The 218,698-nt window shown below is 40.5% G+C and overlaps 2 protein-coding genes and 1 long non-coding RNA gene across 5 annotated transcripts; 1 reads left to right on the top strand and 2 right to left on the bottom strand.

Moving 5' to 3' along the window:
- Positions 1-13,943: 13,943 nt before the first annotated feature.
- Positions 13,944-186,341, bottom strand: ap2b1 (adaptor related protein complex 2 subunit beta 1). Of its 3 annotated transcripts, XR_004416089.1 has the most exons (23): positions 186,216-186,341; positions 179,974-180,032; positions 177,447-177,552; positions 174,267-174,402; positions 169,488-169,733; positions 159,712-159,902; positions 156,127-156,348; positions 151,333-151,453; positions 140,634-140,729; positions 139,272-139,387; positions 137,486-137,651; positions 136,679-136,777; positions 134,575-134,834; positions 132,573-132,771; positions 109,382-109,423; positions 108,358-108,504; positions 106,593-106,738; positions 97,579-97,708; positions 79,048-79,132; positions 61,291-61,377; positions 36,320-36,474; positions 14,832-18,106; positions 13,944-14,765 (listed from the first exon to the last, which is right to left on the bottom strand). XR_004416089.1 is itself a non-coding variant. In XM_033045970.1 (22 exons), the coding sequence occupies exons 2-22, from the start codon at positions 180,008-180,010 to the stop codon at positions 18,032-18,034; spliced, it is 2,862 nt and encodes a 953-aa protein (XP_032901861.1). In that variant the 5' UTR covers positions 180,011-180,032; positions 186,216-186,341; the 3' UTR covers positions 13,944-18,031. The 3 variants fall into 3 exon arrangements, 2 of the variants coding, with proteins under 2 accessions (XP_032901861.1, XP_032901862.1); XM_033045970.1 differs by having other exon boundaries at positions 13,944-18,106; XM_033045971.1 differs by lacking the exon at positions 109,382-109,423 and having other exon boundaries at positions 13,944-18,106.
- On the bottom strand, positions 103,074-103,963 carry LOC116988932. Its single transcript, XR_004416090.1, has 2 exons — positions 103,681-103,963; positions 103,074-103,347 (listed from the first exon to the last, which is right to left on the bottom strand). It is a non-coding gene; the product is annotated as an uncharacterized LOC116988932 (long non-coding RNA).
- Positions 186,342-187,989: 1,648 nt separating the features above from the next.
- On the top strand, positions 187,990-193,512 carry pex12 (peroxisomal biogenesis factor 12). The gene is made up of 3 exons (XM_033045969.1): positions 187,990-188,175; positions 190,060-190,604; positions 192,865-193,512. The coding sequence occupies exons 1-3, from the start codon at positions 188,047-188,049 to the stop codon at positions 193,259-193,261; spliced, it is 1,071 nt and encodes a 356-aa protein (XP_032901860.1). The 5' UTR covers positions 187,990-188,046; the 3' UTR covers positions 193,262-193,512.
- The last annotated feature ends 25,186 nt before the right edge of the window (positions 193,513-218,698 follow it).

Raw genomic sequence — 218,698 nt, 5'->3', positions numbered from 1 at the left:
GGTCAGTACATGATCTTTGTAGTGTTACAATTCCTCCACTGTTCCCATTAGGTCAAAACTCAGTCCCAAATCATTTAATATTGAAACTGTCAGCATTAGTCAAAGGCCAAAGTGGTACGAGGTGCCCTGTGTTCTGAAAAGTTAATTGAGGGACTCAGACACCAGCACTTCAATTTACAAATGAGTTCTGACACATTAGCTAATAAAAAAAGCCGTCAGAATATCCTGAGCTCTTGAATATTTTATGTGAAATTAATGTCATTTTGAAAAGATAAATCTAAACCTTATTAATACTGAATTAAATGGCATGAAACCAAAATGACTGACAGTAAAGAGGGAAATACTAAATGTGAAGTAGGAAATAATTAAACATGTGTCAATACATTTATTTGCAAAATCTAAGTGAAAAGACACAATGGCCTAGTCGGCAGATAATTGCTATTAATTAATTAAAGTCAAAAGAAAAACACAAGCCCAGAGCCAGGAGTTATGTGTTGCCAAGACTCCACGATTTGGTTGAAGGCAAGACAAGTGATTCCACCATTTTCTGATGCTAAATATCAAAAAGTTATTGTAGTAAGTGGATGATCATAAGATGAACCAATCCATTTGGCTCAGTTCATCTTGAAGGTCCCAATAGTTTTTGAAACAAGTAAACATAATGTTTAAAAGATAGTTGGATGACTATGTGAATCACCATGGCATAGACGCCATGCTGGTAATTGCTGGCAAATAGGTTAATGTGCCAATGTGTCTCCATTTTACTGCAAGTAACTAGGATTAATATGGATGTTTTCTTGATGGTTGGTATTGAAATGGTGAGCCTGAAGGCCCATATTATGTGCCGAATAAGTTGTGACAGCGCCCCCCTCCCTTGGATGCCGTTCTGATCTTGAGCCTCTAAGCCTGGGACCGCCAGCACCTCCTCCAGGAGGCAAGTGTGAACTGCAGGGAGAGAAGCCTGAGATCGCCATGCCTCCTCCTCCTTCGAGACTAGGACTGAGCTGCCGGGACAAGCCCGAGATGGCCAGCTCTGCCTAACATGCACGCTGATGAAGAGGGACAGCAACCCCATGCAGTCCTGGACTTACTTGTCACTGTATATAAAACATCATATGAGTTCACCCTACTGCAAGTGTTGGTGTGATTATTGCCGGTGTCATCCCCGATGCCAGAGTCCATAACTCTAACTCCAGTGATTCACCAATGTATATGTACGTGAATTTCAGATCCGCTCACTCTTTGTAGATCAGCATTAAATATCAGTACAAACTCTAGTTAAAAACTAGACAGCAAATATTATGAGCTGATAACGAGAGGTGGACAAATGAATAGTGTATAATGTACATTGTCAACCTATATCAGAATTTTGTACATTGAGAAGCCTGGGTGAACTGTATTATAGGCATTGTGATTCCAGTATATATCAAAGTCATTGTTGTGAAAAATTATTTGCATATCAGAGCTATGCATCAAAAAGAGTTAATGATGTTGTGGCAAATGTTTATAAATCAACGAATATCTAAGTACCTACTTATTCTGAAGATGTTTCTTTCCTATTAGAAGTAGGAATTGTTTAATATCACTGAATTTCCATCACCGAACATTTGCAGCCACAATGCTGCAGTTTGTCAAGGCACCTTTACTGAAGTAATATATGCCCTTTGAAATGCAGATGTGGCTTGGTTAAATAGCAATGTGTTGGACTAAGATAACTGTGATCCTTTAAACGTATTAAATTTCATTCTTGCATCCAGTGTCAGCACTGATTATAAAACTGGCAGAACTTGTACATGCCCTCAAATATTAATATTGTGTCATTATTCTCTGTAATGATGTGTCAATGAAGTAAGCGAGAGAATTAGCAGAGTATCTCCTTTTAAACACGAGCACCCATTCCAACCTGTAAAGCTCAATTTATGGAAACCACAGAGATTTTATCACAGAATACTTACCACTGAGGTTGTATGTGGCAACTCTGCTGAAGATCATCATTCTAGAGAATGTGCCGAAGAGATTAAATCATGTCAAGCAGATATTAGAGTTAGTTAGGATGTACAAGGATTATGTCAAGTTCCTGGTAGCTAGGTCTTCAGTTTCCAGTGAAAGTAAAACTGAATTGTGGTCCTTTAGATATATACGCCATTTAAATCTTCGTGAAGTGAAGATTGATTATAAGCATTTTCTTGCAAGTGAAAAAGCTCTTTGAAATATTCTTGATCTAACAATTCTATTATTTGCCCTTCTTTAGGCTGATGAATAAAAGAGTATTCCAATATTGTCAGCTGTGGAATGAAGCAGACTCAGGATCGCCACTTTAATTTGGGCAAATGTGTGTCTTTTTGATGAAGTGACTTAAAATAAATGACTTTGAACTTCAAGAGATTGAGGTTTTCTTGCAACAACGGTTCCCTCATGCTCATTTTAGATTCATTAGATTTTGCACATTGAGAAGGATCTCTGAGACAATAAGTGAGTCATTAATAGTTAAAACAATTGAATAATTGAACATTATGACATAAATTAACTTTCTGATTTGGTTGTATGTAATCTTAATCTTTTTCTTTAACCCAGTCATTGAACTACCTAGAGTAGTTGCCTTTTGAATTAGATCTGGATACCATCTGCATGTCCAGATTGATGTAAAATATCCCACAACACCATCTCAAATGGAAGAATTCCCCCCAGTATCCTACTCAATATTTCCCCTTCAACCAACATATCGAGGTACATTAACTGATTATCTATTTTATTATTCTTTGTCTGACATTGCCATATCTAAAATACGCGAGAGTTCTTCCTACATTGAAACATTAATTACATATTAAACAAATACATTTAATTGTCAATTAAACATTGGAACGTTATAGCAGCCTCGCCTACAGTCTGTCTGTCTTTTAATATTTTTTGTTATTTTTAGTGTGTTTTAAAAAGTATGTGTTAATGTTCTTTGGTTTGTTTGGAAACTTTTTATCAATCTCTTACCTTTCCGGAGATACATTTTTTTTTCCGGATCCTATCTCCGCTCGCTCGGCGGCATAACATCATGGAGCTGGAGGCCTTGCTCGAGACTGACTTTGAGCCCCACCGCGGGGCCGTGGGCACCATCGGAGTCTGCGATCCCTTGCCTGTGATCGCCGCTCCAACCGCGACCTGCGGATTTTAACATTGAGGAGCTTGCAGTCTCGGGTAGAGACTGATGTCGGGAAGCTCCAAGCCGCAGGAGGTTCGACTAGCCCCGACTCGGGAGTCCAATCATCCGGTGCGGGGAGCTGAGATTCCCCAATGAAGGAGCTTGATCGCCCTGATGCGGAGGGCTCGACCGCCGGTTGCGGGAGCCAAGATCACCCCGACAACAGAAGGTTTGAGTGCCCCAACCGCGGGAGAACAAAGAAGAGAAGAAGTTGGAACTTTTTTTTTTGCCTTACATCACAGTGAGGAATGTGGGAATCGCTGTGGTGGATCTTCATGTTAAAAATGTATTTGGGTGTCTTGTTGCTCTTCATTAGTATGACTGCATGGCAATCTGAATTTCACTGTACCTTAATGGTACATGTGGCAATAAACTTACCTTGAAACCTTAAGGCTATATAAAGGGAAATTACTATACCTATGATTTGTGATTATGTCTGAGTAACGAAGTCTCAGAACTTATATCACGTAGAAAGTTCATTTATGTTCTGAAACAAACAATTTGCACTGATATCAACCTAAACATGTCTGCATGATATCATAAATATTTCAGAGTGGAAGCAAGAAGGCCTATAAAGTCAAGGCCTTCAAAAATATTGGACAAACCATGCCATACAAATCAAGTGGGTTTGAATATATGATGTGGATTGGATATTGGTCTTGAATATTCCCAGCCTTTGTGAAGCTGAGTACTTATAACGTGAAAAGATATTGAAGGTAGCTCTCCCGAGGAAGTTGATGAGGCAATTGTATACAGCAAATGATGAGGGAGAGGGAGAGGGAGAGGGAGATTTCATAAATCCTTCTCCAATTAAACATAGGTTTACTATCAAGGCTAATGCTGTGAACAAACATGATAAAATGAATTGGATCGCATTGCACAGGAGGTAGTTTGCAGTGAATGAGAAAGTGAACTGGGCCACAGTTTGAGGCAGGTAGTTTAGAGGAAACGAGTTAATTGAAACGGCAAATCCTACTAACAATTTACACAAAGCATATATCTGGAGAAAGGGAGAGGCGAGTGGAGGGAGCCAATGTCTGGAATATGAGAACAGCCGGTGTCCATGCATTGGTGTTGGCTCAATTGGTGTCAATTCCCCACACTGCATGCTTACTTTGAGCCTGGGACCAATGGCAGCAGTGGCATGAACCTGGGACGACTTGTCCCTGCAACATGAACCTGGGATTGCTGAAGCCCATCTCTTGTATATCTTCTTGTATGTTCTTGTATATCTGTGATCACCAGACGCGGGGACCATTTGGTGCTACTGCCTTCAACCTGGGATCATTGATGCCCATTCTTTCAATCTGGGGTTAAGAATAATTTAAAATGTATGTTGTGTTTCAATTAAATGAACTAAACAAAAGAAACCAATCAAAAAACAAATGAAAAATATGGTCCTGGGGATGTAGGTCAAAACAACGTTGTGGCCTCTGCACTGTCCCGCTACATCTTCTCAGGGAATAAAATCATTTAAAATATTCCTGAAAACAGAAGGAAGCTCTCTCGGTCCTGTCTCCTTACAAAACCCCAGGGGCTATAGTTATGTGAAAGGTACAAAGCAAAACTCTTTGAAAACTCAACTGCCAAAAAGATATTTTGGGAGATATGAGAGAGCAAGCTAGGATCAGTAGGGGCATTGGAATTGAGAAGAAGACCTGTCAGTGTGTACTTTTAATGTTGAACAATATTTTCTGAGTCAATCCGCTCCTGATATATTAATCTTCAGCACAGAAGCTGGACTCTCACTCTTCAGTCTGAAGAAGGGTTTCGGCCCGAAACGTCGCCTATTTCCTTCGCTCCATAGATGCTGCTGCACCCGCTGAGTTTCTCCAGCATTTTTGTGTACCCTCTCACTCTCATTGTTTATTCAGCGATGCACCAAGTCTATGGCTAGGTGAGGTACACAGTAATTGTATAATATTAATTCACCCTCTGAACTCAGTGGTTGTATTGGCATTTTGAGAGTGTGGGCTGGCTCATATCTATGCGAACACCTGCCATGAATTAGTAATATGTGACATGTTTTTTGTGAATGGCACTGTCATTTTAACAGGTGCTGCTTATGAAGTGGAAATGACTGAATAAAATTCTGCATCACTCCATTATTTTTGGCTGAGCAAGCTGTGAAGCTGAATTTCTAATCTCTGCCCGATTATTACCTTTTGTTTCCATCTAACCATATGATCTGTACAGTTCAGTTATTTGCAAAAAGCTCCCTGGGCCCTGTTCGAAAATCCCTTCTCATTTCCATTATGGTCATGATGATGCTCTTATACATCAGTTGCTGTTATCCATTATTTTATGTACTGTTTCTCTATGCTGTGTGATGACAAGCATTTAGAGAATATTTACCTTGCTGTACATTACAATTCAAAAAAAGAAGTAACAAGTCATTAACATTTCATTTGGGACAAGATGAAATCCAAAGATGCTGCTGCTTCTTGCTGTTGCTAAATAGAAATCAAAACTGAATCTGGAGTTACTTAATCTCTGTCCAGTCTAAACCTGGTACCTCATATCTTCACAACCTTCGACTTAAGCCAATGCAATCATAAACTGTTGTTTGTAAAGCAGTTCATTTTCTGGTGCAAGTGTTATTTTTTGGGGATAGAGACTAACTGTCTAGCAAATCATTTCATGATATTATGATTACTTACATGATGGAAATATATCAAATCAAGTGAATTACAGACTTGTCAACCAACAGCTTACACCAGTAGTCGGAAAGAGAGAAAGTTTACTGTTACCATTTCACGTAATATTTGGAGTTTTAAGACATGTTAAAAAAATGTTAGTGTGGATTTCTTCATGAGACCAAACAATGAATTCCTTGAAGATTAAACATAAAGAGTGGTAGACAAAAATGCTGGAGAAACTATCTATGGAGCGAAGGAATAGGTGACGTTTTGGGTCGCGACCCTTCTTCAGTTTGAAGTTTCTGCAGCATTTCTGTCTACCTTCGATTTTTCCAGCATCTGCAGTTCTCTCTTGAACATAAAGAGTGAATGTGGCCAATGGAAGCTTGAATGGATTCTCAGTGGGCTTTTGATAGAGTGCTGCATCTAAACCTCAAGCAAAGGTTAGACATCTGCGGTTAGAGGTCAAGGCACCAGAATGGATTGAAAGTATTAAAGAATATTTCAACTACTGCCATAAAGTGTGAGTAGTTTCCGTAGTGAATATGTTTTTCATAAAATATAAAAATGGTTTGGGTCAGAAATTGGAAGTATGATGTTGAAGTTTGCTGATCATACCAATGCAGAATGGGGGTATGGATAATAATGTGACAGATTGTGTCAATACAGGAGAAGACATGAACAGGTTTATCGAGTGTGGGAAAGTTAGGAAGCGATATTCAAAAAAGTGAATATCATTTCTGTAGGAGAAATAAGGAATTCCACCTATTCCTTGGAAGAAAAAGGGGATAGCAAAATAAAGAGTCTGGAAATCCGGCAACTCAAGATTAGCCCATAAAGAAAGGAAATACTTGGAAATAATTTCCTTACAAAAACTGTACATAAGTAGGCTAGTACCATGTTAAACATTGTTAAACATGTTACTTAAACTACATTTTGAGTACTTTTTAGAACCACTGGAGAAAATACAAAAAGGATATACAAAGACTTAACCACAAGTAGGAGAATGAAATTATCAGGAAAGATTGAGCAGTGGCAATTTTTCCACTGGAATGATTAGATATGAGGAGAACTTGTTTTAAGGCATTCTCTACAAAATAACAATCCACATGAATTGTCAATACATTTTGTAGTTTGTTGGTTGTTTGTTTGTTTGTCTTTTTGCACAAAGTCCGCGAGCATTGCCACTTTTCATTTCACTGCACATCTCGTATGTGTATGTGACGAATAAACTTGACTTGACTTGATTTTGATTTGTAACCATTTCTGTGAAACACTTGAGTTGGCCTCTTTGGTATGAAATAGACATTGAGAAATAGGTTGCAGATTGGATTAGTTGATTATCCATGTCATTCCTGACTATTTCAGGTAACATTTACGACCGAGACTACGAAGAGAATCGTGAAAGTAATTTGTAGCCTAGCAACAGCAGATGTTCGGCCAATATTGTCATTACTGAGATACAACTGAGAATGAATTAATAGTCAAAGTCGGAAAATACAATGTAAATGTTAACATCGCTTGAGTTGAATTGTAGCTCATCTTTCGCACATGGCCCATAAATTTCCAGTTTTAGAATGCAATTTCATTCTCGAGTGTCGAATTATTTTTGTATGCTGTAATCTAATCAAGGAACTCATCTGACAAGAAAGAAGTCCAAAACCTTTTAAAACCACCCAGATCCTGAGACAATTCTTTTTTTCTATCGTCTAACAATACAACCGTGAATATATTTACTATTTTATGTTTATTGCCACTTTTTACTGTTACCTAGAGAGCTAAAATGAATCAGAAGCTGTTGAGACTGATGTTCCACCACATAGTACCACTGCTACTGTTTATGATGGATAACAAGCACTGCATCTTCATTGGTAACTGATGAGTTTCTTAAGTTCATATGTTTTAGGAGCAGAATTAGGCCATTTGGCCCATCAAGTCTACTCCACCATTCAATCATCGCTAATCTTTCTCTCTCAACCCCATTCTCTGCCTTCTTCCCATAACCTCTGACACCTGTGCTAATCAAGAACCTGCCAATCTCCGCCTTAAAAATATCCATTGATGGCCTCCACAGCTGTCTGTGGCAATGAATTCCACAGATTCATCACCTTCTGACTAAAGAAATTCCTGCTCATCTCCTTTCTAAAGGCACGTCCTTTTATTCGGAGACTATGGCCTCTTGTCCTAGACTCTCCCACTAGTGGAAACATCCTCTCCACAGCCACTCAATTCATGCTTTTCCCCATTCGGTAAGTTTCAATGAAGTCCCCTTTCATCCTTCTAAACTTCAGCAAGTACAGGCCCAGTGCTGACAAACTCTTATCACATGTTAACCAAATCAATCCTGGGATCATTCTTGTAAACCTCCTCTGGACTCGCTCCAACACCAGCATATCCTTCCTCAGATATGGGGCACAAAACAGCTCATAACACTACAAATGCAGACTGATCAGTGCCTTATAAAGCCTCATCCCAGGTTTAGGGCTTGGGAGAGCTGGACAGCGTGAAGGGTTGAGTAGGAGGATTGAATTTATGTTTGTACATCATTTAGAATTATTCTGTTTTTATCTCCTCATTTTCCGGCAGGAGTAATGGGTGGGAACTGTGTAAGAAATTTCTTACACAACACTGCCTTTGTCCACTGGGTTGATAATGTAAGTGTTTGAACTGTGCACAGTAGGTCCGGTGGAGAACGAAAGTGGTTTAGGAAAGATGCGGAAAAATTAGAAAGCATAGTATCACAGCGATATATCTTATTGAAGTCAAAACCAACAAGAGTCCTGGGAAATCAAGATGGGAAACAAAACATGCAATCCCAGGAGGAGGGAAGAAAGTCTCCCTTGTCAATGAAGTCAAGGACAAGAAGACAGAAGCCAACATCACAGTTTAGAATTCAGTAGGATTCAATGGAAGGGGTAATTTCAGTGGGGATTTGAATTTCACACAGATGATTAAAAGCTGTCTGTAGGTGCATTTTGTGTGAATAGAATAGTTTTTCGCAACAATATGTTGTAGAACTAGCAAGGGAGGAAGCCAGATTAGATTCAGAAAATAATAATAAAACTCATTAACAGCTTAATGGTAAGTCTGTGAATGTATGCCAACAGTGATATAAATGTCAACATTGATATAGTATATCGTCCAATAGAATGTTTGATCGGGAGAAATGCAAAAGCGCTGTTATAATTTTACTCAAACAACAAAAAATAAATTGTCTTGAAACATTGTTGGGGGAAGTTTGTTAATACACCAATGTTTGGAGCAAGATTCATGCCACCCTGCAAACAAGCAATATGTTCCATATTTAGTTCCACTCACCAATACACTCTGTGGGCCTAAGGGCTAATTTCCCCAGAGTTGTTAAAAACAGGTAAAAAGATTTATTGTCTCCAACTGTACCCATTTACCCTTTCACATAACATTGTATTACAGATTTTAATCATACTCCCTTTAAAACAAGTGTCCCCCTCACATCCCAATGACTAGTTTTCTGTGCCCTCTATTTTTCCTGCGCCCTCCCTGGCTTCAATAATTCCAGACAATGACACTTCTACTCCTAGGAGAACAGCCTTAGTGTCTCCAACACCTCAATGTACCTAAATTAATTCAACCCTGCAATCCCTGGCAACTGTGCGGTGGCGCAGCTGTGGAGTTGCTGCCGTACAGTGCTTGCAGTGCCACAGACCCGGGTTCAATCCCGACTACAGGTGCTGTCTGTACGGAGTTTGTACGTTCTCCCTGTGACCGCGTGGGTTTTCTCCGAGATCTTTGGTTTCCTCCCACCCTCCAAAGGCGTACAGGTATGTAGGTAAATTGACTTGGTAAATGAAAAAAATTGTCCACAGTGTGTGTAGGAATGATCAACTACCTTCTGTGGAATTCTCTGTCACAGAAGGTAGTTGAGGCCAGTTCATTGGCTATATTTAAGAGGGAGTTAGATGTGGCCCTTGTGGCTAAAGGGATCAGGGGGTATGGAGAGAAGGCAGGGATGGGATACCGAGTTGGATGATCAGCCATGATCATATCGAATGGCGGTGCAGGCTCGAAGGGCGTAATGGCCTACTCCTGCACCTATTTTCTATGTTTCAATGATAGTGTTAATGGGCGGGGATCGCTGGTTGGCGCGGACCAGGTGGGCTGAAGGGCTGGTTTCCGCGCTATATCTCTAAACTAAATAAACTGTTCTGCACTCTCAATAAAGCTTTATTGATACAAGAACTTGGACGAATAGTGATCGCAGGCATATAGTAATGTGTAAAAAAACAGATTACTGGAGGGACTCATTAGGTCAGGCAGCATCTGCAGAGAGAAATGGGCAGACAACATTTTGGGTTGGGACCCCCACATTTCCTCCACAGGTGCTGCATGACCTGTTGAGTTCCTCCGCAGTTTCTTTTGCTCAACATTCCTGCATCTTCAGTCTTTCGTCTCTCCATTTTACTATGAAATATACTTAAAGTGTGCTCACCTCATTTCTCTCCAGATGTTGCCTGACCCGCTGACTTCATTCACCAGTCTGTTTTTGTTTTCCGCAAGACTCCAGCACCTGCAGTCTCTATGAAGTAATACGTCCCTATTTATAAAGCCCAGTATCTTGTATGCTTTTTCAATTACATTACACCCATTTTACTAAGCCACTGGCAATGTTCTATGCATGCATATCTGCATCTTGCTGTCCCTATCCACCTCTTCAAATTGAGTGGTTTAGCAAGTTTCATTTCATTATTTTTACCAACAGTGCATTACATCTGCGTCACCTGCCATTTAGTTTACCAAGGTTGTCTCTGTTTCTTGAAGTGTATTGCACTTTTCAGCTTTGATGTCTTCGGGAGTAGAAATTGTGCCCTGTACACCTGTCAAATTAAGACATCGCAAAGACCCCCATGTACAGTACAGCACAGTACACCTGCCTGTACTATGGAACTTTAAGTATATCCAGTGACTTGGCCTCGACAGCCTTCTGTGGCAATGAATTCTACAGATTCACCATCCTCTGAGTAAAGAAATTCCTCCTCATCTCCTTCCTAAAGGAACGTCCTTTAATTCCGAGGCTTATGTTACTGTCCCATTAAACAACTTCAGCGATATCATGTAGAATGTTCAGTAGCTGATAAATGAGCAGGGTATTGAGAGGAAATGTCCTTTTCATTTTCCACTGCTCCAATGAATTGTGTTGCCGGATGCTCTGGCAGAAGAAAACCTATTCCAATTACAGGAGCATTGGAAAATGGTGATCCTACTGCAGGTTCCATGGGAGCATTATGACTTCACTGGTTGACATGCGGGCAGCCAAAGTTACATGCTGTGTGCTTATGCCATGCCCCTACCTTCCGATGAGAAAGGCAGGTTTCAGCAGTAACTACCAGTTGACGGTTTGGACAATTGTTGTGGTCAACTTCCTGACAGTAGAGTTGGGAACTGTAAGAAATAAGTGGGTTTACTGATGCAGTAAAAGGGGGAAGGAGGAGAGAGGGAAAAGGAATGCCGGGAATTAACAATAAAGGGTGATGCTGCAAGGCAAAGGCAGTGCCGATGGGACAAGCGAGGGAAACAGAAGACTAGAAACTCGGAACTGCAGACGATGGAATCTTGAGCAAACCACAAAGTGCTGGAGCAGCATCTGCAGAGGAAATGGAGAGGCAACGCTTCGGGTCGGGATCCTTCTCCACACAAGGTCAGGTTGAAGGAAAAAATGGAGGAAGCAGAATCATTGAGGTCATAAATGTTACAGATGCTGCAAATCTGAAATAACAGAAAATGCTGCGACTGCTTGTTATCTGGAATTATTGACATCTACACTGAGCACAGAAGGCACATGTTCTTGAAATTTTAACTATTTCTCGTTCCACACGTCTTCAAACATGTTGCGTATTTTCACCATTTTATATTTTTAATTCAGATTTACAGCATCTGGGTATTTTGCTGTATATTTCCTAAATTCTCCCAATTCAGGAACTGTTCTCTATAATTGGTAGATTGCATGACTCTTTTATTATTTAAGACGGGTGGAAGCAAGGAATTGTACGTCATTTAGCTCAACATCTATTGTCTAGAAATCAATAGGTACTATATTTAAGGATAGTGTAGGAGTAGGTCATAAGCAGCCAGCACAAATTTGTAAAGAGTAGGTTTTTCACTGAAGAACTTTAAGCCTTCCTCATTATTGGAACATTGGATAGTCATAGAGAGACTGGGTGGCGTCGTAAGTGGCAGCCTCGCCAACAGCCTGTCTCGTCCCTTTCTTCTTTTGTTGTTTTTAGTCTTTTTTATTTGTATGTTTTAATGTATCTTTAGTTTTGTGTTATGTGGCGGGGGGGTTGGGGGAAACTTTTTAAAATCTCTTCCCCCGTCGGAGATACAACTTTTTCCATATTGTATCTTCGTCCGCACTGTGGCCTAACATCGTGGAGCTGGCTGTCCTTTTGTTAGGAATCGACTTCGGGAGCTCCAACCACAAGAGCTTCGACCACCCCGACTGCGGATAGTTCGATTGCCCTGACCGCGGGAGAAAAGGAGGAAGAAGATAAAAGTTATTTGTCTTCCATCACAGTGAGGAATGTGAAATCGCCCAAAAATAAGATGGACGTGCTGCCTGCGCTGGTGGAGGACTCGGAGGGATTGCCGTGAGTGCAGTGATCACAGTGTTTGCGGGGACATTGCTCCATGAGAACTTCCTGGAGTCTGGTGCGAGTGTGGACGACTTTCTGACTGTTTGGGCAGGCAGGGACTGCAGAGAGAGTGACAGCGGTCGGTACAACTCTGGTTACATCACGGTGAAGGAGCATGTGTGTGGCCTGAACATTGAACTGATGGCTGTGGGTCTCCGCTTATGCTGTGAGCCCCTTGGATTCACACACGTCGCTACGGTGGCTGTTTATGTTGAATCTTCATGTAGTTTAGCATATTGTTGCTCTCTTGGTATGGTAAATCAAATTTCGGTACACGTGACAATAAAGGACCTTGAAACAAGTTGAGCAGTATGTTCCAACCTCTGGCACCAGGTCCATAGTCCCGCTGGTCACAGCTCTTCAAGTACAAAATCCAAGTGCTTTGCAAATCTGGTGCAGGTTTAGTTTTAAGTTTTACTGAGTTACATAGAAACATTGAAAGGTGCAGGAGGAGGCCATTCGGCCCTTCGAGCCAGCACCGCCATTCATTGCGATCATGGCTGATCGTCCCCAATCAATAACCCGTGCCTGCCTTCTCCCCTTATCCCTTGATTCCACTAGCCCCGAGAGCTCTATCTAAGTCTCCCTTAAATCCATCCATAGATTTGGCCTCCACCGCCCTCTGTGGCAGGGAATTTCATTCCAGCACAGTGTCTTCTCCAGTCTACCTAATCTTTCTTCGTGGGCTGGAAAATTTGTTGTGTTTTCATGTAAATTTCTTCTGCACATCACAAGTCCTGTCCTATCTTTCCAATAATCTGGTGACCAGCAGTTTACACAACACTTAAGCTGCAGTCTAACTAGTGTTATGTTCAAAGATAGACCCAAAGTGCTGGAGTAACTCAGCGGGACAAGCAGCATCTCTGGAGAGAAGGAATGGTTGACGTTTCAGGTCGAGACCTTTCTTTTCTACCATAGCATTCCTTCTCTTTTATTCTATGCCCTGGCTAATAAAAAAAAAGCATCTTGATTACATTTATTTATTTACATGACATTCAAAAGGCATCTGATAGTCCCTCATAAGAGAACATCAGCTAAAGTTAAAGCTAATGGAATTGAAGGCAAATTATTGCTCTGCTTAAGGAATTGGAAGTATGGCAGGTGACAGATTGCATACTTTTAGCTTATCAATCTATTCCTGTTGATTTAGTCCCTCAGTTATACCATAAAGCAATACAGCACAGCAACAGGCCCTTCGGCCCACGATATCTGTGCCAAACGCGATGCCAAGATTTTACTCTGTGTAAAAAAACTTGCCCCGCTTATCACCTTCAATGTTTGCCCCTCACGCCTCTTCGAGCAATGCCCAACAGTGTGTGACCATCTTTGTGGGAATCTCACTCCATGTAAAATATTTGCCACATTTCTTCTCAAAATAAACTGTTATATGTGAAGCTCTTTGGATTAATGAATAGACATGATTAGGCACTTTATAAATTATAGTTTCTTTAGAATCAGTTCATTTATTCCATGAATACCTGACACTGGATGATAAAAGTTGAATAACATTTTTATGCACAGTAAAACATTAAACACTGCCGCCAAAAACCTTCACACTCCTGCAATGATGATGAACCAATCAACTCACACTTTATGCTCAGGGGAGTAATTTCTGTGGCCAAAGTGCACATTATGCACAAACATACGACCCTTAACAGCAGACAAAGAGACCAAAAAACATTTGGAAGCCAGATTTTAATGGACACATCAACATGTATCAACTTTGACTAAATCTGGTTCAGTAACATTCAATGAAGTATTTTATTTATCAATTTATCAGAAAACAGAGTAATATGAGCCACGAGCATGTCAACAGTCAAATATTAAATTTGGAAAATTAAATTTTACACACATCCTTACAGCAGACAAGTTATACAATATTTGGAATGCATTGAGAATGGAATGAAGCATCTTAAGTATACCAGCTTCACTGGAATGAGAGTGAGTACAAGGTGAGAGTATTCTTCAGTTACCCAGTGAGGCAACTCAACAAATCTAGGAATCATTTTTAATTCTCTCCTAAAAACACAACCCATTAAAAACCATTGTTCGAAAGCACATTGATAAACAATGACCTTACATTTAAGTTCCAATCCTGCAGTATTAGCAACTCTAAAATGGGTTAGCCTTGAGCTTTCCTCAGTCCTGCAGGAACCCCCTCCCCCCTCCCCCGCCCTAAAGTTTGGAGGATCATTATCTTTGAGGTGTGTACCTGCACAGCCTAAAGGGCCTGTCCCTTACGCCACCTTTACGACCATAGGAGACCTCTCACGACCATACAGGCGACCCCTGGCGACATGTCGCGGGTGACCTCTCACGACCATAGGAGACTTCTCACGACCATCCAGCATGTATGGTTGTGAGAAGTCTCCTATGGTCGTGAGAGAGGTCTCCAAAGAGTCGTAGCGTCTTTCTGGTCGCCGCTGAATTTTCAACATGTTGAAAATTTCGGTGTCCTATCATGGGTGTCGGCAGTCGCCTTTAAAGGTCGCGTAAGTGGAACAGGCCCTTAATTGGCGCAAGCCTGAAAGAGTCCTGTTGCATTCCCTTTTTAACTATAATGTGGAAATGAGAATTTGGAATCATTTCATTCCTTCCCAAGAAACACAAACAACTGTTACATATGAAAAATAAATCGAGGAAACCACTTTTAATACAGGGTTTAAACTATTATAAGATGACAGTTTATGCATTTGCATACATAAAGCAGCAGCACATTGCAATAGATAAAGGCTCAGCACAGGGTGAACTGGAACAGTTTGATCACACAAGAAAAAGTGCTTTCATTGGAATTCTCACTATTAGATAAGCATATTCCTTGAAGTGGTGCACTGCCTACTAAATCAACTGCCTTAGTTATGTAAAGGTCAGAATTGTTAAGAAGTGCGGGTTTTCATCCTGGCAATATATTAGTGAACTTGTAAAGATTTTACATTGATCCAATGGCTTAATGTGCTTTTTAAATTGATACCAGCTTTAAGCTTGTTTTTTGTTTAAATTACATTCACAATCTCAAATGTGTCATGATGAGATTTGAACTCCCATACTTAGGATTATCACTTAATACAACATTAATGAATTACAACTACTGGAAATTTGTGAAATATGTAGTTTGCTTTTGAAATTCCGATCACATCTAGCAAAAGTAGTCTGGCTGTCTAAACAGAATGAGCTATTCATTCACTGGATTTGATGCGAAAACCTTAAAAATACAAGTAACTTTTTTTTACATACCAATTCAATTCCTCTCTTTCGTGAATATACATAGTTTCTTGGTGAGGCACACCTCCTACTCTCTAGAAGCATATAGACAAATGTTGCCAGGATATTAGACAATAGAAGACACAATTGAACATCATCATAACTGTGAGCTTTACATGCTTCTGACAAATTATATCTAGCTGTGGCAGCCCTGGCTGATTTAAAGTGGCAGCCCTGGCTGATTAGCTCACTACTTTAGCCCAGCAGAGTTGATGATCATGAAAACCCTACTGGTACTTGAATGGAATCAGCCAATCCAGCACAAAGAGAATCTAGGTCTGACAGTACCTTCTCCCGTCTTCCTATGACAGGAGACTTCTTCACTGAAGTCCTTCACTCATTAACATTAAATCTTCCAATGCATCACCAGAAAATAGCAAGCGTCTCTGAAAAAATGAAACCGCAGGTGCTAGCAATCTAAAACAAAAGCACAAAATGATGAGCATCTCTGAGAAACATCTGCCCCCTATCAGTGTTTCATCTGGTGCCATTGGAAACACGTGATAATCGTAAACCAGTGAATTAAATCAACGAGTTGACAAGGACACACAAAAAGAAAAATGTTTAAAGCCTTGTGAAATATTAATACACAGAAAACGTAAAAATTCTCCAGGATATAAATCTGTGTTGTTCACCATTATGTGGTTTCCTCGTTATAGAATTTGTTGCTTGGTGCATGCTTGCACCGCGGAGACTGCAATAAACATGCCCTGTTGGTGATTGATAGAGATTACAATCACAGACAGTTGTCTCAAACCAGATTGTGCTCAATCGTCATAACATTAAAACCTCGGAAACTGTCAACATTATGAATGGGTAGAGTCATCTGTCCATTTTTTTTGGAGTAAAGGTGCTGGGGAAGATTACCTTGCTTGAAATAGAATACATTCATTGAAGCCAAACCTGATCCTGATTTTTGACTCACTATCCAGGTAACCACAGGAGAGAGAGAGAGACATGTCCATCCACCTAACATACTAATGAGAGCAACAAAATAAATCCAATCAATACTGATGCTACATTCAGCCACAACGATACAACTAAACGCTTAACTAGCATTCATTAAGATTGTCAGCAAGACATTTTGCGAAGCTCAGTCCACTTTATTGACGTATGAACATAAAATGAGCTATATCTTAATGAGTATTAATATAAAGAAAAAGCCTTGGGGCAATAAGGATCAATCAGAATGCATCACCACCAAAATACAGTGAAAAGCTTTTTAGTGAGACCCTGCACCTGGTTAGCTATATTGCTATTTCTATTTTGTCAAACAATTTATTGAAATATCAGGGATGGATTTAAAAACCATGTTTAAGGAAAACTGCAACAAGCACATCTACAAAAATTAAGCCTTTTGTATGAGGACAATGCAGACACCATGTAGGATGCTGCTTACAATAAATGTTATTGTAAATAAAATCCTTAAATGGGAGACATGCAAAAAACCGCCCCCCCGCCCCCCCCCCCCCCCCTCTCCTTTCTTAAGGGGGAAAAGTCCTCAAGTTTCAGCACGATACAACATTATTGCTGAGCAGGTTTCAGGAGAAGTAGGACATTGGTTGGTTTCAGTGAGAAACGTGAAGTCCTGAAAAAAAGACTCCACCCATCTCAGATTATCGTGAGCGACTGACACTGAAAAACTAGGGCTTCTTCTCAGGAACACGTACAAAGTCCTTCAAGAACCTGCAGGATTTTTGTGAAGAGGAGCCTTTAAAAGGAAATATTGTATAGGTTTGATTAAGTACAGCTTGGTTAAATAAACAAGTTTTCTTATGGGGAAAGTAACTCTCATGGTTTATATATTTCAAGTACTTTCCCCATGACATTCTCAATGCTTTAAAAACACACCCACATTTTGGCCACCCTCTATATTTTACACATCCTATGGACACTAGCACAGATGCTAACTTACCTAGTCCAATTATACTTTAGGTCTAAATCAATTAATAAAACACAACAAACTTGGCACAGAACAAATATATCTGTTGAAATAATATCACTGAGTAGTGGTCTGAACAGTGGTTTAAAAAAAAAAAAGCAAATAAAAGAACACAAATTTCTGGCACTGAAAGTGACTATAGTTGACACCTTCTATCGAATGTATACAATTTTACGTTTCACCATTTCATCAGTGCATTTCCATTAAAAAACACCAAATGGAGATCTTGGTTAGGATCCATTTCTAGTACGCACTGTTAGTGATATTTGCTGAGAGGTGTGCATTAAGATGGGTACATCCAGTACGATTGGGGAGCTGGTTCCGATCTTCAATTCTTCAGAAGAGTGTCGTAGACTTGGTAGACATACTGTGATACCTCTGGTGCCCTGCATTTTAGTGACAGCTGGGAGGGAGGAAGGAAACAAGAATTAACTGATAGTAAAATAGACAGAGTGAGCACAACCAAACAACCAAAACAGCCATACTGGCACATTTGCTCATACATTGCTCAAGACATTGTGATTGAAAATGTAAAACAAAAGTCAGTAATACCCAGCTAAGAGGGTGAGTCAACATTCAATCAAAATTTGGTGTACCAGCTGGCTTCGGGGAATTAAAATGTTCAAAATAAGCAACTTGCAAAGGTTGAGAAAACAGATTGCAAGCATCATTTGTATGTTAACTACTGTGATACAAAACTGTTAGTGGAAAGATTTGATAATCGTTCAGTATGTGGCTCTAAAAATACTCCGGTAGATAGTAAGATTCTTCCAGGGATTCTTCAAGTATTTACAGTACGGTTAAAGTTGTTTCAAAATAAAGACTAACAAAAATAATCACACTCGCAAATGGGTTCCAGGATAATTATCTGGCAGCTCAGAAGATGCGTGGGTGCGTACACAAATACATTCTGAAGTATATCAGGAAAGGATCGTTAAGAGTGGGTAATTGACAACTTTCTCAGGAATGCTGCATTCTTGCCTATGAACATTTTTGATTCGAGAATACGGAATATAACCTGTCCTGATATGTTAGGATCAATAAGACAAAAGGTCTCCAGATTCACTATTCTTTTGGCAAGATCACCTAGAATATCGGGATCTCTATTTTCCTTTTAAATACATTGTAAGTTATGAAATGGAATTGCTTGTAAAATATTATGTGATAAGAGATAGGAGCAGAATTAGACCATTCTGCTCATCAAGTCTACTCTGCCATTTAATCATGGCTGATCTATCTCTCCCTCCTAACCCCATTCTCCTGCCTTCTCCCCATAACCCCTGACACCCATACTAATCAAGAATCTATCTATCTATGCCTTGAAAATGTCCATTGACGGCCTCCATAGCAGTCCATGGCAAAGAATTCCACAGATTCACCACCCTCTGACTAAAGAGGCAGATTTGTCACTGCACTGGGACCTAAAACAAAAAGAGGTTCATACATAGGACCATAGGCTCACATTTATTAGGTATTATTATAATTATATGTGTTGGGCATAATTCCCTGCATTTATTGAGCACACCAGCTACCATAATTAATCAACTTTTTTTCAATTTTTACTATTGCTTTCTTTATAGAAATATAACCTATTTTTTTAAATTGATAAATAAAAATTGAATTGCGCGATTTATCAGTCTTTTTGAATGAATGATTACTTTTCACAATTCAAGCTCAAAGGGAAAGAAAAGTTCCTCAATGTCAAAAAACTTGACACCAAATAAACATAAAAATGCCCTAAAGCAGTCTAGCACATTAACATTCATTAATATAGACATTAACCCATTTAACTGATTAACATGAATTGGTATTAGATAGCAAACTGGGGCCAAGGAAAGAGCGTGCACGTCGCGGCCCTGTTTCAACCAATCTTTCCACCACCACGCACAAGAAGCGCAAGAAGCGCAAGACAGACACCATTGTGCAGATGCCGAGAAGTGTGTTCAGCTCTGGCTGAACAACTTCTAATCTTGTGTGTGGACTCGATAAGAAGAAGAAGAAGCTAGCAAACTCCTTCTATTGAAATTGACAAGTTTCGTTTGGACTTAGGTTTTGCAATTATTAGCGCATAGCAGGGAGCCACCTGACACAAGTGGCTTGAAAACTGATTAGTGTATTTAAACAAATCAGAATTGATTAATAAATGTGCATACGTACATATTTGTTCAAAATGGTTTGAGACGGGAGCAGGAATTAATCTTATGACACATGGATAGCAAATGGGGAGATAATACAGAGCAAATCAGCAGATAATAGATTTAATAATTATATATTCCAAAGCTGCTGACAATGGCATTGGCAATACAATAATACTGAACTAGGTAAGGTAACACTTGGTAAGAAAAGACTCACGGTCAAAAGCTTAGTTGAACGATGGGGTTATAAAGAACACGTTAAAGGAGGGGAAAACAGAAGATTCGAAAATTCAGATGTTAGACAGTTTAAATCATAATTATGAACATTGGAGTGATGAACGTCAGTGAGATGAAGGGGTCAGAGAAAATTGCCGAACAGAGATAGGATAGGTTAGACAGTTAGGTTGAGAGTTATACATGAATTAAACTGAAGATTTGATGAACAATGATATCACATAGTTAGCAAGCATAGAAGAGATGGTTAAAAGGAAGTTGTTGCAAGAAGAGTAAAGCAGGGTATTTTGGATGAGCTTAGGTTTACAAAAGGTGCAACACAGGTGTCTGGCCAAGACAGCATGTAATAATCAAGTTTGGGAATAATAAAGCCTGAAGGTGTCAGCACAGATGAGGTCATGCCGGCATAGAAGCGGAAACGAGTAATTTTGGAGAGGATATGGACTTTGAGCTCAGCTTGAATGAAATTCTGTCAATTTGAACAGTTCATAAACTCTGTCATGTTTCATTATGAAATAACTCAGAGCAATCCCTCGCAATCTTTTCTCTCTTCCACCACCCACATACACCACATGATAACTTACAGTATGAATTCAGCCTAAAATTCTGCACATCTTTGGGAATGTGGGAGAAAACTAGAGCACCCATGGGAAACTTATATAAAGCATTAAACCAGTGATACCAACTTGTATGGTATCATGTCTAAGTAAAACTATCAGTCGTCTTCAACTGATGTTGAGTACAGGATATGGCTGTTGGTGGGGAGTGGGTGGGATTGGAGGGGGTAGAATCTATTTACATTGTTTTAGAGCATCACTGATTTTATAAAATAACGAAACAATGATGAGATGGTGTTTGTATCTAAACTGCTATTAGGTGTCTCCAAAGACCAAAAAAGGCTAAAAATAACAGGCTAAGGATAACAAAAGCCACAAAAGTTGAGAGGCAAATTATGAAGTCAAATATAAGATCCCATCAGAGTTCCCAGCATTTTAAGAAGAAATCCATTACTGCTGTACTCTGCACAGAAACTAGGTCATTAATATACTCTTAACATTTGTGTCTTCACAGACATGACTATAATATTAATATCTGCAAACATAATGTTAAAATAAAACAGAACTTGTGCATGACCCTCAGAAATGATTTAAATTCACAATTTTGTGCAATACTGACTGAGCCCGAAAAGAACTGCTAAAGGCATGTTACTTCATAGAATTACTGTTATGAATCCAGCTTTAGCTTCTAGGCTAATGTTATATCAATCATCTGTCTGTCTGCACAGGGCCCTCCATAATGTTTGGGACAAAGACCCATCATTTATTTATTTGCCTCTGTACTCCACAATTTGAGATTTGTAATAGAAAAAAAAAATCACAGATCACCAGTGGAAACAGATAAGGGGAAAAATATGGGCAGAAGGAGCGATTTGAGGAAGGAGAAAAATGTAGGGACAGAGGCAGAAGATGAAATGTGGAACAAAGGTGGGATGATGTGCTGATGGAACTAAATGGAAGAGAGCATATGAAGGATAGGCAAAAGGGGGAAGATTGTAAACAACCCAAGGACATTTTTTTTTGTGTCTGGTTTGCGTTTGATATTGCTGTGGCATTGGAGAAGGCCAAGAACAGGTAGGTTGGCGTGGGAATGGGACTGAAATAACTTGCAACTGGAAGCACAAGAGTCACATTGTGGACAGAGTGCAAGTGTTCTGGTCTTGGCTTGGTTTCACTGATGTAGGAGGGTTATGCTGAGAGCACTAAATGCAATAAACAAGGTTGAAGGAGGTGTACTTGAATCTCTGCCTCACCTAGAAAGGCTGTTTAGGTCGCTGGGTGATGGCGAGGGCTGAAGTGTTGTACAGAGGAAATTGCCAGTGGATGGGTAGGAATGGATGGGGAGGGTAGAGTGAGTCACACAGTGGTCCCTGCAGAAAGGGGACGATATGGCTAGTGGTGGAGTCCTGTTGGAGCTGGCGAAAGTGACTAATGTGGAGGCTAGAATTGCGAGAAGTGAGGACCAAGGGAATTCTATCTTTTTCCTGTTCTGGTTGAAAGACTTGGAGTGCATCCTAACTTACGGAAAAACTGTTCAGAAGCCTGATAACACAGGGAAATAAGCTATTTCTGAGTCTGGTGTTATGTGCTTTCAAGGTTTCGTATCTTCTGCTCATCTTCTGGGAGATGAGGAAATGACTAGGGTGAGAAAGGTCTTTGTTTATGTTGGCTGCTTTCCTGAGGCAGTGTAAAGTGCAGGTGGAGTCAGTGGTGGATAGTCAGGCCTATGCGATGGACTGCGCTGCATCCACAACTCTGCAATTTCTTGCTGTCTTGGGCAGAACTACGGTGCAATTGTAGAAGGTTGCAAGAGTTGTTGGAGACATGCCAAATTTCCTTAGTCTCCCGAGGCAGTAGAGTTTTGGTTTGTTATTTTGGCCCATAGCTTCAATGTGATTGATCCAGGTCGGATTGTTGGTAATATTTATGTTTAGCAACTTGAAGATCTTGACCATTTCCATTTTGGCACCATTGAAGCTGATTGGAGCATGTTTAGTTTAGTTTTGAAATACAGCGCTGAAACAGACTCTTCGGTCCACTGAGTCTGCGCCAACCAACGATCCCGCACACTAATAATGTTCTACACACACACACACACACACACACACACACACACACACACACACACACACACACACACACACAACATTGAGAACAATTTACAATTTTATCGAAGCCAATTAACTTACAGTCCATTACGATTTTGGAGTGTGGGAGGAGATCGGAGCACCCGGAAAAAACACACGCAGGTCACAGGGAGAATGTACAAACTCCGTACAGACAGCACCCATGGTCAGGATCGAACTCGGGTCTCTGGTGCTGTAAAGCAGCAACCTTACCTCAGCGCCATCATGTCACCCTGGTTGTAACCAGCTCCATCCTCTTGCTGACATTGAGGGAGAAGTTGTGTTCTTGACACCATGTTTCTAAGTTCTCTACATCCCTCCTGTAATCCATCTCATCATTGGTCGAGATCCGGTCCTCTACAGTATGAATGTGGGGACATCTGCAAGCTTATAGATGTTAAGTTTCTTGGCGAATAATACAGCTCATTTGGCCTCGAGCTCGAGAAGAGTTGGAGCAGGAGCACAGATGCATGATTGCACCAAATAATGTCAGAATGGAAATTTTAGGGACTTCTTCTATGTGTTATTTCCCAAGATGCAATCTTGCGTGGAGAAGTACGTGATAATGTGCAGTGAAATACAAATGATTGAACAAAAAATTCATAGAGTACATAATCCATGAAAATTGCATTTAAAACGGCTGCAAAAGCTGTAATTTGAGTTGAAACAATAAAACTCTATAATAGATTAGATTAGATTTACTTTATTAATCCCTTTATTCAGGGGAAATTCAGATGTCCTTGCAGCACACTAATAAAAATACAACATAGCATTCAAGAAGTTCAACACCAAAACACAAAAACATCCCCCCACAGTGGTTCCCACTGTGGGGGAAGGCACAAAGTCCAGTCCCCATCCTCTTGTCCACCCAGAGTCGGGCCTATTGAGGCCTCCACAGTCGCCGCCACGGCCCCCGATGTTCTCGCCGGGTGATGGTGCTCCTGCGTCAGGAGAACCCCCAGCGGCTTGGGGTGCCAGGAACGGCCGCCTTCTTACCGGAGACCGCGGCTTCCAAGCCAAAAGACCGCGTTTGATGGAGCTCCACACACTGGCGATCTCGGCGAGAGATCCCAGGCTCCGGGATGTAAAGTTCAGCACCGCAGCTGGCCGCTCCACAGAACCGCGGCTCCACAATGTTTTCATCGGCGGTCCCAGCATACTGGAGTTCCAGCACGGCGACCCAGGAAAGTCATCGCCCGCTCCGCAATAGCGCTCCAGCGCTGTGCCGCCGCCAAAGCCGAGGTTCTGGCCAGGTCCCCTCAGGAAACGTCGCTCCAGGACCCGCTGGTAGGCCGCGAGGACAGGTCGAAGGTGCTGCTCGGAGGAAGGCAGCCTCTCTGACCAGGTAGGGACTTGAAAAAGCAGTTTCCTCCTTCCCCCCCACACATAAAAAGATTAGACCCCCCGACTACACACTTTAACGTACTAAAAATAATAAAAAAGAAGTGAAAAAACGGACAGCTGCAGGACAGGCAGCCGTACAGGACAGCGCCTCCTCAATATAATGGTACATTCCATCAGTACTAAACTGCTTTGTTTCACTGTTTGATGAACTATTGTGATTTCATGCTTAGGCTATGACGACTTATTTATCAATTTACAATATATGGGCTAACAGTTCAAACAGGATTTTTGCAAGTAAGACAGTACATATGGATGATATTCGACAGTGCACTGTCTAACCTGCAGTATGATTTTATATTCTATAAACCTGCTAATACTCTGTGGGCACCTACTTCTCTGGGTGTAGGTTCACTGGCAACACCCAGAGAAGTGGCAGTAGTATGGCTTCTCACGTGATTTTATATTCTTCCATTATCTAACCTCTCAGCCTGCGTCGGGGAAAACAGTCCTAGTCTATCAAGTATCTCCTCATAATTCAAGGCCTCCAATCCAGGCAACATCTGTGTGAATTGTTTCTGCACCCTCTCGAGCTTAATCGCATCCTTCCAATCCGATAATGTGGCAATACAGGTAGACAAGGGTGGTGGGGAAGGCATGTGGTATGCATGCAGTGGGACCAGAACTGGACAAATACTCCGAACCAAAGTTTTGTACAACGGTAACATGACATTGTTATACTAAATGCTTAAAATGCCTCGGCTAACCACTGCATGCATACCACATGCCTTCCCCACCACCCTTGTCTACCTGTATTGCCACTTTAACGGAACTATGTTTTTGTACCTCAAAATGTCTCTGTTCATCCTGCTGGTAAAAGCCTTGACGCCAGACAACATTCGCACAGAAAGTCTAAAGATCTCTGAAAATAACCACGCTGTTTCAGTACAATTGCAGTAATAACATCAACCTGACAATGTAAGAAAAAATACTCACGTGTATCTTATTCACAAGAAAGGGAGACCATTCTAACCCTAGTAATCACTACCCAATCAGTTGACTCGCAATCATCAACGTGATGCAAGTATTGGTGAAGGTGCTAATCAAGCATGGGTCAAATTGCTGAATTCCAGAGGTAAAGCGAGTGATTGCCCTTGACATCAAAGTGGTATTCATTATTGGGTACCAATTATCCCAGCCACAGAATATCACTGCAGCAGCAGCTCAGGGCAATGATCTAGGCCCAATCAACCAGCAGTTTCAACCATGACCTTCCTTCCTAAGGTCAGATGTGGGAATTTTTGGTAATTATAGCAAAGTACTCAAATCCAATTGTAACTTCTCAGCAAATGACATACAACACGACCTAGATTACTTTGGTTGCAAGTCTTCCACAAAAATGCCAACCAATAACCATCTTTAGAAAGAGTCGTCACCATTCTGGAGGTCACCTCTCACCAGAAATTCAACTGGACCAGCCTCAACAGACATCAGGAGTGTGATGGTATATTTGTAATTTGCCTCAGTGAGTACTGCTCCAATAGCACTCATGATGCTCAACACCAACCGGGACAATAGAATTATACACAGCTGTTGGCTCTTTGCCCCCTTGTTCCACTTTGTCCTTCAATAACATCATGGTTATTAATTCACCCTATTGGAAATACATAATTGGCCATTCATCGTTGCCAGGTCTAAATCCCCCAGATCCTTGCTTGACACCATTGTAGGAGTACTTCCACCAGAAGGACTGCAGCTTAACTTGCAGTAGCTCTACTTGCATTTCTTCTGACAAAGAACTATCAAATATTGGTTAAAATAAACCATTTCCGTGTTGTAGATTTCTACAGCTTTTGAAATTTCTACATTTTTGAGATGTTTCATGCAGAAATATTGAGTGTCAAGCCAGGGAAATGGCTAAGATCACAATAATAGTTTAAGATCAGAGACACGTTGATGCAAATAATAGTTAGCGTTGTACAGCACATAAACAGACCCTTCAGCCCACCTTGTCCATGCCAACCATTGAACATACCTCGACTTCTTACAGTTGGGTAATTTTGAATTCCTAATTCTGATGTTTGTTGTGAATAGACATTTGACTGGTCAACCTATACTTGTCCAGATCCTGACACTTCTTCTCTTCAATAGGGGGTCTACGTTATCTACATGTCAGTCCTACAGCCAATGTGAATAGTGAGAGGATTGAAACATTAGGATCTGAACCCATGCTATCTTCTTTCCATGAATTTTCAGATATTTCCGGAGTCTAATGACAATATATTTGGCTTTAAGTTCAGCAATAAACTTACATAATTCCGCAACTGTATATCAAATTCCACTGAATACCGAAGGAATGCTGGGAGGACAGCCTTTCATTTAAGAGAGGTCAAGTTGATGTTATGTCTGTTTTTTCATTCAGATGTAAAAGAAAATCCCTTGGCCCTCATCCAAAGTGGAGCAGGGACATTACAGGCAGTCTTTTAAACAACACCAAGTCAAATTTCTCAATGACTCTCATATTTTCCGAGCTTGGAAATTCCCCGACCTTCAGATCTCGCTGTACCTTCCAGCATGGACCCAGGCACTGTATCCTAATGTAGGCCAGCTCATATCATGGTGGACTATGTGGAGAATGCAGTTCATATTCTAAATCAATGATCTTCCTGCATCTTCCTCGTAAAAGTTAATTGACCCAAATCATTAATTGGTTCTCTCTCGGCCCACTTACAAGACATCTCCAGCATTTTGGCAGGTTAGAAGTAAGGAAAAGTGGTCAGAAACAAGAAACAAAAAGTACTTACTCTCCAATTTGCTTGCATCTAAAGTCCTTTTGTAAATTTGGTATGTACTGCATGGACAAGGTGGCTTGTGTACTTTCCCAGACTCCCTACCATCCAGATGAGTCTGTTCAGCCTGAATTAACAAGTGTGATGATCGGATATGGGGAGAGTGTAAAGTTTGTATGTTTGTACTTGCACATAGTGCTCTCAACTGCATATTTAAGCTGGGCACTGACCTTCCAAAATTTCTGGCAGTTATGGGTGTAACTGCTATTTATTTTAACGCCCAGAAAATCTGTCTCCTTTATCCCTCCATCAACATGGTGGGATTTGTTGCACACCAATCACCTCCGATATTATACAATCGACTATGACTACTGGGATATATCGTTTAAAGTACTCCTGTATGTCCTGAAAATGTGAACAAGACCATAAAAATACAAGCCTGTCCTCCTTTTAGTATTTGTAATGCCAAAGAATGACTTGCAAATTAAAGGGATCTATGGTTAAATAATTCTCCTGGACAGACTGCACATTTTGTTGGATGTTAAAAGAGACCAGAGGGAAAAATGCAACGGACATTGGCATGCATCAGGAAATTAATTACAGAGTACTGAAGGAACCTGAAAACATCGAATTTGTGTGCCTGTGTTTAAAAGGAGCAACGTCTCGATCTGGCAACTACTGACTCATCTGCCTTATCTGACAGGCAAACTAATGGAAACTATTTCAATGGATAGGCTTGAGCAGACATCACAGACATCACAGACATTTACTTAAATAGGGAGCCATGAAGAAGGACAGCTAAGGAAGACCTCGTCTGACAAAAGGTCCTTGATTACTTTGAGAATATGCATTTAGTGGGAGATAGGTCTGCCCGTAAAACCAGCTGTTTGGATATTTTAGCTACTTATGATATAAAGAGTCACAATCCTACCAAGTATTACTATTACTTAAAATACATAACTATGAATTTAATGTTGTATTTGTGAGATGTAATAAATTGTTAGTATTGGTTTATTATTTAATGTTATTTATTTCATTATTAACGTTATTAAAGCATCTGGTAACCATTTCCCAGATATGTAAATTACCTGCCTAGCATAATTTAATGTAAATTTAACAACTTTGTATAAATTAAAATCAAATGAAGTGTGCAGACAATAGAAGCAAATCCAAACCTACAGGGAGATTTACAGTCATTCAGTAGGCAAATGAACAAATGGAAAGTGAAAGTTAACAGCAGGAAATAAAAAGTAATGCACCCTTACTGCAAAACCGTGCAGCATGCAAGAAGAAAATAAGAGAACATCAAGCATGTGAAACATGACGGCTTGGGAATTATCTAAAATCAATCTTCATCAGTACTGCACATCAACAAATGTTCAATCTGATGAGTTAAGGAAAAACCCATCCAGATGCCTTCTGCTCCAAATTGGTCAGAGAAAGGACTGCGTTTTTCGTTGATACCAATAGCAAGCTACTATGGAAAAGCAGAAACTCATAGCATGTTCAAGTATCGCACACAGTAGAATTCAGCCTAAACCAACAAATTGGGTGCAGTTCTTCCATTTATTAAGATGCCAGCAAATCTGGCTGTAAAATTAATTCTGCATTCACATCTGTCCATAATCCTTGCTTGCTGATCAAGAATCTGTTTACCTGTCTGCCAAATGGCTCTGCTTCCACAATTCTTTGAAGAAGAGATCCATAAACTGCTAACTCCCAGAAAAAAGCCTCATCTCCGTATAAAATAGGTCATTCTGAAACACCGACCCCTAGTTTTAGATTCTCCCACAGGAGGAAACACCATCTTCAGATCCACTCTGCCAAAACCCATTGAATACTTATGCATTTCAATCAAGTCAGTCCAGCAGCATGTGTAGCCTACATGACTTTGTGTCATAAGACATCAACTCAGTCATTGAGTCCATCATATTCATGCCCACCATCAAGTAGATGTCTACTATACTAATCTCATTTACGACAATCTTAATGAGGGGTTGTAACCACTACTAAACTTTGGCAATTCAACGGCACGTCCTGATGCTGTATGAATGTGCTGAGAGTACCTGCCTCCACCACTTCTCAGGCAGTGCATTCTAGACTGCAACCACATTCTGGATGAATACAAAACTGCCTCAAATCTCCTCTGCACCTCTTACTTCTCAACTTAAACCTATGCCTTTTGGTCAGTAGGATTTCTTTCCCGTGGCAGAGGCTTCTAGCCGTCTACCTATCATACATAGCCTTTTCATAATTTTGTATTCCTCAGGTTCCTCCTCAGTTTCCTCCACTCCAAGGAAAACAAACCCAGCCCCTCCAGTCTCTCCTCATAACTGAAGCATTCCATCCCAGGTACCATTCTGTGCAATCACATCCTTCCTTTCATGCAGTGACCAGAACTGCACACAGTGACCCAACCAATGTTCTGTGAAATTGTACGATCATTTTCCTACTCTTGCATTCTAAGCTCCAGCAAAGAAACAAAAGCACCCCACATGACCCTTCACCACCCTATTTACCTGCACTTTTACTTTTAAGGATCTTTGAACATGTCGACAGAGCCCTTTTATTTCTCAATACTCCCTTGGATCCTGTCATTCTAGGATGGGGAGAAAGCAGGAGAATGGGGATGAGAGGGAAAAACAGATCAGCAGTGATCGAATAGCAGAGCAGACTTGGCCTAATTCTGCTCCTATGTCTTATGGTCTAATGTGTTCAGCCCTTATTAAAGCTCTTAAAATGAATCACTCACACTTAACAGGGTTAATATCCCTCTGCCATTACCCTGCGTAATTTACCAACGACTCACTATCATTCTGTAGTTAAAGTCTCCCCTCCTCACCATCAACAGCACTTCATCTGCAACCTGACATTACAGCTCCTATATTCATGTTTTTAAACTCTGAGTTGTTAATGTTTATAACAAAGAGCAAAGGTTCTAGCACTGCTCTCTTTAGTACACCATGCTCACAGGTTTCCAATCCCCAAAATAACCCTCCACTATCACCCTCTTCTCCAATACAATGCCAATCTTAGACTCAGTTTGCCAACTTGTCCTGGATCTCAAGACCTCTAATCTGTTGGTCCAGTCTTCCATTTGGGACCTTGCTAAAATAACTCTAATGAAGTCCATGTAAATCACATCAATGATACTGTCTGTATCAGCATACTCTTCATAAACGGACCTACATTAGTCAGACAGGATCTCCCACCAACAACTTAATGGTGACTATTACTGCCTTTCCAAGTGCAGATTAATCTCCGATATTCTTCCAATAAGTTCCCGACCACCAATGTTAGAAAACACATTAAATAATTATTTTCCTTAAAACTTAACAGCAGGAATAGCATATAATATCATACTCATCACACTTTTGCTAATAAACTAATACTTTAATCAAAAACTCACACAAGTAATTCAACCAATTTAACATTAGCATGACCTGTGACCAAATAAACCAAGGTATCACCTGTTGGAACTATTGGATGGTTTTCTTGTTCGATAGCTTCTCTGGGCCAATTCAACTGACAACAGCAGTAGAAGTGGTAAAGCAGGCTTCATTCTCCCATGGTTTGTAGGCAGGATAGGGGCATATTCCTAACCTGTGACCAATAATCTATTTAGAAAGAACACGTCAGTCAATCTCTGGATTGGGTTTAAGTCTAGTGCCTGCCATGGTGGGATGATTAGCTGATAGTCGCTTTCTAGTGCGTCACATAGGATATAGACAGCTTTGCCAAAAAGTGGATTGATGGGTCATCACACTCCAGCAACGATGCATATCTCTCAGAGAAAATGGGAAATATTCTGGTTTCAAAGCAAATATAATTCAATAATAGAGAGAAGCTCCGTGATGCAGATACATATAGCGCCGAGATGTTAACATTAATGCAAATGGACGTAGTGATACAAACTTTCAGTAATTGGAATGTTGAAATGATTGACAACACAGGAGCATTTAAAATGCACCCATCTGGGTGACAAGCTGTTCTTGCTACTCAAATGAAAGAGGTTCACAATGTGATCCATTTACGACTGCAGCAGGAATGGGGATTCACAGAATCAGAAGCTAATAGTGTAAAATTGTGAACGTACCCAAAACCAGGGTTCATAATTAGAAGACGGTCTTCAATCAATCTAATAAGGAATTAAGGTCAAAGCAGAAGTATTTATAACATGAAATTTAACGCAATATTAGAATAGACTGAACAATTAAGGCATCAAAGCATTGATGTCCATGGGCCAAAACGGAATATATGTTGACAGAATTAGGTGAGCAGAAGCTTATGTAGAACACAAATCTTAGCTCAGTCAAGTTGGGCCAGTCATTTTATTTCTGTGCTCCACTTACAATGCAAGTCGGTGAATTGAAGCAAGGTGATTTTACTGGCTCACTAAGGTCCGATGTGGATGCATTCCAGTGCAGCTGGGTTCAGTGAAAGTTCTAATCACACTGTCATTCTTTGTTGGGGGTTTACAGAACTGAAACTTAAGGATTCAGTTCTGATAATTAGAATGTGGCATTTCTTAATGTTAAAAAAAAACAACTTGAAAAAAGCAGCACAATATATTTCTAAGGCACTCATAACATCCCCAAACATTAAAATGCATTTCACAGGAGAATTATCAAACAAAATTTGAAACAAATCCACGTCAGAAGGTACAGTGCCCTCCATATTGTTTGGGACAAAGACCCATCATTTATTTATTTGCCTCTGTACTCCACAATTTGAGATTTGTAACAGAAAAAAAAATCACATGTGGTTAAAGTGCACATTGTCAGATTTTAATAAAAGCCATTTTTGTACATTTTGGTTTCACCATGTAAAAATTACAGCAGTGTTTATACATAGTCCTGTACAAACACCTGTGGAGCCATGTGTCCTGATCTGAACACAATTGAGCATGCCTTTTATATGCTGAAGAGAAAAGTGAAGGGGACTAGCCCCCAAAACAAACATAAGTTAAAGCTGGCTGCAATACAGGCCTGGCAGAGCATCACCAGAGAAGACACCCAAGCAACTGGTGATGTCCATGAATCGCAGACTTCAAGCAGTCATTGCATGCAAAGGATATGCAACACTTTCATTTCATTTACATGACCTTGCTCTGTCCCAAACTTTATGGTGCCCTGAAATGAGGGGGACTATGCATAACATTTTAGTTTATTAGGTTGTGTATATGTATGTGTGGGGAGATGGGGGGGGGGGGGGGGGGGGGGGGGGGGGGTGAAACATGTTTTTTTGTCTCTTCCTTCGGGGGAATGCGACTCTTCTTGTCGTGTCTCCCTTCTCTGCCTCCGCCTGCGCTGAGGCCTAATGGCGGAGCTGGCGGCCTACAACTGCGACTGACCTCGAGGCTCCGGAGGCAGAGCCAGCCAGGAGTTACCAACGCGAGGCTGGCCGAATTCGGGCGGTGGCGGCGTTCCGGCGTCCCGGCTTCGGGGCTGAGGCGGAGTTCCGGTGGCGGCGGCCTGAATTCGGGGCTCGGCCGCGGGCCCAGTGGACGACATCGTCGGGAGCTCGCAGGTCACAGGTTGGTGGCCTGTTTTTCCGGAGCTCCAGCAACTACAGCTGCGTCCGCTGGACTGGAGGGCGGCATCTTCGGCAGCTTCGACCACCCCGGGCCACGGAGCTTGAACTAGCCCGTTCGAGGAGCTCGGTTGAGCCGCGGGACTTACTTACCATCATCCGGCGGGGTCACAACAACGGAAGCCTGGATCGCCTCAGCGCAGAGGAAGAACAAGGAGGGAAGAGACAGAGACTTTAAGACTTTTGCCTCCACACCAGTGAGGAGGTGCCTGGTGAACTCACTGTGGTGGATGTTAATTTGTGTTTATTGTATGTTTTGTTATTTATTATTATATGTATGACTGCAGGCAACGAAATTTCGTTCAGACCGAAAGATCTGAATGACAATAAAGGAATCTAATCTAATCTAATAAACACTGCTGTAATTTCTACATGGTGAAGGATGAGAATGGTCTGGTTTAGTCTCAGAGTTTCCAGGGATAGAATGGAACAAATGACTTGGTTAAGGCGACTGATCAAGTGGTGGGAAGCAAAGTTTGGTTGAAGAAAATATCTGTACATCCCAACAGAGGATGTCAGGCGAGCAGTTTGTTTGCAATTTTTTAAACCTTAATCAAATTAAAATTGTTCAAACCATTACTGTAAATCAACAGCAGGGAAAGTATAACCCTGGTAGTTCTCAATATTTATCCCAAGTTTCATGCATTAAATCACACATGGTCAAGGAAGCTGTTATTCATTATAGAGTGTTATATTTTAAAAGATTCAAAAGAAAGATGAAGGAAATTGTTCAGGTGGAGAATCTGGATTAAGGGTTCATAAAATAAAGAATCCACTGGAACGTTGTAAATTAAAATTAGAATTCAACATTTTTTCTATTTGTCACTGAACAGAGCAATCCAACCATGATGCGAGTTCATCCATTAATTTATTGTCAACTGGGGTCTGGACCTGGGACCTCAAGGTCTTATTTGTCAGGGGAAACTATCTAAAAAATAGACAAACACTATTTTCGGTGGTTGGTGCGGACTCGGTGGGCCGCAGGACCTGCTTCCGCACTGTCTCTAAAGTAAAGTCTAAAGAAGAGTAGTCTCTCCAGCACATCATACATTTTTTCATTATTCCCAAATTTGATCCCTTTGGTAATTGGTAATAATTTAGGTTTGTATTAGTATTGGCGGCCCAAGTCCACTCGCATCTGGGCCACGTCCAGCAAATAAACCGCCATGAACTGAAATCTGCAGCAGGTCGGGAGTTATAGGAAAACTTTTACTGGGGGAGCAAATGGATCCCTCTGCAAGCAGCTCCACAAACATGTTTCTAAGGATCTGGTTTCCAGTGTTTGCCAAAGAAACACTGTTGAGACTTTGGAAATAAACTCAAAATGACTGCTGCAGAGTGCTTTGAATTTTAAGTGGAGCTCAACATCCACTTTTCCCAACAGTTCCGACAGGCGAGGGCACAAAGCATTAACATGAGACTTTTTCTTCAAATGAGCTTTCATTATCTGTGCTGAAAAAAAACTGTGGCCACTCAGAGAAGAATACTCCCTTCAACCAACTACACAGCCTAATTTTAAGTATTTTTTAAAAGTTTGGTTGCCTGATGCAAAGAAGGACGCAACATTTGAAAATATGAAACTGTGATTTCAATATCATTTGATGTCTCAGACGGCCTGCACCGAGCTGAATCCCGCATTCACATTAACCTGTGAACGTACGAATACAACAGGATTATGTTTTACTCTGTTGGGATCATCTTTTAATGTAGAATTAGCTGTGGTTAAAAATAATGTCGCTTCACCGTGTCTCCAAGTTAAATAAATAAGCTGAAATCAAAGCAGCTTTCCAATATTACACCACTGTCATTAACTTGGCAATCACGTTCAATGCTAAAGGTAATAAAAATTCCAATGTTTTGATTTAGAATCTTGTTATTGTTAACTGCATATATTTTTTAATCATAAAAAGACAGATGGTGCATTTTATAAAATTACATTCACTAAGATGAAACCTGATTTGAATATGAACCACATAAAAATTGTTATGACATCATAATAACCATTGATAGATATTGATTCTTTGTTCCACATGATTTAAATTTCCAATGCCTGTGCCATTCTACATTTCATTTTGACCTTAAAGTTAAAATGAAAGATAATTTCATCTTTATACGTTTGTGGATCATGCAGATAATTTGGTACAATTAAGACAACCTTCCCAAATAGACAATCCACCTTCATTTAAGCATGTGTATAACAGTTGTGCATGAGGTGATGAGGTGTTGGCAGCTATAGAGAAGCTTGAGACTGACAAAATGTGAGGAATATTTCATTTGACAGCTTTGCAAATATTGCCAATTGAAAGATGATTCAAGTGTAGCAGGGTGAAACCATGACCCAGCAAAATAACTTTTAAGGGGTCTCTTCTTTATAAACAAGGCAGAAATTGTGTTCATCCATTACCAAGAGAAATTAACTTACAAAGTTGCTTTAAATCTCACTTAAAGGAATCTGTAGCTTTTTGGTTTAAATAAAATAATGGATATGAAGTGATGGGTAAACCACTGGGAAAACCAATGATAAATATCAATTATCATCTAGTTTCAACCAAATTAATTATGAACTGATCAACAGGGTCTTGCAGTTAACTAACTGAAGTGTGAAACCAAAGGCTCACACAGCATTAGTCCTTACAAGTAATGTAATCTACATAATCATGCGGTATTGAACAATCGGTGCATTGAATAGCAAAGTGGTTGCTAAAGCTCTAACTGGAAAGCAACTGGGGTAGGGTGCATGAAAGAAGACATTCAAGTAATGTGTTAATAATCCAAATATAGATAGATTACCAAGAGTAATTTTATTTAAAAAAAACAAATGCCCAAAAACTACCAACTCAGGAAACATCAAACAATCTCTTAAAAAATCTATTTCTCTGCAAAACATTATATTTTTCGATAACTGTACATAATTCTTCTTTCAAAATTTTAGCAATCCTTCTTTCACAGGATTCCTGTCATCAGTCCTGGTAATGGTTAGGAATTTGGAGGTGCCATACATTACCTGATGAGGTTCAACACTGAACCTGGCATTGGATCTTTCAGCTCCACTGTCTTGTAGTTGTAGCCCAAATCCAAGAATGGGAACCATAAATATTCAAAAAACAATTATATATTCTGTTTCCAAGTTTAATGTATTCTTAGAAAAACCTAATGAAATTACATCTCCAATTCTAAGAGAATCTTGGAATTGAAAAATAACAAACTTGTTTATGCCTGCTCAGACTTGAAGAAAAACAAAAGCTTCTCATGGGCTGCATTTTGTATGGAATTTGAATGCCTAGCTCTGATGAAGCCACTGCGGATGCAGAGTGTCTGATATTGAAGAAACTACGGCAACTGAAAGAAAATCCATGACGAGCCAACTTCCTTCACCGTCAAGCCATTTGCCATGGAAAAGTGAGCATCTTCCAGGAGTCTACACAGATAATTTTCTCCCAGTGCTTGGGTATATATAGTTCCATGGCAAACCCATCACTTTCTGAAACCATACACAGGTGGCCATCTGTCATGTGCTGATCTAGAATATCACAATGGCTCTTCCGTCCTGTGGGCTGTCACTGTCAAGCTGAGTTCCTACTTCGCCCACGATCACGCAGGCATATCTACCGACGTGGAGCAACAGTGGAATGATTTTGTGTGCGAATTGCTGCAGTTTTCCTCTCTCCATCCTAGATGAGTTAGATATTAAGTTGCTCTTACCACCAAAGTCCTATGGCTTTTATAAACTTGCCCAAAAGATAAAAACACCTTATATAGAGGTAGAGGTCAGTATAGAGGTAGGATTAAAAAAAACTCTTACCTCATAATAATTTAAAAAACAGGCCGCAGTTCACACTTACCGTGTAGTTGGGGTTTCCAGGTTGAATGCGCAGCTCTGCCAACATCCAAATCCCGTTGGTCAACTTCAAGGATTGATACAACATATCCTGTCCCTCCACATTCCGTTTAGCAATGGTAAACACATTGCTATTCTGCAGTTTATTGGACACCATATCTGAAAAGAAAAATAGCAGAAAATATGAACACAGAAATAATACCACCTGTTGTTTTTTTTTTAAACCGAGAAATTTCGTGATTGCTCGTTGTTTGGTTATTGACAAGTAACTGCAGTTCTTCCTAGCTTCATTTTTTTTAACAACTGAGTTGGATTGTGTTCTCCATTTGTTCAGTATGATTTATTAGCCATGAGGTGCAGTGATTTTTTTTTTGTATTCCTAACATCTAAATTGTGCTTGACAAACATATTAGATCCTGCAGTTTCCATCATGTTGAGTGGCATTCTGAAAGCTGGAACAATAACTGTTGTTTAGATTTTATTTATTTATTGGTCTGCTTCTGCACACAGCAACAGCATTATCAGGCAGCGATTCATCTGCCTGATATGTAGAGGAATCTTTCTTGATATCGGTAGAAAGCAAGTAATGGACTGTAATTAAAGCTTTAGGCAATGATTATCTTCAAGAAATTAATAATGTATTAAACTGTATTTACAACAAGCGAGATACAGAATCACATCAGTGAGCCCATAGACCACCAAGGTATTTCCAAAACCACAAAATCTTATCTTTACTGATGGCATGCGTATAGTACTACTTGGATTAGCAGTGTGCTTGTGGCAACTCTTTAGGGACATTCAGTACAAGATGTAGCAGAAGACTGGAATTATTATTTTCTTCTCTTTCTGGATAAACACCCTGAGCTTACTTCATGTACAGAGCCATGCTGATTATCCCTAATCAGACCATGCCTAAATGCTGATAGGTCCTGTCCCTAAATATCCCTTTGAACTACTTTCCCAGCACTGCCATCAAGCTCGCTGACCTGCAGTTCCCTGGTTTATTCTTGTTGTCCAGTACATGAGCGATCCTCCCATTCCAGAACTACATCACTCACCCTGCAAGTGTGGTTCAAATATAGTATGAAGGTGTCCACATCCATTTGGCTGTTAAACATAATTGACAAATAACAGCAAATGTTCCCCATTTGAGTTACGATGTATATTAGTCAGTCATATTTAATAGGAATATCGCACATTGTGAAAATTAGAGGTTCTATATTGTCATTGTTAATCCAAGTGTGTTTAAATTCAATTCTGGCACCTTCCTGCTGGTTTTTCATTGTTTCTTACAATTCTTAACAACTGACCATGAGTGAGCATCCTGCAGATTTGGTAATCTACGCAATTATGGTCTAAACTACTTCTGCGTGACTCTCCTGATGTAGTTATAAGCACTTTGGTTCACACGATGAGCTGCATGTGAACCAAATCACTCACAGCCCTGCTGCTACTTCAGTCATTATTAGGTGCTGGTGTAACTCAGCGGGTCAGGCAGCATCTTTGGAGAATCTGGATAGGTGCCATTAAAAGGTCTCACCCCAAAATGTCACCCATCCATGTTTTCCAAGGATGCAGTCAGACCTGCTGAGTTACTCCAACACTTTGTGTCCTTTTTAGATGGACATCTTTTACTGCACCTACCTTGTGATCTCAGCTTGTTATCCTTCCTTGCCCTCTCAAATGTATCTGCAATTTTTACCATGGTTGATTATACCACCCTTGGCCAACACATATTTGCAGAAGGGCAATTATTTGACACCACCCTTCACTATTAAAACTTGCATTAATTTCATCACCCAAGAATCTCCTCTTGGCCTCCTCAACAACATACTCCTCCCAGTCATACTAATGCCCATCGAGGTTGGCTGCAGAGGTTTTGCAGGGCAATCGCTCTACAAAGCCTTGAATGCACTGGGCATCAACGGAGTGGCAAAGAGAAGGGCCATCAAGAACACCACAGAGGCAGCGGAGAAGGCATCAAGATAGCTCTGGATCAGGAAAGGAGGTCCATGGGGAGGAGCGAATGCCACCTGAACACAAGTCGTGGTCTGATCAACCACGGCTGGGTCGTCTGGGTGAGGGTGTCTGATGTTGAAAGACCCGAAACACCCAATGACCCTAGGTTACATCACTGATGATGTGTTCAGGAGCATCTATCGATGTATTTGTATCAATCAGTCACAGCAGCCAATTTTTATATAGATTTTGTCCTCTCGACCCCACGTGTTCCTCCACATGGTCATATTGCTTATCCAACATCACTTTGTAGAAGAACCAGACTGCCACAAGTGAACAATAGAAGGCCCAAAGTCTTAAGCCATAATTTTTACTACTGCATTAAAAGCTCAGCTCTCTTGGTATGGACATCATTCCCGTTCCTGGTTCTCAACTTGGGAATCGAAGCTTTCTGTTTGACCCAGAGTCAAGCTACAAAACATTTTTTTTCCCCACAACATTAAAACTATATACATCCTATTTCACACCTTGGATTATGCCCTGATCCCATTCTCATCAATGCCCAAACTGTTTTCCACGCATTCATTGCCACCGAACTGTTTCTTTAATTCTGCCCTTGCCAACCTTTTACTACCTATGTCTTGGATCTCATCTGACTGCTCATTACACCTGGTGGAAGAACCTTTAAATGATTGAGCCCAATCCTTTGAAACTTTCCTTAAAGCCACCAACAGCTGTCTCACTGCTTTAACTAAACTATATCTTGCAGTCCCCAGTAAGACCATGGCTGTTGGTTTGTTTTCCTTTCAAGTGCCTTGGAACTTTTCTTTTGACAACAAAGACATTTAATGATAATGTTGTTTCTGTTATTATATATGATCTCCTCTGAGCTAAAAATGATCTGTCACATGGATTAACTACATTAATATTCTTTGGCTGTCTCAGGCCAAAACTAAACTGTGCTTTTGATGTAACATGACAGCTTTTGAGGATCCTGAATACAAATGAACCAGCAAAATGAACCAGCATCCTGTCTGCTCTTATTGAACTTCCCACTGTTTAGACGCACTGTTAGCCAAATGAACCAATAACCCCTTTCTGCAGGTCCTGAGGGCTGTATCTGAAACAGGTTTCAGTAATTTCGATTTAATTCTTAACAGCCTATGCCACAGCATGAACACCATCAAATCAAGTCTGACAAATGGATGAAAAGACTTGGCAATCTCCCTCAGAGAAGGCACAGGAAGAATGGCGTAAAATGAATAAATTCACACAGGTAAATATCCTGTTGAAGCATGTTCCAAAGGATTCTCCTCATATTCTCAAAATAAATGTATCCCTCCTGGTCCATCAGCTATTGGAAACAGCTTCCCTCTGTTTCCACTTTCCAAACTATTCATACCCTTGTGCATCTTCATTCAATCTCCCACCAACCTCCTGGCACCACTGACCATCAGCAGAGGAAAGAGGCAACAGTTCCCTGCTGTGAACTGCGATCGGCAACAAATCATTGAATTACCCCAGAGGTTAGTCCAGTCCCACAAACATAACCAGACTGGCTGGACCGACTGGCTCATTTTTCCTTGCATCTGCGTTACTGTGGCAACAGTAAATTGTTGAACAGTAACCACATTTGGCGTCCTGAGCATTTCAAAACAAGCTATCAGACAAGTAATTTTTCATCTACTCTTTGGCTTGACATAAACCTGCAACAAAAACAAAATCCTGCCCTGTCTACTCAAATCAGGTTACACTCATCCACAAGTTATTGCTTTCTTAAGAGTTTATTGTCATTAGCAAAGAGAAAAATATTCTAGGGAACATGCTTTGGAACAGGTTAAAATTTTAAGTAGAAATAACATTATTAATATTTAATCTTTGTATGAACAAAACATCAGCCACAAATTGTGGCTCAATCATTTTAAGGTTCTTAACCGTACCCATATAGTCAGATCGCCACAGAGGTAGAGTTAATGAACAATTCCACAGACTCAAAGTCAATCCTGACTATGGGTGCTCCCTGTACAGAGTTTGCATATTCTCCCTGCGACCGCTTGGCTTTTCTTTGGGCGCTCCAGTTTCCTCCTACATTCTAAAGAGGTGCAGGTTTGTAGGTTAATTAGCTTCTGTTAAATTGTCCCTAGTGTGTACGATAGAACTAGTGTACGGGTGATTGCTGATCGGCGCAGACTCGGTCGGCCTGTTTCCCACGCTGAAATTCTAAAACTGAAAAACGACATCACTATCAAACTTATCTGGCATTGGGGGATGGGGAAAGAATGCATGAGTGAGTAAAAGCTGGAAGCAAGGGTGTAAGGTCAAAAGGTAGGTGTTGACAAAGTCACCACAAGAGAGGAGAGAAAGGAGAGGTGGATGGACTATAGCTGTTGCCATTGTGCCTCTAATATGTAATATTTAGTTTAGTTTAGAGATACAGTGTGGAAATAGACCCTTTAGCCCACACAGACCAGCGATCGCCACACACTTACACTATCCAACACACATCAGGGATAATTTACAATTATACCAAGCTAATTAGCCTACAAACCTGTATGTCTTTGGAGTGTGGTAGGAAACTGTAGATCCCGGAGAAAACCCATTCAGGTCACGGGGAGAACGTACAAACTCTGTACAGACAAGCACCTCTAGTTAACACCCAGAGAGTTGTGAATCTGTGGAATTCTCTGCCACAAAAGGCAGTGGAGGCCAATTCACTGGATGGTTTCAAGAGAGTTAGATATAGCTCTTATAGCAAACAGAATCACGGTATATGGGAAGAAAGCAGGAACGGGGGTTCTGATTTTGGATGATCAGCCATGATCATATTGAATGACGGTGCTGGCTCAAAGGGCCTAATGGCCTACTCCTGCACCTATTTTCTATGTTTCTAGTCAGGATTGAACCCGGGCCTCTGGCGCTGTATGGTAGCAACCCAACCGCTGTGTCACTGTGCCGCCCAATAAAGTGATGGAATTGCTAAAGGGGATGCCCAGATCCGAGGGGTGCTGACTTAGTACTGCCCATGCCTGGGCAATTCAAAGCCTCAGCAAGTCAGATAAAAAGATCCAGAAATAAATTACAATCCTCACCAAGCTTCGAGCTTAGCTTTTCAAAGAGATTTCTCAGTTAGCTTAAAAGTTGTGCTACACTATACAATTTGTGGGCCACCAGATTTAATACCACCTTTGAAAGTGTTAGTCATTTGTTTGATGAATGTTGTATCCTACTAAGATATGGAGACTGCCGATATATGAATCTATGATAAAATATCATCCTTACGGAAACAATAAAAAATTCCACGAATGGTAAATTATTATAGAGTCTTGCTGGAATTCCCAGCTGTCTAATTCTACGATGGTTCTGCAGTCTGCACACGGTTCAATTGGCTTAGAGTCTTTTAACCTTATTTATTCCAGAGATTTTCCAATTGGGAGGAGAAGGCTGAATAATTCAATAAAATCAAAAGTCAGAATATACAATGTATTCCTTTTTATAACGATGAAAGCAAAACACCAGTGAAAGTACTGGTAAAATTGAATTGCAGAGTCAAAGATAACACAGAGGGATACACAAGTGTTTCAAGATTTTGGTAGTAGACAGGCACAACTACGAATCATATTGTTCACAATAATTTTGTGACAAATGCGACTACCAAGAACAATGCTTAAGAAAGAACTGCAGATGCTGGAAAAATCGAAGGTAGACAAAATTGCTGGAGAAACTCTGTGGGTGAGGCAGCATCTATGGAGCGCAGGAATAGGCGACTTTTTGGGTCGAGACCCGAAACATCACCTATTCCTTCGCTCCATAGATGTTGCCTAACCCGCAGAGTTTCCCCAGCAATTTTGTCTACCACCAAGAACAATGCAGTTGGATACTGGCACCAATCTTGGATTTTATAACCAACAAACAAACTTGGTCTTTTTTTTTTGAATCATAAGCAGAATTTGTATTTGAATTGCCAGAGAACATTTCACCTGATCATTAACTTGAAAATGTTAATGCTGCTTTGTTCTCCAAATACATCGCCTGATTCTTTGAGTACTTCCAATATTCTCTGCAGCACCTGCAACATTTTCTTTTACACACATTTTGGCCACGGAATAACTTCTGGCAGTCTCTAAACACTGGAATAAGTTTTATCAACTTTCTTTTCATTAAAATGCACTGTACAGACTTCAAATTGGTCCGATTCAAATATAGTATATACTGCTGCTTCAAAACTGGGTACATTTTGCTAAGATGCTAAACAGCATGGGACCTGATCTTGAATCAGTTTGTTCTAGATTCAAGTGCAACACTCCCTGGCTTGGGGCATTAAGTATCCAGCCAGTTAAGTTTCACACAGCCAATAAATGCAGTCCTCCCACACACACTGCAGAATCTGTCCCTCTCATGAATCCGATTCCACAGATTTAATCTGAAAGAAAATGTAGCAAAATGTTTTTCCCAGTGTCCAGAGTGGTCCAAACTGCCATATTCATCTATAAATAAACTTCTGAAAATCAAACACTCGACGGATGACATATTTGATGCCCCGGCAGCAAGGAATTATATTCCATTACGTTGATCATATCTTGTGTATCTTCATAAATCTCAAATACATTCAACTCAATTTTATCATGGCTATTTATTAAGAAGTTAATCAGCGCATCATTAATTGCTCCATCTATTCACTCGAGACTCGTTAATTTTTAACTTCTACCTCCAGACCCTCATGGTGCAGGCTTCCTCTGCTTTCATCTATGTTAACTGTGCCTTCCAGCATTTCAAAGACCTCTGGCATGCAGCCTTTTATCATCTCTCAAGCTGGAAAAAAGTAGTTGCAATTTTGAGAATCTCCCTTCCCATTTCCCCCCCCTGGTTATTTGGTGCCGTTTCCATGCAAGGAACAGAAATAATAATTACTGGTCATATATAATTGTGCGAGACCTCCTCAACTGACAATTTTAGAAGCTGTTTTAGAGTCAGATTTTCACTGAGAATTGAGTAAACAGTAAAAAAAGTAAACAATAATGGCAACTTGGATTCCACGTTGTGCAGATTATTATTTGCTTGTCTTTAAAACGGATAAAATGTTGCTCGAAAGGCTAGCTGTATTTAAAGTGGATAAATATCCAGGTCCTTGGGATGCAGATTGTTGAGGGGAAAAGATAGGAGGAAATTGCAGAGATCACAGCCATATTCTTTCTTTCTTTCTTTCTTTCTTTCTATCTACAGTGGCTTGCAAAAGTATTGTGAAGTGGAAGGAAAATGATACATGGTTTTCAAATTTTTTTACAAATAAAAAACTGAAAAGTGTGGCGTGCAAAAGTATTCAGCCCCCTTTACTCTGATAACCCTAAATAAAATCCAGTGCAACCAATTGCCTTCAGAAGTCACCTAATTAGTAAATAGAGTCCACTTGTGTGTAATCTAATCTCAGTATAAATACAGCTCTTCTGTGAAGTCCTCAGAGGTTTGTTAGAGAACATTAGTGAACAAACAGCATCATGAAGCCCAAGGAACACACCAGACTGGTCAGGGATAAAGTTGTTGAGAAGTTTAAAGCAGGGTTAGGTTATTAAAAAATATCCCAAGCTTTGAACATCTCACGGAGCACTGTTCAATCCATCCTCCGAAAATGGAAAGAGGATGGCACAACTGCAAACCTACCAAGACATGGCCGTCCACCTAAACTGACAGGCCGGGCAAGGAGAGCATTGATCAGAGAAGCAGCCAAGAGGCCCATGGTAACTCTGGAGGAGCTGCAGAGATCCACAGCTCAGGTGGGAGAATCTGTCCACAGGACAACTATTAGTCGTGCACTCCACAAATCGGGCCTTTATGGAAGAGTGGCAAGAAGAAAGCCATTGTTGAAAAAAAGCCATAAGAAGTCCCGTTTGCAGTTTGCCACAAGCCATGTGGGGGACACAGCAAACATGTGGAGGAAGGCGCTCTGGTCAGATGAGACCAAAATTGAAGTTTTGGGCCTAAATGCAAAACGCTATGTGTGGCGGAAAACACTGCACATCACCTTGAACACACCATCCCCACTGTGAAACATGGTGGTGGCAGCATCATGCTGTGGGGATGCTTTTCTTCAGCAGGGACAGGGAAGCTGGTCAGTTGATGGGAAGATGGATGGAGCCAAATACAGGACAATCTTGGAAGAAAACCTGTTAGAGTCTGCAAAAGACTTGAGACTGGGGCGGAGGTTCACCTTCCAGCAGGACAACGACCCTAAACATACAGCCAGAGCTACAATGGAATGGTTTAGATCAAAGCATATTCATGTGTTAGAATGGCCCAGTCAAAGTCCAAACCTAAATCCAATTGAGAATCTCTGGCAAGACTTGAAAATTGCTGTTCACAGACGCTCTCCATCCAATCTGACTGAGCTTGACCTATTTTGCAAAGAAGAATGGGCAAAAATTTCAGTCTCTAGATGTGCAAAGCTGGTAGAGACATACCCCAAAAGACGCAGCTGTAATTGCAGCGAAAGGTGGTTCTACAAAGTATTGACTCAGGGGGGCTGAATACTTTTGCACGCCACACTTTTCAGTTTTTTATTTGTAAAAAAATCTGAAAACCATGTATCATTTTCCTTCCACTTCACAATTATGCTCCACTTTGTGTTGGTCTATCACATAAAATCCCAATAAAATACATTTACGTTTGTGGTTGTAACGTGACAAAATGTTGAAAAGTTCAAGGGGTATGAATACTGCCACTGTATCTTTCTATCTTTCTATCTATCTATCTATCCCCATGTATTCCTGAAATTATGCCAAAACGATACACGATAGCATTAAAATGTTGGCACCATCTTACTCACCATTGTCCAGCGGTGGTCTGTTTAGTTCAGATTGAGGTTATATTTCACAAGTTAATCATAATTTTTAACTTTAGAAATTCAAGTTTAAGAAAAATGTAGAAGCTAAAATCCTTGCCGGCCCAGCTTGCAACAAAGTTGCAATCACTCAGTCCTTCCAGCAGGTTTTTAGCTGAACAAGACGGGGAGGGGGCAATTGCATTATTTTTTAAAGTCCCCGAAGCAAGAAGAGGGGGAGGCAGTGCTGGGGGATACGCCTCTGCACAGCTGGGGCTATGGGTGAGTGCTGGAATATGGGCGAAAGGGTGAATGGTGGGATATTGTTTGGGGAATTGAGGTTGCGTTGGGGGACCACCCACCTTACTCACCATTGTCCTGTGGTGTGCTATGGCAGGTTTTGCTAAGATTGATGGTATATTTTACAAGTTATTCACATTTTAAACCTTACAAAAACCACTTTGACAAAAATCACTTCCATTTGCACTGCCTGTTAGCAGCATATGACGTCACAATAGGATCCCGAATCTAATTTAAAAAAAAAAATCAGTTTTATTCAAATTCTTCCGCTTTCATTCACAATGATGTCACAATAGGATCTCGTTACTCAATTACATTAAAACAATCGCGATTGTGTGTGTGTGGGGCGGGGGAGGTGTGGTGGGATAGAGGAGAGGTTTCATTTACAAAACAAAACATCGCGATTTTCATTGTGGGGGCTGGGATAGGGAGAGGTGAGGAGTGGGGGAGCAGGGGGATAGAGGGAGGGGAAAGTGGGAGAGGTGAGGAGGAAGAATGGGGGAGGAGGGGGGGGGGATAGAGGGAGAGGAGGGGGGGAAATGTGGGAGGTAGTGAGTGGGAGAGGATAGAGGGAGAGGAGGGCAGTGGGGGAGGTGAGGAAGGAGAGTGGGGCAGTGGGATAGGGGGAGGTGAGGAGTGGGGGAGCAGGGAGATAGAGGGAGAGGAGGAAGTAGGAAGTGGAATGGGGTTATGGAGGGAGGGAGGGAGTGACTGGCAGAGGGTAGGGGAAAGGAGAGGGAGGGAGAGGTGAGGAAGGGAGTGGGGGAGGGGAGGAGGAGAGGGGAAAGAAGAGGAAGGGCGAAGAAGAGGTGGTGGGAGTGCTGGGGGATGAGGGGGAATGGAGGATAGGGATAGGAAGAGGGATGGCGAGGCGCAGTTGGGGGGAGGGATTCCGTGAATTACGTCACAAAGGGGATCATTGGCATCACAACGGGAACCCGTGAGCCGTGCCTGCGCAGTTGGGGGCTATGGGAGAGTGGTGGAATATTGCGTTGGGGGGACGGGGCCCAACGGGTCTCCCTTGGTCTAGTAAAGTAATAAAGTTAGCATGAGAACAGAACTTTCTGCCCAGTGTCTGTCTGTGCTGGCCACCAGCACCCATCTGCTCTCGTCTCATTTTATCCTTCCCACATTTGTATCACTACTTCCAGATTCTACCACTCATCTACAATCCAAGGCAATTTCCAGAGATCAATTAACATCCCAATCCACTCGCCTCTTGGATATGCGAGAAAGCAGGGCATTCAGGAGGAACTCATGTGGTGAAAGGAAGATCATGCAAATTCGAGACTGAGCCCAAAGCCAGGATTGAACAGGTAACTGGAGCTCAGAGAAAACAGTTCTACTGGCAATATCACTGGGGATAGGAAATTACAAATATTACTCTTGTGTAGGAAGGAACTGCAGATGCTGGTTTAAACCGAAGATAGACACAAAAAGCTGGGGTAATTCAGCGGGACAGGCAGAATCTCCGGAGAGAAGGAATGGGTGACGTTTCAGGTCGAGACCCTTCTTCTCCGACATGTCACCCATTCCTTCTCTCCAGAGACACTGCTTGTCCCGCTGAATTACTCCAGCTTTTTGTGTCTATCTAATGTTACACTCTTATTCAGAAAGGGGTGCAGGGATAAACTTATCTTCAATGGTGTGGAAAGTTCTAGAAACAATAATGAGGGACAGAATTAGCAGCGACTTGGAAAAAGGTACACAGATTAAAGAAAGCTTGCATGAACTTGTTACAGGCAGATCGTATCCAAATAACTTGACAGCGTATATTGATGCAGTAATTGTGTGTGCCAAAAATAAAAATATGATTGATGTGGTAATATACATCTTGAAAGGGTGCTTGATAAAATGCCGCACAATGCAGTTGTCATTCAAACTGATGGCATTGGAACCAAAGGGACTGCAGCAGTATGGATTGAGAAATCATTAAATAGGAGGAAGTAAAGAAGGTTTTATTGGACGGGAGAAAAATGTACACCGTTTTCCATGTGTCAGTATCAGGAACACTGTTCAATTGTGGGGGAAATTGGCTAACTCTACCTACATTAGAAAGCTGAGCAACTTTATGGGTGGAAACAGTTTGCGTCCCTGGAAAATGACACAAAGCTTAACATTTCCAGCATGTCCTGATAGAACCAAGGTCCCTGCCAAAGTACCAGGTGTGAGAACAGAGAAAGGGTGATCTGTCACCCATTCCTTCTATCCAGAGATGCTGCCTGTCCCGCTGAATTACGCCAACATTTTGTGTCTATCTTCGCTTTAAACGAGCACCTGCAGTTCCTACCTACAACAAAGGGTGACATGTGATGGATCCTTGTAATTTGGGCTGTCGAAATAAAAGTTAGAATATCTGTAATAGTCACAAAATAGAGGCTCCATCTCTGGACTTCTACCCTGAAGTCTGTGGATATGCTAACACTAACAAAAAAATAGAATGAACATTTTGTCATGCAAACAAGTAACATTTCAATATTGAAAAATCTGCTAAAGTTTTTCAATGCTTTCGGAAAGCACCGAGCACTCAAATGAAATAAAAATAATTAAAATAGTTTAAAGGCTTATTTAAAATTAAATTGAATCTGAAAATACCAATTACTAATAATAATTCTAGAATCAATTATCTATATATTTTTTCACAGCCATAACATTTCCATTGAAATGGATGGATCTGAACAGATATCCCACTGTAAAAGCTGAGATGTGACCAAAGACCTATCCACATAGCAGTGGAGTGCAGTTGCAAAATCAGGGTTTGTCTAATGCAATAGGGTGCGGCACGGTGGCGCAGCAAAAGAGTTGCTGCCTTTCAGCGCCAGAGACCCAGGTTCAATCCTGACTATGGGTGCTGTAAGTATGGAGTTTGTACGTTCTCCCCGTGACCGTGTGGGCTTTCTCCGGGTGCGCCACTTTCCTCCCACACTCCAAAGATGTATAGTTTTGTAGGTTAATTGGCTTTAGTAAAATTGCAAATTGTCCCTTGTGTGTGTAGGATGGTGCCATTGTGTGTGGATCACTGGTCGGCGAGGACTCGTTGGGCCGAAGGGCCTGTTTCAGCGCTGTATTTCTAAACTAAACAAGAGTCTTGAACCTGCCAGCATTTGCAAGGGTTAACAAGAGCAATTTAAAATCTGAGCCACTAGAGATAAATTAAATACTATTTTTCTTTCATGAATGTAGGGAGGACAGAAAACATTTCCAAGTGACTTGAGCATGGATGATATGCCTGTCAAGTAAGGAGTGGGTGATGTACGTGTGTTTGCGAGTTAGTTTGCTCTATTTACTCCGGATTCTTCAACCACGGAATAAAAGTGTTTTTTGTAAGGGCTTTGACATTCTTCCTATTTTAGTATTCATGCATGGAGGTTATGAAAGAAGACAGCTCCAGCACTTCATTTGTTTTTTAAACATCTCTATGCTATGTACTATAAATATTAATGCAACTCTCATGAAACTGTATAAAAATATGAAGTCCAGTGAAGGAATTCTGCTGAGTTCAGGAACATGCAAGTTTATTTTGCAGTTCATCAGTGAAATGTAGATATCATTGAAATAAGAATCACAATGAACATTTCCAAGTTCATTTTAAAATTAGATAAATTGCCAGCCAGCTATTAAATAACTATTCCGAGGATAGAAGGCAGCCAAGATAAATAGACTCTGACGTTGGGCCTCAAGATTTTTTTAACTCTAGTGCCTGGTTTTATCTGACAGCAGTAGATAATGAGTACTGGTGACATGCTGCACATAATCTGAAGTTTGAAGAAACACCCCAGCCACATCAAATACCATGTCCCAGATATTTTAGTTCAGCTTAGTTTAGAGAGACAGTGCGGAAACAGGCTCCCCGCACACTAACACTATCCTACGCACACTTGGGACCATTTACCATTTTACCAACCCAATTAACCCACAAACCTGTATGTCTTTGGAGTATGGGAGGAAACTGGAGCTCCTAGAGAAAACTCACCCAGGTCACGGGGAGATCGTACCAACTCCCACAGACAACACCTGGAGTCAGGATTGACCCCGAGTTTCTGGTGCTTTAAGGTAGGAACTCTACCACTGCACCACCGTGCCGCCCGATAATATGTCGGCAGATAAACCCACGACTGGGTATCCCGGAGCAATGGTATTCTGTGATGCATGTCCCTGGGCCAGGGACATGCACTGCATCAGGGAGCTCCTCAATGCGTTACCTGGCACAGCATCAACTTCTGCAGAGGTCAATGCTCAGATTAGTAAACGCCTGCCTTCCGAGCTTGTGAAAGGCTAGAAATGGCAGGTGCTCCTATTCCATGAAAATGAAAGGAAGAAATTACTGCCAGGAGAATGACAAACAGAGCTTTGAATTTCATTTAATTAACTTATGTCTACTGGCAGCACAGTGGTAAAGCTGAGAGCAGCTTCTCGCAGTGCCAGAGACCTGGATTCAATCTTGACCTTTGAATAAATTTTGCACATTCTCCCAATGACCATGTGGATTTCTTCCAACATCCCAAAGACAGATAGTTGGTAGCTTAATTGGCCACCGTAAAATGGTTCTAGTGTGCAGCTAAGAGATAGAAGCTTTAGTCTCGTTTAGTGACACTTAAATCTGGTGGGATTTGATGAAAATGTGGCCAAAAAAATGGGATTAATGTAGAACTGGTATAAACGGGTGGCTGATGGTCAGCATGGACTCAGTAGGCCAAAAGGCCTGACCCCATGCTTAATCTTTCAATCAAGCAGTCAATGGTCATCCTCAGTTTTTCCCCACCTCCTCCCCCATCACATAACCCATGGGACTGTACTAATCATTCTTGGGCCCATGAGGTGGACCCATTTGCAAGTGGTGATCAAGCCTCAGATTGTAGATCCTGAGACCCCCAACTCTAGACTGGCCTGACAAAACTGTGCAAAACATTTAAAATTCTTTTTGAAATGTCTTCAATAATCAGATATTTAATAACATTTGACAAAGGAATGAATTAATTCTCAAAACTAAAAAGTTAAACAATTTAAAACACTTAACCGATATAAATTAAAGTGAAAGGAAACTTTAAATTGATATTGAAGATATTAAAATGAGTGGAATACACTTGCCAGCCAAGGGTGCATAAGGCCAAAAATCCATGGTGCATCCAGCCTGTCAGTTTAGCATGAGTGAGCTCCGCCCTGGAGTCTGTGCATCTGACCTCCAACATGTTCTGTACTTACACAAACCAATGCTGTCTGTTGGCAGTTTTCTACACACCCACTTAATGAAGAGAAGCATAGCCCATCAGTTTACATTCAGGACTATGCAGTTCAGCAGATATCCTGTTCCAAGATGAACAGAATCTCTGAATAACAAGACACAGCTAATGCTTTCAGCATTATTTGGGTCTCAAAAGAGAGTTTCTCACCTTGCATGGTAATTACCATCTGTGTGCTTAATAATCCATAACTCAGCACAGATGCTTGTAAAGCTAATGTCCATAATGCAAATTTTTTTGATTTAAAAATTTGTATTTACAGGTAGTTTACCTCTGTCCATTATGTGGAAAATTTGTGAAATAATCCAAATTATAAATTTATATTTAACTTACAATTTATATTTAACTTGTAGGGTGCAAGATTATAGGGATAATCATCCATTGAAAAACTATGAATTGCATTCTGAACTTCTAATGCATGTTCAGAAGGTGAAGCTCACTCAAGGAATGCAAAACTCAAAATGGTACCTTCGGTACCACTGGGAAACCATAAACCAAACACCAAGAGTACTTCAACATTCACTGCGGTCGAACCCACTGCCACATGGAACATATCAACAATACTCAAGATAACATTCACCATCTGTGATGACATGACAATCTCATACAGGACCTAGGAAATGGGTTCGTAAAAGCATATCAAGCAAACCAATATACCCACCCTATCCAAGCCATTCCTTATTATTGCAACTGAAACAACTACAGTGTATTGTTAATATTTTTGAAGTGTATTATCTTTATGATTTCCTGACACTGGTATTTTCTGGTTGCTGGAGGCATCAAATAACTATCTTCATTTCACCTGAGGCAATTGTACCTGAACACCGCTGCCAGTTCAAATCAAAGGAATAGAAACGTTTCAACTATGACTGGCCTTCAAAAATGACTGTAAAGTGTTTTAGTACATGCTGCTATTGTACAAAGCTTTCATTTTCTTCAAAGTCTGGAGTCTGCCTTATTGTCAGAGTTGCTGTGATTTCCTACTGGTCATGGCTATAAATGGAATAATCAGAGGACAGTGCGATGAAATGGCATGTACCAATAACCTGCTCACTGATGCTGTTCTCCTTTTGTCAGGAACACCATGATTTACGAGTATTGGTGGCTGCCTAAAGATTATTAATGTGTCATGGCAATGAAGGAGGCCTTTACTGGAATGCAACCTTTAGACGTTGTTCTACAGCTATCAAATGGATCTGGTTGGATTATATGTAGAGTACTGATGGCAGTTATGAACACCACACCTTGGGAAATATATAATGGCTTTGGAGGGAGTGTAAGGATTGTATTCTCAAGAGTTTGGAAAATTCAGGGGCACTGTGCTCCAGGTTTTCAAGACGTTAAGGACATGTATGGGTTACTCAAACGGAAATTTGTTCTGTCGATGGGGAAGCCTGCCTTTCAGAAGCAAAGAGAGGAAACTTGTTTTTCTTGTTCTTTACTTTACTCATTAATAAGTGCCTAAAGTACAACATTAACATAGAAACACAGAAACATAGAAAATAGGTGCAGGAGTAGGCCATTCGGCCCTTCGAGCCTGCACCGCCATTCAATATGATTATGGCTGATCATCCAACTCAGTATTCTGTACCTGCCTTCTCTCCATACCCCCTGATCCCTTTAGCCACAAGGGCCACATCTAACTCTACATCTAACATTAAAACATGCTATCTGTCAGAATTATTAATGTGGTAAGGAAACAGTGCGATTGGTCCGTTCGTGGTGATATAAAAGGACATCTGCTTGCTGCAGGATTCTCTTGTACCATGTGGGATATGTGATTTATACTAATATCAGGGCACATTATCAGACGGAATGCTTCTCCTGTTGGTGGTAACATCAAGATTGGCTCGGGGATAGTGACTGACACTTGGAGACAGCCGAATAGAAAATATTGGCTGCACGAGACCCATTTTGAACGCAGCACTTGCATCCAAGAAGGCAGCTTCAAATTACATTCAAGAGGATACAGTAGATCGTACAAAATCAGAAAAGTGTAAAACTCCCAGCTAAGCAAAACAGCAGATCTGATTCAGTCCTCCAAATTCAGGAATATCACGACAACTTTCATGAGAAAGTACAAGGATATCTTTAAGACTGAGCACTAATGACAGGCAATGCTCATTGACTAGAATTTTTTTTTTTAATGGGCAAAAACTTTAACATCTATTAGTGAGGAGGGAACTACCTATTAATGCCCATCTACTATTGGGCCAAAACTTTAACATATATTTGTGATCGGCAGCAGACTGCCACTAGTAAATATTTTTAATGAGTCGATTGAAACTGTGAAAACAGTTAATTTGCTGTCAAATTGCAAAGCAACGGGAATAAGTGCTGAAGCAGGCATCTACAGTTGTGAAGGCTCACACCATGCCAGTGGTTTCCTTCTATTTCTGAAAATTTCCAGTTAACAATAGTGTGAAAGTAAAATTCTTTACTACTGATTCAACCTGCAGATTAACTTTTTGGGAATCCTGAACGAGCACTCCCAAGTCCCTTTGCACCACTTGACACCTCCGATTTCTGGATTCTCACCCCATTTAGAAAATAGTCTACACCTTTATTCCCAAAATGCATGACTACACATTTTGCTACACTATATTCCATCTGCCACTTCTCTGCCCAATATCCCAACCTGGCCAAGTCCTTCTGCGGAGTCGTGGCTTACTCTATACAACCTGCTCCACCTATTTTCATATTAGCCGCAAACGTTGCCACAAAGCCTTTAATCCCCTCTTCCAAATCATTGATATAGAACGTGAAGAGTAGCGGCCCCAGCACCAACCCTTGCGGATCTCCACTAATCACTGGCAACCTCCCAGAAAAAAACCCCTTTATTGCCACTCTTTAGCGTCTGCCATTCAACTAACCTGCTATCCAGGCTAGTATTTGCCCTTTGATACCGTGGGGTCTCATCTTCCTTAACAGCCTAACGTATGTCACCTTATCAAAGGCATTCTGAAATTCTAAGCAAACAACATCAACTGACTCGCCTTTCTCTGTCCCACTATTTACTTCTTCAAAGAATTCCAGCAAATTTGTCAAGCAAGTCCTCCCCATCACAAATCCATGCTGACTTCAGCTTATTTTATCGTGAACTTCTAACCTCATCCTTTATAATGGGTTCTAAAATCTTACCAACCACTGAAGTCAGATTAACCAGCCTATAGTTCCCACTATTCTGCCTTGCTCCCTTCTTGTGCAGCGGGGTAATATTGCCAATTTTCCAATCATCTGGGACCACTCCTGACTCTAGTGATTCTTGAAATATCACTATCAATACCTTCACAATCTCTAAAGCCACCCATTTCAGAACCCTAGGGTGTAGTCCATCAGGTCCAGGTGACATCTATCTTCAGCCTTTTCAGCTTCCCAAGCACCTTCTCTCTAATAATAGCCACTCCACTAACTTCCACCCCCTGACTCCCTTGAATTTTAGGCAAGTTGCTGTTGTCTTGTGAAGACTGATGCAAAAACGTTATTCAACTCCTCTGCCATTTCTTTATTCCCCATTATCACTTCTCCTGCATCATTCTCCAGCGGTCCAATGCCCACTCTTGCCTCTTTCTTGCTCTTTATATAACTGAAGAAACTCTTGCTATCCTCTTTCATATTATTGGCTAGCTTACCTTCGTATTTCATCTTTTCTCCCCTTTTAGTTACCTTCTGTTGTTCTTTAAAAGCTTCCCAATCCTCTGGCTTCCCACTAATCTTTGCTATGTTATACGCCATCTCGTTTATTTTTATACGGTCCTTGACTTCTCTTGTCAGCCACGGTCGCCTTTCACCCCATAGAATCTTTCTTTGTCTTTGGAATGAAAAGATCTTGCATCTTCCGGATTATTCCCAGAAATTCCTGTCATTGCTGTTCCACCGTCATCCTTGCTAGGGTCCCTTTCCAGTCACTTTTGGCCAACTCCTCCCTCATTCCTTTGTAGTCCACTTTGCCCAGCAGCAATACCGACACATCCGTTACCACCTTCATCCTCTCAAATTACAGATTAAAATGTATCATATTGTGGTCGCTACCTCCTAATGGTTCCTTTACCTTGAGTTCCCTTATCAATTCCTGTTCATTACACAACACTAAAACCAAAATTGCCTTTCCCCTGGTAGGCTCCACTACAAGCTGCTCTAAGGATCTATCTTACAGACACTCTACAAATTCCCTTTCTTGGGGTCCAGTACCAACCTGGTTTTCCCAGTCTACCTGCATATTGAAATCTCCCATGACCACCGTAGCATTGCCTTTTTCACATGCCAATTTAACTCCTGATGGTAACTTGCATCCTATATCCTGGCTACTGTTTGGGGGCCTGTAAATGACTCCCATTAGGGTATTTTTACTCTTATAATTTCTCAGCTCTATCCACAATGACTATACATCCTATGTCACCCCTGTATAAGGACTGAATTTAATTCCTAACCAACAGAGCTACCCCACCCCCTCTGCCCACCTCTCTGTCATTCCGATATGATGTATAACCTTGAATATTCACCAAGCAATATCAATAGTCGATAAAATCATTGACAGAACTCTGCTGCATTGTGAAATACAACACTTGTACAAGGACGTCTGTCTGAGAGACGCTACAGCCTCAGGAACGAAGGACTCCAAGTTTGTCGACCTAGAGAGAAATGCCAGAAATAAAACTGAAAAACTTTACATGACTCACTGACCTGACAAAGGCATTTGGTGCACTCAGTTAAGATGGTCTGAATCAAGACAAAGTTTGTTTGCTTGGTGAATTTCATTGTAATGCAATCCCATGCTTGCATGTTTGCTCGCATTTTTCACAAAGATCAATGGGGATTTTATACCCATTCATCAATTAAATTTGTGTGTTGTTGCATTGGTACTAATTTTCATGACGTCCTCTGCCATGCTTAAAGACGCCATTTGTGACTGGGATTCTGAGTATTGCATTCAATTCCACTCATCAGCTCCTCAATTTGAGGAAAGTAAACACCAAAGCAAATTAAATGATTGTCTTGAAGGATCTGAATCAAATCCTTCAAATAACCTATGTTTTTTTTATCCCACATGTAGAAAATAGTCAGATCTTCCACGTAGCTCACGTTGACCCAGCTAAATAGTCCATGATTCTGCACAGCTGATGTTGCTGATGAAATCTACACCAAGAAAATAAAACACTAACCCAGTCACGGGAAAAATCTCTTGTGATTCTTCCAACTGGCTAAGACGGTGAAACAGGCAATAATGAGTAGAGGAGAATTGACGCAGTGCAAATCTCAAAACTGCGTTCTATCTGTTGTTATTCACACACTGAATCACATCGCTTGCCTGATGCACTGTAGATAGTTCAAAGCACCAGTTGACCTGATCAATCTTTCATGTGTTCACAGAAACAAAACTAACCAATGATGTCATGGCTGCGCTCAAACCCAAAGGGCAAAAAACAAATTGGTGCATTGTATGAACTAATAGGGCCAACGATGGTATAGGGAGGGTTTATGTTTCAAGGGTAGCTATAATAATTCATCAACATTTGTTTCCAATTATTCATCAAATGGATCTAAACAGCACCAAGTACATAATATACTTGTTAACAGGTTTAATTACAGTATAATTCTAATAGGATCTAACGTGATAGCATCATATTTAGTAGGCTCCATAATTATGGTATGAAAGTTGCAATTATAGATTTTGCAGCAATCACTGTAATTGCACTCCAGAACAAATATAGCTTTATTTTTAAATCTACCTTTACTACACAGAGCAAGGCAGTAAAAGGTATAGAGCAACAAAATCAGCAACATCTCACTTGCCTGTAGAGACAGACAAATCTGATGTATTTTCAGCTGTTATCAATAACTAAAGCCAAGGAATGTTGATTCCTATTGGAAACCCTTATATCAAAGACGGCATGAAGTAAATTAAGTAACCCAAGAACTCTGAAGCTAGTTGCATTACAAAATGACTTTTGCTGAAAAAAATTGAAACTTTTTCCAGAAGATAGATAAGCAAACCCACCGAGGTGGTTTCTAAGCAGCCAATTAATCCTTTGAAACCTCAGAACAATTTCATAACATAACTGAATGTGCAGGTACAATGAAAATACCAAATCCATCCAAAAATCGATGGTTTTGCAAACTTGGGATCAAAGCATGATGGAACATTGACTTAGATTGCGTCAGTCATTGGTGTTTCAAGAATCACACCAGTCACCAATGACAAGGACATCTATTATCTAATTCAAATCCATGAGTCATGATTTTGCTTTAAAAGTCCAACTAGAGCCATCTCCCTTATTATGAACCATAACATTTGCTTGTAAGGGACAATTTTCTCATATTTGTAAATATGGTAAAATTAAGTGGAAAATTCAAAATATGAACACAGTATGACAATAAACTCTCTTGACGTGACTTGACTTGACAGTATGTTTCTGCACATGTTGCGATCATCATGTAGCCTCTTCACGTACACTAGCCTCTTTCTTACATTGTAAGAAGCCCAGGACAGGAAGGTCAGAATGGGAATGGGAAGGGGAGTTAAAATGGTTAGCAACTGGTAGATCCCGTAGGCCTTGGCAGAATGAGCACGTGTTCAGCAAAGAGATCACCGAGTCTACACTTGGTCTCGCTGATGGGGTCCCTGGATGGAGGTGAGGGAGGAGGTATAGGGACAGGCGTTACATTTCCTGCAGTGGCTGGGGAAAGTGCCTGGGAAGGGGGTGGTTTGGGTGGGAAGGGATGAGTGCACCAAGAGGTTATACAGGAACGATCACTGCAGAAAGTGGAAAGCGGTGGAGATGGGAAGACATAAATAATGGTTTTCAAAGGACACCCGAAAAATTAGATTTATTCTATGCTTTTGTTTCAATCTTTGTTGACTTCAGCAATACTGAAAATGACTTTTTAAGTCTCTCTAGCTGTCATGCGTATCCACATAAAAACCAAAGAAATGGGAAAATGATGTGCTGCATTACTGAGACGGCAAATCTAAAAGGTTTCCAGGTAATATCATTCCAATTAGCCAAGACATTTCATGCATATAACTGCTCATATTATATTCTGTATTAGAAATATGTGAATGTCCTGCTTCTTACAGAAACCTATTGTAATAAAAAGAGAATAACAAGTATGCCCAATAAGCTTATTTGGTTTCTCTTTTTCAATCTAATTCACAAGCTCCTGTGCACACTTCGTGGACGTTGATCTTTTGTCAGGTTGCTACACTGCACTATGGATTAGGTAAACTATCTCAGCAATTATTGAAATTGATCACAGTCCACTGAGTCAAGACGAATGAAATATTTCACCTGACTATAAAGATCGCACTGGATCTATCTGAGCCATGACAAACACCAAGACATGAATTTTGAGGACATCTTACCAATTTTTCAGTAGCATTTTGTCAATCAAAAGGCATTTGTTCTTGGAAAAATATTTGGCTTTTTGAAACAGAAGTAATCCAACTTCATTCACTGCCACTTACAAAGAGATAGCACTGTGTTCTATCAGCTAATGAAGTACTAAAGGCAGAAGATAGTTTTCTATTTTTTATCTTTTAATATGCAGGTCTAGTGCCTAAAATTGATTCAATTCATGGAATTGCGTCAAGTGCACAAGTCTTTCAATAAAAGCCTCAGCATCGTTCAGGTGGATTCCTTTCAGTGTTCCATTTGAAATCTCAGGGGCCAGCAAGTATTCTCTTTCCATTATACCAGGACACATGCTTGTTTAAAATTGTACATGATCCAACAATTTGGCTTTTAAAAGTTGAGTGGCCAACACTATATAATAAGTTTAATTTGCGATAGAACTTTATTTATCCCAGGAGGGAAATTGATCTGCCAACACAAAACACAAAATATATGACACTTGAAATTAAAGTGACGAAGAAAGGATTGGGAATGAGCAAAGAATGGGGAAGGGGAGGGGGGGTTTGGGAGGGGAATCATTCCACCCCATGACAGAAGGGGGAGGGGTTGTACAGTTTGAGAGCCACAGGGAAGAAGGATCTCCTGTGGCGTTCTGTACTGCATCTTGGTGGAACAAGTCTGTTGCTGAAGGTATTCCTCAGGTTGACCAGTGTGCCATGGAGGGGGTGAACTGTATTGTCCATGATGTCTGCAGTTTGAGGAGTATCCTGCCTTCCAAGACCACCTCCCATGAATCCAGCTCTGCCCCCAGGACGGAGCTAGCCTTCCTGCTGAGTTTGTTATTTACATATTTTCCTAGTGATGACCATATTGTAAAGATTACCATGGAATTATATATAAAGAATATATAAAGAAAATATAACAAATCTATAAACCAATAGTGAGCCGGATAATAGGTCACAAGGTGACACAAGGAACTGCATATGATGAATCTTGAGCAAAACACAGAGTTTCACACAGAGCGGTGAATCTCTGGAACTCTCTGCCACAGAAGGTAGTTGAGGCCAGTTCATTGGCTATATTTAAGAGGGAGTTAGATGTGGCCCTTGTGGCTAAAGGGATCCAGGGGTATGGAGAGAAGGCAGGTACAGGATACTGAGTTGGATGATCAGCCATGATCATATTGAATGGCTCGAAGGGCCAAATGGCCTACTCCCACACCTATTTTCTATGTTTCTATGTTTCTAAAACAAAAAGTGTTGGAGTAACACACCAAGTCAGGCAGCATCTGTGGAGGGAAAGGATAGGCAACGTTTCAATCAGAACCCTTCTTCAGTCTGATTGTTTGAGTTACCCCAGCACTTTTTGTTTTATTCAATGGGGCAGAGAACATGCTTTCAGAGAGAAATAAAATTGAGCTCCTTGAAGAAATCATCACAGAGTAAGCAAATGTTTAATTTACCCAATCATGTTTCAAGAGGTTATAGTAACATAGTACAATGGGAACTATTTCTTAAATGGAAGTCTTTTACAAAGCAGCAAACCATTCCAATTGGGAAACTGTTTCTGCAAATGTGTTTAGAAAAGATTTGTTCCTATCACACAAATTAACTTTAAAAAAATTCTGCTTTAATCTGAAGATTTGTTTGCTTTGATATTACATATTTATAAATTAAGTTCGATACATGGCGCTGCTTTTGAACGTAAAGTGCAATATGATGAACAAACACTAGCTCCAAAATATATCAAATAACAGTTATTGAACATTATCACAACACAAAAACATTTTCATAATACACCCAATCGAAAAACAAGAGACACTCACTAAACTATTCTCAGTTTCACCTCCTCAAAGTTTGGTTATGCCTGCAGTGAATATTTTGGGCAATATTAAACTACGGTGAAGATAACATATTTATTTTATATCTTTCATGATTTAAGATTATTCTAAAGCATTTTATAGTCTATGATGCTCTGAAAAATAATAATAATAATAATAATAATAATAAGACAGCAAATTTGTGCACAAAAGCTCATGCAAACAATGAACTATTGATCATATATTGAGAGAAAGTCTCATTTCCAGATTTCCTACAGTATAGGAGATGCCATTTGGCTATTGAGTCTGTGCCGGTTCACAGAACAATTTAATTTCCCTATACACTATTCTCTACATATGCATAACACTTCTACCACCCACCTACACCACGATAATTTACTATGACCAATACTATAACCTAATCCAACCATTGTGGGATGTGGGAGAAAACCAGAGTATCCAGGGGAAATTCATGGAGTGAAGGGAAAGCATGCAATGACTGTTATGTCAATAGAGTTAAATAGTGGCCAAAACTGGGTGAACACTCTTGCTCTTCAAATAGCTCTTGGGTATCGTCAATGGCAATATAACAGCCTAGGAAAAGATCAGCTCTCCCCCAGTACTGCAACATGATGAACGTTTTGAGTCTCTGGAATGGGATCAGAAACTTCAGTCCCTTAACTTGGATGAGAGTTATCATTAAGCCAAAGTTAAAAGCAATGGTGATGTCCTGGCTCTGGCAGTACGACTGCAAACTGCAGCGATAAATTAAACAAATCCCACAAAATTGTATCATATTAAAGAAGCCCGTCTTATTTGTTCGCCCATCCATAATGTGCTGTAATAAAGCACCAACTACTTCCAATAACATCATTGGTAGATAGAAGTTTCATTGTTGGTACCCTAGACGCCACAAACAAAAAAATATAATTATGCTCCAGCAGCTGTGAAATTATAATGAATTGATGCAATACTCAAAAGGCACGATCAGAAATGTTATATCTGTAAACATCTGCTCCAAAACTTGAACCTGAATAAAAATCTGAAAAACAGATCAATACAAGAGTTGACATTTACACTTCATAAACCCTGACAAATTAAAATTTAATGTAAATTTCACTGCAGCTGTGATTAAAGAGTACACAAAGAGATCGGCAATCAGAATGTTTACAACTTTATCTCAACACAGCTATCTTGAGAAATTCGTATTACGGAAAACCTTGGACAAATAACTTGGTGGTCATAAACTTTCCTATCTTATTCTAATATAAACTGCAATGAAGATAGAATATTTATAACCATCCATGTCATACTATTGGTCTGGCAATTTTTCATCAGAATTCTTCATGGAGAAATTAATTACTATTGCATGAATAGTTTAGGACTTCAAACACAACCCAAGAGCAGAATACACCAGAAATACACCAGAAATAGCTTCCAATTTGAACGTGATGAACATTTGTGCAATCAAAGCATTATTACCCAAGCAGTTACCTGCATTTAAATGGCAATCTTTAACTTGATACTGAAGTTCATTTTCATTGGGGATGTCCTTCCATGTAGCGAGGAAGACTTGACGCTCTAGATAAGAAGAAAGAAAATAAATCACAATAAACAAATGTTGGTAGAAAATGCTGACCGTACCACCTTAAAATTAGGTTATATCTTAAATATTGTTTTGCCATTTTTGCATCCAAATTGAAGGATATTGGTTCGAACAGTTGTCAGTTCACTTATCTGCATTTTTGAAATACCCATGGTCAGCAACAAGGATCTTTGAAGAAATAAAAGGAACATACATCCCAATTTTCCAATAGTCTGGATCAATTCACATTAAAGATGAAGGAGGCCATTCGCCATCTAAGAAGAGTACCGACAATTTCTGATTTTACATAACTGCGTTAAAAAGGCTTCAAAAACTCAGAAATCTGCTTGGGCTTTAATTTTACAAGGAAGTTTGGCAAGCTACATAAAAATGTATTTAATGAACGTTTTCCTCCCACCGAAAAGGTTGTTTTTGTCACAACAGAATGACATTACTCAATTGTTACAACCCCAATTAAAATTTCTCTCTATTTTGTCCCAGTCGATGTTCTTTTAAAAAGTAAGCAGCTGAAATTAATTTGAATTATATGCCTGAACTTTTTTTTTTAAATTGGTGGTCAACATGGTCTGGCATGACCTTTGCATTCTGCACTTGGAAAAGTCACTAACCCTGAAAACAACGGAGGCTGGTCTGAGTAAAATGACATGTGCTGAAATATTCTGAATTCAATTTTTAATAATAATAATATAGAATATCCAAGGATCTGCCCTTATTCTTGGAAATTAATCCAAAATTAAAAAGTAACTCGCACACTATCAAGGGCATCAAAGCTAACAAATGGTAAGAATCCTTACTCGGGTTAATTTAACGGCCTCATTTATTAATGAAAAGGGCTACCAAAATACCGCTAATGAGTCTTTATGCTATCCTGGGAACATTTTGTTGTTGTGTGTGTATTTGTGCATGCGCGTGCATGTGTGTGTGCGTGTGTGTGCGTGTGTGTGCGTGTGTGTGCGTGTGTGTGCGTGTGTGTGTGTGTGTGTGTGAAAGATGTGCGTGTGCACATTTGATGGTTGATGGAGAGCACAGAATAAAAGTCAGAGAGTAAGGAAGTCAAATTGACTCACTTCATCTTTAATGTACAATGGACCATTTAATGCAATGATCAGTGAAATAAACCAATGTGACATTTCACATTTCTATTGCTATAGAAGACTCTGTGTACAAACAATGGTATTAAATGAAAATCCCACTGTCGTCACAACAATAATAAAATGAGAAATCCTTGCAGCATCTTGACGTGAAACCTGTGAAGTGCACTGAGCGATGATGGGAATATTATTGATGGTAAATGTTTAAGACATCTTGTATTGATGTTTCATAGCTAGATTATAGTTCCCCAATTTCACCTGACTGCTCAAATAAAAGGTAAATTCAATCTTTTAAGAAACATATTCTGGCACTGGAGTTACAGGCCACAAATGGGAGTAAAGGGATCTGTAGCAAAGTAGAAGAGTTAAACCCAATGTAGCACCTGCTGCTCCCAGGCCTCCATCAACGTAAAACATCTCTCAAATGCCACAAAATAACAGTTGTGGTGAAAATTACTGTTATTTAGCAGCTCCACGAGGCACAAGATGTAAATAATTAATTAACCACCTAATGAGACAGATGTGATTAATCCACAGAGAATATGTTAAACCAAATAGATTGTTTCTTCAAAAAGGACTAAAAGTCTGTTTATAACACAGAGCTTTTTTTTAATATAAAGCTAAGCTTTGAGGTTTCAAAGGTTTGCTTGTACATCAAAAGGTGAACCATCCAGAGTGTTGCGTTCATATTGATTGATAAGACTGGGTGTTACAATCCCTAAGATTACAATAACAAGGGAATTGGTTTATAGGTAGATTGGGTGAGTAGGGAAAGGAACGGCACTAGAATGGGGATATGTCAGATTATTCATTTTAAAGGAGAGTATTATTTAAATGGTGCAAGATCAATGAATGCTGACATTCACAGAGATATGGGTGTTCTCAGCATATCTCATGAGTCAAAATAGAACAGGACAGCACAGAAACAGGCCCCCGGCCCACCATTTCCTGGCCGAAAATGAGCCAAGTTAAACTACTCTCCTGTGCATGTACATGATCCATATTATTCAATTCCTTGCATATCCATGTGTTTATCTAAAGCCACTTACATGCCATTATCATATCTGCTTCCACCAACACCCCTGGTAACATGCTCCAGGCACCCATGACTTTGTAAAAAGAACTTGCCCCACAACTCTCCTTTAAACTTGACCCCTCGGACTATAAAGATATGTTCTCAATACAATTAGTATTGTCACTAATACTCTCTAATCCAGGCAGCATTCTGGTAAACCTCTTCTGTACCCTCGCCAAAGACTCCACATCCTTCCCGCAATGGGGTGACCAGAAATACACACAGTTGCCCAAATGCAGTTTTACCAAGTTTTTGCAGCGTGATATCCTGAATACGGATGAAGGTAAAACATACCAGACAAATATTTTACCACTCTATCTACTTATGCTTCAGCTTTCAACAAGTTATGGATTTGGACCATAAAATCCTTCTGTACAATAATGCTATGAACCATCGTTCAAAGTTCGTCGTGGTTCGATGCTGAGGTGGCGTTATAGAGTTGTATACAATACTCCAAATGGGGATTAATTTAAGTATTATACAACTCCAACATGACTTCTCAACGTTTATTCTCAATGCCCCAACCAATGAAGATGAACATGCCACACGCCTTCTTTACTACCCTATCTACTTGTTTGCTATTTTCGTGGAACTATGGACTTGCACCTCAAGATCCCTCTGTACATCCCTTCTCCTATGGATCTTGTCATCTAATGTACATCTTCCCCTTACATTTTACCTCCCAAAGTGCAATACCTCACACCTGTTCGGGTTAACTCCATCTGCCATTTCTCCACCCATATTTCTAACTGATCTATATCCGGCTGCACCCTTTGTGTTGACTTGAAACTTACTAATCAGCCTATCTACATTTTTCTCCAAGGTATTTTTTTGCATTGCAATCAGAGGCATCACCATTGATACCTGCGGAACATCACAGGCCGCAGACCTCTTGTCGGAGAAACATCCCTTCATCGCTAGCTTTTTTCTTCAAAGACCATGCCAATTTTGAATCCAATCCACCAAGACACTGTGGACTCCATGCACCTTAATTTGCTGGATCAAATCATCATAAGCATCCTTGTGTAATGCATGACTAAATTCCATATTGACATCTACTGCCCTTCCTTTATCATTTTTGACACCTTCTCAAAAACGGAAATCAAGTTCGTAAGACATGACCTCCCCCAAATAAAGCACCAATGACCATCTTTAATGAGCATATGAATGAAAACCGATTGAAAATGTGGACGAATTTCATCCCTCAGGGGGTTGTGATTCTTTGGAATCCTCAACCACAGAGAATCATGGATGCCTATATGTTTATGAATTCAAGGCTTGTGAATTCAAGGCCAAGACAGATTTTCAGACTCTTATGGGGAAAATGGAAGGTCAGAAAAGGGTCAAAGATCAGAACTGTCAATGGCATACAATGGTGGAGGAAGCATAGGGACCTGTGACTATCCCATTTTACTCAGTGCAACAGATTAATTGACCTTTGATTAGTAGAATATGTGTTGGAAACACTGCATTGACGTTTATGGAAAGAATTAGCTCCATTTCTCAAAAGAAAGGTTTTCTATCTTTGCTTCTAGAAAATAGAATAGATAAATGGTTTGTTCCAAATAATGTACCACATTAAAAAAAATATCACTCTTAGTTAAGGGTTTGTGTTTTGTTTTCTTCTACTTTGATATGTCTTGTGTAAGCCTCTTAAAATTAAAGTAAAATTTCAGATCTGGGCATTATCAGTAAACTTGCCGATGTTCCTTCAATTTGTCACGGAAAAATAGGCAAGGAGGTAAAAGAAAAATAGGCGAGGAGGTAAAACTTTTTGACAAGATGACCTTAAGAGTTTGCCTCCACTCTCTGTTAGAAGAGGATTTGGAAACATCTCCTAAAAGATGGTCTGCGCATTAATTATAGATCAAAACTTAGTGACTCTTCAATGGGTTCAAAGACAAGATAGTTACTGTTAGTAGTTGAAATGTTTCCCAAGGCTCTCCATGGTGTTCAGCTTTTAGATAGATGTGAGCTACAGAATGTTAATGACATCACGTTGTACAAGGGAATCTTCATGTTTTGAGTCAAGAATTTGTACTGAAATTGAACAATTAAATTCTAACTTGCAGCAGCACAACAAGCCTGTAAACACAGTACTCAATAGATGACATAATAAACCAACGAGAAAAAAAAATGCTCAATAAATAAAAATCCAATCAAGTGCAAAACAAAACCTAAAGTTCCTAGTTTGGCTTTTAGTTGGAGTTTGAAGTTTTCAATAGCCTGATGGTTGTTGAGCAGAAGCTGTTCTTACATAGAAACATAGAAAATAGGTGCAGGAGGAGACCATTCGGCCCTTCGAGCCAGCACCGCCATTCATTGCGATCATGGCTGATCGTCCCCAATCAATAACCCGTGCCTGCCTTCTCCCCATATCCCTTGATTCCACTAGCCCCTAGAGCTCTATCTAACTCTCTCTTAAATCATTCCAGTGATTTGGCCTCCACTGCCCTCTGTGGCAGGGAATTCCACAAATTCACAACTCTCTGGGTGAAAATGTTTTTTTTCACCTCAGTCTTAAATGGCCTCCCCTTTATTCTAAGACTGTGGCCCCTGGTTCTGGACTCGCCCAACATTGGGGAACATTTTTCCTGCATCTAGCTTGTCCAGTCCCTTTAGAATTTAAAATGTTTCTATTTTAATCCCAGGGATCAATCTTGTGAACCTACGCTGCACTGTCTCAATCACAACGATGTCCTTCCTCAAATTAGGAGACCAAAACTGTACGCAATACTCCAGATGTGGTCTCACCAAAGCCCTATACAACTGCAGAAGAACCTCTCTAATCCTATACTGAAATCCTCTTGTTATGAAGGCCAACATTCCACTGGCTTTCTTCACTGCCTGCTGTACCTGCACGCCAACTTTGTACAGAGGTACAGTGAAAAGCTTTTTTATTGCGTGCTATCCAGTCAGCGGAAAGGCTATATATGATTACAATCAAGCCGTCCACAGTGTACAGATACAGGATAAGGGGAATAATATTTAGTGCAAGATAAAGTCCGGTAAAGTCCGATTATAGATAGTCCAAGGATGTCCAATGAGGAAGATGGTAGCTCAAGACCACTCTCTAATTGGTGATAGAATGGTTCAGTTGCCCCATAACAGCTGGGAAGAAGCTGTCCCTCAATCTGAACGTATGCATTTTCACACTTCTGTTACTCTTGCCTGATGGGAGAGGCGACTCAACTATAGAGTATATACCATAGATATTGTGGCTTGGGGGAGCATAGACTAGAGTGTTATGATACCCAGCCACCTTGCCAATAACCTCTATTTGAGAACTGGTGCTCTCAAAATAGCAGGAGAACAAGCTCTGGACCACTGCATCATCAGGGTTATTTGGGTTGACCTCACTGCTGTCCAAGTTTAGCTATACTATCTTTCTGATACGATGCTAAGCTGTGGCTCCAAACCTCTTCTCAGGTGCTCTAAAATAAATTTATTTGATGCTAGATCCACGAAAGTCCCCGCAACTGGTCACACTGTACTAAGATTAAGAAAGGGGAAGTGAAACCAGGGCTCCCGATCTAAGTTATCACCTAGAAACATTAAAAAATAGGGGCAGGAGAAGGCCATTCAGCCATTCGAGCCATTCATGACTGATCATCTAAAATCAATAACCCGTTCCAGCTTTTACCCCTGTATTCCTTCATTCCTTTAACCCCAAGAGCTAAATCTAACTCTCTCTTGAAAGAGGGTACCTAGGGTATTTGTTAAGTCTCATCAAGTTAAGGCTGACCTGTGATGTCACCATGGTTTCAATGTGTCTCCTTGCAACTAGAATAGTTCAAGGAATGGCTCTTTGAGAGATCTACTGAAGGAAACCTCCGAGCAATGGAGCAACAATCGTACAATCAGAGCTCCAAGGAGGAGAGAATTCAGTAGACAATTTAAACTGCACATAAATGTACCAAAGAAGAATGATTCTGAAAACACAAATCTTGCATCATGATTGGTAAAGTGTTCATATAACATGGAAACTGGCATGATAATACATTAAAATAAAATTACTGGGTCATTATTACTGAGATGTGACTAAGATATGGCTTGATTTGCTATTCATAGGTCCAGAATATGCTTCTGTACACTTTCAGAATTAACGACAGGAATGATTATTGTTGCAAATTTTATTTCTAATGAGCATTCTACCATGTGCAATTCAAGCCATCAAACTGAGTAAACTAACCCATTTATTTCAGCAAGAAACAGGGAGGCAAGTACATTATAACCATAACATCCTTGCAATCTGACCTGTCAGAATATGTACAATTAAATTGTAAATGAACAATCAACAATTACAGAGCTACAAAGGACCTTGATCATATGTGTGTTGGTGTTTGCCATTGGCCTGCCAAAGGGATTGAAGGATAATGTGACAGCACACAAGATTGTAACAGGACACCAATATGAGAGCATGGCTAACCAGAAATTATAACTGTCCTTATTTTTTTCAATATAAGCTATAATTACAGTGCATTAACTAGACAAGCCTGTTATTTCTGAATGGAACTGGAAATGCAGTTAGTTATTTTCTAATATTAGACACTTAAAGGCAACAGTAGATGCTCAAGTACTTGTAAACTTCAAGTTGAGATTCAAATTAAGGCGATTTAATATGTAGTGCAGCATTAGCAATAAATAATAACATCAAAATGATCTTTACACTAATCCCAAAATATTAACTTTTGATAGTTGGCTATACTGTATTTTCAGTGATTGGGGTAGAGAAAACAAGTAGGGTAACTGAAGAAATTAGCCTTATCATAGCTTGTCTCAGGAATCTTCACATAGCTAGATCTTCGAAGTTAAATTTTGCTATGAAGAAATTATGTCACTGAGGATATAATTTTTTATTGCAAGGATGCAATTCTTGAAGTTAGGAGAATGGGGTTGAGAGGGAAAGTTAGATCAACTATGATTGAGTGGTGAGTGAGTAGATGCGATGGGCTGAATGGACTAATTCTGCTCCTATGATTTATGAATTTATGAAATATTGTTAAGAATCTGAAAGTGTTGAACTTGGTGCTCAAAACAGATGGTCTCATCAAAGATGAAGACTGGGTCGTTGCGTTAAATTTCCATTGGAAGGCTTGTGACTGAGGCCAGAGGTCACACCCACAGGGCTGAATGACCTATCTCTTGATAGCATGCAATACTCTGTAGATCAGTAGCTAGGGCCAGATTTTGCTACCATTCAACTTCCAAGATCCTTACAACCCATGGCTTTCAAGGATAGTCGAGGAGAAGCTCAACAATTTTAGTTGAGAAGCTTAATATACTTTGTAATGCTGACTCACTCTAAGCTAGTTTTATTCAGTTATTACTGTACCACAGAAGTACTCACAAAACTCAGGATTATCATTGCTGAAGCAAGTGATTTATTTAGTTCCCCATCCAGGGAATATGTAAGGAGAAGCAAGCAGGACTGCTGCTTGACTAAATAATCATCCACAACATGTTGTTGTAGATTGTGGTGCTGGTATGTTGGCTACACAACACCAATGGCATGTATATCTGGTTTCCCACTCTGCCTTAAATATAAATCAGTCCATTTGAATTCCAGCACATCTTCCATTACCTTATCCACTACCCTAAACATTAGATCCTACTCACCACCTTAAACATGTTCCCACTATATAATTGTGGTTGCATTTGCAAAACGGCAACAGACGTGTTTAAGAAACTACTTCAGAAGCACATTTCAAACCCATTGGAAAGACAAAGATAGTGAATGTATGGAAACACCACCATCTGCAGATTCCCGCAATATGCCATCCCAATTTCAAATATACTGCCACTCCTTGATCATTGCTAGTTTTAATCCTGGTTCAAGGATCCATCATTGTCATACCTCATAAAATAATTAACTCCAATTGCATTTTCCCATGCTTAGATATTTTAGACAAAAGAAATGTAAAGGAATGTCACCATTGAACTGTGAGGTAAAGACATAAGAATAGTTTGGAAACCCTGAAGAATGGAAAACACACCCACCAAATGACAGCAGCCAGGATAAGAACCGAAACCCAACCGAGCTGTCTCCTGTAACCACAATATTTTGGCAACATGATTTGTGAATGATGCATCCCACCACAGAATGATTGTCTTCATTATTTTGTGCAAGGCTTGTTATATGTATTTTACTTTTCTGTGCAACATGCTGATCACATGTCATGCTGCACGACTATGACGCTATATGAAACTTGCTCATATCACTGATGAAGACTAACATGAATATGTTTACAATTTCAATATCTTCATCTAATTTGAAATTGAGCGACACACCAGGCATGCATAGTCAATTCACTCCAACTGAATCTTGGAAAAAAAAAGGATTTTCCTAGATATGTTTATCCTAAATTAGAATGAGTTTGGAACACTATTTCAAGTTTTAGTTGGGTAGTTTAAATTGGTGTGTTGCACCCTAGTGAACCTCTACATTCACTAATCAATCCAAGCAAACACCTGACAGCACTAAACCAGCGCTAAAATGAGTTTCCTGCTGAAACTCATGACAGTGAATTGACAGTTTTAAAAGTATTCAAGAGCATTAACTAAATGTAAAATATTTCATTATTTTATGGTTATGGCTCCTTTATACATTCTTTATCTGGGGTGAATGCAAATATTACTAAAGAGGTTGTTTTTTTCAGACCTATGAATTTGACCTATCAAAGTGTGTCCATGTCATAATGATTTAATCTAATGATCAGCCATGATCACAGTGAATGGCAGTGCTGGCTTGAAGGGCTGAATGGCCCTCATGCACCTATTGTCTATAATCAGATGTACACTTGCATTTCAAAATTCTTTCCATTTGGAAAACTGCAATTGGAAATGAATCCATTTAAGCTTCTTCCTAATTGTGAATTTAAATAGCAAAAGAGGAAACCACTACTGTACAATTTTAACAATTAAGCTGCTCTATTTTGCATTTAATATGATTTATTAGATTGTGTGTTTGCCCTGCAGACATTTTCTGCATGAAGTTAGATTTTCTATTGCGATCAGCAAGAATTAGTTTCCCTTGAGCAATTAACAGTGTTATATTTATAGGCATATCTCCCTTTTAAATAATGAATGTTATTAACTAGACTTACTATTTTGTCTCCCCCCCCTCCCAATTCCATTAAAATACTTTCAGAAGATAATCTGCAGCATTATGCAAATAGAGATCGCATCACGGCCAATAACATGTCTTGCAGATTTCATGGACAAGTTTACAAGGTGACTTATACAACCACTTTTTGATGCAAACCTTATCTGATGAATGTCCCTAAATCACACAATATTTATAAATGGCAAACAACCCTCTTCATTTATTCAGCAAAATAACGGCAGAATCATAATATGACTCTCTCACTGCGGCTGGTATTTATAGTATTTCAAATCTTAAAAGTAGTCAAACACCATGACCTTTATCAGCTTCACACAGATCAGCAGAAATGCAACCAAATTAATAGCCAAGTAATTTATGTGCTTTGCCTCTATTATATAGGCAGCTGAAGCATTCTAATGGAAGAGAAATGTGAATGGCAGGTCTTAAGCCACAAGCCGCAGCAGAGCTAAAATCAAAACCCAGTACCCATCATCTGGATTACAATTTCTAAATGCCTGAAAGTCATTCTACGACTTAAGTACTCCATGGAACCTCAATTTCATCTAACATATGCTGAACCTCGTATGCAGTGTGAAATGGTAAAGGATCTTGGGCAATTTTGGAAAAAACTCATTCTCAGTATGTGGTGCCAAATCCACAATATTGGAGCAACAGTGCATTGCATGCTATCTAAAACCTATTCCCCTGATACAGGTATATAACTCTGAACCATAGCCTGGCAAGTGTCAAAATGGCATTTAGGTAGAGTCAGAGTGGTCTGGCCTGAAAACGGGCCTTTTGCTTCACTGAGTCTGCACTGACCATCAAGTATCCATTTATATTAATCTCCTTTTATACTTCAGACCCTCCAGATTCTACACACTCATCTACACACTAGTGTCAATTTATCCATTTGTCTTTCATCTGGCATGTCTTTGGTAAAAGCACCAACGGGAAACCAATAGTCATCGTGAAAATGTGCAACCTCCACAGTCAGCACTATAGGGCGGGATTGGACCAAGGTCACTGGAGTTGCAAAGCAGTAGTTCTATCAGTTATGCAAAGGTGTTGCACTTTTAAATAACAGTGATATCAATGCTAGTCTAAACAATCGAACTACCAGGTTGTATTAAAAGTCTATCTGTTTCATTAAAGTACTCCAAGGAAAGAAATTTGCCATTGGAACCCAGTCTGACCTACATCTCACTCAAGACCCACCGATGTGGTTGACTTTTAACTGGCTCCATATTTTAGAGACAATAAGTGATGGACAATAAATGTCAACAATGCCAGCAATGCTTACATTAAAAGGAGAAGACAAACAGGAGAATCTGCAGGATATGGCAGAGACAAGTTACACTGGTAGAGGCAGAGCATAAAGCAGAATAGATGTTTAACGTTTCTAAGGGGCATTGTGTCTTTTTAAAGATCGATTTCGGCATTTAGACATCTAAACGAGCGTTTGTGTTTTGAAGTTGTTAATAGATGACAGACTCGATGAATGTCTAGATTCACATACGAGGCTAGCAATTGGTAAGGAGCTTGAAGCAAATCTTGTTGAGCTTTTATTCTGTGGTGATAACAGAATTTACTGACCACATGCAGTCAGATGTACAGACAGTACGAGTAATTTTGAATTGCTGTTCGTTTCACATCACTGTACAAGGACAGCTTGGGAAATTGATGGAGCTGTACCACGCGCACAGAGTACTCTCCTGTCAAAGGAGCATTCATCAAAGCTAAAACAACATTTAAAGAGGTGGAGGTTGAGACTTGCGAGTTGAAAAAAAGGCACATTTTGAATTATTTAAGCATCCGACCCAATTATAAATTCCCCTTAGTGATATAATAATGATCAGATAAACATTCCAAGTGATGGGAGCAAGCACCCATGGGCAGCATGAATTTAGAAACATTAGCTGCCACTAGTTTCCCTGATTTGCATTTCAAAGTCATCAACTTTAATTATTTTATATCAAAAATAACTAACAAAATGATGGCCATTAATGTGCAGATCTGTAGAATTTATTGCAATACTTCAAAGGAAGATCGGAGGGTGAGGGTTTTGAGATGTCATATCCTTCTGCTCGATCTATTTCTTAAAATGATGAGCTGATATGTGCTGAAAAGATAACCAGCAGACATCAGATAACATTCTTTAGATTTGCAAAGCAGTGAAAAATATAGGACCCAGGATTCTCAGTAAAGGGGCAGTCTGTAGAAGAGACTTGGCAGACATATTTCATTGTTTGAAAATCACAACAGTACAGATGCTGTAAACCTAAAATAAAACAGAAAAATGCTGGCAATACTCAGTAGGTCAAATTGCACCCTTAAGAGAAATGTTACTGTTTATGGCCGCAAACATGAACTCTGTTTCTTTTCCCAAAAATGTGGGCTGACCTGCTGACTATTTCCATCATTTTCTGATGTTATTTGCTGTTGCTTACAAACCAGCATCTGTAGTTCCTTGTCATTACATACAATGCCCCCCATAATGTTTTGGACAAAGACCCATCATTTATTTATTTGCCTCGGTACTTCACAATTTGAGATTTGTAAAAAAATCACATGTGGTTAAAGTGCACATTGTCAGATTTTATTAAAGGCCATTTTTATACATTTTTGTTTCACCATGTAGAAATGACAGCTATGTTTATACATGGTCCCCCAATTTCAGGGCACCATAATGTTTGGGACACATGGCTTCACGGGCATTTGTAATTGCTCAGGTGTGTTTAATTGCCTCCTTAATACAGGTATAAGAGAGCTCATAGCACCTAGTCTTTACTCCAGTCTTTCCATCACCTTTGGAAACTTTTATTGCTGTTTATCACCATGAAGATCAAAGTAGTGCCAATAAAAGTCTAAGAAGCCATTATGAGACTGAGAAACAAGAATAAAACTGGTAGAGACATTAGCCAAACCTTAGGCTTACCAAAATCAACTGTTTGGAACATCATTAAGAAGAAAGAGAGCACTGGGAAGCTTACTAATCGCAAAGGGACTGGTAGGTCAACGAAGACCTCCACAGCTCATGTCAGAAGAATTCTCTCTACAATAAAGAAAAATCCCCAAACACCTGTCCGACAGATCAGAAACTCTCTTCAGGAGTCAGATGTGGATTTGTCAATGACTACAGAAATTTAGATTGTTTTCTCTGGAGATTCCGAAGTTGAGTGGAGGCCTGTTTTTTTTATTTTGAGAGGCGAAGTTAGAGGACACTGTCACAACCATATTCCCAGGATGGAAATTTCAAAAATGAGAGGGGCACAGCTTTATGTTCAGAGGGGGAAAGTTTAAAGGAGATGTGCAGGGGAACATTTGTTTTTACATACAGAGAGTGGTGGGTGCATGGAACGTGCTTCCAAGTGTGTTGCTTGAAGCAGAAATGATAGTGGCGCTAAAGAGGCTTTTAGACAGTCACACAAATATGCAAGGATGGATGGAAAAGGATCATCTCAGGCAGAGATTAGTTTATCTTGGCATCACGTTTGACACATATATTGTGGGCCACCAGGACCTGTTGCTGTGCTATACTATTCTGGTGACTAGAATTTAGATCTTCTATGGAGTCATAAAATAAAAGAAACATGTGAAAAACTTGTCATGATATTAAAATGCTTGAATTGTATTTTGAGATGTGCATTTCAGGAAGGAAATGGCACTCCAAACATAAAACAGAAGCTGGTCATTGTATGATATGAAGCCTTATGATTAATCAACAAAATACCTCCCTTGGATTCCCAGAAATATTTTAATTAAAGATAAAAAACAAACTTTCTTTTTATGTAACAGGGAAACAGATCAATAGATACTTTCATTCAAATATAGTGCATGGATTGAATTTTTGTTGCATTTCTACAGTTCACCCACCATAATTTTGTTGGAGGATCCATGTAAACCTATGGGAAACTGCCTTATGCACTGCTCCTCTGGAGCTTAAGTAATGGAAAACCCCATGGAAATTAATGGCATAGTTTTCACAAAGTTACAGAGTCATACAACACAGAAACAGGCCCAACTTGTCCATGCGGACCAAGATGTTCCAACTACTCTTGTCCCACATGCCCGTGTTTGGCCCATTTCCCTCCAAACCTTTCCTATCCCTGTACATGTCCAAATGTCTTTTAAATGCTGTTAATATTACCTGCCTCAACTTCCTTCTCTGGTAGCTCGTTCTATATACTCAACAACCTTATTGTGAAAAGGTTGCCACTCAGATTCCTATTAAATTTTATCCCCCGCCTTACCTTAAATCTATATCCTCTGGGTTTTAATTCCCCTACTCTGAGCAAAAGACTGTGCATTCCCTGTATCTATTCCCGCCAAGATTTTATTTACCTCCATAAGATCACCCTTCTGCCTCCTACGCTCCAAAGAATAAACCTCTAGCCTGCCAAACCTCTCTCTGTAGGTCAGGCCCTTAAATCCTAGCACCATCCTCGTAAATATTCTCTGCAGTCTTTCCAGCATAATGACAAGTATGCTGTAATATTTCTTCTTTATCGTACCAAATACATTTGTATACTGACCCAAGGTTGAATCTATTAACATAATTCCAAAATGTGCAAAATCTTTTAAAATGTATCCTGATATGCTGTTTAATAATTTGTCTCGCTGAATTAGTCTGGTTTAAAGTGCATAATATAACCGTATTAGCATGCCACTGCAAAAATGTCAAATTTAAACTCTCCTGCATGCCCCTGATCACATCCTTAACTATACACAGCAGCATTTTATACAGCTCAGCATATCCTCCCTGCTCTATGATGAATGTGCGAAATTAAACTGTATGAATTCTTCTTAAAATCCCATTCAACTTAGAAAGTTTCATACCTGTACAACAATAGATTCTGCTATTGTAGGCAATGGAAACGAAGACACGATCGGCATTCAAAATAAAGGAATTCTTTGTGTATTAAATTATTTGCGTATTAAACACACTAAATGGCCTTTTCTCAACCTTGACGTGTTTTTAATGCTGCTAATGGCTGCAGATATTAGCTCGAGTGAGCTGCTCATTCAGATGTACCAATGTAGACATAATGATACTGAAATGATTACAATATGATAGGAAAATAACCACGTGCAAAACAACTGAAGGCACTTTATTCACGATAGGTGAGTGGAGTTCAAGCAAAAATGGCAATCATTCTAAACAGCACAAATCCATAAACAACAGCAGAATGACTGGCTAATTAGTATTAATGAGGTTGGTTGAGCAAGTTATTTTAGTTAGTTCACTTCTCAATCTATCTTTGAATAATGTTCAATTACTCTGCTCATTAATATTGGAATTAAATCAAGATTGTTTAATTGTCATATGCGCTGAAAGAAATTATGAAATTCTTACTTGCTGCATCCTTACAGACACATTAATGGAAAAACACAAAATACACACACACACACGCGCGCGCGCACTCGCGCAAACAATGCTACATAAATTATCAATTACTTTAGGTAACCAGACCAGAATAGTGCAACCAATACAAAGTCCATAGTAGTTCATTGCTGTGGTAGAGATATGGTTGCACAATGTGGTTCAAGAGCCTGATGGTTGATGGAAAGAAGCTGTCCTTGAAACTGGAAGAAACTGTCCTCAAGCTTCTGAACCCTGAATCCATTTACTCATTGCAACAAAACAGGATGATGAATAGCAGGCTAGCGTTGAAGCTAATACCTCTGAAGCTGCCATTCAGTGTGCCACCAAAGGGTTAGCTTAGATTACCTATTACTAGAGTGTGCTTTAAAACCACACCCATCTGCAGTGTAGAGCAAAATTATCAACTAGTCATTGTTAACATCAGCACAGTGAAGACACACTTCCAATGCCACTAAACTGTTGTTAGTTGTGTCAATAAAATTAGCACAATCAGTTGCATAATGACAGTTACAGTTTAGTTTATTGTCACGTGTACCGAGATACAGTGAAAAGCTATTGATGAGTGTTATCCAGTCAGCGCAAAGACAATACATGATTACAATCGAACCATTTATAGTGTACAGATACACAATAAGGGAATAACGTTTAGTGCAAGGTAAAGCCAGCAAAGTCCGATCAAGGATAGCCCGAGGGACACTAATTCCTAGTTGTGGTAGGATGATTCAGTTGCCCGATAAGGTCCCTTATCAGGATGATTCAGTTGCCTGATAAGGTAGCATTTGAATAGGTCCCACATAGGAGATTAGTGGGCAAAATTAGAGCATATGGTATTGGGGTAGGGTTCTGACATGGATAGAAAATTGGTTGGCAGACAGGAAACAAAGAGTGGGGATAGACGGGTCCCTTTCAGACTGGCAGGCAGTGACTACCGCAAGGCTCGGTGCTGGGACCGCAGCTATTTACCATATACATTAATGATTTAGATGACGGGATTAAAAGTAACATTAGCAAATTTGCAGATGACACAACGCTGGGTGGCAGTGGGAACTGTGAGGAGGATGCTATGAGGATGCAGGGTGACTTGGACAGGTTGGATGGGTGGGCAGATGCATGGCAGATGCAGTTTAATGTGGATAAATGTAAGGTTATCCACTGTGGTGGCAAAAACAGGAAGGCAGATTATTATCTGAATGGTGTCAAATTGGGAAAAGGGAAGTACAACGAGATCTGAGGGTCCTTGTTCATCAGTCACTGAAAGTAAGCATGCACGTACAGCAGACAGTGAAGAAAGTGAATGGCATGTTGGCCATAACAAGAGGAGTTGAGTATAGGAGCAAAGAGGTTCTTCTGCAGTTGTACAGGGCCCTAGTGAGACCACACCTGGAGTATTGTGTGCAGATTTGGTCTCCAAATTTGAGGAAGGACATTCTTGCTATTGAGGGAGTGCAGCGTAGGTTCACGAGGTTAATTCCTGGGATGATAGGACTGCCATATGTTGATACATTGGAGCGGCTGGGCTTGTGTACTCTGGAATTTGGAAAGATGAGAGGGGATCTTATTGAAACATGTAAGATTATAAAGGGTTTGGACACACTAGAGGCAGGAAACATGTTCCCGATGTTGGGGGAGTCCAAAACCAGGGGCCACAGTTTAAGAATAAGGGGTAAGCCAATTAGAACGGACACGAGGAAAAACTTTTCACACAGAAGGTTGTGAATCTGTGGAATTCCCTGCCTCAGAAGGGAGTGGAGGCCAATTCTCTGGCTGTTTTCAAGAGAGAGTTAGATAGAGCTCTTAATGTGACGAATAAAATTGACTTTGACTTTAAAGATAGCGGAGTCAGGGGATATGGCGAGAAGGCAGGAATGGGGTACTGATTGTGGATGATCAGCCATGATCACATTGAATGGCAAATGGCCTACTCCTGCACCTATTCTTCAACAGCTGGGAAGAAACAATCCCTGAATCTGGAGGTGTGCGTTTTCACACTTCTATACCTTTTGCCTGATGGGATAGGAGAAAAGAGTGAGCGGACAGTTTGCGAGGCGTCCTTGATTATGCTGCTGGCCTTGCCAATTCAACTAATCAGCTGCAGCAAAGTAATGGGCAGTAAGTGACTGGTCCTCCTTACTGAATGTGCTGCTCAGTTCTACCAGAGTTAATTCAAATTAATTAAATTCAAGACCATTACCAAACATGATTTTTGTGCGCTTTTTTTAAGAATGCAAACTGATTTAAATTAGACAATGTGGTAATCCATGTTAGTCAAGATCACTTAAAGAGATGTTGCAATTCTATGGTCATCAACTCCCTTGAGTGTTTGGATGGAACACAAAATAAAGACACAAGTCACTGCAGATGCTGGAATCTGGAATAAATAGGAAGCGCATCATCTGCCTTGACACCACCTCTCTCACCATCATCCAGTGATCCACACTACCTTTCCGGGTGAGGTAAAGATTAATATTTAAAAATATATAAATAAAAATGCCCCACTTATCTCCTTTAAACTTTGGCCCTCTCGTCTTAAAACTGTGCTCCCCAAGTATGATTTTTCCAGCCTGGGAAAAAGGTTCTGACTATCTACCCTGTCTAAGCCTCGCTTAATTTTATATACTTCTATCGGGGTGGTTCGTACCACAGCACTGTAGACTAGACTGGTAGAATATCAAGTGTCGTTTCTTGAGTTTGTGTTGGGTGTGAAGAAGGCAGAGGATATTTAGGTTGTTGTGGGAGTGGGAAGAGGAGTTGAAGTGACCTGCATCTTCGAGGTCGAGATAGCCACTGCGAACAGAGCCCATGTGCCCTGCAACTCTCACCTAGAGTGGACGGAATGATCCGTTTCTGTGGTGCAGATTCCATGTTGTATATCATTTTTAAATAGTGTGATATTTGAATGAGACTGGATTAAAATGCTTATTCCTATCAATGATTAAAAAAAACTGCCTGTATTATTTTTCAAGCTGCATGCATTCAGCCAATACTTACCCATTTTCCCTTCCTCGACAAACAGCACACTGAGTGGAATGAGACAGCTGAAGTAGAAAACATCAATGTTGTTTTTCACAGCCACCTGAAATAATAAAAAAGCTCAATCATTCTTGCTATAAAGACCAAATACTTTATTTGAGAAAACCAGTCATGGCAAATAACAGCTCTGAGACTTAATTTAAGCAAAGACTTAATTATTTTTTTAATCAAAACTCAATGCTTTCAATTTTGATAGCAATGCTACTTTTGGTCACAGAGCTTATGATGTGCACAGGAAAAATAAACCTCCTATGAATAGATTTTCCGCCTTGCATGCACCTTGCAGAGCAGTACCATGCGGTGTTGGCTCAAAGGGCCAAATGGTCTCCTCCTAAACCTATTTTTTATGTTTCAGCAATTTCACAACCTTGCTGCCGACTTTACTTTTCAGTTTCTGGAGACAAGTCTGCCTAATACCACATAGTAAAGAAACTTCACTATAATAAGCGAGTCCGGGATTCTGACTGCGCATGCCCAGATCATAGGTCACTGGAGATAAACATTCTCGGCAGCTGAACTGCTGCGTATATAGAGGCTGACCTACCGGACGTGAGCACACAGTTAGCTGCAGACTCCGCCCAGGACAGGAAGGCTCTGCAGGAACGGAAGGGACGTCACGACCGCGGTGCCACAGGTGCTGTCACCGAGGGAGGACGGACGGAGCCGCGGCTCGAGAGACTCGAGAGACTAACAGAGACTAACAGAGGCAAAGAGGTTTGCCACGCACTGCAAGGGAGCAGTGGACCAGATAGGAAGAGCGGAAGGAATTACCACTAGACAGCCAAACCAGTAGGTAATTTACGGCTGGGGTGAGTACTTTCCCATTTATAGGAGGTAGGATTATATAAATAAGGGGTGTATCAATACAGTAGGGGATTCTTAAATAGGACCAGTTAATTACTTATATAAGATGGGCGGTCAGGAGATGTGCCAATACTGCGAGATGTGGGAATTTGTCGACACCATTGATGTAGAAGATCCCTACAGCTGCAGTAAGTGTTTGAGGCTAGAGGAACTCCAGCTCCGCATTGATGAGCTGGAGACCCAACTTCATACGCTGCGGTACATCAGGGAGGGGGAGTATTACCTGGATGTTTTGTGCCATGGGGATGGTCACACCGACCAGTTTAACTAATTCAGTAGGCAGTGAGCAAGGAAAGGAAGGTGTGGCCATAAGCGAGGCAGGTAGGGGGAACCAGGAGGAGATGCGGCAGGAGCCACAGCCCTTGTCCCTGACGAGCATGACCGAGGCTCTTACTCAATGTAAGGACGGGTTCAGGGGCTGTGGGAGGGATGAGCAACCTGGCTGCAGCACCGTGGATCAGGAGGCCATTCAAGAGGGGGGAGTTAGAAGAAATGCCGTAGTGATAGGGGATAGTATTATTCGGGGGGTAGATAAGGTTCTCTGCGGCCAGCAGAACATGTCCCGAAGGCTGTGTTGCCTACCCGGTGCTAGGGTTAAGGATATCTCTGCGATGCTGGAGAGAAATTTGCAGTGGGAGGGGGAGGATCCAGTGGTCGTGGTCCATGTGGGGACCAATGACATAGGAAGGACGAGGAAGGAGGATCTGCTGAAGGAGTTTGAGCAGTTAGGGAATAAATTAAAAAGCAGAACCTCGAGGGTACTGATCTCCGGATTGCTACCTGAGCCACGGGCCAAATCGGCGAGGGTACGTAAAATTAAAAAGCTAAATGCGTGGCTCAAAGACTGGTGTGGGAATAATGGGTTTGGTTTCTTGGGCCACTGGCACCAGTACTGGGACAGGGGGGATCTGTTCTGTAAGGACGGACTTCACCTGAACGGTGCTGGGACTGGGGTCCTGGCAAATCATATAACTAGGGCAGTAGAGAGGTCTTTAAACTAAGTAGCGTGGGGGAGGTATCAAGGGGGGTAATAACGGCAGGGGTAGAGGAAATAGAGCAGGGTATCAGTGGGGAAGCGGTAAGTCAAAATGAGACAGGAGACAGAATGTGTGAAGATAAAGCTCTAGATGTAAAAGGGGCAAAAACGGAAAGGAAGGGTAGTAAAAATCATCTGAAAGTGCTTTATCTAAATGCACGGAGTATTCGTAATAAGATAAATGAATTAACGGTGCAATTAAGTATATATAGTTATGATATCGTGGCCATTACGGAGACATGGCTGCAAGGGGATCAGGACTGGGAGTTAAATATAGAGGGGTACTCGACAATTAGGAAAGATAGACAGGAAAGAAAGGGAGGAGGGGTGGCCCTTTTAATAAGGGAGGGAATAACGGCAATAGAGAGGAAGGATATTGCGTTGAAGGGTCAGGATAGTGAAACAGCTTGGGTACAGATAGAGAATAATAAGGGGAAAAAAACACTAGTGGGTGTAATTTATAGACCTCCAAATAGCTGTGACGCTGTTAGTCAGAACATAAATCTGCAAATAGTTGACGCATGTAAAAAGGGAACTGCTGTAATCATGGGGGACTTCAATTTTCATATTAATTGGGCAAACCAAACTGGGCAGGGTAGACTAGAGGAAGAGTTTATAGAATGTATTAGAGACGGGTTCCTAGAACAGTATGTCACAGAACCGACAAGGGGGGAGGCAATCTTGGATCTGGTCCTGTGTAATGAAGCAGGATTAATTAAAAATGTCATAGTTAGGGACTCGTTGGGAACAAGTGACCACAATATGGTCGAATTCCATATTCAAATAGAAGGGGAGCAGGTTGAAACTCAGGCTAGGGTGCTTAGTCTAAATAAGGGGGATTATGAAGGTATGAGGACTGAGCTGATCAAAGTTGACTGGGATAGCAGACTCAAGAATAAGACGGTACATGAGCAGTGGTGTACGTTTAAGGGTATACTGTATAACCTTCAAGAAAAATTTATTCCGATGAAGAAAAAAAGGGGTAAGGGTAAGAACAGTCAGCCATGGCTCAGTAAAACTATAAAGGATAGTATTCGGCTGAAGGCAAGGGCATATAAGGTAGCCAGAGATAGTGGGAGGGTAGAGGATTGGGAAGCATTTAAAGGTCAGCAAAAAATAACTAAGAGATTAATTAAGACGGGGAAAATAGACTATGAAAGGAATTTAGCGAACAACATAAAAACTAATAGTAAGAGTTTTTATAGCTATATAAAAAGAAAAAGGGTGGCTAAGGTGAACGTTGGTCCATTGGAGGGTGAGACTGGAGAGTTGTTGGTGGGGAACATGGAAATGGCAAAGGCATTAAACGAGTATTTTGTATCAGTCTTCACCATAGAAGACACAAAAAATATTCCAACGCTGGATAAACAGGGGGCGGTAGGAATGGAGGAGCTAAATACTATTAAGATCACCAAGGAGGTGGTATTAGGGAAATTAATGAGACTGAAGGAGGATAAATCCCCTGGGCCTGATGGATTACATCCAAGGGTCTTGAGGGAGATAGCGGTGGGGATTGTGGATGCATTGGTGATAATTTTCCAAAACTCCCTGGAGGCAGGAACGGTCCCAGTGGATTGGAAAATGGCCAATGTAACACCTATATTTAAAAAAGGAAGTAAACAGAAGGCGGGTAACTATAGACCGGTTAGTCTAACATCGGTGGTGGGTAAAATGTTAGAGACAATTATTAAAGAAACACTAACGGGGCACTTGGATAAACATGACTTCATCGGACAGAACCAGCATGGTTTTGTGAAGGGGAAGTCCTGTTTAACGAATCTGCTCGAATTCTTTGAGGAAGTAACAACCCGGGTGGATAAAGGGGAACCGGTGGATGTGGTATACTTGGACTTCCAAAAGGCTTTTGACAAGGTGCCACATAAGAGACTATTGCTAAAAATAAAAAATTATGGGATTGGGGGTAATATATTAGCATGGGTAGAGGATTGGCTAACAAATAGGAAGCAGAGAGTGGGGATAAATGGTTCATACTCGGGATGGCAACCGGTAACTAGCGGGGTTCCGCAAGGGTCGGTGCTGGGACCCCAGTTGTTCACAATTTATATAAATGATTTGGAGGAGGGAACCAAGTGTAATATATCAAAATTTGCGGACGATACAAAAATGGGAGGAAAAGTAGGGGATGAGGAGGATAGGAAGAGTCTGCAAAAGGATATAGATAAGCTAGGTGAGTGGGCAACAACTTGGCAGATGAAATTTAATACTAATAAATGTGAAGTCATTCACTTTGGGAAAAAAAATGATAGGGCAAGTTATTTTCTAAATGAGGAGGAGCTGCGTTGTAATGCAATGCAAAGGGATCTAGGGGTATTAGTACATGAATCACTAAAAGTTAGTATGCAGGTGCAGCAAGCAATCAGGAAGGCCAATGGAGTTTTGGCCTTTATTGCTAGGGGGATTGAGTATAAAAACACGGAGGTCTTGCTGCAGCTGTACACAGTATTAGTGAGACCACATTTGGAATACTGTGTACAGTTCTGGGGTGCCATACTTAAGAAAGGATGTACTAGCCCTGGAGGCAGTGCAGCGAAGGTTTACAAGATTAATTCCTGCAATGAGGGGATTGACATATGAGGAAAGGTTAAGTAGGCTGGAACTCTACTCTTTGGAGTTTAGAAGAATGAGAGGCGATCTCATTGAAACATATAAGATCGTGAGGGGCCTTGATCGGGTGGATGCACCGAGGATGTTCCCAATGATAGGGGAAACTAGAACTAGAGGACATAGTTGCAGAATAAGGGGGGGCTCTTTTAAAACTGAGATGAGGAAGAACTTCTTCACCCAGAGGGTGGTTAATTTATGGAATTCACTGCCCCAGGGAGCAGTGGAAGCAGAAACTTTAAATATATTTAAGACTAAAATAGATGGTTTTTTAGCTGCCAAGGGGATAAGGGGCTACGGGGAGAGGGCAGGGATATGGACCTAGGTATGGTTAGTATAGTAAGACCTGAGTGATCTCCTGGACAAGTGTCGATCGCCTGGATTGGGGTCGGAGAGGAATTTCCCGGATTTTTTTCCCGAATTGGACCTGGGTTTTTATCCGGTTTTTTGCCTCCCCCAGGAGATCACGAGGTTCTTGGGGTGGAGAGGGGTGATAGCGGTATAAAGGGGAGGGTAGTGTCTTGTGTTCTGTGTCTTGTGTCTACTGTTTGTGGGTAAGTGTGTCTGTTTAGTGTTCAGCCATGAGCGAATGGCGGTGCGGGCTCGACGGACCTGGTGGTCTACTCTCGCACCTACTTTCTATGTTTCTATGTTTCTATGTATACAGACCTGCATTTCATTCGTAGTCAGGATTAATCTGGGTCCCCTGGCGCTGCAAGTGCTGTTGAATTGCTACTGGAGTTAGCGACACTATTTCATTGAAGGTTCTGCACTCAGCTCATTGAAGGTTCTGCACTCAGCTGGCTCCGTTCCTACCTTTCCAACAGATCCCACTTCATCTCTCTCCATAACCACACCTCTGCTACAGCCACAGTCACTTAAGGCGTTCCCCAAGGCTCCGTACTCGGCCCCCTCCTCTTCATCATCTACATCCTCCCCCTTGGTCAGATACTCCGCCACTTCAACCTGGACTTCCACTGTTGCGCCGATGACACCCAGATCTACCTCGGCACCAAATCCCCCCACAACCCCCCCCTCTCCCATATCAACACCTGTTCGTCAGCTATAAAAACCTGGATGCAACATAATTTCCTCAAACTCAACAGCAATAAAACAGAATTCCTCCTCATAGGCTCCAAATCCTCACTCGGAAAAATCAATAACCCCACTCTCACCATCGACGGCACCACTGTCTCCCCATCTCCCCAGGCCCGCAACCTTGGTGTGATCTTTGATTCCACCCTCTCCCTTGAGCCTCACATACGCCATGTCATTAAAACCTCCTTCTTTCACCTCCGCAACATCGCCAAAATCAGACCCTCTCTCACACCTCCCGCTGCTGAAAGACTCACCCATGCCTTCATCTCCTCCCGACTGGACTACTACAACTCACTTCTCCTTGGCATCAGCTCCAACTACATCAACCGACTCCAACTGGTCCAGAACGCAGCCGCCCGACTCATCACCCACACCAAATCCTGGCATCACATCACTCCAGTCCTCAAACAACTTCACTGGCTTCCCATCTCCCACCGGATCACCTACAAAATCCTGGTCCTCACCTACAAAGCCCTCCACCATCTGGCCCCCCCATATCTCACTGACCTCCTCTCCCCCTACCAACCCTCACGGTCCCTCAGATCCACATCAGCCGGTCTCCTCTCCATCCACAAGTCCAACCTCCGCAGTTTTGGGGACAGAGCCTTCTCCAGGGCAGCTCCCAGGCTCTGGAACTCCCTCCCCCAACTGATCCGCAATTCCGTGTCCCTCACCATCTTCCAGTCCTGCCTCAAGACCCATCTCTTCACCTCTGCCTAGCCTTAGCCCCACGCCCCCGTCCCTTTTCATCTGTGCTTGAATTGCCTCATATTGTGTTTTGAATTGAATTCTGTCTTTAATTTGTGTACTAGTCATGTCTCTACTATTTATTTCATTCCGCTTACATATTTTTCCTCTACTTGCTAAATTTTTGTAAGGTGTCCTTGAGACTCTTGAAAGGCGCCCATAAATAAAATTTATTATTATTATTATTTCTCACTTCTTCACTGGTCCATGCAGAAATCTCAGCAGTGACAATCTAATGAATCACCTCTCAGCCTGGGGGTATGGGTTCCATTCTCACTAGGGCTGCTCTCCCAGGTTATACAGGGTTATTATACAAGGGCGAACCACGCACCCCTCTCCTGCATAACCCCAGGAGGCAGATTTGTGAGCTGAGTCTCACTACCATCCCCGTCCCTTCCCGAGTGTCCCATCCCTGTCCGGCGGTGTCCGGAGATGTCCGGGGAGAGCCTGGACTGAATGGACACCGGCCCAGGGCAGTGCCGGCCCCAGGCTTACAGCCAGCGCGGAGAAGCGCCAACTCCAGTTCAACTCTGCTCCAACTCACAAGGCTTCTCGTCCTTCGACGCCACGTCCGCACATGGGTTCACATACCATTTTCCTGCCATGCTGACCTGCTCTTTGAAATTGCCCTCGTCCGGTTGAATGTTTAACAGCTTAATTGGACTTTAAGCTTCTTCAGTAATTGCTGTGTTCACCTCGTGTTTCAATAGTCCACACTTTACTATGACCTCATTACTAGTTTTTCCATATCATGTCATCTCACTCACTAATCACCGTCTTTACTGACACCCAGACACTCAATTTAAAACATCCATCCTTCTCTTAAGTTCTTCAACCTCCATTACCATTTGCTATGGATGAATGCTGTGGTGGATGTTTGTGTTACAGTTTTATTGTGTGTTCTTTATTATTGTACTGCTGCTGACAACCCAAATTTCCACCAACCCTGGTTGTGTGGCAATAAATTATATCTATCTATCTATATTAGCAATGTTACAAAATTTTGAGATTTTAAAAATCAAGTCTGTAATTTATCCCATCAGATAAAGCATAAAAATAAGTTTAATTTGACACCTAATTCACTTTCATATCTCAAGTATTTAAAAAGTTATGGCCATTTTCATACTGGGAAATGAGCATCTTGTTCCCTATTGATTTTCTATGGACATAACAAAAAAGCTGTGATCGTGAACAGTCAAAAGCCCATAACTTTCTTAAAAATTAAGAGAACTGAATGAAATTTTCAGTTATCATAGATTGAAGCATTCTGAAACAAATATAAAATAATCTTACTTGGATGACCTGAAATTAAAGCATATAATTAGTTAGTTACCTAATTGTAGCTAATTTCAGACTTCAATTACTAGATCTAAACATCTATCCATTTCTTAATAAATGATTAACATTTTTAAATAGCCTAAATGTCCAAATAATATTCACAAATAATTCACAATAAAACATGATTTTTAAATCTCATTTACATTAATTTATAGGCCAAATGGAAGGAATTTAGTGTTTAATTGCTGTAAATAAATGCCCATTTAAATCAGCTTTCCAGTGGGTCCCTGTGGAACGCGCTGGTTTAGAACGTTCACATTGCGGTAGATTTGTGCCCCAAATGCCCAGAAAAATACTGCGCGATATAATGGGCCCAAATTGAGCTACTCGCAATATTAAACTTTGTATAAAGGGATCTTTAGAAGCCCTTTTTAATGTAAAAATATACAACCTAACTTCTGCTATTTGCTTTATGAGACCCTGCGGTTGCTGGCGGTCGCGGGTTTAGAGATTGATTTTTAAACTACTATAACTATTATTCAAGGCCTTTAAACCTAATAATAGCTTTTGCGACGGGGTCTTCCAGCGATTTTTCGTTAATAATTAACTAGGCTGAACATTTTCGATTGGAACAGCTTAGAGAAAATCGCGTTTTAAACCCGCCCCCCTCTAAACGGCGCCAAAATCGCGCACACCCTCAGCAGCAGATCTTCAACGACGCTTCAGGTAGGCTTTGCAACATACCTATCTATATCTATCTAATCGCCAGCCCACTTGCCATTTAACCTCCTTGGACATCCAACTTGCCTAAATATTGACACAAAATGCTGGAGTAATTCAGCGGGACAGGCAGCATCTCTTGTCTCCACCACCCACTCCTTGTTTAAAACTTTTCTTTCAACCCATTTCTTTGATCATAACATCTGCTCTGGCTCGATGCCCAATTTTGTTTTGCTTAGTGCTGCTTTTATGTATACCCCACAATTTTTTTGTGACATTATTGGTGCTGTATAAATACATTTTAGTGTAGACAACCAGGTTACCCAGGAGTAACAAATGGAGACTGGGATAACATCTAATTACCTCAGACTGGGATAACATCTAATTACACATCCCAGTTTGGAAGGGGATTGACTGACCACAAACATAATTTGACCAAGCAGATCAATACTGTGCAAGGCAGAGCTATAGTGAGTATGATACCGGACAACCTTATTGGTCTTGCAGCTGCCTGCAATCTCTGGGCATATTTGTTCTTCTAATTCCTGTTGATTATTTGGGGGCCTATAACACAATCCCAACAAAGTGATCATCCCTTTTTTATTCCTGGTCACCGGTCACCTACTGGTCAACTCTGGTCCAGAAGAGTTCCCACTGATCCAAAAATCTGAATCCCTGCTCCCTGCACCAACTTCTCAGCCATGCATTTATCTATCTTCCTGTTCCTACCCTCTTTAGCACGTGGCACAGAGTAATCCAGAGATAACTACTCTGAAAGTCCTGCTTTTTAACCTTTTGTTAAACTCCCTCTCATCACTTCGCAAGACGTCTTCACTTTTCCTACCAATGTCATTTGTGCCAACATGCAACACTGCACCTTCCGAGAATGCCATGCAGCCGCTCCAAGCCATCCTGGACCTTGGCACTAGAGGCGCAACATTCCATCATGGAGTCTTGATTGCTGCCACAGAATCTCCTATCTGAGTCTCTAGCTTGGTTCTCAAACCGCTATGGCTCTGCCTGACATTACCATTCCCCACTGTGCCTCAGAACTAGGCTTTGTGCCACAGAGAACTTTCATCCATACGTCAAGATCGCTCAAGTCCAGAGCAAAGGGAACAACCTATTCGTTGGCCCAACCCATCATTCTTTGGTAGAGTTTACAAAGCATCTAGCTTCATAGGTCACCTCAGCACCCACAATATTGGAATAGAGAACAAGCAATCCCTGTTCCTGAGAAATCACCTAAGATAGAGAAGATCTACCTACCCAAAACTTTCATGTCCTCCAATGTCAGATTGCACTAGCCAAATTCTGTAACATCTACAGGATGCACTATAGGAACTCTCTAATGCTTCTTTGACCAAACCACTCCCTAGACATCTATCACCAGAAGGCTAGGGCAGTAAACAAACAATTGAAAAGACCACCATCTCAGGTTTGTCAGGTTGGAGGCCAGTGACTAGTGGGGTGCCACAGGGATCTGTGTTGGGCCCACTGTTGTTTGTCATGTACATCAATGATCTGGATGATGGTGTGGTAAATTGGATTAGTAAGTATGCAGATGATACTAAGATAGGTGGTGTTGTGGATAATGAAGTAGATTTTCAAAGTCTACAGAGAGATTTAGGTCAGTTGGAAGGGTGGGCTGAAAGATGGCAGATGGAGTTTAATGCTGATAAGTGTGAGGTGCTACATCTTAGCAGGACAAATCAAAATAGGACGTACATGGTAAATGGTAGTGAATTGAGGAATGCAGTTGAACAGAGGGATCTAGGAATAACTGTGCACAGTTCCCTGAAGGTGGAATCTCATGTAGATAGGGTGGAAAAGAAAGCGTTTGGTGTGCTGGCCTTTATAAATCAGAGCATTGAGTATAGAAGTTGGGGTGTAATGTTAAAATTGTACAAGGCATTGGTGAGGCCAATTCTGGAGTATGGTGTACAATTTTGGTCGCCTAATTATAGGAAGGATGTCAACAAAATAGAGAGAGCACAGAGGAGATTTACTAGAATGTTGCCTGGGTTTCAGCAACTAAGTTACAGAGAAAGGTTGAACAAGTTAGGTCTTTATTCTTTGGAGCGCAGAAGGTTAAGGGGGGGACTTGATAGAGGTCTTTAAAATGATGAGAGGGATAGACAGAGTTGACGTGGATAAGCTTTTGCCACTGAGAGTAGGGAAGATTCAAACAAGAGGACATGACTTGAGAATTAAGGGACAGAAGTTTAGGGGTAACACGAGGGGGAACTTCTTTACTCAGAGAGTGGTAGCTGTGTGGAGCTTCCAGTGGAGGTGGTGGAGGCAGGTTCGATTTTATCATTTAAAAATAAATTGGATAGTTATATGGACGGGAAAGGAATGGAGGGTTATGATCTGAGTGCAGGTAGATGGGACTAGGGGAGAATACGTGTTCGGCACGGACTAGAAGGGCAGAGATGGCCTGTTTCCGTGCTGTAATTGTTATATGGTTATATCAGAGTTCCAATCCATCGTGGCTTGAAAATGTATTGTGATTTCTTCATCAGAACTGGGTCCAAATCTTGGAAGGCTTTACCCAATGGTGAGACCACTTAATTATGCAAGCTACTGCAACACGCAACAATAACCACCAGTGAATACCGAGCTTGCCATTGTTGCTCAAGGGCATAATTATTAAATATCTGTTACAAAAAATACCATTATGAAGGCAGTTATATAAACGGATGATTTGTTGCTATTTTTAATTGTTGAATTCACACACTACTTAGGATGCTTCGCAGTGGAGTCCATTTATAATGATGCCTTTCATAAACTTAATGTCCAAAGCATTTGACAACTAACTGTATAACTTTGGAGTTTAGTCACTGTGACAACGAAGGAAATGGGAACAGCCAAATGCTGCAAAGCCCCCCAAAATATGAAATGAGATAAAGACCATACAATCATTTTTGTTTAGGTTGGGGTATAAAAACTGAATATAAAAAAACTAGTACACAGATCAGTTGAACATCACAATAAAAATAACACTAGAAATTTTAAAATTCACTGAAGATAAAGCTTCACCATAAAAATAATCATATTTCGTGAATGCAATTGATTTGTTTCTCTTTTCCTGGAATTGGAATATAAGCAATTTTATGGCTGGAGCTGAATCGCCCCATTGGAACTTGAACTTTAGTTTATTTTCATACATCAAAATTAGTTTATAGTTTATCTGGCTTTTGCAGGCCGCTTCCACATGTAACAATCTGGAACCAAAACTAATCAATGATGACGTTCAAGAGAGTTTATAATACATATTAAGTAGTATCTGTATCTCTGCCATGATAAGAATCTCATCTATCACCAAAAAACCTGTTTGTCTCTTAAAGCCTGAATTTCACCATGTTTTAATGCTTCAAGAGACAAATGAGACTGCAGATGCTGGAATAGTCAACAAAAAGACAAATGATGGAAGAACATAGCAACTCAAGCAACATCTGTGGAAAGAGAAACAAGTTAATATTTCAGGTCAATTACCCCTTCTGATGGGTCACTGGCTTAAAAAGTTAACTGGTTTCTCTTTCCAGAGTTAAGGCCTGTCCCACTGGGGCGTCATGCAGATGGCGTTCAAAGATTTTGTGAATCCCAAAGTCCTGGGGTGCTGCGCGCAAGCACGAGTCACTGCCTACATCACCACTCACCGTGCGCGCGTCGTGACGCATAAATGATGTCGCGTAAATGACGCCCAAGTGGGACAGGCCCTTTAATGTTTGGTCTGATGAATCTGAATGCTAGCTCACTCACCAGGGACGCTACCCGAGGTGCTGAATGTTTCCAGCATTTCCCATTTTTATTTCAGTTCCAGAATCCGTTTTAAAACTGACATGGAACACAGTCTCAAACATGATACCCCTTCCAAATCTGGGATGTGGGCAAAATATCTCAAGGTGAATAATTCCAGAGACCAATTAATTAAGTTGTAAAAATGAGCTTCCATTACACAAGATGCCGAGGTGAGTTGCCATCTATATGAAATGGTATTAAACTGCATTTGAATTTGGTGGCCTTGCACCCTGCTTGAAATGCTATGAAACTGCACTTGAATTTGGTGGCCTTGCACCCTGCTTGAAATGCTATGAAACTGCACTTGAATTTGGTGGCCTTGCACCCTGCTTGAAGTGGCATGAAACTGCACTTGAATTCGGTGGCCTTGCACGCTACTTGAAGTGGTAGGAAACTGCACCTGAATTTGGTGGCCTTGCACCCTGCTTGAAGTGGAAGGAACTGCACTTGAATTTGATGGCCTTGCACCCTGCTTAAAATGGTAGGAAACTGCATTTGTATTTGGTGGCCTTGCACCCGTCTTGAAATGGAATTTCAAGGAATAGCCACGAGTCAACTGCCAGCCCACCAGCCGCGAGTGAGCTGCCAGCACATCAGGCTTAAGTGACTGAGCTGCCACTCCAAGAATCCATTTGGCCCACAATGTCCATACTAGCCCTCTGGAAAACAGTCCCTTCAGCCCACAACACCCATACTAGCGCTCCAGAAAAGCCCCCCCCCCCCCCCCCCCCCACCACTCACTGGCCACCAATATTGGAATTGGTGGAGAGGTGGAATATTGCGTTGAGGGACCAGCCCTCCTGTGTGAACATGGGACCCAACGGGTCCCACTTAGTCTAGTAAGTAGATATAAATAGAATGTCTATTGATATTCTTCAAACTCCATATGTTACCAGAGTGTAATAAAGTAGTATACATTTTGAGTAGGAGTCTATATGCCACCGAATCAGGAATGACTTGCCAAAGGCACATTATCTTTACTAATTAGTACGAACAAGGAAGTTGTCTAAGTTTCTATGGGATGCTTTGTGAGACAATCTTGCTAATGCTATTAACTGGAACTTGATGGATTGCCCAGGAGGGAATCGTGGAACAGATGGAACCGTCCTTAATCTGCTCCTAGCTTTTTTCCTAGCAGGATGATAGCAGTGTTAATTACACCTAATCCTTCCGATTGTGTCATGTTTATTCTACCCTTTATGAAAAATACCATCTAATAAATCCACTCACCCCATATCACATATTGCCTCACCGTCTGGAAATACCTTCTGGTAAGCACAGGATTTTTTTCAATTAACCAATAGTCAATGATACCAAGATGGTAGGTAGGACGGAAACACAGCAGGGGCGAGGAAAAACAGTTAGATTAAATTGCATTCATCTCAATGCAAGGAGCCTGACAGGTGAGGTTAATGAACTCAAGGGAGTGTATAGGTAGGTGTGACCAGGACAAATAGCCATCCTGGATACCTGGTTAAGGGAGGGACAGGACTGGGAACACCCCTGCATCAAGGGCTTGGATGGGATGAAATTTGTCAAGTATATTCAGGAAAGGTTCCTCAGGTAGCATGTAGATGGCCGAATTAGGTGAGGTCAAAGTTTAACCTACTCTGAGGGAATTGGGCAGGGCAAGTGACTGAAGTGTCAGTGGACGAACACTTTGGGATCAGCAACCACAGTTCTATTAGTTTAGTTTGGAGATACGGCATGAAAACAGGTCCTTCAGCCCGCCGACCCCCGCACACTAACACTATCCTATACACACTGGGGACAATTTACCCTTATACCAAGCCAATTAACCGACAAACCAGTACGTCTTTGGAGTGTGGGAGGAAACCAAAGATGTCGGAGAAAACCCACGTGGTCACAGGTCAGCACCCGTAGTCAGGATGGAACCCAGGTATCTGGCGCTGTAAGCGTTGTAAGGCAGCAACTCTTTCGCTGCGCCACTTGCCGCCTTTAGCTTTAGAGTATTTATGGATAAGGACAGGGGTGGATCATAATTTAAAGTACTAAATTGGTATAGGGTTGATTTTGATGGTATTGTACAGAAACATGCATAAGTGGATTGGAGTAGGTTGTTCTTCCACCACAGCGCTATGTCTTCTATGAATAAGCCAGTTCTGAATCTATACGACCAAGTAAAGATTCTTTATCATTTACAATAATTAAATAACACTCTGGATTTTTGATCCAAACAATATCTCGCCACTGATATTTAAATAACAAAACATGAATTTAACCTAAATACATGACAAAATGCCCAATGCAATAACATGTTCAAGTTTAAAGATTAACTCATCGCTTTCCATTTTAACCAGGAAATATGGAAGGTGTAGGAGAAAGGCATGCCATGTTCCCAGCCACATCAAAAAAATAGGCATGTCCTTATAAAATGTTCTTACATTTCAGACTATCTGTTCAGAATGGTTTTCTTAAAAATATGTCCCCCTCATAAATCCCCTCAGTATAACGAGAAACTGTAGGTTAGGATTGTTTGGAGCTCTGGCGTGGACCAGCTGCACAAAGCAGCTAGTGACTATGCTGTACACTCTTTTCTGTGCAACGCACCTAGCAGAAATGTTGGGATGTAGCAAGACATACCATTTCTAAAAGTGGAAAATATCCCACCAAGTTTGCAATTGATCAGAAGAGTTAACTTTATGTGGGATTTTCACTCCCACACAGATATCTCATGGGTATAGTCACAGAGCCACACGAGGATGATAGTCAGACATTATTCATCCATCACGGCACATATAATACAAGCTTGACCTTTCCCAGATGTCTGCTAATCTGCCTATTGAAACCATCTGAAATTATTTAAGAAAACATAGTTCATGCATTATTTTAGAGGTCATATAAATATTCCTTTAAAATATTTCCAGCATCGGCAGTATTTTCTCTGAACTAAAATATTCTGTACAATTTTGAAATGTGTTGTTAAACTGTAAGTTTCCCATGGAATTGCATTAATATGAGATTCAGTGGATTTGTTAGCTCCTAAATGACAGCCTAGTCTGTCTACAAAATGATCTCACTAAATTCAACGTATATGTTAGAAGAAAAAAATACAAGACACATTTGGCCACCTTTCATTAAAATGCATCATGCAGCAATCAGTAGTGGGCATATGCTTCATCTCCCTCTATTATTTCTTTCTCATTTTCTTTAACCCAGGGACAATTGTAGCACAAACCTAGCTAAATGAGTGAGTGTGTGGACTGGTCAGCTTTCAAGGAATCTGTGGCTAACCTAGATGAATATGCCACCGCTGCACCAGATGTTATCAGCAGGTGTGTAGAGACACTCTCTCTCTCTCTCTCTCTCGTACATGCGCCAATCAGCATCAATGGTGTGGATGTGGAAATAGTTGAAAGCTTCTAGTTCTAATATTGGTGGTAATATTACTAATGATCTGTCATGGACCAACCACACTGATGCGACGGGCAAGAAGGCGCAACTTCCTTAGGAGACAGAGAATTTGGAACATTTCCAGTGATTCTTACAAACTTCTACAGATGCACAATAGAAAGCATACTGTCAGGTTACATCACAGATATAATCAATTCCATTATATTTAGTCCTGTAGTACTTTTTTTTATTGATAACTTGTATTAGAAATGTGTTAATATTTCTTTAGTAACTTGTCAGTTTCTTTGTTGAACTAAATTAAGGCGCATGTTGCAATCAAAAGCGCTTGAACAACAGGCGTCTGCCAAAAGCTCCGCTCAAGATTGCAAGAAATTGCAGAGAAGTTGGTAAATTTATCAGAGACCATTACACAGCCATGATAATCAAATAATTGTCCCATCCCGGGCATTCCTTCTTTTTCCTGCTCCCGTCTGGCAGACGATGCAGAAGCTTGAAAGTGCATACCACCAGACTCAGGAATGGTTTCTTTCCCTCCATTATCAAACCTCTGAACAGTCCTTTCATAAGCTAAGATACTGTTCAATTCACCTCTATCCCATTGAGAACATTGGATTTTGTCTGATGTGCTACAATGCTGAGAACTATATTGAGTACTATATTGTGATATCTTCCCCTTTGCTCTAATGTACGAGTTTGAACGGATTGTATCTATGTATGGTATATTTGATCTGTTTGGATGGCATGAAATGGTACATATAATAGTTACAATACTACTCAAAATAAAAAACAAAACCTAATTGTATATGTATTAGTTTATATGCCATGGGTGATGCTGTCAAGGTGAGCAATTAGTCCATCTCAAACTTCCTTCTGAACTGAGTACATTGCCAAGGCCATTTCAAAGGACATTTGATTTTAATTCCTTCAGATGTAACTATGGGATTTTAAATTATAGATCAATCGGCCAGAATTGCTGGAATGTTAATCTATTAATTTAATCATGAAACTATTACACCCTAGTTATAAAGTTAACCTATCAATACAGATTATATGTCAAATAAGTTAACGTAACATTAGATTGCTTGCAATTCATTTAACACCCTGGTAATATATTTCATTAATATATTCTGTTGTTCAATCTCAACAGACTGCTGGAATACTAAACTAATCATAAAAACATTAACACATGGATTGCCTTTTGCACCAATTTGTACCCGTGGCTGCACATTGCCAGTTGGATGCCGCATAAACATTTCAATATCCTTGCTGCCTATTAATATGGTGCAATCTTAAAATCAAGATAAATGTTAGCAAATTGCAGCTACTCTGGGACAGGGGCAATCATCATCTCTGCATCCAAATAGCATCTGAAATTATCAACTAATTGTTCATTATAATCTGAACTACCTACAGCATATTTTTTAGATTGTTGCATCTAGAGCATATTTACATACTGCACAAATTCATTCCAACTAAAGCCCAACTCTAATAATACAGCTTTTCCCAAGTGAAAATAGCTGTACGGCATCACGGGAGATAACATCACGGGAAGAAACCAGACTCCAACTATGGACAAAAAGGCTTGAGGACGACCCCCCTCCTACTGACATGGGTATCCCTCCTTCTGAAGCCCTCCCTCCGGGCTCAGAAGCACCATGGGTCCAGTGGAAGACGCTCAACCGCCTGAGAACAGGAACAGGGCGATCAAAAGCTGCCATGGCCAGATGGGGCTATGAAACTGGCCAAACCACCTGTGAATGTGGAGAAGAGGACCATACAATGCAGCACTGCCTTGTCTGCCCCCTACTACCCAACCAGTGCAGCTCAAAGGATCTTGCAGTGTTCAACAAAAACGCAAAGGACTGTGTAAAGGAATGGGAAACTGTCATATAGTCAACCAGCTTCAAAGACACGAAAAGAAGAAGAAGTGAAAATCAAACAAAGGAAGAAAATCTTATGCTTGAAATTACCACTTTGGTACAACTACACACTTATTAATGCAGGTGTTCCTATCACAATTAATGAAGATTACAAGTGGCTTCTGTTGAGAAGTAAACATTTGATTATTCAGTAGTGCTAATCATAACCCATCTAAAAACATTATTCGCCACAAGACACATTCACAACTATTTAATGCACAATTTAATTCTCTTTATGTTCAGAAAGATTAAGTGTTGGAAATTTAAGTATTATTAAAATAAAATTAAAGTTAGTAATGATTTAAATGCATGCTATTTAATATGGTGAATTGATCAAATATGCAATTGTTTAACTTTTCTAGTAGGAACCTTTTCCTCCAAATGAATCTTTATTTAGTTGTGTTTTTATGTCTCAAAAGAAGTTCAAGCAGTTGTGGTGGTGGTTTGTATTAAACAGACACCCTGTTTGGCAGTGCTCTGTGCCTTCATTTATTGTTTACTAAGTAAGTCACCAGAGCCATGGTTTGGCATTGCTTGCCTTTTCTTGCAAGAGAAAGCATGAAAATGCTTACCAAATACAAATGTTATGTTCAGGAAAACTGAAGATAGGAAAGGTAATTGGCTTTCTAATGTAACATAAATCAAGAGCACAAGAAAATAGGAGCACTGAAAATAGGAAAATAGGTAGGGCACTGGGCCCTTCAAATCTGCCCGAACATTCAACATTCATGGCTGTTCATTCCCATAACATTTTGTACACCTTGATCACATCCCCTTCAGTCATCTTTGTTCCAAGGAAAATAAACCCAGCCTACCCAGTGTCTTTTCATAGCTAAAATGCTCTGTAAATGCCAGGTACAATCATGTTCTTTATGTAGGGTGTGGCAACCAGAATTGCACACAAGACATTAGTTGTGGCCTAACATTCATTTCATAAAAGTTGTACCATAACATTCTTGCTTTTATACTCTAACCAAATTATTAACAATTATCATATTGCCTTCGATCCAGATTGCAGTGTCTCACCTGAAGATTATTCAGCGGGTCCATTTTCATCACCGGGCCAATAGTGTTCAGTGGTAAGGAAATATCAATGCTCTGATTTGGCATTAATGGAGTGTGAATTGGAAGTGGAGTTGTGGGGATCACACCAAAGCTAGGAAAGAAACACAAAGCACATTAGGCACGTGTATAATTTTCCTCTCGTCCTCCAAGTCAAATGATCTCAACCTGAAATAAAACTATTATACAAGCTACAAACAGTGTTATATTATCTGGAATGGAATCAGAACAATGGAACATAATTGCCTCAGTTCAAATAACCATCATGGAATCTTAGCCATGTTCAACAATGAAGTGCAATTCCAGATCCACCAAATTAATAAGCCTGCAGTAAAGAGACATCTATTTCCAAATTATAGATTACTTCAGTGCATAACCACCATGAGAAAGGCAAATCAATTATTTCACTGATATCAGCAAGTTAGGCTGAATTTATGCATGCTTCAGGTATAATGAAAGCCACATCAAACTATTTGGATTTAACATCTTGACACTATTCTTACAATGTTATGATACACAGTGAAGCTTTTCATTTTCTTGAATGTGTCACCTGAATCAGTAGACTCACAAAACATCAGCTATGAGTATTGCAGGGGGGGGGGGGGGGGGGGGGGGGGGAGTGCATCAGATTGTGTTCTATTATCAGTACGTCTAATAGATAGTGGCACCACAAGACTTACTTGAGAAGCATTAATTGGCAAAAATATTTTAAGAATTAACTTTACAGTTAATTAATACAGATTTCAACGACAACATTTATTACCCATCCCTTTGATAAAGTGGTGGTGAGACACTTCCTTCAACCACTGCAGTCCTTCGCAGAAGTCGCAGGTGTTGGAGATGTTGGCAAAGTAGACCAGGCAAATATCTTTGCGTAAGAAGGAACTGCAGATACAGGTTTAAATCGAAGGTAGACACAAAATGCTGGAGTAACTCAGCGGGTGAGGCAGCATCTCTGGAGAGAAGGAATGGCCGACATTTCGGGTCGACCCAAACGTCGCTCATTCCTTCTCTCCAGAGATGCTGCCTCACCCGCTGAGTTACTCCAGCATTTTCTGTCTACAGGCAAATATCTTCAGTGCATTATGTAGATGCGATATACCACATCCGTATACTCAAGTGGTGGAGGGAATGTTTGGTTAGGGTGTGACATTGGGTGCTAATTGTTTAAGCTGCTTTGAACTGGAGGGTGTTAAACTTGAAACTTGGGCCCATCAGGGGAAGTAGAGAGTATTCTGCCACATGACAGACTTATGCCCTGGATGGGCTAATGGAGCTGTCCTGACAAACTGCTGCAGTGATGCCCTAGCTCTCCTCCAGAATTCAAATGTTTGGTCCACAATTATGATGAGGTCAGGAGTGGAATGGTCCAGCTGAAGCACTAGCTGGGCATGGGTGAGTAGGAGTAGGTTGAGTAAGTGCCATTTGATATCAGCATAGCTTTCTCTGAAACACTTGGGTCAAATTAAAGAACTGAAACAATCCTATTCCTTTTCTCCAGAGATGCTGCCTGCATTTGCTGTCTATCCTAGATAATTATATCTATACAACTGGGTTAGAAAGGGATACGATTCAATCTTAACTCCATCTACTTGCTGTGAGTGGAAACCAGACCTGCGTTTACGAATGGGGAACGGTGCAAATAGTCTCTAGAAAATGAACTCGGTAGAGACTAAGCATTTGAGACACAAATGGTTGCAGCCATGAAAGAAAATTTTACACTGCGACCAGTCAGGGTGTTAATTAATCAATGCCATTCTTACATAAAAGCACAATAATTCAGATTTTGGTGATCAGAAAATATAAGGAATACTGAGCAGGTCAGACAAAATCTATGGACAGAAACATAATCAGCATTCTAAGTGAAAGGCATCCATTCTACGCTTTGATTTAGTATTTTCCTCCATCGATGTCACCCAATCTGATGAGTATTTCCTGTCTTTTCTGTTTTCACTGCTTCAAGTTCCTGCCTCACACTGCTCTCCAGGGAACCAGTACAAAGAAACAAAAAAAAAAAAAAAAAATCTAAATTGACGTTTGGAAATAATTGGTTTAAAACATACTCTTGCTGCTAAAAATACTGCTCTGAATTTTGATGCATGGAAATAGCATTTCATCATGAATTTAGGTCAGCAATTCAGTTCAATAAATAAGGGCTTATTTTGTATGCGCTGAACTGCATTTCTTCAAAATGCAATTTACTTATGTGCAATCTATAAATATTATACATTGGCAGAAAATTTCAATTTCAAATTAGACAGTTATACAGGTGAAAATTGTTATCAAGGTTAATGTACATGACATACAGTGCCCTCCATAATGTTTGGGACAAAGACCCATCATTTATTAATTTGCCTCTGTACTCCACAATTTGAAATTTGTAATAGAAAAAAAATCACATGGGGTTGAAATGCACATTGACAGATTTCGGACTGGTGCGCCAATAACAACTTGGCACTAAACACCTCCAAGACCAAGGAGCTGATTATTGACTTCAGGAGGTCCCATTCTGGAGAATACGCCCCAATCTCCATTTATGGGGAAAGTGTGGAGAGAGTGTCCAGCTTCAAGTTTCTGGGCACTCACATTTCAGAAGACCTCACATGGTCCACAAACACTGCCGCGCTGGTCAAGAAGGCACAGCAACGACTGTTCTTCCTGAGGACATTAAAAAAGACTGGTCTGCCCCAACAGCTGCTGACAACGTTCTACCGCTGCACCACAGAGAGCATACTAACGTATGGCATCTCTGTGTGGTATCTCAGCTGCACGGAGGCGGAGAGGAGAGCTCTTCAGTGCGTCGTCAACAGAGCGCAGCGGATCATCGGGACAGAGCTACCAGCCTTGGAGGGCATCTACCACACGCGGTGCCTCAGGAAGGTCCTCAGCATCCGTAAGGACTCATCATACCCCTGCCACGGTCTGTTTCAACTACTTCCCTCCGGCAGACGTTACAAGCCCTTCTACGCCCGAACCTCCAGACTCAGGAACAGTTTTATCCCAAGAGCTATAGCGGCTCTGAACCGGCCCTAATGAGTGCCCCCCCACCCACCCCCTTTGGACATTCTCCCTCAGATGGTCACGTCAATCAATTCAGCTTGTTTATTTATGTATTGTATTTATTTACCTTTCTTGTACATCAGTGGAGCTGCACACTAAATCTCGTTGCACTGACGTGCAATGACAATAAAAGATATATTATTATTATTATTATTTTGCATGCAATGACTGCTTGAAGTCTGCGATTCATGGACATCACCAGTTGCTGGGTGTCTTCTCTGGTGGTGCTCTGCCATGCCTGTATTGCAGCCATCTTTAGCTTATGCTTGTTTTGGGGGCTAGTCCCCTTCAGTTTTCCCTTCAGCATATAAAAGGCATGCTCAATTGGGTTCAGATCGGGTGATTGACTTGGCCACGCAAGAATTGACCCTATTTTAGCTTTGAAAAACTCCTTTGTTGCTTTAGCAGTATGCTTGGGATCGTTGTCTTGCTGTAGAATGAACCGCTGGCCAATGTGTTTTGAAGCATTTGTTTGAACTTGAGCAGATAGGATGTGTCTATACACTTCAGAATTCATTATGCTACTACCATCAGCAGTTGTATCATCAATGAAGATAAGTGAGCCAGTACCTTCAGCAGCCATACATGCCCAGGCCATAACACCCCCACCACCGTGTTTCACAGATGAGGTGGTATGCTTTGGATCTTGGGCGGTTTAGGGGCTGTCCCACTGCGGCGACCTAATCTGCAAGTCTAGAAGAGTTTGCCCTCGACACAAACTCACAGCATGGGCAGCACGTGTTCCTAGGAGGTCCTATGAGATCACTGGAGCTCTCCTTCATGCTCGAGGGAAGTTCCCGGATACTCGCGGCCTCAGCTAGGCCGCGGAAACGTTTTCAGCATGTTGAAACATTTTCCACGAGTAAAATTTGGTCGGCATGGTTCTTTATAACTCAGTGGAGTGGGGTCGCTATTTAGTTACAGGCAGTCGAGGGCAGCCGTAGGCAATCTCCTTAGCTGACCGTGCATTTTGATTGGCTCATGGGAGTTTTCAGGACCAAGGAAAACCGACCGGTAGGTAAAATGCCTGCTAAACATTTCCTTATACTTCTTAAAAGTGTCTCCACTCCTTCTCCACCCCTTCTCTCTCCCTCTCCCCTTCTCGACCCCCCCCCCCCTGCCCGCCCTCTAGAAAGGGCTTACCGTACACTGTGGCAGCCGTCATTAGGGCCATTATATTATACAATATTATTGTTTCAACTCAGATTACAGTTTTCGGAGCAGTTTAAAAGCAATTTTGATAGATTATGTACTCTATAAATTTTTAAGTTCAATAATTTGTATTTCACTGTACATTATCACGTACTTCTCCACGCCATATTGCATCTTGGGAAATAACACGTAGAACAAGTCTCTAAAATTTTCAATATTACATTATTTGGTGCAATCATGCATCTGTGCTCCTGCTCCAACTCTTCCCGAGCTTGAGGCCAAATGAGCTGTATTATTCTCCAAGAATTGCAGATGACCCCACATTCATACTGTAGTGGACCGGATCTCGACCAATGATGAGATGGAGTACAGGAAGGATGTAAAGAACTTAGAAACATGGTGTCAAGAAAACTACCTCTCCCTCAATGTCAGCAAGAGGATGGAGCTAGTTCATCCTGGTGCATGGTGGCACTGAGGTAAAGTTGCTGCTTTACAGCACCAGAGACCCGAGTTCGATCCTGACTATAGAAAAAAGATAGAATTCCCTTGGTCCTCACTTCTCGCCCTTCTAGCCTCCACTTAGTCAGTTTTGCCAGCTCCAACAGGATCCCAACACTAGCCATATTGTCCACTTTCTGCAGGGACCACTGTGTGACTCGCTGGTCCACTCACTCACCCTTCCCCATCCATTCCTACCATCCACTGGCACTTTCCTCTGTGCAACAACCCAGCCCTCACCATCACCCAGCGACTTAAACAGCCTTTCTAGGTGAGGCAGAGATTCAACTGCACCTCTTTCAACCTTGTTTATTGCATTCAGTGCTCATAACCCTCCTACATCAGCAAGACCAAGCCAAGATCAGAACAATTGAAGTCTGTCCACAATGTGACTCTTGTGCTTCTAGTTGCATGTTATTTCAGCTCCCCTCCCATTCCCACACCAAGATTCAGATTCAGATTCAGATTCAATTTTAATTGTCATTGTCAGTGTACAGTACAGAGACAACGAAATGCAACCTACCTGTTCGTGGCGTTCTCCAATGCCACAGCAATATCAAACACAGACTAGACTAAAATAAATGTCCTTGGGTTGTATACAAACTTCCCCCTTTGGCTTACCCTTCCTATCCTCTCTTCCATTTGGTTCCATCAGCACATCATCCCACCTTTGACCCACATTTCATCTTCTGCCTCTGTCCCTACATTTCCCCTCCTTCCTCAAATTGCTCCTTCTGCCCATAATTTGCCCCCTCAAGTGTTTCCACCCATCACCCACCAATTTCTATCTCCAAACTTCCCTATTCTTCTTCCCCACCTAACATCATCCACCTATCATCACCCACCGTACCTGGTTCCAGCTATCATCTACCAGCCCCTCTTACCGCATCCTCTCATCTCTTTACACTGCCCATCTTTCCTCTACACGCTCAGTGTCCTAAAGCAGAGTCTTGATCATGATGATGTTTCTTGCTTTTTCTCATTTCAAATTTCCAGTGGTCGCAATGTTTGCTTTTAATTTATCTCTTACCTGAAGCTCAGCTCTGATGGCTTCATCATAAGATTGTTTTAAACAAATCCAGCTGCCTCAGGGCAATGGCAGGAAGGATCTTGCTACTTGAAAGATGGGTCATTGAAAAGGCTGATGATCTCAGAAGCAAACCATCTGTCATGTGGGCATTTCTCATCCACTGAGGCAAATCATCCCACAATCACACACAGCTTGAAGTTCGCTGCCAAAAACTTTTCATCTTAACCACCAAGTCACTTAAATTGCAGGTGTATAAATTACATTTAAACTGTTAATGTTAAGAAATACCATATTTCTTCAGGATGGGAACATTCTATTTCTAATACCAACAGCTGATACCGACAGAAAAGTTAGAGCACGTCAAATACAAACTAAAGCTCTCTCTACAAAGCCCTACTCCCCTTGCCCATATCATATATGAACATCCCTATCTTGAACCAGTTTTCTGTACCTCAGGTCAGCAATCCTTGGGTCTCTTGTCACATAAATGTCAACTTAATATTGCCATTTCACGTGCAAGGGTCATTCTAATTAATGGTTTCTAATGAAACTGTCCATCAATTGTTGTCAACCTTTTAAATTGAACCTAAGTGGTGGAACTAGAGTTCAAATTCAAACTTATGAAAATAAAAACATTTCTGGAAATCTTAAATAAAAACAGAAAATAATGAAAGCACTCAGCAGATCAGGCAGCATCTGTGGAAAGGGAAACATAATTAATATTGATACCTGTATTAGGTCTTTATTGGTTTAGTTTAGAGAAATAGGTCCTGCAGCCCATAGAATCCACGCCAACCATCAGTTACCGGTTCACACTAGTTCTATGTTTATAGAGGCCAATTAACTTACAAACCCACATGTTTTGGGGATGTGGGAGGAAATTGGGGCATCTGGAGAAAACCACGCGGCCACAGTGGGAACGTGCACAGACGGCGAGGTCAGGATTAAACCCGGGTGTCCGGCGCCGTGAGGCAGAAGCTCTATCAGCAGCGCCACTGTGCCGCCCTAAAATGTTAATAATTATTCTGAAACATTAACTCGGTTTCTCTTTCCACAGATGTAACCTAACTTACTGGCCGCTTCCAGCATTTTCTATTTTTATTTCAAATTCAAACTGCCTCTTCTTTCTCCAGTCTGAAAGAATATTATACTAATTGTTTCAGTCGGATATGTAGATTTAAAAAATTTGAATAGTAGCCAAGCTAACTCTTGTTTTGGCCCAAAGAGCAATGGCTCACAGGTACCCGGACGTGGCAACGAAGGACGAGAAGCCAAAGCAAAGAAGTGGAAGCCAAATAATCGAACGGAAACGAAGCCTAAACGCCAAATAACTGAAAGCGTACGAAGCCGAAATGCCAACTAACCGAAAGGGAGGGACGCCTAAAGGCAAACTAACTGAAAGGGCGGGGCGCCTAAAAGCCAACTAACCGAAAAGGTGGGACGCCTAGCTAGGACAGGGAAATAATCCCACCACTTAATTAACGAGGTAATTAACAAAGGCATAGTTAGGACAGGGAAATAATCCCACCACTTAATTAACGAGATTATCCTGAATGTAAGAACTATTTATACATGTAACATTTTTGTTTTTAAATCAGTAAATCTGAGTTTTAATGTGGTGCATTGCGGTCAGTGACTCTGGGTGGGCAGAGGGACCATCCTGTCCCACACCTCTGCTCCACCCGGCGCTGCCGAAACACAGCCTGTCACAGTGCGGCCGCACTGGGGAGGGGGGGGGGGGGGGGGGGAAATGAGGCGGAGGGCGGCCGCGGCCGTTGGAGAGTGGGGGATGAGCTCCTTTGGCCGCTTACACCTTGGTGCTCGGATTCAGAGTGCCCAGTCACCTATGGATTGTGTGGGGAAAAAGACCCCCACCCTCCCGTCTCCATCGGCCAGTGATGTGATGGACGTGGGGTTCTGGACCAATCGTAATAAGTCCCGCCCCCCCCTCCCGGTGACGCCATGTCCGTTATTTGACTTTTCGGCAGAGCGGCCATTCGGTGAGTTGGCTTGTAGGCGACGCAGCCTTTCGGTGAGTTGGCGTTTCGGCAGAGTGGCCTTTCGGTGAGTTTGCTTTTAGGCATCCCACCCTTTCGGTTGTTTTTTTTTGGTTATTTGGCGGTTATTTCGGTTATTTGGCGTTTCGGCTTAGTTTCCGTCAGTTATTTGGCTTCCACTTCTTTGCTTCGGCTTCTTGTCCTTCGACGCCACGTCCGCATACGGGTTCACAAGACTGTATTCTATGTATACCATCCAAAAACACACTGAACATACGAGGATTCATACTTACAAGAGGAACTCAGACAAATTAATTGCTGGCTATGAAGATGGGAAGCAAAAATGTGGAAATCATTCTCAAATCTAAATTTGTAAGATACATTCACAGACGAGTTGTTGACAGTTAATGGAAAGTGAAACTGATAAAAATCTCCGGCTGAGAAGTGAAACCAATGCAGAGCTCTTAATATAGCCAATTTCAGCCAACTCATAGCAAAATGAGTGTGACAAAGACGAAATGTTGCGTTGTCACATCGTTAAGCAGGCACAAGACAGATCACTTAATAATCTTGAAATTTCAATTCAGCTTTTCATTATCTGCCAACCAATGAAAATTGGAAGAATCCCTACTTATTATGACTATTACTTGATTTAGCCATCAACAGCTAAATTAAATGTTCTTGCAAGCAACAAATTTAATCACTGTTTAAAGATGGCCAGTTTCAGTCGAAGCTATATCTGGAAAATAGCATCTAGGTTTAGATGCACTATGTAGGTTAGGTAGTGGATAATGGAGTGCAATAATTCCTAGTCTTGATTGGTAAAAACTTGCTGGAAAGCATGTAAAGGATGCGAGCCAGGACTGGATTGGTGATATCCAATGGAAAATCATTTAATAGCTGGTTCATTCTTTGAATTCACACATGAATGATGGCACCATTAACAACTGGCTTAGTATGGCCAACAACAGTAAAACTGCAGTACTGTTTGAAGAAGGATCCCAACCTGAAACACCACCCATCCTTTTTCTCCAGAGATGTTGACTCCCCGCTGAATTACACCAGCACTTTGTGTGTATCTTTGGTACAAACCAGCATCTGCAGTTCTTTGTTTCTAACTACAAAACCATACTTCATAAAGGAAAAGATAACAAATAAAAGGGGCAGAAAGGAAATAAAAAATATTTATTTTTAACATCCCACTATTTGTCTACAGTTCAAGAATGCCTGCGGGCTCTTACCTATTTTTATTGAACTGAATGGCAAATTCAACCATGTGTTGCAAGGCTTTGTTTGTGAAATTCATTTCCATGTAGATGTGACCCTGCCTTCGAGAAAAGGTTCCAACAATCTCCAAACCTTTGGCCTTCACTGCAGGTAGCCATATCTAGCGAACAAAAAACAAATTTAAGCCCTATATAGCAATGTTACAAAATTTTGAGATTTTAAAAATCAAGTCTGTAATTTATCCCATCAGATAAAGCATAAAAATAAGTTTAATTTGACACCTAATTCACTTTCATATCTCAAGTATTTAAAAAGTTATGGCCATTTTCATACTCGGAAATGAGCATCTTGTTCCCTATTGATTTTCTATGGACATAACAAAAAAGTTGTGATCGTGAACAGTCAAAAGCCCATAACTTTCTTAAAAATTAAGAGAACTGAATGAAATTTTCAGTTATCATAGATTGAAGCATTCTGAAACAAATATAAAATAATCTTACTTGGATGACCTGAAATTAAAGCATATAATTAGTTAGTTACCTAATTGTAGCTAATTTCAGACTTCAATTACTAGATCTAAACATCTATCCATTTCTTAATAAATGATTAACATTTTTAAATAGCCTAAATGTCCAAATAATATTCACAAATAATTCACAATAAAACATGATTTTTAAATCTCATTTACATTAATTTATAGGCCAAATGGAAGGAATTCAGTGTTCAATTGCTGTAAATAAATGCCCATTTAAATCAGCTTTCCAGTGGGTCCCTGTGGAACGCGCTGGTTTAGAACGTTCACATTGCGGTAGATTTGTGCCCCAAATGCCCAGAAAAATACTGCGCGATATAATGGGCCCAAAATGAGCTACTCGCAATATTAAACTTTGTATAAAGGGATCTTTAGAAGCCCTTTTTAATGTAAAAATATACAACCTACCTTCTGTGGTTTGCTTTATGAGACCCTGCGGTTGCTGGCGGTCGCGGGTTTAGAGATTGATTTTTAAACTACTATAACTATTATTCAAGGCCTTTAAACCTAATAATAGCTTTTGCGACGGGGTCTTCCAGCGATTTTTCGTTAATAATTAACTAGGCTGAACATCTTCGATTTGAACAGCCTAGAGAAAATCGCGTTTTAAACCCGCCCCCTCTAAACGGCGCCAAAATCGCGCACACCCGCAGCGGCAGATTTTCAAAGACGCTTCAGGTAGGCTTTGCAACATACCTACTATATAGGACAACAAACGTGAGCTGCCAGATGAAGTAATTGCGGCAGGTACAATAGCAACATTTAAAAAACATTCAGCAGTACACGGCAATGAAAGGTTTAGAGGGATGAGGCCAAACAAGGTAAATGAGTCTAGCTTACATGGGGTATTTTGGCAGGAATGGATGACTTTCTGCCGAGGGGCCTGTGCTATATGATTCTATAACTCAGTGGGTCAGGCAGCATCCGTGGAGGGAATAGACAGATAACGTTTTGGATCGGGACGGGCTGGTTTCTGTGCTGTATGACTCTAACCAATATACCAACATGGACCTGTTATGCTTTGTAAACATATTTAAAAAAATGGAAATTTTTTAGCCTCCTTGTCTAACTTCCAAACTTATTGCAAGAACAGATGGTAAATGCTATTCAGTGGTAAATATATCACTCGGAATTGCTGCTTTAGACAGGCTGACATTTGCTAAAAATCCTTCATCTGAAATCTAATTGATAAAAACAGAGTCAGTTCCATTTATCTTCTGTAGCATGTAGATTAGGACATCACTTACAGCTTTTGGGGCCACATAGCCTCCAGCTGCTATTCCCATTCCAGTTTGCAGTTCAAACAGATCACTTAGCCCACTGCTTGACACAGCAGGAGTTGGAGATGGGCCAAAGGTAGCTGGTACTGAAGAAGGTATAAAGCTTTGACCAACCTGCAACAAAAATAAAATACAAAAAATCAACGAGGAAGTGCTTCCATTCTAAGTTGACGCCCAATTATTTACAATCCAAATGAATCGCAAAATGAGATTTTAAATCGACATTTTACATGCGCATCTTTACACAGTCTCTCTATTGGTCTATATTGTCGTTACATGCAATTCACATGGAACGGTTCAACAGGAAAAATGTTTAAATAAATATGAGTATTAATTCTGTTCAGTTGGGAAATCATCTGTAATCAAATTCTGTTATAGTGATATTAAGCACAATTAACATTTTAAAAGACTGAAGATATAGATCAAATAGAAGCATAATTATAATTTAATATTGTAATTTCTCTTGATACCGATACAAGAGTTTGTTGCAATGATTTCAGAAATCAAACGGAATTATTTAAATTTACTCTAAGTTTCTTATGTAGTGAAACTAAATTAACACTGGGGATAGAGGAGATTCGTAGATAATGCTGGTAAGGGTAGGGATAAGGAACAAGGGATGAAGAGGGATGGGAGAGGGGTTATATGGGGCAAAAAGCATCAACATAGAACATCTCGGTCTGTGAATTGTTTCTGTATCAAATCATCTATGCAATGCAAACAACTATTTAATGGGACATAGTTTTTCTCGTGTTTATGATAAATTCTTGCAGAGATAGCACATCTGACAAGATTTACATTCTAGATAACAGCCGTAAGATTGGGATACTTGGTAAACTACCAGTGGAGTGGGGTGGAGTTTCAAATGGAATCATACTGCAACTAAAATCTTTACTTTAGGCTTGAGGGATACTTTAATTTCATTTCCTGAAATTATTAAATCATCACAAATTTTAAGCGTAATCCATCCATGACTTTGAGGAAAACTCACAGCAGGACTCCCACCGGTCGGCCCACCAAGATCTCCTCCAAGCTGAAAGATATAGAATACAAAGAGCCTGCGTCAATGGGACCACAAGTATTGAAATAAGTAAGAAGTGAATAAAATAAAACAGGTGAAGAAGGGAGGAAAGCATTCATAAGCTAACTAATGGGTACTGCTATAACCTGATCAAATTACATTTCTCAAATCAAGGGATAATTAAAAAATCTGCTTCAGGTTGAAATTATTATCATCTACTTTCAAGGGTTTGGGGGAAAAGTAAAATATTGTTACATGTCTCCACAATTAAGTCTTCAGTCAGTAGATTCAAGAAGGAAATAAGTAGCAGGCAGCACTTTCAGCAAGCAGGTCAATAGAGTTGACCAATCCATAAAAATGATTAGAATCATTTGGGAATGAGTGAGATAGGAAGATCAATATCAAGGATGGTTAACTATTAATGAATTCAAATGTGATCAATGCAGCGTTTGTGTGCACTCATACCTTGACACACACGCTGAATTGGATTATTAGTTTCTGCTGCAATTAATTCCTCAACAAACCTCTCAGAAAGCAATTGAATACTGCAACCAGTCTGCACTTTGGTTCCAAAACATAACATATTTCTGGCATGACAATGATCCTAAATTCAATTTCCAAGGATTGCAGTATGACATTTATATGGAATTGTTTTACTACATATGAAGGTTGCAAAATATTTACATTCACCAGGATTCTCTGTACAACAGACCACATGATTTTATTAGGTACAAGTCCATTCAACTCTTATGCTGCCTATGGTCATTCATTTGGACAATTTTAGAAGGGACTTATTTGGTCCCATCAAAGTTGAACATCAAAGTGCTGAGGCATCCTGAGAACAGATTCCTCATTCTGATGGTTATCACCAGATCTGATTGCATTTCTCCATTGTCTTCCTGGTTGACTCTTCATTTTACACCCTTTGTAAACTTCAGACCACCAAAATCCTGGTCCTCCACTGACCTGCATAGCCTCCAGTTCAGCAAGCCTTCACATTTAGAAAGATCAATCCTTTTTAAAACAAATCTTATGATTTGATCTTTGTAATCTCCTCCAGCCTTAAAACTCTGAAAACCAGGAATTGCTCCAATTCTGGTTTCTTGCATTTCCTCAATTTCCTGTGCTCCACTATTGCCAGTTGTCCCTTCGGCTGGCTTCCAAAGTTCCGGAACTCTTTCACTAAATCTCTCCTGCTAGTCACCCTGCACTTTTCTCATTTGAATCGCGCTTTAAAATGCAGCTCTTTGATCAGACTTGTAAGATGCAATCCTGGGCAGAGCACCAAGGCAAATTCCTTGTATGTGAATACTTGGCCAATAAACTTACTTACTTACTTAATATCTTGTTATGCAACTCAATCTCTGATTATGCTATATTTTGCTAGGCAAAGCCAACATACAAATGATTCTTAATTCCTATTAAATATCCCAGAAAATGTGAGGTGTTTCCTCGTCAGCTTGACCAGAGCAGAGAATATGGCATGAAAATTGACCAATGCACTTCTGTGATAACAAGTTAACAATAAACAATATTTCTCTTGGAGTTCGCTGCTTAATATAATGACTCCTATGAATAAATTCTAGTGTGTTGACAGTGAGTGCACATTTACCTGCAATGTGGCTCATTAGTGGGTAAATCTTAAGATCAATCTCCAGAACAACCACGATGAAAGAAAACTAAAAATATTCAGAATATCAGGCAGTAACTATACAGAAAGACTCAGAGTTAATTCTGCAGGCCAATGGCTTTCTACCACCATTTTGTTGAAAGGTTATTGACTGAAAAATTAATATCGACTTTCTCTCTCTCCACAAATACTTCCTGATCTCCTGAATATTTGCAGTTCTTAAACAATAAACTGTACAGTAAAACACTGACAATGACACGTTTCGGCCCTTTTCCAGACTACTGGATGCTATTTCAATGGATAACATAACACAATTAAACCACCAGTGTGAAGGAGCACGGCAAATGGGGTGGGGCCCAGTTGGAATGAGAGGGAACGCAGCATTAAAAAAAAAATCAAAAAAATCTGGATTTTCATTCGCCATGTAACAAATTACAGGAGATTTACCGTATTTCCTTTTGTATTATTTCTTTCCCTTTCATGTCTATCTAGTTTCCCCCTTACATAAATCGAAAGAGTATGAATTAAGTTTGCTTTAATATCTAGTCTGTACAAGCTCCAGAATAAGATTATGTTTGTGCTATGATTATGATTTTGACTGGAAGCAAACTGAAGTCACAATGGTTACGATGCAAAAGGAAATCCTCAACAAAAGAGATGCTTGCAGCTACTCAAACACAATGAACACTCAATTTATAAAGGAGGGGGACAAAATATAGGAAAAGACTTGCTTCCAGCTTAATGAAATGATAATGTTCATTATCCCATGTTAAAGAAGTCTGTGCCCAATGTGACTCATCCTATTTACATTACATTACAGATGATAACATGTTGATAAGTAAATTTATCTTGATGTGTATTCAAGAACTGTTCAAAGAGATAAAGGCTGTCAGCAGAGAACAGTGATGTACATCAATGACATGCTATCATTGATCAAAGGTGCGTAAAGCTGAATAGGATCACTTGGTCCTAATTGCTCCGTAGAATGAACATTTAAAAGCCATCTACCAGAAGTAATCATAAAGGCAACTTTGACGGCATCACAATTATGCACTATTCCGATATGATACCAGATTTACAGGGCACATTATGCAAAATGTCATTGCGGGAATAATTCAGATGTGAATGGACTGCTCCCTCTATTACCTAGTCAGCACTGCCAAATAACTATATTTAGAGACTTGGCTTACTTGCAGATTGCATTATATGCCACATTACTCTCTTTATTCAATTTGGTATCAGAAAACAGCAGAATCTAATGGGTTGGAGAAGACCTATTCGAACATTAGAGTCAGTGAACAATAACTTGCATTTATTCAACATGGTTACAGTAAACAAGTCCGAGGAGCTATATAGAAATATAATTAAACACAACACACATCTAGATATTGAGATATTATAACAGACAACCAAAAAATGTGGTCGAGGAGCGAGTTTTTAAGGCGAGTTTTGGAGAGGGAACCGAGGAGAAAAATACTTTTGTTCGAGAACTGACCACAATTATAGTCAAGCTACTCTACGATAGTTGCAACACTCATCAGTCCAAGTAGAAAATTGTTAATGTCTGGTCTATTCACAAGAAACGGGGCAAATACCAATATACTAATTACTACTCCATCAGTCTATCATGGTCATCTGCTTAGAGGTGAAAGATGTTGTTGACCTGCCCTCAAGCAGCACCTGCCCATTCACCAATGCTCAATTTGGTGCTTGTTATGACTGTGACCACAAACCTAAACTCATTACAGCCTTAATCAAAGCAAAGAATGAGTAGCTTGATTCCAGATGCAATGTGAGCTTGGCTGATCTAGATATCAATAAGAGTTCTGGTAAAATGAACCAATAGTAAAACTCATCAGTGGCTGGAGTCATGCTTTGCGTGAGCAAAGATAATTCACGTTATTGGACATCAATCACTTTGGCGCCATGAGCTCACAGCAGGAATTCCACAGAATATTATCCTAGTCCTAATTATTTTCAACTGCTTCATAAATTACCTTCCTACCATCTGATTGTGAAATTATCCACAGCATCCTTGTGTACAAAGTTCACGTCCATTCACAACTGCAAAACAAATGAAGCAACCCATGCCTAAATACAGCAAGATATGACCAGACTGAGACATGGACTAATAAATGGCAAGTAACATTTGCATTACAAAAGCATCAGCCAATGATACTTTCCAAAACAAGAGTTTAATCACCTATGCTTGATTGTTAAACGCACTATTATAAATCAAGTCCCCAGTCATAATTATCTGTTGATCTTAAATGCAGCAACTCAACCAGGCTCATAAACAAAATCAGGTCAGAGGCCGGTCATCCCATAGTGAATGACTCACCACGTGACTAACTTAGACCTTTCCATCATCTACACAAATCAAGAATGTGATGAGATACTTGGCACTTGTCAAGCTCCAACATACAGCTCCAAAAATACTCAACACTGTCCAATAAAATATAACCAACTTGATATGGACTCAAAATCCACCAACATAAGCATTTAATTTCCCCATTACCTGTATAACTTAGATATAATGTGCAGCATTTAAGATGCACATCAGAAATGTTGCCAATATTACTTCTACGGCAACTTCTAAACCCACAATCTCTACCACCGAGGACAAAGGCAGCCACATATACGGACAACATAATTTTATGCATCCTTCCAAACTACATACCATCCTTACTTGAAACCATACCACTGGGACTTCATTGTCGCTGATCTAAATCCTGAACTCCCTTCCAAACAACACCATTGAAAAACTTGTACCAGTAAGACTGCAGCAGTTCAAGATGATGATAAAACACGAGCTACTTAAAAGCATTCAGGATGGGGATATTAAATGCTGGCCTTCCCAGCAACGTACTCAACCGCTAATTTAATTAAGGAAGTAAAATCGCAAAATTGAACCAGATTAGAACCAGGAAGAGGAATTTAGACCTCTTGTATGAAAATCTCATACAAGAATTGAAGATGGCATTGATTATCCAAGCATTCGGGTGGAGGAAATTTATGAGATCAGAGAAACAGCAAGACAAAGGGTCTAAAACATCCAAGGCTGCAGTCAATTTGAGGGTGAGAAAATATAGTTTATCATAATTAGAGTCAGAGGATCCAATTTATGTCTAGGTGGTAGAGGAGAGAATTGAAGAGGAGAGAATTTAGAACAGTTTGAGATAGAAAAAAGGAATTAGCGACATAGAACATGGTAAGATACCCGAAGAAGAAAGTGCCAATCAAACTGATGTTCAACAGCATCATCACTAATTGACACTTGATTAAAGTTCTGGCTATCGCTATGGGCCAAAACAATTGGACTAACTGCATAAACGCTCTAGGTACAAGATGTAGCCATCATTTGCAAGGCACAGGTAGATGGTATATTTTACACTTGCCTGCATATTTCACACAGGTGACCCTTGGTCATTATGCTACTTGTTCTGCTGGGTATTTCCAGCATTTTATGATTTCATAGACCAAAAGCATTTAATCTCTCCAGCTCCAGCTACCTTATGTAGTAGTAGTAGGCCCCTCTCGGTCATGACTGACCATGGGTGATGCATCCTGGTCGGATGCGAGCCTGGGCGATGTCATATGGAGGACAGGCTGTTGCCCATGCAGCACGTACCCCCTCTCCACGTCGCTGATCGATCCAAAGGAACAGCAGGGCCATTACAGTTTGGCACCAGCGCCGTCGCAGGAGCTGCCAGAGAGAGGTTGTAGACAACGATGAACTGCCTTAGGGGCTCCGACTCCGGATTTTCTTGCGGTTTACTCCAGGAGCCTTTTCCATGACTGGATATGGCCACAAGGCAGTGGAGGTTTTAAATCAGAGTTTTCCCTCTTATAGATGAACTGCCTTCCCAGGCTGATGAGCCCCATCTGCCCGAGACTCATGGGGGCGGGAGCGTCTATCTTCCCGTGCAGGTCTATAGCACCTGCCTACTGCTCACCTGCCCACTACCTTATGTATCATCTATATAATGCATTGCATCAACTTCCTGTATCTTCAACACAACTCCTAAAGCTACAATCTTTAGTATGTAGAAGGACAAGGGCATCACGAACTGAACCAACTACAACATTCAATTTCCTCTCCAAATGACATGCCAGCCTAACTTCCAAACATACATGAATTATTTCTTCATCATCACCGAGTCAAAATGCCAGAACTGCCCACATAACAGCAAAGTTGAAGTGCTTTCAGTAAATTGACTGCAATGGTTCAAGGAAAAACATCACCACCTTCTCAAAGGCAATTGGAACAGACAATAAGTAAAGAGTGAATATCTGAAAGAGAAGAAAGGAAGAGAGATAAGAGTAGATGAAAATATAGGAAAAGGAAGCAAAATAATCTGATGAAGCAACCAAAATCTTTGGATGAGGGAACATATGGAAACTCATTATATAAACTAAAATGATCAGAATACTTTTGTCCTGGTGATAAACAAGGAAATAAGAGGAGACAACAAGGAGGAATTTAAAGTTAAAGCCAGAAATTCTTGAAGTAGCCTTCTCTTGCGCTTTATTTTTCAAATATCAGAATATAGGGACAGCAATTAATCCAAATTGTTTGCAAGATGTTTTCACTCAACATGCTTGAGGCCACATATTTTATATAAATAGGTATATTCAAAGAGCATTTCTACACAATGAGAATATTGTTGCCCTGGACATGGCGAGACATAAATAAAAGAATGATGTTTAAATAAAAGAATGTACAGCATAAAATAAATATGCAGATGACCACCCAAAAACTAAGTCGAATTACAGCAACTAGTTTTGGTTCATACTACATGGGCTGATTTTACTTGTCCCCTAAAATTACTGTGTCTTATCAACAGCCCACAAAGCCTTAAAGAATAATGGTCCTCACAGAAATGAGGCGGCAATTTTTTTCTCTTCAGCCCAAACAAAAGTGAAGGCCAAATTCATATTCAAGATTGAGAGACGCAAATTTTTGGTCTTGGAAAAGTGAAGGCTTACGGGGATCAGACAATAAAATGGAACAGATGTCAAAATCCGATCAGCCATGATTATATCGAAAGAGAGTATTTTCAAAGGACCACGTGGCCTACTACCTCCTCCTCCTTTGTGTACTTATGTTAACATGTCCTGTGACCAGAGTTCAAATGGGAACAAGCAGTACTAGATTAAAGCTCAGCAGAAATAATTGCTGTTTATACTGATGTTTGGATGAAAGAGACCCCATGTTTACATCTATACCCTATTCAACCAATTAAACATGAACTGCAGCTTAAAAAAATTTCAAAATTTAGTTCACATAAATTAAAATTCACTTTAAATTGAAACATTCACATTTAATGATGTTGCCACCTAAATCCAGTCACTTCTATTTTATATTCTATCTTTTCAGCAGGAAACAGATGTTGAGGCTTGCCTTCTCTGGGACTACCCTTCTACTGAGAACTAAACGTGTGCTGATATTGTTGTGCATTTCTGCTATCCCCCATCCTGTTGTCACAGTACAGTGCAGGCTAATCTCAGCCCACAACATGATGATTACTTCTACAAAGTATTACTGAGAGTAAGGGCTATGGGATGATATTGCCAAAGTGATAAGATGGTAGGAAAGCAATGGTAGATGGAATTGAATTATGATGAGTGCAACGTGATGCATTCTGGGAGGACCAGCTGGGATGTACACAAGATAGGGGCAAGGAAATACTAAAGAACCAGAGAGATCTTGATTACACATTCAAGGATTCATGTGACAACAGAAGCACAGGTAGTTAAGGTAGTTATAAAGGGATACAAGATACAGACCTTCATTAGCCAGGACACAATACATAGAGCAGGCAAATTATGCTGCGTGCATATAAAATATTGGTTAGGCCACAGAGAGAAAATTGAGTGTTACAGCAGAGGAAGGATGCAAATGCACTGGACAGGATGTAGAGAAGATTCATCAGGATGTTACCTGGGGTGAAGTTTTTCAGTTATGAGGAGAGAGTGGATAGGTTGGGTAATTTTCCACTTGGAGCAGAGAAGATTGAGGTGGGATATGATTGAGATATACGAATTATGAGGTGCAATGATAGGATAAGAGGTAAGAGGTTTAGATGTGATCAGAGGAGGAAATATTTTGCCAGAGTGGTTGGAATCTGGAACACACTGCCCAAGAGAGGGGGAAGCAAAAAATCTCACAACAATTAAGTAGTAACTAGATGAGCAATTGAATCACCAAGGGAAGAAGGTTACAGACCAAGCACCGGAAAATGAGATTCACAAAGGTCATGTACATGGTATGCCAAGGGGCATACTTCAGTGCTTTAATGACTTCAAAGTAACATACAGTGTATTCAGAAAGTATTCAGACCCCTTCACTTTTTCCACATTTTGTTACGTTACAACTTTATTTTAAAATGGAAGAAATTCTTTTTTTTTTAAATCATCAATCTACACACAATACCCCAGAATGAATATGCAAAAAACAGGTGTTTAGAAATTTTTGCAAAGTAATTAAAAACAACTGAAATATCACATTTACATAAGTATTCGGACTCTTTGCTATGACACTCAAAATTGAGCTTAGGTTCATCCTGTTTCCATTGATTATGCTTGAGATGTTTCTACAACTTGATTGGAGTCCACCAGTGATAAATTAAATTGATTGGACATGATTTGGAAAGGCACACACCTGTCTATATTAGGTCCCACAGTTGACAGTGCAAGTCAGAGCAAAAACCAAGCGATTAATGAATTGTCCGTAGACCTCCGAGACAGGATTGTGTCGAGACACAGATCTGGGGAAGGATATAAAACAATTTCTGCAGCATTGCAGGTCTCGAAGAGCACAGTGGCCTCAGTCATTCTTAAATAGAAGAACTTTGGAACCACCAGGACTCTTCATAGAGCTGGCCGCCCGGCCAAACTGAGCAATCGGGGGAGAAGAGCCTTGGTCAGGGAGGTGAGCAAGAGCCTGATGGTCACTCTGACAGAGCTCCAGAGTTCCTCTGTGGAGATGGGAGAACCTTCCAGAAGGACAACTATATCTGCAGCACTCCACCAATCAGGCCTTTATGGTAGGGTGGCCAGATGGAAGCCACTCCTCAGTAAAAGGCACAAGACAGCCCACTTGGAGTTTGCCAAAAGGCACCTAAAGGACTCTCAGAGCATGAGAAACAAGATTCTCTGGTCTGCTGAAACCAAGATTGAACTTTTTGGCCTGAATGCCAAGCTTCACGTCTGGAGGAAACCAGGCACCGCTCATCACCTAGCCAATACCATACCTACGGTGAAGCAAGGTGGTGGCAGCATCTTGCTGTAGGGATGTTTTTCAGTGGCAAGAACTGGGAGACGAGTCAGGATCGAGGGAAAGATGAACGGAGCTAGGAGATGGGACTAGGGGAGAATACGTGTTCGGCACGGACTAGAAGGGTCGAGATGGCCTGTTTCCGTGCTGTAATTGTTATATGGTTATATGGAGCAAAGTACAGAGTGATCTTTGATTAAAACCTGTTCCAGAGCATTCTGGACCTCAGACTGGGATGGAGGTTCACCATCTAACAGGACAACGAACCTAAGCACACAGCCAAGACATCGCAGGAGTGGCTTTGTGACAAGTCTGTGAATGTCCTTGAGTGACCCAGCCAGAGCCCGGATTTGAATCTGATCAAACATCGCTCGAGGGATCTGAAAATAGCTGTGCATCGACGCACCCCATCCAACCTGACAGAGCTTGAGAGGATCTGCAGAGAAGAATGGAAGAAATTACCCAAATGCAGGTGTGCCAAGCTTGTAGCGTCATACCCTAGAAATCTTGAGGCTATAATCGCTGCCAAAGGTGCCTCAACAAAGTACTGAGTAAAAGGTCTGAATACTTATGTAAATGTGATATTTCAGATATTTATTTTTAATTACTTTGCAAAAATTTCTAAACGCCTGTTTTCACTTTTTTATTATGGGGTATTGTGTGTAGATTGATGATAAAATAAAAATAATTTGATCCATTTTAGAATAAGGCTGTAACGTAACAAAATGTGAAAAAAGTGAAGGGGTCTGAATACTTTCTGAATGCATTGTATAATAAATGTGCAGGACAACCTTTCAATTAAAGTAATAATAGATCCACAAAAGCACCAATTCAGTGAGAATGAGCAAGAGATAAAACAACGGAACAGGCAAGGAGGGAAAAGAACAGAAGAGTGGTGGAGAAATGTTTGAGTGGGAACAAAGGAGGTAATACATCCACTAGTTGAAAAGCTTTGGCAATGTGAAGAGCCCAGGTCTTAAGGGAAAAGAATGTGGATGTAATCTGTTGTACTATTCATAACTACTTAACCACTTGCAACAAATTTAAATGCAAAGACACGGGGAACTTGTCAAAAACCCTGAGAGTCCTTTTCCACTAACTTCCCACTTACACTTTCTCCGGAATTAATGCTCAAAAGCCAATCAATAGCAACGAAAATATATTAAATTTCCTTGATAACGCTAAAAAAAACCCACAACAAAAAATGAATAATGAATTAAAATAAGAATGGGAGTTTACAGTATCTTGAACTATCACTGCCTATGATTATGTGCAAAAAACTGTATGTAAAAAAAACATTGCATTTGGTTTAATATGCAATCTACAACAAGTTGGTAATCTCAGCCAGGGTAATGGCAGCTGTGCTGCGTGTACTGGTTTTATTCTTCTGCAGTGTAGGGATAGTAAACCTAAATGCAAATTGTCAATCTTGATCGTTAATATTATCTATGCAGTGTAGATTAAGAACATAAGAAACAGAAAAAGAGTCTCTGATCCACCATTCAAAATGATCGTGGCTGATCTTCTACTAACACCATCTCCTGCACGATCCCATATTCCATGATTCCATTAATATCTAAAACACCTATCAGAACACAGAACATAGAAAAGTACAGCCCAGGAACAGGTCCTTCGGCCCACAATATCTGTACCAAACATAATGCCAAGTTAAACTAGTCTTCTCTGCCTGCACGTAATCCATATCTCTGCATATATACGTGCCTACCTAAAAGCCTCGTATCTGCATCCAACACCAACTTTGATGGCGCATGCCAGGCACACACCACTCTCAAGTAAAAAATTTGACCTGCACATCTATTTCAACTTTGCCACTCACACCTTAAACCCTTGTCCTCTAGTCTTTGACATTTCCACCCTAGGAAAAAAGGTTCCGTCTACCCTCTCTATGCCTCTCATAATTTTATATAATTCCATCAGGTTTCCCCCATGGCCTCCGATGCTCCAGAGAAAACAATCCAAGATTGTACAACCTTACCTTACAGCTAAGACTCTCTAATCCAAGCAGCATTCAGCATTCTGCACCCTCTCCAAAGCTCCCACATCCTTTCTGTAAATGGTGTGACAACAACTGCATACAATACTCAAATGCAGCTGACCAAATGACCTATAAAGATGTAAATTGACTTCCTGAATCTTGAACACAATGCCATGACAAAAGAAGGCAAGTGTACCATAAGCCTACTTTACCACTCTATCTACTCGAGCTCCCCTTTCAGGCAGCGAAGGACTTGGAACCTAAGATTCCTCTGTACACCTATGCTGTACACCTTGCCATTAACAGTATACTTTCCCCTTACATCTGACCTACCAAGTGTACTACCTCATATTTGCTCAGATTAAACTAGTTCTGCCATTTCTCTGCCCATTTCTGTAACTGATCTATATACTTTGAGAGCCATCTGCAGATCCTTCCTACACATATAGTTTCCTGGTTTATCACTACTCTTCTTTTTAAACAAAGAAATAACATTATCTACTCTACAGTCCCCCAGGACCTTGCTGGAATATTAATCTCTGTTTTGAATATGTAAACAGAAAATGCTGAAAACAACTGCATATTAATTTTCAGTGATTCGTGTACCAGGGCACCCAGGTTCCTGTGAACACCAACAGCAATCTCTCACCATTTAAAGAATAATTTGCTTTTTTACCAGACTGCACAGTATACTGTGATCTTGTCCATTGAATTAGTTATGTCATAAAGGAAGCAAAAGCCTCTGTTCATTCTAATCACAGCCCACACTATGGTCCAACCTTGTATCAGCATCAAAATTGGACATTTAACAGTAAATACCTACCCAAATTGTGAAGAGAAATTAAGTTAATAAAATATTAAACCAGTATACTTCTGGACTATTTTCAGATCTAAAATCACCGTGTTATGTCCTCGCAGATGGACACTACTGGGCATACAGATCTCTTGCACAGGTGAATTCCTATCTTCTGAGGACAAGCTCTATCACGCTATGTGGTTTTACCTACCATCCATGTTAAATGAGAGATTCTGAACAAACTAGCAGAGGAAAGCTGGACAACAAGTAAGCATGCACAGAATTCTACTATGCACATGAGGCCCATGACAACATTACACCAGCTCTTAATCTGAGATTTATTTTGGCTTCAGATGCAGGGGCAAACCGAACTGAAGCACTGCCTGGATTTGTGGTATCCATCTTCCTCAAATGTTTTCTTTAATCTCCAGCAGTACCATTCATCAGTACCATTCATCCTGATCTCCAATATCCTGGAGCAACATCTCCCCCACCTCCACCCCACCCCGTCTCCCCAAATCTGTGATCATCTCCTCAATTGTAAACACCCAGTCTTGGGGCTCATGTGCAAAAGTACAAAGTGATATAATGAAGATATCCATGGTGATTTAAGGGTTTTAGGAAAAAAATGTTTACTCTTAAAAAGACATAAAAGTAAAGTTTGGCTATTTAAGTGTAATGGTAGAAACACCAATAAAAAAGTGGAAGAAATCTGAAAAATTCTGAAAACTGCTGAGGTTAGGGATCAACTGAAAATGTAAAGCCCAAGGGAGATAATATTTTTGCTCAAGTAAATTTCAAGTGATACTGATGCAAGTCAGATAATTAATTATAGCTCCGCCATTGAGCGGAAAAATAATTTCTCAGGGCTATTTGGCCTATCTTATTCTCATGTCTAGGATTGTCTTAGACTTCCCAAACAGCACCCTGATCACACAGTCAAGGATCACACAGTCAAGGATCACACAGTCAAGGATCACACACTCAGACGAGGGGCAGAGAATGATGTGGCACATCGATGTGAAAATGGATAAAAACAAATTAGAAGAAAAATCTAAAAGGCTTAATGTATGTAGCTGAAGAGACTGACTCAAAGCTTTGCTAAAAGTGACAAATGGCAACAGAGATGGAAAAGATGTAACAGACTGAAGTGCATTACCCGTTCTGCGTCTCCCATCTCAATTCATAGAGTATGTAAGTTATGAGCAAGGAAGGAACAGAGGAAAGGAGAAAAAGAGCAACATTAGAGCCACAAGATAAAGAAGAAGACAAAGCATTGTTTTTAAACCAAATTAGTAAAAGTAGGATCCGAGACATTAAAGTCACATTATGTAAATTATCTATCATTGGTAACAGAGAAACAGGTTTGTAAGGCTTAAGTTAAGTAGTCACTTCTTATTGTCAAGTGCATTGTTTTCATCCATTAAATGTCACAGCTCCACTGTTGTGATCCAAAGCACTGTTAAATTACACTGGATATAATTACCATCTATTGTTTCATAATACATATTGCAGAATTATTTTGATTTTTTTTTCCTCTTAGGCAGTTAGTTAGGTTTGGATGAAAAAAACCCGTTTGAACTCATCTTCCCAGAAACGGATTCCTAACCTGAAATGTCATCTGTGCATTCCCTCCACAAATACTGCCTGACCCGCTGTGTTCCTTCAACACTTTGTTTTTTTTAATCCATACTTTTACAAGATTGTTTACTAAATTTCTATTCTTTTGTTACAATGTTTTCTGATTTTATTCCCGAGAAACTAATTCTCATTGCAATTATGCCTCCTTGATTTTAGAATCATACACTACTCTCTGCCCACCTTGTCCTGGCTGACCATGATGCCTATCTACACTAATCTAATTTGCCTTTCTATAGGCCCATGTCCCTTTAATCCTTTCTTATCATAGTACTTGTCTAAATGCCTTTAAAACATTGTAAATCTGCCTGCCCACCATCTACTCTGGTAGCTCATTCAATGCAGAGGTGGTAGTGGCAGATAGATTTACAAGGTTTCAGTCGATCTTGTCTACTCTGCTGAATGCTTATGTCATTTAGGAACACTACCAATATTTTTCAACCTTTTCCAATTCAAAGTTAGTTAGCATTTCTTATAATTTAAATCTATAGGCCCAACATACTCAAAGATCTTTAAAAGAAACGCCATTCATTTGAATAGCCTGAACAGGATTTAAAATACAAAACCTAATGGGTCTGTCCCACTTAGGCAACTATTTAGGTGACTGCAGGAGAATATGCAGTCGCCACATGATCGCCACATGTTCGCGGGTAGTTGCCGGGGAGTCGCCTTCATGGTCGCGAGGAGTTCCCGCATTCTGGGAACTAGCCTCATTATGGTCGCCGCAAATTTTTCAACATGTTTAAAAATTAGCGGGGACTAGAATGAAGCCGCCATGGAGAGTAGCGAGAATTCTCGTGCCGTAGGTGGGTCGCCAGGTCCCAGTGGGTTGCCAGGAGGTCGATGGTTCTCGTAGGTTGTAGCCGGTGCTGACCGGTGAATTTCATTGGCTCATTGGGGAAAAAAACGGTAAGCAGTAGTTTCCAGTACCAAAGATAACCGACCGGTAATGTTAAATGTACGATGAGCTTCACAACCGTGTATCTGTGGCTTATAAAAAGTTGTCTCCACTCCATCTCCACCCCTTCCAGCGCTAAGCTTCCTGTTTATCGCGGTGTGTGTCTGTATGACCTTGGCTTTGGACCGTGTGAAATTTTGACCTTATTACTGTCATCAAGCGATAGCAATCTATACTGAATTCTGCATGTAAGCAAAACAAAAAATACTATCGTTTATACCAGAAGGTATGTGTTGTGTGCACATTGACTTTGAAGCTCTAAAATAAAATGTTTCATACACAAGTTAGAAATCAACTGCGAGATTAATACCAAAGGGACCACTCCCATTGCAACTTTATCGTGCACTCTTCTTTCTCCACCAGTCACACTACTCCTCACAGATCTCTCAAGTGCAACTTTATAAGATGCAACATCTGCTCTTTTACCACATCCCTTATTACCTCAGTTACTCCATCCCATTTAAGCTGGGGGTTATCAGTACAGTATAATGATCCAATCATTTTGTTCTGAAATTAGGAGGTATATATTTGTAGAAGGTTGCAGAAGATTGGAATTCTGTACATCCAGGGTCAGGAGATCTATGATGTATACATTCCAAGTTACCTCTGCCTTGATAACCTACCAAAGATTAATATATCTTCTTGCCATTCTGTTATTAGCCAGTACATGTTTTATCAACCCCTGCTCACTTCACTTAAACTACAAGCTGCATTTGCTCATTTTCATCAATTTTAATTTCTCCCTTCCTGTGGAATACATTAAAGCCAAATATATTATGATCACTTCTAACAAGATCTCACCTGAAATCAAATTCATGTCCAATTTATTTCCCATGAACTGGATCCAATACAGATTTCTTTTTCCCTCGGTAGGTGAGAAAAATATGGATTCAAAGAGTTCTACTGTTCACATTTTAGGAATTCTTTACGCTTACGATCTTCTTCACCTGTAATAATCCTATAAACGCACTCAATACACTTCAATTACCCTGACTATTCCAAGATCGCAAAACGTTTGCATTGGGGTAGTTAATACTGGTCATGGTCTAGATTAGATCCTATCAGTGATTAATAGCACAGGTGATGCGCTGTGTTAGGTTAGTATCTCAAAGTTCCTGATACTCCTCAAAAGGCAGGATAGATTTATCCTTGGTATAGGTATTACATTAATTGATTAGTTGCTAATGCCAGCTACAGTCTGCTTAGCTCCCTGCCCAATCTCAACTAAACTAACCATTCTTAAATTGCTTAGAGAAAACAAAACTCACACAGCACATATTACACAGGAGAGACAGCATGGAAATTATTTATTGAACCCTGTTCATTTTCTAACCTTTTTTGCTTTGATTTTTTTTAAATGGTGCTTGTCTACAATCTGATTTGAAAAATATTACGACAAATGTCAAAGTGAGTGTATACCCATCATCAGATTGGGAATGGCTCATAGCAAGTAATTAATGAAAAAAAATCAAGGATAACTTCTTGCAGCAGCTGTCATGTCTTCTGCACAATCTATAAAGCTAGATTCTGCCAACTATCAATCCTTTTTCTCTTTGCCAACAAAGTCAGAGCAACCGAGTGGTTCTTAATTACTTGACACTTAATTAGTTGATTAGGTCCCTTCACTCATCTTCATGCAATTGAAAATTTACCACCAGAGGCATGCAATGTTTATTATTGGGCCTCAAATGCGATTGGCAGTGGACTGCGAGCGAAGATGTGAAGCGCGACGTTCTTAGATTTTTGGATACACAACTAAGCAATTGTTTTCCAGCAGCATCAATTACACATAATTTAGCACTGAATTGATTTTCGCCTCTGAATTATTAAATAAGTTAAGAAGTTATTTTGTACGTTATTATGACTGACTGACTGACTGACTACCACTTGAGCAATATCACTAAACAAGCTGCTGCAGAAAACATTTTTGTTTAGTTTTAAAACAAACACTTATATGTATTGAGTATTAAATCTGGTAGTACAAGTTAAGTCAATAACTTAATGTTACTAAAATGAAATACATCTATGGAAAATGCATGAGCTATCAAAATCTGTACATAACCATTGAATTAAAAGAGCTGAATGGACCGAGAACAAAAGCATATATAACAGAGGAATTTACAATCTCCAGTTACTTTTATGCTAATTGTGACATTTAGTTTGCTACTTAAAATGTTAACCTAAAATTCTTCTCTTGACCTCTATTGCAAATCAACCCTATATTCAAGATCCTATATTCAAGCTTACATTCTGTGCAGTAAAAGTGGGCAACTCCAGCACAGATTTTGTCATGTTATCTTTTCCTGAATGAATAGCTTTAACTAAAATTCCTGAAATTCTGCAAAGAAATGTGAGCTGCTATTTTGTATACAGATTATATGTGGCTTGTTTCCTCTTCATTAATTTATCATGTTTTCAGACTATTGTTCATTGCTGATCCATTTCATGAGTTTATGTGATAGAAGCAGAATTACACCATTCGGCCCATCAAGTCTACTCCACCATTCAATGGTCTGATCCAACACCCCCTTCTCAGAAACCCATTCTCCTGCTTACTCCCCATAACCCCTGCAACCGGTACTAATCAAGAATCCATCTTTCTCCACCTTAAAAATATCCATTCACGGCCTCCACAGCCTTCTGTGGCAATGAATTCCACAGATTCACTGCCCTTTGACTAAAGAAATTCCTCCTCATCTCCTTCTTAAAGGAACGTGCTTTTATTTTGAGGCTATGACCTTCGGTCCTAGACTCTCCCATTACTGGAAACATCCTCTCCACATCCACTCTATCCAAGCCTTTCACTATTCAGTAAGTTTCAAGAGGTCTCTCCTCACCTAAACCCCAGCTAGGAGAGGCCCAGCACTGTCAAATGCTCATCTTATGTTAACCCAAGAACTAAGATCATTCTTGTAAATCTCCTCTGGACCTCTCCAGCACTAGCACATCCTTCCTCAGACATGGGGCTCAAAATTACTCACAATGCGGTCTGACCAGTGCCTTATAAAGCCTCAGCTTTCATCTTTATTTTTTCAAACTATAATTTCAATATTTTTTGTCATGCATTACTCCTTTTAGTATACCTTTTATTACTCTTCACTGGCCCATGAAATCTACAGTGACCCCCCCCCCACCACACACAATAAATGTAGTACAAAGCTGTCTAAGATATAATTAAATATGGCTCTGTGTGACAACAGATTTTAACAAGCAGCAAGCAAAAACATATTATGACTATGATCAATGGAAGATTTTGCAATCACTTTCCAATTTTATCAGATACAGAAATAAGGAAATAAATCACAGAAACTTTTTTTATGTCAGTAAAATAGAAGCTTGGTACTATCATGAACCTGTTCCCTATTCAAAGGTAATAAAGCTTGTGTCCGAGAATCATCTTGTAAAGGTTGAACTGTGGAGGGAGAGCCACTCCTATAAATTTGGGCCACAGTATTTATTCTTTCTTTCATTATTTTTTACACATCCCAACTCTCTCAAGTCTGGGTTACTCTTACCACAGTCTCTTTATATTTCCTTACAACATAGGAGGCCATTTGACCCATCATGTCAATGCCTGCTCTCAGTGCAATCCCCTTGGCCAATTTACTTTCCTGGAATCTGCTCTCACTCAATGCCCTCTCATCCCACCCTAATTCTCCAATAATCCACCTACATCAGATATAATTTATAGTGGACAATTAGCCACAAATTATCACGTCTTTGGGATATGGGAGGAAACTGGAGCATGGAGTATATCCATGCGGTCGAAGGGAGTTCATGCAAACTCTATTCAGACAGCACTGGATCAACTCTGAGTTGCTGTTGTATCTATATCTCTGTTCTCAGCTCATACACATCTGACACTCCATTTAAAAGAAATAGATTTATACAGCCAAACTACAAATGCAGAAAATTATTTGCATGCCAACATGCACACAATAATCTTTTCATGTATGTCATGCAAGAACAGTTATGTAAACAAAGATGGAAAATATAAACCACAATTATGTCCCTGCTAATCAAGCAATAACTGAAGATGCCGGAGCACTGCCCAGCTAACCCAAAAATACAGCTAAGGTTCAAAATTAAAATCAGAGATTCAAAATTAAAATCAGCCAAGCACTGATCACCATTTTAAGCAGCTTGATAATCAAATGTAGGACTAAAAGTAAAGTTCCATCTTTGCAATTTTCATCATGTACACGGGAGAAGCAGAGCAATAGTTCAAAGTTAGCCCTTCGATTTAGTTAAATGATTTAATAACTTTTCCCCCAACCAATCAAAAAATATAGGGTTTGATTGAATTGTATTATCTTAAGGCAAAGGGTCAAACCTTGTAATGATGTTTTTTTCTCAACCCATAAAGAATAGAACTAACCCTGCAGACAAGTTAACTAAATGGAAGGTACTCAAAAAAGCTGGAGAAACTCAGCGGGTGCAGCAGCATCTATGGAGTGAAGGAAAAAGGCAACGTTTCGGCCCGAAACGTTGCCTTTTTCCTTCGCTCCATAGATGCTGCTGCACCCGCTGAGTTTCTCCAGCTTTTTTGTGTACCTTCGATTTTCCAGCATCTGCAGTTCCTTCTTAAACATTAACTAAATGGAACATTGCATCAGAAATAAGCTCATCTGAAGTTGAACGTGAAGGCAAACATTAAAAATAAACTATGTACCCTTGGGCAAGCATACGTTTTCCAATTAGTCACAATTGTTAACAAAAAAACAGAAAATTACAGATGATTAAAATCTTTGTCGTTTTTCTACAACAAATATTAATTCACCTTAGAATTTCAACAATTTAAACTGATATTGCAGAGTTGGAGGTTGGGGTGCAAAACTGTGCCATTCCGATCTAACTTTCATTAAACAATTACAATAAGACAATTACTTCTCAGTATTCCATGGGATTCCTTTGAGATGCTGCCAAATTATCAGAGAACCCGAGACTACAAACCCTCTCTTGCAAACTCCAGTGACCACATTCCATCTCTCTGAACTTGGATGGCAAAACATGGCCTGGCAGATAAAATCTCCATGGGACATGGACCTAGGTCATAATTCTTTACTTGCTTGCTTCCTTCCTTCCAAATGCCTGATACTTCCCCACCCTATTTCAGAGGTATCTTGGGGTCCAGTTCCGTAACTCCCCGAAAGTAGCAATACAACTAGAGTGGTAGTTGAGGCGTATGGTATGCATTATCAGTCGGGGCATTGTGTGGGAGTCAGAAGCTTTACAAAACTTTGGTATGACCCCATTAATATGCATCATCTTATTATAGGAAGGGTGTAGAGGCTTTGGAGAGGGTGCAGAAGAGGTTTACCAGAATGCTGCATGGATTAGAGGGTATTAGCTATAAAGAGAGGTTGGACATGTTTAGATAGTTTTCTCTAGAGCATTGAATGAGGTTGAGGGCAGATCCAATAGAAGTGTAAAAAATTATGAGAAGCATAGATACTGCTGACAGCCAGGAGCTTTTACCCAGGGTGTAAATGTCAAAGACGAGGGGATAGGTTCAAGGTGAGTGGGGCAAAGTTCAAAGGAGGTGTGCAGGAACTTCAGATAGGCACATGATTATGCAGGAAAAATGATATAGATCATGTGCAGGCCGAAGGGATTAGTTTCATTTTCAGCACAGACATCGTGGGTGGATGGGCCTATTTCAGAGCTCAATTGTTCTTTGTTCTCATAACTATCTAATCCTGTATAGCCTTTAACAGTCAGCCCTCCGTCCACCTCCTGCAACCCAATGCTTGATTTTCACCTTATTACGTAATGAGATGGAATACACAAAAGTTAGGGAAGCAATATGGAAATATTGGGAGCTAAGCAACAGATAAAAGAAACAGATAAAACAGAAGAGAAATTGCAGAAAGAGGAAGATGAAAGTGGGACAGTTTCTGACTCCTACACACAATGCCCCGACTGCTGAAGCATATCATGCGCCTTGGGAGATAAAAACATCACAGCAGATAGTTAAAAACAGATTAGAAGAATGAGATCAGGAAACGACCAGAAGAAATATGGAAATAGAAACTATTTTTACTGTGTATGAATAATACTCTGGAAAATTAATTTGTAATATTAAAACTGCTGAGCTGGCTATTCTAACTATCGCAAAACTACCGGCCACCATCTTATCGAATTTCAAGAGTGGTTGAGCACTGCAGACATTGCAAATATTAAACACTTGCTCCAAATAATGTGCAGAGCTAAATTCAGAAATTAGAGCTTTGGTTTGCCCTCCAAGGAAAAGCTCTCAAAATAATCTCTAGGATCATAATTAGCTAGCAAGTCACTAGCAAGATAAGAAAATGCCAGGTACACAAAAATGCTGGAGAAACTCAGCGGGTGCAGCAGCATCTATGGAGCGAAGGAGATAGGTAACGTTTCAGGCCGAAACCCTTCTTCAGACTGACAGCATGGATTTATTTGAAGCAAAGTACATCTAGCCCACTAACAAAGTAACAGAGAGGGTCAATGAGTAAACCATAGTTGATGTATTGTATGCATTTCCAAAAGGTGCATAACTGTGCATTGTGATATGTTAACAAGAAATAAAAAAACATGGAATAAAAGAGGCTGTAGGAGCATGGATAAAATAAAGCTAATTACCAAGAACAGAGTAGTAGTCAAAGGTTGTTTTTATGACTAGAACATAGAACAATGCAACACTGGAACAGGCCCTTCAGCCCGCATTGTCAATGCTGAACATGATGGCTTCAGTTATAAGGAGTGGCTGTATAGGAAGAGTTCTTGGCCTGGAACTTAGAAAGCCGAGTCCCTGTCCTTCTCCGCTGAGGCACAGGTTTGTGAGAGAGAAAAGATGTAAAAGAGACTTGAAGGGCAAATTATTTGGTAGTGATAGTGCGTATATAGAATAATCTGGCATAGGAAGCTGTAATAGTGATGTTTAAAAGGCATTTGGACTGGAACGTGGAAAGGAACAGCTGTGAGCGATATAGGTCAATTGCAGGCATTGGGACTAGCTCAGTAATAAAACCTGGTCGGCATGGATGAGTCGGGCCAAGGGGTCCGTTTCTATGAAATATGACTACTTTCTTCTCAATTTAAAGCATGTCAGGTGAGAGGAGATTATACAGAAGATGCAATGGTCTTCGCATTATAAAATGGAAACTGACGTAATGCTCCAAATAGCAGTTAAATAACTATTAACAGCTACCCAATTAATTATTTAAATATCATGTAAAGTTAATTCCACTTTCCTGTCACTTTTAAGGTGCCTGGTTTCTGCACACCTGCATACAAATTTACAACAGACAAACATGTTAATTTGCTTATCTCTAATCCTATAACTAGAGAAAACCACATATTTCTGACCTGTGTTTCTTGCATCTCAATTACAGGTTGAAGCTCTCTGGTTCAGCATGTTTTGAATTTGCAACACAGATCTGTACTAATTAACTAATTCCAACTAACATCTAAAATCTGTACTAATCTATAGCTACTTAACCTACCAGTACAACTTTTGCAATCTTAGCTGGCAACCATCTCTGCAGGCAGTCTCTGAACATGACATGACCCAGGGAGTATACAATAGACAATAGGTGTACGAGTAGGCCATTCAGCCCTTCAAGCCAGCACCACCATTCAATGTGATCATGGCTGATCATCCCCAATCAGTACCCCGTTCCTGCCTTTTCCCCATATCCCCTGACTCCGCTATCTTTAAGAGCCCTATCTAGCTCTCTTGAAAGTATCCAGAGAACTGGCCTCCACTGCCCTCCGAGGCAGAGAATTCCACAGACTCACAATTCTCTGTGAGAAAAAGTGTTTACTCGTCTCTGTTCTAAATGGCTTACCCTTGATTCTTAAACTGTGGCCCCTGGTTCTGCACTCCCCCAACATCGGGAACATGTAATGTGCCTCTAATGTGTCCAAACCCTTAATAATCTTATATGTTTCAATAAGAATCCCTCTCATCCTTCTGAAGAGTATACAAGCCCAGCCGCTCCATTCTCTTAGCATACGACAGTCCCGCCATCCCAGGAATGAACCTTGTAAACCTGCGCTGCACTCCCTCAATAGCAAGAATGTCCTTCCTCAAATTAGGGGACCAAAACTGCACACAATACTCCAGGTGTGGTCTCACTAGGGCCCTATACAACTGCAGAAAGACCTATTTGCTCCTATACTCAACTCCTCTTGTTATAAAGGCCAACATGCCATTCGCTTTCTTCACTGCCTACTTTCATTGACTGATGAACCCCTAGATTCCGTTGTACTTCACCTTTTCCCCAACTTGACACCATTTAGATAATAATCTGCCTTCCTGTTTTTGCTACCAAAGTGGATAACCTCACATTTATCCACATTAAACTGCACCTGCCATGCATCTGCCCACTCACCCAACCTGTCCAAGTCACCCTGCATTCTCATAGCATCCTCCTCACAGTTCACACTGCCATCCAGCTTTGTGTCATCTGCAAATTTGCTAATGTTACTTCGAATCCCTTCATCTAAATCATTGATGTATATTGTAAATAGCTGCGGTCCCAACACCGAGCCTTGCGGTACCCCACTAGACACTACCCCACTAATGTCTACAATTTAATAAAAAACAGCTCCCCAGCAGATGACCAAGAGGCATTTGTTGTAGCCTGACACCAGTGAGGTTCCAAGAACACCAGACAAGAGAGCTTTCACCTGTATTCACTTTCTCACACATGTTAAATAAACATTAAAACTACTGACTTAAAACGTGGGAATAATGGTTTAAAAACTCATCTGCCTTCCTACACTTGAAATAGCCTTTTATATCTCCTTTCTGAAGTAAGTTTTTCAATGGTCAAATATTTATCAGAAGTTTGTTTTTTGCAAAAAACAAGTTGAATAAAATAACTTACCAAACTGTCCAATCCACCACCCAAAAGATCTACAGCTCCCATCTGCATCGAGGACATTTGTGGTACATTGACAGGGGGTCCCAGTTCAAGGTTCAGGAGATCACCCAGAAGGTCACCTTGGGATGGAATAACTTGAGGCTGCTGCTCCAAAGTCAAGTTTGCTGTGGTTGTTGGCCCAACTGGACTGTCCGGCTCACATCTGGGGTAAAAAAAAGACAGCTTTAAAAAATATCCATTCTCAAAGAAAACACTAGATCAGATTAGCAGCATGTGAAGTCTCATAGGAAAGGAGCGACAGTGCAGATTGTATCAGATCTGATACTGACTATTCTATCCTAGGAGCATATATTGCCTAGACAGGAGATGTATATCATTTAGTCAGCTGTTTGAGATATAATCCTTCCAATAATTGCAGCTTGTCACAGCCTAATATACAACAGACTATTGTGTGGTGCATCTAACTGCAAGTAAAAATGTACAGGGGTTAACAGTGCAGTAACAGCAGAACATGTTTTGGGTATTTAATAATATTTGTGCAAATTATATTGAATGGCCAAGTTTTGGAAATGAAGGCAGTGAGAATCTCAGTGATGTCTTAGCTTTCTGGTCACATTTTATAAGATAACATGACTCAATGTCAACCTCTGTGCACTAAATGCAATTATTGAATATTTGATGGCCTCTATGGGGGCATAACATACTTTTGTAATAAATTTACACTTATTTAGTGCCTTTAAAATGGTACAAATGTTTAAAATTACTTTAAAAACAGTTTTTACCAAACATTGGACCAACAGTTAATATCACATTTGCTGCTCATCAAAACACAAGAAAGCAAGTGGGTAAGGGATAGGCAGCAACAATTAGAGTCATAGTCATACACCACATGTACAAGGCTTACAGCCCAACTTGTTCATGCCAACCAAGATGACCCATCTACACCAGTCCAATTTGCCTAAATGCGGTCCATATCCTTCTAAACCTTTCCTGTCCATATGAGTGGAAAATTATTTCTAACGAGTCTACCAAACGAGTGATCTTTTGCTGAACTAGTTACAGCTTTTGAAGAATTTCAGTGAAGAATGTTAAGCAATGGAACATCATAATGTTACTGTAAAGCCTAGACAAACTGGAGTCACCAACTATGAAATCCTGGGCCTGCACTTCCTTCAGAAACATCAGCAATTGTGCATTTGATAGTGTTTCTCCGCCTATCTGACAGAAAGCTTGGGTCTCCCAGATAACTATGCGCAAAGTTCACAACTTCTAAACCCACTGAGAAATCCTCACGCCTATAATTCTAACTGCAGTCTCATACTGAATGGTCCATGAATCCAGTGGTGTGACACCAATTTCTAGACATTCCTCAGTTTTTACCCTGAAATTTTTTCTGACTGAACTATGGCCAGTTTATGTGACCCCATTCTTTTGAATAGTGGGAAGGCTGAATGACAGTTACATTCCAACTAATTGACATCAATTGTGTTAACTTTAAATTATTTAAATTATTCTTGGGCAGTTTTGTAATAATTGTGATTTTTACATTATTTTTTAACATCAATTAGTTTTTGCATGATCTTGATGGTATAAATGTACACTGGGAGGAAGTTCAGGCTCTTCTGTGGGATTAATAAGCGCAGTATGTTGATGCCATCTACATGGATTTCAATAAAGTCTTTGATAGTTTCCATGGAGGAGACTGGTCCAGAAGGTTTGAACCCTTGTGGAGCAGGACAAGTTGGCAAAATGTATCCATAATTGTCTTGACACGAGCTGGACCCAAGCGGGTCAGAAGGGGTCAGTGGGGTGGGATGGTGTGGTGTTTGCGCACTTGAATCACCTGCACAGGGAAAACTGATAAAGAGGGATTATTATATAAGGTTCTTGCTGATCGACTTGGGCATGGTGGGCTGAAGGGCCAGTTTCTATGCTGTACAACCCTATGTCTCTAAATTGTCTGACAAAGCCAGTCTATTATAACAGTGCTCTCATTGCTACTAACCCTCCAAGTTGCAATGGCAAGTGCTTGCGATGGATTCCATGGCTACCCTCCACAAATGCATTTGGTGGTTTGTGATAAACAGATGCCAGGGATCCAATATGACAGATGAGTTCATCCAGCAGCGTTGGCTCGATCAAGTCAGTCTCCTCCGAGATCAGCGGCTTTTCGGACAGAACCACCTCTTTTGCAGCCACGGGGTCTGTGGACAGCAGGCGCCAATAAATATAGCCACGGTCACGGAGGTCAGGATTGTCAGAATCCTAGGAACAGACAAAAAAAAAAATATATATTCATACATTGTCATTTGTCACATTGGATTATGGTGATGGGTACATCTCTACAAATGAATCATTATCTCTTTAGCAAAGTAACACAATGACTGTAAATGAAAATCCCTACAAGGCTATTGCTTTATTTAAATTTTATATGTTACGTTAAGCATGTTATTTACATACTACGCACTTCAAGCGTGTTATTTCAAAGAACAAAAGTTATGTACAAGAACTGTGACTTGTAGCAATGCAGTGCAGACTCAAGAGAACTACCTGTACTATGCAAATCCCAAGTACTACTGAATAAGAGCACTTTAGGTACAGTAAATAGTATCAGGCTAAAATGGTGCCTTGGTCAGCCAGAAATGCTGTGATGCATCTTTTTGTGTAGATGTTTGAAAATGCGCTAAATTAACATTGAATTCGGAATTAAATAACTGCTACTATACTTGCTAAATGCTTCAAATGGCAATATATTCAATCATTTATTGTAAACATGTTATGTGTTACAAAATTTAGAATCGAGGGCTAATTGAAAAAAACTTCAATTTAACAATACAGGGAAGACTACAAAAGGCAGCCAATATGGCAAATGGTGTTTAACTTGTTTTGTTTAATAAAAACTAATTAAATAAGGAAAAGGGGAACTCAATGGAGTTGACGTTGATGTTGAACAAAAGGTATCAAAAACTGACTGCATGTTATGGTTTATTCATAAAATTGAAGCCAGTGTAAGATGAGAAGTAGGGTAAATACTGTCAGATGAAACATTATGGAAAAAATGAGCAAAGATGTGAAAATAATTGGATTGCTCTCGTTTGCAGAACGCAAATTGATTGGTAAAAGACAACCTGTACTTTCATCTTAAAATGGTGTCACAATCTGAATAATGATTGGAAGTTTGGTAAAACAGTCAGTCATTTTCATTAATGATCAGAATATTTTAATGATGTGCTCAAATGGGCTGATATCTAACTATACAATGATATTATCTACAATTGTAACATTTTTTCCCCCCAAATTGGATAAATTTGCCCTCAGATTCTTCTGTAGTGGGGGGGGATATACTTGCATGAACACATTTTAGGGAATGTTCACCAGGTTGATTCCCGGGATGAAATGGCTGCCTTTAAATAACAATAAAATAGTATTTGGCCAGTCAGAACTTCAAACCTGACCTGTCATTCAATGTGATCATAGCTGATCATCTAAATTCACTACCTTGGTCCTACATTCTCACCACATCGCTTGATCCTTTTAATCTGTTCTGTACCTATATCTAAATACATACTACATACACCTAAATACATGAGCATATTTTATTGATTTGCCCTCAACTGCATTTTGTGGTAGAGAATTCCATCGTTTCAGTACTCTCTGGGTGTTTCCCCACCTTATCCCATATCCGTAGACTTTGATCGCTTTTCTGGACTTCACCACCAGTGGGATATCTTTCGTACATATCCTCGATCCAGTCTCATCAGAATTTTCTAAGTTTCAATTAGGTCCTTTCTCATTCTTTTAAACTGTAGCAAATCTAATCTTACAATATGGCAATCCTGCCATTTTAGGAATCAGTTGGTGCACTCCCTCTATTGCAAGAATATTCTCTCAGATAAGGAGACCAAACCTACACACAATCCTCGTTCCTATATTCAAACTTCTATCAATGGAAGCTAACAAACCTTTGCCTTAAGTACCTGCTACAGCTCCACAGCACCAGAATGAACAACCTTTAAAAATCCGACGCATCTAGCATAAACCTACAGGAGACAGCATTTCCTTTGGTACAATTTCTAAGCAAACTTAAACTACTGATCTGGATTTCCTACCTGCGTTGCCAGACTGAGGACCTGCTGAACCAACTCCTGAGTATCTGTCGGCTTCTTCAGAAACAACTTCACAATTGCTGTAAGCAAGGTCAGTTGTACCTGTCCCGGGGATAGGGAAGGAGAGAAAAATAAAAATCAAAAGAATTATTCCTTACAATTTTTTGGATCTCATCTCTGATTGACCCAGCTAGCAAGGTTGCATCTGCTGTTGATCTGTTATGGCAGTCAGCGAACTATAGTGGGTCCAAGTCCCTACTAAGGTACGGGTTGATATGCGGCATTACTAGCTCTCAAATCAGTTAATTGTTACAGATATGAGTGCCACTGGTCAGTAGTCAGTGACCAATGTCACCTTGCTTTTCTTGGGCACAGGATGTCCATATAAAGCAGATAGGAACCTTGGACCTTAGTATTGAGAGGTTGAAGACGTCCACAAAAAACTCCAGCCAGTTGGTCTGCACAGGTTTTAAGAACCCGGCCCGGTACACCAGCAGGGCTGGGCGGTTTCCTGAAGGATCTTCTGACATCAGCCATGGTGTCCTAGATCACAGTTCTGCTGAGGGATCAAGAAGGTACATCAACGTTCTCCCTTTTGAAGTGAGAATAGAAACATTCGATGCCTCTTCCTCAAAAGCTGCCAATTTAAGGCAGGATCAAACAATTATAGAGATAAGCAAAGAACAATTGGTTACACGTTTTCATCACATTGGCCCCCTGGAGATCCCCTTTTCTCCATGAGCACAGACACAAAGTCTTATATTGAATCACTGGATTATAGCTGTACTGAAACATTAATTTGTGACTAACCTGAGTGCTCTCATCATGGAAGCCATCGAGAAAACTTTCTAGCAGTTCGTCAGCATTGTCGATTCTCTCTGCATATTCACCCACAATCCAGATCATAGCTGCTCGTGCATCTGGCTCATCAAGTGAATCCAGGTTCTCGCACAAAGTTGCAATGATGCTTTCATACCTGGCAAATCAAGTCATGCAATTGTTACATCAAAGTTGTTTACCAATTTTGAGTAAAAACATTGATGATTTCAATTCAGTATATTCCACCGTACAGTGTTTAATATTACATTCCCACGAGGTTATCACAAGGTTAATTTCCGGGATGGCGGGACTGTCATATGTTGAAAGAATGGAACGACTGGGCTTGTATACACAGGAATTAAAAAAGATGAGAAAGGTTCTTACTGAAACATATAAGATTATTAAGGGATTGGACACGCTAGAGGCAGGAAACATGTTCCCGATGTTGGGGGAGTCCAGAATAAGGGGCCACAGTTTAAGAATAAGGGGTAGGCCATTTAGAACAGAGATGAGGAAAAACCTTTTCACCCAGAGAGTTGTGAATTTGTGGAATTCTCCGTCTCAGAAGGCAGTGGAGGCCAATTCTCTGGATTCTTTCAAGAGAGTTAGAGATCTTAAAGATAGCAGAGTCAAGGGACATGGGGAGAAGGCAGGAACGGGGTACTGATTGTGGATGATCAGCCATGATCACAGTGAATGGCAGTGCTGGCTCAAAGGGCCAAATGGCCTACTCCTGCAGCTGTTTTCTATTCCCATTATTTCTTGGCCTCATTTTGATAAAGAAAGCCCCTTTCGTTTGGAGGACGTATATTTAAATTCTTGGTGAATGTTTGCCTTTGACTGGTTGGATTGAGTTTTCCTTTGTTAGGTGTCAAAACTTGATCTCTGAAACTCCGGCAGATTGTTGGTGACTTTGCTCTTTGGAGTGTAACTATTTCTATGTAGTTGTATGTATGGTCATTCTTAATATTGGTCACAGAATGTTAGCTCTGAGAAAAGTACTCAAAAGTATTTTCAATAAACAAATATTAATGCTTCTACACTAGAGCATGTGCCTAGACATCTTCTCCACGTGTTGCTGCCATTTCAGTCATGACACAAATTCAAGCCGAGTTTGCACTTATAACCGGACAAGACGATTGACATGAAAATCAGAGCATGTGGTATGTTATAAGTCACCTGTCAATTTTAAATACTTCACGAATTTCCATTTGGAATCTATTTGCCTTTGCTCCAAAATTGACAACATCAAAATAGTACACTTAATGACAGCATGAGAAATCCAAACATAAGCATTGGATAAGAGTATTAAACACCTCCATTAAACTACTTACAAATTGCTCTTGAACATTGTCATAAAAATATTCACCATACCACCTATAGATAGAATAGTGAAAAGCCTGGATAGAGTGGATGTGGAGAGGATGTTTCCACTGGTGGGAGAGTCTAAGACCAGAGGCCATACGGAATAAAAGGATGTACCTTTAGACAGGAGATGAGGAGGAATTTCTTTAGTCAAAGGATGGTGAATCTGTGGAATTCATTGCCACAGAAGGCTGTGGAGGCTAGGTCAATGGATATTTTTACGGAAGAGATTGACAGACTCTTGATTGGTATGGGCAACAGGGTTATGGGGAGAAGGCAGGCGAATTGGGTTGAGAGGGAAAGATAGATCAACCATGATTGAATGGCGGAGTAAACTTGATGGGCCGAATGGCCTAATTCTACTGCTATAAACTTAAGAATTCACTTGCCAGTTTCCATCCTCCATACTTACTTGTTAGGATATTTGCGAAAGATATCCCTAATGACCACAATCGCCTCCTGAACAACATAATTGACTTTGGTTTGGATGAGGTCAAGCAGAGTGCTGACACAGCGTTCGGCTGATTGCTAGGACATGAACAGAACGTTTGTTACAACTGAATTTCAAATAATATGTCCAACAGCTCTGTAAATCAGGCAGCACATTAGAATAAAATTGGATAACAAAAAACATCTTAAAAAGTGCACTTTTAAGGGAGAACCATGGAAAAATATTTCAATAGTCAGCAGCATTTTCTTGAATACCCTACAATTTATCAGCAATCATGTTAAAACAATCAGTGACAAATGGTGCGCATTCCAAGAATGTCACGCAAGAACAGGGTAGGCATCGTTGTCCAGTGACTTGCTAGCACTCTCAATAGAACCACTGCTGGGATAAAGCTTCGACGTTGCACTGGTCCTGCTGCCAGCATCAGTTAACAACCTCAGAAAAGGAGGGGGGCAACAGAGAAATGTCACAAAAGCTAACATAAAAGCAATCTTTTCAGTTGTGTCATTGAAAACATGACCACTGGTGAACATACGATGAGTAAAACATCAGAAAGACAAATATGAGTTTGCAAAGCAGCCACAAAAAAAAAAAAAAAGACAACTGAAAGTCAAGCAGCATGTGGCAAGAGAAAGCAGTTCCCATTTCAGGTTGAAGACCTATTCATCAGAACTGTTTTCGATTCAGATTCCAGTATCTGACATTTTATTTGCTTCCTGTTCCTTAGCTTGCTATAGCTTCTCAACACCTCAAAGTTAAAATTTGAATGATATGATTTCACAAACCAAATTAAGCAATATGCTTAAGCAATAACCAATAAGCAATGGATGTTGTCATTAGATCTTAAAATACAATTGAGTAACTCTTGGCATTGTTGCAAAATGATCTGAGCCAAATTGTTTAGTCATTCCTGTCTACCTACACCTTGCACTTTCTTTTGTAGTGACAGCAAACCCGTTAAATCTGGGAAAGCCATTACATTTCATTCATGTAAAAAATTATTAATATTCATAAAAATAATGAGCATAATCATTATAATTATTCACAGCCACAAATCCACAGGCATTCATCCTGGCCTGTATTGGTTAGAAATTTGCGATCAGTGAAATTTGGAACATCTCGTTGAATTTGTGGGAGGTTCACCACAAAGAAAAGGGGATCTCTGTGGCAATGTCTTATTCTTCATCAAATCATGCGGCTGTCAGGGATCGGTTTAATGTCCCCTTGGAGCACAGCAGTCATGTCATCAAACTGACTGTACATTCAGTGACAAAAAAAGTCATAAAATCTTCAAGCAGTAGTTTTCCAAAATATTGCTCATACCTCCACTTTGATGGCACAGCGGCCAATGGCACGGACTGCTTTCCGGACAAAATCAACATCAACCTCAGTGGCATATTCCTTCAGCTCTGCCAGGACCTGAGGAAAAGAAGAACACAATTCTTAGCATGGACAGCAAAAAAATAAAAATAAATAAATACATTCTCAAACATAATTCCTACCAACTCCGCTCGGCCAGTTGAGCATTTCCAGGTTTTATCATATTTCCGGTGAAGTGAGGTCAAATTGTAGCTGAACACTACAATTATTGTTCAAAATGATCAGTATATCTATTTCCCTTATGCCATTATTATAACAAACTAGTTTCATTCATTTCAACTGATTTTACTGAATGCATTTTCCAAACCCATCAACTTCACATCGTAGGTACACAAAATTGCTGGAGGAACTCAGCGGGTGCAGCAGCATCTATGGAGCGAAGGAAATAGGCGACGTTTCGGGCCGAAACCTTCTCATCGTGTCAATATTGAGATCAGCAACATCTGGCTTTTATATTAGATAAAATGATGTTATATTTAAGGGTATTTTGTATTACAACTTGCAATACAATAAAAACTGTAGCCATTCATTCATGACTTTAAAAAAAAAAAGAATCACCCATTACCTGCTTTAGTTGTTTTACATTTAAAATGTACAGCTCGTGATTTTTCATTATATCAGATATGGCATTAGTTAACTTTGAAATTATTTTTATATTGTCATTAACAATGGTCAGTGAAGAGTCTCTGCTTTTTTTTTTGTTTGCTGACATTTTGCCGATCTCTATTACCCTACCAGGTGCATAAGGAAGGAAGATTTGTTTCCTGTCAACATCCAGAATGCCCAAATAGCACAGCCTTTGTCTCCATTCCATTAATGTTAGAAATGTACTGGTAATGTTCCTGGTCAGTGATGATCAACACTTTTAGGAAATCGGTTTCAGAGCCCACCACCTGTACTCTGGCAAAGTTCATTAAATCTGCTGCATGACATTTCCCATGAGAGAAGCTACTTCTCAATGGATAAATAAATGTTATCATATTCCAGCACCTTGCAAATCAAATGCAGTATAGAGGAGCAATAATTTTACAGTACTTCAGTTGAGACTAGACAGATGTTCAGTCGATGAGTAATTTAGCAGGGAATTCCCCTCTTGGCAGAATTATCAATGAAAAGACTTTCTAACCCATCATACAAAACCATCAGAGATATGATTTTTTTCTTTTGCAAGTACTTTGGATCCATAACAGTAAATAATTCATTCAATGAATTACAGACCAACATTCATTCACAAACACCATCACCAAACAGCTTGACTACGTTTTTTTATTTCCTTTCCTGTTTGCAAACTTTACTGCGTATACCAAAATACTGTAGACCTGAAATAATAATAGTAATTAATAGATATATAACAGATCTGGCAGCACGTGCACAGAGAGAAAAATAATCCAAATCCAAGTTCTGACATCTCATCTCTTCCCATCCCCCTCCCCAAGCACTTTCCCCTGCAACTGCAGGAGATGTTGATGAGACTGCAGATGTTGATGAGACTGCAGTTTACTGCAGTTTGAAACCTAATCTCTTCACATAAATACTTTAATATGACTCCTGTGCAAGGTTCTTAAATGTGTTTAGTGCACTGCATCATGCTATGCAAGTCCCAAGGTTGTCCATATAGAGTGTGTTTTGAATTAAATAAAATATAGGGATGATTCATAGAAACCTGCCACTTTGTGTCCTGGTTTTGGTAAATAAAGATTAAATCAATATAAGCCTCCGGATACTGACCTTCACAAGCAAGAATTGGAAATGGAGGATAGTAAAACATCAACACAGTTTTAGTAAAAGTCACATCTATACATATATATATACACACACACACAAACTTACTCTAGGTATAAGAAAGCATAATTCTCAGAGGTAAAGAACAGGTAAAACAACCAGTAACAAATACAGAATAAGCTCTACATACTTTCTGCTGATTTTACAGTGTCAATGGTGCTTGACCCGCCTATTTCTATATCATTGTTAAAACAAAACACATTCTTGACCTGATCTATTCCATGCAGACTAAAAGCAGTTTTCTAACATAGGTCAAAGCATAGCAAATTATCCTCATCAGTTGATCCAATTAAACTACAAATTTGCAAAACTGCAATTGTGAACCCATCAACAGATTCAAAATACCAGTTGAAAACCCAAATTGTACGCCACAAAATAATTGTTCAGCACAACTAGTGCAACCTACATTGCACTTGCAGATTTTCATACAGTGCACCTATTATAATAGTGAAACAAAAACAATTTATCAGTAACTGCAGCTTACTGAGAACGTATTGGTCTTGGAATGATTGCAGGTTATAATGATTATACTTATTTGCATTTCAGCCAAGTAAATAGGATAACATGTAATAACACGTTGCTACAAGAAACAGACTGCTTGAGAAACTCAGTGAGTCAGGCAGCATCTGTGGAGGGAAATGAAATACAGGTCCACTCCATCAGTCTGAAGAAGGGTCGTGATCCAAAATGACATCTGTCCATTTCCTTCTGATGATGCCTCTTGCAATGAGGTATCTCATTGCACTCAATGCCTCTTGCTCCCGAGTTCCTCCAGCAACCTGCTTTTTGTTCAAGATTCCATCATCCGTGGTCTCTTGTGACTTTAATCTAATTCTACTGTTGAGAAGGTTAGAAAATTATATAGGGTAGATAGGATCAAACCATTTTTTGTGATTGGAGACTTCCACAGAACTGGGTAATTAAAACTAGTTGGGATGGAAATACTTATTCAAAGGACAAAGGAAATCGTTAGATCAGGTGACAATTAAAAAATGTAATTGATTACCTTGTTGGGGAACAGTACGAGGGCACTGATCGACTCGTCTAACCAAATGGAAGAATAAGTAGAGGGCTGTTCCAAAGATATTTAACTAGCATCCATTCCTGTAGAGCAGTAAAGAACTGCAGTTGCTGGTTTAAATCGAAGATAGACACAAAATGCTGGAGTAACTCAGCAGGACAGGCAGCATCTCTCCAGAGTTGCTGCTTGTCCTGCTGAATTACTCCAGCATTTTGTGTCCACCATCCGTTCCCGTCGGGATGAGTCCAAATCAGAGATATACGTTTTGGTTAATAGATCTACACACGTGCATGGGTATTGGTTGCCAATTGAACTGCAGAATCAGATCCATGGCACGTTAATGAAAAGAAACAAGCTAATAAATGAAAGCAACCACTGGACAATGTTGTGTGTGTGTTCAGCACTGGCAACTAAGAGATGAACTTATCCCTCCACGAGCTACAATAGATAGTTCTGATGAAGGGTTGTTGACCTGAAACACAAGCTGTTTCTCTCAAACCACTGCTGCCCAACCTTGAGTACATCCAGTACTTAGATTTTAGTTATGATTTACATCACCATAAGTTTTCCTTTAATTTTTCAGTTGATTTACACAGTGATGTTGACAACAATACAACAAAGGCTTTCAGTCTATCATGTTTGAACCACCTCTTCTTGAGAGGTATCCAATAAATCTAACATTCCTACATTTGCATTGTAGATCTCCAAATCTTGTGCTTTCAAATTCCTTTCAAAAGTTATGACGGATTCTGCTTCCACCACTATTACACACAGTGTACTGCAGATCATAACAGGCCATGTAAAAGAAAAACGACATCTTACATCTGCTGCTTTAGTACTAATTTATTCAACCATAAAAATGTTACAAATCTCAGCAAAGACGCAATGGGGCACAGGAAATGTTTGGATGTAATATTTTGCAGTGTGCAATTACAATGAGGTGTAAAAGCCAAGAATTTGACAAACATAAGCAACTCGCAACCAATTAATGTGCGTTGCTTAATAACTTAAACTTTAATGAATATTTGCAGTCATCTATTATGACATTTCAGTCGTATAGTAAGGGAGCATATGCATCCCACATTGGGCTAATTTTGCAAAAAACATTTCCTATCCAAAATATACTTTAGATGACTTAGAATAACAGTAAATATTAACCTTTTAAAAAAATATTTCAATAGGAGTTAACTGTCATAAAGGGTAATTAAAAAAGTGTAGACCTAACTGAAGTGCAGAAGAAACACTTTCTATACGAGCACCCTGCAATCAATGCAGCATTTGATCAGTGTTTCATTAAGCCATTTAAAGAAAAGCTGTCAAACTTTTATACTGCTTCCATAACGTCCTTTGAGGTGTAAAAGCCAAGAACTTGACGAACATAAGGATTAATTGGATACTTCTCAAGAAGAGGTGGTTCAAACATGATTCTTTCAAAATCATTTAGAAACTATCAGAATTGGAATAAACAGCTTAAAAAGCAAATAACTTTATTAAAAATAGTGTTATCCAGAAATGCTTAAAGATTTTTTTTTACTTTGCACTCCTTTTCACCGTGCAGCACTGAAACTCCCATTGAAACCAACGGCTGTGCAAACCCTGCGACATGTGTAACTTGCTGCAGGAACAATTAGCTTTCAGAAGGTTTCTGCTCCGTTGTTGGGCTTCATGTGGAGTTGAGCAGCACAGCAGACTATTGGATTTGCCGCCAACCTCAAGAATCCCTCCGCAAGTTTTGGACTTCCGAATAAGGAAACACATGAGCAGAGCCAAAGGTGCATTGGCACAAGTAAATCAACAAGATTCAACCAGCTGATAAATGTATGGCATTTGTAGCACACATTTTTCCATGTGTACTCAATTTCAGCCATGTTTTCAACATTGTGCCAAATGCAACATTATTCTCATCTTTATAAGGAGGTTGATACACACTCCACAGATCCAAGAACAATGTCCACGATCTTCTGGCCATGTATGGCTCTCTTATCAATGCAATTGCTTTGAGGGATTATCCTATCATTGATGTAAGCAAACTTAAAATGGAGCAGAGAAAAATAAATGCATTTAATTGAATGTAAGCGGAGAAGTATGATTCACTTTTGATAATGACTGTGAGCAGGCAGGCCATCTCAATGTAAGTGCGAATCTTATAATTTAAAAAAAAGTGGCCAGAGAAATTAGTCATTCTGTAGAATGGGATAGTTTATTTTAAAATTAATACTGAGATTACCAGATAGGTAGTGTGGAGCTACAGTTTAGTTTAGAGATACAGCATGGAAACAGGTCTTTCAGCCCATCAATTCCACGCCAACCATTAATCACCCGTTCACTAGATCTATGTTGTCCCACCTTTGCATCCTACACACGAGGGGCAATTTAATGAAGTCAATTAACCTGCATGTCAAGGAAATTTGGAACGCCTAGAGAAAACACACGAGACCACAGGGAGAATGTACAAAGTCCACATAGAGAGCACCTGTAGTCAGGATCGAATGCGGGTCTCTGACTGTGTGAGGCAGCAACTTTACCTCTGCGGCTCTGTGCTGCCCTAATAGGGTCAGAACCTTGAAATGCCGGAAGCATCAGTTTCTATCAACTGCATAGGTACACATATGCTAGTTTGTGTGGAAAAACCACACTAAAATAATTTGAAATTGAGTGCAAAGAGGCCAGTGAGGAGCATAAATTACTTCAGTGAAGTGGCGGTTCTTGTAACTTTGATGTAGCTCTGGAGAATTTAAAAAATATTTTCCTCATTACTTTTTGAGCAGGAAGAAGCATCAGGGGCAAACAGTTGGTGAAATCAGAGGATTAAACTGTACTACTGAAATCAGAATGATTTATACAGAACCTTGATAGTCAGTGCTACATGAGATTTCATCACAGCAAAGTTATATCCTTCACCTGCAGCACTCTGACAACATACAGCACAGCACAATACCGAAAAGAAGTTGCAGAGCTCTCAATATTTAACACACCTGGGAGAAACCAAAATCCTGTCAATGTTTGCTTCTTGCAAACTGCTACAACCAGTTTCCGTTACACAAACTCTTCAGGCACATCTTCCACTTGTAGCATGTCACTGTTCATGAGTGAACTGGATCACAAAGACATTGAACTCCAGATCCCAGCATAATATCAATATTCAGTAGAAACACGATGCACGGTAACACAAATGATGCAATGCTGCCTTAGACTTGAGTTACACACATCTGAATATATTATTCAAAATGGATGACAGATCATTAAAAATAGTGTAACAAATAGATATTGGTTTCCTTTTTGTTCAAAGAATTCCTTATCATCTTCGATATAAGCTGCTCGGAATTTTGACTCGATTTTGTGGTGCATTCTCCAATTAGATGATAAAATTATAAAATGCTACCTGAAATTTTCAGGTAACCTTCCTTAAAAATTATTTTTAAAACCACCTTCCCACTTTATCAAGCTTCTCGTGAAGGCAGCAATTCCTGATGGATCAGAGTTTTGATCGCCTTCAGGGCATAATTTAATTGTTTGCTACTATTGTGCATCCTTTCAGTGACCGCCAATACACTATTCTCAACATCAAACACCACTCCACTCAGGAGAAACTTCCAGCTGCAATCTCTGACTGCGACTAACAGAAAAAAGCATAGCACAGTACAGTATAGAAAAAAGTTATGGCAGTTCATAACACAGCATTTATATTCTGGCAAAGTGCCCCTCAGTTTCATAAAATCCAAATAGAAGGCGATACAAAGAGTCAAAGAGCAAAACACTGCAGAGGCTGAAAATCTGAAATGAAACAGAAAATCCTGGATTAAATCGACAGGTCAGGTGGCATTTTGAATTTATCTCTCTCTCCTCTCAAGTTGATACTTTTCCTGCTAACTATTTCCAGCATTTCCTAAACAAAGATGTAGACGTCAAGTAGCATCTTTAAGTAGAAAACGCATAACAGGAAATCCTAGAGTTTGGGGACTTATGGAGCTTGGGCTGAAGGCGACGAGGAATATTTCAGAAGTCTGAGCAGTAGCAATGTTAATGTTGAGGCTGTGGAGTTGGAAGAGGCTACAAACATGCGAGTACAAGAAAAAATTCAAAAACAAGACAGACATAAATTAAGGAGAAGTCAAAGCTAAGGATGTAATCTCTATAGCCCAATTTACCGCATTGCAGCCCATGCTCTTTTGTTTTATCTGCAGTCTCTCTGCGGCTGTAATGCTATAACACTATAACACTTCATTCTGCACTAGTATTTTTCTCCTTTCACAACATGTTGTACTTGCTGATGGCTTGATAGTTTTAAAATAATTGTAACTTGGTACACGTGACAAAAATAAACCAATAATACTGAATCTATCTCAGAAGGCAGACTATTTTTATTTATTTGTTTTTCAAAATGTTGGCCTTGCGGCAAAGACAACATTTCTAATACCCTTGAGAAATGGTGGTTCATGAACAACTGCCATCCTTCATGTGAAGTTGCACCTCCAAATCTAGCAGATAAGAAGTTACAAGATTGAGACCTGGCACAAAGAATGATGAGCAAAATATTCCCAAGTGCACACCTTGCTACAGTACGAACAAGAGCTGGCGTCCCCTTGCACCTGCTGATCTTGCTACTCGTGCAGCGTCAGGAGGCCAGTCATTTGGAGCAGGATACCCTGCCTATGACCTGCTTTTGGAGCCACAATATCAACATGGCTGGTTTCCCCTCTCCCCACGACCCCCTCAATTGATGGTAGAGAGTCAGCAATGGCAATGTCATTGAGTATCAAGGGTAACGCTGTAACACTATATTCTGGTTCTTTTTCACTACGTGAATGTAGCTAGATTCTCTTTTCTGGAAAGAGTCATTGTCTTACATACGTAATGTAAATGGTACCCATCATTTAACAGTCCGACCACGGATTTGTCTAAAGATTTGTTATGTGTGGGCATGGACAGCTTCATTTCATCAAGTTGCAAACTAATTGAATTGCACAATCAGCAAATATATCCAATTTTGTCCTAATAATGGTAGGAAAATCATTGATGATGCAACTGAAAATGGATGGGCCCAAAACTTGATCCGAGGGAACTCCTCCATGTTATCCTGAGGTGTTTAAGATATCAACAACAAATTCAATAAAAATCAAACTGCTGGAGGAACTCATTGGGTCGACTAGCATCTGTGGAAGAAAAGGAATAGTCTATAGTTTAGATAGGAACCCTTCATCGGGGCAATCATTCCAAACCAAATAGATTTCCACACCCTAGATATTGTACACTGGTTCTGTTTTAGGTTTGGCAGCAACAGCATTCCATGTTATTCAGTGAGAGGGCATGTTTTAAAAGGTATGCAAGTTTTGCATAAGCATAGGTTGGGAAATCTGTTACTGTTTATGAATTGGGATTACCAGTCACGAAATTTGTTAGCCTGCTGTGATAATTGTCATTTTACACTGTGTGTCAAGTAAATAAAGCTTTCTTAAATTGCCTATCAACAGCAAATAACATTACTCAATAGATGATTCTCCAAACAAAACAAAGGTTGCCCGTAATACGTTTTATCTCTGTGTATTAATCTTTAATTCTGAGCCTTAAACGATTATTTAACAGATTGCTTTTTGCAGGCAGCAAAGCTTGCCAGCACACTTCAAAGATTAAACAACAGCAACTAACAAGCTAATACTTATTAAAACAAATTTTACAATAAAAAAAATGATTTCCACACATGAATAACTATTGAGGTACAAATAATCCTATTATTAAGTACCTCAAGTTCCTGCAACAAGTGACAAGGATGCATTTGCTGTATGGAATGCATGGTATGTAATTGGCACACTCAACAAGCCTGGGCATGTAGAATCTCTGCAAACGCAAGCCACAGCGAACATTCCAGATCAAGGCCAGCTTTCTGAGTTTAGTTATTCTTCAAATGTCTGTGCAGCATTAGCACAAGACAAATCGAAAACAGCAGATTGAAGAGTTCAAGGTGAAAGGGGATCACTTAGCTCTTGCCAGCATTAACGCTCTGCCTACTCTGCTTGGACCATTATCAGATGAATCACTGCACATTTAGAACCACTACTTTTCCAAACAACTTGCATTAAGCATTACTCATTTGGCAGAATACTGACATACGGTCACAACTTTGTCAAGTATGACATTTTCATACATGGTTTCCTGGAATTTTGAGGTGGGTAGTAATCTGGCGATGAAGCTGCTAACAATTAATTGCAGGTTCTGCTACTGACAAATTGAAGCGGGGTTGTAAGAAAAATGTATGAAATGACACAAAGGATTGGAAACTTGAGCAAAAAAATGAACTGCTGGAGGACCTCAGCAAATGAAGCAACAATTATGAAGGCAAAGGGATAGTCAATGTTTTGAGTCGAGACCCTGCATCGGTATCGCGGATTTGAGGATTGTGAGAACGGGCCTAGAGAGCCAGAAAACAGTTGCAGTGCAACGGTAGGGAAAAAACACCAAAGAATTTGTAGCTGACGATTTTAAACGTGATATTTGAAGATGGAAAATTAATGTGAAAACAAACTCATTGACCTCAGTATAGCACTGGGTGCAGCAGGGTTTTGCAGTTTGAGCTTTATGGATGGAAGTTGGAGAGTGGGGGGTTGCGGTGACAGAAAGCTGGCGAGAAGAATAATCAAAATATGGATAATGACTTCAGCAATAGTGTACGGAGATGTTGGAATACAGCCTATGTTGTATAAAGTAAACAGCTTTGACAATGGATGGAATGTGGAGTTTGAAATCCAGCTGAGATAAACAAGTTGTGTGGCTGTGTCCAACCTAAGTGAGGAATTAGTGGGGGATTGAAGTCAATGCAAGCATAGAAAGATTTTGGCAGAGGTAGAAAATAGAGATGTCTTTATAACTTCCCTCAGTCAATTGTATGAACTTTTGATTCATCAAATTTAAATATACAACATGCATATGTGTTTGATGGATTGAAAAAAAAAATGTAAAAGTAGAACCGGACATACCAGAGAACACATGTGAAGAGGACCACACATCTATATACAGGAGCACCTCAGATCATGAATGACCCGTCTCATGGAAATCTGATTTTATGCAAATTCCCTCCTACATTTATAAAGCATTTTTCAAGATAACAATAATAATGTTTCATGGTGTTCATTAATAATTAGATACTGCATATATTCCATTAGTTTAATTATAGCTAGTATTATGGTGTGTATTCAATGAAATAAAATCATAGCAATTATACATAGAGCAATGCAGTATGGATGACTATAGAAAACAAACATTTCTGACTTTGGAGAAATCAGCTGAAGTACTTCCGGAATCTTTACATAACTAGGGGACTGCCTGTAAAATATCACTAAGAAACATCCAGGAGATGAGTAGAATGACTCTATGAAGCATTTCAGAGGGACTACGGGTATACTAAAAGTGAATCATTTGCTGGAATTACAATAACTATTCTAAGGCTATCCTCACTGATATGGAAGATGGAAGTTCAAACCACTATGGTAAATATTAGCGGTTAGGAAAGATAATAAATACAGGGGCGTTAACACACTCAAAGTAACTGGAGAAATGAGTTAATTGAGAAATACACGTAATTGTATAACTGTAGGACATTACCAACCTGCATGAATAACATTTGATACACAAATTAGCTCAGAATCAAGATCCTACTGTGCTGACATTTCAGATGCTAAACAAATAAGTGTTTTCAAAAAAATTCAAGCATGCTTTCTTTGAATAGGGCATTTCAGGTTACACCTCCCTTTACTTGCAATGCTCCAGTTTTAAACCTGAGCTCTTGCCTTCATTATCAGACAAACAATAATAATATGGCTGCTTATAGCATTGTAGAGTACAGACCTGAGCGATGTTGGCCTGAGAAGCAAGTCGAATCATGATGTCTAGTTTCTCCAGTTTGACATATATTGGGTCATTGTATTTCACAAAGAACACCTTTATCTCTTGTTTCAGGATTTCTGGCCTGAAAAATAAGAAAATGACATGATTATTGTATGGTTAAAAAACATTTTCATAGATCCCATGTTCTGTCAAACGTCGTGTCCTTTCTTATCAGTAAGTTATCTCGACATTAATATTTTCCTTAAGGAACTTGAAGGCACTGCCTCTGATGTGGTGAATCACATTAATTATTGTAATTACATGCCCTCCCATTCTTTTCAAAAGTAGGCAACTGACTGTTCACAACTCCAGCTGCTTTTGTGCAAAGGTATTCCCTCAAAGAAATGAGGGATAAATGAGTAAGGCTCTGCATATTTATCCCAAATGCCTGTTATAGAAAGTAGCTGGCACAATTGTTTAAAATATTAAGTATCAACCATGCCCAAGGTGGTGATACACTTGCCTCTGGTTGCAATATCAAACTCATTCAAGGATTCAAATGCAGAATCGTGGCTCACTCTCAAGTTTTGAAGGCAGTTTTTAAACTCTCAAGGGAGTTTTTAAACTCAGGGATTCACCATATTTCAAACGAGATGTTAAATATATGCAGCACGCTTGAGACTTCGGTGGTGCTGAATCATCAATTATTATTGGAGGTTACCCCTTTAATACATGAACATACTTTTAATTTTCAATCTTTTAATCACTGAAGTTTAGTTTAGGTTAGAGATACAGCGCAGAAACAGGCCCACCGAGTCCGCACCCACCAGCGATCCCCGCATATTAACACTATCCTACACATATTAGGGTCAATTTACACTTATACTAAGCCAATTTACGCACAAATCTGCACGTCTTTGGAGTGTGAAGGATACTGAAAATCTCGGAGAAAACCCACGCGAACACGGGGAGAACCTATGAACTCCATAGACAGCTCCCGTAGGCGGGATCGAACCCGGGTCTGCAAGTGCTGTAAGACAGCAACTCTACAGCTGCGCCATCGTGCCACCCCATAATAAACCCCATAATAAATTATACTAAAACTTTATTAAAAGAAGCTTGGGGAAACACTGCTCAAGTGAGTTTGGAAACATCAACCAGTGAGCTGGATGCCGAACCATCAGGAATTCTGAACAATGGGATAGAAGGTTATTGGAGGTTTACTATATTCTCTATTCCTAAGAGCCCTAAATCACCATAGTACAAAATTAAGGAAAATTTGGAGAGGATAGTTGGAGGATTTACTGCACTAAACTCCAGTTAAAAGAGCTGATTAGAACTGAGATACCATAATATTAGTCAGAAATGTCACCTAGCCTACTAGCTCTGTGCTCTGAATATTCTCAAAGCTTGAATGGAAAGCAAGTAAAGCAAAGAGAGCGAGAAAGCATCCATGTTCATCACGCACAATATTGCTTCTCAGGCCACGTTTGAAATATTCAGCAGAGAATTCACCTGGTCCTAAAAGGGTCTGTATAAACCAGTACTTTTGAAAGAAAACATTTTAAAATATATGCTTTACAATGTATTTCTTTAAAACAGTCGAGTGAAGCTCTATTACCCAAGAGGTGAAGTGCACTGAAAGATGAGAATTGTCAGAGGTCTTGTGATTCTGTGTTCAGTCTGCACAGCAACATGGCAACAGCAACTACAACCTAGTTTGCAATTCAAAGTGAATTTCCATTGTCTGCAGCAGAATACATTGACCAAACAGGTCTCCAATTTGATTCCCAAACTGTCGACTTCGCTTTTCTCTCAAGGTTCATGATGTTACAACGGAAACTGGGAGAGTGAGAAGAAAATAATGAGAGAAATAAATGTGGACTGTTTCAATGTCAAATATGCTGTCAGGTTCATCTGTCGTGGTTTGCTGATTAGTTTTAATGTAGGAAGTGCTGTTTTGTTACATTCAAAAGTGATAATCTATTAATAATCCAAAATATGAGTTCATGTCACAGCGTGGCAATTCATGAATTTGGTTAAAATGATGTAGAATTGAAACGCTGGTACTTGTGATGATTACCATGAAAATGTATTAGACCGTCAAACACACAACTAGTTCATTGATGTCATTGAAGAGAGACACAAAATGGAGTAACTCAGCGGGACAGGGATAGAAGGAATGAGAGATGTTTCAGGTCGAGACCTTTCTTCAGAATGAGCGTCAGGGGAGAGGGAGTTACAGAGATAAGGAAGTGTAAGAGAACAAAGATGAACCTCAAGGAAAATGTAGAATAGACCATTGTTAGCTGGGAGAAGGTGACAACAAAGCAAACAGAGATACTGTAATCAGGGGGACAGTCAGTCTGGTCAGAGAACTGGGAAGAAGGAGGGATGGAGAGAGAGGGAAACTAAGGGTTACATGAAATTAGAGAAGTCAATATTCATACCGCTGGGGAGTAAGCTGCCCAAGTGAAATATGATTTGCTGTTCCTCTAATTTGCGCTGGGTCTCAATCTGACAATGGAGGAGGCCCAGGACAGAAAAGTCAATGTGGGAAATGGGAGGGGTGAGTTGAAATGTTCAGCAACCGGACCGAGACCAACTGTCTCGACCAGAAACATCACCCATTCCTTATATCCAGAGATGCTGCCTGTCCCGCTGAGTTACTCCAGCATTTTGCGTCTATCTTCGTTGCAAACCAGCATCTGCAGTTCCTTCCAACTCATTTATGTCATTGATGTGAAAGAAAACTGCAGGCCTTATATGGTAAATTCTTGGTATCAGTTAAATATAGGCAAGAAAATCTACTGATTTTCATCCATCTCAGTTGATGGATTAACGCTCTTCCTTGCTGAGCACTGCTTTGAAGAAGCACTGTCGATAACAATGCAACCACTAAAACTGGGAGAGCGAAGAGAAAATAAAATAAATCAGTTACAGCATCACTGGTTTCCAGCAGGGAATTTATTGTAAAGGTCATTTGTCATGAATCGCTGATTGCTTTTAAATATACGAAACTGATACTGTATTCATACCATACATTTTAGGAAGGGGGCTTCAGTGTCCATTACCAAAAACTATTTTGAAGCATCACTATTAACCATGCGTCCCTACCAATAAAATTGCCAAATTAACTTGTAATGGAGTCAGACTGATTTAACGATTGTTTTACATCTGAAAAGAAGTTTGGCAACTCCATCTACTGATGTACCTCATCAGGGTTCACAATGATGTATTGCTTTATAAGAGCTGGAGTTTTTAACATATTAAGGCACAGTACAATTCTGTTAAAGCAGACTTGTTTCCTTTTGAGAGAACATGTGTTTGTTGATGTGAATACAGAATAGGTTTAATTAAATATTTAATTCTCATTTCAGGAATTGTGAAGGGATGTTTCTGTCTCAGATCGTAAGCAAGCTGCACGTAACCAGTATTTATTTCCAAAATTGGTTGAAGCTATAACAAAGCAATATGATTATAATGCAACTTTGTTGTGATTCAATCTATTAATTCCCACCACCCTGCTCCAAATAAATGTGTTCTGCAGTGTGATAACATATCACCATGCTATGACAGTAGGATTCTTAGTAAACCAAAGACTTTGGGATGGGATTAATGTTTATGTCCATCATTTGTAATATATTCAGTAATTGTTTTCACCTTTGAATTAAAATGTTGATAACACTTTTGAGGAAGAAGAGATATAGTTAAATGGCTGAACAGTACATAAGACAGCTTCGATAGTTTTTCCTAATCTTTGACAATATACAGAGATGGCCTGCAGCATAAAATAGCACAACAGGGTGGCAATCTATAGGTTGGGACACTGAGGAGCTGGAGGGCCAATATTTCTGTTTGCTCAATGACTGCAGGTTGTCACAGTTCAGCAATGTTTTAAGGAGCAAGATCAATTGGGCTGCAGAACTCAAGACAAGAGATTTAGATATGGTATTCCACTGACATAGGGAGAGAATCCAAAAATCCAAAAATCGGTGGTGTTGGTGCAGGATTCCCAAAAAGTTAATCTGCAAGTCGAATTGGTAGTAAAGAAAGCAAACTCAATGCTTGCATTTATTTCAAGAGTTTATACAAAAACAGGGATGGAATATAGAGGCTCTATAAGGCAGCATTTATTGTGAGCAATTTTGGGCACCATGTCTGAGGAAGGATGTGCTGGCTCTGGAGAGGGTCCAGGGGAGGTTTACTAGAATGATTCCAGGACTGAGCAAGTTAACCTGTGATCAGCATTTGTCGGCACTGGACCTGTACTCGCTGGAGTTTAGAAGAATGAGGGGGCACCTCATTGAAACATACAGAGTAGGGAAAGGCTTGGATAGATTGGATGTGGAAAGGATGTTTCCACTAGTGGGAGAGTCTAGGATTAGAGGTCATAGCCTTAGAATTAAAGGACATTCTAATAGGAAGATGAGGATAAATTTCTTTAATCAGAGGGTGGTTAATCTGTGGATTTTTTTTGCCACAGAAGGCTGTAGAGTCAAAGTCAGTGGATATTTTTAAGGCAGAGATATAGATTTTTGATTAGTACAGGTGTCAGAGATTATGGGGAGAAGGCAGGATAATGGGTTTAGGAGGGAGAGATAGAATGGCAGTCGACTTGATGGGCCGAATGGCCTAATTCTACTATCACATATGATCTTATGACATTGGGAGAGGAGAGATTCAGTTGTGCGGAACCGGTGATTCATGGAATCCTAAAGCCTCAACTTAAAAATATAGTCCCAGATGAGACCAAAGATGTTAGAAACACAAACTGACCTGACTCAGGAAAAACACGAGCCTGCCCAGACTCACCTCTTCTGTACAATAAGGTTGATGTTCCTCAAAGCTACATACTGCACCTCAGGTTCCCCTGATAACAAGGTGACAAGGGGAGGAGCCAGCTTCTTCAGAATTGTATTGTAATACTCGGAATCCTTGGGAAGAAGCTCAATAAACTTCATCAGCACTTTCACAGCCGAGAGGACAACTGCAGAGTTAGCGTGGGAAAGTCGTGGTGTCACCCGCTCACAGATACTAGCAAAGAAAAAAAAAGAAAACCTTTGTTAACTTTCCCGTATATTTTTCATATTGTCTGCCATTCAGACTGGGAAGAGAGCTAATTCAGAGCAAGAAAAATACATTTTGGCTAAAATACTCTTGACCGGCACCATATTCATCCAGGATTGGTTCAATCTGAATTAATTCTGAATCTGATAGTACATTGGCTACATGCAACGAGAGATTAATTTCTATCACAATGCCCTTGTGTCCTAAATGGAACTTTATTAATTGTGTACAATTAAATCATACGAATAAGCAAAATGAATGACTAATTTGAAAAGCTAAAGCCATATTGTAATTGTCAGACCGATAATCATTATTAATTATTTTTTCAATTAAATATTGCTTATTTCAATGATTGAAAAGTCAGTGCCAATGTACGGAGAACACTTAGTAGGACGGTGTCAAGACAACAGCTTCAATGACAACAGCTTCAATGTTGTCAAGATGAAAGGAGCTCAGTTCAGTTCAGTTTAGTTTATTGTCACATGTGGCGAGGTACAGTGAAATGCTTTTGTTGCGTGCTAACCAGCCAGCAGAAAGACAATACATTATTACTATCGAGCCATTCAGTGTACGAGATACATAAGGGAATAACGTTTAGTGCAAGATAAAGACAGTAAAGTCTGATCAAAGATTGTCTGAGGGTTACCAATAAAGTAGATCGTAGTTCAGTGCTGCTCTCTAGTTGTGATATGACAGGTCAGTTGCCTGATAACAGCTGGGAAGAAACTGTCCCTGAATCTGGAGGTGTGCATTTTCACACTTCTATACCTTTTGTCCGATGGGAGAGGGGAGAAGAGGGAGTGGCCAGGGTGCGACTAGTCATTGACTTCAGGAAACGGCGTGGTGTACAATCCCAGTCAGCATCAATGTGCCAAAGTGAGGATGGTCAAGAACCTCTGGTTCCTGTGCGTAAATATTACAAATTTGTCCTGGCCCAACCACATTGATGTTACAGTGAAGAAATCACAACAATATCCCTCAACAGATGATGAAGAGTCAGCCCATCTCCAACAAATCTCCATAGGTACACGGTAGAAAGCATCCTATTGTTTAATCTTTTACCCAATACTACAGGAACTTGCAGAGTCATGGATGCAGCCCACAAACCAGCCTCCCCAACTTCGACTCCACCTACTCTGCATACACCTACAAACGCATGTGTTGCCTTGTGGTAAAGAAGAAAGGGAAAGTAGCCAAAACAATCAAGGTCATTCACACGCCAGTCATTCCTTCTTTTCCCCTCTCCCATCAGGATGAAGGTAGAAAAGCTTGAAAGCATATACCACCAGATTCAGGAAAAGCTTCTACCTGCTATTCAAACGAATGATCAGAGCTCTAATAAGCTAAGGGTGTGGTCCCAATATCTCAACCATCCTCACTGCAGCCCTTGGTCTTTTTTAATCTGCATTTTCTCTCTAGCTCTTGCACTATTCTGCAATCTGGTTATTTTCCCCTTTGCACTGGCTGTTGTACTTGTGTATGGGTTGACTTTACTCACTTAATAGTCTAATTTGACTAGATAGCATGCACACAAAGTTTCTTACAATATCGCAGTACATGTGACAAAAATAAACCAATACCAAATAAACTTTACCAATGTGCAGCCATCACTATACATACATTGGCAAAACATAAGAAATTCTAAATAATGATGGAGAAATGAGGGCTTCAGGAACATAATTTGGCGATGTGTAACTGTGGTAAGGATAGTATGCACTGTTCATGTATTTCAATGCCAATCCTTTCCTGGCCCTATAACTGACCTTATCATTTACCTGGGGTAGACACAAAATGCTGGAGTAACTCATTTACCTGGGGTAGATACAAAATGCTGGAGTAACTCAGCCGGTGAGGCAGCATCTACGGAGAGAAGGAATTGGCGACGTTTCGCGTGTGAAGAAAGGTCTCGACCCAAAACTTCGCCAATTCCATAGATGCTGCCTCAACTGCTGAGTTACTCCAGCATTTTGTGTCTACCTTTGTCATTTACCTTATTACTAAGGCATGTGTTGCCTTGTGGTAAAGAAGAAAGGGAACATGCAGCTCAAAAATCAAAGCAGATTGCAGGTCATTATTTTTAGAATATTGATTTATAGCCTTACAATTAGAACCTCCAACCAGGTTTCTACGACTGCCACATTGCTGAAATACTTCTAATCAAAGTCACTAATGACACTGTACCTAACTATCGCACCTTGAGCCCTCTAATTTTTTGTAGTCCCTGACGCAGCTGACAAAACGTCATCATCCTTTGAACTACTTTCTCCTGGGTGGGACCGGTTGCTTATTTTCACTTTTAGTCTATTTATTCCATGCCTGAAAATCAATTGCCATAGCTGTATTTCCAACTCCTGCACTGTTACACCCATCTCCCCAAAGATCTATATTTTCTCTCTTATTTTTCCAAGTATGTCACAGCTGAAAACAGTGTCAATTTCTCCATATCCACAGATAGCACCTCGCTCAGCCTTACCACCTCTTCCTGTCTTGAATCTCAGATGTTTCAAAATTGTCAGACTGTTCAACATCTTGTTCTGAGTGAGCAAACATTTCTTTCAACTAAACACGTCAGAAAATTTGAATCGGTTGCCTTTAATTCACATCACTTACAGTTCCCTAGCTGCTGTTTTCAATCCTCTCCCAAGTAAATGTTTGTGTTCTGGATATAATATTTGACACCAAGAGGGGTTTTGGACCACAGATCCTCTTTAGCCTACTCCACTGAACGCTGCTCCCATCTCCCTTCTTCATTGTCTCCACTGCCGAACCTCTAATTCTTGCCGTCATTACCTCCACACTTGACTTTCCAACACACCAAGATGTATTCTCCTATCACTCCTCTGCTTGACGATCTGTTTAAGCAGGCGCTGAAATATTATCTCTACGTCTGTTCCTTCATGGTTTCGTCCTTCCCCATGTAACATTTTCCCACTCAGAAATATTCACACTCCTCCAATTCTGGTCGCCAGCTCATTCCCAAATTCAATTTTTCCACCGTTAACATCTGCAGTTTTAGTTGCCAATGTCCTTCGAAGTCCAGCACTAAATATTTCTACGTTGTTTTCCTCCTTTAAGACATTCCTTGAATTCTACCACTCGAGCCAAGTTCACTGGCACTTTCCCTAACACCCTCTTTATCTGTGCAACATCAATTTCATTGAATATTGGTTCGACTATTGTCATGAGATGGATCTCCTATGTTATAAGAACTGTATATATAACTACCCAAACTGTTGGACCCCTTATTAACACCCATCTGAACAACCATCATCTCATTTCTTGACCACCTCGTCACAGAGCTCAAGATACAAGCATCACATAGGAGCTTACCTCTGTGCCTCACGTTCATCTCTGGGATTGTAGTTTGACAGACAGTCAAGTATAAAGATTTGACCCCATTCAGTGCACTCATTCAGAGCAGTGATGAGTTTATTAATGTTCTGAGGATTGAGGTCAAGCAGGTTACTGTTTGGATGGGATTCACTGATCTCAGATAGAGCAGCCACAGCATTTGCAACCACCTGTGAAAAGATATCAGAAGGATAGAATTTTAAATTTGATTTAATACACAAGCCTCAGATTCAATTCCTTGGTTTACAATTGCAAATATTTCAGAACAGTGAGAATGAGAGATGGCAACTTACTACATTCTATCATCATCTTTACAATCTGTTGAATTATATTGAAGCTTTTACAGTAACGAAGCCATACCTCAACACTTACATTTTCAGCAGAGAATCAGGCCCCATTGTATGAAACATTACTGTCGTGTGTGCAAAACAAACATTGGCCTGGATCTGAGGCTAAGGCAGGAGAAGTTTGTTGATCCAGCAACGCAAAGCAGCGATGCCAGTTATGGCTCATAGAAACATAGAAACATAGAAAGTAGGTGCGAGAGTAGACCACCAGGTCCGTCGAGCCCGCACCGCCATTCGCTCATGGCTGAACACTAAACAGACACACTTACCCACAAACAGTAGACACAAGACACAGAACACAAGACACTACCCTCCCCTTTATACCGCTATCACCCCTCTCCACCCCAAGAACCGCGTGATCTCCTGGGGGAGGCAAAAAAACGGATAAAAACCCAGGTCCAATTCGGGAAAAAAATCCAGGAAATTCCTCTCCGACCCCAATCCAGGCGATCGACACTTGTCCAGGAGATCACTCAGGTCTTACTATACTAACCATACCTAGGTCCATATCCCTGCCCTCTCCCCGTAGCCCCTTATCCCCTTGGCAGCTAAAAAGTACTAGCATTCCCATTCTACAGCACTTCGAAGACTATAGCGGCATTCCAGCAAAGTATTGATAGATGCTGATAGTCAAGCTCTTTGGACATCTTGTCAGATGCAAAATAATTTGTGACTATTTCAAATAAATGTACTGAAGTCATTACCAATATCCACAATATTTAACCCTCAATCAAAATTGATAATAGTTCACGTGATTAATTATCTCATGGTGTTTTGTGTGGAATAATTTCCCTATAATTCATCTTTAAAAATATTTAACTAGTTAAAGTAAAGACATTAATGTTAGAAAAGCTGCGTTCTAAATCCAACTACATTTTCTTTAAAAAACTTACTTCAAACTTAATTTGTACAATAATATCCATGACACCAAGTTTAAATGTCTTATTTCAAACCCAACTTTATCTATTTCCAGGTAAAGTACCGGCAGGGGACCCGTCTCCACTTTCCAAGAGACACAGGCTGCTCTCCTCTCCCACGAAGTAATAGTTTTCTACAAAAGCTGCATGACTGGCTCTCCTCTCCCATCCTTGACTTTTTTTTCTCCACAAAGAGAAAATAGAAAAGTTGGAAAATAAAACACTCCTCTGCAACCTACACAAGTAAGAAGTCACCATGAGAAGCACCTTGTAGCTCCTCTTAGCTTCCTTGTACAATTCATGGGAGAAAAAGAATCCAACTTTGCATTGGTAAGGAAATGCATTATTCATGCAGACATTTTCCATCCCACTGCATGCCATCTCCACTGGTTTGGTTGCCTATCGTAGAATAGTCAAGTCAAGTTTATTGTCATGAACACAAGTACAGTGAGGTAGGGGTATAATGGAAATGATGCAGCAGCAGCATCATAGGCACATATAAGCAGACAATAAAAATAAATAAGACATTAGTGCAAAAGTATACAATTAGAAAAACAAGTCGCTGGGAGTGCAAGAGGTAGTATTCCGTGCTGAGCTAAGATTACGATTGTGCACATTGGTTCAAGAACCTGATTGTTGCAGAAAAATAGCTGTTCCTGAACATGGTGTGGGATTTTAGGCTTCAGTGAATCATTAGTGTACAGAACCACAAGGATACATCCTCTCAGCAGGTGTCACAAGTTACCTACATCACCGACACTTGATTCAAAAGCCATTTATTTTGACCTAATTTATACCAGTAAATATTAATACGTTGAAGAAAGATCAAATTATATATAAATCACATCTAATATCGTCTTTAGTTTTGAGCTGGCTGTAAGGCGTTTACACGTTCTCCCTGTGACAGCATGGGTTTCCCTTGGTTCCCCTCCAAATCCCAATAATGTGCGGGTTGGATTAAAATACAGTTGAATTAGGTTAGTACAGCTGGGTAGATGCAATTCAAGAAGAACCAAGTTTGAAGAATCAATCTGAAGGATCTTCCCCCAAAACATCCCTCTGCAGATGCTGCATGACCCACAGAGTTCCTCCAGCAATTTAAGCAGATTCCTCCCGCAGTTTGCAGAAGCAGAATAACCTGAGGATATACTGCCATCTGGAGGTGAAAATTCAACAGCATGTCCAGACTTCTGTATATTACTATCTCGCCAAATATTTGATAAATTGAAAGATGCAACTTGGGAAAAGGCTCTTTATCCCACGGACTCAATGCCGACGATTGATCACCCATTCATACCAATTCTATGCTATTCCACTTTGGCATCAACTCCCTATACACAGAGTCTAACTAACCTACAACCTGAATGTATTTGGTATGTGCGAGAAACCTGAGCATGCCGAGTCACGGGGAAAATCTGCAAACTGCCACACAGACAGCATCCGAGGCCAGGTCTCTGGTGCTGTGAGACAGCAGCTCTACCAACTTTGATCTCTGGGCAAAGCTCAGTTTCTTCCAGTCTCTTCCAAGATCTTCCTCCATCTTCTTCGGCAGTCCAGAGGATTGAAGAGGATGCAAGAGGATAATATGGGAACTGTAGACTCTTCCTCAGATGGGGCAGTTGTGATCTGACGGGGTAGGTGGGTGAATGGCTAGGTCTGAGCTTATTCTGGTGTTAACATGGGATTGCTGTGCAATGCTGTGCTTTCAGGTTTACAATACCCACCCAGAATGCTCCACATCCACTTCTGAATTGGCTCACAATTAACTTACAATTTCCCAGCATTACCAGATCTTTCCTCAATCCTTGAAGCATCATTATTGTAACATCTCACAACATGCCAACTGAAGCGCGAGCTAACCCACACAATATCTAGTATTGTGACACCTAACTGTGTAGCAATTTGGTGATCATTCTATCAAAGCATAACTAATCTATATAAGCAATATAAATATAGAACAAAATCAAAATTGTTAAGAAACAACAGCTTGTGTTTATATCACACAGCGGCTGGGGAAAAACATCCCAGCACGTCACACGGGAATAACAGTGCAGAAATTGAACAATAAAACAACTGCACATGCTGGAAAACTGAAATTTTAAAAAGTGCTGGAAACACCCAGCAGGGCAATCCTTCGTTATGTTGAGCATTTCTGTAAATAAAAATACAGAAATCAATGCCGAGCCAGAGATGGTGGGAAGAGTTCCCAATGGCTTGGTCAGAGCAGATTACCTTAAATTGAAGAGTTAAAAGGGAGAGCTGTAAGGGTTTGCAGTAGCTGATGGCACAATCACCATTGCTGGAATGGAGTCAGCATTTTGGCCAGCGTGTAGTCCTGAACTCACAACTCAGTGCTGAGTGGCCACACAACTTACTCCAGCCCACCTAACACCAGCCTCACAGGCAGCCGCCCCCCCCCCCCCCCCCAAAAAAAGAACCAAGCTGTGGGCCATTCATTCCTGGATTCGTACCAGGTCCCCAATAGACTATCTGGGCACAGCAGATGGCATGAGATAGCTCTGGCAGATGAGATTAAGGTGAATCTGAAGAACCTTTATATGTATATTAAGGGGGAAAAGGATAACCAGAGAGAGTAGGCTCACTTGGAAACCAAAGAGGTAATGTATGATGAGATAGACATGGTCCTCAATGAATATTTCTCCTCTATTTTTACTGCAGGGAAAGACATGAGGACTAGATAACTTGGGAAAGTTAATGGAGATATTCTGAGGACAATTCGCATTACAGTTAAGGAGGCACTGGATGTTCTAAGGGGTTTGACGGTAGATAAATCTCCCAAGCCAGATTGGTATATCCAAGGACGCTGTGGGAAGCTAGATAAGAAATAGCAAGAGTCCTGGCTCAGATATATGAATCGTCGTTCGGCACAGGTGAGGTGATGGAAAACTGGGGGATGTCTAATGTTGCGCCTCTATTTTAGAAGGGTCGAAAAGAGAAAAATTGGGAATTACTGACAAGTCTAACATCTGTGGTATAAAAATTACTGGGGAGGATTCGGAGGGATGAGATTAGGAAAGTTACTGGAGAGGTTTCTGACAGATGAGACATACATTCATTTGGGAAGACAGAGATTGATTAAGGAACATGATTTTGTGTACAGGAGGTTGTGTCTCATGAATTTGATTTGTTTTTTGAAGAAGTAAAGGGCCTGTCCCACTTTGCGATTTTTTCGGCGACTGCGAGCGTCAATGACTGACGCCTGTAAAACCATCAAGTTGTATGACATACACGCTGACGTATGCTGTCCTGCGAGTGACGTCCGGTTAGGGTCAGGGTTAGGGATAGGGGCAACAGATATTCTTCCTTCAATGCATGGATATTAAACATTAATATATTAAAATTAATACAATAAAATCAATTGTGCAAATGAAAAGAAGTCTGAGTCGTTCAGTATTATTTACTGGTGTATTGGTCTGCTTCCAAATCCAATCACCGTCTCTAACTTTTCACAGGGATGGATTCAGTGAGTGTAGACTGAACTCCACTCTCCCCTCCACCCCCCTCTTCCCCCCTCATCCCCCTTCTCTATTCCCCTCCTACCCTTCTCCCCTCCCCCCTTCCCCCCTTCGCTTCGCTCCTCTCCCCCTTCTCCACTCTCTTCCACTCCCCTCACATCCCCTTCTTCCCCCTCTCCCATTCTCCAACCCCACTTTCCCCGACGCCCCCCATTTGTGGACCCAGTCGTGACAGCTAGATCCCACTAGTAGTACTGCACAAAGGCCACATCATCTGTTTTAGTAACATTGACTATGGGATAAATGCAGACCCCCCCCCCCCCCCCCCCCCCCTCGCCTTTCAAAATGGGTGGTAGGTATTTAGACTCAGTGACCGGAGCAGGTGGGTGGCATTGGTACAATGACAACATTGCCTGTACCCAGTTGAAAAGCCCGCTGCCTCTGGGAGAACTCGTGGCCAACAGTTTAGTTCCCATGAGGAGCACGCAGAACATTGGGGGTTCGAGTCCAACCCCTGGGACCCCTGTGTCACATTTAGTTCAGAGATACAGTGCCCTTCGGTCCATCGAGTCCGCACCGACCAGCGATCCCCCGCACACTATCCCACACACGCTAGGGACAATTTATACTTACACCAAGCCTATCCACCTACAAACCTGTGCGCCTTTGGAGTGTGGGAGGAAACTCTAACCCAAACCCTTAACCCCTAACCCTTAACCCTAACCCCAACTGGGCGTCACCCGCAGGACAGCATACGTCAGCGTGTGACAGGACGCATGACATGATGAGACACCCAGATGTCGTCTGAAGATTTTGAACATTCCAAAATCCAGGGGCAGCAGGGAGACACCGTGCGTCACTACATGCGTCACCGTGCGTCACACCCCGACAACCTCGTTTCAGGCTGTCACCAAAAATGTCGCCCAAGTGGGACAGGCCCTTAACAAAGAAGGTTGACAAGGGCGGGGCCGCAGACGAGTCTATGAGAACCTCAGCAAGGCCTTTGATAAGGTTCCACATGGTGGGCTTCTCCGGAATGTAAGACCGCATGGTATCCAGGGAGAGCTATTTAACTGGATTCAGAATGACCACTAGTCCGGACACAGGATATCTTTAGATTAGTTAGATTTAGCTCTTAGGGCTAATGGAATGAAGGGATATGGGGAAATAGCAGGAACAGGGTACTGATTTTAGATGATCAGCCATGATCATACATGTTCGAAGGGCCGAATGGCCTACTCCTGCACCTATTTTTCTATGTTTCCTGTATGAACACGCATATCCGGATTTGTACAAACAGGAGTAGTCAGTTGGAGCCTCAAGCCAACTTTATCATTGCTAATGTCATTGTAACTTCAACTCTGCATTCCCATCTACCCAGTGAAGTTTCATTCCCTTGCTCATCAAGAAACTATCTGCCTTAAAAATATTCATTGATTCTGCTTCCACTGTTATGTGAAAAAGCGAGGGACAATGACACAACCCATGGGGAAATTATGAACCTATAATTTACCTCATCTGTTTTAAATGGTCAACCCTTTACAGTGACCCTTTATTCTAGATTCTCCCAGAAGAGGATACAAATTCACACCCAATGAGGGGTCAAGATCTCTCAGAATCTTCTGTTTCAATTAAATGCCTTCTGTTTTTTGTGAGTCAGTCAATTCTTCCATCTATGCCAACATGTTACCTTAATTGAAACCATTGCGAGTGCGTCATCAGTGAGTGTTAAGTTGAACAACAAACATTTTCTTGACACTATCTAATCAAAAGGTACAGCACCCACCTCTGATATTTGAATGATTTGGGACATGCTTCATTGACCATCACTCCTGACCCAATGTACCCTCTAGTGTTACCCAACAGCTGACTCTGACATGGTGGTGCAACAGTAGAGTTGCTGCTTTACAGCGCCAGAGATCCGAGTTCGATCCTGACTACGGATGCTTGTCTGTGCGGAGTTTGTACCTTCTACCCGTGACTTGCATGGGTTTTCTCCTCCCACACTCCAAAGACGTACAGGTTTGTAGGCTAATTGGCTTTGTATAATTGTAAATTGTGCCTAGTATGTGTGGGATAGCTTTAGTGTGCGGGAATCGCTGGTCGGCGCGGACTTGGTGGGCTGGAGCTCTAAATTAATCTAAAACAAAAAAATGCATGAACAATTTATTCCCTAATTTACACCCGCCCACAATAGGCTCAAAGGAACGAACTAAAAACTCACAACGTCAACCCTAACTGCGTGGCCAGTACGAGCTGTAAAGGAAGCAGCGTACATAGCCAGGAGCAATCCCCCCTCACCCCACACCTACTGTCTCAGCAGTACAATAAACTTAAAAATCAATATGAAAGCTGAATGATTAAAATCCTTGAATGTGTAAGCGCACTCCCTTTTTAAAACAGGTTGCAGTGCATTTGTTTTAATGCCAGTCACTATTTTAAGCCGAGTTGTACAAACACCGACCGGTTTTGATCAAGAAGAGCACATAATGTCCTTACTGGTCTCTCCTGGCTTCAAGCCATTTTTCATCTTTCAAGAGCGTACGTGGGAAGTGTTAAGCAGGAAAGCAATCAACTGAAAGGCATCATTGTTAACATGACTGCTGAAGAAGTAGGACTAAACACTGGGGCTGCCATGTTTACAGTAATCAATACAGAGCAGAGACATTTTGACAACATTTCTTGTTGATTTGCATTTCTTTTACTGTTCAACAGAGGCTCAGTGGGTAAATATTGCATTGCACACAACTAGCCCATAAGCACAAGCCCATAAAGCACAAGAAAATCTAGGCTTAGTCTCCAAATAAGCCGACTTGAAGAATAGTAACTGTACAGTTTTCAAGAGACCATAGAGACTCAATGAATCTCAGATGCTGGAATCTTCAGTGAAAAAACAACCAAAGTGCAGCCGGAACACAGCCGGTCAGGCCACATCTGTGAGGGGAATGGATAGACCACGTTTCCGGTCAGGACCTTTCTTCAGAATGATTGGATAGGGGGAGAAAGCTGGAAAAGAGAGGGGGGGGGGGGGGGGGGGGAGAGACCAAAACCTGGCAACAATAAACAGATACAGATGAGGTGGATTTGATTGGCAGGTATCTAGTACAACTGACAATGGCTACAGGAAGTAACAATGCCAGAGGGAGGGATATAGGCAGATGGAGACAGGGGTTTCCAATTTTAAGGAATAGCTCCCCATCCCCTCATTTCTTTCTGATACACACATATTTCTCCCACTGTCCCAGTCATCCTGCTCCTTTCCCCTCCATTGTACACTCAGCTCCAATCCCCAAGCTCCTTATTTCCCTCTAATCCCCCACCCCCTGCTTTCACCTCCCTGTTCCCTTCCATCCATATCTGTCCTTCCAGCTTTCCATTTCTATCCTCTTCCTTTCTTAACTGGCTACTTTTTGTTAGCGGGATACTGAGTTGGATGATCAGCCATGATCATATTGAATGGCGGTGCAGGCTCGAAGGGCCGAATGGCCTACTCCTGCACCTAATTTCTATGTTTCTATGTTTCTATGTTCCCTTTTCACCTCTAGCCTTTGTCACTTACTCTAGCCATTTCCAGTTTTAAGTTTCCTTAAAATGTTTCTGAATCTGTTTAATCAATTATGACTTTCTAAGAGAACTGGTACAAGGGAGAAATTGAGGCCAGTATAGTTCAGCCACAATCATACTGCATGACGGGCAGGCCTGAGAGGCCAGCTGGTCTACCCCTGCTCCTATTTTCTTGTGTTGTAAATGTGAAAGGGAAAAGTTTGCAAGTTGTACAATACAAGGACAGCGAGTCAAATAGTCTGCTGTGCTGCTCAACTGCACATGAAGCCCAGCAGCGGTGCAGAAGCCTTCTGAAAGCTAAGATAGACACAAAAGGCTGGAGTAACAGCGGGTCAGACAGCATCTCTGGAGAAAAGGAAAAGGTGTCGTTTCGGGTCGAGACCCTGCCTCAGACTGAGAGGGAAAGGGAAAGGAAAGATATAGACGGTGATATCAAGAGGTATAGGACAATTGAATGAATGATATGCATAAAAGTAATGATGATAAAGGAAACAGGCCATTGCTAGCTGTGGGCTAGGTGAAAATGAGTTAGACAATGAGACTCAACATGATGACTTTGAAGCCAGTACAACGACTTGGGTGGAGGAGGGATGGAGAGAGAGGGCCTCTCTGCTAGTCTACTGCTCGTCTAATAGGATAGTTCTTTCAAAGTAGAGCCAGAGTGGACTGAATGGGCACACAGTCATTGGAGTGGCTAGGAAGACACTGGGCTTGAACCATGGAACAACGAATGTAAAAGCAACTAGGTAATACATAGATACTGTTGAAGCCACCGATGTATATCTGGGCATTATAGGAAGTATATTACTGTAATCAAAATCAAAGATTCTCAAGAACTGTGTGACGAATAGATGTTTATACACTTGAAGAAAAATGAATGTAAAATCATTGAATACCATTAAAGCAGGAAACAATATCTTTTCAATTTCAGAAACTGCTTACAAAATAAAGAATGAAGAATTGTTTCCACTGGTGAATAATTAGCAGTAAAAGGATGAAAGAGGAAGCTGAAGTTGAAGAGTAATATTAGAGTATTGTGCTTTTCCACTCTTACTCAAATCCTGCATCAGCTAAAGACTCAAGAAGTCGAAAACTTTTCTTCTGCAGAGCAAATCTTGGCTTGTAAAATGTGCATGCCATTAGGAGAGTAGCTGAGTCAAGTGGTAACACGAGTCTGAGCAAATCTACTTGTACTGCAGAATTTTAGATCTATTGATCAGTACTATGAACCTGGAGTTATTGAACTGGGAATAAACAAATGTATTACAATGAATCCTACATCCATCAGACCAAGGAGAAATCATACTTGTCTTCTGAAAAAGATTAAGTAAACATTGATCTGGATTACAACTTTGTGAACTGTTAATATTTGCCCTTAACTGAAAAAAGGAACACAATCATAATAAATCAAATCAAATCTAATTCATACACAGTAGGAACAAGTCTCATACCATGGGGTTTGAGTCAGCAATCAGGTCACGTAGAGAATCCAGGAAGCCTTGATCCTCTACCATTTGAGCGTTGATGTCATGCAGTTTGGCCACGCAGACTGCTGCTGTTTTACGAACGTATGGGTCTTCATCTTTCAGACACTTACGAAGAGGCTCACACAGATACTCGGTTATTTTGTCGACACGGATGCAACCCATTGTACGGACAGCCAGAGCTCTGATCAAAGGATTTGGATCTTCACAATCCTGCAAGGACAGGACATATGAATCAAGATCAAAATTAGCATGATGTCTCAATTTGAGAACATCACAAATTATGAAAAATGACTGAGCACTTTTATTGTGAAATGCACATAAGGAAAGCAACATATTCATTTTAGTGACCTGAAGGCAAAATCCAGGCGCTGGTGGAAATCTGAATTACACAAAAAATGCTGAACACACTCATCAGGTCAATAGCATCTGGAGGCAGAAAATGTGTACATGTTTCAGATTAAAAAAACTCACATTGGAACGCTTACATATCATCAAATGCACTAATCTTACACTTTGATTTTTTTCTCTCACCACGGCTGATGCCTGATCTGCTAGCGGTTGCCAGATTTCTATTTTTATTTCATTTTAATAGCATTGAAAGCAAGTTCCACAAGCCCAATTATACGACGACTAATAGCAGTGCTTCTGTGCTGAGACTGCTGCAATCTCGGCACAGCTGCTTCCTTGCCAATGTGAATCCCCCCCAGCCCCATTACTGATTAATTATTGAATTAACAGAAGGACTACTCATTTCACAGCAACCTTTTAGTCAAGAGACAGAGGCAACTTTATCATAATCAAAAAAAGGTGAACATGAAGATTTAAAAATTGCAACTGCTGGAAATACAAAGTAAAAAGCAAAAATGGCAACATCTGTGCAAAGAGCGTTCATATAAAGGGTCTTGAACCTTAAATCCTGTTTCCTGCTTTATTAAAGATAAGCCTGGCTCCCAGAAATGCTACCTATACCTGGCAAGGCACTATCAAATCCCTGAGACTTCAATTATATTTGAGCTCATTCACAATTCCCATACCCACAAATTAACTTCTTCAATAAGAGACTTGTTCATTTCTGTCGAGGAAGATATTCACATCAATGTTTGTATTGACACTGTACAGGGTAGTGTAGGAGGGAACTGCAGATGCTGGTTTAAACCAAAGATAGCCACAAAAAGCTGGAGTACCTCAACGGGACAGGCAGCATCTCTGGAGAGATGCTGCCTACAATTTTCAATCATCTCTGGCCACAGGAGTGGTATCAGAGACACAGAGAATTGCTAAGGTTATACCATTGTTTAAAATGGACCAAGAGATCAACCAGGTAATTATGAATCAGTTAGTTTAACCTCGATGGTGGAAAAGTTACTGGGATCGATTCTGAGAGATAGTATCAACCTTCACTTAGAAAGAAGCATTTGGTTAGTGAAAGTCATGTCTGACTAATTAGAACAAACATTCTGAGGAATTATTGAAGAGGGGTGATTAATGCAGCATCAATAAAGATATCAGCAAAGCTTTTGACAAAGTTCTACATGGCAACTTGGTCAGAAAAATGGCCATATGGTCAGAAGGAATGGCAAATTGGATTATCTTTGGACTCAATGGCAGGGAATAGAGCATTATGATTGATTAAGAACCTTTTCCCAGTGTGGTTCCAAAGGCATCATACTCGATCCTTTATTTTTTATTATATTTATTAATAAAGACATGGAAATCAAAGAGACTGCAGATGCTGGAATCTGGAGTAACAAACAATCTGCTGTAGAAACTCGGCAGGCCAAGCAGCATCTATGGCGAGAAGGGGACAGTCAACATTTCAGGCCAGGATCCTTCATCTGGACTGAAGGAACAAAGGGGAAATAGCCACTATGAAGAGGTAAAGGGACTGGGTCGGGCAAAAGCTGGTAAACAATGCGGAAGGGTTGATTGGCAGATGTAGTTGGGTGGGAGAGGGAAGGCTGGAAATGGTGAAAGAGACAGTGGGGAAATGACATAATGTGCTAGTAAAGGAAGGTGACGCATGGTACTAATAGATTGCTGTACTGCGAATTCACATGGTCCCAATGGGCAAAATATTTCAGTGCTGCAATAGGCAAGTGGAATTTAATCCAGGGAAGAGCAATCTAATTACTGCATCAGCGGATGCACAAGAAAGATATTGCAGGGTTTGGAGAAGAATGGAGAAATCAAAGGACCCAAGTGTTTGCGAATGGACCATAAAGGCATCCGAACAGGGGCATAACCGGATTTTTTTTTAAAGGCATGCAGGGTGTGTTCCTTTCTACGCCAAAGCAAAGAATAAAGGAACTGCAAGATTATACCAGAAGAGTATGCAATAAGTAATACGCATTATTTTAGTATTTGTCTAGAGTTTTAATTGCCACATTATTGGAAAGATACGAGTGCATGCAAGATTGGGAAGGGACACAATCCTCTGCAAGTAAGAGCAAAGGGCAACTCCAAAGGAATATTTCTCTTGAAAAGCTGTTTATCATAATCTACATTGTGTTTCCCAGAAGATGCCGTAATAACAGCCTTAGGCCAAGTCCCAGTACCTGTTAAATTACTCATTATCTGAGCGTGGGACCATGATGGTGTCCTCATCACTCATGCCATGTCAGGTAATGACGACTGCTGGACTAGCTGCTAGCTGCCTGATCCACTTATTATCTTCATCAACTGCAGCAAAGCGTCAGAGCTGCTGCTAGAAGATCAATGGTGAAACTCTGAATGACCCCATCAAAGATTATCCTTTCCAGACAGTGCCTCACAGACAATCTGTCAACCTCCTAATTTACAGTAACCACAAAGTGTTCACCACTTATGGGCTGCCCTAACTTCCAACAAAGCTGTGAAATGCAAAAATACTCTTAACTTCTCCATCAAGAAGAACCGGGAACTGGTTGATGAGTATAATCAGAAGATCGAGGATAATCTACTTCAAGCACATGGCTCTCCTGGATTCAAAGCTCTGCAATTTATCAAAAGAATGGAAACAGCTCTGCAGGCACCTAACGGCACAAATACTGAAGGCCTCGCCTAATGAATGCGGAGGATGGAGGTGAACTCATTAGGAACAGCGCAGCAGTCTGGAGGGGCCACTTTCAAGACCAGCTGAATTGAAGTCCTTGGTGAGAGTATCTTCACTCCATTCCACATGGGCATTTCCAACTTAGTCTTGTTGCCACAACTCACCCCACAATTAGTTTAAATAGCTATAACTCAAATACAAGTATCAAGGCCTCAGGAAATTAGCTTTGAAATTTGTCAGTGAAGGACTTCAATCACAAATCCGCAATTACACGGTCCATGTTTGGACTGCTACCAAGTCGTTGTGCAGATTCCATCCATGTAGGAATATGGTCCTCAAAAGAAACATCAAGGCACTGGAAGATACCACCAATGCTGTCTCCACAAAATCCTCCAATTTCACTGGAAGACCAAGCAAATCTTGCAGGGTAATATCCCCAGCATTGGGGCTCTTGTTATACTGTCAATTATGTTGGGCAGGGCACAATTTTCAGACACTTAAGACTAGACTCCCACAGCAGACACTATTCGAGCCCTATAATGGGATGAGATTACCCAGTCTGACAGAAGGATAGAATTTAGGATATGCACAAACCTCGTAGAATAAATACAACATTCAAAATGACTTCTGAGAATTTCCAGCCCATGACCATTTAAATAAAGAGAGAGCATTTAAGATAGTTTCAAGAATCTCACGTTCATGCATCAGCTGCATGTAGACGTCCCTCATAAGTGGCGGAAAGATCGCGACATCTCACAAACTACCCATTCGCACATCCTGCCAGACCTATCCTGCCCCATGCATGGTAATGTTTGCAGATCCCACATCTTATACTATTTTGGATGAGGATATAACTATTTCTTTATTTAGATGGTATGATACATTGACATTTTCTACAGATGCTATGGACATACTGTCCATGCATGCTATGGACATACTGCTTAGTTTTCTGGGAACTAAGGGAAACAGATATAGGGATAGTGCAGGAGTTGGAGTGAGTGCAGAATTTCAGCTATCATCTCACTTAATAATAGAGGATGGCACAGATTACTCTTCCCCTGCTTACATCTGTTACATTCATTTGAAACATTTGGATGGTTCTCATCAGCAAACTTTGGCACAGAAGCACTCCAATAAGTGTGGAACCTCATATTGTTGCCATGAATATACTTCAGTACCAGGTCTGTCAGGGCTTTGTGGTCATCAGTGTAATGATATTTGTCTCACATTATGAAACTGAAGTCAAAAAGATAAAATTGAGTATCATGTTACAGTCACTAACAGGACTAGAGAGGGAAAAGGCGAGTTCAGCAAAGAGCAGGATGAGGACTAACAAAATGTTTCTCTGGCACTGAGATCAGCAAATAGAAGATATCTTGGGTCAGATTATAAGTATCCGTAAAACATATTACCACATCATCTGAATAATACAAATTATGGTAACTTCAAGCCACAAATAGCTATAAAGCCCAATAAAGGCTTCACCAGATATCCAGACAGTCGTATTTCCGAACCAGAAAACATCAGTGGATAGTAGTTTATTGTTCGTACACTGATTCATCCATCCTATCCTTATGACAGGAAGGCTAAAACTAACCGCAATGCCACTCTTTAATCTAATCCTGAAATAGATGCGTTTTCTGATTCATCTTACTTTGTGCTATCTGGAAAAGATCGTTATGCACAATATCTTTTAGGATTTATGACTATACCTTGACAAAGCTATTCACTGCCATGATGGCCATATCAGGCTGATTCTTAGCATAGTTCATGAGGTAGAGATAAACAAGTTTCTTCAGCTCCAAGTTGTCCGTCTGCATGCAATTCACCACGTCTGGGAAGAGCGAACTACACAAAACACAACAGAAAACAAATTACTGATGCAAACCAAATAGTTTTGCCTTGCTTAAAATAAAAAAGAACGTAATATTTTGTCTTGCCAAAATGTGTTTATATAACTTTAAAGTGAATCTGTGGAAGGCCAAGAAATGAGGATGCAAGACTTATGCTACTGTAAATATTCACCTGCAATTCATGTTGTGAATTTATTGATCCTAGTAGTGTTGATCTTTGTGAATATTAATGTTATTGGACATGCACCAGTTCTATTAATGGGTCTGGAATTAAAATAATGAAAATAATGAAGCCCTGCAGGGCGATCCGGGTATGTAATGCGCCAGCTCATGCAGAATGTTGTGCAGAGAGAGTGTCATCAAATAGCTTACAAATCTGTTACATATTGCCCTGCAGAATTCTAGCCGGAGGCCTGCCAGAATACTAAAGCGAGTCTTAATCAGAGAGTCGGAGACTGGTTTGGTGTCAAGTGAAGGGCACGACCCAAGATTGCTTCTATTCAGTCAGAGTGGGTCCATCTTCCTCCAATTAGACAACAACTTAATATGATGTTTTGTTTAAGAAGGAACAGCAGATGCTGGAAAATCGAAGGTACACAAAAAAGCTGGAGAAATTCAGCGGGTGCAGCAGCATCAATGGAGCGAAGGAAATAGACAACATTTCGGGCCGAAACCCTTCTTCAGACTGATGTATGATAACTTAATATGATCCCTTGCCCAAGGCATCATTGGCAATGTGATGTCATGCCCCGTCGTTTACCCGAATTGTGAAAAGGTTGGCAGGGTGGACGTGAGGAGGTTGGAGAGTACAAAACCCAGGGTAAGATTCTCACAATCAGGGGAATGCCGTTTAGAGCCGAGATGTGAAATTTCTCCACTCAGAAAGTAGAGTGCCTTTGGAATTCTCCAGCGACGTACAGAGGCTTCGTCATTGAAATCATTCAAAATAGTTGATAGATTTTGGGTTATTAATGAAATCAAGAAATACGAGAATTAATAGAGCAGATCAATATTATATGATGAATAGTACCACAGGCTTGATGGGTCAAAGAATACTACTATTTTTTTATATTCTTATGTTCTTCTTCCCTTGTAGTACCCTAGCAGAAGTGAATTTCACTTGCTTAAATTTTATCTAAGCATGTAAAAAGTGTTTTGTAATCTTAGTTTGAAAACCAATTACATTACATCTACAATAAACTATTCACCAGCCACCAGGGTCGAGCACGTGAACTTCCTCACCGTGGGACCCTTTCCTTTCACCTCAATGAGGGCGCTGACATGAATTTAACTTGGCAATCCATACGATTAATGATGCAAATAAAACAGCAAATTTGCTGCATGCTGCAACATCTATGCACCTTCACATAACCTGGCAGGAACCAAGTATTTAGTTGTTCCAGCAAGCAATTCTATTTTACAACACCCACCCTGACCCTCCTGGGCCGAGTCAGTTATTACAAATTGAGTGGGGCCACAGGCATCCAAAATATTTCCTGTCTTGTGATACAAAACCACAAAGCAAATTCCTTCTTCCATACAAAGAAGAAAATTGATTTTATTTTCTATTATAGTTATGTATAGTTTGGCGAATTTTGCTGATTTTCAATCCGGCAAATTTAAAAACAGTTTGAAAAAATACATTCTGTAAAAAGCAGCTGACATCCATCAGCGGCCATGAGCTCTCAGGTGGTCATAAAATCCCCTAAGGTTCATTATTATTCTTTAAGAAATGAAGCCATTCACCATTAGGCAGTAGCATCTGCTCCGGCCCCATATTTTCATGGTTGACTCTCCATCATGCTTTGAATTGACCTAGTGACCCTTTCAATTGTATCAAATCACTGCAACCTGTCCACCACATCTTAAGGCAACTGGGGTTGACAATAAACATGGACCTCCTTACAATATTTAATAAATATGCCCACCTCCTTGCAATGAAGAAAATTGTATAATGAGATAAGAGACAATATTTTTCTGCAAATTGCATTCATGACCAGAACTAGATGTCTCAGTTTGGTAATGCCATTTAATGTCAGGGAGTGATAGCTGAATTTTCTCTTGTTGGATATCATTATTGCTTGACAAATGTTACTTGTCACCCATCAGCCCAGGTCTTGTTGCATTTGGTTGTGGACTCATTCATTATCCAAGGGGTTGTTGATCATTGCACTATCAGCAGTAAAGATCCCTACTTCTGACCTTATGACTGAAGAAGGTTATTGATGAAGCAACTGAAAATGGTAAGGCATGGGACAGTATCCACAGGATCTCCTGAAGTCTCTGACAATCGGAAGCAATTAAAAACAGTTCAAAACTTTTGGCTGGCAAACTGTCAAAATATGTTAGGGTATTGCAGAGAGGGCCTCAATGGTACACCACGCAAAACCTACTCACAGCTTGGAGCTTACTCAGTCTCCAGTACACCTTACAAGTGCAGAGGATCATCCAGCCCTTTGTCTCTAGTACGACCATGTCTGGGCAGGCTGGTACCTTGGGCAGCAGTCATAGGATAACAGAACACTGAAATAGGCTCCTCGCCCAACTTGTCCTTGCTGGCCAGCTTTTATAACTGAGTTAATCCCATTTGCCTGTTTTGGGGCCATCTCCCTGTAAACCTTGCCAATCGAGGTATGCATGAACAGACCCTTGCTGCAAGATGAGACTGCAAATTGAAATTTAATTCAGAATTTTTACAAATAATTTAGCAGCATGAACACACTGCAATGAATTAACTGTACACTCAAATTGACACAGAAATTTAGAAACAACTCCCAGACTTTTGCCGTGGAATAAGCCGTGCAAATATTCAGATTAAAGCTGAAGGGAAGGCTGCTGGTAGAACAGGAAGTAACTATCAACCTGACAATCAAATTACATAATTTCCTCTCTCCTCACTTCCTATTCAGATTCAAAAAAAAAATTTAAATAAGGAAATGCATAACTTATCTAACATGTCTTCACCCCAGTTAGAATATTTTTTTCAGAGAACCCAAAAAAAGTGTGCATTGAAGACTCCATATTTTCCTATGTCCTCACCTCACATCTTTGCCAACAGTCATAGCAGCAATAACTTTCTTTACTGCTTCCTTTCTTTTCTCCTTCTTCTCATTATTAAGCTCAGCCTTCAACTCGAATATCTCGCCTGCAACATTGAAGATAAAAGGAATTATGCAGAGCAGCTAACATCATAGCTTAGTCAAGAATGTCATATGCATGACGACAGAACAATTAAATTCTTACTTACAGCACCATCACAGGCTTGTGTAACATAATACACATAGAAAACACATAAAAAACAACATTTAAATAAATGAAGAACTCCAGCAAGGTGCTGGACTAACAATAGTGCAAAAAAAGCCCAAAGTTCTTAATGCAACCCAAGATATTCTATCGTTCATCAGTTAGTGTTGTGTCATGTTCAACAGCCTGAAGGGACTGTCTCACTTTCGCGACCTTTGCAGGCAATTGAAAATTCAGCGCGACCAGAAAGACGCTACGACTCCTTGGAGACCTCTCACGACCATAGGAGACCTCTCACGACCATACAGGCTGTATGGTCATGAGAGGTCTCCTATGATCGTGAGAGGTCACACGCGACATGTCGCCAGGGGTCGCCTGCATGGTCGTGAGAGGTCTCCTATGGTCGTGAGAGGTCTCCAAATAGTCGTAGCGTCTTTCTGGTCACCGCTGAATTCTCAACATGTTGAAAATTTCAGCGATCTATCACGGGTGCCGGCAGTCACTGTAAAGGTTGCGTAAGTGGGACAGGCCCTTGATGGTTCTTGGAAAGAAGATTTTTACGAACCTCTTGATCACAGTAAGAGGCTTTTTATTTTATTTCTTAGCCTCTTGAGCAACACCTAGAAACGACTGTCAAAGAGATGATACACTAATTATTATGCAATTTCACAGCCAAGCTTTGTCGCATTGTCAAACTAACCCCAATAATATAGAGCAGCAGTCCTTGAGCAGATATTGAGCTGAAACCTTGGTCTTAAATTACACTCCTCTCCAAAGTCCATTTGTAATTTATTATTAACTTGCAGGGTGAGGGCATCCACAAAGGGACAACATTATTGACATTCCCTAATTCTCCTCAAAGTGAGCAGAATGTTACATTTTAGAATTATTTAGGGACTTTTGGTAAAGATTCTCCCATAGTGCCTTGGGTAGAGAGCTCATGTTTACCAAGATTTGATGAAGGAACTTTTAGGGGGGGAATTGCAGCTGCTGGCGTACGCATCGTGATGCTGCTTTGTCTTTCTTGGAAGGAAGGGACAGTGGTTTACGTGGTGCTGTCTAAATACCCTTGACAAGGAACTGCAGTGGATATTGTACATATGTGGATAGTGGATACAGTGCATCTGTGATGGGAGACAATGTATGTTTTGGGGTGATGGACTGGGTACCAATCAAGTGAGCTGCTTTGTCACTGAGGTGCTGCACATCGAGAGATGTCAGTGCTGCACTAACCAGGGAGGTGCACAGTATTTCATTTTATTCTGGACCTTTGTTATACACACAGTGGAAATCCTTTCGAGAGCAATATGGCAAGATATGGCACAAAATTCCCAGACTCTGGCCTGCTCTTGCGGGCATAGTATTCATGTTCAATGGTAATGCTCAGAAATGTAGTAGTGGGGAACTAACAATGGTCACACAATTCAATGTCATTAATAGGTTAAGTCCTCTCAAGGAAGACATTCATTCCCTGAAACATGCATTGCGGGAAGTCAAATATTGATTTGCAATTGGGCACCATCAACTTCCTCAAAGGTCATACATGATACCCGACACCATGGCATATTTCCTTTTCAATCAGAAAACTAATACTGTGAATCCTTTCCTGTTGTATACTAATGACGCTGATATAGTATTAAGAAATATTCAGTATCATAAAAACAAAGCCAGAGCCCAATGATATTGAGAAACCGGTTTCCTAAAGCCCTTATGATAAAGTTGTAAAAGCACCTCTGGGGTAATATAGTTTAAATAAAACTTGAGACTATAGTTAATCATCATAAAGTTCCAGGCCACTGCAAAGAATATCATTGGCAATGAACACTTTAATATATCATTCAACATGACTCAATTTTCATCGTTGAAATTTGGAAAACAAATGTTATCTCTATGCATTAGAATCCAAATCCATTGAATAATTGATCTAAACCCATGCTCGAGATATGGACTTCCCCAAAAAATGCTCCCTACCCTAAATCTTTACATATTCACTGTTATAACATTTATAACTTCAAAGACAGAAACTCATCCTTTAGCTCTGCTTCTTTCTCCTCACTCAACCCTGAATAGTTTGAAAGTCAATTCCATCGACTCTACAATTCCCTTACGCCTCACTAATAGTCTGGTTGATATGGAAACGGATTGCCCTGAGAATCACACCAATAACCTGCACCTCAGCTCTCCATGGTGCTGCACATACACACATTGCATATGGCTACTTTATAACTTAATAACAGCCGTTACCAATGTGCGCTGGCATTTCACCACATTGCATGTGTCGCTCACAATAAACCAACAGGGAGGTACATACAGGAAAACCCACCTTTTTTATTTGTTGTGAAATACTTGGAGTCGGTCATGATGGGAGTATTTTAAAGCTTCCTGCAAAGAACAAAAGAAAGAAAAGGTACATTTTAGGACTGGTTTCTTTCCCAACATTTTTCTAAAACAATTATTATCTCGTGCATCAGTGTTGGGCAGTTCAAACCAATATTAATATGTAGGAGCATTTCAGCAATATCAGAAAAAAACTAATTTCGTAAAGATTGACAAATGTCATTGCACAACATTCTATAAATAAAAGGTAGACACAAAAAGCTGGAGTAACTCAACGGAACAGATAGCACCTCTGGAGAGAAGGAATGGGTGACGTTTCAGGTCGAACACCTCCGCTCAGTTCGTCTTAACCTACCTGATCTCCCGGTGGCTCAACACTTCAACTCCCCCTCCCATTCTGACCTTTCTGTCCTGGGTCTCCTCCATTGTCAGAGTGAGGCCCGGCGCAAATTCAAGGAACAGCACCTCATATTTTGCTTGGGTAGTTTACACCCCAGCGGTATGAACATTGACTTCTCTAACTTCAGATCGCCCTTGCTTTCTCTCTCCATCCCCTCCCCTTCCCAGTTCTCCCACTGGTCTTACTGTCTCCGACTACATTCTATATTTGTCCCGCCTCCTCCCCTGACATCAGTCTGAAGAAGGGTCTTGACCCGAAACGTCAACCATTCCATCTCTCCAGAGGTGCTGGCTGTCCCGCTGAGTTACTCCAGCATTTTGTCTACCTTCGATTTAAACCAACAGCTGCAGTTCTTTCCTACACATCCTATAAATAAAAATGCCTTCTGCTTTTAAATATTATAAGGAAAGCCAGACTTAAATCCATTACAATTGGTGCACTGCATTTTATACAAAATGAACAGTGGCAAAGTCCACTCCAAATCTAAATTATTTATCCTGAACCAACAGCAGACAACTGAAAGAACTGAATGGTGGTTTGTGGGAAGTCAGCTTTCTACATTTCCCACTGGTACAGAGCAGATTGGGGAAACCTTCAGCTCTGTTGCAGCTGAGACAATTATTCAACATTACTACAGGGAGTCTGACTCGTCTGCTTGTTATGCTGTGTCTGACATGGCTTGAGAGCATTTTGACACAACACACAGGACACAGAGTTTGCAAAAAAATACTGTTCCATCACTCCACACTCATATTTCATCGTGTTTAAGCTCCCCAAAGTATTTCCCTAAGATTCTAAAAAAAACTTCTCAGAACAGATTTTGAAGTAACTGCAATGAATCATCTTCTCCTGTTAATTCATCAAACTGAACTGTGAAACAGTGATATTTTTTGCTATGCAAAACCAATGAACAGAGAATTGCATGCACGTGATGGCACAAATGGAACCCGATCACACTGCTTCATTCCTAAAAATACTTCCCTGAGCAAGGATTAAAATACATTGCTGTTTGTGTGCTGTTTTGTAACTTCCTGTTAGGCATTCTGAGATATTGTAAAATTCTAATAACTATCAGTTTACTGTTTGTCAACCCCTCTGTCCTTTGGAGGTGTTGCCTACTCTCCCACTCATTTTCAAAACGTCTAAAATATTTACTACCCATACTGTCGTACGCTAGATGTTTAAGCTTCAACTGGGTCTCAGTTAGACTTGATATTTTCAATTGTTTGTTCAAATAACTCTAGACGCGTTCACTTTACTCTCATTGCAATGTAATTTATTTTCTGCTTATATTTTTGGGATGAGGCTGATTTCAACAGATATTTTTGTGCCCGTACTGACTTGCCCCGAGATGGGAATGTTGGACCAACTTCTTAGGTAGCAATTATCAATACTGGGATATGCTGGGCCATGTCTGATGGAATGAGTCAGTCATGGATTGGTGAAATACAAGTAAGCCAAGACCAGACAGGACAGTGGCACAGGTAGTAAAGCCATTGTCTCACAGCACCAGGGCCCTGGATCAATCGTACCTCAGGTCCAGTGTGGGGGTTGCACGTTTTCCTGTTCCCTCACATGGGTTTCCTCCCTAAGCTCCAGTTTTCTCCTACAAAGGCATGTAGGTTGAGACGTTAACATGCTGCTGTAAATTGCTCTTACTGCTTAGATGAGTGGTAGAATCTGGAGGGAGATGATGAGAATGTGGGGGAGAAATGAAAAAGTGGGATTGGGTGGTTGATGATGGGCATAGACTCGATAGGCCGTAAGTTCCTTGCTGTATGAATAAGTGCGACAGATCCCAAGATTGAAGCACATCGGTAAACCAGCTAGATTTTATCAAAGCAACAGTTCTAGTGTAAAGGCTATCCCTAGATTAGTGAAGATCAGAGCAAAATTTGATAGGTGTTATGAGGAAAGAGAAGATTAAAACAGATTATTTTCCATGTTGAGTGGGGAACAAAGAGACAGGAATATAGTGCAAAATGAGATAGTGTAGATGCAAGGATCGTGGAAACTATTCTTTAAAAGAAGATAAGATTGAAGTTTCAAAAGAACACCACCAGCATTAGTAATTGAATGAGAGGCCATGCCAACATCTGCTAAAATATTATACAAATCTTTGAACAGGACAAACATGTGGCATTTTGGATGAGTGCTTATTCTGCTTAGGATGATGACAATTCATCATATATTTCAATAATCAGCAGCTTCATAGACAAATTGCATTCCAAACATAAATATGGAATATTTGCAGTGAAGGAACTTATATATTTTAAGTAAGGTAAAACACAATACAATTAACATTTCTGTATGCTATTTTAGAATCTCAAACTCAACTACAAGTGCAGAATTAACCTGGATCTCTGATGCTAGACTGCAGCTCCAACATGATCTGCAATCATCAAAAACTCCAGGTGGTTTGAGGAGATCTAGATAATGGCAAAGAGGGATGCAGTCCTTTCAGAACACATAAGCTAATGCTGGGCCTATGCAATGAATCAGAACTAAATGTCATGCTGAACATACAATAGTCTGCAGATGCTGGAAACCAGAGCAAAAAATATACTGTAGGAACCCAGCAGGTCATCTTATGGCTGATGCCTACTCCTTGAATCTACTATGTTTTTGCTCTAATGTATCTGCTCTTTTTTACTACTCTGTCAAAACAATGTTCCTTCACTAAGGGGAACTGGAATCTGCATGTTTCAGTTGGTTAGGGAGGATAGAATTCACTTAGAACTGTCACAATACATGTAAATATGACTCATTTTGCTGGCTTACTATTATGATCTCTGATTTAGAGGATAGTGGGAAAAAAATGAATGCTGCTTGGATGTAATACTACATTTTGTTCTGTGGATCCCTTACTCGCCTCTGAACTTCACTTTGCAGCCTTTAGCCTTCAGTTTATTCATTACTATTACTGCATGTAGAAGATCAGGCCCATTGCAAGGCACCTCTGGATTCACCTACAATACAGTGCAGTGGAAATTTGCTCCCTCACAAGCATTTGCTAATCTAACTATCTATAAGATCCAGACTAGAGCCTCTATAAGGAGAAATATATTTCAGTACTCGAAAATACTAATAGCCAGTTTACACCCTACTGCAACTAAAAAGAGGCTAACTTCACCCAATGAAGTCAGCTCATTGGCATATAGGTCATTATATCATCATCAGTTTTTCTCTTTACTTACTGGTTCATGTGATGTGGCTGTTACTGGCAAATATTAGATTTGTCATCCACTCTTAATTGCCCCAAAACTGCAGAGCTAGTTTAGCGTCAATAGTTTTGGTTTTGCAGTCACAAATGTCCAGGTGAGGTTATCAGTTTTCCTTCAACAAATGGGCTTAGTGAAATAAGTGGGTTTTTACTGGAAAGCAGTTGTCACTATTGAGGAATCTGCTTTTACCTAATTCAGATTTAGTTAATAATTTGAAGCTAAGCACCCTATCTGTCATACTGGGAATTGAACTCATGTTTCTGGATCAATAGCCCAGAACTACGATTGCTAGCCCAGTAATCTGACTACCAGGCCTGCCTACAAGGGGTCTACACCTGAAGGCAGTAATTCCTTTCAAGGATTCAACATAAAGGAGAAACAACTGGTAATATTTCTATTTGCAGGCTTCTGAAGAAAAAGAATAAGAAGCATTATCTCCTTATATTAAAGACATTTGTAAATATGGTAACTGAGTAATTAAGTTATCGAACTAGTAGTCAGAGTTCTCGACCATTGAACCAGAGGAAAGAGTTCAAATCTCATCTGACAATTGGGGAATTTAAGTTCAAGTAATTGAACAGATCCGGCATTAATATCTATGGTCAGTAATGATGACCTACATCATGAAACTACACCAATATGCTTCAGGGAAGGAAATTTGACATCCTCACCTCATGTGGTCCATATTTGACTCCAGGTCCACCAATGTGGCTGAATCATAACAGTCTCCAGAGTTCAGGCAGACTTTGAGATTGGTAAACAAATTCTGACATTTCCATCCACACCACATGAAAGAGTATTTTTTTTTGCAAAAACTGCTCAATAATCCAAATAGGCTAAATATGCTAGACAATTTACAATTAAAATCAATGCAAAACTGCTTATGTAAAAAGGTACTCAAATTTCTGCAATATCATCTCTTTTAAAAAGAGAACTGATGTATGCCACAAAACTAATAATTTAACTCTCAATACTTAAACACGAATTGATCCTTTAATTGCACCTGTATCCCACCATAGGATCAGGCAATAATGGAGGAATTACAATTCAAGTTCAGGAAATAAATAGTAAACTCAAATGAGTGCTATATTTCTCAAAGTATCTTCTATCTTAAGTTTTTTTGCACTCTCACAGAAGTACTTGGGACATTCTTATTTCTTCAAGCCAACATAAATGAGGACTTAGTTAGTAGTTTGGGTATAATACAATTTTGTAAAGATGCCCTGCTAATCTCAGTTTACTTTCAGTGGCTCTCACCAACAGCATCAAGGCCAAGACCAACAACCAGTTGTTCTGCAGCTGAAATCACCTCTCTATGGTGAGCTGAACAGTTTAAAGCAAGCTGATCTTGCAGCTGATGTAAATACCATTGTAATATGGCATTGACTCATTCAGCTTTGCCGGTGCCTCAGTGATTATACTGGAATAGTGCAAGCTCTGTGTATTTTAGACCTCACAAAGCTTTTAATACATACTTATTGACAAGTCTCCTGAAGATGACAACCCTTGCTTAATGACCATTTCCAAGTACAAAGCCCCCCCCACCACCACCCCTCCAGTGACCATTCCAACTTTCTAAACTGTTCAACTTCGGAATGTTCAATGTTCATTTCTTTTTCTACCTGTCTACAATGGTCAACTATATGAATAAGCCATATGTGACACTTTTAACATGAATTAACACCTCAAATTTGGCATTCAAATTGTGTTCTTCATTTCATACTGCTGTACTTTTATCTACTAGATTGTATTTGTAGGGAAGGGTGCTCTTCACCCACAGATTATTTCACACTTTGAACAAGAGTAGTTTAATTATCCCTAGAACGTATTTAACTATGAAATAATGTTATGGCAATAGCCTATCACAAGCACGCATCTCAACCTGCAATCGCACCACTGAAGATTGCACACCCAAGAAACAATTCTTACCGTCAGAGTATTCACATCAACTCTGTTGAGCAATAGTTTATGGCCCCTGTTTTTCTGCTCATTCATCACATTTCCACAAGACCTCGCAACAGCTGTAATTGACATGCACCCAGCAAACTACACCAGTATCACACATGCCCCCAACAGGACACCAGGCACCTAAACTTCCAGCAATCCAGAGAAAAGATCCTAGAGGAGCTCCTCTAGTATCTTTGATCCAGAGGGTGATCTGGACAACTCAGCATCCTCCAACGCACCAGCCTGTTCACCAGCTGCAACCAAGAATAAAGGATGGGGGCAAAGTGATTCCCCGCCACTAAAATTACAATAAATGTTGGCATCAACACCACTCGGACATCCAGACCACAAATTAACTGTTGAAAGCCATTCATGTGCTGGTTGTTATTCATCAATAACGTGAAGTGGGGGTGAATCTGGCACCACAGGCGAAGCGATGGCACGGTTGCCCCGGGGGGGGTATAGGCCGCACTGGGTGAGCTAACGTTGCCCGAACGGTGGCAAGGAAGACTCGGCCAGGGGAGAATGGGGATCTACCCGGCCGGCCCGAGGCTGGGCGGAGCCCGGCAGGAAACAGCGAGGCCTCCGGGCAGCTAGGGCCTGAAGGCGGGTACCGAGCCGGGGGAGACAGGCAGGTTTGAGAAACGCCACACCGACCTGTGGAAGCCGGATCCGGACAGACGGAGAAAGGTGCTGGAGCCGGGCAGGAGGAAGGCGGTGTCCTGGGCAAAGCGGTCCCCGGGAGGCCGAGCCGGAAGTGGGCGGCGGCGGAGTGGGAGGAACCGACGCAGGCACCGGACAAGCCCAAGCAACGGCGCTGGAGCTCACCCACTCACTCACTCGCTCACTCGCTCGCCCGCCCGCCCGCCGCTATGCGCTTCCCTTCGTCTCCAGCAGCACTCTCGCACCCCCAACAGCGAGCTATCACTACCAGTAACCTATCCCTATTCCAGCAGTGATCCTCCGCCTCCAGAAGACGGCTTGTGCCATCAGCAACTTGCCGCCGCCACACTAACTCCAACCAGCTTGCATGTATCGCCAACAACTATCCTCGCCTCCAATAACCGGTATGCCGTCCTGGCGGGTTTCCTTACATATCCTGGCCGCCTGTCCCACCCGACCCACTCTTGCAACTTACAGCAGCTATTCTATACCTTCAGCAACAACCCCTCCCCCTCTTTTGCTGCAACACCACCATCTCCATCTCCAGCAGTCTTCTTAACATTTCCAGCTACCCTGCATCTCCAGCAGCCACCTGGCTCCTCGAGCAGTCTTTCATCACCAGCATACTTGCTGAACACTGTTTGAGGGAAAGAACATACAGATAGCGTGAATGTTGACACAGTCAGTGGATAAGAGGGCTGCTGGATGCAATTGACTTACTGCGCATCCAGCAGCCCTCTTATCCACTGGCTGTGTCAAAATTCACGCTATCTGTATGTTCTTTCCCTCAAACAGTGTTCAGCACCACAGCCTATTTAGTTTTTTAACTCATTTGTAGATGTAAGAATTTCTGAGTTAACCAAAATAGCAACAAAGAATGAGAGAAATTCAAAAACTACACCTAACTGATATAACTGCGGTCTTTGTTACAGAGTTGCAGCAATGTCCAAGGCTATGAAATATAACCAAGTGTTTCAGATCACATTTCAATAGTCTGCAGATCCAATACTTAAGACAAGCTACAAAATAATTTTCAGTTGCATTTTGAAAAGACAGATGAACTTCAGTCAATGTGACAATTGAATTGTAAAATATCTGTGCAGTAATGGCAGTAAAAAGGTGTATATTCCTTCAGGGATGAAATGAGAACACAGAATACTAGAAATACTCAGAAAATCAGCAGCATCCGTAGTGAGAGAAATAGTTAATATTTCAGATGAAAGACTCTTCTACAGAATTAGTTTCACTGTCGTCCTGTTGAGTTCGTTATCACCTTGCCCACAGCCAACAGTGGATCATTGGGGGCTCCACCTTTCCTTGCTCATCGTTTCGTTTTGCATGTATTTCATTAATTTGTTCTATATCTCTCTCTGTATCACCGTCTACATCTCCCGTTTTGCTTCCCCCCTGACTCAGTCTAAAGAAGGGTCTCGATCCGAAACCTTTTTTCCAGAGATGTTGCCTGACCCGCTGAGTTACTCCAGCATTTTGTGTCTATTAACAGAATCCGGTCCGTGTTCAAGTGGCATTGGAATCGGTAATAAAAAGGAACTGTCTGCAGATGCTGGTTTTTGCCAAAGATAGAGTTACAAAAATGCTGGAGTAACTCAGCGGGTCAGGTAACGTTTCTGGAGAAAATGGATAGGTGGCATTTCGGGTCGGGACCCTTGTTTAGTGCCGCATTTTGTTTGTGTCTAACCATCGGAATCCAGTCGGCGGTTCGGTTCCAGTGGAATCCAGTCCGTGTTTCATGTTGTGCATGTTTGTGGTCCAGGGCAAAGATCGTGGTGCGCAGGCGCGTTGTTCTGGGAGACGGCGGGCAGTCATGGCGGAACACGGGGCCCATCTGACAGCCGAGCTATCGGCGAGTGCCGGCAGACTCTCCATCTTCGAGGTCGTGGCCCAGGACACCTTGATGTCAGCGGTCAGGCCGGCGATGCATCACTTGTGCAAGGTGAGGAAATAGACGGTCTCGACCCGAAACGTCGCCCATTCTTTCTACCCAGAGATGCTGCCTGTCCCGCTGAGCTACTTCAGCGTTTTGTGTCTATGTGAGGAAATAGGATGTCAGGCCGGCTGCGGGGCCCCGGCGGGCGCAGCGAATAAAAAATGAACCCCATATCTCCCTTAATGTTACCCCTCACCTTAAAACTATGCCCTCGAGTATTTAGTATTTCCATCCTGGAATATAGATAGTGCAGATGGTCAGAACCTATCGATGCCTCTCATAATTTGGGCAGAGATGTCTACGGTGTCAGTAGGGATTGGGGATAGGAGGCAGGGGACGGGCTATACAAGCCCCCATTTCAGGGCACCATAATGTTTGGGACACATGGCTTCACAGGTGTTTGTAATTGCTCAGGTGTGTTTAAATGCCTCCTTAATGCAGGTATAAGAGAGCTCTCAGCACCTAGTCTTTCCAACACCTTTGGAAACTTTTATTGCTGTTTTTCAACATGAGGACCAAAGTTGTGCCAATGAAAGTCAAATAAACCATTATGAGACTGAGACACAAGAATAAAACTGTTAGAGACATCAGCCAAACCTTAGGCTTACCAAAATCAACTGTTTGGAACATAATTAAGAAGAAAGAGACCACTGGTGAGCTTACTAATCGCAAAGGGACTGGCAGGCCAAGGAAGACCTCCACAGCTGATGGCAGAATAATTCTCTCTATAATAAAGAAAAATCCCCGAACAACAGATCAGAACCACTCTTCAGGAGTCAGGTGTGGATTTGTCATTGACCATTGTCTGCAGAAGACTTCATGAACAGAAATACAGAGGCTACACTGCAAGATACAAACCACTGGTCAGCTGCAAAAATAGGATGGCCAGGTTACAGTTTGCCAAGAAGTACTTAAAAAAGCAACCACAGTTCTGGAAAAAGGTCTTGTGGACAGATGAGATGAAGATTAACTTATAACAGAGTGATGGCAAGAGCAAAGTATGGAGAAGAGAAGGAACTGCCCAAGATCCAAAGCATACCACCTCATCTGTGAAACACGGTGGTGGGGGTGTTATGGCCTGCGCATGTGTGGCTGCTGAAGGTACTGCCTCACTTATCTTCATTGATGGTACAACCAAAGATCTTATAGGATCTTTGGGTACAACTGCTGACGGTAGTAACATAATGAATTCTGAAGTGTACAGACACATCCTATCTGCTCAAGTTCAAACTAATGCCTCAAAACTCATTGGCCGGCGGTTCATTCTACAGTAAGACAATGATCCCAAACATACTTCTAAAGCAACAAAGGAGTTTTTCAAAGCTAAAAAATGGTCAATTCCTGAGTGGCCAAGTCAATCACCTGATCTGAACCCAATTTAGCATGCGTTTTATATGCTGAAGAGAAAACTGACTAGCCCCCAAAACAAGCATAAACTAAAGATGACTGCAATACAGGCTTGGCAGTGCATCACCAGAGAAGACACCCAGCAACTGGTGATGTCCATGAATCGCCGACTTCAAGCAGTCATTGCATGCAAAGGATATACAACAAAATACTAAACATGACTACTTTCATTTACTTGACATTGCTGTGTTCCAAACATTATGATGCCCTGAAATGGGGGGACTATGTATAAACATTGCTGTAATTTCTACATGGTGAAACCAAAATGTATAAAAATGGCCTTTATTAAAATCTGATAATGTGCACTTTAACCACATGTGATTTTATTTTCTATTACAAATCTCAAATTGTGGAGTACAGAGGCAAATAAATAAATGATGGGTCTTTGTCCCAAACATTATGGATGGCATTGTATTTCTGATTTTATCCAAGAATCATGTGGTTTGATCCAGCTGATCTGATGATACTGTCTTGTTCTTTCAGGTACTTGTGGAATCCAACCCTACTCGCTATGGGTTTCTATGGCGATGGTTTGATGAATTCTATGCTGTGATGGACTTCCTGCTACAGCGTCACTATTTGGCTCGAACTAGTGCCTCCTTCTCTGAAAACTTTTATGGTCTGAAAAGAATTCCAGTGGGTCCACGGATATTGAGACTGGCGAGCTATGGGCTCCCGAGAGCCCAGCATTGGAGATCGCTGTTGATGATAATTGCTATTCCATATGTAAAAGTCAAACTAGACAGACTGTTTGCTAGACTGAGAGAGGAGGATGACTATGCTATACATCTTCCAGAATCTTCCTGGAAGCGCATGTACAAGGCTTTCCTTGCAGCCTATCCTTTTATGAACATGAGCTGGGAGGGGTGGTTCCTCACCTATCGGCTCTTGTACATTTTTGGAAAAACACCACATCATTCGCCACTACTGCGAGCAGCTGGGGTCTGCTTGGGAAACCTTACCCCTGCAGATTTGCAGAGCTTTGAACAAAGATCTACTTCCAGAAGCAGATCTCCGACCAGTACAAGGTAAGGAATAGCTTTGAGAAACTACGGTATTGGTTATTTTTGGCATGTTTACCAAGATATAATGGAAAAGCTTTGAGGCTTATCCCATCAAATCATACTGTACATGAATATAATCAAGTCATAAATGAATACAACAGGTAGTGGAAAGTGAACAATACCAGTGGAGAATATGGTATTAGAGCTACGGAAAGACTGCAGTTTAAAAAAAAGTGTAGGGGCCATAATGAGAGATCAGAACAAAACCCTTATCTTATGAGAGGACCGTCCAGTAGTTTGATGTCTTTAATTTTCTATCTTCTGCTTCATGAGTGAAGGGAGAAGAGGGAATGACCAGGCTGTTAATGGTTCTTGATTATGTTGTCTGTTCTCCATGAGGTAGATGAAATCGTGGGTGGGATGGGGTTGGGGCGGGGGGGAGGTGCTGAATTGAAAAGCAAAACAAATGCAGATGCCGCAAGTCTGAAGTAAATGTGGAGAATGAAGAAATACTCAGCAAGTCAAGCAGCATCTGTAGAGGGAGAACTGAGTTGATGTTTTCAATTGATGACTTTGGTAAATGATGAAAAGTGATTAATATGAAACATGAAAGTAGACAAAAAATGTTGGAGAAACTCAGCGGGTGAGGCAGCATCTATGGAGAAAAGGAGTAGGCGACGTTTCGGGACGAGACCCTGCTTCAGACTGATGTTGCGGGGGGCGGGAAAAAGAAAGGAAGAGGCAGAAACAGTAGGCTATGTGTCTCCGCCTCTTCCTTTCTTCCCCCCCCCCACATCAGTCTGAAGTAGGGTCTCGACCCGAAACATCGCCTACTCCTTTTCTCCATAAATGCTGCCTCACCCGCTGAGTTTCTCCAGCATCTTTTGTCTACTTTCGATTTTTTCCAGCATCTGCAGTTCCTTCTTAAATATGAAACATTAACTCACTCCACAAATGCTTCCTGATCTGCTAAATATATGTCGTGAAAGAGGTTACTGATAAGCACATTTTTGTTTTTGGAAATGTCTTGAGTTGAGGTGATTTAAGTTTAATAAATAAATTACATACATCTCTCTGGATTTTCGACATTGAAGTATTCCAATACCATAGAACATGGAACAGTACAGCACCGGAACAGGCTCTTCGGCCCTCAATGTCTATGCCGAACATGATGCCAAGACCAATTCTTAGATTCTTAAATGCCACTATTATATCTGCCTCTACCACCACACCCTGCAGCACGTTCCTGGCACTCGCCATCTTCCGTATATGAAACAAACCTATAAACATTGCCCCTCTCACCTTAAAACTGTGTCCTCTGGTAGTTAGTATTTCCCTCCTGGAATATAGGGTAGATAGTCAGAAGCTATCTATGCCTCTCATCATTTCATATACTTCAATCAGATCTCACCACAATCGCTGGGGTTTCAGAGTAAACAAGCCAAAACCAGAACTACTTGCAATACTATTAATGTGGCCTAACCAAAGTCCAATTAAGTTGCATCATGACTTCCTGACACTTAAACTCAATGCCCTGACCAATGAAGGCAAGCATATCATCTGCCTTCTGCACCACTCTATTTACTTATGTTGCTACTTTCAGGGATTTATGGACTTAATCCCCAAGAGCATAACCATTCCGGTTTCCCCAATACAGGAATGATGTGGACAATTTTGAAAGGGTGCAGAAGATGTTTACCAAGATGCTGGTAGGATTACAGGATAAGGAGAAGCTTGACACGCCTGCATATTCTTCTCTGGAGTGTCGGAGGCTGACGGGAGACCTGATAGAAGTATATAAAATTATGGGAGGTATAGATAAGGTAGATGGTCAAAATCTTTATCCTAGTGTGGAAATGTCAAAGTATAGAGGGCACATGTTTATAGTCAGAAGAGGGAAAATTTAAAGGAGTTGTGCGGGTCAAGTTTTTTTACACGAAGATTGGTAGGTGTCTGGACGAGGTTGCCAGCGGATGTGGTGGATGCAGAAAAAAAAAAAGCAGCATTCAAGAGGCTTTCAGCGAGGCACATGAATACGGAAGGAATAGAGGGCTATGGATCATGTGCAGGTAGAAGGAATTAGTTAATTTAGCACCATGTTCAGCACATACATTGTTGGTTGATGTCCATTAAAACAATTACTTAATCAATACATGACATTAGGAAATCATATTTCTGTTAGATTTACAGATTACTGTGACTTCAGGGCATTGTGGATTGGTTCAAGAACGCCTCTAAATTTTGTGTATGCATTCTGACCTTTCTTGCTCTCTTCCTCTTGTAGTGTGGTTGGAAAGATAACCTCTTTCTTTGCCAATGCACTGGGTGGTGCAGCTGTCTCCCTTTCAACCGGTGTATCAGTGGGCATCTTCTTCTTGCAGTTCCTTGAATGGTGGTACTCGTCTGAAAACCAGGACACAATTAAATCCCTCTCCTCCCTCCCGACTCCGCCCCCACCAGTACACTTAGATAAATCGACGAATGATGCTTTGCCGAGGCTGAAGACTGTATGTCCTTTGTGCAACAAGATCCGGACTAACGACACGGCTTTGGCAACCTCTGGGTATGTCTACTGTTACCGATGTGCTTATAACTATGTAAAGCATCACCAGCGATGTCCTGTTACAGGCTACCCTTCTGAACTGCAGCATCTTGTTAAGCTCTACTCTCCAGAAGCATGAAGACAAGAGATGCATCCATCAAAACTGTGGCTCACTGGAAAAGTGCTCTCTAAATGCACCCAAATAACTGTCTGACTCAATGAATTGGTGTTTTATTTTGTAATTTATAATATATTCAGAAAAACAAGGGAACAAACCAGTTGATTCAAAAGTTTTTATATATGCGTATACTGCTCACAAATTTACATAGCAGGAATTGCTCTTAAAAATGTAAGATTTTGTTTCAAATTAAACCAAACTCATAAATTATGGCATTAACATTTGGAGTCTTCCAAAATGTAAATACTTCACTACCTCATATTTTGAAGGGGGTGCCTTCCTACAAATCACTTTGTATTACCAAATGCCATCTTGGGAATAATTATTTAGATAGATAGAGAGAGACAGACAGACAGACAGACAGGCAGAGAGAGAGAGAGAGAGGGGTGACAGACAGACAGAGACAGAGAGAGAGAGAGAGAGAGAGAGAGACAGAGAAACCTTGCTGTGACTTGTCGTGCAAATCTGATGGTTTCTTGAAGGTATCTTGTGTTCTCTATCTTACTATCATCCTCCTTTCCTGAAGTATCTGTTGACAGCAGTAGAAGGGATGCAGGAAAGTTCTTCCAGCAAGCTTACTAGGTAGCCAAAAGTGTGTACCTGATAATTTGAAAGTGGTAGTGAAGCCATGTCCCATGGGCTGCAGGAAGGATGCCATGTTTGAAAGTGGGAATGTAATATTTCCAGGTAGTGAGGTATTTAACTTTTTTTTTTTTAACCATATTGGAAGGTTATCGTGTATCAACAATGCATTCTCTTTGAAGCCATTGCCTTTGTAGTATCTTCTCACTCCAGGGCAAAGGTAAGATATGAACGAATGCTGGAAAAATGTCCTTGTAACTCAGGCCTTGCAGTTCAACTTCCAGCTGACAGACAAATATTCATGTGACAGCCTCTTCAATGTCTGGTGTTTTTGAATGATACATGAGGAGGAACTTATTATCTTTTGAAGCATTACAGCCAGTATAAGTGCAGGATCATCTTTGATGCCTTTGAACGCTGATGCATGCCTCCCTTCTCTGGACATTAAATTGCACAAAGTCTTGAAAAGACTAATTTGCTCTAAATTAAATACAAACTTGTAGGATAAATGGCACTTTCCATGAGATCACATCAGATAATTTACCTTCAGCCTGTGCATCAGTGCAAAGAACTTTACCACTAATGCAAATACTGTAAAAATAATGCACTTTATTGAATCGACCTCAAATGACTATGACTCTTTCCTCAGCCTTTGCATTCCTTAAATGGATGTAGATGCACCTCTATGCACCCATTTCTCAATTTCCCCTTCCATCTGTATCACTTCTGGCTTCACAATTCACACTTCTTCTATCCTTATCTCACAAATTGTCTTTTCATCTATTGCCATTGTCCAACCATTTGCCAGTCAACCCCGCCACCCTCGTCTGTATCCACCTATCACTTTCCAGGCTTTGTCCTGCCTCCACCTCTCCAGCTTCCCTCTCTTCCAGCTTCCCCCTATCTCACCGCAATCAGTCTAACGAAGGATCCCAATCTGAAATGTCACCTATCGATGTTGAGCAGAGATGCTGCTTGACCAGCTGAGTTATTCAAGCACTTTGTGTCTTTTTTTTGTAAACCAGCATCTGTAGTTTCCTGTTTTTCCTCTATGATAATTGTGTTGTGTGGAACAATTTATAACTTGCATTTTCACACATTTTTCTGGGTAACTTCATAATTTTGACATTTGGCCCATCAAACCTATGCCATTCAATCATGGCAGATCTGTCAACCCCATTCTCCTGCCTTTACCCCTGAGACTTGTATAAATCAAGAATCTTTCAATCTCTTCCTTAAAAATATCCATTGATTTGGACTCCACTGCCATCTGTGGCTATGAATTCCACAGATTCACTACCCTCTGAATCTCATCTCCTTTCTAAAGGTACATTCTTTAGCACCAATTTTATTTTTTGTAACATAATGTTTTGGGCAGATATGATTGAGCAAATTTTAGGATTCACCTAAAATATTTTTGTATCTTTAATTTGCATTGAAGGTCAAATGAAGGAAGGCGAGATGGCAAAGAGCTCTTCTCTGAGGCCAATGAGAAATGTAAACAAGAACAAAGCCCTGCCTCATCCAAATGTATAAAAGTATATATTTTTAAAAGCAACAATGTAATTCAACCTAAAAATAATTTGAAAATTAAAAAAAGTTAACAGTTCAAATGTGCACTTCAAGTTTCTAATCTGTTTAAAATGTTCGCCTTTGGGTCAAATTAAGTTATGAAGAGAGAGAAAATGGTTTGTGGGGCATTTGGGAGAAATTTATCTATGCAATGCTGTGACGATGCGGAACTCATTACCACAGAATTAATTGTATCTCGGTACACATGACAATAATAAACTATTACCGCATTGGTAAAGTTGCAATATTACATCAGATGGAGTGGTTAGATCTCGAGGAAAGCTTCTCTCTCTCGTGTTCTCATCACACATGTCTGCTGGGTTCTGAATTTGCTGATTCACTTTCTGCTACACAAATCATTTCCACCTCTGACATTTTTGACTCTGTCAATGGATTGAATATTTCACTGTGGCATACATTCATTTTGGGAAAAACCCCAAGAGCTCATCCAGAATCCTATTGTATAATAAATACAGAAAATACTGGAAATATTCAGCAGGTCAGGCCGCATCCATGGGAAGACAAATGGAGGTAACATTTCAGGTCAAAGAAACTCCATCAGAACTGAGGAGACAAATGCACTTTGATCACATTGCATTGGTTTCTTAGTCTTGATAGAAATATGACTAAGAGTTGATGACATCTGCTGTAATGAAGCTTCTGCAATTTGGTCTGTTTAGTTATTGCTGATGGCATCATCCCCATCCTTAAATTATATCTTGGTATTCCCTACTTCCTAGCAATGTATATGATCTCCCCTTGCTTTATTCTCCAAGATTCCCATTTGAAGAGCTTGTAATTTTACTCACCATGATGTATGGAATTTCTGGCAAATTAGTAATTGAATTTTAGTTCAATACTAGACCAAGTGCAGACCCGTTGGGTCTGTTCCCCCAACGTGCGGTTGTGGGGGGGGGGGATGAGACGGCATGCAGCGCCACACACACTCACTACCCCTCCCCCCCTCCCGCACTAACGCTAAATACCCTCCTTGATATTATATTAATATTATTAATTTGCTCCTTTTACCCCATAACCACCGTATCTACTGACGCATAGCCCCCAACTTGCAGTCACATCTAGAGGGGGGGGGGGGGAATGAGAGTGAGGGCAGAGAGAGAGAAGGGGCAGAGACAGAGAGAGAGACAGAAACACAGAGAGAGGGGCAAGAGGGAGAGGAGGGTGGGGAGGAGGAGAAGAGGATGGGTGGGTGAGGGGGGGAGGAGAGAGAGAGGGGGAGAGAGAAGGGGTGCTGAGAGGGGGGAGAGTTGGGGAGCAGGGAGGGGGAGGGGGGAGGGAAGAGGGTAGTGGAGAGGAGGGGGTTTAGGGGAGGGTGGGGGAGGAGGAGAGAGAGAGGGGGAGGGGGGAGAGAGGGTGTGCTGAGAGGGGGGTGAGATGAGGGGAGGTGGGGAGCAGGGAGGGGGAGGGAGGGTGGAGTGAAGGGGGTAGGGGTGTGTGGAGGGGAGGGGGTTTAGGGGAGGGATGGTGGGGGAGGGGATGGAGTGGAGGAGGGGGAGAAAAAGAGAGGGGGAGAGGAGAGGAGGGGGAGAGAGGAGAGGAGGGGGAGAGAGGAGAGGAGAGGGGGGAGAGAGGAGAGGGGGGGAGAGAGGAGAGGGGGGGAGAGGAGAGGGGGGGAGAGGGAGGGGAGAGCGAGAGAGGGGGGAGGAGAGAGGGGGAGGGAGGAGAGAGTGGGAGGAGAGGAGGGGGGAGAGGAGAGGGGAGGGGAGAGGGGGAGTGCTGAGAGGGGGGCGAGGTGAGGGGAGGGGGAGAGGTGGGGAGCAGGGAGGGTGGAGGGAAGGGGGTATGGGGTGTGTGGAGGGGAGGGGGGTTTAGGGGTGGGACGGTGGGGGAGGGGATGTAGGGGAGGAGGGGGGGAAAAGAGGGGAGAGAGAGAGAGGGGGGAGGGGGAGAGGAGAGGGGGGGAGAGAGGAGTGGGGGGGAGAGAGGGGAGGGGGGAGAGAGGAGAGGGGAGAGGAGAGGGGGAAGAGGAGGGGGAGAGAGGAGAGGGGAAGAGGAGAGGGGGGGGAGAGGAGAGGGGGGAGAGGAGAGGGGGGAGGAGAGGGGGGAGAGGAGAGGGAGGGGAGGGGGGGAGAGGAGAGGAGAGGGGGAAGAGGAGAGGGGGGGAGAGAGGAGAGGGGGGGAGTGAGGGGGTGTGCTGAGAGGGGGGTGAGGTGAGGGGAGGGGGGGGGGAGAGGAGGAGGGGGTGAGGGGGGGGAGAGGAGGGGAGGGAGAGAGTGCCTTTTTATTTCAACCTAAACAACCATTTGCAGGCAGTGCTTTTTTACTTTAACCATATTTTCATTTTCAAACCACATTAAGGGTACTTACTCATAGTTGTGTGAACATGTGTTCAGTGTTATTCACAGTTCAGAGAAACGTGACCCTCTGCCTTCCTCCAGCTTGCAGACTGAGTGAGGCACACCACTTCCTGGTTTTATAGTCCATCCCCCCTGCCGCCAGCGGGGGCCGCAAAGAGAATGGGGAATTTTGTAAAATCATTAATATCTCTGTCATATTTCATCGACGGGAAAAATCCTCGGCACACATACGGCGGAGGGGGGCTCTGAGCGAGGTGGCCAAAAATGGCGGCTTAGGTGGCGACGTTCTCTCGGAAATCGCAGCACAGATTGCCAAAACCGGTCAAGAACAGAGTTTTAGTAATATAGATAGATAGAAGATAGTTCAGCATAGCTTAGAGCATATTTTGGATGTTCCAGTAGATGGCAGCATTGCACACCCTTGACTGTGATGATTTATGTTGACATCTTGAAGAGCTGTTTCCCTGGTATTTGCCTTAGTATGCTCAATGCATTAAAAAAAAGCTACTACAATAGAAATGTTTCCTTTTGTCCAAATGCCCTTTTGTCAAAACAAAACTAGGAGCTACTGTTATGTCAGAAGTTATAAAAGTCAATATTAAGACAAAACATTTGATATGGTGGTCATGTTACTGGTCTGATGAATCGGCATTATATGTTTCTAACTGCAATATCCACTCATTTGGTCTCACCCTATCCAACATATTCCCTTGGTTTTACCTATCTTTCCCGACCTTCTCCACTACCAAAGACTAACTTGTTTTTTCTCTTTTCCTGTCCTGGTCTCTACTTGAAACACTAACTTTCTCTTTACACAGGTGCTGCCTGACCTGCTAGTGTGTTTCCAGCAATTTCTGTTTGCTTCAAGTTTCCGATATCAATATCAGTTTTATTCGTCACTTGCACATAAAGTGCAAGTGAAATGAATTTGCCAGCAGCAGTACAATGAAAAAAGAACACACAAAAACACAATAAAATTTAACACAAACATCCACCACAGCATTCATCACTGTGGTGGAAGGCACAAAATTTGGCCAGTCCTCCTCCATTTCCCCCCGTGGTCGGGACCTCAACCCTCCGCAGCCGCTGCTGTCCAGGTAAGTCTTGAATCCGTGCCTACCCACCGGAGACCGCGGCATCAGATTGGTGTAGGCCGCAGGCCGGTGGGCGAAGATCTTAAGACCCCGCTGCGCTGCAGACGGAAGCACGCAGACCCCAGGGCCGGCGGTCGGAGCTCCACTCCAGGGGGTCGCCGGCGAGGGACCCTGCTCCTGATGGTAAGTCCCCGTCGCGCCCGTGATAGAAATAGGCTGCGGGCCGGTGGTTGGAGCTCTTCTCCTCCCGGGTCCCCAACCAGGGATCCCAGGCTGCGGACGCTGCGCTAGCTGGAGCTCCGCAGACCGTGGCTTCATGCTGCCACGGGCCAGCGAACGGAGCGCTCCCCACCGGCAACCCCCGGCGAGGGCTCGCCCGCTCCACGACAAGAGTCCACGCTGCGCCCGCCGCTGAAGCCCCGGGCACGTCTCCGGGAAAGACCGCACCAATCTTCGATGTTACATGGAAAAGTCGCCTCTGTGGAGGAGGCGACCAAAACGGTTTCTCCCTTACCCCCCCACACCACCCCCCACACAGGACACACAGAGAGACACCAAAAACTCACATTAAAACACACTAAAAAAAATTAAAAAGTAGAAAAAACGAACACGCTGCTGGCACGGCTGCCGGCTTGCAGTGCCCCCCACCGACCTTCATTTACATCATATTTACATCTTAAAGCTTGTGCTCAAAACCTCTTGTTATAAAAAGTTAATTTGCCTGAATTATTTGGTGATTCTGAGTGATAACATTTAGTAGATCATGGTCTAGTTCAGTTTATGGGGTGTGTGATCTGTGTGTTTGAATATGCCTGATTTGTACCTCTACATGCAGGAGAGAAAAATACTTTAAAAACCCTTAAAGTATCCTTTGTAAGTGTAATATCCTCAACAAACTATCTGCTTCCCTGGCCGATGATAGTTCAAATTGACATCATGCTCAGCACAGACATAGTGGGCTGAAAGCCCTGTCCTGCGTTGTTTTGTTCTATGTTTTATCTTCTACGTTCAAAGTGGAGAAAGAGGATCAGGAATGGCCCTGAGCACTTTGGGTCTCTACCGCAGGCAAGCGCAGAGGCTATGCACTGATAGATGAAGGAGAACAAATGGCCCCCACCACAAGTTCATGGAGTGCTTCATTAATCGCTCCAGGTCTCGCCTATTCAGAACCCACCGAATAGGAGTGGAAATAAGTCACTCAATCTCAAGACAATAAAGAAGATGTGTGGATGCATAAGCATGCATAACCGTGGGAGGTGTGTTCGTAAATACACATGCATGTTTTCCTTTCCCAATACTCTATCCCTGCATTGTCATTTAATTCAAATAATGGATCGCCTACACTCAACATTTTCTCTTGTCCTATCCACGTGGAGATGCTGACTAACCTGCAGAATGCTTAGTTTTAGAATTCCAGAATTTGCAGCATTGTATTTCCGTTCATTTTTTTTTGCTCACAGATGTATGAACACAGTTACCTGCTTGTGAACTGTTTCCTCTCTTTCCAGAGTTGCCAACAATTTAAATTTAGAATGAACTGTATTTTTCAACTGTTGTTTGCAACTTCTAAAAATCTGGATGCCCTCCAAATAAATTTCATTTTTTATCTTGCCCTTTGCACCTACTGATGTAGGGCCATTAGTTACTCACATGATAAAGGCTTCCAATGAATGTTGTTTGTTATTCTTAAAGAATGTTTGTGAACTTGAGCTGCACTGCACCTCCTCATCTTGTCCTTTCTGGTCTCCTGGCAAATTAGCAAGGAGTCTGTCTCTAACTGGATGATGGCAGATTGAAATTTGGCTAAGGAGAGACTGAGCCCAAACCTGCATTTACTTGTGCCAAATAAAGTAATCTTGTAGAGAAAGAAATATAACCTTTACACTGTACAGTATCAACACAAATATTTGCATATGTGAAAACATGCTGCTTCATGCAATTGCTAATGTTTCAGCAGCAGGCACAAAGCATTTGCATGGATTTTAGTAGTCACTTAAATCAATGTTTAATGATACAGTATAAATAGGCTTGTGGATGAGCCTACACTCGGATTACACAAAATGAGGCCCATCCCTTTCTTTCCTTATTCCTGGCACTGTTGTACAGTCAAAGATTAGTTACTGTAAGATTTGCTTTGTGGACAAGACACACCCATCTCAGTGTGGATAAACTCGATGAAAATCTTGATTTTATTTTTATATATGTCTATATTGTGCCTCCTTTGAGTTTTCTCCATGCTTCCCAGTGACTTCATTTTTACCATAGTTTCTCGATGCCACACTCGATCAATACATCGTTGACATCTATGGCAGTGATTCTATGAAATGTAATTCTTGTGTTGATTTTGGGTTAAGGATGTAATTAAGTCTGGAGCAGAGTGATTGTGATGGAATCCAATCTTGACTCCTCAATAAATCGAGATTGTTGCAAATACGCAATCATGGATGGCAAGCAAATCAAAGTTAATATTTCACGTTAATGCTATTTTTTTGGAAGTTCTGATGCAAGATCATTATTTAAAACAATGATTATCTCTCCACTGATGCTGCTTGACCTTCTGAGTTTCCAGCATCCTCTGCATTACATCAGATTTCAAAATTTTATTTTCACTTTTGAATTTTAATTTCCTAATGAAGTAAAGGGATCTGTACAGTTATCCTATAATGTTTCATGCTGAGAATACAGACGCTCAAGATTTCCTAATATATGTCTTTCTTGCGTAGTTGGACCATATTTGCAACCTTGAATCCTGTATATTGTACTTAATCTAGCTTTGAATAATTTTACAAATGTACTACTTCTGCCATCTCCTTAATTTTAAGGTTAGAACCTATTTTCTTTTGATCATATAAAGTATGTTGCAGGTTAATATAGTTGCTGAGATTTTAGCTGCTCACTAAGATGTTTAGAATTGTGCCATGGCATACAGTTCGCTGAGAGGAAGGGTAATCTTGGAAAATCTGTACTTTTTTTATTCATTGTAAAAATGATAGCTAAATTAGATCGATCAGTAATCTCAGTGCTGTTAGTAGGACCTTATTTTTATCAAATCTGCTGTTATATCATTGCCATGATTCAAGATAACCATGGTGGAAAATGACATTAATTTATTGAGACTTAATTTCAATCGTTTAATTATTATGCATTTACAATCCTAATGGGAACTTTTTAACAATTTGTAAAGTACATTGTAACATTCCTCCAACAGAGAATTGCAGGTGATCTATTTTTAATGTTTGACCATCCCAAATCTCTGTTTATTATCTTGTTCCTGGAAATGTTTGCATCTTATGACCAGCCAAGCATTCTTTAGTAACACTTCCTCCTAAGTAAAGGAGAACATAATCCACCCCTTTAGCTTTCACATTTTTAAAGTAACTATGGAACGGCCGAGAAGCTGACTGAGAAGGTGACAGCTTTTTTGAGATGGTCTTGCACCATTAGCCAAAAAATGAGATTAAATGTAAATTATACTGCTTGAGCAAGTGGAAAACCTGAATCACACTGATGGTGACAGTCACATAACTGGGCCATAAAATAAATAATCAAACCTGAAGGTTCTGTCACATATCTGGGCCATAAAATAAATGATCAAACCCTAATGTTCTGGTATCTTTGTGGAAAGGTTATTTGTTACACATGTCATTCAATCCTACCTCTGTCAGCAGCATAGTGTAAGAAAGGGAACAGCTAAATGCGTGAGCATGAGCTTAATGTAGGGCAGCAAGTTGCAGAAAAATACAGCTTATGTTGCCAGGCTGGAATGTGTGGGACTGTTGTAGATAAACCTCAGCTCTCATTGCTGCAGGCATTTGTCAACGGTGTGTCCTTGGACTGCTCCTGACATTCTGCCTCTTCACATCTCACACTGCTCTTATCAGACAGCGAGTGCTGTGTCTCTCTTCCATGACTATTGAGCAGGGATTACCTATATTGGACAAAAGTGTTTCATAAAAATACCTCCAATCTTTTTTAACCCCTTCATATTTAGACATGTCTTCTGCAAGTTTTCTCCTGTTACCATAGAGATTATTTGTAAGTGTCATCTCAAGATTATCTCAGGCTTCACTATTTAATGGAATAATAATGAAGCTCTTATCTTGTATGCTTTTAGGAGCTCTGCAAAAAGTAGCATTTTGATTATGTCATGATTCAGCATATTGCCATTTGTGGATCTTATTTTGCTGACGACGCTTAAATCATAGAAATAAGATTTCACTGAAACTTTCCTTCTCAGTTGGAGAGAATCCAAAGGCCAATATTTTTGATTTAGTATACGCATAGCGAAGCCGGGTGCTGTACCAAGGTAGGTCAAAGTATTTAATTACTGATTAACGCCATAACCTCTACCTGGGTTCCAAAATTCCAGAGTAGAGAAGAAAACAGTTTTCCTGATTTTATTAACTTTCTGATTTTATTGTATTAGAGAGCTTTTTTAAATTATTTTTGCCTTTATTCCTTTTTTCTTTTCTTTTTTTTTAAATTTTTTATTAGAAGTAAGTACAGTCATATGGCACCAAAGTGCCTAATATATATTTTCATAATACATTTTATGTACAACTTCTTTTTTTTTTGTTACATTGAAAAAAGATTAGAATAAGAAAAAGAAGTTAGATAGTAAAGGGTAGAAAGATGTGAAATATATAGTGTGCGAAGAAAGAAAACGAGTAAATGAAGAAAGTTGAGAAAGAGAAAATAGAGAAAATAAAATAAAATAAAAGAAAAGAAAAGGAGATCATTATTTATAATCTTGACCAACCCTCGTCCAGTCCTGAAACAATTATTTTACAATTGCGTTGCACCATATGATTCCAAAAAAAACGACGAATGGAGACCAACTCGTTATGAATTGGTCTGATTTATCCATTAGGAGGAATCGCATTTCCTCAAGATGAGCGGTGTCCAACATACTTGCAATCTACATTTTAAGCGTTGGTATTGATGTACCCTTCCAAAATTTAAGTATTAATTTTTTTGCTATTATTAAACCATAGTTAAGGAATAGATTTTGAGATGTGTTCAATTTATTCCCATCTTCCATTACGCCAAATATAATCATTTCAGTATTAGGTTCCATTCTTGTCTTGAATAATTTTGTAAATATTTCAAAAATATCATTCCAAAATCTATAAAGTTTTATGCAGGAAACTAAGGAGTGTGTTATAGTTGCCTTTTGGGCTAGACATTTATCACAAGTGGCGGATATATTTGGATAAAATTTGTTCAATCTTGTTTTTGAATAATATAATCTTTGTACAATTTTAATTGAACATTTGTGAATATATATCAAGTGATGTAACCTTCGTGATTTTTATCATTAGTTCCCGTTCCCACTCTTCTCTAAGTACCTCTGTCGATGGTAGGTCTATATTTAGAATACTATTATATAAATATGATATTAATTTTTGTGAGTCAGCTTCAATATTCATTGCTTCTTCCAATACTTCAGAGGTTATTTTTTGATATCCTTGTATATATTTTTTCATGAAATCGCAAATAGAATAGAATAGAATAGAATAGAATAGAATAGCCTTTTATTGTCATCCAGACCGAAGTCTGAACGAAATTTAAGCAGTCATACATATAATACAATACAATAAAAAACAACAATAAACACATATTAACATCCACCACAGTGAGTCCACCCAACATCTCCTCACTGTGATGGAGGCAAAAGTCTTAGGGCTGCAGTCTCTTCCCTCCTCTTCTCCTTCTGCGCTGAGGCGATACCCCCCGGGCGATGTTAAAACCTGTCCTCGCGGCTCAAACACCGCGGCCCGGGGTAGTCGAAGCTGCCGCTCACCAGACCTGCTGACGCAGCCGCTGGCCCGCGGCCGAACCCCCGGTCTCAGGCCACCGCCACCAGAACTGCCGTCCCAGCCCCCGGAACATCGTTCCAGCCCCGAGCCGGATCGCCCTCACGTGAGTACTGCCACCGTCTCAGCCTCGCGCCAAATCTGAAGATATTTAAAATATTGGTTGTTTTTCAATTTAAATTTTAATTGTAATTGTTGGAATGATAGTAGGTTTCCCATTTCGTGCATATCCCCGATCCTTCTAATTCCGAGACTTTCCCATTGGTTATATGTCTTATCAATAAGAGATGGTTTAAATAAAGGGTTATTCGCTATTGGCATTAACAGTGATAGATTTCTTAATTTTAAAGATAATTTTATTTGTTTCCAAATTCTTATTGTGCCATATATAATTGGGTTCTTCTTATATATTGTGTTATTCAGTTTTTTTGGGGAGAAGAGGATCGTTCCTATATTACAAGGATGGCAATCCTCCTTCTCCATTTTTATCCATTCTGTCTGTTGGGTAGAACTATCCAACCAATAAATCATATTCTTAATATGCACTGCCCAGTAATAATACATAAAATTCGGAAGTGAAAGTCCCCCGACCTCTTTTGATTTACATAAGTGCTTTTTTGTGATTCTATGTGATCTATAGTCCCAAATATAATTAGTAATATTAGTGTCTAATTTAAAAAAAATATATTTTGGTATGTATACCGGTATAGACTGAAATAGGTATAGTAATTGTGGTAGGAAGATCATTTTTATTGCATTTATTCTACCTAATAATGATAAGGGAAGTGTTTTCCAAAATTTAATCAGTGTATTAAGTTTATTTAATAAAGGTATAAAATTAGTGTTGAATAATGCTTTATATTTTCTAGTAATCTGAATACCCAAATATTTAAATTTTTCTGTTGCGATTTTAAAGGGGAACTTCAAGAAGTGTGTAGGTTCTTGAGGTTTTAATGTCATGATTTCACTTTTATTCCAGTTTATTCTATATCCAGAAAAAGACCCAAATTCCTCTATTAAGTTTAATAAATTTGGTATGCTCGTTTGTGATTTTGTAATATATAAAAGTATATCGTCTGCATATAATGAGATTTTATTCTTTGAGTCTCTGGTATTATAGCCCTGAATATTCGGATGAATTCTTATACTTTCAGCCAGGGGTTCTATCATAAGGGCAAATAGCAGGGGTGATAGTGCACATCCCTGCCTATTACCCCTTGATAGTTGAAATTTTTGAGATAACATGTCATTAATTAAAATTCTTGCCATCGGTTTATCATATAATAATTTTACCCATGTTATAAAATTCTCTCCCATATTAGATTTTTGTAGTACTTTATATAAGTATTGCCACTCTACCTGATCAAATGCTTTCTCTGCATCCAAAGAAATAATTGATATATCTTCTTCTTCTACTTTATGCGAGTACATTATATTAAACAGGCGTCTCAGATTATTAAATGAGTATCTTTTGGGTATAAACCCCGTTTGATCAGGGTTTATCAATTTACTAATATATTTGCTTAATCTTCTTGCTAAAATCTTTGCTAAAATTTTCTGATCTGTATTTAAAAGTGATATAGCTCTGTATGAGCCCGGATCTTCTAAATCTTTATCTTTTTTTGGAATAAGCGTAATAGTTGATTCTGTTAGTGTTTCAGGTAGTTTGTTTTCTTTAAAAGCATGGGAGTATAAATTAAATAAATAAGGGGTCGTTATCTCATGATTTTTAAAAATAAAATTCATTATTAAAACCATCTGGTCCCGGTGTCTTACCATTTTTCAGCGATTTTATAGTTTCACCTATTTCTTTGATTGTAATTTGAGCTCCTAGTTCCTCTTGTTCCAAAAGGTCCAGTATTGGAAGATTACAGTTACCTAGACATTTTTTTATTTTACTATCTTCTATTTTAATTTTAGATGTATATAAGTTTTGGTAAAATTGAGCAAATCTATTATTAATATCTTTAGGTAGTATTAGTAATTCACCTTTCTCTGATTTAATTTTGGTTATAGTATTTTCCTTTTCTTGTTTTTTCAATTGGCGAGCTAAAAGCTTATGTGGTTTGTCACCAAACTCAAAATGTTCCTGTTTTGTAATTTGGAATAGTCTTATTACTCTTGCCAATAAAATTCGATTAAGTTTAAATTTCAGTAATATTATCTTATTGTGTTTATCTGTCGTGGAATCTTTGGCATTATCTAACTCTAACTGTCTGATTTCTTGTTCTAACAACATTTGTTCTGTCTTATTCTTTTTATTTTGAAAACTTTGATATGAAATTATAATTCCTCTGATAAATGCCTTAAAAGTTTCCCATAATAAAGAAGGCAAAGTACCTGGTATATCATTTGTATCGAAAAAAAGTTTCATTTGTTGTTTTAAATATTGATAGCCTTGCACGTCATTTAAAATATGTGTATTAAACCTACAAAAAAATTTTTACCCGGCATTCCCTCAAATTTTACTGAAAATGTCAACGGAGAGTGATCTGAGATACTACTAATGTGGTATGTTGGGTTGTTTGTATATGGCATTAATTTCATATCCACTAAAAAATAATCAATTCTTGAATAAGTTTTATGTACCGAAGAGTAAAACGAGTATTCCCTTCCAACTGGATTAGCAGATCTCCATACATCTATTATATTAGTATTTTTTATATATGTATTTAGAAGTTCGCTAGTCTTAGATTTTAAATTACTCTTCTTTTGTTTTGCTGATTTATCTAGATATGAATCTAAAACACAGTTAAAGTCCCCCCCTATTATCACATTTTGGTAATTAAACTCTGATATTATGTCAATAATTTTATCAAAAAATTGGGGGTTATCAAAATTCGGAGCATAAATATTTATCAAAGTTAGTGGGGTTGCATAAATTTCTCCCGAAACTATAATATACCTTCCCTCTTTATCTGATATATTATTCTTTAATTTAAAAGGAATACCTTTTCTAATAAGAATAGCCGTACCCCTAGATTTAGAAGTAAATGAGGAATAGTATGTTTGGCCTATCCAATTCGACTTTAATCTCATTTGTGTTTGTTGTTTCATGTGTGTTTCCTGCAAAAACATTATGTCGCTTTTCAACTATTTTAGTTGGGCAAAAATTTTACCCCTCTTAATTGGTTCGTTGGCACCCCTTATATTCCAACTACAAAATGTAATTCTTCCATTCTTTATTTGTCTATCGTCTTGCATTGTAAATCAAGGTAATATTCCTGAATCATATGGTGCAACCAAATACCTCTGAATTTTAGGAGTTGGGTGGTCATCCCGGGTTATTAGATTTATATTGCATCTCCTTCTTATAAAGTGCCTTAGAAAAAGAAAGAAAGAATGTGATATACAATTACTTTCAAAAAAAATAAACAGATAAAAATCTTGATTGCGCTTTAAAAAAAAAGGTGCTATTAAGGTATCTAAGGAAAGATACCTTAAGGACGAATAGCCATCAATGATGGCAAAAAATGTATAGACCTCCGTGATGTTGTTATACATTGAGCTCCTCCCCCTTGGTGAATCCTCATAAAAAGTTACATACCGTTTCATATTTTGTCTTTTCTTATATGAGTTTATCAAACCAGCGCCAGTGAAAACCGAGAGAAAAAATAAAAAATAAAAATTATCAGGAAGAGACATAAGGAGTAAAAAAAACACAAATATAGAACACAACATATACACAATTATATAAGTATATATGTCCTTCCAATTTATCCAATCTTAATCTAATCTAAACTTTCCCATATATATCCACCCAGGATTCTTACATAATATCCCATTCTATAACTGCCATACATCATACAAGCAGGTACCAAAGGGTTAACTACCGTACAAGCAGGTGCCAAGGGCTTAAACTTTGAGCTTTTCATCCAAGGTTGAATACAACCAAGCTCTCTGAATAACACATTCCAACGAGATAAGCTTCATAATTGTCTGGGTAGCTCGGCCATTTTAATCAGTTCAAAACTCTGTAAAAAGTTCAATCTTCTTCCTTATCGGCAGCTTGCCCCGATGTTTTCTTAACGATATCCTCTGCATACTTTAAAGCTTTTCCGGGATCTGCAAATGAGCGTTCAACGCCGTTATAAGATACTTTCATTTTTCCGGGAAAGTAAATTCCATATCTTACTCCCGGGACATCCCTCAAAGTGTGTCTTGCCGGTGTAAACAATCTCATTTTCTGGACTACCTCGGGAGAGTAATCGCGAAATATTCGCACATTATCCCCACGGTATGCCTTTATTCCTTAAAATATAATTTATACTTATTGTGGTATTAGTATTCAGTTTTATTATCTAACACAATCATAAAGGACATTATTTTATTGGGATTTTCTTTCCGCAGTTATTATGATCACTGATATCCGTTTTTATATAGATTCATAACAACCTTGAAAAAATTGAACTAATGCTTGAAGAATGAAAATATCCAGGCTGTGTGACAAAGATATAAGAATATGTGATAAATAAAATTATGGTCAATCAAAGTTTCCCACTGTGAGGGAAGTTCAGTCATCCTCCTCTTTGTTGTTCACCCGTGGTTGGGGCCTCCCGAGACCCCCCCCCCGCAGTCGGCGCTACAGGCGGCTCGATGTTCAGGTCCTTTCGCCGGAATGATGGAACTCCGACGTCAGAACGCAAGAACATTCTCAGCGGCTTCGACTTCCGAACCGGCCATTTCTTACCGGGACTGCGACTCTCTAAGTCCACAGGCCGAGCTGGACGGAGATTCACAATGGCGGCCCTCGGCAAAGGGATCCCAGGACTCCGCGATGTTGAAGTCAGCGCCGCCCGTGGTTGAGCTCCGCAAACCATAGCTCCACGATGTTGAAGCAGCAGGCCCAACACTCCGGAGCTTCAAACGGCGATCCCAGGTAAGGCATCGCCTGCTCCGCGATGGTAAATCGGTGCTGCGCCGCTGCTGAAGCTCTGGACGGTCTCCGGCAGGAAAGGCCGCGCCAATCCAGATGGTAGGCCGCGATGGGGGGGGGTGAGGACGCGACACGGAGAATAGTCACATCCTTGCCAGGAAGTGACTGGGAAACAGTTTCCCCCTTACCCTACCCACCTCCCCCACATAAAAATACAAAAAAAAACTTCAAAACATACTTTTTTAGACAGACTAAAAATTAAAAAAATATGGAAAAACAGACAGACTAGGCAGAGGCTGCCATCATGCGGCGCCACTAGATTCTCATGGCCATTGAGAAAACATGAGGTAAAGGACCCTCTATTAAGTAAGTCCATTCTTTACAAATTTCCTGACTTTCAAAATGAACTACTGCGAAGAAAGTTCAAGATAATTTATAAAACATTTCACATTGGTAGTTACCCCTTTTTTATGCATCTCAATTAAATGCTTCAGATAAATTTTGTTCCCAAAGTGACCAAGAAAAGGAAAAGAGATTTAATAGTCTATACTTTTTAAAACCAGCTCAAATTTCTGATTACCTTGATTTTCTAGATTTCTGATACCTTTGTCCCTCGTGGAAATGTGTGCTTGTTTGTGTAACCTATTTTCTTAAGTATATTGTAAATGAAAATTGGGCCATTCTTTGTGATTAGTCCATTGCTTAACAGAGATGGAACGTACATTGTCTTTTTGTTTGGACAGTGACGTGATTTTCTGCTTTGTGTCTCTTAACCAAACCGCACAAGGGCAAGGCCAATTTCTACTATGCTCATGTGACTGATCTCTACCAGTCATGACATACATCTTCTATTAATATCCTGGAAAATAGATCCCATTTCTCACATTGTCAGAGAATATAAATTTCCTGTTTTTTTCACAGACATTCAAGTAGCTTATGACACGTATTTGTGACGCTTGCCTTTTGAAAACAACGATTCTTCTGATACTTTGAGAACAGCACGGGTGCTGTCTGTATGGAGTTTGTACGTTCCTCCCGTGACCACGTGGGTTTTTTCGAGATCTTTGGGTTTCCTCCCACACTCCGAAGACGTACAGCTTTGCAGGTTAATTAGCTTGGGGTTGTATACAGGGTATGAGTGTAACGTGTCCCTAATGTGTGTCGGCTTGTGTTAATGTGCGGGGATCGCTGGTCAGTGCAGACTCGGTGGGCCAAAGGGCCTGTATCTGCACTTTATCTCTAAACCAAACTAAGCTAAACTAAACTTTGAGTGTCAGCCTTTTGCAGTAACTATGAAATAAAAGGTGGTGGACTAATGTCTAATGATTCCAGGAATGAGAGGGTTAGCATGTGATGAGCTTTTGAGACCACTGAGCCTGTACTCGCTGGAGTTTAGAAGGTTGAGTGGGGAGCTCATTGAAACTTACAGAATAATGAAAGGCATAGAGTGGATGTGGAAAGGATGTTTCGACTGGTGGGAGAGTCTAGGACCAGAGATCATAGCCTCAGAATTAAAGCGCGCTCTTTCAGAAAGGAGGTGAGGAGGAACTTCTTTAGTCAGAGGGTAGTTAATCGGGGGAACTCATTGCGACAGAGAGCTGTGGCGGCGAAGTCAGTTTTTTAAGGCAGAGATAGATAAATTCTTGATTAGAATAGGTGTCAAGGGTTATGGGGAGAATGCAGGAAAATGGGATTAGGAGGCAGTGATCAGACATGAGTGGCAGAGTAGACTCGATGAGCCGAATGGCCTAATTCTACTCCTACAACTTGTGAACTTTGGAAGTATTTGAAAGGAAAACATATTAGATGATGCAGGGCTGGGGGATGAGCGGGATTACTTTTGCATAGAGCCATTCATGAACTTGATGAGCCAATTGGCTTGCTTTATATTGTAACCCCTTTAGTCTCCAACCTTCAAATCTATCCATAATGTTTTAAGATACCTGGAATATTTGAATAAATTATGGAGGGGTTGTTTTTTAAGTACCAATAATTTATCCATCATCTTGTCAAGAACATTAGATGCAAGAAATAATTAATTAATTCACACGGTTTATCAGCATGTGTTCAAGAGTCTTACATGCACTAAAAAAAATCAAGTATAATCACGGTTATAATATTGTTGTGCCACAACATGGCTAATCACAAGATATTCAGTTCATTTTTATGATTTAAGAATATCATCCAGGATATCAAGAAGCAGTCCAATGCTTTTGTTTAAAGAGTGGTATTTGATGTTTTACATTCTTCCAAATAGATGGGGTTTTGGGGTTTAACCAAAAGGCAACAACTGTGAAAAATAATGTATTCCCTCAGTACTGCACTGACCTGTCAATTGTCTGCTCAGATCTTGGGAGTAGACATTAGTCCACCACCTTTTATTTCATAGTTACTGCAAAAGGCTGACACTCAAAGTTTAGTTTAGCTTAGTTTGGTTTAGAGATAAAGTGCAAATACAGGCCCTTTGGCCCACCGAGTCTGCACTGACCAGCGATCCCCGCACATTAACACAAGCCGACACACATTAGGGACACGTTACACTCATACCCTGTATACAACCCCAAGCTAATTAACCTGCAAAGCTGTAAGTCTTCGGAGTGTGGGAGGAAACGCGAAGATCTCGAAAAAACCCACGTGGTCACGGGGGGAACGTACAAACTCCATACAGACAGCACCCGTGCTGTTCTCAAAGTATCAGAAGAATCGTTGTTTTCAAAAGGCAAGCGTCACAAATACGTGTCATAAGCTACTTGAATGTCTGTGAAAAAAACAGGAAATTTATATTCTCTGACAATGTGAGAAATGGGATCTATTTTCCAGGATATTAATAGAAGATGTATGTCATGACTGGTAGAGATCAGTCACATGAGCATAGTAGACATTGGCCTTGCCCTTGTGCGGTTTGGTTAAGAGACACAAAGCAGAAAATCACGTCACTGTCCAAACAAAAAGACAATGTACGTTCCATCTCTGTTAAGCAATGGACTAATCACAAAGAATGGCCCAATTTTCATTTACAATATACTTAAGAAAATAGGTTACACAAACAAGCACACATTTCCACGAGGGACAAAGGTATCAGAAATCTAGAAAATCAAGGTAATCAGAAATTTGAGATGGTTTTAAAAAGTATAGACTATTAAATCTCTTTTCCTTTTCTTGGTCACTTTGGGAACAAAATTTATCTGAAGCATTTAATTGAGATGCATAAAAAAGGGGTGACTACCAATGTGAAATGTTTTATAAATTATCTTGAACTTTCTTCGCAGTAGTTCATTTTGAAAGTCAGGAAATTTGTAAAGAATGGACTTACAATTATAGAGGGTCCTTTACCTCATGTTTTCTCAATGGCCATGAGAATCAAGTGGCGCCGCATGATGGCATCCTCTGCCTAGTCTGTCTGTTTTTCCATATTTTTTAAATTTTTAGTCTGTCTAAAAAAGTATGTTTTGAATTTTTTTTTTAGTATTTTTATGTGGGGGAGGTGGGTAGGGTAAGGGGGAAACTGTTTCCCAGTCACTTCCTGGCAAGGATGTGACTATTCTCCGTGTCGCGTCCTCACCCCCCCCATCGCGGCCTACCATCTGGATTGGCGCGGCCCTTCCTGCCGGAGACCGTCCAGAGCTTCAGCAGCGGCGCAGCACCGATTTACCATCGCGGAGCAGGCGATGCCTTACCTGGGATCGCCATTTGAAGCTCCGGAGTGTTGGGCCTGCTGCTTCAACATCGTGGAGCTATGGTTTGCGTTGGTCCTGGAACTTAGGGCACAGGAGCAGAATTAGGCCATTTGTCCATTGAGTCTGCTCTGCCATTCAGTCATCCCATCCTCCTGCTTCATCCCCATAACCTTTGACACCCTTGCTAATCAAGAACCTATTAATCTCTGTTTAAAAAAAAAGCTAATGACTTTGCTTTTGGATCCATCTGCAGCAATGAATTCCACAGATTCCTAAAGAAATTCCTCCTCATCTCTATTCTAAAGATACCTCCTTTTATTCTGAGGCTTTGCCTTCTAGTCCAAGACTCTCCCACTACTGGAACCATCCTTTCCACTCTCTCTTGGTCTTTCATTATTCGGTAAGTTTCAACAAAATGCCCCCTCATCCTTCTAAACGTCAATGAGCACAGACCCAGAGTCATCAAACCTACCTCGTGTGTTAACTTAATCATCCCCGGGATCATTCTCATAAACCTGCTCATTTACCAAAACTGGACGTAATCTCCCACTGGAGGAGATCCAAGATATAACCACTCCAGTCTGAAAAACAACTCTTCATTACTAGTCTCTGACTCCTATCACGTAGCCAGTTTTCTATCCATGTTGCAACTTTACCGTTTGCCAAAAAACTTAAAATGTTTCTAAACAGTGATACCTTGTTCCACAAACACTTGGTCACAGCACTGCATTCCTAATAATATCTTGTGATCTATTGTCTCTGCTTTCTTTTCCGCCTACAGAAATATGAAATAAGCGATGCTACAGTGAATACCTTTACAAACAAATACTTTTTACATCACAGTTCGCAAAATCCTTGCCAGGTCATGTGTTTCAATTAACTGCCAGTATAATTGGCTTGTATTTTGTTACTCCACTAATAACCCATTTCAAGAGGTGCGGGGGGTGTCACATTAATAATTTTACTTTGTATTAAGAAGGATATATGCCAACGCATATGAATGTAATCTCATATGTACGTGCTTCCCCTTTTGTTTTACTAAAAAAGGTGTTAGAGATAAACACAGTTGAAGAAATAGTTGAAATCTAAATAAATCAAGATGAAAAGAATTAGTGTCACTCCTCCATAGTTCTTATCCTGATCTTTCTCCATTATTCCTTCATGTGTGAATATTTCTCTTCATTCCCTATCTGTCTCCTTTTCCTACCACCCAAATCTGCTTTAAGATTGAACCACAAGAGAAGGCATCTGGATAAATCTTAAGAAAAAACAAATTAATTGTTGAATTCCCATTCCCATATTGAGCTTTCTGTGCCTCCTCCATTGAAACGACATGTAAACAGGGAGAACAGTACCTCACATTCTGCTTGGGCAACCTACAACCCAACATGTATGAACATTGAATTCTCCAATTTCAGGTAAAGCCTTCTTTTGTCCTCATCTACCCAGGTATCTACCTCCAACACCCCTCGCCTCTGTCTCCCACTTCCTTGTTCCTCACCTCCATTTGTTCATTTTCCACCTTTCCCTCCTCCAGGTCCATAATTTGCCTCCTCCCCCCCTCCCCCCCCCCCCCCCCCTCCCCTCCCCCATTCTCCCTGTCCCACCCAATTATTTTCCACTTACCATTCATTCCTCTGGTTCTACATTTCATTCCCCACTTTGCTTGCTTAGCCAGTTCCACATCTGCTCCCTTTTGTCTTCTTTTCACCTCAGGCCTTGGTTCCCATCTACACCCATCTCTCCCCCACCTGACTCATCAATCACCCCTCCGCACCTGAATCCACCTATCACCCTCCAGTTCTTACCCCACTCCTTCACCTCCTTTCTCTCTACCAACTTGCTCCCTTCTACTCCATCGGTCTGTAGAGGGGTTCTGTCCAAAACATCTTCTGTCAACTTTGTATCACAGATGCTGCCTGACCCACTGAGCTCTTCCAGCAGTTTGTTTATGTTCCACTTCAAGATCCTTGTTGCTATGTCTCTTGGTTCAAAGAAACATTGCAACCAAAAAGTGTCCAAAATCTGTCTTTGCAGAATATTGTTTGTGATTTTTGCATTTCTTTGGTTTAAATTTTCCTCTTTGCATTGCGTGCCAGTCTTCCACAAAATCGTAGCTTGGTCTTGACAGTGTCCTTTAAGATGCTGCACACAAATATAATGCAAGGTGACTAAAAGAGAAGATGAGATAAATTAAGAAGCAAGTATTGCACCATAGAAATTTTTAGTTTTAAAAACCCGAGGAGGTTTAGTTTTTAACTGTTTGTTCTCATACTGGTTTATTTTAAGCTGTGCCGATCAGCATTCGGGGTAATTTAATGAAATGTGTAACATCCTCACTTTCTGGTTTCACATCACAATTATTTAACTTTGAAAGGAGGATTATATTGACTTGAATATTACACCACATAGTTCTGCCAATCTGGGTTGAGTGTGCTGTGCTAGTTGCAATTGTATTCAGGTGTCAAAATTTCCCTAAGTAATAATGGGCGAGAAAATGTTACTTTGAAGAAAGAACATAACAGGAACTGGGCATCTACGCCTGGATAGGAAGCACCTATTTGATACAAGTATACATAGCACCCAAAAACCCAAGACTGGGGGAAATTCTTAGCCTGGAGCTCACACTTGAGTGAAAGATGGGCAGAAACCCCAGAAAAACAAAAAGCATTGCTATTTTCAAGTTTTCTTGTTATTTTCAGCAGGTTTCCAAGACCCAGATTACAGTTCTATTAAATTTCAGGAACAGAAAGAAAATGCACATAATTGAACAACCTTAAACCCTGTCATTTATTTTCTTCAGAAGAACGAGTTCTTGACATTTGTGCTTTTCAAAAACAATGCTCAGATGGTATTACAACTACCTGTGGGGTGTTCAGGAAGGTAGCATTTAAACTGGAGTCAGTATCAAGGTTTTGCACATTCCTCACCAGAGGAACTTCTTTCAAATTCTATTCCAGATGTAAAAGTTGGACAGTCATTCCTGTATTAGCTCAGATATTATCTTGTTTGTATCTTTCATGATCCAGAACAGGAATTTCCTGTGAGGATATTCTTTCTCTGGATCATTAAAAAATGAAGCAAGATAATGTTTAGTACACGGGCAGCCTGGAAGTGGACTTGTTCTAAACCTCATTTTTTTTAAAGAGAACTATTATACCAAGTGTACAGGTATTTATAGGCAGACAGTGGCGGACTGGGTCTAAAAATATTGGTTGCCAGGAGACAAAGGGGGCCCACTTCATCAGGGGCCCACTTGATATAGGGGGCCTACTTCATCAGGGGTCCACTTGCCATTGGGCAAGCTGACACCCTGGCCAGTCCGCCACTGTAGGCAGAGGCAATATTTCCTTCTTTTTCCCTATAGTCCCACTTACCAGCACTTGGTCCATATCCTTCTAAGCCTTGGTGTTTCAAATACTCATCCTGATAGTTATTACTGGTAAGTGTTTAGTTTAGAGATACAGTGCAGAAACAGTTCCCTTCGGCCATATTTTCTGGGTTTATTAACATTTTGAATGTTTGAAACCTCTTTATGTCCCTTTTTTCTATCCCATCCCATCATCGATTTATGTTTCTGACAAATGATTCTCTTTTTTCTTTCTGAAATAGTTCATTTTGATCAACATTGGCATGTATCTGACAAATTAATTATCTTATAGAAAAGTGCAAAGTTGTGCATTTTATTTGGAAGAACCCGTGCTTCTTGGAAGGCAAATAGTATAAAGGAATACAAAATGCTGGAGTAACTCAGCAGGACAGGCAGCATCTCTGGATAGAAGGAATGGGTGATGTTTCAGGTTGAGATGCTTCTTCAGTCTCAACCTAAAACGTCACCCATTCCTTCTATCAAGAGATCCTGCCTGTTCTGCTGAGTTACCCCTGCATTTTGTGGTCTACCTACACAGTATAAAAGAACAAATAGTTAACGATACGCTTATCAGTAAAAGTAATGATGCAGATCAACAATGGCATGAAAGAAGACAATTAAAGTCCAGGGTACATTTATCAAGTGATAGAATGGAAAAAAAACCGTTGTTATTTTAGTTGTACAGAGCTTTAGTTTCGCTTCATATACAATGCTGGTTCAGGAGAAAAATCAAAAAGAATTTGTAAGGGCTGATTGATCATAGAAACATAGAAAATAGGTGCAGGAGTAGGCCATTCGGCTCTTCGAGCCTGCACCGCCATTCGATATGATCATGGCTGATCATCCAACTCAGTATCCCATCCCTGCCTTCTCTCCATACCCCCTGATCCCTTTAGCCACAAGGGCCACATCTAACTCCCTCTTAAATATAGCCAATGAACTGGCCTCAACTACCTTCTGTGGCAGAGAATTCCACAGATTCACCACTCTCTGTGTAAAAAATGATTTTCTCATCTCAGTCCTAAAAGACTTCATCATCTCTGGTATCGGACAAGATTAAACGCTTCTTGCATTTCCTTGTGACAGTTAAAGGAGGTAATTTGACCCTCATAGTCTCGGCTTGCTCTCTGAGCAGTTCATCAATCCTATTCTCCCATTCCCTCACAATTAAAATTCCAAAGATTTAGCTTCACTGCATGAAGAAATGTATCCTCTGCTCAGTGGCCTAGTCCATATTCTGAGTCCTACCCAACTCCTGATTCTAGACTCCTCAGCCAGAGGATATTTTTTCTCTGCATCAAGCCTGTCAACTGCTGTAACAATGTTGAAAGTTTCAATAAGATTTCCATGCTTCCAAATTCTGTGTAAGATGATGTACATAAATAGAGTTGATAGAATTATTTTCCCAAGATCAGATGGTAAATTTAGATACTCTTAAATAGGCAAGGCATAGAAAGATGTTTCTAATCCAGGCAATTGGAGTTAGTGTAGATAACAAATAGATTGGTGTGGGTATGGTGTGCCGAGGGCTCCTTTGTGTTCTATATAGCTCAATGACTCAATTACTAGTTTTCTCAATCTCTCATATGGCAACCTCACCATCCTGGAACCAGTCTGGTGAATCTTTGGTTAACTTCCTTTCAAATAAGTATATCTTCTTTTGATAAAGAGACTGAAACTGTACACAGTACTCCATAAGCCTCATGTGATCCATGCGAATGGTATGTTAGCATTCATAGCAAAAGGATTTGAGTATAGGAGCAGAGAGGTTCTACTGCAGTTGTACAGGGTCTTGGTGAGACCACGCTTGGAGTATTGCGTACAGTTTTGGTCTCCAAATCTGAGGAAGGACATTATTGCCATAAAGGGAGTGCAGAGAAGGTTCACCAGACTGATTCCTGGGATGTCAGGACTTACATATGAAGAACGACAGCTTGTACTCTCTAGAATTTAGGAGATTGAGGGGGGATCTTATAGAAACTTACAAAATTCTTAAGGGGTTGGACAGGCTAGATGCAGGAAGATTGTTCCCGATGTTGGGGAAGTCCAGGACAAGGGGTCACAGCTTAAGGATAGAGGGGAAATCTTTTAGG

This window comes from Amblyraja radiata, chromosome 28, assembly GCF_010909765.2.
Source record: "Amblyraja radiata isolate CabotCenter1 chromosome 28, sAmbRad1.1.pri, whole genome shotgun sequence".
In the NCBI taxonomy this organism is placed as follows: domain Eukaryota; kingdom Metazoa; phylum Chordata; class Chondrichthyes; order Rajiformes; family Rajidae; genus Amblyraja; species Amblyraja radiata.
This window is presented reverse-complemented; position numbering and strand designations above follow the sequence as displayed.

Bases quoted from the DNA above. Each gene is read 5' to 3' on its own strand.
- ap2b1 (XM_033045970.1), bottom strand. From the start codon at position 180,010: ATGACCGACTCCAAGTATTTCACAACAAATAAAAAAG. The intron at 108,505-109,381 runs GTGAGTTTTCCT...TTTTTGTTGCAG, and splicing joins CGACCGGTGGGAGTCCTGCT to GTTGGTCAAAGCTTTATACC. The intron at 97,709-106,592 runs GTAAGAGCCCGC...TTTCTTTCCTAG, and splicing joins ATTCAGTTCAATAAAAATAG to CTTTGGTGTGATCCCCACAA.
- pex12 (XM_033045969.1), top strand. From the start codon at position 188,047: ATGGCGGAACACGGGGCCCATCTGACAGCCGAGCTATCGGCGAGTGCC. The intron at 188,176-190,059 runs GTGAGGAAATAG...TTGTTCTTTCAG, and splicing joins CGATGCATCACTTGTGCAAG to GTACTTGTGGAATCCAACCC. The intron at 190,605-192,864 runs GTAAGGAATAGC...TTCCTCTTGTAG, and splicing joins AGATCTCCGACCAGTACAAG to TGTGGTTGGAAAGATAACCT.